The 246,002-nt window shown below is 38.9% G+C and overlaps 1 protein-coding gene and 1 pseudogene across 1 annotated transcript; both read right to left on the bottom strand.

Moving 5' to 3' along the window:
* Nucleotides 1–27,225: 27,225 nt before the first annotated feature.
* On the bottom strand, nucleotides 27,226–29,373 carry LOC100658428 (peptide chain release factor 1, mitochondrial-like; annotated as a pseudogene).
* Nucleotides 29,374–35,261: 5,888 nt separating this feature from the next.
* On the bottom strand, nucleotides 35,262–150,337 carry RXFP1 (relaxin family peptide receptor 1). Its single transcript, XM_064296157.1, has 19 exons — nucleotides 150,191–150,337; nucleotides 149,935–150,091; nucleotides 121,679–121,784; nucleotides 118,871–118,876; nucleotides 112,027–112,215; nucleotides 100,008–100,079; nucleotides 92,252–92,323; nucleotides 89,519–89,590; nucleotides 89,357–89,428; nucleotides 88,685–88,759; nucleotides 71,909–71,980; nucleotides 69,374–69,445; nucleotides 61,241–61,312; nucleotides 60,423–60,494; nucleotides 55,323–55,394; nucleotides 52,042–52,271; nucleotides 49,975–50,385; nucleotides 49,070–49,288; nucleotides 35,262–35,563 (listed from the first exon to the last, which is right to left on the bottom strand). Exons 1-19 carry the CDS (start codon nucleotides 150,335–150,337, stop codon nucleotides 35,262–35,264), a joined length of 2,490 nt encoding a protein of 829 aa, XP_064152227.1.
* Between the last annotated feature and the right edge of the window lie 95,665 nt (nucleotides 150,338–246,002).

Genomic DNA, 246,002 nt, shown 5'->3' with positions numbered 1-246,002 from the left:
TCATTTGGACACAGGGTCCCTGCACTGAGAAGCTCCTTGACCGGGGAAGATAACAAGAACCTTTTCCTGGAACTGATAGAAAGCCTCCCCCTGGAGCTGGCCTCCTGAATTCGGACTTCTAGCCTCCTAAAAGGTGAGAGAATAAATTTCTCTTTGTTAAAGCCATCCACTTTTAGTATTTCTGTTGCTATAGCAGCACTAGAAAACTAAGAATTCTCTGTTATATTTGTCCTGTTGCGATATGGCTCATTTCGCTCAGCATAATATTGTCAAGTTCCATCCATGCTGTAGCGTGTATCCAGGTTTCATTTCTCCTACTGGCTGAGTAGTATCCCATCGCATGTATGTACCACATTCTGTTTATGCATTCATCAGTTGATGGGCACTTAGGTTGTTTCTACCTTTTGGCTATCATGAATAGTGCTGCAGTGAACACTGATGGTCAAGTCTCTTTTTGAGTCTCTGCTTTCAAGCCTTTTGGGTATATTCCTAGGAGTGGAATTGCTGGGTCATAAGGTAGTTCTATTTTTAGTTATTTGTGGACCTGCCACACTTTTCCACAATGGCTGTATAATATTGCCTTCCGCTAGCAATGGATAAGGGTTCCAATTTCCCCATGTCCTCACCAACATTTGTTATTTTCTTTTTTTTTTTTAAAATCTTAACCATCCTGGTGGAAGTGAATGGTATCTCACTGTGGTTTTCATTTGCATCTCTCTGATGACTAATGATACTGAACATCTTTTCATGTGTTTGGTGCCCATTTGAATGGCCTCTTTAGTTAAATGTCTATTGAAGTCCTTTGCCCCTTTGATAATTGGGTTATTTTTGTTGTCAAAGTTTTACATATATTTTAGTTATTGGGTTTTTGTCAGATACGTGGTTTCCAAAGATATTCTACCAGTCGGTAGCTTGTCTTTTCAATTTTTTGGTAAAGTCTTTTGATGAACAAAAGTTTTTAGTATTTATGAGGTCCCATTTATTTATTTTATCTTTTACTCTTTGTGCTTTTGGTATTTATTATGTTAGATAATCCATTGTCGAAAGCTAGGCCTGGCAGCATTACCCCTGCTTGTTCTTCTAGGAATTTTATGGCTTTATTTTGCACATTTAGATCCTTAATCCATTTTGAATTAGTTTTTGTGTATGTTGTGAGGCATGGATCCTGTTACATTTTTCTGCATGTGGAAATCCAGTTTCCTCGGTACCGTTTGTTGAGTTTACAGAGAATTTCCACATCAGATGGACTTAGCACCCTCATCAAAAATCAGTTGACCATAGACATGTGTGGGTGTAGTTTTGGACTCTAAATTCTATTCCATCAGTGTATGTGTCTATTATTATGCCAGTACCAGGCTGTTTTGATTATGTAGCTGGACAGTATGTTTTAAAATCAGAAAGTGTGAGTCGTCCTACTTTGTTCTCTTTCAGCATTGCTTTAGCTATTCAGGGCCACTTGCCATTCCATATAAAGTTGAGGATTTCTGTGTCTATTTCTGTAAAGAAGGCTGTTTGAATTTTGATTAGGATTGTGTTGAGTCTATACATCACTGTGGGTAGTATTGACACCTTAGCAATATTAAGTCTTCCAATCCATGAACATGGAACATCTTTCCATTTATTTAAGTCTTCTTTAATCTCTTTCAACAATGTGTTATAATTTTCACTTTATAAGTCTTTCATGTCCCTGGGTAGATTTATTCCTCGTTATTTTATCTGTTAGATGCTGTTGTAAATGGAATTGTTGCCCTAATTTCCCTTTCAGATTTTTCATTGCTGGTGTGTACAAATCCAGTTGATTTTTGTTTGTTGACCCTGTACCCTGCAACTTTGCTAAATGCCTCTATTAGCTCTAGAAGTTTTCCTATGGATCATCTGGGATTTTCTATATATAGGATCGTATCACCTGTGAATGGAGATATTTTTACTTCTTTTCCAGTCTAGATACCTTCTATTTCTTCTTCTTGTCTTCTTGCTTTGTCTAGGACTTCTAATACAATATCAAATAGAAATGCTGGGAGTGGGCATCCTTGTCTTGTTCCTAATTTCAAGGGGAAAGCTCTCAGTCTTTCTCCACTAAAGTATGATATTGGGTGTTGGCTTCTCATATATGCCTTGAATCATACTGAGGAATTTCCTATCTGTTCTAATCTTCTTTAGTGTTTTCATCAAGAAAGTATGTTGGATTTTATCAGATGCCTTTTCTGCATCCACAGAGATGATCATGTGGTTCTTTTTTCTATTGATGTGGTGTGTTATGTTGACTGATATTCTGATGTGGAGCCATCCCTGCATTCCTGGAATGAATCCCATCTGGTCTATGTTGTTGGATTCCGTCTGCTAGTATTTTGTTGAGCGTTTTTGCAACTATATTCACAAGAGATATTGGCCTATAGTTTTCTTGTGGTGTCTTTGTCTGATTTTGGTATCAGGGTTATGTTTCTTTCATAGAATGAACTAGAGAGTATCCCTTTCTTTATCTTTTGGAAGAATTTAAGCAGTATTGGTGTCAATTCTTCTCTAAATGTTTGGCTGAATTCTCCAGTGAAGCTGTCTGGTCCAGGACTTTGTTTCATTGGGAGGTTTTTAATTACTGATTCAATCTCTTCACTTGTTATGGGTCTGTTGAGACTTTCTCTTTCCTCTTGAGTCAGTTTAAGTAGGTTCTGTGCTTCTAAGAATTTGTTCATTTTATCTGTGTTTTCCAGTTTGTTACCATACAGTTGTTCCTAATATTCTGTCATAATTCTCTTTATTTCTGTTGGGTCAGTAGTAATCTCCCCTCTTTCATTTTTTATTTTGTTTTTTTGCATCTTTTCTTTTCTTTGTCAGTCTAGCTAAAGGTTTGTCAATTTTACTGATCTTTTCAGGGAACCAACTTCTGGTTTTATCGATTTTCTCTGTTGTTTTACTGTTTTTGATTTTATTTACATGTGCTCTGATCTTTGTTATTTTCTTTCTTATAATAGATTTAGGCTTAGTTTCCTCTTCTCTTTATAATTCCTGGTGTTGTCAAGTTAGACTGTTAGTTCGAGATCTTCTTTTTTTCATGTAGATATTTATTGCTGTAAGTTTCCCTCCGAGTACCGCTTTTGCTGAATCCCATAAGTTTAGAATGTCTTGCTTTCATTTTCATTTGACTCTAAGAAATTCATGATTTCTCTTTTAACTTCTTCTTTGATCCATTGGTAGTTTAATAGTGTATTGTTTAATTTCCATATGTTTATGTGTTTTCAGGTTTTTTTCTGTTAGTGATTGCCAGCTTCACTCCATTGTGGTCAGAGAAAATACTTTGTATAATTCCAGTCTTTTTAAACTTATCAAGACTTGCTTTGTGACTTAAAATGTGGTCTATCCCAGAGGATGATCCATGTGCACTGGAGTAGAATGTATATCATGCTGGTTTGGGGTGGAGTGTTCTATATATCTTAAGTCTAGTTGATTTATAGTGTCATTCATGTCCTCTGTTTCCTTGTTGATCTTCTTTATAGATGTTCTGTCCAATATTGAAAGTGTTGTATTGAAATCTCCAACTATTTTTGTAGTACTATTTCTCCCTTCAGTTCTACCAGTGTTTGCTTTATATATTTAGGTGTCCCAATGTTGGGTGCATATATATTTATGATTGTTATATCTTCTTGATTAATTGACCCTTTTATCACTGTATAATGCCCATCTTTATCTTTTCTGACAGATGTTGTCTTAAAGTCTATTTTGTCTGACATTAAGATGTGCCACCCCAGCTCTCTTTTGGTTATAATTTGCAGTGAATATTTTCTTCCATTCTCTCACTTTCAAACTATTTGTGTCCTTGGATCTAAAGTGTGTCTCTTATAAGCAGAATATAGTTGGATCATGTTATCCACCCTGCCACGTTCTACCTTTTGGTAGTTCAATTGACATAACAGTTTATAAAGAAAATGTTCTACGTTCTACTTTGGTGAGTAACATCTGGGATCTTAAGAACTTGTGAGTGGCCATCTAAGATACTCCACTCATCTCACCCCATCGGGAGCAAGGGAGAATGAAGAAAACCAAGACACAAGGGAAAGAGTACTCCAAAAGACTAATGGATCACAACTACCACAGCCTTCACCAAACTGAGTCCAGCACAACTAGATGGTACCCAGCTACCACCACTGACTGCTCTGACAGGGATCACAATAGAGAGTCCCTGACAGCTGAAGAAAAATGTAGAACAAAATTGTAACTCACACACACACAAAAAAACCAGACTTACTGGCCTGACAGAGACTGGAGAAACCCTGAGAGTATGGCCCCCAGATGCCCTTTCAGCTCAGTAATGAAGTCACTCCTGAGGTTCACCCTTCATCCAAAGATTAGACAGGTCCATAAAACAAAACGAGAATAAAGGGTCACACCAGCCCAGGGGCAAGGACGAGAATGTAGGAGGAGTCAGGAAAGGTGGTAATAGGGAACCCAAGGTCGAGAAGGGAGAGTGTTGATATATTGTGGGGTTGTTAACTGATGTCACAAAACAATATGTGTACTAACTGTTTAATGAGAATCTAGTCTGTTCTGTAAACCTTTACCTAAAGCACAATAACTAAAAAAAAAACAAAACAAAAACTTAGAAGCTTAGAGGAGAGTTCTCAAGGAACTGGGATCAAAATATCTCTGAGAAAACAGTACTGAAATCACTCCTGAGGTTTACTCTTCAACCAAAGGTTAGGCAGGCCCATACAACAGACAATAATGCACATTGCTCAACCATATGTATGAGACAAAATGGGCACACCAGTCCAGGGGCAAGGATGAGAAGACAGGAGGGGACAGGAAAGCTGGATGAATGGAAACAGGAAACCCAAGGTCAAGAAGGAGAAGGTGTTGACATGTCACAGGGTTGGCAACCAATGTCACAAAACATGTATTAATCATTTAATGAGAAACTAATTTGCTCTGTAAACCATCTAAAGTACAGTAATAAAAAAAAAAAGTTTAAGATGTTAATTGCAACCCCCAGTAACCACAAAGAAAATGATTAAAAAATATGCAGAAATGGAAATCAGAAGGGAATCAAAATGATACACTAGAAAAAAACAAACACAAAAGACATTAAAGGAGAAACTGGACAACAACAACAAAAGACATATGGAAAACAAAGAGCAGATTGCCAGAAGTCCGTACCAGTAATTACCTTAAGTACAAATGGATTAAACTCTCCAATTCAAAGGCAGAGATTGACAGAATGGATTGAAATATATGATCCAATTATACACTGTCTCACTGACTCACTTTAGGTCCAAAGACACAAATACGTTAAAAGTGAAATGATGGAAAAATATATCCTGTGTAAATAGTGGCCAAAAGAGAGCTGAGGTGGTTATACTAATTTCAGACAAAATAGACTTTAAGTAAAAAAATTGTTATAAGAGACAAAGAATAACTATATATAATGAAAGTGTCAATCCATCAAGAAGATATAACAATTATAAGCATATACACAACAACAAAGCCCTGAAATATGTAAAGCAAAAGTTGATAGAATTGGAGAGAGAAATAAACAGTTACTATAATAGTTTAAAGTTTTACATGCCCTACTTAGCCTAGTGGATAGAACAGCCAGGAGAAGGTCAAAAATGAAATAGAGGACTTGAACAACATTTAAAACAGGTAGGCCCCAACAGGCATTTACAGAAACACTCCACACAACAACGGGGGAATACTCATTCTTCTCAAGTGCACGTGGAATATTCTCCAGAATAGACCATATGTTAGGTGACAAAAAGTCTCAGTTAATTTAAGAAGACTGAAATCATACAAAGGATCTTCTCCAAAGACAATGGAATAAAAGTAGAAATTAATAGCAGAAAGAAAACTATAAAATAGCAAATATGTGGCAATTAAACAACACACTCTTAAGAAATGGATCAAAGAACAAATCACAGGGAGATCAGAAAATACTTTGAGGCAAATGAAAACAAAAACAACATACTGAAACTTATGGAATGCAGTGAAAGCAGTGTGCCGAGGGAAAATATAGCTATAAATGCCTATGCTAAAATAGAAGAAAGATCTCAAATCAATAACTTTATAGGGGTTAGGAAGAGAAGAACAAACCAAATACAAAGCTAGAAGAAAGAAGGAAATAATGATTACAATGGGGATGCAAAATAGAGAATAGAAAAACAATAGAATCAACAAAACCATAAGTTGGTTCTCTGAAAAGGCCAACGAAATTGACAAACCTTTAGCTAGAATGACTAAGAAAAAAAGAAGACTCAAATGCTAAAATCAGAAACTAATTTGGGAACGTTATTACTGACCTTACAGAAATAAAAAGGTTTATAAGAGAATACTATGAACAATTGAACATGACAGATTAGGTAACCTAGGTGAAGTAGACACATTCCTAGAAACTCAAAATACTGAACTGAATCAAGAAGAAAAAGAAACTCTCAACAGACTTTTAACAAGTGAAGAGATAGAGTCAGTAATCAAAATCCCCCAACAGAAAAGTTCAGGACCAAGTGGCTTCATGGGTGAATTCTACCAAACATTTAAAAAAGAATTAAGACCAATACTTCTTAAACTCTTTCAAAAAATGCAAGAATAGGAAACACTTCCTAACTCATTTTGTGAAGCTACTTTTACCCTGATACCAGAACCAGACATAAGAAAAGAAAATTGCAGAGCAATACCCCTTATACATATAGATGAGAAGAACCTCAACAAAATACTAGCAAACTGAATCCAGCAGCATATTAAAAGGGTAAATCTCGTGATCAAGTGAGGTTTATCTCAGGAATGCAAGGGTGGTTCATCATACAAAAATATATCAATGTAGTATGTCACTTAATAGAATGAAGAAAAAAATCATCTCAATTGATACAGAAAAAACCATTTGACAAAATCTAACACATTTTCGTGATAAAAACACTCAAGAAAGCAGGAATAGAAGGGAGCCTCTTCTATATGATAAAGGACATTAACAGAAAAGTCCACAACATCAAACTCATGGTGAGAGACTGAAATTTTTCCCTTCAAGATCAGGAGCAAGACAAAGATGTCCACTTTGCCACTTCTGTTCAATGTTGTACTGGAAGTTCCAGCCAAAGCAAACAGGCAAGAAAAAGCAATAAAAGACATCTAAATTGGAAAGGAAGAAATAAAATTGTCTCTACTCACAGATGACGTGATCACATACATATGTAGAAAATACTAAAAACTCTGTTATTAAGTGCCGTCGAGTTGGTTTTGGCTCATAGTAACTCCATGTACAACAGAACAAAACACTGCCGGGTCCCGTGGCATCCTTACAATCCTTGCTATGCTCGAGCCCACTGTTGCAGCCACAGTGTCAGTCAATCTCGTTGAGGGCCTCGCTCTTTTTCACCGACCCACTACTAAGCATGATGTCCTTGTCCAGGGACTGGTCCCTCCTGATAATATGTCCAAAGCACATGAGATGAAGTCTCACCATCCTTGCTTCTAAGGCACCTTCTGGCTGTACTTCTTCCAAGACAGATTTATTCCTTCTTCTGGCAGTCCATGGTATATTCAATATTCTTCGACAACACGTAATTCAAAGCCATCAATTCTTCTTCATTTGGTCTTCCTTATTGTCCATCTTTCACATGCATACGAGGCACATATTAGCCCTCAAAGTGACATCATTGCTTTTTTTACAATTTTTAAGAGGTCTTTTGTGGCATATTTGCCCAATGCAATATGTCACTTGATTTCTTGACTGCTTCTTCCTAAGCATTGATGGTGGATCCAAGTAAAATGAATTTCTTGACAACTTCAGTATTTTCTCTGTTTATCAAGATGTTGCTTATTGGTTCAGTTGTAAGGATTTTTGTTTTCTTTATGTTGAGCTGCAATCCATGCTGAAGGTTGTAGTCTTTGATCTTCACCAGTAAGTGCTTCAAGTCCTCTTTCCCCTCAGCCAGCAAGGTTGTATCATCTGCATATTGCAGGTGGTTAATGAGTCTCCCTCCAATCCTAATGCCCTGTTGTTCATATAGTCTGGCTTCTTGGATTATTTTCTCAACATACAGATTGAATAAGTATGGTGAAAGGATACAACCCTGACACACACCTTTTCTGATTTTAAACCGTGCAGCGTCCTCTTGTTCTGTTCTGATGACTGCCTCTTGGTCTATGTACAGGTTCCACATGAGCAAAATTAAGTGTTCTGGAATTCCCGTTTTTCACAATATTATCCATAATTTGTTATGATCCACATAGTCGAATGTCTTTGCATAGTCAATAAAACACATGTAAACATCTGCCTAGTATTACCTGTTTTCAGCCAAGATCCATCTGACATCAGCAACCATATCCCTCATTCCGTGTCCTCTTCTGAATCCAGTTTGAATTTCTGGCAGTTCCCTGGGGATGAACTGCTGCAACTGCTTTTAAATGATCTTCAGAAAAATTTTACTTGCGTGTTATATTAATGATATTGTTCGATAATTTCCACATTCTGTTGGATTACCTTTCTTTGGAATGGGCATAGATATGGATCTCTTCCAGTTGTTTGGCCAAGTAACTGTCTTCCAAATTTCTTGGCGTAGATGAGTGAGCACTTCCATCATTGCATCTGTTTGTTGAAACATCTCAGTGGGTATTCTGTCAGTTCCTGGAGGCTTGTTTTTCCCCAGTGCCTTCAGTGGAGCCTGGATTTCTTCTTTCCGTACCATTGGTTCTTGATCATATGCTGCCTCCTAAAATGTTCAACGTAGACCAATTCTTTTTGGTACAGTGGCTCCGTGTATTCTTTCCATCTTCTTTTGATGTTTCCTGCATTGTTCAATATTTTCCCTGTAGAATCCTTCAATATTGTAATCTGAAGCTTGAGTTTTTTCTTGTTTTTTTCAGCTTAAGAAATGCCAAGTGTTTCCTCCCTTTTGGTATTCTAACTCTAGGTCTTTGCATATTTCCTTATAATACTTTGTCTTCTTGAGGTGCCCTTTGAAATTTTCTATTCAGCTCTTTTATGTGATCATGTCTTCCTTTCATTTTAGTGACTCTACATTCAAGAGCAAGTTTCAGAGTCTCTTCTGACATCCATTTTGATCTTTTCTTTCTTTTTAATGACCTCTTGCTTTTTTCATGTATTACATCCTTAATGGAATCCCACAACTCATCTGGTCTTTGGTCATTAGTGTTCAGTGCATCAAATTTATTCTTGAGATGGTCTGTAAATTGAGATTGGATATTCTGAAGGTTGTACTTTGGCTTTCATGGACTTGCCCTAATTTTCTTTAGCTTCAACTTGGACTTGCTTATGAGCAATTGATGGTCTGTTCTGCGGTTGGCCCATGGCCTTGTTCTGACTGATGATATTGAGCTTCTCCATCTTTTTCCACAGATGTTGTCAATTTGATTCCTGTGTATTCCATCTGGTGAAATCCACATGTATATTCACCATTTATGTTGTTGAAAAAGATATTTACAATGAATAAGTCATTGATTTTACAAAATTTTATAGTGCAATCTCCAGTGTCATTTCTGTCACCAAGGACAGGTTTTCCTACTACTGGTTCTTCTTCGTTTCCCACTTTCGCATTCTAATCACCAGTAATTTTCAATGCATCTTGATTGCGTGTTTGATCAATTTCAGACTGCAGAAATAGGTAAAAATCTTCAATTTCTTATCTTTGGCATTAGCGGTTGGTATATAAATTTGAACGACAGTCTTATTAATTGGTCTTCCTTATAGGCGTATGGATATTATCCTATTGCTGACAACATTGTACTTCAGGATAGATCTTGAAATGTCCTTTTTAACAATGAATGCAACACCATTGCTTTTCAATTTGTCATTCCTGGCATAGTAGAACACATGATTTTCTGATTCAGAATGGCCAATACCAGTGTATTTCAGCTCACCAATGCCTAGAATATTGATCTGTATGTGTTCCATTTCATTTCTGAATATTTCCAATTTTCTTAGATTCATACTTCATTCCATGTTCTGATTATTAATGGACATTAGCAGCTGTTTCTTCTCATTTCGAGTTGTGCTACATTAGCAAATGAAGTTCCCAAAAGCTTCACTCCATTCCTGTCATTAAGGTTAACTCTACTCTTCCCCAGTCATACTTTGTGTGCCTTCCTACCTGAGAGGCTCATCTTCCAGCACTATACCAGACAGTGTTCCACTATTATTCATAAAATTTTCACTGGCCAGTTTTTTTAGAAGTAGATCATCGGGCCTTTCTTCCTAGTCTGTCTTAGTCTGAAAGTGCTGCTGAGACCTGTCTACCATGGAAGACCCTGCTGGTATTTGAAATTTGAGTGGCATAGCTTCCAGTATCACAGCAACACACAAGCCACTACAGTTCAACAAACTGACAGATAAGTGGTGACTAAGAAGTGTACACACATAAAAATATGTTAAAGCTACAAGTCCAGGGCAAAGTTGCAGGATACAATAACAGCACATAATAATCTGCTGTATATCTGTATGCTAGCTACAATACACCAAAAAGGAAATAAGGAAACAATTCCATTTACAGTAGCACCCAAAAGAATACAATTCTTAGAAACAGATTTAATGAAGTCAATGAAAGACCTGTACACTAAAAAGTACAAAATATTTCTGAAAGAAAGAAGACCTAAAGAATTGGAAGGACATCCATATTCATGGTTTGGAATACTTAATGCTGTTAAGATGGCAATACTCCTCAAAGCAATCTACAGATTCAATGCCACCCCTATCAAAATTCCAACGGTCTTTTTTTGCAGAAATGGAAATCCTGATCTTAAAGTTCATAAGGAATTACAAGGGACCCAAATAGCCAAAATAATCTTATTAAGAGAGAACAAAGTTAGAGGACTCACACTTGCTGATTTCAAAAGTTCCTGTAAAGCAACTGTAAGTAAAACAATGTGGCTAGACATATAGAGCAATAGAAAACAATTGAAAGTCTGGAAGTAAACCCATACATCTCAGGTCAATTGATTTTTCTGCAAGAATGCCAAGAGCATGCAGCGTGGAAAGAATAATCTCTTCAACAAATGGTGGGACAACTAGGTATCCACGAGCAAACAAATGAAATTTGACTCTTACCTCACACTGTATATAAAAATTAAAATGGATCAAAGACCTAAATGTAAGAGGTAAAATTTTATAGTGCTTAGAAGAAAACATAAGGGTAAATTTTTATGACCTTAGATTGGGCAATGGTTTCTTCCAAAAACTCAAGCAACAAAAGAAAAAAAATTAATTGAACTTAATAAAAATTAAAAACTTTACGTGCATCAAAGAATACTATTAATGGAGTGAAAGGACAATGCACAAAATAGGAGGAAATATTTGCAAATCATATCTGATAAGTGTCTGGTATATAGAATATATAAAGAACTCTTATAACTTAAAGACAAAAAGACAAATAATCCAATTAAAATATGGGCAAAGGACTTCAATACACCTACTCCTCATTTATTGACATGGTTAGGTTCCAAAGACCAAGTTGTTATGTGAAAATTAGTCTTACGCAAAAAATGGAGGATGACTATATCAGATCACAAAATGGAGTATGAAAACATCATTACATAACTTCCAAATTACATCATTACTTAAATGCCACATTACATCGTTACATAAGTGCCAAACCACTGAGAATCATTGCCCAGCCAAGTTGACACATAACCTTAGCCATCATAGCCAGTGTTACTCTCACCTCGAACCTCAGCATTCGTTACTGCTAGACGTACACCATTACTGTGCAAAGTAGCAATATAGTAGATTTTTTACTATTGTTGTACATGTGAAATGCAGGATAAAGAGAGAGCTGATAAGTGATGAGTAGGTGTACACATTTCTCCAAAAAAAAAAAAAAATACAAGTGGCTAAACAAGCACAGGAAAAGATAGATACTGAACATCATTCATCATTAGGGAAATGAAAACCAAAACCACAATGAGATACTACTTCACTCTAGCTACGATGGATATAACATTAAAAAAATGCACAATAACAAGTACTAGCAAGAATGTGGAAAAACTGAAAACTTTGTACATTGCTGGTGGGCATGTAAATGGTGCAGCCATTGTTGAGGTAGCCTGGTGGTTCCTCAGTGAGTTACACATAGAATTACTATAACCAAAACCAAACCCAGTGCCGTCGAGTCGAATCCGATTCGTAGTGACCCTACAGGACAGAGGAGAACTGCCCCATAGAGTTTCCAAGGAGTGCCTGGCAGATTTGAACTGCTGACCCTTTGGTTAGCAGCTGCAGCACTTAACCACTACGTCACCAGGGTTTCCAGAATTACTATATGACCCAGCAATTCCACTTCTAGATATATACTCAAAATAATTGAAAACAGGTGTTCAAACAAAAACTTGTACATCAATGTGCATAGAAGCACTATTTACAATAGGCAAAAGATAGATATTACCCAAATATCTATCAGTTGATGAATGGATAAATGTGGTATATCCTTATAATGGAATATTATTTAGCCATAAAAAGGAATGAACTATTGGTACATGCTATAACATGAATATACTACTAAATGCTAGAAGAAGGAACAAACTGCCTTGTAAGAAGCACAAACAGACTGCTCCTTAGAAGCAAAGGTGGTGAGACTTCATCTCACAAACTTTGGACATGTTATAAGGGGGGACTAGTCCCTGGAAAAGGACATCATGCTTGGCAAAGTAGAGGGTCATCAAAAAAGAGGGAGACCCTCAGCAAGATAGATTGACACAGTGGCTGCAATGATTGTGAGGATGGCACAGGACTGGGCAGTGTTTCGTTTTGCTGTACATGGGTCACTGTGAGTCAGAACCAACTTGACGGCACCTAACAGCAACAACATAACACAGATGAGCCTTGAAAACAGTATGTTAAGGGGAAGAAGCCAGACACGAATGGCCAGATATTGTATGCTTCCATTTATATGAAATATCCAGAATAGCCAAATCCACAGGGACTGAAAGCAGATTAGTGATTTCCAGGGCTGGGAAGAGGGGAGAAAGGAGGGAATGACTTCTTAACGGGAACAAGGTTTCCTTGTGGCACAATAAAAAAGTTCTGAAACTAGACTGTGGTGATGGTTGCACAGCATTGTAAATGTACTGAACTTGTACATTTTAAAATGGTGAATTTTATATGCATATTACTACAATAAAAAAGTTATATCTGAGGATGGTAAAAAAATAAAGAAAAAAAATTATATCCAATTGTATTGAACTGTGGTCAGTTTAGGCTGACCCTTGGTTTCAGACAGTGAGGCCTGCCTCCTGTGGGACGTTTTTAGTTTATGCATCAAAACCCAAATTCAGAGTTGCAGGTGTCTGCTGCCCAATAGATCCACTGCTTAGATCTGCTTATAATTTGTGTTGCCGTGACCAGCCCACAGAAAAGTTCACTTATTTTTTTCTTTATTTATTATTGAACTTTAGATGAAGAGTTACAGAACTAGCTTCTCATTAAACAATGGGTACATATATTGCTTTGTGACATTGGTTACCAAACCTATGACATGTCGACACCCTCTGTCCTTGAACTTGGGTTCTCTGTTACCAGCTTTCCTGTCCCCCCTGCCTTCTAGTCCTTGCCCCTGAACTGATGTGCCCCTTTAGTCTCATTTTTTTTTTTTTAAATTGTGCTTTAAGTGAGAGTTTACAAATCAAGTCAGTCTCTCTTATACACCTTGCTATGTACCCCTAGCTGCTCACCCTAATGAGACACCACACTACACCTCTCCACCCTGTATTCCCCATGTCCATTCAACCAGCTTCTGTCCCCCTCTGCCTTCTCATCTCTCCTCCAGACAGGTGCTGTCCACATAGTCTCGTGTCTACTTGAGCCAAGAAGCTCACTCCTCACTGGTATCATTTTTATGTCGTATTAAAAAAAAAAAAAAATTATGTCTTATACTGCAGTCTAATCCCTGTTTGAAGAGTTGGATTTGGGAATGTTTCCAGTCTTGGGCTAACAGTCGTCCCTCTAGTCTCAGTCAAACCATTAAGTCTGGTCTTTTTACGAGAATTTGGGGTCTGCGTCCCACTGTTTTCCTGCTCCATCAGGGATTCTCTGTTGTGTTCCCTGTCAGGACAGTCATCTTCAGTAGCTGGGCACCATCTAGCTCTAACAGCCTCAGGCTAATGTAGTCTCTGGTTTATGTGGCCCTCTCTGTCTCTCAGGCTCATATTGACCTTGTGTCTTTGGTGGTCTTCATTCTCCTTTGCTCCAGGTGGGTTGAGACCCATTGATGCATCTCAGATGGCCTCTTTCTAGCTTTTAAGACCCCAGATGCCACTCACCAAAGTGGGATGCAGAATATTAATACATTTTGTTATGCCAATTCACCTAGATGTCCCCTGAAACCATGGTCCCCAGACCTCCGTCCCTGCTACTCTGGCAATCGAAGTGTTTGTTTGTATTCAGGAAACTACTTTGCTTTTGGTTTAGTCCAGTTGTGCTGACCTCTCCTGTATTGTGTGTTGTCTTTCCCTTCACCTAAAATAGTTCTTGTCTACTATCTAATTAGTGAATATCCCTGTCCCTTCCCCCCCCACCATAACCATCAAAGAATATTTTCTTCTGTGTTTAGACTATTTCTTGAGTTCTTATGATAGGGGTCTCATACAGTATTTGTTCTTTCGCACTTGACTAATTTCACTTGGAGCTCTGATGGTACAGCGGTTAAAAGCTATGGCTGTTAACCAAAAGGTCAGAAGTTCAAATCCACGAGGTGCTCCTTGGAAACCCTATGGGACAGTTCTGCTTTGTCTTGTAGAGTCACTATGTGTCGGAACTGACTTGACAGCACCTAAAAACAACAAAAACAATTTCACTCAGCATAATGCCTTCCGGATTCCTCCACGTTATGAGATGTTTCACGGATTCATCATTGTTCTTGTTGCATAGTATTCCATTATGTGAATATACCATAATTTATTTATTCATTCTTTGGTTGATGAGCACCTTGGTTGCTTCCATCTTTTTGCTATTTTAAACAGTGCCGCAATGGACATGGGTGGGCATTTATCTGTCATGTGAAGGCTCTTATTTGTCTAGGATAGATTACAAAGAGTGGGATTGCTGGATCGTCTGGTAGTTCTATTTCTAGCTTTTTAAGGAAGTGCCAAATCGATTTCCAAAGTGGTTGTAGCATTTTACATTCCCACTTTCAGTGTATAAGTGTTCCAGTCTCTCTACAACCTCTCCAACATTTATTATTTTGTGGTTTTTGGATTAATGCCAGCCTTGCTGTAGTGAGATGGTATCTCATTGTGGTTTTGATTTGTACTTCTCTAATGGCTGATGATGGTGAGCATTTCCTTGTGTATCTGTTAGCTGCCTGATTGTCTTCTTTAGTGAAGTGTCTGTTCATATCCTTTGCCCATTTTTTAATTGGGTTGTCTTTTTGTTGTTGAGGTTTTACACTATCATATAGATTTTAGAGATCAGACACTGATTGGATTTGTCATAACCAAAAACTTTTTCCCGATCTGTAGGTAATCTTTTTACTTTTTTGGTGAAGACTGTGGAATAGCATAAGTGTTTGATTTTGTAGCTTTTCTTCTGATGTTTGTGCATTGTTACTAATGTTTTACATACTGTTTATGCCAGGTGTCAGGGCTCCTAGAGTTGTCCCTATTTTTTCTTCCATGATCATCTTTATTGTTTTAGCTTTTGTATTTAGGTCTTTGATCCATTTTGCGTTAGTTTTTGTGCATGGTGTGAGGTATGGGTCTTTTTTCATTTTTTTGCAGATGGATATCCAGTAATGCCAGCACCATTTGTTCAAGAAACTGTCTTTTCCCCGTTTAACAGACTTTGGGCCTTCGTCAAATATCAGCTGCTCCTATGTGGACAGATTTATGTCTGGATTCTCAATTCTGTTCCATTGGTCTATGTATCTTTTGTTGTACCAGCACCAGGCCGTTTTGACTACTGCAGCAGTATAATAGGTTCTAAAATCAGGCAGTGTGAGGCCTCCCACTTTGTTTTTCTTTTTCAGTAATGCTTTACTTATCTGGGGTCTCTTTCCCTTCCATATGAAGTTGGTGTTTTGTTTCTCCATTTCCTTAAAAAATGTCATTGGGATTTGGATCAGGATTGCATTGTATCTGTAGATGGCTTTGGGTAGAATAGACATTTTTACAATGTTGAGTCTTCCTATCCACGAGCAAGGTATGTTTTCCCACTTATGTAGGTCTCTTTTGGTTTCTTGCAGTAGTGTCTTGTAGTTTTCTTTGTATAGGTCTTTTACGTCTCTGGTTAGATTTATTCCTAAATATTTTATCTTCTTAGGGGCTATTGTAAATGGTAGTGATTTGGTGATTTCCTCTTTGACGTTCTCTTTGTTGGTGCAGAGGAATCCAACTGATTTTTGTATGTTTATCTTCTATCCTGATAGTCTGATGAACTCTTCCATTAGCTTCAGTAGTTTTCTTGAGGATTCCTTTGGGTTTTCTGTGTATAAGATCATGTCATCTGCAAATACAGATACTTTTACTTCTTTCTTACAAATTTGTATGCCCTTTATTTCTTTAGCCTAATTGCTCTGGCTAGGACCTCCAGCACAATGTTGAATAGGAGTGGTGATAAAGGGCATCCTTGTCTGTTTCCTGTTCTCAAGGGGAATGCTTTCAGACTCTCCCTGTTTAGGATAATGTTGGCTGTTGCCTTTGTATAAGTGCCCTTTATTATGTTGAGGAACTTCCCTTCTATTCCTATTGTTCTGAGAGTTTTTTATCATGAGTGGGTGTTGGACTTTGTCAAATGCCTTTTCTTCATCAATTGATAAGATCATGTGGTTCTTGTCTTTTGTTTTATTTATATGATGGGATTACATTGATTGCTTTTCTAATGTTGAGCCATCTCTGCATACCTGGTATGAATCCCACTTGGTCATGGTGAATTATTTTGTTGATATGTTGTTGAATTCTATTGGCTAGAATTTTGTTGAGCATTTTTGCATCTAAGTTCATGAGGGATATAAATCTGTAATTTTCTTTTTTTTGTGCTGTCTTTACCTGGTTTTGGTATCAGGGATATGCTGGCTTTGTAGAGTGAGTTTGGGAGTATTCCATCCTTTTCTATTCTCTGAAATACCTTTAGTAGTAGTGGTGTTAACTCTTCTCTGAATGTTTGGTAGAATTCTCCAGTGAAGCCATGAAGGCCAGGACTTTCATTGTGGGGAGCTTTTTAATTACTTTTTCTATCTCTTCTTTTGTTATGTTTAGGTAGGTAGTGTGTTTCTGGAAATTCATCCATTTCTTCTAGGTTTTCAAATTTGTTAGAGTCAATTTTTCACAGTTATCTCCTATGATTCTTCTAATTTCAGTGGGTCTGTTATGATATCGCTCATCTCATTTCTTATTCAGGTTATTTGCTTCCTCTTCTGTTTTTCTTTAGTCAGTTTGACCAATGGTTTATCGATTTTGTTAATTTTTTTCAGAGAATCAACTTTTGGTCTTGTTAACCCTTTCAATTGTTTTTCTGTTCTCTCTTTCACTTAATTCTGCTCTAATTTTTATTGTTTGCTTTCTTCTGGTGCCTGAGGGTTTCTTTTGTTGCTTTCTTTTTTTGTTCAGGTTGTAGCAATAATTCTTTGATTTTGGCCCTTTCCTGTTTTTGAAAGTGTGCACTTATTGCTCTGAGCACTTCTTTAGCTATATCCCAAAGTTTCTGATAGGAAATGTTTTCATTCTCATTGAATTCTATGAATTTCTTTATTCCGTCCTTAATGTCTTCTATAACCCAGTGGTTTTTGAGCAAGGTGATGTTCGGTTTCCAAGTGTTTGATTTTTTCCCCCTGCTTTTACTGTTATTGATTTCTTCTTTTATGGCTTTATGGTCATAGAAGATGCTTTGTAATATTTCAGTGTTTTGGATTCTGTTAAAGCTTGCTTTATGACCTAATATGTGGTCTATTCTAGAGAATGTTCCATGTGCTCTAGAAAAGAAAGTATGCTTGGTTGCTGTTGGGTGGAGTGTTCTGTGTATGTCTATGAGGTCAAGTTGGTTGATTATGGCATTTAGATGTTCCATGTCTTTATTGAGCTTCTTTCTGGATGTCCTGTCCTTCACTGAAAGTGATGTGTTGAAGTCTCCTACTATTATTGTGGAGCTATCTAACTTGCTTTTCAATGCTGTTAGAGTGTATGTATCCTGAAGCCCTGTTCTGGGTGTGTAAATATTTAATATGGTTATATCCTCTTGGTATATTGTCCCTTTAATCATTATGCAGTGTCTTTCCTTATCCTTTGTGGTGGATTTTACTTTAAAGTCTGTTTTGTCAGAAATTAATATTGCCACTCCTTGGCTTCTGGGGTCTTAAAGTCTAGCAAGTGGCCATCTAAGATGCATCAGTTGGTCTCAACCCACCTGGAGCAAAGGAGAATGAAGAACACCAAAGACACAAGGTAAATATGAGCCCAAGAGACAGAATGGGCCACATAAACCAGAGACTACATCAGTCTGAAACCAGAAGAACTAGATGATGTCTGGCTACAACTGATGACTCCCTTGAAAGGGAACACTACAGGGAATCCCTGATGGAGCAGGAGAAGAGTGGGATGTAGACCTCAAAATGTCGTAAAAAGACCAGACTTAATGGTCTGACTGAGACTAGAGGGGCCCTGGAAGTCATAGTCCCCAGATCTTCTGTTGGCCTAGTACTGGAGCCATTCCCACAGCCAAATCTTTAGACAGGGATTGTACTGTACCGTAAGACAGAAAATGATACTGGTGAGGAGTGAGCTTCTTGGCTCAAGTAGACCATGAGGCTATGTGGGCAGGTTTTGTCTGGAGGAGAGATGAGAAGGCAGAGGGAGACAGAAGCTGGCTGAATGGATGAGGGTAATACAAGCCCGGGAGGAGGAGTGTGCTGTGTCATTAGGGGGAGAGCAACTAGGAGTACATAGCAAGGTGTATATAAATTTTTGTATGAGAGTCTGACTTGGTTTGTAAACTATCACTTAAAGCACAGTAAAAAAAAAAAAAAAAATAGGTTAGACAAAAAAAGAAATTATATTACCACTCCTGCTCTTTTTTGATTGCTGTTTGCTTGATATTTTTTTTCCATCCTTTGAATTTTAGTTTGTGTCTTCAAGTCTAGGGTGTGTCTCTTGCAGGCAACGTTTAGACGGGTCCTGTTTTTTTAATCCATTCTGCCACTCTCTTTATTGGTGCATTTAGTCCATTTACATTCTGTGTAATCATGGATAGGTATGAGTTTAGTGCTGTCATTTTGATGTCTTTTTTTGTGTGTTGTTGACAGTTTCTTTTTTCACTTAATTTTTTGTGCCGAGTAGTTTTTCGTTGTATATTTTTTCTTGTTTTTCATTGTTGTTGATTTTGTTTTTGCTGAGTCTTTATGTTTTTCTTGTATTTTATTTTAGTGTGTAGGGTTGTTAGTCTCCTTTGTGGTTTCCTCAATATTTACCCCTATTTTTGTAAGTTTAAACCATACTTTTATCTCTCTATATCGCCTTCACCTCCTCTCCATATGAAAGATCTATGACTACATTTTTCTGTCCTTCTTTATTGATTTAATGTTGTCATCTTTGACATAATGACATCACTGTTTCCCTGTTTTGAGTGTTTTTGTAATCTTGATTTATCTTCATCATTTCCCTGTCTGGGTTGATATCTTGTTGCTCTATCCTGTGTTCTAGTCTTGGGTTAATACCTGATGTTATTGTTTTTCTAACCGGAGAACTCCCTTTAGTATTTCTTGTAGTTTTGGTTTGGTTTTTCAAATTCCCTAAACTTCTGTTTATGTGGAAATGTCCTAATTTAGCCTTCATATCTGAGAAACAATTTGCTGGATATATGATTCTTAACTGGCAGTTTTTTTTTCCTTTAAGGCTTTATCTATGTCACCCCATTTCCTTCTTGCCTGCATGGTTTCTGCTGAGTAGTCCAAGCTCATTCCTTTGTAGGTGACTTTTGATTTATCCCTAGCTGCTCTTAAAATTTTCCCTTTATCTTTGGTTTTGGCAAGTTTGAATATAATATGTCTTGGTGACTTTCTCTTGGGATCTACCTTATGTGAAGTTCGATGAGCATCTTGGATAGATGTCTTCTCATCTTTCACAATATCAGGAAGGTTTTCTGCCAACAAATCTTAAGCAATTCTCTCTGTATTATCTGTTCTCTCTCCCTGTTCCGGTACTACAATTATTTGCAGGTTATTTCTCTTGATAGAGTCCCACATAATTCTTAGGTTTTCTTAATTTTTTAAAATTCTTTTATCTGATTTTTCTTCGTATGTATTGGTTCCAAGTGTTTTATCTTCAATTTCACTAATTCTGACTTTTAATTCCTCAATTCTCCTCTGACTTTCTATTGAGTTGTCTAATTCTGTAATTTTATTGTTAATCTTCTGAATTTCTGATTGCTGTCTTTCTATGGATTCTTGCAGCCTATTAAATTTTTTATTATGATCTTGAATAAACTTCTTAATTTCCTCAATTGCTTTATCTGTGTGTTTCTTGGCTTGTTCTGCATTTTGCCTGAGCTCCTTCCAGATCTCTTGAAGAGTTGTGTATATTAATCTTTTGTATTCTACCTCTGGTAATTCCAGGAATAACTCTTCATCCAGAAGATTCCTTGATTCTTTGTTTTGGGAGGTTTTTTTAAGCAGTAGTGGTCTGCTTCTTTATGTGATTTGATATTGATTGTTGCCTTTGAGCCATCTATAAGTTATTGTATTAATTTATTTTATGCTTGCTTACTGTGTCCTAGCTTCTTGCCTTTTTTTTGGTTTGATATGCCCAAATAGGCTGCTTGAGTGAGCTAGCTTGATTATTTGTGCTTTTTAAGCTCTAACGTCCTGTCACCTGATGGCTAGAGCTTTTACCAGGTATATGAGCCTAGGAGTCCATTCACTTTTCTTGTATGGATTCAGCTCTAGTGTCCAGGTAGTCAGTCACCAAGTGTGTGGTGTAGGCTCTGTCCTACAGTCTTAGAGGGCAGGGGTGATTGGTATAGGCACAGATATCTAGTTGCAGCAGGGGGTCACACTTTGAGCAAGGCATTGGGCTCACAAACATCCCCTGAGTGTCTGTGAGGAAAGTGTATCCTTGTTCCCTAGAGCACACAGGTGGGTTGGTTGGGCATTCAATGCTTTTGGCTGTAAGTACTGGGAGGCACCACTTATCCTCAAACCCCTGTTGTGGTGGCTAGGTGGTGTGGGTGGAGCCATCTTTCCTCAGGCTTGTGATGTGGGTAGGTGAGGACCCTGCTTAATAGGCAGAGCAGTGTAGAACTTCAAAAACTCACCTCTTCATTATAGAGCTGAAACTGTTGAAGTCAGATCTCATGCACACACATTGTTGCAGTCTGCCAACAAGGGCCTAAGCTGCTGAAATGGTCCCATACAGGTCCATGCAGGGGTGAAAGGCATTCAAAGTCTGTGGACCATTTGTGTTTGGGTATGAGCCGCTTCTGCTCTGATTTTCCAGCTTAGAGAAGCTGACAGATTATTTTTCCCCCGTTTGTTAATTTGTTCCTTCTCCAAGGCCGGGAGAATGGCTCAGGACACACAGCAGGACCTATCTCAGGCACAAGGAAATAGACAGCTCCTGAAGCCACCTTGGGAGCTATGGGCATGGTAAATTAGATGCAAGTACTTATATTTTGCTGAGAGCGCTGTTCTTCACTGATCCTGGAGGCATGAGGAGACGCTGTGTGGCTCACTGTCTCTCCCTAAGGAAACCGCATCCTGAACGCTACCTCCAGCCCTGCCACTGTTGTGCTAGCGGATCCTGCCTGAGGTGTGCCAGTTCCCACCTAGTGAGGTCCAGCAACTGCTCGCCACTTCTGAACCATCTCTCCCTCCCCCTGCCACTCAGTCCGATTTCCTGACTTTGCATTTGATGTTCAGGGCTTCTAGCTTGTCATATATATAATCAATTCACTTTTTTGGGGGTGGGTCTTTTTTGTAAGAGGGATCACCAGAAGCGTCTGACTACTCTGCCAACTTGACCCCACCTCTTCACTTTTTTTTTAAAGAGTGGCTGTTTTTAAAATCATCTCTTTCTATATTTCTTTTTGTTCTACTTTATGGGAGAGGGTAGGGAAGATCACAAATCATACACTTTTTTTTTAAGATTAAAATTTTCCTTAACCTAGTGAATAGCTAATTGCTAGCTGTCTTAGTTATCTAGTGCTGCTATATCAGAAATACCACAAGTGGTTGGCTTTAACAAAGAGAAGTTTATTTTCTCATAGTAAAGTAGGCTACGAGTCCAAATTCATGGTGTCAGCTCCAGGGCAAGGCTTTCTGTCTCTGTCAGCTCTGGAGAAAGATCTTTGTCGTTGATCTTCCCCTGAACTAGGAGCTTCTCTGTGCAGGAACCCCAGGTCTAAAGGATGTGCTCTTCTCCTGGTGCTTCTTTCTTGGTGGTATGAGGTCCCCAACTCTCTTCTTGCTTCCCTTTCCTTTTATCTCTTGTAAGATAAAAGGTGGTGCAGACCACACCCCAGGGATTCTCTCTTTACATTGGATGAGGGATAACCTTAGTAAGTATGTTACAATCCCACCCTAAAACTCTTTAACTTAAAATTACAATCACAAAATGGAGGACAACCACAGAATACTGGGAATCATGGCCTAACCAAGTTGACATATTTTGTGGGGACACAATTCAATCCTTGACATTCTACCCTATGGCCCCCCCAAATTCATGTCCTTGCTACATGTTGGACATATTCACCCCATTGTATCATAGCAAAAGTCTTAAATCAAGTGCAAGTCCAAAATCCAAAAATTCCTTTTCATCTGTGAAATCCAGAATACAAATCATCTACTTCCAAAGCACGATGGCAGAACAGGCACAAGCTAGACATTTCCATTACAAATGGGAGAAATTGGAGGGAAATAAGGCATAACAGGATCTAAGCAAGTCAGCAGAACACGTTACATTAGCTGTCAAATCTTGAAAATAATCCTCTGTTCTCTGAGACCATTTATACGATAGCCCTGCCCTCCAGACTCTAGGTATTGGTCACATTCTCCAGATTCTGAGTGGAGGTACCTCAGCCCTGGACTTCAGCTCTGCCTTCCAGACCCGCTGGGACAGCAACTCTGCTCCCTTGGCTTTAGGTGCACCATTCTTTTCGTCCATCTGAATGGCGACTCCACCCTTAGAAATACCAGAGGCCATGGCTCCACCCTTTGAAACCCCAGAGGTCAAGGTCATACCTTTTGAGACTGAGGCAGCTTGGCTTCCTGTGTTTCCTGTCTCTTCAACTTCTGCTTTCTGGTTTCTTGGCTTCTTGGCCCTTGGGCCTCACACCGTCATCTGTCCTGTTAGGGCAAGTGTTCCAAAGGTCAGAAGCTCCACTGATAAGTGCCTGAGGGTACCCCACACCACCAGAAAGACTCCTGTGCACAGGTGCTCAGTTCTCTCACTCCGTGGGTTGGCTTCAGTGTTGTCTGCCTCTGGTCTCCTGGTTCTGCTGCTGCTGGTTTGCTGCTGCTGCTGGTCCCCTGTTGCTGTTTTCCACCATCTACACCTTCTCCTGTGTTAACAGTTCTCCTCACTTCCTTCTGAGTCTTTTATCCATTCAAAATTTCAAAACTGCTTCCACATTTTAGGTATCTGCAGTAATCCTCTTTCCCCAGCTACTCCAGTTATTGCTCAATGGGTTCATGGACAAAGTGGCCATGGTAGCAAGGATGGAGGTTATGCATGAACCCAGAAACATGGACTTCCACTAACCACGGCTGACTTGGCTACAGCCACTGCTGAGAGCCCAATTTGCCAGCAGCAAAGACCATCACTGAGTCTCTGATATGGCACCATCCTTCAAGGTGATCAGCCAGCAACCTGGTGGCAAGATGATTACATTGGACCATGTCCATCGTGGAAAGGGCAGTGTTTTGTCCTTACTGGAATAGACACTTACCCTGGGTATGGATTTGCCGTCCCTGTATGCCATGTTCCTGCCAAAACTACCATCTGTGGATATACAGAACACCTTATCCACCATCATTGTATCCCATACACATTGCCTCTGATCAAGAGACTCACTTCACAGCAAATGAAATGCAGCAATGGGCACACGCTCATGGAATTCACTGGTCTTACCATGTTTCCCATCATCTCAAAGTACCTGGCTTGATAGAATGATGGAATGGCCTCCTAAAGACACAATTATGGTGCCAACTAGGTGGCAATACCTTGCGGGATTGGAGCAATGTTCTCCAGGAGGCTGTATATGCTCTAAAACAGTGACCAGCATATGGTGCTATTTCTGCCATAGCTGGGATTCATGGGTCCAGGAATCAAGGGGTGGAAATGGGAAAGGCACCACTCACTGTTACCCCTAGTGACCCACTTGCAAGATTTTTGTTTCCTGTCTCTGAGATCTTATGCTCTGCAGATCTAGAGGTTTTAGTTCCAAAGGGGGGAATGCTCCCCCCTTAGGAATCTAAGAATATCACCTGGCCACTTTGGGCTCCTTATGCCTCTGGATCAACAGGCAAAGAAAGGAGTTACCATACTGACTGGTGTGATAGATCCAGATTACCAAGAGGAAATCGAATTGATATTACATAATTGAGGTAAAGAAGAATACATCCAGAATGCAGGAGATCCCTTAGGGCGTCTCTTATTACTACCATGTGCTGTGATTAAAGTCAATGGAAAACTACAGCAAACCAATTTCGACATGACTGCTTAATGGCCCACACCCTTCAGGAATGAAGGTTTGAGTCACCTCCGCATGCAAAGAACCACAACCAGCTGAGCTGCTTGCTGAGGCCAAAGGGAATGTGGAATGGGTGGTGGAAGAAGGTAGTTCTAAATACCAGTTACGGCCACGTGACTAGTTGCAAAAACAAGGACTGTAACAGTTATGAATATTTCTGATCTGTATGTGTGCGTCAGGTATTTTGGCTTCTTCACTTATAAAATATAAGATGTAAATGGGGCTAGTGTGTTTTTGGTTGTACATGGGTTAATTGTATCATGTTAGGCACAAGTATGACTTTGTAATTGTGTATATTGAGAGATTATGTATGGTTTGGGGATATGCATACAGATGCCAAGTTCACAAGGGGTGGACTGTGATGGTTAAGATGTTAAGGTGTGTCAGCTTGGCTGGGCCATGATTCTCAGTGTCTTGGCAGTTGTATAATGCTGTTGATCACTTCCCTGTTGAAATTTGACATGTGATTACCTCCATGACGGAATCTGCTGAATGGTACCAGCAGGGTGGGGCCTGTGATGGCTCGCTGCCCCCTCAGCCTTCATCTCTCCAACTTCTGCTGCCTACTTCCTTCCTGCTTGCCTGGCCAAGGTTGTTGGCTTGTTCTGGATCCAGCAGCTATCTTTTGTCTGACCTCTGATTCTTGGGACTTGAGCTAGCAGCTTACCTGTCCATCTTGGGATTTGTTTATCTCCACAGCCTGCGAGCAAGAGTCCTGCTCCCCAACCTGCTAGTCTTGGGTTTGCCAGCCCCTGCAGCTACTTGAATCAGGAGATTGAATCTTGCCTGCTGAACTGGAGGATTCCTTGACCTTCACAGCCTGTGAACAGGGGCCCTGCCCTTCAACCTACTGATCTTGGGTTCATTAGCTTCTGCAGCTCTGTGAATTGGGAAAGGCCTCTATCCTGATCCAAGGACTTGGGATGTTCCATCCTCTAAAATTGTGTGAGCTGTTTCCTTGATATAAATCTCTCTCTATATATTTGTATGCTTTACTGGTTTTGCTTCTCTAGAGAACCCAGCCTAAGATAGCAGCTCTACACAAATCTCAGAGGAATACTTAATATTCTGAGTGATGGAAATTTTTAAAAACCTCAAGGGGCTAATGTCAATAAGATGAATTTCTTAGCATTACAAATAATTTCTTTAGTTTAAAAAATTCTGACTGTGGAATATGTCAGAGGCACTATGCTGGAGGTTTATATACTTTATTTCGCATAACCTTCATGTCTGCTATGAGGAAAGTGATATTCCTGTTTGCAGAATAGAAAACAGAAACTGAGTTAAAATAATTTGCCTATCGGTCTGACTTGTCTACACCACACCTAGCTCTTGGTTAGACTTGTTCATATTTAGTTTTATAAGTTTATTACTCTCCCCATCCAAAGATGGAAATTATTTCTTCATTCATTCAGTCACCCATTATAGAATATTTGTGCAAGTAACTGTATGATATTCCATTATTTTTCCTAAGATTACTTTTTCTTGAAAGCTCTGAAAACCGTATATAGATTACCTGACTGGGTTAGAATTGGAATGCCAAAAACTAGTTATAAAGTTATTGCAAATATCCCAAGGAGACACAATGTTGGCCCAAACTAAGATGTTAGAAATCAGGATGGAGAGAAGTGAATGAATTTGAGAGATGTTTATAGGGTAGAATTGAAGGTGTGCTGGGTAATTTGAGATGGTGGATAAAGGAGAGGGAAGAGTCCATGCTGACTCAAATTTCTAGCTGGGCCATTGGGTGCCATTCACCAAGACAGGGCCTAGAGGAGGAGAATCAGATTTCAGAGTCCAGTCCCATTCATAATAACGACTTTAAAGAGCCAGTGAGATAATCCAAATGGAAATGTCTAATGGGCAGTTGTATACATAAGTGGACAATTCAGGAGAATGAACCAGGCTAATGGCAAAAATAAGGGAATCATCACTATATGTACAGTAATTGAAGCATATGGGAAGTAATGAGATTGCCAGAGTCTCTAGATAAGAAAAGAGTTTAAGACAGAAGAATGAGAGTAAATGAGGTTTCCAGTGAAGCTTTTTACTTCAAAAAAGATGCACTCTAGTAAAATTAACTGACTTTATTTGCATATTTTTGAGGTCTCTCACCTGAGTTCAGCTGCTAACCAAAAGGTCGGCAGTTCGAATCCACCAGCTGCTCCTTGGAAACCCTATGGGGCAATTCTACTCTGTCCCGTAGGGTTGCTGTGAGTCAAAGTTGACTTGATAACAACAGATAAACTAATAATAATGAAAAAATTGGATGTTCTCCTGATATATATTTTTAAATTTCAAAACAACTTTGGCCTGACTTAGATTGACTTGACCTTGAGCATGCTCTACACATTTCGGATAAAAAAATTTTATACTTTTTTTTTTTATTGTGCTTTACTTGAAGGTTCACAGAGCAAATTAGTTTCTCATTAAACAATTAATACACTTTTTTTTCTACTTTAAATATTGTTTTGAAATTTATAGTTAGAATTCATTCAGCTTTCAAAGAACTGTACCATCTGTTTCCTGGGGATGTTCGCCATTACTGAGGGGCTGAAATTCTTCACAATTTATACGTATGTATTATTGAAAAGTAGAACTAACTTTGACATGACAAATAATATTTTGTCTTTAAGTAAGGGTTTTACAAAAAACTTTATAACTCTTATATCACTAATTTTACAACATTTTCCTGAATTGAAAAGTGTGTTTAACTTAATTTATAAAAAACCAACTGCCAACTCATGGGCACCCCATGTGTTTCAGAGTAGAGCTGTTCTGCGTAATGTTTTCAGATGCTGATTTTCAGAAGTTGATTGCTGGGCCTTTCTTCTGAGGTGCCTCTGGGCTGACTCTAACTGCCAGCCTTTCGGTTAGCAACTGAGGACATTAACACTTTGCACCAATCAGGGACTCCAGATGAATTTATAGATGGCTAAGAAAAGGCATATAAAGAAATTAAGTGAACTATCCCAACACACATAACCAGTCCTCAATACTTTGCTTTTCAATGCTGCATGCTTGTTTTCTACTTGAAGCACTGGATTGTGCTTTACAGGAAACGTAAAGTAAACTCTTAGATCAAGAATGTGACTTGATTCATTAAAACATATTTGTAAGTACTGTGCACTTTTAGCTCTACTTTATGAAGATTCATGAAGATTTTCATCCCTCAGTCTTCTTCTTGACATAGGTCCATTTCAGTTATAAAATAATCAGCATTTACTTTGCTGATTTAAGGTTTTTATCCAAAAATTCAGCCATGGCTCCTTTGTCTGCTGATTGAAGTAGTCTCTGAATTAGCTGATCCAGGCCCTTCTTACCACATAGAAAATTTTAATATCATGAACTTCATATGCTATCTTGTGGTCAGTGACTCTATCCTGGGTGAAATTATATGTCTGTGTTCTATCTGACTGGGCTTTTGTTCCCACCTGCAGTTTCCTAGCACTTTGTTGTTGACACTTGTCTTTCTCAACAACCTGCTGGTAGAGTTTAGATCTAAACACACACAAGGCAATTTCTTTATTTTTTGTCCGTGATCATTCTTGTTGGCATTCTACTACCAGCCCTGTGGAGATATGGACAAGTCTAACAGCACTATTGGTTGTATTAACATGCTGTCTTCCTGCTCCTTTGGCTTGAAATATATCTACTCGCAAATCCTTGGTGTCCACTTGCACATCTATCTCACCTGGTTAATGAAGGTCGATAATTGACATTGTTCCTGTGTGAACACGCTGCATCCTTGATGACAGGCCAACCTCAGCAGTTCATTGACCTGGGTAAATCCCAGCTTCATACTTCAAATGGTTGTAGACATTCTCACCAGATACCACTGCATGATGTAGCTCACCATAATCAGCTGGCATATAATTCAGAAGTTCAAAATTCCAGTGTTTATAGCATGAATAACTCTGGTACATGTCAGATTCTTTGCAAATATCACCTCCAGTAGTTCTTCTAGATGTCTCCTCTAAAATCACATCATTTTTATCATATTTATCTTTTGGCACTAGACTCTGGAAAGTCTCATTGTATAACACGTTGGTTTTTTCATCAATAGTTTGCCTCTTCTAATGCAAGTTCTTGTAACTGATTTTCAGCTTGTTTATTTAGATTTTCAATTGCTTGTTCAGCCTCCAGAATTTCTTGATAAATGGCTGCTAGTGATACCAACTCAGCATGCCTTTGGTTCAAGGACCTTTGATCACCTTCATTCACACAGATACGCTGCAAACACTGATCAAGTTTTAAGTACTCCTTGTTGAGGTCCTCCATATATTTCTGTAGTGCTTTATGCTTCCATAGCATCCTGGTATCTCGATGACAATGTCTTCTGGACCGGTTCTTATTTAACAGAGAATGGAGAATGTGATTCCTGTTTTGTCCAAAAATCAACATCCTTGTGTCAAGATGTATCTGTCTAAACTGTTGAGAATGAAGGTGGATATGACGCTGGTGGTAACCATTAAGAAATGTTTGTCTAAAAAGCCAAACGCACAGCATCTCAGCATCTGAGAACAGCAAATCTTCTCCATCACCTACCACAGTTAACAGGATTACTCTGAGACTCTAGGAACATTTCTCGGCATCAGAACTTCAGAACTGACCATACACGTGTTGTTTTTGACATCGGTTACCAACCCCATGACATGTCAACGTTCTCCTCTTCTTGACCTTGGGTTCCCTATTACCAACTTTCCTGTCCCCTCCTGCCCTCTATTCCTTGTGTACCCAGGGCTGGTGTACCCAGTCTCATTTTGTTTTATGGGCCTGTCTAATCTTCAGATGAAGGGTGAACCTCAGGAGTGACTTCAGTACTGAGTTAAAAGCATGTCTGGGGGCCATACTCTTGGGGTTTCTCCAGTCTCTGTCAGGCCAGTAAGTCTGGTCTTTTTTTGTGAGTTAGAATTTTGTTCTACATTTTTCTCCAGCTCTATCTGGGACCCTCTACTGTGATCCCTATCAGACCAGTCAGTAGTTGTAGCCGGGAACCATCTAGTTATGCTGGACTCAGTTTGGTGGAGGCTGTCATAGTTGTGGTCCATTAGTCCTTTGGTCTAATCTTTCCCTTGTGTCTTTGGTTTTCTTCTTTCTCCACTGCTCCAGATGGGGTGAGACCAGTGGAGTATCTTAGATGGCTGCTCACAGCTTTTTTTTTATTACTTTTTTTTTTTTTATTGTACTTTAGAAAAAATCCTCACAACTGGACCAATACGCCACATCATGATAAACAAAGAAAAGATTGAAATTGTCAAGATTTCATTTTACTTGGATCCATAATCAACACCCATGGAAGCAGCAGTCAAGAAATCAAAAGATGCATTGCATTGGGCAAATCTGCTGCAAAGAACCTCTTTAAAGTGCTGAAAAGCGAAGATGTCACCTTGAAGACTAAGGTGCGCCTGACCCAAACCATGGTATTTTCAGTCACATAATATGCATGGGAAAGCTGGACAATGAATAAGGAAGACTGAAGAAGAACTGATGCCTTTGAATTGTGGTGTTGGTGAAGAATATTGAATATACCATGGACTGCCAAAAGAACAAGCAAATCTGTCTTGGAAGAAGCACAACCAGAATGCTCCTTAGAAGCAAGGTTGGCGAGACTGCATCTTACATACTTGGACATATTGTTAGGAGGGATCAGTCTCTGGAGAAGGACATCATGCTTGGTAAAGTCCAAGGTCAGCGGAAAAGAGGAAACCCTCAACAAGATGACTGTAAGGATGGTGCAGGACTGGGCAGTGTTTCGTTCTGTGGTACATAGGGTCGCTATGAATTGGAACTGACTCAGCAGCACCTAACAACAACAACGTACTTTAGATGAAGGTTTACAGGACAAACTAGTTTGTCATTAAACAGTTAGTATACATATTGTTTTATAACATTGGTTAACAACCTCACGACGTGTCAACACTCTCCATTCTCAACCTTGGGTTCCCTATTACCAGTTTTCCTGTTCCCTCCTGCCTTCTAGTCCTTGCCCCTGGGCTGGTGTGCCCCTTTAGTCTCGTTCACTCACAAGCTTTCAAGACCCCTGATGCTACTCACCAAAGTAAGATGTAGAACATTTTCTTTACAAACTATGTTATGCCAATGGAGCTAGATGTCCCCCAAGAAAAATTTTATGCTTTTAAGAGAGAAAACTTTGATTTATATTTGGGTCAACTTAGTGCTTCTATTGCGTCTTCTATTCAAGCTGGTAAGAGCTAGGCTCATGTTGTCAGCAATTATTTATCAAATTAAATTAAATTAAATAGAACTACTGTATTTTGGAGTTGGAGGGTGAAAGAGTGAGTGGAAGGAGTAGACAGGAAGCCTACTCGCTTCTAGAAAATATTTTTAAATCATAAATATTTTAATACTAAAAGAGAGTTTCAGATGTATGTTTTAAAAATTGGATTTCTAAGACCCCTAAACATAGGTTGTTGTTAGTTGGCGTGGAGTCTATTCCAACTCAGCAACCTCAGGGTTTTTCAAGCCTGGCCTTTAGAAGCAGATCACCAGGACTGCCTTCCCGGGCTCCTTGGTTAGGATCATGATTTCTGCAGGATTACAATTTATCTATCCCATCGTCATGATTACTGATTTTATTCTTTAGATATCTCTTATAAGGAAAATATTTTATCGTTCTATTATTTAATATCAGTAATAAGACTTCTTGATAATAAAGCCAAAAGAAAACCAAACCTGCTGTCATTGATAAATGTTTTATCTCTTCATTTTTGGTAGACTTTTTTGTTTGTTTGTTTTAACCAAATTTATTTCTCAGGTATTTACTCTGGCAAGTGAATAACCAAAAGATTCCTTTTAAAATAGTTTCGAATTTTAACAAGTGAGTGAATCTAAAGAAAATATTAACCAAATAAGACCCCGAGTACTGGATAGGGCAAAATCACAAGGATGAGAGTGGGCGCCTAGTTTGGGGGACATTTTGCCACCAGCCCCAGCCTCTGGCCTTTGCCTTTGACTTTCCAGGGTGCCCCTAGGTCCATTGTTAAGGGCAGAGTTCCTCATTGTTCTTTCTGTTCAGGGCACCTCTTCCAGGCCAGCCCTGAGCAACCTCCTCACCCCGAGCAAGTGTGGCGGAGCACAGCTAGATCCCTCAGCAACCATGGGTTGTGCACCTGATCTATGCCAGGAGGTGAGGGGAGGGTGGTAGTCACGCAGGGGTTCTTGGCCAGCGTGAGTGCAGTGCTTAGGGAGGGGAGCAAAGATGTGGCCTTTCAAGAGGGAAAGTCAAGGCCACTCTCCTTGGCTGGACAGTTTGATGGTCAGCCACTCTGCAGGCATCGAAGCTGTCTGCGGACTGCTTCACACTGGTCTGTAACCCCCTCTCAGCCTCTGCCCACCATGTTCGTTGCCCAGTGCCCAGGACTGAAGCCAGACTGCTTCATTAGAGTTCTTTAATAAAGTTGTATAAATGCATTGTAATACATTGGATCCCTGGGTGGTGCAAATGGTTTGTGCTGGATTACTAACCACCAACCTAAAGGTCAGCTGTTTGAATCCACCCAATGGCTCTGTGGAAGAAAGACATGGCAATCTGCTTCCATAAAAGATTACAGCCAAGACAACCCTATAGAGCAGTTCTACTCTATAACACATGGGGTTGCCATTTGGTATGGTTTTAAGTAGTTATAACCAAAAAAACCCTATGCCTTCCAGTCGATTCTGACTCACAGTGACCCTATAGGATAGAGAACAGCCCCATAGGGTTTCCAAGGAGTGACTGGTGGATTCAAACTGCAGACCTTTTGGTTAGCAGCTGAGCTCATAACCACTGCACCACCAGGGCTCCTAAGTAGTTATAGTATTGGATATTATAAGCAGAGCTATGTTATTTTCGGATCATTATTTAAAGTGTACCACCTTCTTCATGTAGATAATTTATTATGGAGGTCATTCCAAATAAGAACAAAAAAGACACCAAGGGATCCATGTTTTCAATAGACTTAAAGTTTCGAATAATTTATTTTCAAATGCAGTATTTACAATTATCTGCTTAATAAATGCATTATGTTTTTGATTTCAGTATTTTCATGTTTCAAAAATTTTGGGTGTATTTAAAGCTACTTGAAACATTTTATTCCTGTCTAAAGGTTTTAAGTTATGAATGCAAAAAATTCCAGTGGCTCAGTTAGAGGCCAGAAGACCAACTAGCTAAAAGTAGTATCTTACGAACTGGTGGTGCAAACAGGAGGTAAATCTATCTTTTGTTGACAACTATTTTTTTTTTATTTTCTCCTTAGAGTAAAACATGTACATGTGAACCTTTCATTCCTGAAGTAAAGTTCCTGAACCTCTGCATTCTAGCTTTGCTTTTCATTCAATAGCTTTATTAAGATATGTAATTGCGTTACAACACCATGCAGCTTACCCCTTTAAAGTGTACAGTTCAATGGCGTCCAGTATGAACAACTTTTAGTTGTTTATCCATCACCACAATCAATTTTAAAACATTTTTATTAGCCCAAGAAGATACCCTGAACACTCCTTAGTCACCCTCCCCCACCGCAATGCCCTTCTCCCCCTGCCCACTGACCTACTGTCTCTATAGATTTGCCCATTTTGGCTGTATTATATGAATGGAATCACAAAGTTCACCCATGTTGCAGCATGTATCAATACTTCATTCATTTTCATGGTCAAATAATGTTCCATTGTATAGACAGATAGACCACATTTCATTAAATGCATTTGGTTGTTTCTACTTTTGGGCTATTATGAATAATGCAGCTGTGAATATTCTTTTACAAGTTTTTGTGTGGACATGGTTTCATTTATCTTAGGTATATACCTAGTAATAGGTCATATGTTAGGAGTCCCTGTATGGTGCAAACAGTTAAGTGCCAGCTTTCAGTTAGCGGTTTGAATCCACCCAGAGGAGCTTCCAAGGAAAGGCCTGGCAATCTAATTCTGAATGATCACTGCCATTGAAATGCTAATGAGTACAGTTTTACTCCGAAGCAGCTGGGGTCACCATGAGTCTGAATCGATTCAACAGCAACTGGTTTGGTTTGGGATTTTTTTTAGGTCATATGTTAACTCCTTTAACCTTTTGAAGAACTGCCAGATAGTTTCCCAAAATGGCTGTACCATTTTACACTTCCACCAACAGTGTATAATGGTTCCAATTTTCAAGACCAGTTTGATATTATCTGTCTTTTTTATTATAGTGGGTATAAAGTGATATCTCACTCTGGTTATGATTGGCACTTCCATTATGACTAATGATGTTGAGCACCTTTTCATATACTTATTGGCCGTTTGTCTAACTTCTTTGGAGAAATGTTCAGATCTTTGCCCATTTTAAAATTTGGCTACTTGTGTTTTTATTATTAGATACTAAGTTCTTTCTATATTCTAGACGCACTTTTTTTTTAATCATATATGTGATTTACAAAATTTTTTCCCATTCTATGCAATGTCTTCATTTTGTCGATGATGTCCTTTGAAGCCCAAATTTTTAAATTTGAAGTTGTTCGATTTGCCTATTTTTTCTTCTGTTGTTTGTGCTTTTGGTGTCGTATTTAAGAATCTGTTGCTAAACCCAAGGTCACAAAGATTTACTCTTGTGTTTTCTCCTAAAAATTTTATAATTTAGTTTGTACATTTAGGTCTTTGACTCATTTTGATTTAATTTTTGTATATGGTGTGAGGTAGGGGTTGAATTTCATTATTTTACATGTGGATATCCATTTATTGAAAAAGCTGTTTCTCCCCCCTTTAGTTATCTTGGTACCCTTGTTGAAAATCAATTGACTGTAAGTGTGAAGTTTTATTTCAGAACTCTCAGTTATATTCCATTGATCTATGTATCTATCCTCATTCTAGCTGTTTTGATTCATTCCTTTGCAATACTTGTACTTTCTTATTGCAATCCCATTTGATGATGGTACTCACTTAAAGGAGAAAGACAACTGGGCAGGAAGTGACAGAGAAATGCTGCTTTGAATTTCTATCAAAGACTCTTTTTTTTTAATAGTAATAAATATGTTGTATTGGCTCTCCAGTGTATGGAGGCTTGAGGAGATGCGATGGCTTCTTAAAACAATTTCTGTATTTTGCAGACAATCATACATTTTCTCTGATGTTATTAAATTGAATATTCAGTATGTATATTTAAAAAGCCTTTATTTAAAAGTGCTGATATGCATGGCACACAAAGCTCTGCCTAATACTAGGAGCTGCAGATGGAATTTGTATATTCTGTTGTAATAAAACACAATTTTACTTTGCAAATTGGAAAGGTTCTGTACTGTCTACTTCCAGGATATTACTGGGTGCATACACATAGTGGGTGTTCCGTAAATGCATGCTAAAAGAATGAATGAATCTTTCAGAAGTAGATTTCTCTTAATTTCCTAAGCAAAATATGTGCAAGTATATACACATTATCAGTATAATTTAATTCCCTTGATATGGCCATCAGTTAATTTTATTCTTTCCCAAATAACAACCTTATGTACTTATAAACTAATTTGTCTTGGTCATTATTATAAACTGCTAATCTAGTGGTATTTATTTCATACCAGTAAATCCACAATGAAACACCCCCAGTGTTCTGTGAAGAGATGGCTTTCAGAATCCCTTACGAATAGGAACTGAGTCTAGTTGACTGAGAAATCAGTGACATTTCACAGGGGTCTGTGCAAAGAGGCGGTTTCATTAACTCAGATGGCATCTCTTGTAGGGGCCACATTTCCACCCAAATAAACGATGGAGCATATGTTTTCTGACTGCCTTTGCTACTAACAGACCTTCTTTGTCTGTAGTTCAACCAAATCTGATGGACCATTTCTTTGAATGGTCTCGTGGTCAGAGTGTAGAGAATTGGATTCAAAGCACTGTTGATAGGCAGAATAAAAATCACTACCCAAGAGTTTATGGTACCTGAAAGAGAAAAATGAAGTAGTTTTAGCGTTTATATATGGCCTAGTTTATGATGTCTAAAAACACTTTTCCTTGTTTTTTTCCCCATACTCCTTTAAAGTCTTAATTGTTTTTTTCCTTTGATGTTACGTAATTAAATACCAAGTGTATATGTGTTTCCAGAATGTCTTTCCAGAGTCCCAGTGTTGGAGGGCCATGGTGGTGTTGCAAAAGAACAGGAGCCTTTGCTAGGTAAATTTTCTTGAATATATCAACAAAAGTATACCATTAGGTAGAAATATATCCCTCAAAATCATTACATATTGTAACATGGTTCCACTTTATGAAAAACAATATTGTTTAGTATTTTAATCATACTGTTTTCAAATGTATAATTACTGGAAAGCACAAGTAGTGTTTCTCAGAATATGTACACTTATCCTTAATATCTTTTCTGTTATTTATTTTATTTTAAAAATAGATATGGCATTTTTAGGCTTTTGACCATTTATTTCAGCAAAACATCTTCAGCTAACACTACCTGGAAAATCATTGTAGTATGCATGCAACTACCAAATACTTGGATTTTTATTAGAATTTAATTGGTGATATTTTATTTCTTGTTGCTCAAAAAATGTAAGATACTATCACCAGCAACCATGGGATAAAAACAATTATGTGTTTATAACTTTTAAAATGTGAATATATGCTTTATTACAAAGGAAGGCAACGGGATATCTGCACATTCTTTTTAAACACCAAGAGTGTTTTTGTCTTTGATCTTCTACTCTCTAGGGCAATGCTCTCTAAATTGACATGTATTCCAGAAGAAATCTAGTCACCTTAATGAGTGTCTAAATGTGCACACACACACACACACACACACAAACCCGCACCCACATATGACAACAGAAGTAAATTTCAAAGGTGTGATATCCTGATGTCATGTATTCACCATTACGGTATCAGGACATATTCATCACCATAAAAATCTCTTCATAAAAATCTCTTGTGCTCCACCTGTTCATCCCGCCTTTTCTCCCACCACACTCACCCCTCCCAAACCCCCTGGCAACCACTGATCTTTTTATTGTCCCTGTAGTTTTGCCTAGGGGTCGCTACGAGTCCGAATTGGCTTGACTGCATTGTTTTTTTTTTTTTTTTTTTTAAATAGTTTTGCCTTTTTTAGAATGTCACATAGTTGGAATCATACAGTCAAGTCTTTTCAGACCGGCTTCTTTCACTTAGCAATATGTGTTTAAGGTTCCTCCATGACTTTTTGTGCCCTGATATCTCATTTGTTTTTATTGCTGAATAATATTCCATTGTATGGACGCACCTCAGTTTATCCATTCACTACAGAAGAACATCTTGGTTGCTTCCAAGTTTTGGCAATTATGAATATAGCCGTTATAAACATTTGTATGCATGGAATATTTCTCCGTTTATTTAGATCTTTGATTGATTTCTTTCATTAGAGTGTTCTAATTCCTCACATAGATCTTGCGCGTTATTTTGTTAAATTTATACCTAAGTACTTCATTTTTGGGGGAGGGAGTTGGCACAGTGGTTAAGAGCTCGGCTGCTGATCAAAATGTCAGCGATTGGAATCGACCAGGCACTCCTTGGGAACCCTGTGGGGCAGTTCTACTCTGTCCTATAGAGTCACTGTGAGTCGGAATCAACTCGACGGCAACGGGTTTGGTTTTGGTTAATGTAAATGGTGTTGTGTTTTAATTTCAAATTCTAATTGTTTTTTGCCAGTATATAGAAAAGTAATTTACTTCCATTGATTAACCTTGTATCTTGCCAACTTGCTGTAATTGCTTATTATTTCCAGAAGTTTTTATTTTTTGTTGATTCTTTGGAATTTTCTATAGACAGTCATGTCATCTGTGGACTAAGACAGTTTTATTTCTTTTTTTCCAATCTGTATACTGTTTCTTTCATTTCTTGTCTTATTGCATTAGCTGGGACTTCCAGTACAATGTTGAACTGGAGCGGTTAGAGGCGGGATATCCTCCTTGCCTTTTTCGCCCTGAATCTTAGGGAGAAAGCATCTAGTTTGCCACAATTAAGTATGATGTTAGCTGTAGGTTTTTGTTTGGTGTTCTTTATCAGGTTGAGGAAGTCTTCTGTTCCTATTTCGCTGAGTTCTTATCATAAATGGGTGTCAGATTTTGTCAAATCCTTTTTGTACATGTATTGATATGATCATATGATTTTTCTTTAGCCTGTTGATGAGATGGGCTGTGTTAATTGATCGTGGAATGTTGGACCTTGCATATGTAGAATAAATTCTACTTAGTTGTGATGACTAATTCACTACACTGTAACACATGGGGTTGCCATGAGTCAGAATTGACTTGATAGCAGTTTTTTTTTTTTTTAATTCAATTTGCTAATATTTTGTCAAGGATTTTCCATCTATGTTCATGATATGTTGGTCAATAATTTTCCTTTCTTGTAGTATCTTCGGGTAATGCTGGTATCATAGAATGAGTTAGAAAGCATCACTCTGCTTCTACTTTATGGAAGAGATTAAAGAGAATTGGTGTCATTTCTTTTTTAAATGTTTAGTAGAATTCATCAGTGAATCCATCTGGGCCTGGCACTTGCTGTTTTGGAAGGTTATTAATTATTGATTCAATTTCTTTAATAGATATAGGCCTATTTAGATTATCTGTTTTTCCTTGTGTGAGTTTTGGTAGATTTTATATTTTAAGGAATTGGTGAATTTCATATAAGTTATCAAATTTGTGGGTATAGAGTTGTTCATAATATTCCTTTATTATCCTTTTAATATCCATGGGTTGAATAGTGATGGCCTCTTATTTCATTTATGATAGGAATAATTTGTGTCTTCTTCATTTTTTATTGGTTAGCTGGCTAGAGGCTTATCAATTTTATTGATCTTGTCAGAGAACCGGCATTTGATTTTGTTGATTTTCTCTGTTAATTTTCTATTCTCGATTTCAATGATTTTTGCTCTAATTTTTATTATTTCTTTTCTTTTGATTACTTTGGATTGAGTTTGGCCTTCTTTTTCTAGTTTCCTAAAATGCAAGCTTAGATTATTGATTTTATATCTTTCTTACTTTCTTTTTATTGTGCTTTAGGTGAAAGTTTACAGAGCAAATTAGTTTCTCATTAAACAATACACGAATTGTTCTGAGACATCGATTGCCAACCCCTTGATGTGACAACACTCTCCTCTTCTCCACCCTGGGTTCTTTGTTTCCATTTGTCCAGTTTTCCTGTCCCTGCCTGTCTTGGCTTTGCTTTTGCAATCCTATACGAGATTGAATAACAAAGCACATACCTCATGTGTGTTATTATTTGCCCTATACCTGTTGCCAATGAGGTGATTCCAACTCATAGTGACCCTATGTGACCCTATAGGACAGAGTAAAACTGCCCCATAGGATTTCTAAGAAGTGGCTGATGAATTCAAACTGCCGGCCTTTTAGTTAGCGGCCGAGCTCTTTAACCACTATGCTACCAGGGGTCCCTTATTTGTCCTATCCAGTTTCTATATTTGTCCTATAGACCTGTTTAATCTTTGGCTGAAGGGTGAACCTCGGGAGTGACTTTATTACTGAGTTAAAAGGGTGTCTGGGGTCCATACTCTCAGTTTCTCTAGTCTCTGTCAGACCAGAAGGTCTGGGTTTTTTTGTGTGTGTGTGTGAATTTGAATTTTGTTCTACATTTTTCTCCTTCTCTGTCCGTGATCCTCTATTATGATCCCTGTCAGAGCAGTTGGTGATGGTAGTCAGGCACCACCTAGTTGTTCTGGGCTCAGTCTGGTGGAGGTTGTGGTCCATTAGTCCTTTAGGCAAATCTTTCCCTTGTATCTTTGGTTTTCTTCATTTTCCTGTGCTCTAGCCAGGATGGGACCAGTGGATGTATCTTAGATGGCTGCTCACAGGCTTTAAAGACGCCAGACGCTACTCAAATTTTTGGATGTAGAACATTTTCTTTATAAACTACGTTATGTCAGTTGAGCTAGATGTCCCCTGAGACCATAGTCCCCAGCAACTCGGTCTAGTAAATCAGTCCCTCAGGAAGTTTGGATGAGTCTGTGACTTCCGTGACTTTACCTTGGTCAAGTTATGCTGACTTCCTCGGTATTGTGTACTGTCTTACCCTTCACCAGTGTTAACACTTGTCTACTATCTAGTTAGTGTTTTTCTCTCCCTACTCTTCCCATCCCTTGTAACCATCAAAGGTTGTCTTTCTGTGTCTCTTTCATGAGTTTTTATAATAGTAATCTCATACAGTATTTGTCCTTTTGTGATTAACTTATTTCACTCAACATAATGCCCTCCAGATTCATCTATGTTGTGAGATGTTTCACAGATTCATCGTTTTTATTGTTACATAGTATTCCACTGTGTGTATATACCATTGTTTGTTTATCCATTCATCTGCTGATGGACATTTAGGTTGTTTCCATCTTCTTGCTATTGTGAATAATGCTGCAACAAACATTGGTGTGCATATGTCTATTTATGTGATGGCTCTTATTTCTTTAGGATATATTCCTAGAAGTGAGATTGCTGGATCATATGGTATTTCTATTTCTAGCTTTTAAGGAAGTGCCATATCATTTTCCAAAGTGGTTGTACTATTTTGCATTCAGACTTGCGGTGCATAAGAGTTCCAAGCTCCCTGCAACTTCTCCAACATTCGTTATTTTCTGTTTTTTTATTCGTGCCAGTAATGTCAGGGTGAGATGATATCTCACTGTAGTTTCGATTTGCGTTTTTCAAATGGCTAGTGATCTCGAATATTTCATGTGTTTGTTAGCTGCCTGAGTGTCTTTGGTGAAGTGTCTGTTCATATCCTTTGCCCATTTTGTAATTTTTACTTTGTTGTAGGGGTGTTGGATTTTCCCACAGATTTTAGAGATCAGATCTTTGTTGGACATGTCATAATCAAAATTTTTTCCCAGTCTTTAGGTTCTCTTTTTACTCTTTTGGTGAAGTCTTTTGATGAGCATAAGTGTTTAATTTTTAGACAATCCCAGTTATCTAGCTTATCTTCTGGTGTTTATGTATTGTTATGGTTTGTATCCTATTTGTGCTGTATATTAGGGCCCATAGTGTTGTCCCTGTTTTTTCTTCCATGATCTTACAGTTTGTGGTTTTATATTTAGATCTTTGATACATTTTGTATTAGTTTTGGGTATGATGTGAAGCATAGATCCTGTTTTACTTTTCTATAGATGGGCATTTAGTTTTGCCAGTACCGTTTGTTAAAAAGACTGTCTTTTCGCCATTTAATGGACTTTGGGCCTGTGTCAAAGATCAGCTAACCGTAGGTAGATGTATTTTCATCTGGGTTCTCGATTCTGGTCCTTTGGTCAACTCGTCTGTCATTATACCAGTACCAGGCTGTTTTGACTACCATGGCTGTATAGCAGGTTCTAAGATTAGGTAGAGTGAGGCCTCCTACTTTATTTTTCTTCTTTGATAATGCTTTCCCTATAGGGACCTCTTTCATTTCCATATAAAGATGATGATTAGTTTTTTCATCAAATTAAAGAATGCTGTTGTTATTTAAATTAGGATTGCATTGTTTGTAGATTTTTTTGGATAGAATTGACATTTCTACAATGTCAATTCTACCCATCTGTGAATGTGGTCTCTTTTTCCATTTATGTAGGTCTATTTTGGTTTCTTGCAGTATTGTTTTGCAGTTTCTTCCTGTAGTTCTTTTACATCCCTGTTAGACTTATTCCTAAGTATTTCATTTTTTTTAGGGGCTATAATAAATGATATTGCTTTCCTGATTTCCTTTTTGTAGTTCTTTTTATTGGCGTATAGGAATCCTACTGATTTTTGTATGTTTATATGGTATCCTGCCACTCTGCAGAAACTATCTATTAGTTTCAGTAGTATTCTTGTAGAGTCTTTAGGGTTCTCTATGCATAGTGTCTTCCTTATTCATCGTCCAGCTTTCGCATGCATATGAGATATTGGAAACACCATGGCTTGGGTCAGGCACACCTTAGTCCTCAAGGTGACATCCTTGCTTTTCAAAACTTTAAAGAGATATTTTGCAGCAAATTTGCCCAGTGCAATGCATCTTTTGATTTCTAGGCTGTTGCTTCCACAGGTGTTGATTGTGGATCCAAGTAAAAGAAATTCTTGACAACCTCAATCTCCTCTCCATTTATCATGATGTTGCTAATTGGTCCAGTTTTGAAGATTTTTGTTTTCTCTATGTTGAGGTGTAATCCATAATGAAGGCTGTGGTCTTTGATCTTCATGAATAAGTGCTTCAAGTCCTCTTCACTTTCAGCAAGCAAGGTCGTGTCATCTGCATAATGCAGGTTGTTAATGAGCCTTCATCTTCCCCTCATGCCCCATTCTTTTTCATATAGTCCAGCTTTTCAGATTATTTGCTCAGCATACAGATTGAATGGGTATGGTGAAAGGATACAACCCTGACACACAGCTTTCCTGACTTTAAGGAAGACCGAAGAAGAGTTGATGATTTTGAACTGTGTTGTTGGCAAAGAATATTGAATCAAAAGAATGAACAAATCTGTCTTGGAGGAAGTACAACCAGAATGCTTCTTAGAAGCAAGGATGATGAGACTATGTCTCACATACTTTGGACATGTTGTCAGGAAGGATCAGTCCCTGGAAAAGGACTTCATGCTTAGTAAAGGAGACAGTCAGTGAAAAAGAGGAAGACCCTCAACAAGATGGATTGATACAGTGGCTGCAACAATGGGTTCAAGCATAGCAACAATTGTGAGGATGGCCCAGGACTGGGCAATGTTTCCTTCTGTCATGCATAGGTGCGCTATGAGTTGGAACTGACTCGATGGCACCTAACAACAACTACAGCATGTATAGTATCATATCATCTGCCAATAGGGATAGTTTCACCTCTTCCTTCCCAAATTGGATGCCCTTTATTTCTTTTTCTTGTCTTATTGCTCTAGCTGGGACTTCTATCACAATGTTAAATAAGAGTGGTGGTGAAGGGCATTCTTGTCTTGTTCCCATTCTCAGGAGGAATGTTTTCAGCCTCTCTCCGTTGAGAGTGATGTTGGCTGTGCTTTTGTATAACCCATTGTCATCAAGCTGATTTCAACTCACAGCGACTCTATAGACAGAGTAGAACTACCCCATAGGGTTTCCAAGGAGTGGCTGGTGGATTTGAGCTAAGGACCTTTTGGTTAGCAGTTGAATGCTTAACCACTGCACCACCAGGGCTCTGGTTTTGTATAGATGCCCTTTATTATGTTGAGGAATTTCCCTTTTGTTCCTATTTTATTAAGAGTTTTTATCAGGAATGGGTGTTGGACTTTATCGAATGCCTTTTTCGCATTGATTGAGATGATCACATGATTCTTTTCTTTCATTTTATTTATGTTGTGGATTACGCTGTTTGATTTTCTAGTGTTGAACCATCCTTGCATACCTGGTTGAATCCCACTTGGTCATGGTGTGTTATTATTATTTTTTATATGATGCTAAATTCTATTGGCTAGAATTTTTTTGAGAAATGTTTGCATGTATATTCATGAGAGATATTAGTCTGTAATTTTCTTTTTTTTTTTTTTTTGGTGTCTTTGCATGATTTTGGTATCAGGGTCAGGGTGGCTTCATAGAATGAATTCTGAAGTATTCCTTCCTTTTCTATGTTCTGAGATAGTTTGAATAGTACTGGCACAAGCTCTTCTCTGAATGTTCGGTAGAATTCTCCAGTGAAGCCATCTGGGCCAGGGCTTTTTTGTTGTTGTTGTTGGGAGTTTTTTTTTTTTTTTTTTTTAATTACCTTTTCAATCTCTTCTCTTGTTATGTGTCTGTTCAGATTTTCATCCTTAGTTGGTGATAGTTTAAGTAGGTGGTGTGTTTCTAGAAATTTTCCCATTTCCTCTGGGATTTCAAATTTCTTGGAGTATAGTTTTTCATAGTACTCTCTTTTTTTTTTTCTCTTATGATCCTTTTTATTTCATTTGGGTCTGCTGTAATGTCCCCCGTTTCATTTGTGATTTGGTTTATTTACTTCTCCTCCTGTTTTGCTTGTCAGTTTGGCCAACAGATTGTTGATTTTGTTGATCCGTTCAAAGATCCAGCTTTTGTTGATTTTTTCCTATTGTTTTTCTATTCTCTATTTCATTTATTTCTGCTTTGGTCTTTATTACTTCCTATCTTCTGGTGGCTGTAGGCTTTTCTCGCTGTTCTCTTTCTATTTGTCTACATTCTAGGGCTAACATTTTGATTTTGGCCCATTCTTCTTTTTGGATGTGTGCATTTATTCTTATAAAATGACCTCTGAGCACTGCCTTTGCTGTGTCCCAAAGGTTTTGGTATGATGTGTTCCCATTTTCATTTAATTCTATAAATCTTTTGATTCCATCTTTGATTTCTTCTGTTATCCAATTGTTTTTAAGGAAGGTGTTATTCGGTTTTCATTTTTGACTTTTTCCCCTTGCTCTTCCTGTTATTAATTTCTACCATTATGGCATTATGATAAGAGAAGATGCTTTGTGGTATCTCAGTGTTTTGGATTATGTTGAGGGTTGCTTTGTGGCCTAAGATGTGGTCTGTTCTAGAGAATGTTCCATGTGCATTGGGAAAGAATGTATACTTTGCTGCTGTTGGGTGGAGTGTTCTGTATATGTCTATGAGGTCAACATGGTTGATTGTGTTCTTTAAATCTTCTCTACCTTGGGTGAGTTTCTTTCTAGATGTTCTGTACTTTACTGAGAGTGGTGTGTTGAAGTCTCCTACTATTATTTTGGCACTGTCAATTTCTTCTTTCAGTGCTGTTAGAGTTTGTGTATTTTGGAACCCTGTATTTAGGTGCATAAATATTTATTATTGTGATGTCATCAAGATGGATTGTTCCTTTAATCATTATATAATGTCCTTCCTTGTCTTTTATGGTGGATTTTGGCTTAAAGTCTATTTTATTTGACATTGGTCTTGCCACTCCTGCAGTTTTTTTTGGTTGCTCTTTGCTTAATATTTTTTTTTTATCCTTAGATTTTTAATGTATTTTTTCCATCCTTAGATTTTTAATATATTTTAATATAATATAGTTAATATATTTATGTCTTTGCGTCTAAGATCCCTGTCTTGTACACAGCATATTGATGGATCATTTTTTTTTTTTAATTGTGTTTTAGGTGAAGGTTTACAGAACAAATTATTTTCTCAGTAAACAATTAATGCACATGTTGTTTTGTGACATTGGTTGTGAACCCCATGACACTCTTCCCTTCTCAAACCTGGGTTCCCCATTTTTATTTGTCCACTTATCCTGCCTCCTCCTGCCTTCTCATCCTTGCCCCTCAGCTTGTGTGTCTGTTTAATCTCATATACATGGTTGAACTGTGTGTATTATTGTTTGTTTTATAGGCCTGTATAATCTTTGGCTGAAACGTGAACCTCAGAAGTGACTTCAGTGTTGAGTAAAAGGGGTGTCTGGGAGCCATACTTTTGGGGTTTCTCCAGTTTCTTTCAGGCTAGTAAGTCTGGTCTTTTATTGTGAGTTAGAATTTTGTTCTACAATTTTCTCCAGCTCAGTCCTGGACCCTCTATTGTGATCCCTGTCAGTACAGTTGGTGATGGTAGCCAGGCACCATCTAGCTGTGCTGGACTCAGTCTGGTGGAGGCTGTGGTACTTGTGGCCTATTAGTCCCTTGAACTAATATTTTCCTTGTATCTTTGGTTTTCTTCATTCTCCTTTGCTCTAGACCAGGTGGGACCAATAGAGTATCTTAGATGGTCGCCCACAAGCCTTTAATACCCCAGACTCTACTCACTGCATATTCAAATATGAAACACTTTTTTTAAATAGACTATGTTATGCCAACTGAGCTAGATGTCTCCTGAGACCACAATCCCCAGCCTTCAGCCCCAGTAACGTGGTCCCTCAAGGTGTTTGGGTGTACGTGTCTATGAAGCGTCTATAACTTTGCCTTAGTCAAGTTGTGCTGACTTCCACAATATTGAGTACTCTCTTATCATTTACCAGGGTTACCACTTAACTATTGGATGAGTCACGTTTTTTAATCCATCCTGTCACTCTGTGTCTTTGTGGGTGCATTTAAGCCATTTACATTCAGTGTGATTACTGATAAGTGTGAGATTAATGCTGTCATTTTATGGCACGGAGGTTTTCTTCATTCATTCTTCTTACTCTCCTTTTATTCATGGAATTTCTTTTCATTTCTTTTGTTACGGCAGATTTTGTGTTTAATGAGACTTTATGTTTTTCTTCTTTATTCTGATGAGTAGGTTTCTTTACTTCCTTTGTGGTTGCCTTGAAATTTACCCTTATCTTCCTAAGTTTGAACGAGTCTTGTATTACTTGACATTTCCTTGGCTTCCTCTCCATTTGAAAGTTCTATGCTTATGCTACAGATCCCCCCTTTTATTGTTCTGATGCTGTCATCATTTACAGATTGACATCTCTAGTTCCCTATCTTGAATCTTTTAGTTTTGTTTTATCCTTGAGAGCTCATTACCTAGGTTGGTATTTGACCGATACTGACCTGTGTTCTAGATTCAAGTTGTCCTCTGATGTTGTTTATTTTCCCATGGAGGACTCCCTTTAATAATTCTTGTAATTTGGTTTGGGTTTATGAATTTCCTTAATTTCTGTTTATCTGAAAATGTCCTAATTTCACCATCATATTTCAGAGAGAGTTTGCAGGTTATTTTATTATTGGTTGGCAAGTTTTTCTTTCAAGTTTTTTATATATCATCCCATTGCCTTCCTGCCTGCATGGTTTCTGCCAAATAACCAGAGGTTAGTCTTATTGTTTCCCCTTTGTATGTGACTTTTTTCTCAAGCTGCTCTCAAGATTCTTCCTTTGTCTTTAATTTTGCTGAGTGTGATTATGATATGTCTTGATGACTGTCTTTCACGGTCTGTCCTATATGGGGTTCGTTAAGCTTCTTGGATGGTCAGCTTTTCATCTTTCATGATATTAGGGAAGTTTTCTGTCAGCAGATCTTCAGTGATCCTCTCTGTGTTTTCTGTTTTCTCCACCTGTTCTGGAACTTCAACCACATGTAAATTTTTGCTCTTGATTGTATCCCATATCACTCTCATAGTTTCTTCATTCTTTTCTCTGATTTTTCATCTAACAAAGTGGTATCCATGCATTTGTCTTCAAGTTTGCTGATTCTGTCTTTCATTGCTTCAGATTCGTTCCTAATGTCTTCTATTGCGTAGTCCATTTCTGAAATTTTGTTGTTTATCTTTGGATTTCTAATTGCAGTTTCTGTATGATTTCAAATTGTTTATTTATTTTGACATTGTGTTCTTGTATCATTTTCCACATTTCTTCTATTGCTTTGTCTGTGTTTTCCTTGATTGGCTGCATTTTGGTGGGTTTTATCTGTGTTTTCCTTGACCGCTTTTGTAAGCTTTTGAAGAGCCCTGAATATTAGACTATTGAATTCCCTATGAGGTAGTTCAGTGCCTTTTCTTCTGCTGGAAGGTCATCTGGTGCTTTATTTTGATCACTTACAGGAGCCATCTTGTGCTTTTTTAAAAATATGTTTTGATATTTTCTGCTGTCTCTGAACATTCGGGTTTTATTTTCTTTGTTTAATTGATTGTAGGTTTCTTTGTTTCATCCTGCTTTTTGTTTTGTTTGGTTGTGTTTGGGCAGGTGGGCTGCATGTGCTTTGTTGCTTGCTGGTGTCTGTAGGCACAATAATTCTTACCACCTTATCTGGGTGTGTAATAGTGGTCACTCTGCTATGGTGCAACAGGACAGGTCCAGTGGGGGAGGGGAAGGGGGGGAGATGTGTTTTTTGTCTACAGGGTGAACTGGGCTGGAGCCACGGGTTGGAGTGGGGCTGGTTCCCTTCAGTGCCATGTAGTGCAGTGGGGTGGGGCCCGAGCTGACTGACAGGAGATCTGGGGTCTGTGTTGGTTCTCCACAGGGCCACAGAGGACAGTAATGCAGTGGCCGAGCTGGCAGGGAGGGCTCCTGGACCTGGGCTGATTTTCCTTGGTGCTGTAGAGTATGGCAATGTGGGGGCTTAGCTGGCGGAGAGGTATGTGGGGTCTAGCCGGTGGGGCTGAGGAGACAAGCAGGAGGGGGGTGAAGGCAGGGGCAGATGTGGCTAGATGGAGGAGGGGAATAGGTTGGGTTAGTACAGTGGTTCCTGGAAGATGGGGCTGCCAGGATGGGACAGTTAGGAGGGTGGGGGTTGCAGGCATATGCTTCTGTGGTTACTGGATGAGAGAATCAGGGCTCCTCCTTGAGTTGCAGCCAGCAAATGTGGTCTTACTTAGCCCTGGGTGTGTCCATGCCATACCTCTATCTTCTATTGGGAATTCCATGGAGATGCCTTTCTGTGTGCAGGTTTGTTGAGTTTATTCCAAGATGACCATGCTGTGCTATGCCATTTGGCTGGGAACATCCACTGTCTATTTCTACTCCTTCATTGTTTTCTATCAGTTTCATCTTACCATCAGTGGCTTCTAATGTAATATTTTATCCCTTCATTTAAGGCTCAGGGTTCCAGGGTTGACATCTCTATCTGTTTTACTTGGTTTTTCAGGTCTTTGATGCAGAGGGATGGCTTAGTGTGTCTGACTAGTCTGCCATCTTGGCTCACCCTCTGCCTTCCTTATTTTCTAATGCATGCATTTGATGCTATAAATTTTCCTCTACCTCACACTTTGTGATAAGTTGTATTTTAATTTTCATTTAGTTAAAAATATTTTAAAATATCTCTTGAGAATTCTTTAGCCCATATGTTATTTAGAAATCTGTTGTTTACTTTTTGAATATTTTGTGATTTTATAACTATTTTTCTGGTACTGATTCCTATTTTAATACCATTGTTTCTGAGAGCACACTTGGTATGATTTTTATTCTTTTAAATTTGTTAAGGTGTATTTTTGAATTTGTTAGAACTTATGGAACTTTACAACACAAAGGGTGAACCCTAATGTAAACTATGGATCTTAGTTAATAATAACGTGTCAATATTGGTTAATCAATGGCAACAAATGTACCACATTAATACAAGATGTTAATAATAGGGAAAACTTTGTATGTGAAGAGGAGAGGGGGTATACGGGAACTCTGTACTTTCTATGCAATTTTTCTGTAAACTTAAAGCTGCCCTAAAAAAGTAGTTTATTAATTAAAAAAAAAAAAAGAAACTAAATTCCTACAAAAATTCATCCCTAACATTCTGAAACAAAATCAACTATTTTATAATCGTTTTGGCCTGTTTTCCTTCCTGATCATCTCTAGTAGGGATAAATCATAGTTTCAACACTTTGTGTGCAATTTATTTGAGTCACTTTTCCTCTGTTCTAATTGTGTTATCAGGAATTTATGAAAAGAACTGAACAGCTTCCTCACAGTAAACACTTTATTCATGAACAGAGCCTGAATTACATATGCCGCTGACTTACAATGCTTTAAATGAGTCAGTGTTCAGGATCTTAACCTTCTAACTTAAAGGAACATCACACAAACGAGCTTATTTCTCTCCAGAAAGAAAAAAAAAAGAGTTGTACCTGGTATTTCTACTTGAAGCAGTGACATAAATTTCAGTATAAAAATGGGTATCCAGCATAACGCATCAGTAAATACAATAAAGAAAAACCGCTTGGCAAGCATCATCTCTTTGTTAACTTGATTCCGTATTTCAGTTGCTGTAATGGCACTTTGATGAACGCTATAAAACATGCTTCCGTAGGAAAAAACTATGATGATAAATGCTGCCAAGTTAATACCTATTTAGAACACAAAGAATATTATTAATGTATATAAATATTTTTTCAAAAAATACTCTTAGGTATTAAGAGGTATTAAAAAGAAGATAGGTCATGTTTGTTGTAATAAAGGATTATTACAGTTGCACAGAAATCATAAAATTTCTTTGAGTTGAAGTATCATTGCTAGGAATGATGGAAGGTTTGATTTTAAAATGAAATTATAGTGACTCAATGAAAATCCTCAGCCTGTTAAGCTTTCTAATATTTCTTTCGTATCAATTACTTTGTACTGTAGTTTGGGAATAATTTTACACTTCTGGTTCAGAACACTGTATGTTTACTTTCTTTGGCTACTTTGGCTACTTTGAATTTGAAAAGATAACAAATACTATTAAGTTCAAATAATAAAGGCAAAGAACCGAAAAATATTTTGCCTGATATTATGAGGGCAAATTCATGAAACACAAGTGTTTATTGTCTTATTAAGCTCTGTACCAGGTTGAAATTTATAAGATAAAGGAATAATTTGGACAAAAAAAAATCCCTCTAGGGGATACTAATAGAATCCACCTCCACTTTCACTGGGAAATATTGATTGAAAGATCTGAAATAAAAATTTATAAATATTAGAAAGTATAATGAGTTTCACATTCCTATTTATTGCACCATTTGAATAAAAGGACTTTTAATTTGAGATTTCTTACCAAGAAAAATGGCCACTGAATAAATCTGGGCTCCAGTACTTTCTGTATCTTCCGAATGAAGAGGAAAACATACTCCGTTGGTGCCATAGTAGTTTTTGAAAAATTCCTTGTTGCTCAATGGAATGAACGCCACTATAAACCCAACAGTCCAAATGAGAATCAGAACCATAATTGTTCTGCATTTTCCAGGTCTTAAACATCTAAAAGGATATACAATGCAAATATATTTTTCCAGTGTCAGAAAGGTTAACAGTAACACGGATACTTCTGTGGACAAAATGGCCAAAGATCCCACAAGCTGGCAGTGAATGCTCTCGGTCCACAGCTGTGCATGCTTATTGTATTCTCCACGGAACTTTAGGTCGAAGGCTCCAATCACAAATAAATAGATTCCCATTAAGCAGTCGGCACCTACAGGGATCAGTAAGTTTCAAAATTTTGAGAAATAAATAGGTACAACGGAATTATCAACAAGCAGCAATATTTTTAATATTAATAAAAAATAGCCAAGTTTCTTCTGTTCTGGGAGAGGGGTGAATTTTATACTCCTAAGAATTTGTTTATGGGTGAGAACCTCTTGATGAATTCTGCTTGATAACCATTTTTATATTATCCTCTACAGTTAATTACATAATAAATTTTTTAATGTCTGTTTTCCTCTAAAATACAGGTCTCTGGGAGCAGGAATCTTGTCTGTTTCATTTCCTATTTTAGTTCTATCACCTAGAAGTGTTGAATAAATAAAAAAAAACATATAATTATGTTGAGTATTCAGTTAGGCACTGAGACGGAGGTGTCATTACTTGGTTCAGCTCATCCACTGAAAGTCTCCTAGGCTAACAAGTTAAGGACATCATTCAAATTCCAGAAAAAGTAATTCAGAAGTGGCTATGATAAATCAATGACGACAGCTTTCGAAGTCTATAATTTGGAAGATATGAGTAATTATGAAGTGATTTTCAGTCAGTAAAATTTTGGGGGGATAAAATTATTTATACAAAACTGGTCTCTGTAAAATCACTCTCTATGATTCCATAGCTTCCTGCTCTTACTTCTTTCTCTGCACATTTTTAGATTTTTTCACCCCAGAGAATCAGCTCTCATTGTGACATACTATGTGGTGTCTTTGCTTTTTAAGTAAACATTACCTATCAGAAGGTGCATGAGGTTTTTTAACTGCACAAGCATCCTACCCAAAGTTCCTAAAAGTGCATCACCATGTCATATCTTGATTGCTAAACACTAAAGTTATACTCTAGCTGTCACTAGAGAAATTGAGCTTACTCAAAATTTGGTAGATAACAATACAAAATATAAACTATTTCTGAGTTGTTTCTCAGATAGCTTGCAATAAAAAAAATTCATTAGATAGTAGACTTTAGGAAGGATGAGGTGGGCCATTGGACAGCATACATAACAAAAGTTAACATGCGGACGCTGGTACTTGAGGGAGTGTGGGTAAATTTTTGGCCTCTTGACCCAGGCTATAAACTCTTTGTGGACTGGTTTCTTTCTTACTTTTCTTTGTAGTTCTTATTTAACACGATACTTTGCAATCATATTTCAAAAACTTAAAAAAACGAATACCACTCGAAAACATTTTCTTCCTATTTAAAGTTTTCAAATTATGAATGCAAAAGATTCTAGTAGCTCAGAGACCAAAGGAACAACTAGCTATTAACTCAACAGTTTTGAACTAGCCATGCAAGCAAAAAAGTAAATACTCTTGATGTTAAAATTTGACTATAGAAGGCTGCAATTTTATTAGAAATAAAAGATTATAGTTGCTTTAATAAAATATTACGACTTCAGAGCCACTGTATGAGAGAAAAACCAATAAATAAGAGCATCATTGTTCTGTGTAATGTGGCTGAATTGACTTGTTTTAAGAACTTCTTGTTTTCTTTCCTAAAAGAATTCTGTTTTCATTGTAGAAAATGTGGAAATGACACCAAAGACGAAAAATTTAAATCTCATAACTCTCCCTATCAGTTTACTTATTTTCCAATAGCAAATGCTTTTGGATATTTTAAAACTCTAATTTCTCTTCAACCAGGAGATACTCACAGCAGAGAGAAATGATTGACATGGCATGGAGCTTATTTTCAGAGCTGATATAAGGTCGCATACAAATAACAAAGATGTTTCCAAAGCATGTAACTGCAGATACAACCCAGACAAATATTCTCTGAATAATGCTTGCCAAGAGATTCTCTACAGATGAGATCCCGTCAGTGTTTGGTTTACAGCTGCGGACGTGAGGTGCATAGCCACAGTACTGGAATTTCTTAAAATATCTGGTGTACAAAGAGAGGGCAAAATAAGATTTTTATTTTACTTCAATACATTAATTTATTTCCCTACATTTCTCTCTGTAGAGAGAAAATGTACTAACCCAAGCCTCAGAGGAATGTAAAACATTAGGAATGGTGTCATAGTTATCTAGTTATGCTATAACAGAAATACCAAAAGTGGGTGGCTTTTACAAAGAGAAATTTATTCTCTCACAGTCTAGGAGGCTAGAAGTCTGAATTCAGGGTGCCAGCTATAGAGGAAGGATTTCTCTCTCTGTCGGCTCCAGGGGGAGGTTCTTGTTATCAATCTTCCCCAGTTGGGGAGCTTCTCAGGCACAGGGACCCCGGGTCCATGGGATGGCTGTGCTCCTGGTGCTGCTTTCTTGGTGGCGTGAGATTTCCCTGTCTCTCTGCTTGCTTCTCTCTTTTATATCTCAAAAGAGACCGGCTTAAAACACAACCTAATCTTGTATATTGAGTCCTGCCTCATTAACATAACTGGCTCCAATCCTGCCTGATTAACATCATAGAAGCAGGATTTATAATATATAGGAAAATCACATCAAATGACAAAATGGTGGACAATCACACAATACTGGGAACCATGATCTGGCCAAGTTGACACACATTTTTGGGGACACGATTCAATCCATGACAAATAGTGAAGCTTTAAACTTAAGTTTAATTCTTACTGACTTGATTTTATTGTAAAAGAATGTGTGGGTGAAAGCTGGCATAATGAATATATAACTGTTAGACATGTCTTAGAATATAAACTGTTCAAAATAATTAATCTATCCAAGGAAACTTACATTGGATTTTAGTGTTTAGTGCTTGTAAATACACTGGTACATAGCTCCTCTTATTGTTGCAGCTGATCTAAGTTAAGTGATTTCTCCTCTTGTGCTTCTGTGGCTTCTCTATTACAGAATTTATTATGTAATCTGTCTACCACTCATCTGTCAGTTTGCGGTACTGTAGTGGCTTACATGTTGCTATGACTCTGAAAGCTACACCACCTGTATGTCAAATACCAGCAGGGACATCCATGTTGGACGGGTTTTAATGGAGCTTCCAGACTAAGACAGACTAGAAAGAAAGGCCTTGTGATCTCCTTCTGAAAATTAGCCAGTGAAAATCTTATGGATCACAAGAGAATATTGCCTGATGTAGTGCTGAAAGATGAGCCCCTTATGTTGGAAAACACCCAAAATACACAGTGGCCGTAACAATAGATTTGAACATATCAACCATTATGAAGATGGTGTAGGACTGGGCAATGCTTTGTTCTGTTGTACATGGGGTCACCGTGAGTCAGAGTTGACTCAGTGTAACTAACATGTTATCTGTTACTATTTGGAAACATGCCTATTTCTTACACTAGATTTTGGTACAGTAGGTATTCAATAAGTATTGAATGAATTCTTTCATCAATAGAGAGACCACCCTTGTTCATAAAGACACTAGTTGGATAATCAATAATTGCTAGCAACATTAACATCATTTATTGAGCTTTTTCTAGGTATCAGGAATAAATTCTCACAACTCCATGAGGTAGGTATTAGTATCACCATATAAGAATATGAAATTTCAGTGAAGTCGAATTATTTGGTAAGAAATTTTCTTGTAAATGTAGAAATTGGAATTCAAATTAGATCTGTTTGTCTCTAAAGCCATGTGCTCTGGTAAAGAAGATAAAAGATCATTATAGTACAAACAGCTATAGTAATGAAAGATAAAAGCCTGATGATTACAGTATGTGGTCCTTTTAAATTCAAGTTCGGTTGCAGATATTTCCATCCTGTCCTATCCTGATCTGCCCACCATTTTCTCTGTGAGCTACTGAAGCGGAGGAGAGCAAGACACGAAGAAGGAGGAGGCAGTGATTGCCATTTCACTTTGTTTCACGTGTGCTAGGCTGAAGCTCTACTTTCACCAACAGAATTATAATGGATATTTGTTTGTTAGTTTGGCTGCCCAGCATCCAGTCACTTTTTCAGTTATAGCGTCCTCATTTCCTGTGAGGGAATTACTTCTCCATTTTGTGAGAAATCACAATGAGACCTTCATTGGAGGCATCCCCAACCACAGTATCCTAAGCAAGATCAATTAAGACTCTCTCCTGAAACTCTGCCTCTTACTGAATGGATTCCAGCAGTGCCTGGATCCTTAAATCCTTGCTTCCTAGATCCATGTTTTCTGCCCAAATCTAGTCTGTTTCTTTAGCTGTTTTTTTTGATTCTGGGAGCTATACCATTTTCTTCTAATAATTCTATTTTGTTTAATTTAGCCAGAATGTTTATGTGGTGTGCAACCAAGGAACGTTTTATAAGCATTCTCTTTGAGGAATTATAGAAAACAAAAATGGAGTATCCTGTATTAGACTTAAAATATAAGCAATATTTTAGAGTTGACGGCTTACATAACACTTTCTAAATTGTCCAGTATTAATTACCAGGGCATTGAGATCTTTCTAGTACCTGCTATAAGATTGCATTTTATTAAAGTGTTTCTAAAGCATGTAATCAATGGTATAACCAGACACATTTTTTTGGATGAGAGAATTTTCAAGGTTTACCATTTTTCCATGCACACTCGATCAGACACCTGACAGACATTGGGGGAAATTTTCCCTGGGGAGGATTTCTCCCTGCTTCCCTTCATTTACGTAAAACATTTATTTATAATTATTTCATGTTGTTTACATAAATTTCTACATCTTCGCCCAGTAGAAGTTGTACTATGTGTACAAATTGCTAGCTTCCTAGGCAAACAGCGATATCTGGTGTCAGAGCTGAGGAGAACTTCTTACAGAACTGAGGTGGGTTTCCTCCACACTCATGTTTCCTTTCATTCAGAAAAGTCCCCTATGAGATTTGGTCAAACTGTGGAAAACTAAAAATCACCCTATTGCAATATCAAAGTTAAAAAATTAATTATTGTTTAGGCAAATTAGTCAGAATATATTAATAGATGTGCTGGGTTATAGTAATACAAGTAGATACATAAAACATGTTAAAATCAAAGTGAAGAACTAGAAAAATATTTACTTACATGTGGGAGAGATTCCTAAGAGGTCTAAACATCCTTCGTTGGATATTTGAAATTTCAATTCCTTCCAAGCTGCTAAAAATATCAAATTAATAATAAAAAATTAGCATGTGTGTTATATATGGTATAATAAAAATGCTACAATAAAAACAATAAAATGCTTTTAACCCTTATTTTGAATAAAATGGTCATATATGGTATAATAAAAATGCAACAATAAAATGCTTTTAACCCTTATTTTGAATAAAATGTTCACACTTCCCCAATTCCTCCTCTTTTTGGTTCTGTTATTTATATGTCTCCCCTATTTGATTTTTTTTTTTTTTTTGAAGTCTTCACAGATCATGGCACAATGCTTTATACATAGTAACTGTTGTTAGTTGCAGTCCAGTTGGCTCCAACTCGTGGTGACTTTGAGTATAACAAAATTAAACATTGCCTGGTCTTGTGACATCAGCATGATCTTTGATGTGTTTGAGCCCATTGTTACAGCTATTGTGTCAATCTGTCTTATTGAAGGCTTCCCTCATTTTCACTGACCCTCTACTTTAACAACCGCACGTGTCTGTCAGTTTGTTATACTGTGGTGACTTGGGTGTTGCTGTGATGCTGGTAGCTATGCCACTGGTATTTCAAATATCAGTAGAATCACCCAGGGTGGACAAGTTCCAGCTGAGCTTCCAGACAAAGACAGACTAGGAGGAAGGACTTGGTGGTCTATTTCTGAAAGGATTAGCCAATGGAAACCTTATGGATAGCAGCAGAACATTGTCTCGTATAGTGCCAGAAGATGAACCCCTCAGGTTGGAAGATGCTCAAAATACACCTGGAGAAGAGCTGCCTACTCAAAATGGAGTCGACCTTAATGATGAGTTTGGAATCAAGCTTTGGGACCTACATTAGCTAAAGTGGCCGGACTCAAAATGAGAAGAAACAGCTGCAAACATCCATTAATAATTGGAACCTGGAATGTACTACATATGAATCTAGGAAAATAGGGAATTGTCAACAATAAAATGGACTGATAAAGATAAATATTCTAGGCATTAGTGAGCTGAAATGGACTGATATTGGCCATTTTGAATCGAAAAATCATATGAGCTACTATGCCGGAAATGACAAATTGAAGAGGAATGACATTGCATTCATCATCAAAAAGAACATTTCAAGATCAATTCTCAATTACAGTGCCATCAGTTATAGGATAATATCCATACGTCTACAAGGAAGATTAGTTAACGTGACTGTTATTCAAATTTACACACCAACCACTAATGCCAATGATGAAGAAATTGAAGTTGTTAGCAACTTCTGCATTCTGAAATTGATCAAACATGCAATCAGGATGCATTGATAATTGGTGATTGGAACGCAAAGGTTGGAAACAAAGTAGAATGATTGGTAATTGGAAAATACGGCCTTGGTGATAGAAACGATGCTGGAGATTGCATGATAGAATTTTGCAAGGCCAACTACTTCTTCATTGCCAATACATTTTTTTCACTAGCGTAAATGGTTACTATACACATGGACCTCACCAGATGGAATATGCAGGAATCAAATTGACTACATCCATGGAAAGAGACGATGGGAAAGCTCAATTTCATCAGTCAGAACAAGGCCAGGGGCTAACTGTGGAACACATCATCAATTGCTTGTATGCAAGCTCAAGGTGAAGCTGAAGAAAATTAAAACAAGTCCACAAGAGCCAAAGTATGACCTTGAGTATATCCCACTTGAATTTAGAGACTATCTCAAGAGCAGATTTGACGCATTGAACACTAACGAAGACCAGACTAGTTGTGGAATGACATCAAGAAGAAAGCATGAAGAAAGCAAAAGGCCATTAAAAAGATGAGAAAGAAAGAAAAGACCAAAATGGATGTTAGAAGAGACTCTGAAACTTGTCCTTGAAAAGAGACTAACTAAAACAAAAGGAAGAAATGATGAAGCAGAAGAGCTGAACAGAAGATTTCAAAGGGCAGCTTGAGAAGACAAAGTATTATAATTAAATGTGCAAAGACCTGCAGTCGGAAAACCAACAGGGAAGAATATGCTCGACATTCTTGAGCTGAAAGAACTAAAAGAAAATTCAAGCCTCGAGTTGCAAGGATTCTATGGGGAGAATATTAAATGATGCAAGAAGATGGAAGGAATACACAAGGTCACTGTACCAAAAAGAATTGGTTGAAGTTCAACCATTTCAAAAGGTAGCATATAATCAAGAATCGATGGTACTAAAGGAAGAAATCCAAGCTGCACTGAAGGCATTGGCAAAAAACAAGGCTCCAGGGATTGATGAAATCCCAACTGAGATGTTTCAACAAACAGATGCAGAGCTGCAAGTGCTCACTCATCTTTACCGAGAAATTTGGAAGACAGCTACCTGGCCAACTGACTGGAAGAGATCCCTATTTATGCCCATTTCAAAGAATGTGGAAATTATTGAACAGTATAGACAAGTAAAATTTTGCTGAAAATCATTCAAAAGCTGTTGCAGCAGTAGATTGACAGGGAACTACCAGAAGTTCAAACTGGTTTCAGAAGAGGACTTGGAATGAGGGATATCATTGCTGATGTCAGATGGATCCTGGCTGAAAGCAGAGAATATCAGAAAACTGTTTAATGGTGTTTTATTGACTATGCAAAGGCATTTGACTTTGTGAATCATAACAAATTATGGATAACATTACGAAGAATGGGAATGCCGGAACACTTAATTGTGCTCATGCAGAACATGCATATAGATCAAGAGGCAATCATTCGAACAGAACAAAGGAATACTTTGTGGTTTAAAATTAGGAAATGTGTGTGTCAGGGTTGTATCCTTTCACCATACTTATTTAATCTGTATGTTGAGCAAATATTTTGAGAAGCCGAACTATATAAAGAAAAAGGGGCATCAGGATTGGAGGAAGACTCATTAGCAGCCTGTGATATGCAGATGACAGAACCTTGCTTGCCGAAAGTGAAGAGGACTTGAACACTTATCGATGAAGCCTTCGGTATGGATTACACCTCAACATAAAGAAAAGAAAAATCCTCACAACTGGACCAATGAGCAACATCATGATAAACAGAAAAGATTGAAGTTGTCAAGGACTTCATATTACTTGGATCCAAAATCAGTGCCCATGGAAGCAGCCATCAAGAAATCAAATGACACATTGCATTGGGCAAATCTGCTGCAAAAGTGTTAAAAAACAAAGATGTCACTTCAAGGACTAAGATGTGCCTCACCCAAGCCATGGTATTTTCACTTGCCTCATTTGGGTGTGAAAGCTGGACAATGAATAAGGAAGACTGAAGAATTGATGCCTTTTGAATTACGGTGTTGGTGAAGAATATTGAATAGACCATGGACTGCCAGAAGAATGAACAAATACGTCTTGGAAGAAGTACAGCCAGAATGCTCCTTAGAAGCAAGGATGGCAAGACTTCATCTCATATACTTTGGACATATTGTCAGGAGGGACCAGCCCCCGGGCATAAGGCTTGGTAAAGTAGAGGGTCAGTGAAAATGAGGAAGGCCCTGAACAAGATAGATCGACACCGTGGCTGCTGCAATGGACTCAAGCATGACAACAATTGTGAGGATGGCATAGGACTGGGCAATGTTTGCTCTTTTCTACACGGGGTCACTGTGAGTCAAAACTGACTTGATGGCACGTAACAACTATTACTTTAGCAAACATGATTCCCATTTCTGGTGATTGGTCTTTCCTGATGAACATTGATCCAAGCAGAATGAAATTGTTAACAATTTCAAATTTTTGTCCATTTATCATAAGATTGTTTATGAGTTCAGTTGTGAGGATTTTCATTTTCTTCATACTCAAGTGTGATTTGTTCTGAAAGTTGTGGTCTTTTTCCTCTGTCATTAAGTGCTTGAGGTTGTCTTTATTTTTAGCAAGCAAGGTTGTGTCATGTGCATATTAAACATTTTTAATGAGTCTCCCTCCAATCCTGATGTGGCAACATAGTGACTATGTATTTGTGGAATAAATAAAGAAGCATTATGTTTTGCATGATATTACAATAGGTGGGAGATATTTTATATCCTTAAAATTTTTCTAGTAATTTTAAAATAATAATAAAATGTTTTTTAAGAAAATATTCTATTAACGGAAAACAAATTGAGTGAACTGACACTTATCTTTTTTAACGCAATTCTTGTACTTAATAGAATTTTTAAATGATTTGCATAATCTAGACGGTTCCACCTTATGTTAAGGGTGCCTATAACAATTCTTAGTTACCCTATGCTAACTGAGGAATGAACATGCAAGATGCCTGCAGAGGATCAAAGCAAAGAGACCAATGTAAGTTGCTTGTGACACATAGCAAACTATAAAATGAACCATTATTACTTAATTTTTGGTTTATAAGTACATAAACCTCCATGCGTCCCTCAGTTTGTCGTACTGTGGGGGTTGCGTGTTGCTGTGATGCTGGAAGCTATTCCACCAGTATTCAGATACCAGTAGGGTCACCCATGGAGGACGGGTTTCAGCTAAGCTTCCAGACTAAGACTAGGAAGAAGGACCCGGCAGTCTACTTTTGAAAAGCATTAGCTGGTGAAAACCTCATGAATAGCAGCAGAACACTGCTATTGTTCTGCGGTGCATAGGGTCGCTATGAGTCAGAACTGACTCGATAGCACCTAACAACAACAAGTACATAAAATAAAAATAATAGTTGTCTATTCTTATAGTCCAGCAAGCACTGTTTTGGGGAAGAAAGTTTATCATGGGAAGCTTCTGATTTGAAAGAGCTTATAAAAAATAAACTCTTAGTATTTACAAAAAAAGAAAACTGTTGCCACTGAGTCGATTCTCATAGTAACCCTGTAGGACAGAGCAGAACCACCCCATGGGGTTTCCAAGGCTGTATTCTTTTTTTTTAAAATTGTGCTTTAAGTGGAAGTTTACAAATCAAGTCAGTTTCTCATACAGAAACTTACAGAGATGCCTTGTTATGTACTCCTAGCTGCTCTCCCCCAATGGTCAGCATCCAAGTGCTTAAGCATGGCACCACCAGGGCTCGTTATTAGTATTTTGAAAATTATTAACGATAAAACTACCTCCTCAGGTGTTTACTTACAGAGACTTGAGCTTGACAAGATAATCAAATTGGTCTCCTTGGATATTCTGGATTGGGTTATAGGAAAGATTCCTGTTTAAAAAAAAAAAAAAAAGCATTGCTAGAAATTGCCTGAGTGAAGAGAAAGGGTATCGTTGACTTTGGGTTATTTATTTAATTATCCAAAAAAATGTAATAATAGCCCTGGTCTCATGGTGTTGATTGGACATTTAAATGAGTTAATAGGGATAGAAGAGAATCATGCTGGCTCTCAGTAAGCACTCTGTGACTGTTTGTGGTGGAGAGCTCAGACAACATGAGCACAAAGGCCCTCAGGAGGGCCACCAGAGAGATGGGAGGGTACCCAGAGAGAAAGGGAGGGTGCCCAGAGAGAAGTCACACCTACCTCACAGTTTGCCTGGAATCAAGAGTGGTTTAAATATAATAAAAAGAATCTTAGTCAAAATTTGAATTAACAGAATCACACCTAATATTGTTTTTATAATAAATCTTATATCAAAGAGTGACATATCCTACTAATGATTTGCAAGGGATGGAATAAAAAAAGGCTATAGCTAGGGAAAACGGTCATAGATCAGAGTGACAGCACAGCTGAATTTAAAGGGAGAAAGTTTCAAAATCTTTGATGAGATCATTGATTAAACGGGACTTCTTTATTTTAGGACATTTATTGTACATTAGAGCATTGGTCAGGTGAGATGGAAGGAGCTGCAGGTGGAGAGATGGTTACATAAAGAAGGAAAGAGGAAGACTGAAAATGAAAAATGAGTTATACACACACAAAAAAAATGAAGTGGAGAAACTGATATCAGTCTTACAATTGTGAGAGGTCCTTCAGGTCCTTAAACACATGTGGTGGAAGATTTTCAATCTTATTATTTCCTAAATCCCTAGGGAAATAATGGCAAACATGGCATATTATTTTCTGAAGACTTTATTCATTTTTCTAAAATTCACTAGTAAGCCATTATATGACTTTCTAATAATGCTATTGGTGAGTTATACTCCTCCCTCCCTTCCTCCCTCCCCCCCCTCCCTCCCTCCCTCCGTCCCTTCCTTCCTTCCTTGCCTCTCTCCATTTGTCTTGAAGTAGGAGTATGTTTTGGGGTCTTAATTTTTTTCTTTTACTTGGGTTTATTATGATTATTAAGCAGTGGATTATTTCACATGTGCCTACACAGGATCTCACATACTCCTAGGAGCAGTATACTTTGCATATATGAGTAGAGGTGGGGCCGCCTAACATGGTGTGGCCTTGTACCTTGGTTATAAGAAGATTTGAGAATAGCAGCCCTTGAAGCAATGTTAATCACTCTGTGAGAAAAGTCTCCGATGCTTCTAAACAATATGAAGTTTCAGTAGGTTTCAAGCTATACACCTGCTCCTCACTTATCAATTGTCTTGTTATCTGACATTTCACATTTACGGTAATAGTAAAAAACCTACTATCTGACTAGTTCGTGCATTAACGATGCATGTCTGGCAGTAATAAACACAGAGGTGTGAGGCGAGAGTAACACTGGCTCTGATGAAAGGTTATGTGTCATCTTGGCTGGGCCATGATACTCAGTGGTTTGGCAGTTACATAATGATGTAATTTGGCAGTTATGTAATGATGTAATTTGGCAATTTATGCAGTGATGTAATTTGGCAGTTACGTAATGATGTGATTTGGCAGTTACGTAATGATGCAATTTGGCAGTTATGTAATGATGTAATTTGGCAGTTATGTAGTGATATTACTTGGCAGTTATGTAATGATATGATCATCCTATATTTCTGCATAATGCCGATTTTTGCATAATGACCTGGCCTTTGGAACCTAACCATGTCAATAAGTGAGGAGTGAGTGTACATCTCTGAGCACTCTGAGGTGATCAAGAAATACTAAGAGGAAGGTAACCACCCTCCCTACCTATCTGATTGTATTAGTTACCACAGGAGAGGCTGGAGGACAGACCTACTTGTTACATAAACTGGGATGCTTATAAACTGAAGTTATTCAATTTTGAAAGGCAAGATAATTTTAAATTGAGTTTTTAAGACTAAAAATAAGTGGCTAACATAATCTGATATTATAAATGACTTCCCTGTAAATTTTTTTTTTTTCATACTGGTAGCTGAACCTTCAGACTAATTTTATGTTATTTACATATTTATAGGAGAATTGCCTAGGCAAATTGGTTATTTTCATTCAACCACCATATGAGTCTTTCTAACATTTCATTTTCTTCTTAAAATCTTTCAATAGTTCACTGTTGCCTAGAAGATAAAATCAAAACTGCTGCTTGTTTTCGTTAGGAGCCGTCAAGTTGGTTCTGACTCCTAGCGACCTTACAGAACAGAGTAGAACTGCCCCATAGGATTTCCAAGGAGTAGCTGGTGGATTTGAACTGCTGACCTTTTGGTTAGCAGCTGAGCTCTTCACTACACCACCAGGGCTCCAAACTGCTGAGTGTGGCATAAAAAGCCTTTAAGTATCTGAATATCTTGCCATTGTTTATCTTTCCAGCCCCATTTCCTTCCACTTTCTACTCAGTCAAAATGAACTTTACCTGAATGCACCTCAGTATTATAACCTCCAGAGTCCTTGGAAACTCTGTGGGGCAGTTCTACTCTGTCCTGTAGGGTCGCTATGGGTCGGAATTGACTCGATGGCACTGGGGTTGGGTTATGCTTTTACATGGGTGCTTCCCTCTGTCTGTAATAAACTTTGCTCCTTGCCCTTCTGGCGAACTCTATTCATCCTTCAAAACTCTGCTCAAATGTCGCTCCTTTCTGAGACCGCTTATGCTTAGAGCGGTTACATGTTCTTTCCTGTGTTCTCGTATATACTCCTTTTGTACACTTCTACTGTAGCATGTATAACATATATTGCACATAACATTATCTTTAAACTGCTTCCATACTTATGTAACTAGCTTAGTTTTGGACTAGCTGTTATTTCCATTCCCTGTCAGAAGACTATTGATAGACCGAATCAATCTGCTCTATATTTAGGTAAAAGTAGGGCACAATTCTAATTCTTTGTATGGGAAACCAAATAAAATATTGATCATGTTAGAAAGGCGATATGCAAAATAGATTTAGAGTTGCCCATCAGAACATCCAAATATCAAAATAAAACTTCAGATATCACAGTCAGTAGTTTCTGGTGGGAATGCATGGTTTTGGCTATCAGAGCCACTTGTGGGGTACAGTTCTTACAGCACGAATCATTTAATAGGATAGATCCTAGGTGACATTGGAAAAGATCATTATCTCAGCTTTAGCTTAAGAAGGTCGGTCTAAACTTAGACTTGAGGCCTACTTCTTAATTAACTTGTTGTTGTTAGGTATTGTCCAGTCATTTTTGACTCGCAGTGACCCCATGTGACAGTAGATCTGCTCCAAAGGGTTTTCTTGGCTGTAATCTTTATGGAAGTGGATTGCTGGGTTTTGTTTTGTGAAGCCATTGGGTAGGTTTAAACTGCTACCTTTGTGGTTAGCAGCCAAGAGGTTAACCGTTTGCATCACCAGGGTTCCTCATTATCAACTAACCAAAACCAAACCGATTGCCATGGAGTCGATTCCAACTCACAGTGACCCTATAGGACAGAGTAGAACTGCCTCCTAGGGTTTCCAAGGAGTGGCTGGTGGATTCGTATTACCTCCAGACAAATGGTTAACCACTGAGCCGCCAGGGTTCCTCATTATCAACTAGTTTATTTTAAAAGCACAAATTAAAACAAGCATATGATGAAGATTTTCTGCCACCAGGACTACTTAAATTTCTCTGTGACATATGAAATCCTCTGTGACAAGTGGATCCTGATTATTGACAGTTTTTTTGCTCTTATTAATTCTTCTGCTAAGATCAAACCCTCTCTCAATGGACAGTCATCTTCTTTTTCTAGGTCTAGATCTATCCATTAAAAACTATCTCCTCTTAGAAAACATGCCATTTTTGTCCTTGTAAGTCTGTTCTTTCAGGCTAGGGTTTAATATGGTATTAAGCAGGCTTTAGGCAGCACTAACTGCTGACGCTGGTAACCCATTCTGCAATTTTTGTTAATCTTTCCTTGGATTAGCGCTGGCTATTGACTAAGCTATTTGTGTTGCATGTTCACTGCTGGTTACTGATACGTAAAAACTGCAACTTTCACCAAGAACGTCAGGATGTGGAGGAATTGTTGTCTGATGTTCAGGTAGTGATTTCAAGTTGGATAAAACTAGGGAAAGTATGAATCTCTTGACAAACTTATTTTTTTAATATGTTATGAATATAATTTTTACTTTCTTTAATAAAAATTTTATTTTTTCCTATTTTTTATAAGTGTGATTAAATTATGTAACTTTTTCAAGGGAATGAAATTTATTTATTTAAAAAATTAAAACATCCACATTGTAGACCAAGACCAATCAAAAAATAGACAAGCAAAATGAACATAAACCCTCATAATATCCTTCCAGATAGATGTTTATGTTCAGTTGTGTGTGCTATGTATAATTTTTAAAAGGATCATGTCAACTATTTTGTTAGGTAGCTTGCATTTTTACTTAATACATCAAGACTATTTAATGGAAGTATCTTATTTCATTGTTTGGATGTTCAGTAATACTAACCAATTCCTTTTTGTTGACATTTGGGTTGTTTTTCAAAAAAAGGCTTTGAATATCATCTCTGTGCACTTGTCTGATTCTTTTTTTTTAATAATATTGAGTTTTTGGTGAAAGTGTATTTTAATGGCTGGGTAATACCTTTGGGTCACCTGTCCCTACTATTGAGAATAAAATAATTTAATATATACTGATAACATGATTCAGTTGTCATATACCAGAAGTTGTTGCCACAAAGGAGTGCCTGGGTAGTGCAAATAATTTACCTACTTGGCTGCTAATCGAGTCTACCTGGAGGCACCTTGGAAGAAAGTCCTGCTGATCTACTTCCAAAAATCAGCCATGGAAACCCGTATGGAGCAGAGTTCTACTCGGACACACATGGGGTTGCCATGAGTTGGAGCCGATTCATTGACAACTGGGTTTTTTTGGTTGCCACAGATGCTTGATTCTAATCTCTATTGATATTTTCCTGTGGATGTTGTAGATTATTGTTCCTGCCTCCCCCAAAATGTTCTAGGCTAAAATCCTTATGGAAAAAATATTGAGGTTTCAACGGCTTGCTCATTGATGTGTTGGAACAGAACTTTTCCTGAGAAATTTTCTTGCTCGTGGCACATGTATTCCCTCCACCTGCCTCAGTGTCCAGGTGAGGTGTCATAACACTATAGGTATGTCCTTTAATTTTTATAAAATGGTTTTTAATAAATCCAGATTCTGTCTAGAGAACACAAAATCAAACTAATTGTTAGTCAAACTTTAGCAAAAAACTCAATTGAGAAGAATAATGCTAAAAATTAGAAATTGCCAAAAGACACACTCCCTATTGTTCTCTCTATATTTTATTCTAACAAGTGTTGTTGTAAGGTGCCCTGGAGTCAGTTCTGACTCATAGTGACCCCATGAACAACAGAACGAAACACTGCCTGGTCTTGTGCCATCCTCACAATCGTTGTTATGCTTGAGTCCATTGTTTCAGCCACTGTGTCAGTCCATCTCATTGAGTGTCTTCCATCTTTTTCACTGCCCCTCTACTTTACCAAGCATCATGCCCTTCTCTAGAGACTGATCCCTCCTGATAACATATCCAAAGTACAGGAGACAAAGTCTCACAATCCTTCCTTCTAAGGAGCACTCTGGCTGTTCTTCCTCCAAGACAGATTTCTTCATTCTTCTGGCAGTCAGTGGTATATTCAATATTCTTCGCCAACACCGTAATTCAAATGCATCAATTCTTCTTCGGTCTTCCTTATTCATTGCCCAGTTTTCACATGCATATGAGGAAATTGAAAACACCATGGCTTGGGTCAGGTGCACCTTAGTCCTCAAGGTGATGTCTTTGCTTTTTAACACTTTGAAGAGGTCTTTTGCAGCACATTCGTCCAATGCAATTCATCATTTGATCTCTTGACTGCTGCCTCCATGGGTGCTGATTGTGGATCCAAGTAACAAGAAAGCATTGGCAACTTGAATCTTCTCTCTCTTTATCGTGATGTTGCTTATTGGTCCAGTCGTGAGGATTTTTGTCTTCTTTATGTTGAGGCATAATCCATACTAAAGGCTGTGGTCTTTGATCTTCATCAGTAAGTGCTTCAAATCCCCTTCACTTTCAGCAAGCAAGGTTATGTCATCTGTATATTGCAGGTGCTTAATGAGTCTTCCTCCAATCCTGATGCCTTGTTCTTCCTCATGTTTCAGCTTCTTGGAATATTTGCTCAGCGTACAGATTGAATAGGTAAGGTGAAAGTATACAACCCTGATGCACACCTTTTCTGACTTTAAACCATGCAGTATCCCCTTGTTCTGCTAGAAAGACTGCCTCTTGGTCTATTTACAGGTTCCTCATGAGCACAACTGTGTTCTGGAATTCCCACTCTTCATGATGTTATCCATAATTTGTTATGATCCATAGAGTGGAATGCCTTTGCATAGTCAATAAATCACAGGTAAACAGCTTTCTGGTATTCTCTGCTTTCAGCCAGGATCCATCTGACATCAGCAATGATATCTCTCATTCCACATCCTCTTCTGAATCCACGTTGAATTTCTGGCAGTTGCCTGTCAATGTATTGCTGAAACTGAGTTTGAATGATCTTCAGCAAAATTTTTCTTTTATGTTATATTAATGATATTGTTTGATAATTTCTGCATTCTGTTGGATCACCTTTCTTTGGAATGGGCATAAATATGGATCTCTTCCAGTTGGTTGGCCAGGTAGCTGTCTTCCGAATTCCTTGGCAAAGACAACTGAGCACTTCCAGTGCTGCCTTTGTTTGTTGAAACATCTCAGTTGATATTCTGTCAGTTCCTGGAGCCTTGTTTTTCCCCAATGTCTTCAGTGGAGCTCGGACTTCTTCCCTTAGCACCATAAGTTCTTGATCATATGCTGCCTCCTGAAATGGCTGAATGTCAAGTGATTCTTTTTGATATAACGATTCTATGTATTCCTTCTAACTTCTTTTGATGCTTACTGCATCATTCAATATTCTGCCCATAGAATCTTTAACTATTCCAAGTAGAGGCTTGAATTTTTTCATTAGTTCTTTCAGCTTGAGAAATGCCTAGACTGTTTTTCCCTTTTGGTTTTCTAACTTCAGGTCTTTGCACATGTCATTACAATACTTTACCTTGTCTTCTCGAGCCCTTTGAAATCTTCAGTTCTTTTATTTCATTATTTCTCCCGTTTGCTTGTTCAAGAGCAAGGTTCAGAGTCTTTTCTGACATCCATTTTGGTCTTTTCTTTCTTTGTGTATGATGTCCTTGATGTCATTCCACAACTCGCCTGGTCTTCAGTCATTGTGTTTAATGTGTTAGATCTATTCTTGAGATGTCTCTAAATTCGGGGTTTGGGTCTCGTGGACTTGTTCTAATTTTCTTCAGCTTCAAGTTGAACTCACATATGAACGATTAAAGGTTTATTATGCAGGCTGCCCCTGGCCTCGTTCTGACTTATGACATTGAGCTTTTCCATTGTCTCTTTCCACAGATGTAGTTGATTTGGTTTCTGTGTATTCCATCTGAGAAGTCCACATGTAGAGTTGCCATTTATGTTGTTGAAAAAACGTATTTGCAATGAAGAAGTCATTGGTGTTGCAAAATTCTATCATGCGATCTCTGGCATCATTTCTATCACCAAGGCCATATTCTCCAACTAACGACTCTGTTGCTTCCAACTTTCTCATTCTGATCACCAGTAACTATCAATGCATCCTGATTGCGTGTTTGATCAATTTCAGACTGCAAAAGTTGGTAAAAATTTTATTTCTTCATCTTTGGCCTTAGTGGCTGGTTCATAAATTTGAATAATAGTTGTATTAACTGGTCTTCCTTGTAGGTATATGAATATTATCCTATCACTAACAGCACTGAACTTCAGAATAGATCTTGAAATGTTCTTTTTGATGATGAGTACAATGCCATTCCTCTTCAGTTTGTCATCCCTGGCACAGTAGACTGTATGATTTTCTGATTCAAAATGGCCAATAGTAGTCCATTTCAGTTCGCTAATGCCAAGATATCGATATTTATGGGTTCCATTTCATTTTTGATGGTTTCCAATTTTCCTGGATTCATACTTCGTACATCCCACATTCTAATTACGAATGGATGTTTGCAGCTGTTTCTTCTCTTTTCAGTCATGCTTACATTAGCAAATGAAGGTCCTAATAATTATGTACTATATATACTTTTTTTTTTTTTTTTACTTGGGCCTTTTTATATACTTGGACCACATGGTTTTGTTTCATCCTAGAATTGTTTTAATGCCCTTTGACATTACATCACTGATCTTAAAAATGGACATTATAAAAATAGGTGTTTGAATGATCGCTTCCATTATTACAGGGAGGGATATTATCCATGGCAGTTTCTGATTTCCTTAAGAATCCAGGAGAAAGGTTATCCTTTGGTTTCAGAATCAGCAGGGGGGTGCCCTTTTGTCTTGTCTCTGAATCCTAAGCCTCTGGGGAGCTTAAAGACAAATTTGTTGTCCCTCTCTAGCAGTGGGACAGAGTGGAGTAGGATGTGTTTTATACATAAATTTTACTCTGGCTCTATTCTTTCCCCGTATCTGTGCTTCCTTTACCCTACTTCCCTCAAATATTTATTTTATATTTTTCTTTTATGTATATTAGCGTAAGATATCTGAATTCCTTTGTAGTCTACCACCACCAGTTGTCGTTGAGTCGGTTCTGACTCATGGTGACCCCATCAGCCAAGGACGACATAAATAATACTTGGGAAAAAGGAGACTATTAATATTTCTTAAATGTATGGAAGCGTATATGCATAACAAATATGAAATAAAGCAGTAGAGCAAGAAACCTTAATGATATATGTTTAATCAAACTTACAATTCATCTAGTTTCTGGAGAGATGCAAAAGTATTTTCATTTAAGTGATTAATTTTATTTTTCCTCATTATCCTGAAAGTGTAAAAAAAGCACATTGTAACTTCTTGAGTTAACAGATAATGAGTTGTTAGGGAAATGATTAATAGTCTGCAAAAACAAAGATAATTATTTATAGTACATTTTTCACGTCAAGATACTTTGAACCAGTATGGAAAATGATCCAATTTAATTTTCATCTTAAATTTCCCAAATCTTTTAATGGTGATAACAATAAAATACAATTCAAATTGTTAAGTGCATAAGGAAAAGCTTGGGAAAGGAAATAATGAAAACCACAATTCTTGTGAATATAGACTGAATATCATGCAACTGATTGGGAGCTGTTTTCGAGTCACCTTTTCTGTCAGCATAGCACATGCCTATCTAGCAAACTGCCTACCGCACACGCTGTAGCATGCATACACATTTGTTAGTTGATGTGATTCAGGGTGGAGCTGCCTGGTGAAGTCTAATCTAAGCTGGACTGATTCAGAAAATCTCTAGTTTGGGGTGTTGAATCATACTGTAACCCTCGACAGTTTATTTCTGCACTAGTATAAAGGATGGAAACCCTGGTGGCTTAGTGGTTAAGTGCCACAGCTGCTAACCAAAAGGTCGGCAGTTTGAATCCACCAGGTGCTCCTTGGAAACTCTATGGAGCAGTTCCACTCTGTCCTATAGGATCGCTATGAGTCAGAATCGACTCAATGGCAGTGGGTTTGGTTTGGGTTTTTAGTATAAAGGACAAATTCATAGAAAAGTTTTAACGGGTTTCTAATTCTGTAAATATTTTCAACACTCTGGAAGTTGGCCTTGTCCCATCCTTAGGTACTTAATTCCACTCAGCACTCCAAACCATTACCACCTCCTCTCTGGCCCTGCACCGGAAAAGCGCATGCATCTGCCGAGAGGAAGCCAAGTGATTTCTTTTTTCTTCTTTTTTTTTTTTTTAAGGTGAAAAATGTACTTAACATTATTTTTATTACACAATAATACATGCTTATTGTAAAAAAAAAAAAAAAAAACAAACAAAACTCAAGAACAACAATTCACATCACACAGAAGTATATAAAGAGAAGACACCAATTTTTACTCCAAAATTTTCAGTCTGACTTCCAAGAGCAAGCTACTATTAATCATTTTCTATGTATTGCTGCTGAAATTTTATGCCTATTTAAAGATATTTAAACATGTACATATAGAACACAAATGATTTCTTCATACAGAGATTTCCTTAAAAATGAATATGAGTAGAACCCAAAATAAATCCTGATTTTTTCAGGTATATATTTAATCTGTGCCCTTAAGGCACAACTGGGTTTCCTTCCGGGAATTAGCATGAGGTTTTTTTTTTTTTTACTGTGGTAAATATATAAATTTATATATAAAACATTTGCCATTTCAACCATCTTAACATGTACAGTTCAGTGACATTAATTACATTCCTCATGTTATTCACTCATAACACGAGCTATTTGGCATGACTGGCATAAGGCACCCTGCATCTGAAGATTACTGAACTCTGTCAGCAGAAGAGCTCAAACTTTTCAGTAGCTTTGAACCCACCGGAATGGGGGGCATGTTGGAGAAACTAGATTGCTGTAACAGTGATAGCTACTGCATTGCGTATACACAGGGTCCTACGTACCCTAGAATGGCGGTTTCCCAGCATTTTCAAAGGCAACCCCCAATAAAGAATTCATTTTACATCAGGACGTAACATACACACACTCACACTACCCAAGGGTCATGAAACAACATCTTTATCATTTGCAATGCACTCTGATACTTTGTACTCAACTCAATTCTATTCTATTTCATCTAAAAAAGAGCTAGTCAGGACATACTAAATTGATCTTGCTATATTGCTTTCATCTCTCGTGAGTTGCAACCCACAGTTTAAAAAATATTGTTCTGGGAAAATAAGCAGGAATGAGGCAGTTGTATTTTTATATCGAAGGAATATCTAGCTTTCTTTGTTTTCATGGAATGTGCATTTAAAAGGTGCCAGCGAGGCAAAGGGGAATTACTCTAAGGTTTATCCTGGTGTTCACAGTCATGTCTCTGGAGGTCTGAGAATTCTGCAGCATTTTTCCTCCATTTTGATTATATTTCATTTTTTCATTATTATAAAGAAAAACTTGATCTTTGCAGTAATAATTGCAAAAGACAAATATTCTTAAAGCCTAACACTTTAATTTAGTGCTTCTCAAACTGAAATCCAAGAACAGGTGCTTGATATTCGATGAAAAAAAATTTTTTTTCATTAAAATGGGTCTCAGACAATAGAGTGCCATTGTGGTAATTCATATATTGTTGTGAATCTGTGGTACCGCTTGGTTTGAACTTCAAAGGTTTTGACTGTATACTTCACTTTCTAAAAACTTCAAGTTGAGAATTTCTATGGGTGTTCATGCTGGCTTCTGTCCACATAAATGACTCACTTTGCTTGTAAAGGGATATAACATTACTTGGAAAGGATAGGACATTACTTACAAAACAGTTAAACTACTGCAGGAAATGAAAGTCACATTTCTTAAATTATGGATATAGTTGCCTTCAAAGTCCCTGGAAAATAAAAACAAACATTACAAAGCTGATTTTAATCATAAGCAGAAATAAATTGGTTAAGAATGATTTGCCTTTCTGATAAAATATCTTTTTTAACGTACTGTTTATTTCATATAGATTTTCACCTGTAGCCTTTTATGTGTTAGCTGAAATAGTATACATATTGAATGTTTCTTTTTCTGTGTTATTAGTAAAAATATTTTGGGATCCTTCTGTATAACGTGTTCATACAGGCACATATGCTATCCTGAGAAATGTGAACAGAGTAAGAAGCCAAACTGAAAATATTTATGATGGTAGATGCCCATTTTATTAACAGGTATTTATGAGCTGCATTGATATGAACCTTGTTAAACTTTTGGTCAGAGTTACTGTTATGACAAAATGTGTATCAACCTGGCTAGGCCATGATTCCCAGTACTGTGTGATTGTCTACCATTTTGTCATCTGATGTGATTTTCCTATGTGTTATAAATCCTACCTCTATGATGTTAATAAGGCAGGATTAGAGGCAGTTACGTTTATTAGGCAGGACTCAATCTATAAGATTAGGTTGTATTTTGAGTCAATCTTTTTTCAGATATAAAAAAGAGAAGCGAGCAGAGAGACGTGAGGATCTCACACCACCAAGAAAGCAGCGCCAGGAGCCGAGCACGTTCTTTGGACCTGGGGCTCCTGCATGAAGAAGCTCCTAAACCAGGGGAAGATTGATGATGAGGGCCTTCCCCCAGAGCAAACAGAGAGAGAAAGCCTTCCCCTAGAGTTGGTACCTTGAATTAGAACTTCTAGCCTCCTAAACTCTGAGAGAATAAACTTCTCTTTGTTAAAGCCATCCAGTTGTATTTCTGTTATAGCAGCACTAGATAACTAAGACAGTTACCTTTCCCTAAGTAGTATGACCCTATGTTACTACAGCTTACATGTGATTCTATTATTGCTGCATATATTGCTACTGCCATAAACAATGTTTAACCCCCATCTCCCCACGCTTCCCAGAGAAAAGTTTCAATAAATTTTTGTCACCAGAAAAACCCTTATTTGCTTTATTATAACATCTAAAGTCAAGGGAGACTGACAGGCTGTCTTTGGATTCTTCACCCTCAGTTCAAAGAGCTGCATATATAGATCCAACTAGAGCTCCTCTGCTGTGTGACACTGAATCACCATGGAGTCTGGTCTGAGAACCAGAATTTGCCATCAAATTTATGTTTTACTGTCTCTTTTTCATAGTTATCATGAAGTTAATTTTTTTTTTTTACAGGGTTTTTTTTTTTTGGTGCAAATATGCACAGCCATACACTATTTCAACAATTTCTACACGTACAATTCAGTGACTGATTACATTCTTCAAGTTGTGCAAACATTCTCATCATCCTTCTCCAAATTATTCTACCACCATTGACTTAAACTTACTGCATCCTAATCTTCTCATCTAACCTTTCAAGTTGCTGTTGTCAATGTGCTCTCACATAGATGATTCTTTAAAAGAACACAATGCTCAAGGCAGACACATTTTACTTATTAAAATAAACTATTTTTTGGTTCAAAGAAGACATGAAGTTAATCTTTTATTGCCCTCTTCCCTTATCAGATCAGTAGGTAGCTAGTGGAAGTTTGTGGAGCAGCAACAGTGAGTTAGCTGAGGTTTTAGGGATACCTTCAGAAGTAAATAGCCCTTAAATCTACCAGGTCTATCCTAACACTTAGTTTACTCATTACCACAAAACATAGTTATTCAGGAATAATTGTGACTGAAATATATGAACTGAAGTGTATGCATTTACTAAAAGCTGTAAGGTAAACATGGCAAGTGTTAATAGAAGTACCTATACTCTGCTGGTAATCTACCTGTGGGATACCAAACTAAACCTGTTGCCGTGGAGTATATTACGACTCATAGTGACCCTACAGGACAGAGTAGAACTGCCCCATAGAGTTTCCAAGGAAGGCCTGGTGGGTTCGAACTGCTGACCTTTTGTTTAGCAGCCGAGCTCTCAACCACTGCACCCCCAGGGCTCCACCTATGAGATAGTTGGCTTTACTTATTTATAAATACATAAATATATACACTGCATTAAAAATGTGTGTTGACAAATCAAAGCGTATCTAGAGGCATAGTGGTTAAGAGCTCAGTTGCTAATCAAAAGGCTGGCAGCTCAAATCTACCAGTTCCCCCTTGGAAATTCTGTATGGCAATTCCACTCTGCTCTACAGGGCTGCTATGAGGCGGAATCGACTCAATGGCAATGAATTTGGTTTTTTGGTTTTGGTTACGTATACACTACATTAAAAATAGATGTTTACAACTCAAGGCATGTCTGGAAGACCTAGAAGGTAGGATTAAGGGACCTGGAAATCAAGTCAATTGAAGATGATGATGTATTTATAACAGAAAAGAGCTAAATGGAGACATATATTTGAAGTCAGGCTGGAGAAGATATAGGATTTTTCAATGCTGCATTAGATTGTAAAATTAGATTTGCTGGTTGGAGGACACAAAACATTTCAAATTTAACCTCAAAATTTCTAATGACCTGTGATGTCCAGAGAATAAGCTTCTTGATACTAGAGATATTTAGCAGAGGCAATATATCATATCTCAAGAATTTTGTAGACAGGGTTTTTGTACTGTATATTATATTATATTATATTATATTATATTATATTATATTATATTATATTATATTATATTATATTATATTATATTATATTATATTATATTATATTATATTATATTATATTATATTATATTATATTATATTATATTATATTATATTATATTATATTATATATTATATTATTATTTTATTTTATTTTATTATATTTATTATATTAATCTTAAATCTGGATCATCCTCCTAAAGGAAATTTTCTGTTATTCTCTTTTAAAAAAAGCTTAAGCTTTTTTTTGTTGTTGTTATTAGGTTTGGCCAGGGCTCTTGGTTTCTGTTAGAATGTATGATGTCAATGGCAGAGACTGGCCATTTTATTACTAACTGTTACCACGAATCTACAGCCAGGTGGTGATGTTCTTCTCTTCAGCCTCACAAATTACCCTTTAGGTGAGTTGAAGTTCTTGTTTAGCTTCTCATGTAACTGTTTTTTTTTTCCCTGTTAAATTAGCAAAAATATTTAAGGTAGTACTAATTTACTGATACATCTAGACACAAATTAGGGGATTCTGAATAATTCAAAACAGTTTACTTTAACTTCAAGCTTAATTTGACCATGGGTTGCAAATTTGCTTTGACTTTTTCCCTAGAATTAGAGGTTTTTGGTCCTTGATATATAAGGGTCTGGTTTGCACACACATATTAGCTGAGGCATACAAACCTGCTTCTTCCTCCTTAGCTTCAAGCCCTAATGAAGTTGACAGGGGGTGTTTTTCTTCCTGTGTGTCTAGGCCGCCTCTCCTATTTAATGAGCCTCTCAACCATTTATTTTTCCCTTTATACATGTCAGAACTAGCTGAAATGAACCTGTGGTTCTTTGATACGAAGTAAAACAAAACAGAAAACCCCAAAACACCGATAATCTTGCCTGTTCCTTTCAACTTCCTCTCTTATGCTGCAGTGGTATTTTAAATATGCAAATCTCTCTAACCTCCACTTCCTTCCCATCTTTTAAACATTTCTGACTCCAATTTAACAGAAAAAATTGAAACAATGGGAAAGGGGGACACTCTTGACTCTGCCTCTACATTCATAAACTTACCTTGTCTCCCTCTAGTCTCAGAGGAAGGGATGGCCCTTTTCTGGCTTTAGGCTAATACCTCCATCTCTTCTTTGAATTTGGTTTGAGTATGTGTGTGTCTTAAAATATACATTCAATTTTGGTGAATGTTCTTTGGGCATTCTTTGCTTTTAAGTTTTTATCTGTTTGGATTAGATACAAGGATATATGTGTATCTATCTGTCTGTCTGTCTGTCTATCTATCATCTGTCTCTATATATACACCAAACCCATTGCTGTAGAGTAGCTTCTGACTCATAGCAATTCTATAGGATAGAGTAGAACTGCCCCATAGGGTTTCCAAGGAGTGGCTGGTGGATTCCAACTGCTGACCTTTTGGTTAGCAGCTGTAGCTCTTAACCACTGCACCACCAGGGCTCCACAGATATATATATAGGTACACACGATAATAGCATAAATACATAAGGATTTTGTTCTCCAGAAAAAAAATAAAGTGTAGAGTTAGGCAGTACAGGGCTGGCATGGTAGCTTCACAAAGTTGTTAGAAACCCCAGATCTTTCATATTCACTGTTCACAAGTCCTTGTTTTCATTGCCCAAGATGATACTAAAGCTAAGTCATCATATCCATTTTTTCTGGATGAGGAAGGAAAGGAAAGGAAAGGGTCTACCTCTTACTCTTCAAGGAGACTTCCCAGAGCTCTCTACTTCTACTTATATCTCATTGGTTCCATGGTCATATCTAGAGGCAAAAAAGGCTGGAAAAATATAGACTTTCAGCTAGGCATATTGCTGTCCTAAGTAAATCACTTCTGGGGTAGAGAAGGGACACTCTAGTTTGATAAACATCAATTAGAGCTAACTTATTAATTATATTGTTTAGTTCTCCACCCCCACATGTCTGTCAGTTTGCCCTACTGTGGGGCCTTGCATGTTGCTGCGATGCTGGAAGCTACGTCACCAGTATTCAAATAACACCAAAGTCACTCATGGAAGACAGGTCTCAGCTGAGCTTCCAGACTAAGACAGACTAGGAAGAAGGACCCAGCAGTCTACTTCTGAAAAGAATTAGCAAGTAAAAACTTTATGAATAGCAGTGGAAGATTGTCTCCAGAAGATAAGCCCCTCAGGTTGGAAGGTACTCAAAATACGAATGGGGAAGAGCTGCCTCCTGAAAGTAGAAATCAACCTTAATGACATGGATGGAGTCAAGCTTTCAAGACCTTCATTTGCTGATGTAGAATGACTCAAAATCCGTTAACAATTGGAATGTGGAAGGTACAAAGTATTAATCTAGGAAAATCGGATCATCAAAAAGGAAATGGAGTGCATAAACATAGATATCCTAGGCATTACTGAGCTGAAATGGGCTGCAATTGGCCATTTTGAATTGGATGATCATACGGTCTACTATACTGGGAACGATAGCTTGAAGAGGAGTGGTGTTGCATTCACTGTTAAAAAGAGCATGTCAGGATCAATCCTGAAGCACAGTGCTGTCAGTGATAGGATAATATCCATACACCTAATGGAAACTCTGATGGTGTAGTGGTTAAGAGCTACTGCTGCTAGCCAAAAGGTCTGCATTTAGAATCCATTAAGTGCTCTTTGGAAACCCTATGGGGTAGTCCTACTCTGTCCTTTGAGTTGCTATGAGTTGGAATCGACTCGATGGCAATGGGTTTTACAAGGAAGACCAGTTAATACAACTATTATTTAAATTTAGACACCAACCACTAAGGCCAAAAATGAATAAATGGAAGATTTTTACCAACTTCTGCAGTCTGAAATTGACTGAACATGCAATCAGTATACATTGATAATTACTGGTGATTGGAATAAGAAAGTTGGAGACAAAGAAGGTTCAGTAGTTGGAAAATATGCCCTTGGAGACAGTAACGATGCTGGAGATCACCTGATAGAATTTTGCAAGATCAATGACTTCTTCATTGCAAATACCTTTTTTCACCAACATAAATAGCAACTATATGTGTGGACCTGGTCAGGTGAAATACACAGGAATAAAATTGACTACACCTGTAGAAAGAGGTGATGGAAATGCTCAATATTATCAGTCAGAACAAGGCTAGAGGCCTACTGCAGAATAGACCATCAATTACTCATAAGCAATTTCAAGTTGAAACTGAAAAAAATTAGAACAAGTCCATGAGAGCCAAAGTACGACCTTGAGTATATTCCACCTGAATTTAGAGACCATCTCAAGAATAGATGCATTGAACACTAATGATCCAAGACCAGATGAGTTGTGGAATGATATCATACACAATCAAGGATATCATACACAAAGAAAGCAAGAGGTTTTTAAAAAAAACAAGACAAGAAAGAAAAGACCAAAATGGATGTCAGAAGAGACTCTGAAAGCTGCTGTTGAATGTCAAGTAACTAAAGTGAAAGGAAGAAATGATGAAATAAAAGAACTGAACAGAAGATTTCAAAGGGCAGCTCGAGATGATAAAGTATTATAATGACATGTGCAAAGACCTGGAATTAGACAACCAAAAGGGAAGAATATGTCAGGTATTTCTCAAGCTGAAAGAACTAAAGAAAAAACTCAAGCCTTGAGTTGCAATATTGAAGGATTCTATGGGGAAAATATTAAACCACACAGGAAGCATCAAACGAAGATGGAAGGAATACACAGGGTCACTATACCAAAAAGAATTAGTCAATGTTCAACCATTTCAGGAAGTAGCATCTGATCAGGAACCGATGGTACTGAAGGAAGAAACCCAAGCTGCACTGAAGGCATTAGGGAAAAACAAGACTGTAGGGATTGACAGAATATCAATTGAGATGTTTCAACAAACAAATGTAGCACTCGATGTGCTCACTCATCTATGCCAAGAGATTTGGGAAGACAGCTACATGGCCAACCAACTGGAAGAGATCCATGTTTGTTGTGTCCATTCCAAAGAAAGGTGATCCAACCAAATGCGGAAATTATCAAACAATAACATGAAAGTAAAATTTTGCTGAAGATCATTCAAAAACAGTTGCAGCAATATATTGACAAGGAACTTCCAAAAATTCAAGCCAGATTCAGAAGAGGACGTGAAATGAGGGATATCATAGCTGATGTCAGATGCATCCTGGCTAAAAGCAGAGAATACCAGAAAGATGTTTACCTTTGTTTTATTGACTATGCAAAGGCATTCGACTGTGTGGTTCATAACAAATGGCTAACATTTCAAAGAATGTAAACCCTGGCACACTTAATTGTGCTCATGAGGAACCTGTACATAGATTAAGAGGCAGTTGTTCAAACAGAACAAGGGAATACTGCATGGTTTAAAGCCAGGAAAGGTGTCTGTCAAGGTTGTATCCTTTCACCATACTTATTCAATCTGTATGCTGAGCCAATAATCTGAGAAGCTGGACTACCAGAAGAAGAATGGGGCATCAGGGTTGGAGCAAGGCACATTAACAACTTGCATTATGCAGAGGACACAACCTTGCTTGCTGAAAGTGAAGAGGACTTGAAGCACTTACTGATGAAGATCAAAGACCACAGCCTTCAGTATGGATTTTACCACCACATAAAGAAAACAAAAATCCTCACAATTAGATCAATAAGCAGCATCATGATAAATGCAGAAAAGATTGAAGTTTCAAGGATTTCATTTTACTTGGATCCACAATCAACACCCACAGAAGCAGCAGTCAAGGATCAAAAGATGGGAGGTGAGACCAAGATGGTAGAGTAGTCAGATGCTTCTGGTGGTCCCTCTCACAACAAAGACCTAAAAAAAAAAAATGAATCCATTATATATGACAATCCAGGAGCCCTGAACATCAAATTCAAAGTTGAGGAATTGGGCTGAGCAGCAGGGGAAGGGAGAGATGGTTTAGAAGCAGCGAGGAGCTGCCGGACCTGACCTGGCAGGAAACGGCACCCTGCAGGCCAGATCCACTGATGTGGCGCTAGCAACGTGAGACAAGTAGTGGCATTTGGGACACATTTTCTACATCCAGAGAGACTGAGCTGCGGAGAGTTCACTCATGCCTCTGGGGTCAGCGAAGAGCAGTGCTCTTGGCATAAGCACTTATATCTAAATTACCATGTGGACCAAAAAACACCCCTTTGGGGGAAAAAAAAAAAAAACTCTTTCATTTAACTGACCACTCCCCGCGCTGCACTGGGTCCCCAGCTGGATTCAGTGATAATTGCTTTCCCTGGGCTGGAAATAAGATCTGTTGTGCCTGCTGAGTCATCCTCCTGCCCTTGGAAAAGGGAAAAATTAATGAACAGGGAAAAAATAATCTGCCAGCTCACCTAAGCTAGGAACTCAGGGCAGAAACAGTTCCTTTGCCTAGGCACAGGCATAAGTGGTCCATGGACTTTGAACACTTTCCCCCCTGCATAGACCTGTGTGGGCCCATTTCAGCAGCATAGACCCTCATTAGCACAGTACAACAGGGGTTATACCTGAAGTCTAACTTCAACTGTTTCAGCTATATGGTAGACAGGCAGGTTCGTGACATTTGACACAGCTCTGCCTATTAAGCAGAATCCTCACCTACCCATATCAGGGGCCTGAGGACTGGTGGCTCCAACAATGCCACCTAGCCACCCTCAATAGGGCTTCAAGGATAAGTGGTGCCTCCCAGTCCTTATAGCCAACAGCATTGAGTGTTCATAGTCTGGCTGCAAAACCCACCCACCTAGGCACTCTAGGGAACAGGGACACACTTTCTTCACAGACACTCAGGGACAGTTGTCAGTCCCCTGCCCTGCAGCCAGATACCTGTGCCTACACCAATCACCCCTGCTCGCCTAGGACTGTAGGTAAGAGCCTGCACCACACACTTGGCGACTGACTACCTGGACACCTGAGCTGAATTCATATAAGAAAAGTGAAAGTACTCCTGGGCTCACATACCTAGTAACAACTCTAACCACCTGGTTACAGGATGTTAGAGCTTCAAGGCACCAATAACAAACTAGCTTGCTCGAGCGCCTATTTGGGCATATCAAAACAAAACAAAACAAAAAGCTAGGACATAGTAAGCAAACATAAAATTAATAAATACAATAGCTTATTGATGGCTCTGAGACAGCAATCAACATCAAATCACAAAAAGAGGCAGACCACGATGGCTTCAGCAAGCTCCCAAAACAAAGAATCAAGAAATCTGGATGAAGAGAACTTCCTGGTACTACCTGAGGTAGAACACAAAAGATTAATATACAGAACTTTTCAAGACATCAGGAAGGAGATCAGGCAAAATGCAGAACAAGCCAAGGAACGCACAGAGATAGTATTAGAGGAACTTAAGAAGATTAGAGAAGGCCATAATAACAAATTTAATAAAAAAAAAAAAAATAGGCTGCAAGAATCCATAGAGAGACAGCAAACAAATTCAGAAGGTTAACAATAAAATTTCAGAATTAGACAACTCAATAAAAAGTCAGAGGAGCAGAATAGAGGCAATGGAAGTCAGAATTAGTGAGACTGAAGATAAATCACTTGACACCAAGATATTTGAGAAAAGAATCAGGTAAAAGAATTTTAAAAAATGAAGAAACCCTAAGAATTATGTGGGACTCTATCAAGAGAAATAACATATGAGTGAGTGGAGTACCAGCACATACGGATAACAAATAATACAGAGAGAATTGTTGAAGGTTTGTTGGCAGAAATCTTCCCTGATATCTCGAAAGAGGAGAAGATATTTATCGAAGATGGTCATCGAACCCCACACAAGGTAGATCTCAAAAGAAAGTCACCAAGGCGTATTATAATCAAATTTGCCAAAACCAAAGACAGAGAATTTTAAGAGCATCTAGGGATAAAAGAAAAATCCCCTACAAAGGAGAGTCAATAAGAATAAGCTCAGACTACTCAGCAGAAACCATGCAGGCGAGAAGGCAATGGGATGACATATATAAAGCATTGAAGAAGAAAAATTGCCAGCCAAGAATCATATATCTAGCAAAACTGCCTCTCAAATATGAAGGTGAAATTAGGACATTTCCAGGTAAACAGAAGTTTAGGTAAATTGAAAAAAACAAACCAAAATTACAAGAAATGCTAAAGGGAGGCCTCCAGTTAGAAAATCAATAACATCAGATAATAACCCAAGACTAGAACACAGGACAGAGCAACCAGATATCATAAAATCACAAAAATAAAGCTAAAACACTCAAAACAGGGAAACAGAGACATCATTATGTAAAAGATGACATTAAATCAAAAAAGAGGGACTAAAAAATGTGGTCATAGATCTTTCATATGGAGAGGAAGTCAAGGTGATATAAAGAAATAAAAGTTTGGTTTAAACTTAGAAAAATAGGGATAAATATTAAGGTAACCACAAAAGAAACTAACATTCGTACACATGAAAATAAAAAACAAACCAGCAGGCAAAAAAAAAAAAAAAAAGACTCTGCAAGTACAAAAGCAACAGCAATGAAAAAGAGGAAAAGACAATATATAAAGAAAAACTACTCAGCACAGAAAATTAAGTGGAAAAAAGAAACAACAACACAAAAGACATCAAAATGACAGCACTAAACTCATACCTATCCATAATCATGCTGAATGTAAATGGACTAAATGCACCAATAAAGAGACAGAGAGTGGCGGAATGGATAAAAAAAAATGATCCGTCTATATGCTACCTACAAGAGACACACCTTAGACTTAAAGACACAAACAAGCTAAAACTCAAAGGATGAAAAAAATATATCAAGCAAACGACAATCAAAAAAAAAGCAGCAGTGGCAATATTAATATCTGACAATATAGACTTTAAAGTCAAATCCACCACAAAGGATAAGGAAGGACTTTATATGACTATTAAAGGGTCAATATATCAGAAGGACATAAACATAATAAATATTTATGCACCCAATGACAGGGCTCCAAAATGCATGAAACAAACTCTAACAGCATTGAAAAGAGAGATAGACAGCTCCATAATAATAGTAGAAGTCTTCAACACACCGCTTTTGGAGAAGGACAAAACTTCCAGAAAGAAGCTCGATAAAGACACAGAAGATGTTAATTGCACAATCAACCAGCTTGACCTTGTAGACTTACACAGAACATTCCACCCAAAAGCAGCCAAGTATACTTTCTTTTCCAAAGCACATGGAACGTCCTCCAGAATAGACCACATATTAGGTCATAAAGCAAGCTTTAACAGAATCCAAACATCAAAATATTACAAAGCATCATTTCTGACCATAAAACCATAAAAGTAGAAATCCATAACAGAAAAAGCAATGAAAATAAAAAATCAAACATATGGAAACTGAACCACACCTTGCTCAAAAACTACTGGGTTACAGAAGATATTAGGGATGGAATAAAGAAATTCATAGTGAAAACACTTCCTACCAGAACCTTTGGAACACAGCAAAAGCAGTACTCAGAGGTCAATTTATAGCAATAAATGCACACATCCAAAAAGAATAAAGGGCCAAAATCAAAGAATTATCCCTACAACTTGAACAAATAGAAGAAGATCAGTGAAAGAAGCCTTTGGGCACCAGAAGAAAGTAAATAATAATTACAGCAGAATTAAATGAAATAGAGAACAAAAAAACAATTGAAACAGTTAACAAGATCAAAAGGTGGTTCTTTGAAAAGATCCAGAAACTTGATAAAACATTGGCCAAACTGACAAAAGAAAAACAGGAGAGGAAGCAAATAAGTCAAATAAGAAATGAGATGGGTGATAACACAACAGATCCAATTGAAAATAAAAGAATCATAACAGAATACTATGAAAAATTATACTCTAACGAATTGGAAAACCTAGAGGAAATGGACAAATTTCTAGAAACATACTACCTACCTAAACTAATACAAACAGATAGAACAACTAAATAAACTTATAACAAAAGAAGAGATTGAAAAGTCAATTAAAATACTCCCAACAAAGAAAAAAGCCTTGGCCCTGATGGCTTCACTGGGGAATTCTACCAAACTTTCAGAGAAGAGTTAACACCACTACTACTAAAGGTATTTCAGAGCATAGAAAAAGATAGAATACTCCCAAACTCATTCTATGAAGCCAGCACAACCCTGATACCAAAACCAAGTAAAGACACCACAAAGAAAGAAAATTACAGATAAATATCCCTCATGAACTTAGATGCAAATATCATCAACAAAATTCTAGCCAACAGAATTCAACAACATATCAAAAAAAAAAAAAAATTCACCATGACCAAGGGGGATTCATACCAGGTATGCAGGGATGGTTTAACTTTAGAAAAACAATCGATGTAATCCATCACATAAATAAAACAAAAGGCAAGAAACACATGATTTTATCAATTGATGCAGAAAAGGCATTTGACAAAGTCCAACACCCATTCATGATAAAAACTCTGAGCAAAATAGGGATAGAAGGGAAATTCCTCAACATAACAAAGGACATTTATACAAAGGCAACAGCCAACATAATCTTAAATGGAGAGTCTGAAAGCATTCCCCCAGAGAACAGGAACCAGACAAGGATGCCCTTTATCACCACTCTTATTCAACATTGTGCTGGAGGTCCTAGCCAGAGTAATTAGGCTAGAAAAATAAGTAAAAGTATCTCTATTTGGAGATGATATGATCTTATACACAGAAAACCCTAAAGAAACCTCAAGAAAACTACTGCACTTAACGGAAGAGTTCATCAGAGTATCAGGATACAAGATAAACATACAAAAACCGGGTGGATTCCTCTGCACTGATAAATAGAATGTCAAAGAGGAAATCGACAAATCAATACTATTTCCGATAGTCCCCAAGAAGATAAACTACTTAGGAATAAGTCTAACCAGAGATGTAAAAGACCTATACAAAGAAAACTATAAGACACTAGTGCAAGAAACCAAGAGAGACCTACGTAAGTGGAAAAACATACCTTGTTCATGGATAGGAAGACGCAACATTGTGAAAACATCTATTCTACCTAAAGCGATCTATAGATACAATGCAATCCTGATCCAAATTCCAGTTGAATTTTTTAATGAGATGGAGAAACAAATCACCAACTTGATATGGAAAGGGAAGAGGTCCCAGATAAGTAAAGTATTACTGAAAAATAACAAAGTGGGAGGCCTCACATTCCCTGATTTTAGAACCTATTATACCACCACAGTAGTCAAAACAGCCTGGTACCTGTGCAACAACAGATACATAGACCAGTGGAACAGAATTGAGAATCCAGACATCAATTCATCCACCTACGAGCAGCTGATATTTGACAAAATTCCAAAGCCCTTAAATTGGGGAAAATACAGCCTCTTTTTTTTTTTTTTTTTAACAAATCGTGCTGGCATAACTGGATATCCATCTGCAAAAAAAAGAAAAAAGACCCATACCTCACGCCATGCACAGAAACCAACTCAAAATGGATCAAAGACCTAAATATATAAAGTCTATGGAAGAAAAAATAAGGACAATGCTAGGAACCCTAATACATGGCATAAACAATATACAAAACATTACTAACAATCCACAAACACCGGAAGAGAAACTAGAAAACTGGGTGCTCCTAAAAATCAAACAACTATGCTTATCCAAAGACTTCACCAAAAGAGTAAAATGACAACCTACAGACTGGGAAAAAGTTTTTGGCTATGACAAATGTGAAAAATCAGTGTCTAATCTCTAAAATGTATAAAATCTATAAGATACTACAAAATCTCAACAAGAAAAAGACAAATAACCCAGTAGAAAAATGGGTAAAGGATATGAACAGGCACTTCACCAAAGAAGATATTCAGGCGGCTAACAGATACATGAGGGAATGCTCACAATCTTAGCCATTAGAGAAATGCGAATCAAAACTACAGTAAGATACCATCTCACCCCAACAAGGCTGGCATTAATCCAAAAAAACACAATAAATATTGGAGAGGTTGTGGAGAGACTGGAACACTTATACACTGCTGGTGGGAATGTAAAATTGTACAACCACTTTGGAAATCAATTTAGCTTTTCCTTAAAAAGCTAGAAACAGAACTGCCATATGATCCAGCAATCCCACTCCTTGGGATTCCTAGAGAAATTAGAGCCCTCACACAAACAGATAGATGCACACCATGTTTATTGCAGCACTGTTTAAAATAGCAAAAAGATGGAAACAACCAAGGTGCCCATTAATGGATGAATGGAGAAACAAATTATGGTGTATTCACACAATGGAATACTATGCATCGATAAAGAACAATCATGAATCCATGAAATATCTCATAACAGGGAGGAATCTGGAAGGCATTATGTTGGGTGAAATCAGTGAGTTGCAAGAGGACGAATATTATATGAGACCACTATTATAAGAACTCACGAAAAGGTTTAAACAGACAAGAAAACATTCTTTGATGGTTATGAGAGTGGGGAGGGAGGGAGAGGGTATTCACTAATTAGATAGTAAATAAGAATTATTTTAGGTGAAGGGAAGGACAACATACAATACAGGGGAAGTCAGCACAACTGGACTAAACCAAAAGCTAAGAAGTTTCCTGAATACAACCAAACACTTTGAGGTACAGAGTCACAGGGGCAGGGTTCTGGGGACCATGGTTTCAGGGGACATCTAGGTCAACTAGTATAACAAAAGTATATTAAGAAAATATTCTGCATCCCACTTTGGTGAGTGGCGTCTGGGGTCTTAAAAGCTAGCATGCAGCTATCTAAGATGCATCAATTGTTCTCAACAAATCTGGAGCAAAGGAGAATGAAGAACGCCAAAAACACAAGGAAAATATGAGACAGAAAGGGTCACATAAGCCAGAGACTCTATCAGCCTGAAACTGGAAGAACTAGATAGTGTCTGGCTAGCACCAATGACTGCCCAGACAGCGAACACAACAGAAATTCCCTGCTGGGGCAGGAGAAAAGGGAGATGCAGACCTCGAATTCTAGTAAAAAGACCAGACTTAATGGTCTAACTGAGACTGGAGGGACCCCACAGGTCATGGTCCCCAGACTCTGTTAGCCCAAAACTAAAACTATTCCCAAAGTGAACTCTTCAAAGATTAAACTGGAGTACAAGACATAAAATGATACTGCTGAGGAGTGAGCTTCTTAGCTCAAGTAGACACTCAAGACTATGTGCGCAGCTCCTGTCTGGAGGCCAGATGAGAAGGCAGAGGGGGATAGGAGCTGGTTGCTTGGACACGGGAAATACAGGGTGGAGAGGAGGAGTGTGCTGTCACATTGCGGGGAGAGCAACTAGGGTCACATAACATGTGTATACATTTTTGTAGGAGAAACTGACTTGAACTGTAAACTTTCACTTAAAGCACAATTTTAAAAGAAGTGGAAAAAAAAATCAAAAGATGCGTTGCACTGGACAAATCTGCTGCAAAAGACCTCTTTAACGTGCTGAAAAGCAAAGATGTCACCTTGAAGACTTAGATGTTCCTTACCCAACCCATGGTGTTTTCAATTCCCTCATATGCATGGGAAAGCTGGATGATGAATAAGGAAGACCAAAGAATTGACGCCTTTGAATTGTGATGTTGGTGAAGAATATTGAATACTCCATGGACTGCCAAAAGAATGAACAAATCTGTCTTGAAAGAAGTACAACCATAATGCTCCTTAGAAGCAAGGATAGTGATACTTTGTCTCACATACTTTGGACATGTTATCATGTCAATCCCTGGGGAAGGACATCACGCTTGGTAAAGCAGAGGGTCAGCGAAAAAGAGGAAGACATTCAGTGAGATGGACTGACGCAGAGGCTGCTACAGTGGACTCAAGCGTAACAATCGCAAGGATGGAGCAGGGGAAGGCAGTGTTCGTTCTGTTGTACACAGGGTTGCTATGAGTCGGAACTAACTCGTTGGCATGTATCAACAAGAAGTTCTCCATATCCTCAAGTTTTCTGTTTTACTTCATCTCTCAGGCACTGAAAAAAAGAGATTAATATTTCTTACTGCTTATGTATGTCTATTTTTCTATGTGGTTTTGGTTGCTATATAAATGCTATTTGATGCATACAGGCTCATAATATTATATATTTTATTGGTAGTTGTGCATTGTAGCATTAAAGTGTCATTCTTGTGTTATTTAATGTCTTCCTTTCAGTGGTTCCAAACAAGTATATTTTAAACCGCTACATCTAGTTTTCGTAACATTTATGTGTCTTGCTTTATTACCAGGTTACGTTTCCAGCTTCAGCTGCCACAGAGTCAAGTCGATTCTGACTCCTGGCAACCCCACATTTCGCAGAGTGAGACTGTGCTCCTAGGGCCTTCACGGTTGTGACCTTTCAGAAGCAGGTCGCCAGGCCCGCCTTCTGAGGCTCCTATGGATGGGTTGGAATTGTCAGCCTTTCAGTTAGTAGCATTTAGCTGTTTGCCCCACCCGGGGACTCCTACCAGCTGTCACTTAATCTATGATCTGAAAAATCAAGCAATTGACCTTTTGAGATTTTCCTACAAAGTAGGAGACTGAGGGAGTTTTTATATGAATAAAGTCATGTATATGTAGTTTATCGATTGAACTCTTTAAGAGTTATTTTGGTTTTTATTTCTTCATTGTCTTCTGTATTCTAAATAGGCCAATTTACTGGAGATATGTAGATAATACTTAATATCACCAGCAAAGCTACCAAGTAAAAAATTCTATGCAACATATTCTATTGTGATAAGATTTAAAGAATAAATACTGAATATCATATTCTCATTATTCGGAATTTAGGGATGAAACAAAAGTGGCTATTCTTTGTGTAGCAGATTAGGAGAACAGATGAGTGGGGGAAAGGCGCCATGTTATGGGAGTGTTATCCATTCTATATTCCTTCTGCCTTCTTTCTTTCTGACTTGAAAAAAGGTTGTTTTGAGTTGTTTTATTTCGGTGAGCATTTAGAGGAGTTAGTGTAGATAATATGGATAAAAATCATGCTCAAATAATTTGAAAAAAATGTAATATGATATTAACAATTTATCATTATAAAAAACCCTGATATCTGAAGTGGATTAGGCAAAATAGAAAAATTAGTTGACCTTAAAAAGAGATACAGTAACTTACAGCCAATGTAGTCTTGGCATGTGCTGACAAAGAGGTTTGTCAGGCAAATGGGTGAGGGCGTTATTCATCAGCACTCTGAAAAAGAGAAGAAGCAAAAGTCATATTTCTGTGAATCTTTTCTCATCTTAAGTCAAATGTGGTATTATTATGATTATTATTGTTATTACTATGAAACCATGAATATCAACTAAGTTAGCTGTCTTCTACTTCTAATTTGCTCTGTAAGTCCTGTCATATTTATGTGATTATTAGTAATAAAATTTGACAAGTGTTAGTCATAATGTGGGAGGGAGCAGCAATGTTAGTAACTGAAATACAGCCCCTTCAACAGTGGGTGGTGGAAAAGAGTAACTTTAGATGAATGTTAGTTTTCTTTACCAAGATTAACATAGGACACTAACGGTTGGCTTAAGAATACTTCCATAAAAGATGGCAGAGGTTATATTCAGTTTTGATGGACTGACATTCTAGAAGACAGAAGGCCTTACAAAATTGTTCAAATTTTCAAAACTACAGAACAGCCTTGTAGATATAATGAAGAAATGGTTTTCAGCTGAAAAGGCCTTTTTGGGGTTTTAACAATTTCAAATTTTGTAGTATTAAAATTGACGCAGTAATTTTTATTCATGTCCTTTGCTTCAACTGAAATATTTGTTTTAGTTTAGTACTTACAAGAGAATAAGAGAATTTAGTCCATAAAACGTTAGTGGGGAAATTTGATTGAGGTGATTATCTTCAATTATCCTGCCAGCCAGAAGAAAAGAAATTGATTCATTTATATACTTTTAGATTATAATAACTAATATCATAAAATACCACATAAATAAAACATACAGCCACTCTAATCTGTGGAGATCTTCAAAAACACCTGGCTTCAAGAAGGTTATTCTGTTATGACTGAGATACCTGAAAATGGAGAAATGAATAGAATAAAATTGTACCTTCTTGATGCTTTACAGTAAGAAAAGCTAACAAAAAAAAAAACCATCTTAAATTTCCCTATATATGAATCTCGTCATGGTATTCCTCCTCCACTGAATCTCTGAAAGTTTCTTACCATTTACCTTATCATGTCTAGCTTCAAGTTTTTTCATAATTAGTTAATATAATAACATATATTATTGTAATATAATATATAATTATAACATAAAAATATTATAAAATAATATTATATAATACATTATATAATCATATAATATAATAATATAATTAATAATAAATTAACCTATCTATCCATTTATCTATTCATTTACTCATCACATTGTTCTGAGTGCCTACTCTATGGCACTGGGCTCGCTATGGCATTCCTTTCTTTGAGGGGCTTAGAGTCTAGAGGGAGACTGCCTGTTGAACAGGTTATTATTACAGCAACATAGGAGAAAGGAGGAGCATGTATGATGTACGGTTGCTCTGCCACCGCTGAGGAGAAAACACCTGAATTGGTGGGGGGTGGGCACTGTGAAGCACTGAGCCTAAGCATAGCAAGGGGTGATGCCACATGTTAGAGCCACTTCCTTCCTTCCCTTCCAAACATAAGGTGTCAACTGGGCTCAGGAAGGTGTAAGGAACAGCTTCAATCTTTCCCCTTTAACATCTCAGGGGCTTCTCTTAAAAGGCAAGAGAAGAGACCCACTCCATCTGGGTAGAAGGCACTGGATCCACTCCTGTACTTATGCTCATCTGTTTAGCCCGATCCTACTAATTTTTTGGGAGTCCCTGGGTCGGTTCAAATTGTTAACTTGCCTGGCTGCTAACCAAAAAGTTGGAGGTTTGAGTCACACAGAGGCACCGCGGAAGAAGGGCCTAGTGATCTCCTTCTGAAAAGATCGGCCATTGAAAACCCTATGGAGCACAGTTCTGCTCTGGCCACAAGGGGTCATCATGAGTCAGAATCAGCTCCACAGCAACTGTTTTATTTTAACTCATTTTTCAGAGTCAGCCTTCAATGCTCTGGACTCCTTTCAATGAACTGTAATAGCAGTTTTGGTCTGAACAACACAGGTTTAAGAATTAAGTAAACTCCTCGTTCTCTAATTGTTGAATATACGTTGGTGTTATTTTCTCACCTAAGACAATGAGCTTCTAGAGAGCAAGAGGTCTGGCTCTCCCCAGGGACAGGACAGTGCCCCACTAGAAATTCTAGGGTGTGAGGTGTTTGAAGGCAGTGTGTCTGATTTCTCCTCCTATCCCCATGATATCTAGTTGAAGCAGTTGCACACTCTAAGGACTAATGAATATTTATGGATGAGTGACTAGCAAGTATTTAAAGATTATTTATGAAAACTAGAAGCAGGTGATGACCCAACAATATTCCAGTGCTATGAAAAAACAGATGGAGGACAGTTTTAACTTTACTCTCTGGTTCCATACAGACTTTCAAGAGTTTCCTCTATACGTCTTAGGCATTAAACCAAGCAGATGCTGTTTAGCAAGTTTTGAATAAGTCCCTGGAGGGTTAGAAAGAAAATCAGTCAGGATTCAGATGAGAATGAGTTCAATATTGACTTTGGGCAGTTTGCCAAGACATGACGGAGGAAGGATAGGGTAGAAGGCAAGAGGACATGGGGAGAGTGGTTACTGTGAACGTCTTGAGCCTCTTGTGGTCTTCTTCCATTTTGCTAGTAAATGATTAGGTGGCCCTTTTAACTCTTTCCCAAACTCTGATACCACAATCTGATTGGGATGAGCTTTTTAGGTTAGGATAAAATGGGGTTAAAAGCAAGGGGACAGAAATAGAAATACAGGGAGTTGTTCATTTATGTAATGTGTGGTTATATTTCTATTCAGTTACTTCTAGGAGATTGGGTTCAACCACTTGGCAGAACTCAATGAACTGGAACTTTGTGAAAATCTATTTTTAAAAGCTTTGCTCTTTCATCCTTTAGTACTTTATATGTTATTTACGGATAAAAGCAGGGATAATGGAAAAATAATAACTAGGGAAGTCTGAGTGTTCTGCTACATAAATATTATCACACCAAAAAGCAAAAACAAAAAAACATTGCTGGTGAGTCAATTCCAACTTATAGCAACCCTATAGGACAGACTAGAACTGCCTGCATAGGGTTTCCAAGGAGTGCCTGGTGGATTCGAACTGCCGACCTTTTGGTTTGCAGTCTGAGCTCTTAACCAGTGCACCACCAGGCTTTTAAATTTTAATTTTATTCAGTAATCATCCCTGTCACCATGGCTAATACATATTGAGTTCTTGTGCTAGGCACAGTTATACAGTATAAATAATTTTCCCCTCATTTTGTCCTTACAACAGCCCTTCAGGTAGGAACCATATTAATTTGTGTTTTATAGTAGAGGGAATGATGCTTAGAAAGGAAAACAAATTGACCAATTTCATTTCATTTTGTTCTATCACATTCATGTTCATAGTATCATTTGAACTAGGTCTAATGACTTGATTTTGTAAGTGATGAACTCAGGACTCAGATATCCATGCCTATTTGACTCAAAATCTCACGCTGCCAGCCTCTGTGCAGAAGGACTCGTGGGCTGGACTAGGCTGGGCTGACAGGCCACTGAGGAATGGGCAAATTAACTGGCACTGATACTTACAGCTTAGTGAGATTGTGCAGCCCTCTGAAAGCATACATGGATACAGACCTAATTTTATTGTTTTGCAGATACCTGTGAAAAAGATTATTAAAAAAGTTAAATACAATGAAATAGACTACTGAAAGTAGATATTCATGGCATTTTGTTTTGATATAAAATTCATGGATAATTGACTGGTTATTTAGAAGTTCTAGTCATAAAGGCAAACACATAGCTAAAAATTAATATTTGGACTTTATAGGAATAAAAACTTTAATGCAAAGTAAAGCACTCACTAATCAGTCCTAAAGGTCAGACCTTTTAACATCCCTTTCCTATAATTCTTCAATCTTATAAGTGTTCAACACAATGCTACCAAAATTACAAGCATGTGACATCTTTAATGTCCCAAACCATGTCCCATGTTGATTACATGTCTGCCAACTAAGTTAACTTTTTTTACTTTTATAATTTTTATTGTGCTTTAAGCGAAAGTTTACAAGTCAGTCTCTCACACAAAAACTTAAATACACTTTGCTACATACTCTGAATTAAAAAAAAAAAAAATTTTTTTAATTACTCTCCCCTTAATGAGAGAGCCTGCTTTCTCCCTCCACTCTCTCTTTTCGTGTCCATTTGGCAACTTCTAACCCCCTCTACCCTCTCATCTCCCCTCCAGGCAGGAGATGCCAACATAGTCTCAAGTGTCCACCTGATCCAAGAAGCTCACTCCTCACCAGCATCCCTCTCCAACCCATTGTCCAGTCCAATCCATGTCTGAAGAGTTGGCTTTGGGAATGGTTCCTGTCCTGGGCCAACAGAAGGTCTGGGGGCCATGACCACTGGGGTCCCTCTAGTCTCAGTCAGACCATTAAGTCTGGTCTTATGAGAATTTGGGGTCTGCATCCCACTGCTCCCTCAGGGGTTCTCTGTTGTGTTCCCTGGCAGGGCAGTCATTGGTTGTAGCCAGGCACCATCTAGTTCTTCTGGTCTCAGGATGACGTAGTCTCTGGTTCATGTGGCCCTTTCTGTCTCTTGGGCTCATAATCACCTTGTGTCCTTGGTGTTCTTCATTCTCCTTTGATCCAGGTGGGTTGAGACCAATTGATGCATCTTAGATGGCTGCTTGCTAGCATTTAAGACCCCAGATGCCACTCTTCAAAGTGGGATGCAGAATGTTTTCTTAATAGATTTTATTATGCCAAATGACTTAGATGTCCCCTGGAACCATGGCACCCAAACCTCTGCCCCTGCTACGCTGGCCTTCGAAGCATTCAGTTTATTCAGGAAACTTTTTTGCTTTTGGTGTAGTCCAATTGTGCTGACCTCCCCTGTATTGTGTGCTGTCTTCCCCTTCACCTAAAGTAGTTCTTATCTACTATCTAATTCGTGAATGCCCCTCTCCCACCCTCCCTCCCCCTCTTGTAGCCACGAAAGAATGTTTTCTTCTTAGTTCAAACTATTTCTCAAGTTCTTATAATAGTGGTCTTATACAATATTTGTCCTTTTGCGACTGACTAACTCAGCCTAATGCCTCCCGGATTTCTCCATGTTATGAAATGTTTCACAGATTCCTCACTGTGCTTTATCAATGCGTAGTATTCCATCGTGTGAATATACCATAATTTATTTATTCATTCATCCGTTGATGGGCACCTTGGTTGCTTCCATCTTTTTGCTATTGTAAACAGTGCTGCAATAAACATGGGTGTGCATATATCTGTTCGTGTAAAGGCTCTTATTTCTCTAGGGTATATTCTAAGGAGTGGGATTGCTGGATAGTATGGTAGCTCTATTTTTAGCTTTTTAAGGAAGCGCCAAATCGATTCCCAAAGTGGTTGTACCATTTGACATTCCCACCAGCAGTGTAGAAGTGTTCCAATCTCTCCACAGGCTCTCCAACATTTATTATTTTGTGTTTTTTGGATTAATGCCAGCCTTGTTGGAGTGAGATGAAATCTTATTGTAGTTTTGATTTGCATTTCTCTAATGGTAAATGATCGTGAACATTTCCTCATCTATTTGTTAGCTACCTGAATGTCTTCTTTAGTGAAGTGTCTGTTCATATCTTTTGCCCATTTATAAATTGGGTTATTTGTCTTTTTGTAGTTGAGTTTTTGCAGTATCAAATAGATTTTAGAGACAAGGTGCTGATCGGGAATGTCATAGCTAAAAACTGTTTCCCAGTCTTTAGGTAGTCTTTTTACTCTTTTGGTGAAGTCTTCGGATGAGCATAGGTGTTTGATTTTTAGAAGAAAAAAAAAAAAAAATTTTTTTTTTTTTTGATTTTTAGAAGCTCCCAGTTATCTAGTTTTTCTTCTGCATTCTTATCGTTTATGCCATGTATTAGGGCTCCTAACGATGTCCCTACTTTTTCTTCTATGATCTTTATCGCTTCAGATTTTATATTTAGGTCTTTGTTCGCTTTTGTGCATGGAGTGAGGTATGGGTCTTGTTTCATTTTTTTTGCAGGTGGATATCCAGTTATGCCAGCACCATTTGTTAAAAAGACTGTCTTTTCCCCATTTAACTGTTTTGGGGCCTTTGTCGAATACCAACTGCTTATATGTGGATGGATTTATGTCTGGATTCTCAATTCTGTTCCATTGGTCTATGTGCCTGTTGTTGTACCAGTACCAGGCTGTTTTGACTACTGTGGTGGTATAAACCAAACAACCCAAACCAAGTGCCGTCGAGTCAATTCTGACTCATAGCGACCATATAGGGCAGAAGTAGAACTGCCCCATAGAGTTTCCAAGGAGCGCCTGGTGAATTCAAACTGCCGACCTTTTGGTTAGCAGCCGTAGCACTTAACCACTATGCCACCAGGGTTTCCACTGTGGCAGTATAATAGGTTCTAAAATCAGGTAAAGTAAGGCTTCCCACTTTGTTCTTTTTCAGTAATGCCTTATTTATCCGGGACCTCTTTCCCTTCCATATGAAGTTGGTGATTTGTTTCTCCATCTTATTAAAGAATGTCCTTGGGATTTGGATCGGAATTACATTAAATGTATAGATCGCTTTTGGTAGAATAGACATTTTTATATTGTTAAGTCTTCCTATCCACGAGCAAGGTATGTTTTCCCACTTATGTCAGTCTCTTTTAGTTTCTTGCAGAAGTGTACTGTAGTTTTCTTTGTATAAGTCGTTTACATCTCTGGTCAGATTTATTCCTAAGTATTTTATCTTCTTGGGGGCTACTGTAAATGACATTGATTTGGTGATTTCCTCTTCATGTTCTTTTTGTTGACTTAGAGGAATCCAACTGATTTTTGTATGTTTATCTTGTATCCCGATACTCTGCTGAACGCTTCTATTAGTTTCAGTAGTTTTCTGGAGGATTCCTTAGGGTTTTCTGTGTATAAGAACATGTCATCTGCAAACAGAGATACTTTTACTTCTTCCTTACCAATCTGGATGCCCTTTATTTCTTTATCTAGCCTAGTGGCTCTGGCTAGGACCTCCAACACAATGTTGAATAAGAGCAATGATAAAGGGCATCCTTGTCTCGTTCCCAGTCTCAGTGGGAATGCTTTCAGGCTCTCTCCATTTAGGGTAATGTTGGCTGTTGGCTTTGTATAAAAAAATGCCCTTATTATGTTGAGGAATTTTCCTTCTATTCCTATTTTGCTGAGAGTTTTGATCATGAATGGGTGTTGAACTTGGTCAAATGCCTTTTCTGCATCAATTGATAAAATCATGTGATTCTTGCCATTAGTTTTATTTATGTGGTGGATTAGATTAATTGTTTTTCTAATGTTGAACCATCCCTGTATACCTGGTATGAATCCCACTTGGTCATGGTGAATTATTTTTTTGATATGTTGTTGAATTCTATTGGACAGAATTTTGTTGAGGATTTTTGCGTCTACATTCATGAAGGATATAGGTCTATAATTTTCTTGCGGTGTCTTTACCTGGTTTTGGTATCAGGGATATGCTGGCTTCATAGAAAGAGTTTGGTAGTATTCCATCCTTTTCTATGCTCTGAAATATCTTTAGTAGTAGTGGTATTAACTACTGAAGTTTGGTAGAAGTCTGCAGTGAAGCTGTCCGGACCAGGGCTTTTTTTTTTGTTGTTGGGAGTTTTTTGATTACCTTTTCAATCTCTTCTTTTGTGATGGGTCTATTTAGTTGTTCTACCTCTGTTTTTGTGTTTTACCTCTGTTTGTGTTAGTTTAGGGAGGTAGTGTGCTTCTAGGAATTCATCCATTTCTTCTAGGTTTTTCAAATTTGTTAGAGTACAATTTTTCATAGTAATCTGATACGATTCTTTTAATTTCAGTTGTGTTTGTTGTAATATCGCCCATCTCATTTCTTATTCAGGTTATTTGCTTCCTTTCCTGTTTTTCTTTTGTTGGTTTATCAATTTTGTGGATTTTTTTCCAAAAAACCAGCCTTGGGTCTTGTTAATTCTTTCAATTGTTTTTCTGTGTTCTATTTCATTTAGTTCAGCTCTAATTTTTATTATTCGCTTTCTTCTAGTGCCTGTGGGTTTCTTTTGTTCCTCCCTTTCTATTTGTTAAGTTGTAGGGATAATTCTTTGATTTTGGCCCTTTCTTCTTTTGGATGTGTGCATTTATTGATATAAACTGGCCTCTAAGCACCCCCTTTTTTTTTTTATTAACTTTTATTAAGCTTCAAGTGAACGTTTACAAATCCAATCAGTCTGTCACATGTAAGTTTACATACATCTTACTCCATACTCCCACTTGCTCTCCCCCTATTGAGTCAGCCCTTTCAGTCTCTCCTTTCGTGACAATTTTGCCAGCTTCCCTCTCTCTCTATCCTCCCATCCCCCCTCCAGGCAAGAGATGCCAACACAATCTCAAGTGTCCACCTGATATAATTAGCTCACTCTTCATCAGCATCTCTCTCCCACCCACTGACCAGTCCCTTTCATGTCTGATGAGTTGTCTTCGGGGATGGTTCCTGTCCTGTGCCAACAGAAGGTCTGGGGACCATGGCTGCTGGGATTCCTCTAGTCTCAGTCAGACCATTAAGTATGGTCTTTTTATGAGAATTTGGGGTCTGCATCCCACTGATCTGTTCCCTCAGGAGTTCTCTGTTGTGCTCCCTGTCAGGGCAGTCATCGATTGTGGCCGGGCACCAACTAGTTCTTCTGGTCTCAGGATGATGTTAAGCACCCCTTTTGCTGTGTCCCAAAGACTCTGATAGGAAGTGTTTTCATTCTCATTGAATTCTCCGAATTTCTTTATTCCATCCTTAATGTCTTCTATAATCCAGTCTTTTTTGAGCAGGGTATTTTGCAGTTTCCAAGTGTTTGATTTCTTTTCCCTGCTTTTCCTGTTATTGATTTCCACTTTTTTGGCCTTATAGTCAGAGAAGATGCTTTGTAATATTTCAGTGTTTTGGATTCTGCTAAGGCTTGCTTTATGACCTAATATGTGCTCTATTCTAGAGAATGTTCCATGTGCACTAGAAAGGAAAGTATACTTGGTTGCTGTTGGGTGGAGTGCTCTGTATATGTCTATGAGGTCAAGTTGGTTGATTGTGGCATTTAGATCTTCCGAGTCTTTACTGAGCTTCTTTCTGGATGTCCTGTCCTTCACCGAAAGTGATGTGTTGAAGTCTCCTACTATTATTGTGGAGCTATCTCACTTTTCAATGCTGATAGATTTTGTTTTATGTATCTTGCAGCCCTGTCATTGGGTGCATAAATATTTAATATGGTTATATCTTCTTGGTGTATTGTCCCTTTAATCATTATATAGTGTCCTTCCTTATCCTTTCTGATGGATTTAACTTTAAAGTCTATTTTGTCAGAAATGAATATCTCCACTCCTGCTCTTTTTTGATTGTTGTTTGCTTGATATATTTTTTTCCATCCTTCGAGTTTTAGTTTGTTTGTGTCTCTAAGTCTAGGGTGTCAACCAAGTTAACTTTGATTTTGTTATTTTACATGCCCAACCTTGTTCTAAAAAAAGAGTTTAAAGTGGCTTATAAGGCGTATACTTAAAAAAAAAAAAGTAATTAAAAAGGATTAGGGCTAGAAAAATATGTTAGACTGTCATGTCAACACAAGATGCAGGCATACATAGTTAACTGAAGTAATATGGAAGTTTGGCCTTGAGTTAACTGGCGGTAAAAGGAAATAGATACAAGGGCACAGGCAGCTGCGTCAATTGCAGCCATGAAAGCTTTGTTTGCACTTCTGTGTGTACTTGCCCCAGGCTGTGGGGAATGATAAGCAAGGGGTTCAGGCCTGACTTCTTGTTCTGAATGAAGGTCACCGACTTCCTTCTGTTAGGGTGTCCCACATTTATATGCAATCTGCTATAAATTTTAGGAGTAACAAGGGAGAAATCAACACAAGTGGACTCCCATGTAATTAGAAATTTTGGCTAAAAGAGAGTATAAAGGTTCCTATGCATTTAACAATTTCACCGAATTTGCTCTGGGCGCAATCATGGAGTAGGTATGCATCTGTCCCATTAATGCACAGAAAGACTTTGATATGTATATATTTATTTGTTTTTAACTGTTTTAATCATCTGCTAAGCAACAGACTGCGTGCATTATCTAGAGGTTGAATCAAGCTGCACCTTTGATAACAAAATGAGAAATATTTTTGTAATTGGGTTATTATGACTGTTTTATTGTTTGACTGTTCAGGAATTTAGTTCAATGTTCGTTGTCCAAAACGCTAAAGTACTTTGTTATTTAAAACTGAATTTTGGCATTTAGATTCACACTCGTAACTCCTTTTAAACATGCAGACATAAGGTGGTGCTACAGATCAGAAAACTTCATTTTCTTGAAATCAGATAATAGAATAAGAAAGCATCGTCTTGAAGTTTCTGTATCAGGCCTGTTTTTGAAAAGTTCTTCTCTGCTGATTGAGAAGTGTTAAGAATCAAGTTCTGACAATACATTTTCATTATAATTTTTATTTTCAAATATGAAATATATTTAAGCTATTCTGTCAAATATCTAGGTTTTCAGAACATTTCATTGAGTGAAACTGATTAATTTTTCTTCTGATTCCTCTATACTCATACCTGTTATTTAAAAAAAAAAAGCGAAGATATTATCTATCTACCAGGTTTCTCAAGTGTAAAACCAACACAGGTGTGAAAAACAAAATTAGATTTAGAGCACAGAATATTTAAACTCAACAGTTCAGTAGTATGATTTGGTTACAAAATTGACCTAAATAACAGGTAAATGTCACCTGGGCCATTGTGGAATTTGAGAGTGAATACATGACTCTAAACTGAAGGGAAGCTACTCAAGGCCAAACTAAAACTCAACCTGCAAGGGGGGTGTGAAGATGAAGTCCAAGAATAATAAGCTTCAAGGTTTCAGACCACCACAGCTTGCTATCTTAAGTGGAGTATGGATTTGCAAGCACAGGGAAGAAAATTCTTCACTATCTGATCTTGATGGCAGATCTGGCAAAAGATCATTACCTCTTTGTCTGAGGTGGGCCCTGAAGCACACCATGCTAGAATACTGTCAGAAAGTAAGAAGATCCTGAGTGCCTCCATTTCGGCCACTGTGGCAGGAGGATTCGCAGTGCACTTACTCCAGTCTCTTTAGAGATATAAGGCATCTGAGATTTTTCTATAATGACTTCCAGAGCTACTCAGGAAAATGTTACCTGCAGTCTCTAGCTAACAGCTAAACAACTCTCAGAAGCCAGATTAGGCTCACACAGTGGTACAGTGTTGATCTCTGTGGAGTGAGGAGAAAGAGATATGCCAAAAAATTGGTAGTTAATTATTTTAATATTAGAAATTAAAAGTTTTCTTACAGCTTCTGAAGATCAAGGTACTTCTTGAAGCCATCAGGAGGAAGCTTTCTTAATAAATTCCACTGAAGTGACCTGAAATAAATGTAAATTTTTTCTTACCTAAAGTTTTTTTTTTTTTCATTACTTTTAAACTACCACAGCAATATGGATAATTATAAACTGCATTTCCTTTACTACTTGGATTTTAGGAAACACTCTATTTCATTATATCGCATTCATATCCATAGTATCATTTGAACTAGTTCTAATAAATTGATTTTGTATTATTAAAGGGTATTAATCTTTTCTAAAAATTAGGTCAAAACACTATAATTGTATACTTATCCCTGATAAAAATTCTCAATAAAATAGGTATAGAAGGAAAATTCCTCAACATAATAATGGGCATCTATACATCTTCTTACACAAAACCAATAGCCAACATCATTCTCAACAGGAGGATGAAAGCATGATAAGGATGACCTTTATCACTACTCTGCTTTAACATTGTGCTGGAAACCCGAGATAGAGCAATAAGGCAAGAAAAAGAAAGGGTACCCAAATTGGAAAGAAAGAAGTAAAACTATCCCTATTCGCGATGATATGATCCTGTACATACAAAACCCTAAAGATTCCACAAGAAAACTACTGGAACTAATGGAAAGATTCAACAGAGTAGCAGGATACAAGATAAGCATACAAAAACCAGCTGGATTCCTATACGTCAACAAAGAGAACTTTGAAAAGGAAATCAGGAAAACAATACCATTTATAATAGCCCCCCCGAAGATAAAATACTTAGGAATACATCTAACCCAAGCGTAAAAAACCTAAACAAGACCTAAACAAAGAAAACTACAGAACACTATGACAAGAAACCAAAAGAGACCTATTTAAGTGGAAAAACTTACCATACCATACTATACTTCCTATCGTGCATGGGAAGACTAAACATTGTAAAAATGTCAATTCTACCCAAAGCTATCTATAGACATAATGCAATCCTGATCCAAATACCAACAGCATTCTTCAATAAGATGTAAAAACTAATCACCAAATTTATATGGAAAGGGAAGAGGGCCCCGAAAAGCAAAGCATATTGAAGAGAAAGAACAAAGTAGGAGGCCTCTCACTGCCTGCTCTCAGAATCTAGTATATAGCCATGGTAGTCAAAACAGCCTGGTACTGGTACAATGGTCATACAGACCAATGGACCAGAATCAGGAACCCAGATGTAAACCCATCTACCTATGGTTAGCTGATCTTTGGCAAAGACCAAAGTCCATTAAATGGGGAAAAGACAGCCTTTTTAACAAACTGTGCTGGCAAAGCTGGGTGTCCATCTGTAAAAAAAAATGCAATAGGACCCATTCCTCACACTGTACCCAAAAACTAACTCAAAATGGATCAAAGACCTAAACATAAAAACTAAAATGATAAAGATCATGGAAGAAAAAATAGGGACAACACTAAAGACCATAATACATGGCATAAATACAATACAAAACATAACTAACAATGCATAAACACTAGTAACTAGGAGCTCCTAAAAATTAGCCACCTAAGTGCCCATCAACAGATGAATGGATAAGCAAGTTACGGTACATACACACAATGGAATACTACGCAAAGATAAGAACAATGATAAATCCGTGAAACATCATACATCGTGCTGCATGAATCTCGAGGACGTTATGCTGAGTGAAATAAGTCAATCACAAAAGGACAAATATTGTATGACACCACTGTTACAAAAACCCAAGAAAAGGTTTACACACAGAAAAAAACAATTTTTGATGGCTGGGAGGGAGGTAAGGTGTGGGGAGGGGAAATCACTAACTAGATAGTAGACAAGTATTAACTTAGGTGAAAGGAAAGACAACACACGATATAGGGGAAATCAGCACAACTTGACCAAGGCAAAGCCATAGAAGCTTCGTAGACACATCCAAACACCTTGAGGGACCCAGTTACTGGGGCTGAGGGCTGGGGACCATGGTGTTAGGGGACATCTAGTTCAACTGGCGTAACATACTTCATAAAGAAAATGCTCTACATCCTACTTTTGATGTATATCTTTTGGTCCTATCATGTTCAGAGCAAAGGAGAATGAAGAAAACCAAAGACACAAGGAAAATATTCGTCCAACGGACTAATGGGCTACATGAACCACAGCCTTCACCAGTCTGAGCCCAGAGCAGGCCGCTGACTACTCTGACAGGGCTCATAATAGAGGGTCCTGGAAAGAGTGGGAGAAAAATGTAGAACAAAATTCCAATTCACAAAAAAAGATCAGATTTACGGGCCTTACGGAAACTGGAGAAACCCCCTAAACTATGGCCCCTGGACATTCTGCTACCTCGGAACTGAAGCCACCTTTGAAATCTACCTTTCAGCTAAAGATTTGACAGGCTTAAAAACCCAACAATAACACATGTGAGGAATGTGCTTCTTAGTTCAATCAAGTATACATATGGGGAACACCTGCTCAGACACAGACCAGAAAGAGGAAGGAGCAGGAAAACTGGAGAAATGGACATGGGGAACCTAGGATGGATATGGGGAGAGTCCTGGCATATTGAACAGATTGCATCCAATGTCACAAAATAATTCGTGTGCAAATGAGAAACTAATTTGTGCTGTAAACTTTCACTTAAAACATGATAAAATAAAAAATTATAATTCTGATCATTAAAAAAATAATAAAACGGAAAATAATTGATACAGTTAAGTTCTCCTTTTCCATATTATTTTATTTAACAAATGTTAGAAAACGTCTCAGTTTTTGAGTGCCAATAGTTTTCCATTTAAAATGCATCAAGAATTTAAATAACTTTATATTCCTCAAAATTTTTATTCCTCACATTCCATTATTGTTTCTTCCTTTTCAAATTAGTTTTGAAGGAAGCTATCAGTTGGTACATATAATTGAACCGTCTTTGTTCAATAAGTGATTCTATTTCAAATTCCAATAAATTGTATAGAAAGGTTTCTTTTGTATCAGAATTGATAAGCAACAGACTGAAAACCCATTCCCGTTTCTGTTGATTTGATTCTGACTCATAGGGACCCTATTGGAAAGAGTAGAACTGCTCCAAAGAGTTTCCAAGGAGCAGCTGGTAGATTTGAACTGCTGATCTTTTGGTTAGCAGTCTGAGCTCCTAACCACTGTGCAACCAGGGCTCCAAGGCAAAGTCCACTTAATTGTGGTTGCTTTGAATGGGACCCAAAATGAATTTTCTAGAAAAGCAATGTAGTAGTAGCAAAATAAAAAATACAAAACCGTTGTACGTGGGATCCAGACGTCTGTCTGTTGGTAGCTAGCTAAGCTTGCTTGCGTGAATCAGAGTTGGGGTTGGGTGGATGAAGCTCTTTGGTTGAGTCCCCTGGAAGTGCATGTGTGTACAGTATATAAGAGATACTGCAAATTCAAAACTGCTGTTCTATGGCTTTGATTCTTTTATTTTTATTGTAGTAAAAATGTATAGTACAACATTTGCCAACTCAACATTTTTCAGGTGTACAATTTAGTGCTATCAATTACATTAATCATGTTGTTATAGCTTTGATTCTTGAAGGATAGCTTAGCTGGATACTAAGTCTTTGGTTAGTGCTTTCTTCTCTTAAATTTTTTGAAAATGCTGTTCCTTTTTTTGTTTGTTTTGTTTTTTTCTTTGAGAGGCCTAAAGACAGTCTAATTCTCTTGATTTTTAAGTTATTTGATGTTTTTACCTGGAGAACCCGAGGACTTTTTTCTTCATCTTTAAAGTCTAATACTCTCAGATATGTCTCAGATTTGATCACTCTATGCCAATTTTCTAGGGTACTCCCTGGCTTTTTCAATATGTAGATTCAAATTATCTTTTATTTCCAGAAAAGTTTTCTTGAATTATGGTTTTAAATTTTCATTTCTTTTTCAGGGACCCCAAGTAAACATGTTTATGTTCATCTTTCCATCACTCATCTGTCATTTTGTTGTACTGTGGTGGCTCGTGTATTGCTATGATACTAGAAGCTATGCCATAGGTATTTCAAATACCAGCATGGTTGTCCATGGTGGATAGAGTTCAGCAGAGCTTCCAGGTTAAGACAAACTAGGAAGAAAGGCCTGGCAACCTGCTTCTGAAAATTAGCCAGTGAAAACCTTATGGATCACAACAGAACATTGTCTGATTCTCTTGGATCAAAAGGGATCAATCGCTAGAGGAGGACATCATGTTTGGTGAAGCTAAGGGCCAATGAAGGTGAAGGAAATGAGATGGATTGACACAATAGCCACAAGGATGGACTCTAACATGCCAGAGATCATGAAGATGATGCAGGACTGGGCAATGTTTTGCTCTGTTGGAGTCAACTCTACAGCACCTATCTATCTGTCTGTCTGTCTGTCTACCTACCTATGATCTATGTTCTTCTGCCCCACTTCCAAGACAAAAATGCACTTTCTGGTCTTTTTTTGTTTCTTTCTTTAACTTATTTTCATTTTCTTGTTTTTCTCCCCCCACCTCCCGACAATGCTTCTTGTTCAATTTTCATTAGACTCTATTCTCCTTCGAGCAGCTTGTGATCTAGTCTTCATATTTTTCATATTCTTTTGATTGAGTTTGGACTTTTGTGCTATGATTTTCTTTTATGCTGATGCTGGTATTTTGGGAAAGAATTTTCATCATATGAACTGTTCTGATTCATATTCATAGCTTTGTTTTCTTATCATGGTTTTGTATGGAAATGGTTTAAATTTTTTTCTATTCCTTGTCATTTTATGGACAAGACTCTTAGTTCCAGAACTAAGCAGTTAAGTGCTATTTTTTAATGTGTAACATTGCTGGTATGAAAATGAGGGGGAGAGAGTGGTCATGTCATGTTTCTCTTCTGTTTCTGCAGGATAATTAATTTTCCTTTCTTATTTACTTCTTTTCATCATTACCACACCCCCAAATACCACCACTCCTTCACTATCTGAATTTTCTCTAGAAATAATGCTTCTTTGAGCCTACCACGTCTGGCCCTACTCATTTTCAAGCCCCTTCCCTTTGCCAGGGCTATGAACCACCACGTTCCAGATTTGTGTTCAGTATTTTGCTGCTTAGTGCTGAAATTTCTCCCAGTGGGCATGACTTCATATCTGCTTCATTGTCCCCAGCCTCTTTCTTTTTTTCACGGAATTCTTGTGCTTTCCTTCCTGCTTATAAGTTTGAAGTGGCAAGAGCTCTGTTGGAATTTGGTGTTTTGTTTTTCCTATATTTACAGGTAACTTGAGGATTATGGTATTCTGTGTTCTAATAATGCTGATTGGTAATGCTGAAGGTGTGGACCATGTATATTTTTATTTGTGCTCCTTTTGGATTTTTTTCATTTTGGGGGGAAGATCTATGAGGAGATTAAAAATCAAACAATTGCTGTTATTCTCCAGTCTAAGAAATTCCTGTTGTTGTTGTTGTGTTGAGTTGATTCTGACTCATAGCGACTCTGTAGGACAGAGTAGAACTGTTTCATATGGCTTCCAAGGAGTGGTCAGTGGATTCGAACTGCCAGCATTTGGTTAGCAGCCTGAGCTCTTAACCACTTTGCCACCAGGGCTTCAAGGAAATCCTAGTCTCTCTTAAATTTACTTCAAAAGGATTTGATCCCATCTACCTATGGAAGCTTCTCTTGTTAGAGCCACCATTGACTTCCAAATTGTTAAATCTAATGGTCAATTTTCAGTCATTATTTTATTTCGTCTATTAGCAGCAGCCTTTGCAGTTGATCTCTCCCTTTCTTTTAAAGATTTTCTTCATATGGCTCCCAGGACACTAACTTTTTGAATGTTTCTTCAAATAATTGGTTGTTCCATACATCCTTTCTCTTTGTTCTTCTTTTCTTCATGTAGGAGTGTCCAGTCTAAATAGCAATATATATTGATGATTTCTAAATTGGTCTTCAGCCCAAATAAATTCTAAATTCACATATCGAATTTCCAACTTGTTATCTCTACTAAAGTACCTAGTAGATATCTCAAAATTAACCTGTTTGCAACTGACCTTCTAGTCTTCTTCCCTATGAGGAAGCTTTTCCCATCTCAATTGATGTAAACTCCAACCTTCTCATTGTCTGGCCTAAAAACTTTGGAATCCTTGACTCCTCTTTCACTCTGTCATACATCCAGTCCATCCAGAAATCCTGTTGGCTCTACTTTTAAAACATAACAAGAATTGGACAATATCCAGTCATCTCCACAGGTACCACCTTGGTATAAGCCTCCGCCATTTCTTGCCAGGTTACTACAATAGCCTAACTGGTCTCTCAGCTTTTACTTTTGCCCCTTTTACCTTTGCACCTTTGTCTATTCTTAACAAGTAGCCAGAGCGACCCTTTAAAAATCTAAGTCATAGCATGTAACTCCTCTGCATAGAACCCTACAGTGGCTCTCATTTTACTTAGAATAAGAGCTAAAGTTCTTACAATGACCTAAAGGTCCTAGGTGATATGCCCAACCTCTACACCCTTTTTGTTCACTGATGTATTTCAAGAGCTTATGTATTTCAATTATTTATAATTATAGGCAAAAAATCAGGAAAAGTGTGTCTCAGGGTTGTATTCTTTCACCATACCTATTCAATCTGTATGCTGAGCAAATAATCCAAGAAGCTGGACTATATGTAGAGGAATGAGGCATCGGGAGTGGAGGAGGATTTATTAACAACTTGCATTATGCAGATGACATCACTCTGATTGCTGAAAGTAAAGAGGACTTGAAGCACTTGCTGATGAAGATCAAAGACCACAGCCGTCAGTATGGATTACACCTCAACATATAGAAAACAAAAATCATCACAACTGGACCAATAAGCAGCATCATGATAAATGGAGAAAAGATTGAGGTGGTCAAGCGTTTCATTTTACTTGGATCCACAATCAACAGCCATGGAAGCAGCAGTCAAGAAATCAAAAGATGCATTGCACTGGGCAAATAGGCTGCAAAAGACCTCTTTAGAGTGTTAGAAAGCAAAGAGATCACCTTGAAGACTAATCACATCATGTGCATGCGAAAGCTGGACAATGAATAAGGAAGACTGAAGAAGAATTGATGTCTTTGAATTGTGATGTTGGTGAAGAATACTGAACGGACTGACAAAAGAAGGAAAAAATCCGTCTTGGAAGAAGTACAACCAGAATGGTCCTTAGAAGCAAGGATGGTGAGACCATGTCTTACATACTTTGGACATATTGTCAGGAGAAATCAGTCCCTGGAGAAGGATATCATGCTTGGTAAAGTACGGGGTTAATGGAAAAGAGAAAGACCTTCAAGGAGATGGATTGACACAGTGGCTGCAACAATGCGCTCAAGCATAACAATGATTGTGAGGACGGAGCAGGAACAGGCAGTGTTTTGTTCTGTGGTACATAGGGTCGCTATGAGTGGGAGTCGACTTGACAGCACCTAAGAACAATAACAACAACATATATTCCAAGGTACATGGTAAACAAAACAAAACAAAAAAAACAAAACATGTTGCTGTCAAGTTGATTTTAACTCCTGGTGACCCATATACTAAAGAGTAGAACTGAGTTGCATAGGGTTTTCTTGGCTGTAATCTTTATGGAAGTAGATCTTCAGGCTTTTCTTCCGTGGCACTAGTTGGTGGGTTCAAACTGCCAACCTTTCAATTTGTAGCCGAGAACAGTTTATGCCACGTGGGGACCCGCAAAACAAACACTGGGTATTGAGTCAGTTTCAACTCCTGATGACCCCATGTGCTGGAGAGTAGAACAGCTCCATATGGCTTTCTTGTCTGAAATCTTTATGGAAACAGATAGCTAGGCCTTTCTTCCAAGGTGCTGCTGAGTAGGTTTGAACCATCACCCTTTCAGTTAATAAAAAAAAAAAAATAGCCAAGAGCAAATTGTTTGTGCCACCCAAGGATGGATCGCATGACTGGTGCTCAATAGATATTTATTGAATGAAGGGATAGAAAAGCATTACTTAGCCTTTGAGTGAGCTCAGTTGGTTAAGAACCTCCATATCTTAAAGTCAACTTTAAAAAAAAATCAATATTTATGGAATTACTGTCATACAGAGATAAAAAGTAAGTTTCTTTGTTTAAAAAAATAAAAAACTTCAAGGAAAATGCCAGTTCCATTGTTGATGATAGAAATAAAGAGAAAAAGAAAAGTTCTAAGACTGTAGTGGAGATTATGTACCATAGTAGTGTTCCAGAACTTAGTGATTTTTGAAGCATTCTATCATCTATAATCTAAAGAGAAGTGTGGCTTATGGTGGATAAATTATAGGCCTTGGGGTTGGGAAAATCTGGGTTTAATTCCTGGATTTGCTATTTATTATCTCCATGCCTTCGGGCAAGTTTGTTAGTATGCTTAGGCCTCATTTATGTCATCTTTAAAATGAGGATATTTATGTAACCTGACCCTACGAATGCCAGTAAATTTCCATTAGTCCTTAAACCAGCCCAAGCCAGATTTGGCCTGCCCCAGAATGCACAGAAGGGCTAGCTGTGACTGCAGAGGTCGCAGCAACAGGAGGAATGAATCAGAAGGAAAATCATCACCTAGACCTTATTCCCAAACAAAAGGTCCAACAAGAACCCTGCCACCTCCTATTTCCTGGCCACCTTCTAGAATTTCCCGTCCCCAGTATGTCTGCGTGGCTGCCATCTTGCCACCCAAATCGCATATAAGCCTTGCTTCCCTGTTTTTTTTTTTTTTTTTTTTCCCTGTAGCTTGGGGAGCTGGATCTGAGGAACCTCCTTCCGATTCCTTGCTCTGTGCATTGCCATAAATTTATTTTCTTTTTCTCAAAGGCTGGTGTCCAGATAATTGGCAAGTCTGAACGCGTCAGACAAGGACCCACCTTCCCTTATTCAGTAACATTTATATGAAATAATTATTTCTGTAAGGTCTTTGTAGTGCACTAGCATATAAGAGCTCTATCAATGTTAACTGATGATGACTTTATATATTCATGTGTATATGTATTTATAGAAAAAAATAGATATGCATACAAATAAACACACACATATATGGTGTATGTGTGGGTACATGTGTATGAAACTTCCTAGCCTTATCATCTTTGTCAAAGCCATCTGTAGAACCTAGTTCTTAAAAGAAGCTCTTTCCATGGGATCATGTAGTTTGAGTTATTAACCCCTTCCCCCCCAAAAAATGTCACTTTGAAGGACTAAGGTGTTTCTAACCCAAGCCATGGTATTTTCAATCTCCTTATATGCATGCAAAAGCTGGACAATGAATAAAGAAGACCAAAAAAGAATTGATGCCTTTGAATTATGGTGTTGGCGAAGACTATTGAACATACCACAGACTGCCAGAAGAATGAACAAAGCTGTCTTGGAAGAAGTACAGCCAGAATGCTTCTTAGAAGTGAGGATGGAGAGACTGAGCCTCACATACTCTGGACATGTTATCAGGAGGGACCAGTCTCTGGAGAAGGACACTATGCTTGGTAAAGTAGAGGATCAGCAAAAAACAGGAAGACCCTCAACAAGATGGATTGAAACAGTGGCTGCAACAATGGGTTCAAATATAGCAATGATTGTGAGGACAGCACAGGACTGGGCAGTGTTTCATTCTGTTGTGCATAGGGTCGCTATGAGTCAGAACCAACTTGGCGACGTCTAAGAACAAGTAATTAAAGTCCAGAATCTTAAAGTTAGCTTTCTAAACAGTCAATGTTTGGCAAGCTAGAACAATCCACAGATATTCACTTTTATCTGTGTTTGCTTGTTTTGCTCATTATCATTTATGTGAAATAAAAAAAAAAAAATCCCTAACTTCGATCAGCATTACTTGGATTATTGACTTTTTTAAAACTCATTTTACTTGTCCACAATTTAGTCCATTTCTTACATTATTTCCCTATAACAGTTTCAACTCACAACGTGGAAGGAGTTCAGTAATAAAATCTAGCATTTACCCTCCCAATGCATTTGCTGTAAAGCTAGAGTTTTTTTCACTACGGAATTGGACAAAAAAAGAATGGGAGCTGGTATGATACTGAGAGCCAGTGCTCAGCAGTGAAGGGTATAAACAGACAACCTGAACCAAGCTGCTCAACCCAAAACAGAAGAAAATGTCATTTTCTTAATAAAAAAACATAATGTTGTAGAAATAAATTTTAAATTGACCTCACTCCTTTATTCCTACATCTCCAAATGCCTGTTGGAAATTTCTACCCAGTGGCCTGTAACCTAATAATGAAAGCATCTGAAGTTGCAGTCCTAGTCCTCCTCACTTACCGCCACCAAGTCTTCCCCACTCTCAGATCACTCTATTGCTCAGGATAGAAACCTTGATGCTCTGAAGCTCCTTCTCCCTCGCTATCCTGTAGCCAATCACTCATGAGGATCTCAGTTTTTTCTTTTAAACTGGTGGTCCTCACACCTGTCCACGTCTCTTTATGAGTGTATGTATGTGTATGGATGTCTGCCATTACATACATATATGTATGAATTGGGCCCGAACAGTGTTTTTTTCTTTTTTATAGAAATCTCAGTGCCTGTAAGTGGGGCGTGCACCCTCTTGTTAGTCTCTACCTCATACCCTGCGTTCTTCAGCCCTTTCCCTCCATTCTTTCCTTTTATGAAGGTTCCTTGAATTGAAGAGTAGACTCAAACCTTGCTTGTGGGAAAATGAAAAGGGGGGCTGGCGTTACCAGGGTATTCTTTGATTTAGATTTTCTAGTAATTTGATACGAAGTAGTGCAGATAATAAGAGATTTTTCCCCCCTAAAAATAGAATGAGACCATCACAAATTCTTATACTCAGAAGTTCCAATCATAGAAACTCTCTGGAGAATCTCAGATCCCTTTTGGGATTATTGTTATTTTCTACTAAGGCTAATTTCTATAAAAAAGAGCTGTTGTGGGACTGGGATAGGACAGAATGTTGAAAAGCTCTACTTTTGCCTCAGTGTAGGTGGGAATGTCATCTCCTTTAGAAAACAAGTCTTTGTGGCTTACGCTGCCTGATGCTCTCAGCTCATACTCCCAGACACCTGTCAGTTGGGTAAGCTCCCAGACTCTGAATTTGGTGGTACCACTATCTATCTACAAAAGCTCTGGGCTGTAGCTCTCTCTCCTATATTTAAGCACATAAATGCTGCGTTAAGTGGTTTGGGAAACAAGCAGCACTTGCCAATACTTGTAAACCACAATTACTCCTATTTTGTCCTCATACATTGGGAAAAGTCAGAGCTGCAAGGCCCTAAATCATCTGGTAAAAACAAATAAAAAATCCCAGTAAGCATATTGATTAAAATACCCATCTAAGAAATCTGAACTCCCCCTTTCTGATGTCTTTTTCAAAGTTTAAGCCAAACGTTTACATCTTGTTGGTACGAACGTGCACGTGCGTGCACACACACACACACACACACACACACCCCAACTGGGGTGTGTTAGATTCAAATTAGTATTAGATCAACAAAATAGCTATTAGATGTGAGAAAATGTTTTTCTTTTCTATATATAAATTTGAGTTAAGAAACAACTGAACAAATCTCTGACTCAAAATGTGATCCAGAAGAGTTGGACTTTAAGTATTAATTACTTAATAATATTTTAATCACTTTATTTACTTATTTTCTTTTTTTTATTTATACGTAACAGTATGTTAAAAACTGTGTCCAGTAAAGTCTAAAAGAGTTTATTGAATAAGTGTCAAATAAAAGTCTATGTGATAGGAAAACATATAGTTTTAATAGTTTAATTGGCAGCTTCCCTCCCTTATTTTTTAGTAGGACAGACAATTGATGGAATCTTTTGTTTAGATAAAATATGATGATAGTAAATATTTTGAGAATTCTCATGAGGCATTAAATAATATATGAAATAAGTTAGAATAGGGTCTAACATTTAATCAACAGTAAAAAAAAAAAAAAATCAGCATTCTTTATAATAGACCAAGGAAAAATGACATCACCTTTGGATAAAAATACATTATTATTAACAACAAGGCTTAATTATGATACAGTTCTACAGGTGCTATTCTGACTGTCAGGATGAAGTCATTCTTTTCTACTTACATTAAAGTCACATTTGAAGAAACTGATGGGACAGCTCGCAAGTTGGCTTCATCACAGCCAAGCTCTAGACCTTGGCAAAGACATTTCACGGGCACAGAACCAGCCACTGAATAAAGAGAAGGTAGTAAGAAATGATGACAGTGAGGGACCAGGAAAAGAAGCAGGCAATGAGAAGAATGAAACAAAAAGCTATGAGAAAATTATTTAGTATAGAAGTATGCCATGTTTTAACCTAAGAAATTTAGGCAGTGCTTTCAGTAAAGGCTCTTACGTTTGCTTCCGATTTAACCTTAACATGGTGCTAGAGCATCAGCACTGGAAACGTGTATGTTTACCATGGCATGCATTTTTTTTTTTTTAATAGCAGGCTGTTCTTCTCCATATGTTGCAGAATGAATGAATAATCTGTTCTTACGCATCCTAAGGGAGTAGTTATGTCCAAGACAGACCTGATAGTGTGTGCTGAAGTTTTATGTTCACATTAAAGCTATTATTTAAGAGTAAAGTTCTATCGGAAGCTGTAATGTTGAATCATTTTTAACTAGTGAGAAAGAGAGAGAAGAACCAAACATTAAACTATAGTGTTGTTGTTGTTGTTAGGTGCCGTCGAGTTGGTTCCAACTCATAGTAACCCTATGAACAACAGAACGAAACACTGCCTGGTCCTGCACCATCCTCACAACCATTGCTATGTTTGAGCTCACTGTTGCAGCCACTGTGTCAATCCATCTCATCCGGGGTCTTCCTATTTTTCACTCACCCTCTACTTCACCAAGCATGATGTCATTTTTCAGGGACTAGTGCCTCCTGATAACATGTCCAAAGTACGTGAGACACAGTCTCGTCATAGTGTTGGTGGAATTTTTTCCCCCTTTTCTGAATATTCAGGAGTTCTTCAAAGGACTTTGATGGGCTTGCAATTTTCTGATTCTCCTTTGGCTTATGCAAGGGTATAAGGATATGTAAAACTTGATTTATGAGAGTGAGCGTTTCTTCTGCACACTTGTGAGTTCTAAAAGAGGGAGAATGGAATGTATGCTTTTGGTTTTCATGTGGGGCTGTTGTGATAGTCTTAGGGTAGTGATTCAACATTTATAAGGTATATTACAGACTCTTAGTGATGTGCTCACAGAGTTGAACAGTGTAAAGGGATTATTACCTCGTATAATATAAGGAACCTTATTGGTGCAACGGTTAAGCACTTGGTTACTAATCGAAAGGTGTGTGGTTCAAATGTACCAACTCTTCCATGGGAGAAAAGGCCTGGCGATCTGCGCCCATAAAGATTACAGCCTAGAAAACCCTGTGGAGCAGTTCTACTCTGTCACATGGAGTTACTATGAGTTGAAAATCTACTGGCTGGCACCTAACAGCAACATAGTAAATAGAGTCTGATTCCTGCCTTAATGAAGAATAGATGACTAGTAAGAGCAATGAGGAATGCTTCCCCTCTACGTTTCCTTCTGGAGCCTACACTGTATAGATTCAGATGTCTACAGGAGCTAGGCAGATAGCACAAAGAAGAAGTTAAACAGGTTTAGAGTGTCCCAATATTTCAGTCTCCTACTAACTGTTACATATAGGATGGGGGGCCCTTTATGGCCAAGTCCACCAACTTTCTAAAAGACAGAACTTAAAAACTTTATGTGTGATTACCTATTTTAAAAATAACAATAAATTTAAAGTATTCCAAAACATCATAGAATAAACAAAACTTTCTATGAGAATGTTCTGCTTCTAAGCTTCCAGTTTTTGACCTTTATGGTAAAACTTCCAGAGAGTAGTCAAGTATCTGAATGAAGCAGAGACCCTTGTGAGAGGCTGGTGGCATGACTGTGAATGAGCACAGTTGGCTATCGGCTGTGAGCTAATGAGGTGCCCCTTTGTTCAGATATGGGGTGACAGATGTGTTTTCTCTCCTTCTACAGAATGCTACAGACTCTTTTATAGGGTTATAAAAGATCAAGATCAGGTTTTATGCTTTATGTAAACAGAGTACCTGCCAAGGATCTTTAAACAGCTTTGTAGTTCTCAGTATCCATTTTGGCAATGTAACTCTGAACACTGATTCTGCCTTTTTAAGTTGAAGTCATGTCTAATATGTGACTGTGTGCTTATGTTGTGGGCACGGTATGGTGAGCATTGGGAAAGAAGGTGAGGGTACTGAGGGCAAGCGTAGGAAGAGCAGAAGAGGCATGAATGTGAAAGTAACATTAATTCCAGGGAACATTTTCCATGTATATAGGCTGAATTAAAATAATCCATATATTTGATTAGTATATTATCTGTAACACGGAAAAAAAAAAAAAAAGCACCTAAGTATCCAACAACAAAACAAGAATTAAGTAAATTATGTCACTTATAAGATATGTAATATTATATAGAATATTTTAAAAGAACTTGTAATAACATGAATACCTGATTATGCTAAAATGCTAATTGGAAATAGGATAAAAATGGTTTTTACAGGATATTTCAACTATGTTAAAAAAAAAAAAGAACCCAAAAATTAAAGATGGGTGTTATGGATTGAACTGTGTCTTCCCAAAATATGTGTTGTAAATCCAAATCCCTATACCTGTGCTAGGAAACCCTAGTGGTGTAGTGTTTAAGAGCTATAGTTGCTAACTCAAAGGTTGGTGGTTCGAATCCATCAGGTGCTCCTTGGAAGCTCTATGGGGCAGTTCTACTCTGTCCTATAGGGTCACTATGAGTCAGAACTGATTCAATAGCAACAGGTTTTATACCTGTGGTTATGATCCCATTCGGAAATGGGTTTTCTTTGTTATGTTAATGAGGCAATGTTAGTGTAGGGTGTGTCTTGAGTTAATATTTTTTGAGATATAAAGGCAGATTCAGCAAGCACGCAAGCAAGCACAAATGGGGGTGGAGGGAGATAGACGCTATGCCACATGAAGATTCCCAAAGAACAAAGGAACAGAAACTGGAGACAAAAACCTTCCCTCCAAGCTGGCAGAGAAAGGGAAAGCCTTCCCCTAGAACCAGAGCCCTGAATTTGGACTTCTAGCTCCTAAGCTGTGAGAAAATAAATTTCTCTGTGTTAAAGCCATCCACTTGTGGTATTTCTGTTATAGCAGCACTAGATAACTAAGACAGAATTTGGTGCCAGAGTGTAGGGTGTTGCTCTAATGAATACCTAGAATGTGAAAGTGGTTTTGGAATTGGTAAGGGGTAAAGGCTGGAAGAGTTTTAAGGTGCCTAATTGTGAAAGCCTACTACATTGCCTTGAAGAGACTGTTGGTAGAATTATGGGCATCAAAGGTGATTCTGGGGAGGGATCAGAAGGAAGTGAGGAGAGCTATAGAGAAAGTCTCTGTCATCTTAAAGAATACATTTGGCACCATCAACAGAATGTTGCTAGAAATGTGGACATGAAATGTGCTCTGATGAGGCTTTAAAAGGAAATAATGAATATGTGATTGGACAGTGGGGGAAGGGTGATACATTTTATGCAGTGGAAATGAACTTGCTTGAATTATATTCAAATATTTGGTGGAAGGTAGAACTTGTAAGCGATGAACTTGGATTTATGGCTGAGGAGATTTCTAAGCAAGATCTTAAAGGAGCTGCATGTTTTCTCCTTGCCACTAAAAGTAAAATGAGGAAAGAGGCTTAAAAATGAACTGTGCAGAATGAAAACAGCTGGAAGATTTGGAAAATTCTGTTGTACAAACTAAGGACATGTGTCTTAGAACTTTCACCAAGGACGTGGCTACACTATCTTTTGCTAAAGAGATTAAGCCTGTAACTGATGGATCGAACCAACTACTACAGCAGAAAACCCATCAGCTTACACTGAAGGGAACAGAGAAGGATGAAAGGAAGGAAAGCCGTCTGCCTCTTGGAATTCTATGGGTAGGAAATAAGCCAAAGAACTACATCTGTTGTCCTCCAAGAAAAGAAAAGGATCATCCCAGGAACAGCTCAGAGATCAGCAGAACTTTTGGAAGAAGCATGAGAAGCAGGGCGGCTGAGCAGCCACAGCCTCCTGGGTTTCCAAGGATGAAGCTGTCACCTCCCGGGTTTTAAAAGGTAGAGCCATGGCCTCCGAGGTTTCAAAGAGTCAGATCTCTACCAACTCGGTTCTGGAGAGTAGGGCTGCCACTCAGGTTGGCCAAAAGGATGCAGTTGTTTTTAGGTGCCGTCGAGTTGCTTCCAACTCATAGTGACCCTAGGCACAACAGAACGAAACACTGCCCTATCCTGCCCAATCCTCACAATTGTTGCTATGGTTGAGCCCATTATTACAGCCACTGTGGCAGTCCATCTCATTGAGGGCCTTCCTCTTTTTCTCTGACCCACTACTTTACCAAGCATGATATCCATCTCCAGGGACTGGTCCCTCCTGATAACATGTCCAAAGTATGTGAGGTGTAGTGTCGCCATCCTTGCTTCTAATGAGCATTCTGGCTGTACTTCTTCCAAGATAGATTTGTTTCTTCTTTTGGCAGTTCAAGATATATTCAATATTCTTCACCAGCACCACAATCTCAGGTGTCAGTTCTTCTTTGGTCTTCCTTATTCATTGTCCAGCTTTTGCGTGTGATTGGAAACACCATGGCTTGGGTCAGGTGCACATTAGTCCCCAAGGTGACATCTTTGCCCTTCAACACTTTAAAGAGGTCTTTTGCAGCAGATTCGCCCAATGCAATGGGTCTTTTGATTTCTTGACTGCTGCTTGCATGGCTGTTGATTGTGGATCCAAGTAAAATGAAATCCTTGACAACTTCAGTCTTTTCTCCTTTTATCATGACGTTGCTCACTGGTCCAGTTGTGAGGATTTTTGTTTTCTTTATGTTGAGGTGTAATCCATACTGAAGGTTATCGTCTTTGATCTTCATCAGTAAGTGCTTCAAGTCCTCTTCACTTTCAGCAAGTAAGGTTGTGTCATCTGCAAATGCAGGTTGTTAATGAGTCTTCCTCCAATTCTGATGCCCTGTTCTTCTTCATTTAGTCCAACTTCTCAGATTATTTGCTGAGCATACAGATTGAATAGGTATGGTGAAAAGATACAACACTGACTCACATCTGTCCTGACTTTAAACCACACAGTATCCTCCTGTTCTGTTTGAACCATTGCCTCTTGGTTCATGTACAGATTCCTCATGAACACAATTAAGTGTTCCGGAATTCCCATTCTACACAATATTATCCATGATTTGTTATGATCCACATAGTCAAATGCCTTAGCGTAGTCAATAAAACACAGGTACACATCTTTCTGGTATTCTCTGCTTTCAGCCGGGATCCCTCTGGTATCAGCAGTGATATCTCTGGTTCCACATCCTCTTCTAAATCCGGCTTGAATTTCTGGCAGTTTCCAGTCGATGCTGCATGTGCTTTTGAATGATCTTCAGCAAAATTTTGCTTGCATGTGATATTAATGATATTGTTCAAAAATTCCCACATTTTGTTGGATTACCTGTCTTGGAAATAGGCATTAATATGGATCTCTTCCAGTCAGTTGGCCAGGTAGCTCTCTTCCAAATTTCTTGGCATAGACGAGTGAGCATTTCCAGCTCTGCATCCATTTGTTGAAACATCTCAGTTCGTATTCATTCAATTCCCGGAGCCTCATTTTTCGCCAATGCCTTCAGTGCACCTTGGACTTCTTCCTTCAGTACCATTGGTTCCTGATCATATGTTATCTCCTGAAATGGTTGAATGTCAAACAATTCTTTTTGGTATAATGACTCTGTGTATTGCTTCCATCTTCTTTTGATGCTTCCTGCGTCATTTGATATTTTCCTTGTAGAATCTTTCAGTATTGTAACCTGAAGCTTGAATTTTTTCTTCAGTTCTTTCAGCTTAAGAAATGCCGAGTATGTTCTTCCCTTTTGGTTTTCTATCTCCAGGTCTTTCGAAAACATGTCATCATGATACTTTACTTTGTCTTGTCAAGCTGCCCTTTGAAATCTTCTGTTCAGCAATTTTTTTTCTTTTTTGCTTTAGCTACTCGACATTCAAGAGCAAGTTTCAGAATCTCTTCTGACATCCATTAGGTCTTTTCTTTCTCTCCTGTCCTTTGAACGACCTCTTGCTTTCTTTATGTATGATGTCCCTGATGTCATTCCACAACTCATCTGGTCTTTGTTCATTAGTGTTCAATGTGTCAAATCTATTCTTGAGATGGTGTCGAAATTCAGGTGGGATATACCCAAGGTTGTACTTTGGCTGTCGTGTACTTGTTCTAATTTTCATTAGTTTCAACTTGAACTTGCATATGAGTAATTGATGGTCTGATCTGCAGTCAGCCCCAGCTTTGTTCTTACTGATGATATTGAGCTTTTCCAATGTCTCTTTCCACAGATATAGTTGATTTCATTCCTGTATATTCCATCAGGTAAGGTCCATGTTTATAGTTGCTGTTTACGTTGGTGAAAAAAAGTATTTGCAATGAAGAAGTCGTTGGTCTTGCAAAATTCAATCATGGGATCCCCTGCCTTTTTTCTATCACCAAGGCCATTTTTTCCAACTACCAATGCTTCTTGTTTCCAACTTTTGCATTCCAGTCACCAGTAATTATCAGTGCATCCTGATTGCATGTTTGATTGCAGACTGCAGGACTTGGTAAGAATCTTCCATTTCTTCATCTTTGGCCTTAGTGGTTGGTGCATAAATTTGAATAACAGTCATATTAAGTGGTCTTCCTTTTAGGCGTATTGATATTATCCTATCACTGAGAGCATTGCACTTCGGGATAGATCTTGAAATATTCTTTTTGATGATGAATACAACGCCATTCTTCTTCAAGTTGTCATTCCCCACATGGTAGACCATATGACTGATTCAGAATGATCAATACTGGTCCATTTCAGCTCACTAATGCCTAGGATATCAATCTTTATGCATTATGTTTCAAAAGGATTGGGTCACCTAAATTCTCACCCATACTTGATTTAGATGCTTCAGAAGATGAGACTTTGGAATTGGAGTTCATTTAAGACTCTTGGGATGATGTGGTGGAGCAAATGTGTTTTGCACGTAGCAAGGGCATGAATATTTGGGAGGCAAAGAGTGGAATGTTATGCATTGAATTGTGTCTTCCTAAAACACATGCTGTGAATCCTAATCCCTATACCTGTGGTTATAATCCTGTTTGGGAATGAGTTTTCTTTGTTATGTTAATGAGGTAGTATTAGTAAAGGGTGTGTCTTAAGTCAATCTTTCTGAAATATAAAAGCAGGTTAAGCAAGCAAGCACAATGGGGCAGGGATTTGGGGAGATAGATGCCATGCCACATGAAAATCCCCAAAGAACCAATGAAGAGAAGCTGAAGCGAGACAAGAACCTTCTCCCAGAGCTGGCAGAGAGAGAGAGAAAGTGTTACCCTAGAGCTGATGCCCTGGATTCTGACTTCTGGCCTCCAAATTGTGAGAAAATAAATTTCTGTTTGTTAAAGCCACTCTCTTGAGGTCTTTCTGTTATAGCAGCAATTGATAACGGAGACAAAGGTAATCCACCAGCAAGTTAATGCTGGTGGCCTCTGGTAGTGAAATTATGGTAGAGTTAATAATTCTTTCCAAATTTATGTACTTTCAAAATCCCCCCAAATTTAAGCTTTATTCATATATTGGTTAACACTGGATATTATATTTTTCCCGATCATGCTCTTGAGAAGTGATTTTATAAGTGTAAATTCCTTTCATTCTTTCACTTAATCAAAAATGATTGTAAGCCATTCTCACTAGCTTAATTTCTCATAAATCCCTATAATAATCTGATTTAGATAAAGGGGCACAATACCCATTATACTCATTCCTGTCAGTTCAGCAACCCTGTAAGACAGAGTAGAACTGCCCCACAGAGTTTCCAAGGAGCGGCTAGTGGATTCCAACTGCTGACTTTTTGGTTGGCAGCCGACCTCTTAACCAGTGCACCAGCAGGGCTTCAAGTTTCAGTCATAAATTTTACACTACACTTTCCATTCAATTTTTGTACTGATATCAAGTTTGAAAAATGTATTAAATTATTAATTATTCTCCCTCAAGATTGTCTTTAAAAAACTCTAACTAAAAATTATGTAATTTATTCTTCACTAAGCACTGAAAAATTACCTTTGTACCAAAACCAAAACCCATTGCCTTCGAGTCGATTCTGACTTATAGCGACCCTATAGGACAGAGTAGAACTGCCCTTTAGGGTTTCCAAGGAGCGCTGGTGGATTTGAACTGCCATTCTTTTGGCTGGCAGCCATAGCTCTTAACCAGGATTTCCAATTACTTCTGTATATGTTAATATATCATTTATTGTGTAGTTCTATTTCTCTTAGATAAATATACTTGTAAAAAATTCTTCCCAGAGCATGCATGGCATCAGGCAAAAACCAGATTTCTGAAAGTCATGTGACCCATTGTGCTTCCTTCTTTGACCTAGTGACCACAATGTTCAGAACTAAGCTCTGCACTCAGGTGCTGAGCTTTCCTCAGCGAGGATTTCCATATATATATATTTCCCTCTATTTCTCTTCCCTTCTACCACCTGTTTTTTGCCTTTTATATCATGTTAATGGTTTATGTCTGTTAAATACTTTTATTATAAACCAGCTAAAATTCCTTTGGGAATAAGATGAGTTATAAAAGAATTAATTAAAATTTAAGAAATAAACAGAAAACAATATATAATAAAACAAACAAAAAAAAATAAAAACTACTTTTTGAGATATTGCAGCCTAATCCCTTGAATTTTTTTTTTATTACATTAGCAATTAAATTCTATCTGTTAACTTTGTTTTTCTCAAAAGCTTTTGACTTTTTAATGACCAAATAATCTGCTGTCCATGATCTTGGGAATTGGTAGAATAGATAGCTGCTGAGTAATCTGGGAAACTCACAGGCAGATATGTATTATCTCCTGAAAATGGGGGTTGTTAGTAGTTTTTTAAAATTAATCTCACTTGTATAGTGAAGATAAAGATACCAAAACTTAGAAAAGGTGGGCTTTGTAGTAGAACATAAAGGAAAATATGTAGTAAGAGTTCCTCCCCTCACTCCCTTCTTTTTACCCAGGTCTTGAAAAGCTAGGGTCAAAATTACAACACCAAGGCACAGATTTATGGTTGAAAAATTTATGACAACAGATAAAATTTGTTTAAAAGGAGTTCTCTTTCATAGGTATTTCTGATATAAAATATTCGAGAGTTATGGCCCACCTCCCCACCCCCCACTCCCCACCCCAAAGCCCTTCCATATTTTTGCAAGCTTTAGGTATATGGCTAAACACAGCAAGTTACAATTAAAAAGGCTTTTTTAGCTCTAAAATATAGCTTAGTTCCTGGGCGATTTTTCACTTGCAAATATTAAAATCCATACAGCTTCTCCATGCTTCTGTTTTCTCAGTTTCCTTTACATCAGCGTTTATAAGGTTGTTAGTGATTGTGAAAAGGGGATTTATGTAAAAACAGCAATCCCGACTGACATTAATTTTGTTCACAATAATACTTGATATTATTTTTTTACTTTTACACTTAAAGTCCCTAAGTCATTTTAAAGTAAAATTCCCATACTAAGGCTGCATTTCTAATGAAGGTTGCAACTAGAAAAGTATAAATAACTTAAAAAAATGAAATGAAATTTTTAAAAACATGATGTCTTATGAACTCATGGAAAAAGAGACTCACTTCTCAGGTTACTTACAGCATTCAGATGTTTCTGTCTCATATGGATTCAGGGAAGTAGTAATTTTGTAGTAATTTGCAAAATATTTGTCGAGTTGCATAGGCCATCCATTGCCGTCTCCTAAAATAAAAATCAGATAGTATTTTTTTTTAAAGAAATATTCTGACGTATTGGTGAAAATAAGGCCTTTTTTCAACATGATTGGCAACTATACATGTAGACCTCACTGAATGGAATACCCAGTAATCAAATTGACCATATTTGTGAAAAGAGACTATGGAGAAGCTCAATATTATCAGTCAGAACAAGGCTGGGGCTGACTGCAGAACAGATCATCAGTTGCTCATATGCAAATCGCAGTAGAAGTTAAGATTAAAACAAGTCTGCAAGAACCAAAGTACAACCTTGAGTATGTCCCACCTGAATTTAGAGACCATCTCAAGAACAGATTTGACACTTTGAACACTAATGACTGAAGACCAGACAAGTTCTGGGATTACATCAAGGATATCATACATGAAGAAAGCAAAAGATCATTAAAAAAAGACAGGAAATAAGAAAAAGACCAAAATGGATGTCAGAAGAGACTCTTAAACTTGGTTTTGAACGTAGAGCAGCTAAAGCAAATGGAAGAAGTGATGAACAGAAAGAGCTGAACAGAAGATTTCAGGGAATGGCTTGAGAAGACAAAGTAAAGGATTATAATGATAGGTAACCTGGAGATAGAAAACCAAAAGGAAAGAACACTCTCAGCATTTCTCAAGTTGAAAGAACTGAAGAAAAAATTCAAGCCTCAAGTTGCAATATCGAAGGATTCTACAGGCAAAATATTGAATGACGAAGGAATCATCCAAGGAAAATGGAAGGAATACACAGAGGCACTGTTCCAAAAAGAATTGGTTGACATTCAACCATTTCAGGAGTAGCATATGATAAAAGATCAATGGTATTGAAGGAATAAACCCATGCTGCACTGAAGGCATTGGCAAAATACAATGCTCCAGGAATTAATAGAATACCAATTGAGATGTTTCAACAAACGGATGCAAAGTTAGAAGCCCTCACTCATCTATGCCAAGAAATTTGGAAGACAGCTACCTGGCCAACTGACTGGAAGAAATCCATATTTGTGCCCATTCCAAAGAAAGGCAATCCAACAGAATGCAGAAATTATCAAACAATATCATTAATATCACAAGCAAGTAAAATAATTTAGATAAACAAAAAATGGTTACAACAGTACATCAACTGGAAACTGCCAGAAATTCAAGAATGATTCAGAAGAAGACGTGGAATAAGGGATATCATTGCTGATGTCAGATGGATCCTGGCTGAAAGCAGAGAAGACCGGAGATATGTTTACCTGTGTTTTATTAACTATGCAAAAGCATTTGACTGTGTGGATCATAACAAATTATGGACAACACTGCAAAGAGTGGGAATTCCAGAACACTTAATTGTGTTCATGAGGAACCTGTACATAGACCAAGAGGCAGTCATTCAAATAGAACAAGGAGATACTGAGTGTTTTAAAGTCAAGAAAGGTGTGGGTCAGGGCTGTATCCTTTCTCTGTACTTATTCAATCTGTATGCTGAGCAAATAATCCTAGAAGCTGGACTACATGAAGAAGACCAGGGCATCAGGATTGGAGGAAGGCTCATTAACAACCTGCAATATGCAGATGACACAACCTTGCTTGCTGAAAGTGAAGAGAACTTGAAGCACTTTCTGATGAAGATTAAAGACTACAGTCTTCAGTATGGATTACGCCTCAACATAAAGAAAACAAAAATGCTCACAATTGGATCAATAAGCAACATTATGATAAACAGAGAAAACACTGAAGTTGTCAAAGATTTCATTTTATTTGAATCCACAATCAATGCCCATGGAAGCAGCAGTTAAGAAATCAAAGGACTTAGTGCATTAGGTGAATCTGCTGCAAAAGATCCCTTTAAAGTGTTAAAAAGCAAAGACATCACTTTGAGGACTAGGGGGCCATGATGCTTTCATTTGCTTGATGTGCATGAGAAAGCTAGACGATGCATGAGGAAGACTGAAGAAGAACTGATGCCTTTGAATTATGGTGTTGGTGAAGAACACTGAATGGAAGAACAAACAAATCTGTCCTGGAAAAAGTACAGCCAGAATGCTCCTTAGAAGGAAGGATGGCGAGACTTCGTCTCAGGTACTGTGGACATGTTATCAGGAGGGACCAGTCTTGGAGAAAGACATCATGCTTAGTGAAGCAGAAGGTCAACAAAAAAGAGGAAGACCCTCGACAAGATGGATTGACACAGTGGCTGCAATAATGGGCTCAAACATAGCGATGATTGTGAAGATGGTGCAGGACTGGACAATGTTTCATTCGTTTGTACATAGGGTCGCTATGAGTCAGAAATGACTTGGTAGCTCCTAACAACAACAACTTTAAACGAAACCAGTGTCTCTCAAACTTTGAGATTAGAATCATCCGGGAGCTTGCTACAAATGTGAATTACTGGGTCCTCCACCTAGAGATCCCAATTTCATCATTCTCAGATGAGACCCCCTAGTCTGCATTTTTAACACTTCTTTGGCAGTTAGTGTTTGGATCACACTTTGAAAAACAATACTATAAAAAACATACTGAAATACATGACACTGTTCTTAGCATTTTAATTACGATTTTCTAACTTTTACATTAATTTAAAGTGATGTTAAACAAAACAACAACAATAACAAAAGTGATGTTAGAGATGTATTAACATGGATAGATGGACATGATGCATTATGTAAAAAAGAAAGTTAAAAAATAAGGGGATCAGCATGATCATACTCCTGTTTTTTTTTTTTTTAAAAAGGCGCCGCCATGTTAATGGTGATTATCTTCTGGGTGCTTATGTATGTTTTCATATATATTTCATATTCTTATATTAAAGTCCTATATCACTTTTTAAACAAAAAAACAAAGAATAGTTAGTCATCACTTTTGAGGAAAGTAATTTTTCTTCACAAAATTCCTCAAGATTTTTAAATTATTTTTTTAAACATAAGAGACAACAAATTTAACAGCAGCAACAACCAAAATATATATGTAGGGTTGCATATGTATGTATGTATGCATATATGTGTATTAAAAAAACCAAACCCATTGCTGTCCAGTCGATTTTGACTCATAGCGACCCTATAGGACAGGGTAGAATTGTCCCATAGGGTTTCCAAGGAGTGCCTGGTTGGATTCGAACAGCTGAACTTTTGCTTAGCAGCCATAGCTCTTAACCACTATGCCACCATGTGTGTATATATACATACATGCGTGTATAGGTGTATCTTTATGCATATATATGTACACATATGTGTGAATATGCATATACATTCATACATATAATAATACACATAGGTGACACAGTTAGACATAACCACACACCTCGTGGGAGTGGTTTACTGGGTTTGAAGGCTTCAGACCATAGTCTTGTGGGACAACTCAGTCGACTGGCATAATATAGTTCATAAAGTTTATGTTCTACATCGTAATTTGGTGAGTAGTGTCTGGGGTTATAAAAGTTTGGGAGCAGCCATCTAAGATACAACTCTTGGTCTGTAGTAATCTGGGACAAAAGAGATAGAAGGAAATCAAAGACTCAGAGACAAAAGTAGTCTACAGGACTAATAGTCTACCTGAACCATCTTCTCTGAGACTAGAAGAACTGGATGGTGCCTGGCTACCACTACCGAGTGTTCTGATCAGGGCCGCAATAGATGAACTGTGATAGAACAGGAGAAAATGTAGAACAGAACTCAAGTCCTTAAAAAGTCCAGACTAACTGGTCCGATTGAGACTAGATGACCCCTGAGACTATCACCCTAAGATACCCTTTAAATTTTGAACTGAAACTACTACCGGAGGTCACCTTTCAGGTAAATAACAGTTTGACTCATAAAATAAAGAATATCACCCATGTGTACTATGCTCCTTAAAAAAAAAAAAAAAAGTTTACAAATAGTCAACGCTTACTCTAAAGCAAAGATGAGAAAGTAAGGGGGGCAGGGAAACTCGGTTGCTGGAAAAAGAACAACTGGAATGGAAATTCTGAGAATGCTGACACATTGTGAAAAAAATAACCAATGTCACTGAACTGTATCTGAACTGTATAGAAAATGTTAAATGAGAACCTAATCTGCTGTGTAAACTTTCACAGAAGATACAAAAAATTATTATTAAAAAAAAAAAAGAGACGATATATCCCATCATGTGACAGAAAGGACTAGTGAATGAAGATGCAGGCTCAGCCGCTTTGGAGGTATCAGCAAAAGGCACAAGCCCTCACTCCACTGGGACAGCTCAACGCGATTCTCGCCCGAGGTCCTAAAGTTTTTCAGAATGCTGCCGGGACTGTTGAAGGGTGCACAAGCATATAAACCGATGGTAAAAGTGGTAAATGTCCATCCTATTTCTGCAGGTAAGTATTAAATCAAATCTAGCATTGATTTTATAAGTTATTTCTGTCATGTAGTCCGTTTCTGAGATCTGAGTTCGGGTGCATGAATTTAGTGAAGCTGACTTTAACCGTAGTCAAATGAGAACTTCCAGATTATCGCTCCGACTCACAATTTTTCTATTTAGTGTGCATTCAGTTCCTTATAAGCACTTCAAATCCAACATTTCCAAAATGGGACTCGTTATCTTTCCCTGTACCAGCTGGCTACTACTGCTACATTCTCTGGATTGCGGAGAGGTCCCCGCGGTCCACCAAGTTGCCCAAAACACAAGGTCAAGTTTATTGGAGCATGCTCATACCTGATTTAGCGTAATTTGTGCAACCCCGCCACACACACTTTTTCAGGTTATTTTCTTGTTTTTCCTTTCCTCATTAACTCCTCCATGGTGATACTTTTGGGAAAGGAAAGGTAATTTAACTTTAATGTATGTATAATTGTAAAACTGACTTCCTTTTAGAAGTCTCACTAAAAATGAAAAATTGGAAAGAAGATGATTTAAACATTATGTTTATAACATTCTCCTTCCTTTAGCATTTCTCATTTGTTTTAAAGCTATTTTTTTTAATTAAGGAGGATTTCAAAATAAACAAAAGTAGCAAAGTAGTATAAGGATACCCCAGTTTAGAAGGAGACAGCTGAATTTTACCAGCTGCAGACTTTGGCAGGAGACACCAGGGGGGAATTTAATAAGTGCATGGACGGGAGATATCACACCAGACATACCCAATACCAGCCACTGAACACCCAGGAGTCAGTTTAAGCCTCCCCCCCGCCACCCCGCATCAGGAGGCTGACATATTAGGAGGGAGAGAGAATCTGAGAGACTCATCGGGCCCAGCCCAGCAGAGGCTACGACTTGTCAACAGTGTGGCAGACTCTGTGGATGCTTGCTCTTCCATTCCACCCTCATTTCAGAACGCTTTTTTCTTTTGCACTTTAGAAGTTGGTAGCTTACATCTATGCTTTCCAGATCCTAAGCAGGTAGCGTTCTTGTTATACATAAGCTTCTACCAATTGGATACGCTAATGTGAGACTAGAAGTTTATCTGGGGCGGGTGGTGGGGAGTTGGGGCAGTTAGAGCAGGCAGTCTCAGGGTTCTGCTTCACACGCGTAAGGAAATGATGAGCAGCGGCAGGAGCAGATACTTCTTGATCTTGGGCTTACAACTATGGTAGTGTGTTCCCCTCCTCTCATCCTGCTTTCGTATAGCCTTTACAATTATTTTATAAACACACTATTCTCTGTGTGAAATCTCTTTTTTCTTAAGCAAAAAAAAAAAAAAAAAAAATCTAGAGTGGTGTATATTACTTCCTTCTAGAAGAGTCTGCAGATAACAGACTCTCAAGGACAGAAACATTGGGTTGGTTTTGAAGATAATGGCAATACTGTTAGCATTGGAAAATGGAATTCTCATCGTTTATGGCACGTAGTGACAAAAAAAGTTACTTAAATGATCACTTAAGGTTTCCTGGAATTAAGTGCGTATCAGAAGGCTAGACCCTAGTAAAGTGGTTGTTATAGTAAATTATTAGAATGAAAAGGAGAAGTTTCAAGGGTTATGGGATGGGATGGCTACTTATGACTTCCCTGGAGAGATTAAACAAATAAAATGATAATCTCAGGGGTTTACATTATCAGTTCAAAACAAGTTCAGAGAACCAAGGAGCTTCCAGGACTGCCCTAAGATAACCTTTTATCTATTGTGGCCTCAGAGCTGATGTAGCCAAAAATCAGATAGAACCTGATCCGATAGGCTGTTAAATTACCATATAAGTAGAATTCACATTTTACCACATTTTTTAAGTGAACATTAGGACACTGATTTGGAAAGAAAGGAACCCTGAAAATTGTAACTGGACATTCAAGTGTGTTGAGTTGAGTCTCAGTACCCCAAGTCCCCTTCTCACCAAGCCTCTCTCGCCAGCAGAAGCAGCTTCCCTCCCCCGTCTCATGAAGTTAGTTATAGTTTGCTTGGAGACATGCTAGTTACTTCACACAGGTAAGTAACTTGCCAATTCTCCTCAGGCCCTTTCATTACTATACTTCTTTGTCTCCCCACCTATTATAACCAGAGTCAGATCACAGCAGGTACCAGGAAACAAGTACAAGTTGAACCTAGGAAGAGAAGATTGATATACCGAAAGAGTTTGCCATTTTTATATAAGCAGAAACCCAAGGGATTTGTGTGGGATTGGATTCTAAGGGGAAGGAATATAAATTTATTTGGTCAACTAATAAATATGGGAATTCTACCATAGTTTCTTAAGCAGTATTTTGCTAGATTGTTGACTGAAATCCAGAGCCATTGTTGGCCTAGGTTAAATGAAGTAAAGAGGCAAAGATGGAGGTCAAATTGCCAAAGGGATAGATTGTGAAGGAAATGGCCATTGTAGTATAAAATTGCAATCCACCTATGGTGGATATTGTAGGTTGTTCGTTCAACCTGTAGTCTACTCCCCTTCATTGGTGCATTCCTATAGAGTAGATACCAAAAGTCTTAAAACAATATTTCACATCTTTTTTACAGTCAGGATTTGGGATACACTCACATATGTTTTGGTTGGTAGAAGTGGGGTAGGGGCCATTTTTCTGCTGCCATGTCTAAAACAGAGACATAAGCGTTAAGAAACAACAGTAGTAGTGGTCGGGGTGTTGTCAGCTTTGTAGGTATCGGGTTTTTACGGGAGCAGCAGGATTTTGGAAGTGGGGGTGGCAGCAACTGTCTCAATTTCCAGATTGAAGCTGTGGTGGTGTGCTCTTGAATTCAATGGCTCCAACGGGGACCCTACTGACTCCCACTCTTCCACCCCTTCTGACAATTTTGTGATTATCTGATTCCTCTAATTAATGTCTTTCTGTTTAACATACCTAGAGTGCTTTCTGTTTCTTCCCTAAACCCAGATGGGTATAGGATGACTCGAATTACTGGATTAAAGTATGGTTTAAATATGATAGGGCATTTAATTAATTTTGGAAGCTCAGGCAGAAGCTCATGAGGAGAACAAAGCAGTGCAGTTTTTTCTAAATACAGAGTTTCGTGTGGTTTAGTTTTGTGATACCACTACAGAAATGTTAGTGACACGGTCAACATTTTTCTGTATCTGCCATATTGGTTCATATTGGTTCTGGGGACAGGGTCAGGAGTCTTATGGGATGTTCTGCTTTACTGGGCTTCATAATCATCTGTTTGTTTCCTTGGCCGTCAAGTTCTGAAGTTTATAGCAATGGATTGTCTCCCTTTCCTGGTTTGGTGGATTTATTGACTTCCCCCCCATCGAGTTCTCATTTTTTTAAAAAAATTCATTCATATCTTTAGATATATGAGGGGAGAATTCTGTGAGAGATATTGATTTCCCCATCTTAACAGAGAAGTTGAATATTATTAACACTTTAGCACTGAGAGAACTAACATTTAGCAAGTACGTACTGTACTAGGTAATTTATTTGATCCTCATTATAACTCTATTTGGTTATTATTATCCTCTCCATTTGCAAATGGGAACACTGATTCTGAGAAGGCTAAGTGATTTGACCAAGAAACAGAATTATTAAAAATAACTAAAGAATTAGTATATTAATATTTATTGAAGTGTTATTTTCAATAGCTAAAAGGTGGAAACAACCCAAGCATCCATCAACAAAAAAAAAATTTTGTTTTAATGAATAAATAAAATGTGTTATATACATACAATAGACTCAAACATACCAATGATTACGAAGATGGCATAGGAACAGGTCACCATGAGCTGGAGCAGGCTCCACAGCGATTAACAACAACATATACATGCAATGGAATATAATTTAACCAAAAAGAGAAACAGAGCTCTGATAATGCTACAACATGGATGACCTTTGAAAGCATTATGCTGAGTAAAACAATCACACACAAAAGGATAAATATTGTATGACCCCACTTACGTGAGATATCCAGAACAGGCTACTCCATGGAGGCCGAAGTTTATTAGCTGTCAGTAGGGCAGGGGGAAGGTGGAAATGGGGAGGTACTGTTTAAGGAGTACTGACTTTCTGTTAAGGGTGATGAAAAATTTGGAAACAGATAGTGGTGTTAGTTGCACAATGCGGGGAACATAAATAATGTCACTGAATCATACCAGTAAAAATGGCTGAAATGGCAAATGTTTTGTTAAACATATTTCACCACAATAAATAAATAAATAAGACTAAAGAATGCAAATAAGATCACTTTTGTGTTCTATTTTCAGTCTGTTATATAAACTGGGCAAAGAAATTATTGATTAGTTATATTCTACCTATCCACCACCCATCTGCTAGTTTGTTGTTCTGTGGTGGCTTTTGTGTTGCTATGATGCTGCTATGATGCTGGAAGCTATGCTACTGATATTTCAGATACAAGTAGTGTCTCCCATGGTAGATGGGTTTCAGCAGAGTTTCTATGTTAAGAAAGACTAGGAAGAAAGTCCTGGCAATCTACTTCTGAAAATTAGCCAATGAAGACCCTAGAAATCACAACGGAATGATGTCTGACATAGTGCTGAAAGATGAGCCGCTGAGGTTGGAAGGCACTCGAAGAACTCAGGGGCTGCGACAATGGACTCAAGAATACCAATGGTCATGAGGATGGCACAGGGCCGGGCAATGTTCTGTTCAACACGGGGTCATCATAAATTGGAGCTGAGGCAGTGGCAACTAACAACATTCTATCTATACAATTCTAATGTTTATGTGACTTTGACTTTAAATATTCAGCTGTTCCTTTTTGAGTCCTGTTTTTCTGTTGTCTGTTTCATTTCTATCATTGCCTCTCTTAAATCAGAATTGTGTGAATCATACAAAAATTTATTTAAAAGCAACCAGAAGTAACTATTAACTGGCATTTAAGTTCATTATCATTTTTATTCATGGAATAAGTCACAGCATTACAAATCATTAAGGTTTTACTAAAACTATGTACCAAACAAATTAATTTTCTTATTAGTGTTATATATTGTTACATATTTATAAATGTTACAAGTAAAACATGTAAGTGTAAGGGGGAGGGGGAGAGCTTCCACTCAGGAAAGAAAGAAAGGAAATGGTCCCTCCAGGGGTCCCTGACTTGGCAGTTAAACCTTAAACCATCAAAGTGGTCCAGCCCATAGAAAGTCAACAAAAGGGAAGGCAGCACCATGAGAAAGATGTAAGGGGGAGGTAAAAGAAAAGGGTATAAAACTCTTAAGAAAGTGACTGTATCGGGGCACTCAGACTCTCTCTGTCTGAGTAGCCCACTTGACGCTCCCTAGCCAAGTGTACTTTTGCTACTAACCCTCTGCTAGCTAATAAACCTCTGCTCGCTTGGCACTACTTGTCTCAGTGTTTGAATTCTTTCCTACACCGAAGACAAGAACCGAGGCATTCTCTCTGGTAACACAAGTAGATAAGTCATTTGGCTCTGGATACATTGAGGCATTGACTGTCCTTGCAAACATGTACCAGTTTTTTGTGTATCTACAAAGCATGGGTGAAAAGTGGGGTTGCAATGTTCTGAAGACTTTAACCTACTAGCTCCCAGGGCCTTGTTTGACCTTGTGGAGCAGGTGCACACTGCATGCCCATGCTCGTGTTCCCACATATCTACCTGTACCTCAGGAGGTAGTAATGGAAATGAGGTGTGATTACAGTGTTCCAGAACACAGGGTTGTTTTTTGTGGGTAGTGTTTCAATTCATGAGATGAGTTGCTGGGAGACTGGCAGAAGAGGCTGATTTTCTTTCACTCTGGTTTCTCTGCAGGCTGCATATGTAACTGAGCTTTTACAAGTGGGCTATTCCAGTTTGCTACGTTTTGACCATGAATAGATGGTGCAATGTTTAAAATCATGAGCTTTGTGACCTTTTCTAATCCCTGTCCCTCACCATTGCTCTCTTGCCCTTCTTCTGTTTTAAGGGATACCATATATATGGCCTGTCATGGAGTGAATTATGTCCCCCCGAAAATGTGTGTATCAATTTGTCTGGGCTATGATTCCCAGTATTGTGTGGTTGTCCTCCATTCTGTGATTGCAATTTTATGTTAAGAGGATTAGGGTGCGATTCTAACACCATTACTAAGGTCAAATCCCTGATCCAATGTAAAGGGAATTTCCCTGGGGTGTGGCCTGTACCACCTTTTATCCTACAAGAGATAATAGGAAAGGGAAGTGAGTAGAGAGGGGACCTCATACCACGAAGAAAGCAGTGCTGGGAGCAGAGCGTGTCCTTCAGACCCAGGGTTCCTGCACAGGGAAGCTCCTAGTCCAGGGAAAGATTGAAGACAAGGACCTTCTTCCAGAGCCAACAAAGAGAGAAAGCCTTCCCCTGGAGCTGTTGCCATGAATTCGGACTTCTAGCCTACTGGCCTGTGAAAGAATAAACTTCTCTTTTTTAAAGCCATACACTTGTGGTGTTTCTGTTACAGCAGCACTAGATGACTAAGACATGGCCTTAGTTGCAACATTTCATACCAAAATATCCAAATTACGTAGCTGCTTTTGCTTCTTCTCTTTACTTTCTCTTTCTTAACACTACCCTCTTTCCCTTCCTTGTACCTCATTGTACCGCGGCATAAACACACTCACAACGTGGGGAAAAAAATAGAGGGAAAGGAAAGAGAGGTGTTGTCAGGATGGAAGTGGAGAACTTTAAAATATCAAACAAATTTTGTCTATGTTTAGTTAGTTAGAATAGTAGGACAAATCTGCTTAAACTTTTCAAGTCAGAGCACGTAGTTTGTGAAGAGAGCTCTTTTTAAATAGCAAAATCTTCAAGATTTTTTAGTAATTAGTTTTTACCTTCTTTTGCAGTTTTCCCAAAGCATTTTCTTCTTCTTCCCACCCATTACCCCCTCCCACCGGAAGGCAAGAATATAGAACATAGGAAATGCAGCCAACATTGCAAAGTTGGGAAGTTAGCATATTTAACAAAACAGCTTTTAGTATATGTGTTTCTGTGTTTTAATAGCATTCTTATTTTAAGGGTGTATGGAGCAATGACCAGAACTGCTTTCCATTTAATTTTTTCTTTATTATCTATCTCACTGAAATCTGACTCTCTGAGTTTTCATAAGGCAACACAGCGTAGTGTAAACAGTACCGTGCTAAGAGAATATTGTTTTATAGTAGTACCTGGTTTCTGGTATGTATTGGTAGTGTTGTATGAACAGCATCAATCAAAATAACTTTATTTTTACTAAAAAAAGATTTTTTTTAACTAAAAATGATATAATGATGTCATGAATAAAAAACATCTTGGATGCTGCATGAGCTCAAAAAATACTTACTCATCGAATTTATCAATGGAGCTCTGCCCACAAAGATGTTTCACAGAAAACCTACTCTTTTATACTAAAATCAAATTTGGAAACTGGGCACCAGTCAACAGCATAGGTTTCCAGGCTTCTCCACTGGAGTTCTGATTTATTTGGGCAGTGTCTTAGCTATCTAGGGCTAACCCAAAAAAGAAAAAGCACCCACCATCAACCAAAAAAACCAAAATCTGTTGCCATTGACTTGATTCTGACCCATAGCAACCCTATAAGACAGCATAGAATTGCCCTATAGGGTTTCCAAAGAGTGGCTGGTGAATTCAAACTGCCGACCTTTTTGTTAGCAGCTGAGCTCTTAACCACTACACCACCAGGGCTCCATCTAGTGCTGCTACAACAGAAAAATCACAAGTGGATGGCTTTAACAAACAGAAATTTATTCTCTCACAATTTTAGGAGGCTAGAAATCTGAACTCATGGCGCCAGCTCCAGGGGAAGCCTCCCTCTCCCTGTTGACTCTGGGGGAAGGTCCTTGTCATCAGTCTTCCCCTGGTCTAGGAGCTTCTCAACGCAGGGACCCTAGGTCCAAAGCACGTGCTCCACTCCTGGTGCTTCTTTCTTGGTGGTATGAAGTCCCACTCTTCTCTGCTTGCTTCTCTCTTTTATATCTCAGAAGAGATTGACTCAAAATACAACCTAATCCTGAAGATTGAGTCCTGCCTCGTTAACATAACTGCCTCTAATCCTGCTTCATTAACATCAGAGAGGTTAGGATTTACAACACATAGGATAATCACATCAGATCACAAAATGGTGGACAACAACACAATACTGGGAATCATGGCCTAGCAAAGTTGACACATATTTTTGGAAGACATAATTCAATCCGTAGACAGTATGGGGCCTGCAGATATGTATTTGCAATAAGTGCTCTCAGGGATTCTTAGAGCAAGTTTTGGAAGCACTGCATTATGGGATCCTTTGAAGTCAACTAAAACCCCTTTTGCACTTCAGTGGACAGTTAGATTTAGTAATAGGAAAAAAACTGTCTATGCGAGGGGGTATCTCTCCTTTTTAGCAAAGTTGCCCATTGTTAACCATCAGTGACAATCAGGTTGTCCAAACTTTATTGCAATCTGCATCATATTATGCTTATTTATGTACGTACATAGTTTTGCTTGTGAAAGCTGGACAATGAATAAGGCAGACCGAAGAAGAATTGATGTCTTTGATTGTGGTGTTGGTGAAGCATATCGAATACACCACGAATTGCCAAAAGAATGAACAAATCTGTCTTAGAAGAAGCACAACCAGAATGCTCCTTAAATGCAAAGATGGCGAGACTGCGTCTTACATACTTTGGACATGTTGTCGGCAGGGATCAGTCCCTGGAGAAGGACACCATCCTTGGCAAAGTACAGGGTCAGCGGAAAAGAAGAAGACCCTCAGTGAGATGGACTGATACGGTGGCTGCAACAATGGGCTCAAGCATAACAACAATTATAAGGATGGTGCAGGATTGGGCAGTATTTCCTTCTGTGGTATACAGGGTTGCTATGAGTCAGAACCAACTGAACAGCACCTAACAACAATAACATGTACATAGTTTATCTTCTTATTAGAGTATGGTAGGAAATAATTTCCTTAACGTGTATTTTTGTATACCTCAGTGACTACTAAGGTGTTTTTAACATAGTTAAAGTATGTCTCTTTCTAGCTCTCACAAAGTGTGTCAAGTATATAAAAGGCTAAAGCACTGTTTTGTTAGTTAAATTTAGTTCTATGGGAAAGTGGGTTGGGCACGCCAATTGAGTTCTGAACAGTGGGTCTCTCTTCTCCAGTGTTATCAGAGTCCCCTGGAATTGGCTCTGGTGGCAAGGAGTAAGGTCTGGATAGGGACGAGGAAGGTCCAAGTTCCCTGGGTGCACTAACTTGTCATGGTGCTATATCAAACTTTGCTCAGGTAGTTTCCAAGGATTCTCCTTGACTAGAGAGTTCTTTAGTAAGATATGTTTGGCAAATGCTGCATCCTATATACTCACTTGGAAATTAATAACGCATGCTAATATGATGAAGTGACAACTCTGGAACCAAAGAAATGTCTTTAAGTTTGTTGAACCCTTTTAATATGAGAGTCAGGAAAACATCATGGAAAGTATTTGCTTTTGCATTTGTATAAACTTATCTGTCCAGTTCAGTGGTTTGCGAAGTGTGCATCTGGGACCTTGGCATTAGTATCACCTGGGAACTTGAAAGAGAGACAGATTCTCAGGCCCCACAGCAAGGTACTGACTCAGAAACTCTACAGGCGGGGGCTAGAAACCTGTGTTTAACATCCCTACAGGTGACCTGAGGAGCCTTGGTGGCATGCTTGGCTGCTAATGGAGAGGTCAGGGTTCTAATCCCCCAGCAGCTCTGAGTGAGGAAAGATAGGGCTATATCTGTTCCCTTAAACAGCCATAGGGCAGTTGTACTCTGTCATATAGGGATGCTAACAACAACAACAGGTGATATGAAGCCTGCCAAAGTTTGAAAATTTCTGGTTTAGAAAAATTTCTTTCCAGGTGCTCTGTGTGGGTAATAAAATAAAATTGTCTTCTTTAGAAAGTAAACCATTAAAAAACTTGTTACAGGCTTGATAGTCACCAGGGGTGTTCATTAAAAAGGCAGATTCCTGGGCTCCATTCCTTTCTGTTAAATCAGAATTTCTGGGGGGCGGGGTGGGACTCAGGACTCAGCTCTTTCATCAGTATAACCCCCCCCCCCCAGGTGGTTCTCCTGCAGGTAGTCCTCAGAGTACACTTCAGAAATGTTCCTATAGATTGTAGGGCTGAGAACACCACTCCCGGATTCCTTGATGTTTGGATTTTGAATAATCAAAACTTGAGGAACTGGTGCCTCTGTCAAAAGGGGTCCAGAACAAACGAGGATGTGACGATGCTCATGTGTTGAATGGTCTCATCTTTTATTAAATGAAAGAATAAATACTAGTTATGACGTGTACATGCTTATTGATGAATGAAAGAAGAGGGAATGAATTAACATACAAATTCTGGAATTGTGCAAAGTGTAGCGTTGCTGATTCCAATGTATTTACTCAACTTTCAGCACCCTTTCTTGGGACCCACTGGAACATCTTTTGCTCAGAAAGTAACGGTCCCTAAGACTAGAGGTGCTTTGGTCCATTAGAGTAAACCTTGGGATGCAGCCTGGCCAGGCAGAGCAATTCATCGATGTAGTCGTGTGGCACCTCCCTGAAGTTTAATGACAATTACAGCTTGCTGGGCTCTTTCTGGGCTCTTAGCATCTTTGGGGAATCCTTCAGTAGTGCAGACGGTTAACATGTTTGGCTGTTTACCAAAAGGTTGAAGGTTCAAGTCCACGTAGAAGTGCCTCAGAAGAAAGACTTTGCAATCTACTTCTGAAAAATCAGCCATCGAAAACCCTGTGGAGCACAGTTCTACTCTGACACACGTGGGGTTGTCATGACTTGGAACTGACTCAACAGCAGCTGGTAACTGGTAGTATCTTTGGAGGCAACTCAAAAGAAATCAAGGGACGTAATATTATCCTGGACAACTTATAAAGAAAATCAAGGCCGCTAAGACACTGCCTTTTGTGTTCTATCTAATAGGAAGTGCTCCAAGAAGAAAGTGCGTATGGAGGTAACCAACCCAAGCATCACTGGAGAAACATAGATAAATGTATTTGAGGTTAAAAGTAGGTCGGTATTTTTTAAAAAGGCAAGAGTTCAACTACTTCAATATTCCCAATGTTATTTTGAGAATAAATAGCCATTTTAAAATGTATTTTAATACATAGTACAGGATTGTATACTAATACATGTTATCCTCCTGTTTTTAACCTTAAAAAAGACAAACCATCAACTTTAATGTAATATGCTAAAATGAGAATAGCTAAATCTATATCAGACTGCCTGGCATTGTCATCATTGTGATGTTTTTATTTCTGTGTGGCTTCGAGTCAATCCCGACTCATAGTGACCCTATAGGACACAGTAGAATTGCCCATAGGGTTTCCTAGGCTGCGTTCCTTATGACAGCAGATAACTGTAAAAAAAGTGTATTTAGGAAATGATGGGATATTTAGTGTTCTAGAATTTTAAATGCAGTGTCAATTAAAAATTGAAAGAGTCCTTGAATATGCTTCAAATATTCTTATTTTCCCACTTAAAAACATATATTATCACCATCACTCTCATAAATAAATACTGCTTTTCTAATCTCATAGATTAGTAAGTGCCAAGCCAGTGACAGGAAAATATTCTGAGATATTGACAAAGCCTTTCCTTTCTCAGATCCCTTGCATTCCCCGCCCCTTTTCCTATCCTAGGCAGCTAGAGTTTTCTCATTGCCTTAGGGAAAGGATGACACAGAAGTCTGCTGATAACAAAGAAGTCAGATTTTTGGTATTTGATTTTCAAAGGCGTAGGCTGCATTATTAACAATTGATTTGGGAAAACAAAAAAGATTTAGAGCTGGGCTTTGCTGTGTCCAGACTGGATAAGAGATGTGGCCCAGAAAGGGGAGCTAAGGGAGTTTTTTCTCTCTCTTATTCCCAGACCGAACCTAGGGGAAATCACAGTTTCCACGTTGATTTCTGGGCTCTGTGAGCAGTGGTGGTCTGGGCTTTGTTGCTAAGTAAATTTTTAGCCTACAGATATGGCATGACCCACAGAATTGTTGCACACTTTGGCTTGATATGGGAATAATCGAGTAGACAAGGCCGGAATGAAAGTCACCTGGTCCTATACCATTCCATGATCGGTTTTGGATCAGACCATTGTGGTCTGCAGGGTCTTCACTGGTGATTTTTCAGAAGTGGATCACCAGGCCTTTCTTCCCAGTCTGCCTTGATCTGGAAGCTCTGCTGAAACCTGTTCAGCATCATGTCAACACACAAGCCCCCAGTGATAGACTTGAGGTTCATTGGCTAGGAATCGAGCCCTGGTCTGTCACGTGGGAAGCAAGAATTCCACCACTGAACCACCAATATGGATGGACTTAAATATGACCATGAAAATTCTCCAGGGGTTGAGCCTGGCTCAGAAGTAGCTAAGTGTTTCTGTGAGTCCTAGAGTACCAAGGATGTAGCTGGGAGAGGTATTAGATGTGATGGGTCTAAGACAGACATGATATGACAGCAGTGACCTATGGCAGAGGACTAGACGGATTGACATGCATCTCAGGGGATGCTGCAATCTCCAGGTGATGTCAGAAAACCCGGTGCTCTGCCCTACAACCCTTCATGTGATGTCTAGGTGCTGTAGAGACTACTGAAGTGAACTGTGACTCCAGGGAAGGGAAATGAGCAAGGCCTTCAGCTGCCTGGGTTTAAGATTCTACCACTTGTAACAGAATAATAATAAAAACAGGTTTATACCTCTTATTTACCTGACAATGTGACCTAACTGCCAGATCCACCTTGTGTGGTGCAGTGCTTCAATTTTCCCATTTTTAAAGGGAACACAAACAGTACTTTTCTCATGGGTTGTCATGGAAATTTAATGGGGTGGAATATAGAGAGCACTTAGAACTGTACCACGTACATTGCTATAAAAATAATAACCATTCTTCTTATTATTGTGTCTTATTATCATACTTGTCATTTTTATTTTGGAAATTCATCTAATCTCTCACATGCTACATTCTAAAAAGAAAATTAATGGCTTATTTTTTTTTCTACCAAGATGCTGAAGACATGATTTAAAGGGAGGCCCTGAGAATTCAAATTTTGTCAGTTGGAGATTTGTTTGAAGGCAATACCATAAAATGATTACTATGGGTTGAATTACGCGCCCCAAAATATGTATTGGAATCCTAATTCCTGTACTTGTAAACGTAATTTTGTTTGCAAGTAGAGTTTTCTCTGTTATGTTAATGAGGTCATACCAGGGTGGGTGTGTCCTAAACCCCACCAGTTCTGTGTTATAAAAGGAGCAGATGAGACACAGACACACACACACACAGGGGAAGACAGGCACCATATGAAGACTGTGTATGTGCCAAGGAACCAAAGAGCACCCTGGACTGCCTACAAGGAAGGAATTGATACATCCAAGACCCTGATTTGGACTTTCAGCCTCTAGAACTGTGAGAAAATTAGTTTCGTTTCTTTAAAGCCACCCACTTGTGGTACAGCAGCTTTAGGAAACTAAGACAATGACTAGTATCATGGGTATTGTCTCCTCACCTGATCAAAAACCAAACCAAGATGAAACAACCCAAGCGCTTGTTTGAATTCCATGGTAACCGTGATGTCAGAAAATTTATGGAACTTTTCTGAGCTCTCATGTTCCTTAGCAGTAGGATTGTTGTTGTGTGCTATCGAGTCCATTTCGACTCATAGCAAAGCCTTGTGACAGAGTAGAATTTCTGCATATGGTTTTCTTGACTGTAATCTTATGGAGGCAGATTGCCAGGTCTTTCTATCTCAGAGCCTCTGGGTGGGTTCCAGCTGCCAACCTTTCTGTTAGCAGCCGAATGCTTAACAGTTTGCACCACCAAGGATCCTCATCCAATTTATAGTGGGGACGAAATGAGACAATGCATTGAAAGGATTAGCACTAATATACCGAGTATTAAAATATAGTAGGTGTTATTAATTTTATTACTAGAGCTCTTATTAGCAAAAGCAAATGGGTTAAAAAGAAGTGTCACAAATACTTATCCAAAGACTAATACAAGTTGGGTTTTCAAGATGTAGACCGAAAATATCCACTGAATAGAACAGTATTCAAATAGAGTACTGATAATAATGACACCTAAATGGGGTAGGGGAAGCCAAAGTATAAGAGAAAATTTGGAAGGCATTGGAATAGAAAGCCTTACTTCTGTGCAGTGACTTTCACACTGGCAAGCAGTTTCCAAAGTTTTCATAAGCAGAGTCTTTGCTATGTTGGTAAAATATGTGTTCTATTATTTTATCTTATTTTAACTTCGCGTGTGTGTTTGTGAGCAAGGAGACAGGGAAAAGTTAGTGATGTTGAACTCCAGAAAGACCCGCAAAAAGCATATGGTTTGAGTTTGGGACAAGCCAGAATTGAACGTGAACAGAGGGTTTTATGACATATACTATTATGAGTAAGAACTGCTCTTTGAAAATGGCGTCTAGAACTCACTATAACCAGACTCAGGACTGCTTCCATCTGGACCAGGACTTTGTGTTGGTTCTAATATCACTGTAGATATCACTCTCTTCTCCACCCGCATCCAAAATATGGAGATGTAGTAGAAGGAGCCTTCTGTTTCCTCTGTGGGTTACTGAAATACTAGCATGGAAACAATGACAAATGCCCTTTTCCCATAGACAGGCTGCTGAAGTGCAGAGTTGGTGAGGGATGTTTAAAGAAAAGCCTACAGAGGAGAGGCTCTGCACTCATGCCTTTGCAGAAGATTAATTCAACCTACCTCCAACAGGTCGGTGAGGTTGGGTTAGTGTAACCTTGAGGGGAAACCCTCTTTTCTCAGCCATCATCTTATGATACAGAACAAGGAACAGTAGAGAAATTCTAACCCGGAAATGCAGAGTTCTTTAAAAAAAAAAAAAAAATCTATGTATCAAGTAGACGCTTGAGATTATGTTGGCATCTCCTATCTGGAGGGGAGTTGAGAGAGCAGAGGAGGTCAGAAGCTGGCGCAATGGAGAGGAAAAGAGAGAGTGGAGGGAAGGAGCGGGCTGTCTCATTAGGGGGAGAACAATTAGGTGTATATAGCAAGGTGTATATAAATTTTTGTATGAGAGACTGACTTGATTTGTAAACTTTCACTTAAAGCACAATAAAAAATTAAAAAAAAATCTAGATAGAGTGAATTAAATATTTACTGAAAATCTGAGGCTATCTTAGTATTTTATCTTGACTACTGAGTCAGTACTGAATTTAAAATGAGAACGAACGATTTCTAAATGAGAGACCTCTGCTTTCTGTAGTTAGGTTTCCTTGTGTTCACTCAGACTTGGCTTCTCTCAGGTATCTGAGAGTTTTATCAGGGAAATTGAAAGGCCCTCAATGCCACCCCCCCTTTTTTTGGTTTGTCAGTGATGAATCACATTACTCTGGGGACTTTTTTTTTCATCTTCTACTCTATTTGAGTTGGTCTGATACTGGTTTAAATAGAAATAAAAAATGAGTTAGTGGCACATGGCGAAAAACATACAAATATTACATAGGAATTATATCAAATAGTCTACAAAAACAGTACATTTCCATATTAATTTTTTTCAATAAGAAAAACTATTACAGAAATCATATAATCAATTTATGTGTGTGTGTATATATATATATATATATATATATACACACATACCCATTGCAGTTGAGTCTATTCCAACTGATAATGACCCTATAGGACAGAATAGAACTGCTCCATAGGGTTTCTAAGGCTGTAAATCTTTACAGAGCAGCTATACATATACAAGGAGCCCTGGTGGCACAAATGATTATGTGCTCAGTTGCTATCTGAAAGGTTGGCAGTTCAAACCCACCCAGCAGCTCCATGGGAGAAAGGTTTGGTGACCTGTTTCTATAAAGATTACAGCCAAGAACATCCTATAGGGCAATTCTATTCTGTCATACGGGGTCGCTATAAGTCAGAATCAACTCGTCAGCAATGGGTACATAATTTTTACTTTTAGAAAGTCAGAGATTCCCATGAATTCAGCAGTCCATGAAAAATGTTCAGTGATTATTCGAGTGTTCAGTTATAGGGAAATTACTTCATAGGTTGTCTAAGAAAACTGGACACTTAATACCCAAATAAGAGTACTTGTTTAATATGTTCTTGATGATACAAAGCAGCAGTTCTTTCTAATATAATTAGTTCATGGTATAGTTCAATATATAGGAAATCAGTTTAATTTATTTGATGGTTTCATTTTTTTTGGTGACCCCAAAATTTTGTTTCCATTACTTCCATTTGATTTACTTCTCCATTTTTATAATTATTGTTGATGTCAGTGTTTAAATAGCTTAAGAGAATAAGGAAGAGTTTGTGGAGCCAAGTTTTAGAACCTATCTTTAAAGGTCTGATTAAGAAAGCATTCCTCCCTTACATTAAAAAAGATTTTTACTTGACAATTGTCTTACCTAGTGCTTGCAAAAATGCCACAAATGGGTGGCTTTAAAGAACAGAAATTTATTTTCTTCCAACTTCTGGAGGCTCAAGATTTGAATTCAGGGCATGCTTCTAGGGGGAGGCCATTTCCTGTCTATTTCAGCATCTAGTACCTGCCAGAGGAACCAGTGACACAGTGGTTAAAGCGATCTAATGTCAGCCAAAAAGTCGGCGGTTCAAAACCACTAGCCACTCCATGGGGGAAAGGTGCTTCTGTACAGATTTACAGCCTTGGAAACCCTATGGGGTCGCTATGAGTTGGAATTGACTCCATGGTGGTGGGTTTGGTTTTTAGTGCCAACAGGGTCACTATGAGTTGTAACTGACTCCGTGGCACCTAGCGACAACAGCCACAACAACAACTGTTGGTGTTCCATGGTATCTGTCTTCCCCTTGTGTGGGTTTCTATGTCTATTCTACTCTTTCTTCAGCCCAGAAGTGATTAGTCTTAGGACCCATCCGGCATTGGTATGACCTTATTAACACATCAAAAGAAACCCCCCTATTTCCAAGCAGGATCATATCCACAGGTACAGATAGCCAAGTCTTCAATACATATTTTTTTGGGACATAATTCAATCTGTAACAAAGATATACTATTGAGTTGTAAATAAACATTCTAAAAGTGATTTTTACCTGGTTTTGCTTTTATTTGTACGATACGATATTGGTATTTTTACGTGACTGCAAATATACTTAATGCTACTTATTCAAATATGCATGAGGCTTACATTTTCTGAAAAGAATCAACTTTCTGACTTAATTAGCATTAAACAGAATTTAAATAAGGATATTTTAAAAATGAATTAACTGAGAGCATGAATTATCCAGATATTATAAAATGAAACACACACATACATCACACACAGCTGGCAAAGAAAATTAAAGCAAAGAGGAACAAGCAAAAATTACTATATCTCATAATTTTACCACCTGAACCCTAAAGATGGTGATGAAATTCTGCCACTGTCCTGACAAGTTCCAACCTACTCACCTGTGGTCAGCAGCAGCATGCCAAGCAGCCATCTTTGAAGTTTTGCACAGAGTTCACAAAAATTTTTTTTTTTTTTGTATTTCTAAATGACAACAGCTGGTAGAGTGTCAGCTTTTCTTATAGAAATGCAACAAATCTCAGCTAATTGATAATAAAAAAAAAATAGTGGAGTTTATTTGCAAGTTGAAGAATGCTTTCATACCCTATCGAAAACTTGATTCTCATTTTATTTCTGCTGTTGCTACCACTTTGCATAAATTCCTAGTTTTTGCTCACTTGTTTAGGTCAGTGGTCCTCAACAGTTAGTGGGCATTAGAATGACCTGAAGAGCTGGTTGCAGCAGAAGACTGAGTCACCAGCAGCATGTCTGATTCAGTAGGTCTGAGATGTGCTGGGAATTTGCATTTCCAGCAAGTTCCTGGGTGACACTGATGGGTTTGGTTTGGGGACTACATCTGGAGATCAGGCGGTCAAGGTCAATTTTAGGAGAATTAAGTGATTCTGGCATAAGAACACCGGTAACTGTTTGAAATAGTATTTGTTCTACAGACATCTCTTCATAAGAGTGACTTATGATTTTCCCCATACTTCTAAAACTAGTCTTGGGGGTTTCCAAACATTGAGAATGACAAATGAAGATGGTATTAATTCCAAAACTGGAAGCAGGAGTTTTCAAATATTGACCATAGGGAAGAAAGAGTGTCTTAAAATGTAAACGCTTTTTGTCTAATGAAAATGTTTTCATAATAATTGCTTTTCAAATATCACCTGTGTTTCTAATTATCAGTATTAGTCGATTAAACAAATAGAAGATGCATGCACACATACACACATGCAGCTCATTTTCATATGACGATGTCTGGAGTATTTTAATGCACATATAGCTAGAGCTTGAGCTCTTCAATATTCCATTTTTATAAAAGTCTGTGGTAACACCACCATTCCCCACTCATGCCATAAGTCCCTAAGCCAACAAATTGGCAGGTGCCTTACTAACAGATTGCTTGTGCTATCTCGACTCAACTTGCTTCATACGTCCTTGGTTTAGAGTCCAATTAAATCAAATATAAGCACCTTCAGGAATAGGACTGAAAAGGTGTGAACTCCAGGGTACCTGCCCCATATGATAGTCAGTAATCTGACCTGCACACACTTATTGATTGCCTACCGTATGAGAAGTCCCTGGATGGCACAAGTGGCTAGTGCTCATTTACTAACCTAACGGTTGGCGGTTTGAACCCCTTCAGTGGCACCACGGAAGAAAGGCCTGCTTCTGTAAAGATTACAGCCGAGAAAACACTATGGAGCAGTTCTACTCTGTAACTCATGGGGTCCCTATGAGTTGGAATTGACTTGATAGCAAAGGTTTGCTTTGGTTTATTATATGCCAAGTTCCTGGGTGGTACAAATGGTTAAATGCTTGGGTAATAATGCTATGAGTCAGAATCCACTCGATGGCAACGGGTTTGGGTTCGTGGATTTACTGACCAAAAGGTTGGTGGCTGGAGTTCATCCGGAAGTGTTTCCGAAGACAGATCCGGTGTTCCATTTCTGAAAAAATCAGCCATCGAAAACCCCATGGAGCACAGCTCTACTCTGACACACAGGGGGTTGCCATGAGTCAGAGAAGACTTGAGGACAACTGCTTTTGCTTGTTATGTTTTAAAATTATACGGCAAGCATTTTTACACATGCATCTCACTTAATTCTCACAATAAGTTTATTATCCCTGTTTCATAAATGAGAAACTTGGGACATACCTAAAAGTTGAGGGATCTTCCTACAACCCTCTAACTGTTCCCATTTTAAAAGAAATCAAAGTAAGTGTGGACAAGTTGTTGTTGCTGCGATTGTTTTCTGAACTACTGGCAATATAACATTTTATGTTCATACCTTTCGGAGTGGGAGCCCTGGTGGTGCTGTGGTTAGGTGTTCAGTTGCTAACCCAAAGGTCGGCAGTTCCAACCCACCAGCCGCTCCTTGGAAACCCTAGGGGGCAGTTCTACTCTGTCCTCTACAATCGCTATGAGTTGGAGTCGGCTCAATGGCAACAGGTTTTTCTCCCCCCGCCCCCGCCCCCGCCCCCACGCAGGATTAAACAGTTTGTTAGGAGATTTCTATTTTAGCCAATGGCAGAGATGGGGAAACTCTTTACCTTTTAAATACTACAAATCGTTTTTGCAAAGCTGATAGTTACGGACACCTTTCTCATTGAAAATGCACATGTACACAAGTACACGCCATTTTACAAACAGTTCTCAGGTGGTTCACAGACCCACCGAAGGTTCTTGTGTCTCAAAGAGTCCATTGACTATAAGATACAAACCACTATTCAGAAACACTTAGCCCAAGAGGTTGGGATAGCAGCAATCGATTACTGCCACATAAAAATGAAAAGTAATGGTCAAGAGTTTGTTTTCTTTTGAGTACAGATTCCTAAATGGTTATAACAGCCAACTTATAAAATCAATGAAGTGAGCTAAATAATGATTAAATCCTAATTTATGAATATGGTGGTGACTTGGTTTGAAAGAGAAAAGAAATAGGGGAAGAGGTAAGCATGGGAGAGAAAGGGAAGTTGAGACAGAGTAAAAGGGGCTGGGAGACAGTCTACGAGGCAGACTGGAAGAGGGAGATGAGAGACAGACAGAGGTCTAGACCAGCGGAGGGCGGAAAAAACCCTGCGAGGAAGAGAAAGTCCACCAGAAAGTGAAAGAGGAAAAAGGAGAAACCATTGTAGGCAGATAAATTTCTAACCAGATTTTTGTCCTGTTTAAGTACTGTTTTCACAAGAATTAAACCAATGCTTGTTGTCAGAAGTAAAATCTAAGTACAAACAGAACTTTATGTTTTTCCTACTACTATATTGCTTTCTGTTAAAATTCATCAGCATTTAAGGTAGTGAACATAATAAAGGGCTAAATGCAGAAATCTGCACATTTTATCTCCCTAAATAACAAACTTTAGGTATATTTTCAGAAGAAGTGGGAAAACTCACCCATTTCCCAAGTACCCCAATCAGCAGAATACACATGCACGCATATATACACATACCTACGAGCGCACACACATTCATATACACAAAACTGCAAAATCAAGAGTGTAGAAAACTATTATGCCTTCAGGTGTCAGCTACTGTTTCAATAAGTAAATAAGCAACCCATGGTTGTTCCCAGGAATTTTTAAATTGTTTAACAGAGAGGGCTTCCTACAGCCACGCAAGCTGGACTCTGAGTCACCGAGAGTTGTTGGTAAGAAAAGCAGTTATAATATCAGCTGTGGTAGGTTTTGCAACAGTGGGTGCAATTATTGCCCTTACTGGATCCATGCCCCTTGCAGTGAGACTTTGTAGCACCTCCCATTGAAGGTGGGGGCCTATTTCCCACCTTTTGGAACAGGGCTTGCCTGGTGACGTGCTTTGGCAATGACTTGGAAGAGATAGTGGGCCAGTTCTGAGCCTAGACTTCAAGGAGGCATGCATGCTTCCACTTGCATGGTTGGGTGCCATGTGTCCACCATTAGAACAAGTTTGGGCTAGCCTTCTGGAGGATAAGAAAACACATGTTAAGAGCTTGGTTGCTAACCAAAAGGTTGGCAGTTCGAATTCACCAGCAACTCCTTGAAAACCCTATGGGGCAGTTCTACTCTGTTCTACAGGATCGCTATGAGTTGGAATCAACTCAACAGCAACTAGTTTGGTTTAGAGTGGACTCACCCCAAATGTCCCAGCCAAGGTCCCAGGCACCGTAATGAAGCTGATCCACAGATGACTGCAGATGCAGGAGAGATTTCAGCTGAAACCAGAACTGCCCAGCTGATCTCAGCCGAGTCCAGCCTAAGCTGCTGATCTACAGAATTATGAGCTAAATAAATGGCTATTATTTAAGCCACTACGTTTATTATATAGCATTGGTTAAGTGCTCAGCTGCTAACCAAAAGTTCAGTGGTTTGAACCCATCAGCCACTCCTTGGGAGAAAGATGTGGCAATCTGCTTCTGTAAAGAGTAATCTTGGAAACTCTATTAGGCGGTTCTACCCTGTTAGGGTCACTATAAATTGGGATCCACGCGAAGGCAATGGGTTTAGTAGCTAACTAAACCAAACCTGTTGCTCTCATATTGATTCCAATTCATGGTGATCCCAAGTATTTCAGAGTAGAACTGTGCTGTGTAGGATTTTTCTGGCTGTAATCTTACGAAAGTAAATCGCCAGGCCTTTCTTATGTGGCCTTGCTGGGTAGATTTGAACTGTGAATCATTTGGTTAGCAGTAACTGTTTGCATCACCCAGGGACTACAATAGTTAACTAAATAACGTCTATATGCCATGTACCCTGTTAAGCATCTTAGATACATTATCTTACTAAGTCGTTTTAACACTCCGTGGACAGATACTCTTATTGTTCCCATTTTTACAGGTAAGAGAGCAGCCAGTTTTACTTCCTTCATAGCCAGATTTTCAACCCCAGTCTCTATCTGTAAACCTCAATGTTGTATTACCTTTGTCTGAATTTGCTGGATGGAGGTAATACAATGCATCAAGAGCCATGGTGGCATGGTGGTTAAGCTGGTAACCGAAAGACTGGCCGTTCTAACGCACCAGCCACTCCAGGGAGAAGGGTGTGGCAGCCTGCTTCTGTAAAGAGCTCAGGCTTGGAAACCCTATGGGCAGTTTTACTCTGTCACGTGGAGTTGAGACTCAAGGACACCCAACAAGAACAACAACACAATGCATGCATGAGAAAGTTGCATGACTTCAAGGATTATTACTTGAAGAATTGTTACTTGGTCTCTTTAAAATTAGCACCAAAGCCAGAGTTTCCAGACTTTTTTCACTGAGAAACTGCTTTTGGGGTGAACTTGCTGCTCCTACTAGGTTTCTTTTCCTGCTTCCTCCTGCCTTTTCCATTGGTTGCCAGTGAGAAGATATCACGATACAATATCTAGGACTCCCTATCTGCATTGCCAGCAGGTTGAGGACAAGTGGTTGGCAGCGGGCAGATAATTCTTCCAGATTTTTTTTTTTTAAGGATTTGCTTAGTATTAAGTTATTTTAACAAGCCATTTTCTTTTTAAAAGAGAAAAACACATAGCTAACCAAATGAAAGGGACTTGCAGCTTAAGCTCACAAGTTTATGTACTGTGGGTCTGCTTGGTCTACTGCTACCACCTAGAGATAATGTTCTAGACTAAAAAGTTTAATTTTTCCGAGGTGGTGCCTTAAAAAGTGAGTAATACTTGAGGCAGTGATGACTGCAAGGCTTCTTTAGTGTAGCAGTTAGTTATGTAGAACTTTGAAAACTAACACTGTTTTGCATGATTTTGTCCTCCAAAAATAGAACCTTATTTCTCTATGAGCAAGAAAGCTTATTATTTTATAATATTAACCAAGACTCTTATTTCTATAGTGAGTCAAATTCTGGCAGTTCAAGTTCTTTTATAAATTTGTGTTTTCAAGGCTGCAGAAATTTTAACAAATTCTAACTGAAAGCCAAGTTTCCCCAGGTGCTCTGGTTGACTGGAAGTCTCACTATTGACTTTAGAAGATCATAGGTATGGTTGCTGGCTAAATTGAGGTTACATATTATTTCTTCTCTTGTAGGAGGCCTCACTTTCCCTCTTTAACTGTTGTAAGCAAAAGTAAAGAAAGAATAATAGCATCTAACACTTGCATTAAAAAAAAAAAAAAACCAACCCAACACCATCAAGTCAATTCTAATTTATAGTGACCCTATAGGACAGAGTAGAACTGACCTATAAGTTTTCCAAGGAGTGGCAGGTGGATTTGAACTGCTGACCTTTTGGTTAGCAGCCTGAGCTCTTAACTACTGTGCTACCAGGGCCACGAGATACAGGTAAAGCTGGTTAAAACTATACCACGGCGGTGTAGCAGTTAAGAGCTCGGCTGCTAATCAAAAGGTTGGTAGTTCAAATCCACCAGTGGCTCCTTGGAAACCCTATGGGGCAATTCTACTCTGTTCTATAGGATTGCTATGAGTCAGAATCGACTCCACGGCAATGGGTTTGTTGTCAAGTTTACATAATTGGTTATTATTGAATCCTGGTTCAAACCCTGGCAGTCTGGCTCTAAAGTCCATATTCTCAATTTCTATACCATTCTGCCGGTAAGAGACAGGTTTTCTGGGTTAAAATACTATACATGCAATAACTATTTTCCTGAAATACTGTCTGCCATACTATTCCATAGAAATAAATTTCATTTAAGCTAATGAAATAAATGTAAGATTTCCTTAAGCAACATATATTTTATATTTAAATTCAGTTTTCTCTTTTCCCATTTATCTTTTTGTTAAGAGGAGTCTCAGTGACTTCCCCTCAGTCCTTTTGCCCGTTCACAAGTCTTTTTGCTTCTTGCTGTGACTACAGCTGGCTTCACTCACCACAGTTGTCCTCATCGGCCCGATTTCCACAATCATCCACACCGTTGCAGTGAAGAAACTGAGGCAGACACTTTGTGATATTCCCACAGGGGAAATAGCCAAGGGAGCACTTGGCATCCTGTCCACTCCCGTGAGCAACTGTGATGAAAAGGAGAGAGAAGACACAGTATTTGAAAAAGGTAATACAAAGACATCATGTCATAGACAATTGGCCTTCTCATCCTGATATGTACCACTGTCCATATGGCAGCCTCACCTTACTTACTAATCTGATGCGAACTACTTTCCAAGAACCTCCAACCCAAATAAAATGTTCATTTCCATGTCTCCCAGAGTTGCCAGGATTCTCCTCTCTTTGCCTCTGTTCATGCTGTTTCCCACCTGGAATGTCTTCCACATCCATCTTTTTCTATGAAATGTATGCTCATCCTTTATAGTTCAGCTTGATACCCTTCTTCTCCTTAAATTTCTTTTCAGCAATCATTCTAAACATCAGGAGTTTATTGCACTCTTACTAATGGCTTAGAATCAAGGCTAGTCTGGTACTAAAGGAGGAAGAAGACAAAGCATGTGCCATGTGTTCATTCATTTTTTGAATAGTTCCTATATGGGAGGGCCTAGCATGCAGCATTGAATGAAATAGAATTCCTGCCCTCATGGAGATTACCATCCAGCAGGGAAGATACACATCAAACAGGTCAACTAATTATTACAATTATAAGAGTTTCAAAAGGAAAGAAAACAGGTTCTGCAATGGAACATAACTGAGTGCTGGGGCTTTATACAAGGGGAGTTAGTGGGGGGCGGGTTCTGTAACAAGGTACCATTTAAGCAGAAACCTAAAGGAAGAAGAGGAGGAAATCAGCAGTGGGCATGGGGGAGGTTGAAAGTGGTGAGGCTGGTTGAAATGGTGACGGAGAGGCTCAGGCAGAGGATCAGGGAACGGAAGATTGCTACAAGAGCAGAGTGAGCAAGGGCGAGTAATACGAGCTGCATTGATGAGGTTGAAAGGTATCTTGTGGTCGAGTTAAGGAGTTTGGATATTATTTAAAATGCCAAGAGACCACTTGGGAAACATGTATATTTTAGTAAGATCACCCTGGCTGCTAAGGGTGGGGTGTCAGTGGGCAGGAGATTAGGGAGGGAGAAAGTGAAAGCTGGGTTGTCAGTCTAGTCATCTGGGTGAGAGATGATGGTGCCACTTCATATGAGAAAAGTGGACACATTTGAGATGTAGTTTAGAGGCAGAATGGACAGAATTTACTGAATTGGCTTGAGAAGCTAGGCGCATGGAGTGCCATTACCGATATCCTCTGGTGCTGTACAGTAGGGTGTAAGAAGGGATACGGCTCACTTTCCCCATTTCCATCACATCTACGAGATTTTCACCACATGAGCTTTCTAACTTAGCTCAACACCCAGTTCCATTCACCACCGCTTGGCCTTCTCAAGGCCCCATTCTCATTGCAGAGGCCCCGTTAGGTTTCTCATCTATTCCCCAATTCCTGGAACAACACTGTCATCACCATCACTTTCCCCCAATATTCGGGCTCCAGCCTTGTTGGAATTCCTGCTTCAAATTTTACTGCTTTCAGATAGGTAAGAGTATATTACTATTAAGACAGATAATTCATTCTTTTTTGGGGGGTGGAAATTAGTCACCATTTGTAATCCATTTTCCTAAGGAAGAATGTGTGATGAAGACCAAAAACTACTTTTAAAATTAAAGTTTTGGAATATCATCTGACTTTATATATTTATACCTCTATAAAGAAATATTAACTAGAATGAGGAGGACCATGAAAACTTTGGGACTTCAGAAAGCAGTTCACATTAATCTTTCCCAGCAAACTTCCAATCTACACCAACAAGCAATTAGTTCAATTTCAGCACTTACTGGTGCTCAAATTGTGCTGAGCGTTTTAATCTTATATCCCCACCCTGCAAGGAATAACTCATTGTAAATGAAGTCTGGGTCATTATTTGTTTAAAAAAAAAAAAAAAATTTTTAATTTTTTTATTTGTTAGGGACCCTGCAAATTACTTGTTCAATAGAAAAAGTGATATAATTTAAGCAGTAAGAATTGTTCCATGGAAGGTATTAAAAAAGGAATGGAAATGGACCAATAGTTGGTAACATTCTACATGGCTGTTGTATTCTGACATCGAAGGGTAACTATGCCACTTTTTAATCTCAGATTTATATAATTTCAAAGATTATTGTAAACTCCAAATATAACCCTGTTGCTCATTATCCTTACTAAGTTTGTAAATCTTTGGAAATTTCTAGAATATTTGTAAGTTATGAAGAAAATAAAAACAGAATAGTTTGAACAGTCAATAAATAGTTTATTATGTAAAAATATATTTACAGTCTATGTTAGTGCATGAAAACAATGAAAGTAACCATTTCATTTGTAAAATACAATGGGACTTTTTAATAACAGGGCATGCAACATTCTCATAGAGAAGTGACTCATCTGTAACAGACTTTGGCTGCACACTGTTGTTGCAGAGTGCATAATTTGATGAAGGAAATAGTGAAATTTATGTAATAATGAGTTATGCTGTAAAGAGTGTTCTCACTTGTGAAATTATTTAAAAATTATTTATTGATATTCTTTCAACCAATTGATTAAAACAAAGTCAAAACAATATACTTGTATGCCAGAGGACATCAATTCTAGGACATCACACACTTCTGAGATTTCAAGTGTACATATAAATACATTGATCTGCGTTGAGGTTGATTTTTTTAGGAATACACTTCAAAAATTGATGTTTTCGGAAAAACCCTTTGATGAATTGTCAGCCTTCACCCAGAGACACTGTTTGGAGGTATTTTAATTAGACATGGCTGCCTCTGTTTTCATGCTGCTGTCTTGAAGAGTCTTCTCCTAATAATTTACTTTTATGAATGTTATGCTTTTATGTCCTTTCTATTTTTTAAAATTTATATTTGGAGGTAGATACAGCTTTTCTACGATTGTGTCATGAAATCAGTCCTACATTTTCATAATATTATGATTCAACAGACGTATTAGAAATCTGAAATAGGAAGCAATATTTTTTAAGTGATTTTTTATTTTGAAATTATCTCAAGCTTACAGAGAAGTTGCAAGTACAGTGTAAAGAACTTTTTTCACCCTGATCCATTTCAGAGTGAGTTGCTGACCTGATGTGCCATCACTCCTAAGCACTTTAGTGTGTATTTCCCACAAGCAAGGACATTCTTCTACATAACCGCAGTAGAACCACAAAACCAGGAAATTAGCATTGATACCATTCCAAAACCAAAACTCATTGCCATCAAGTGAATTCTGACTCATAGTGACCCTGAAGGAGAGAACCGCCCCATAGGGTTTCCAAGATTCATATCTTTGGAGAAGCAGACTGCTACATCTTCTTCCCACAGAGCAGCTGGTGGGTTCAAACAGCCGGCCTTTTGGTTTGCAGCCAAGCACTTAACCACTGCACCACCAGGGCTCTTTTATTGATACATTACTACCACTTAAATCTCAGAACTCATTCTAGTTTCACAAATTGCCCAAAAATGTCCTTTAGAGTAGAAGGACCTAGGTAAGAATCATTATTTGCATTTAATTGTCACGTTTCTTTACAGTGCCTGCCACCAGCTCTCCCTATGGACAAGCTCCTCACCCCACTTGGGTTCCAGAATTCCTCTCTGGGCCTCCATGGCTCCTCTATTACCCCCAGCATGGATGAATACCCTGCTTTGAACCACCAAACGGCTTTTAGACCCAAGTTTTCAGGAAGAGAATTAGAAGGGCAAGTGGCTAGAAAGTTATAAAAAATTAGATGTGGGAAAGTTTTTTTTTCCTTTTACTGTGATTTCTCATAGAATTATATCCTTAAGAACAACAAATAGCCATACTGTAATAGCACTAATAAATAGAAAAAAAATTGAGTCCCTCTGGAAAAGTATGCCCGAAGAGGTACAGAAGTAATAGTTCCTAGTGGAGCAAGTAAGCATGCGACGGCAGTGCGACCCGGCTCTCCAGCTGACCCGAGTGCTGTCTGTTTTGCCCTGAGTTAACCCCGGTGAAGATCTTGGTATATTTTCATGTTTCCTAAGATGAATTATGGTGGTGTGACCCAGCTCTCCAGCTGACCCGAGTGCTGTCTGTTTTGCCCTGAGTTAACCGTGGTTGACAATTTTAAAGGAGTGAGATAGAAGAGACTTTATACTTCAGTGCAAATTATCTAACTATCCTTTCAGACTGACACTTCTCAAAAAGTCTCTCTAGCTGTGGTGCTATAGGAGGTTCAACTTTTTCATCCCTGTGTAACTTCCAGCCTCCCTTGGCTGTAACTTTCCTTAGAGTTTGGATCTCCCCTCAACCTTTTTATCTCTTACTTCGTCCACCTACAGGGTAACAGCCTTCTTCCAAATGTTTGAATACCCATACCTAGGATCTTACCAGCTCAGATCTTACTATCTCCAATCTCCTTATAAGGCAGCTCAGACCTCCTTACAAGGCAGCTTCTCCCCACAAGCTTTTCCAAAGGATTTTTACGTGTGGAACTGTGAGACTACGGGTGGGAATTTGAAAAGATACTGTTATTAGAATGTGAAGGGTTACTAGTTGCATTGGATAGAACCATTCAGGTGTGGTTGAAAGGTCAGCTTTTGAATAGTTTTGCATTTGAATTGTCATACTTAGGGTCTATAAGTGTGTCGGTTGGGAAAATCAATAACTGGATTAGTAAAATCAGAATGCTGACTGACTCAGAGCATTGAATTTTGATAATCTAGTAAATTTATACTGGGGATATCGATAACTAAGATTGGAATAGGGTGTGCTATGGTAAGAAAACTTGCTACTGACCAGCCAGTATGCCATGCTTACCAACTCCTGAGAGGGAGCTTCAATGTCCTGGCACAGAATACTAAATAAATATATTACATATTGGGAGTTGAAAATCAAAAGTATCAAAGAAATCGAGAATCACAAGAATGAAAGAGTAAGACGAATCTAAGCTCATGAGGTATCTGTGGTGTGTCTCCAGTGCTGTGAGTACAGGCAGAGTCAGAGAAAAGCAGGAGATACTCAGAATCTATGAGGATTCCACAAAAACAGAATCGTGGTCCTACCAGACAGAAGGAATAAGAAAAGAAGGAATTTAACCAGGCAGTGAAGAAATTAGTGAAGAAGTTGGCTACACCTTCGTTGGAGGCACAGAACTCTGCCTACTATCTAATTAGGTCATAAAGTTGAAAAAGGTTATGGATAAATGAGGTAATGGTAGGCCAGAAAAATTGTGAAAGGCTGAAATGGGCAACAAAGATCATGATTATTGTGCCACATTGTCTCCAGTTTACATTGTCTTTGAGCTATTTATAACTCTGTAAATTGTAGAAAATTTACAGTGCAGCAAACTCTGTTTGCTCATAGAATGTGTGATGGAGATACAACTGATTATTGTCCAGTGGATATTGGTCAGTTTTGCATCTATTAAGGAAGTTTATTTCAGCATAGCCTATGGATCTGTATACCACATTTTTATGCAAATAGGAAACCCTGGTGGTGTAGTGGTTAAGTGCTATGGCTGCTAACCAAGAGGTTGGCAGTTCGAATCCGCCAGGCGCTCCTTGGGGCTCTACTCTGTCCTATAGGGTCGCTATGATTCGGAATCGACTCGACGGCAGTGGGTTTTTTCGGGTTTTATGCAAATAACATGCACCTTCTTCATTTGTTTGCCAACCGTGCCCTCCTATCATACTTCGAGGTATTTTTGTAAGCTCCACTATGCCAATTTTTTTTTTTTTTTTTTACATTTGCTGGGCACAATTGGCAAACAAATGTAGAAGGTACACACTATTTGTGTAAAAATACAACGTGTGTGTTTTTTGAATTCTCCTTCCAATGGGTTGTAACATCTTATTGGTTCTCTCATTGGTAATGTGCTAAATAAAATCTCTGAGACATATTCATATATATATATATATATATACATATATATATATATACACACACACACACACATATATGTACCAAATGAGACCTGGTTAAGGCAGTTCGAATCCACCAGCCACTCCTAGAAAACCCTGTGGGGCAGTTCTACTGTGTCCTATAGGGTCACTATGAGTCAGAATTGACTCAACAGTAATGGGTTTGGTATTTTTTTGGTTTGGTTTTATATATACCAAAAAAACCCCAAAACCAAACCCACTGCCATCAAGTTGATTCCAACTCATAGTGACCTTTTGGACAGAGTAGAACTGTCCCATAGGATTTCCAAGGCTGTAATCCTTATCAAAGCAGACTGCCACATCTTTCTCTTACAGAGCAGCTGGTAGGTTGAAACTGCTGACCTTTGGGTTAGCAGCTGAGTGCTTTAACCACTGCACCACCAGGGCTCATATATATATATACATATATATGTAAATAAAATTTTTCTTGAATAGGACTAACTTGAACACAGTGGAGGTGGACTTTGAAACCAACTGCCACCGAAGGGAGTGCACTTAGAATTCCCTACCGATGAAACTACAGGTAGAATCACCAGGATACATAAGAAACTCCAGACGCTGTGTCCTGTAAAAAAACTGTTGGCTGAGTTAACCTCAGGTTGTTTGAGAAGAGACCCCTGTTCATCTGGTATGGTAAAATTCTTCCCTTAATGGATACGTGTATTTTCAAGTGTTATAAATTTTACAATTAAATATAGAGATGATGAGATCAATTATATATATATATACACATATATATATATAGTGTTTATACTGTATTTTAATGTAGGAATAATATCTGCTAATTGGGTGTTTAAATATTTTTAATGTTTAAGAGAATCAGGCAATAAAAGAATAATAGCCTACTAGTTTCAATTAAAAATGGATAATTGTATTTAAACATGATTTTATATTGAAAAGTATATAAAACTAAGTTTATAAGCAGTATTGGATATTTAAGAGAACTTAAGATTTACTACATTTAAAATTTATTACAGAGTTTTGAAGCAATTGAAAAGGTTTTGTTTGCTAGATTAAGTATTTAAAATATTTAAAACAAATTTAATCATTACATTTAAAATGCAGTTTAAAATAGTGAAGTATATATAACTAATTTAGCCTTGAATGGGACTGATTGTTAAAAGTTCAATTTGTTACACTTGAGTTAAATATTAATGAAACAGGAAGTAAAGATGATTGTTCTTATTCTACAAGATTTATAAATAGGATAATAAGGTTTATAAGTTGAAGTTAAAGACTTAAGGAGAGGAGGGGGCCAAGATGGCCGACTAGGTAGACGCTACCTCGGATCCCTCTTGCAACAAAGACACGGAAAAACAAGTGAATCGATCACATACATGACAATCTACGAACCTGGAACAACAAACACAGATTTAAAGAGTTGACCTGAGTGACAGAGACGGAGAACGAACAACTACAGGGAAGCAGCGACTGTTTTCGGAGCTCGGAGCCAGCATCCCAGTCAGGTAACCTTGGCGCCGGGCTTAGGACTGGGCGCAGGGGAGCTGAACACAACATCCTGTGACAGCGCAAACACGGGGCGCAGCTCTACCCCCCTGAACTGATCCCAGGAGGGGGCCCAGCTGGTCCGCGGGGACGGCGCAGTGAAAGAGAAGTCCCCGGGAGGCAGTGACTGGTTTTGGAGCCAGGAGTGCAGCGTCCCAGCCGGGGAACCTTGGCGCAGGGCTTTGGACTGGGCACAGGGGAGCTGAGCAGGACATCCTGTCACGGCACAAACACGGGGCGCAGACCTACCCCCTGAACTGACCCTGGGAGGGGGCCCAGCCGGTCCACGCAGGTGGTGCGGTGACAGGGCTGGCGGGAGGAGAAGTCCCCGGGAGGCAGCGACTGGTTTTGGAGCTGGAAGTGCAGCGTCTCAACCGGGGAACCTTGACGCTGGGCTTTGGACTGGCAGCAGAGGAACTGACCGCAGCTTCTGCTGGCCAGACCCTCGGGGGGCAATCTCTACCCAGCCAGCACACATAGGCGACACGCCCCTTGGGAATGTCAGATAAAATAGTCATCCCAAGCAAGATAAGCAACTTTGGCTATATTCTGGGGTGCTACTCTCTCCTGTTTTTCTGAACCCTCCCCTCCCATTCCCAGGCGGCTTCATTAACATTGGAATTTCCTGAGCCAGAGGGAGAATGGCTCCGGCTCCGCAGCTTTTCTTTTCCCTTTTTTTGGTCTTTTCCTAACCCATTCTTCCAGCCGGAGAGAAGCAACCACAAAAAACCCAGGGACCAAAAATCCTTCCCTAATTGGACTAAAAACACAGAACCAGCTCCAGCCAAGCATATGTGATCCATACCTCGGGCTTTCATCCCAACAGGGAACAGGGTGGCTATTATAATGCAAAGACATTTCTGATAGGGATCTGACTGCATTTTTTTTAAGCGGATTTACTGGAAAAACAAGTTTCCCAGGTCTGATATCTCTGCTTATTCAACAGAGCCCTAACTGACCCACAACAGGGAACTGAGGGCTGAAGCTCCCCCAAGACCACCTATCCTCCTGCCTTAGGGGTCTAAGGAGGGTGACACCAACCAATCTGTAGAGGTACTTGCATTGGGGGCGTAAGGCACAGCTTCAGAGCCCTCCCACCAAGGAGCTTTAGGAATAGAGACACACCTACCTCACTGACACTTGGGGGAAGCCTGTCAGCGTCCTGCCCCCCCTGGAGGGTGAACCCCAGCTGCTAATAGAATCTGGTGCACACAACTATCACCACTACTTCTCAAGGCGGATAGGTGTTAGGGTGCATCACACACTTGATGACCCAAAATCAGATTCTACTCAAGAATAGTGAATAGACTCAGGCATATATATCTGGCAACAGCCCAAACCAGCTGGTAATAGGTCATAAGTAAGTCAAGGGCTACAACAATCAAGACAGCACAATCTAGTAGCCCATCCATGTATATTGAAAGAAAACAAAACAAGATAAGACTCAGTGAGGAAATATAAAATAAATCACTACAATATCTTAGTGATGGCTTGGAGACAGCAGTCGATATCAAACCACATAAAGAAGCAGACCATGACAGCTTCTACAACCCCCCAAACAAAAGAATCAAAATCTTTCCCAAATGAAGAAACAATCCTGGAATTATCAGGTACAGAAAATAAAAAACTAATTTACAGAATGCTTCAAGACATCAGGGATGACCTCAGAAATGAAATAAGGCAAACTGCAGAAAAAGCCAAGGAACACACTGAAAAAAACAGTTGAAGAACTCAAAAAGATTATTCAAGAACATAGTGGAAAAACTAATAAGTTGCAAGAATCCATAGAGAGACAGCATGTAGAAATCCAAAAGATTAACAATAAAATTACAGAATTAGACAACGCAATAGGAAGTCAGAGGAGCAGACTCGAGCAATTAGAATGCAGACTGGGACATCTGGAGAACCAGGGAATTAACACCAACATAGCTGAAAAAAAATCAGATAAAAGAATTTAAAAAAATGAAGAAACCCTAAGAATCATGTGGGACTCTATCAAGAAGGATAACTTGCATGTGATTGGAGTCCCAGAACAGGGACAGAGGACAGAAAACACAGAGAAAATAGTTGAAGATCTGCTGACAGAAAACTTCCCTGACATCATGAAAGATGAAAGGATATCTATCCAAGATGCTCATCAAACCCCATTTAAGATTGATCCAAAAAGAAAAACACCAAGACATATTATCATCAAACTTGCCAAAACCAAAGATAAAGAGAAAATTTTAAAAGCAGCCAGGGATAAAAGAAAGGTTTCCTACAAGGGAGAATCAATAAGAATAAGTTCAGACTACTCAGCAGAAACCATGCAGGCAAGAAGGCAATGGGATGACATATACAGAGCACTGAAGGAGAAAAACTGCCAGCCAAGGATCATATATCCAGCAAAACTCTCTCTGAAATATGAAGGCGAAATTAAAACATTTACAGATAAACACAAGCTTAGAGAATTTGCAAAAACCAAACCAAAGCTACAAGAAATACTAAAGGAAATTGGTCAGAAAATCAATAATATCAGATACCAGCACAACACAAGGTCACAGAACAGAACATCCTGATATCAACTGAAACAGGGAAATCACAAAAACAAATTAAGATTAATTAAAAAAAAATGCTCAAAACAGGGAATCATTGAAGTCAATGTGTAAAAGATCACAATAATCAAAAAGAGGGACTAAATACAGGTGGCATAGAACTGCCATATGGAGAGGGATACAAGGTGATATAGGACAATACAAGTTAGGTTTTTACTTAGAATAACAGGGGTAAATATTAAGGTAACCACAAAGAGGTATAACAACTCCATAACTCAAAATAAAAACCAAGAAAAACGTAATGACTCAGCAAACATAAAGTCAAATACTATGAAAATGAGGATCACACAATTTACAAAGAAAAATGTCTCAGCACAAAAAAGTAAGTGGAAAAATGAAATTGTCAACAACACACATAAAAAGGCATCAAAATGACAACACTAAACACTTACTTATCTATAATTACGCTGAATGTAAATGGACTAAATGCACCAATAAAGAGACAGAGAGTCTCAGACTGGATAAAGAAACACGATCCGTCTATATGCTGCCTACAAGAGACACACCTTAGACTTAGAGACACAAACAAACTAAAACTCAAAGGATGGAAAAAAATATATCAAGCAAACAATAAGCAAAAAAGAAGAGGAGTAGCAATATTAATTTCTGACAAAATAGACTTTAAACTTAAATCCACCACAAAGGATAAAGAAGGACACTACATAATGATAAAAGGAACAATTGACCAGGAAGATATAGCCATATTAAATATTTACGCACCCAATGACAGTGCTGCAAGATACATAAATCAAATTTTAACAGAATTGAAAAGTGAGATAGACACCTCCGCAATTATAGTAGGAGATTTCAACACACCACTTTCGGAGAAGGACAGGACATCCAGTAAGCAGCTCAATAGAGACATGGAAGACCTAATTACAACAATCAACCAACTTGACCTCATTGATTTATACAGAACTCTCCACCCAACTGCTGCAAAGTATACTTTTTTTTTCTAGCACACATGGAACATTCTCTAGAATAGACCACATATTAGGTCATAAAACAAACCTTTGCAGAATCCAAAACATCGAAATATTACAAAGCATCTTCTCAGACCACAAGGCAATAAAACTAGAAATCAATAACAGAAAAATTAGGGAAAAGAAATCAAATACTTGGAAACTGAACAATACCCTGCTGAAAAAAGACTGGGTTATAGAAGACATCAAGGAGGGAATAAGGAAATTCATAGAATGCAACAAGAATGAAAATACTTCCTATCAAAACCTCTGGGACACAGCAAAAGCAGTGCTCAGACGCCAATTTATATCGATAAATGCACACATACAAAAGGAAGAAAGAGCCAAAATCAGAGAACTGTCCCTACAACTTGAACAAATAGAAAGTGAGCAACAAAAGAACCCATCAGGCACCAGAAGAAAACAAATAATAAAAATAAGAGCTGAACTAAATGAATTAGAGAACAGAAAAACAATTGAAAGAATTAACAAAGCCAAAAGCTGGTTCTTTGAAAAAATTAACAAACTTGATAAACCATTGGCCAGACTAAAGAAATACAGGAAAGGAAACAAATAACCCGAATAAGAAAAGAGAACAGCCACATCACAACAGACGCAACTGAAATTAAAAGAATCATTTCAGATTATTACGAAAAATTGTACTCTAACAAATTTGCAAACCTAGAAGAAATGGATGAATTCCTGGAAAAACACTACCTACCTAAACTAACACAATCAGAAGTAGAACAACTAAATAGACCTATAACAAAAAAAGAGATTGAAACAGTAATCAAAGAACTCTCAACAAATAAACACCCTGACCCGGATGGCTATACTGCAGAGTTCTACCAAACTTTCAGAGAAGAGTTAACACCACTACTACTAAAGGTATTTCAAAGCATGGAAAAAGACGGAATACTACCTAACTCATTCTATGAAGCCACCATCTCCCTGATACCAAAACCAGGTAAAGACATCACAAAAAAGAAAATTACAGACCTATATCCCTCATGAATATAGATGCAAAAATCCTGAACAAAATTCTAGCCAATAGAATTCAACAACATATCAAAAAATTAATCCACCATGACCAAGTGGGATTTATACCACAAGGCTGGTTTAATATTAGAAAAACCATTAATGTAAGCCACCATATAAATGAAACAAAAGTCAAAAACCACATGATCTTATCAATTGATGCAGAAAAGGCATTTGACAAAGTCCAACACCCATTTATGATAAAAACTCTCACCAAAATAGCAACTGAAGGAAAATTCCTTAACATAATAAAGGGCATCTATGCAAAGCCAACAGCCAAGATCACTCTAAATGGAGAGAACCTGAAAGCATTTCCCTTGAGAATGGGAACCAGACAAGGATGCCCTTTATCACCGCTCTTATTCAACATTGTGCTAGAGGTCCTAGCCAGAGCAATTAGGCTAGACAAAGAAATAAAGGGCATCTGGATTGGCAAGGAGGAAGTAAAATGATCTCTATTTGCAGATGACATGATCTTTTACACAGAAAACCCTAAGGAATCCTCCAGAAAACCACTGAAACTAATAGAAGAGTTTGGCAGACTCTCAGGTTATAAGATAAACATACAAAAATCACTTGGATTCCTCTACATCAACAAAAAGAACATCGAAGAGGAAATGACCAAATCAATACCATTCACGGTAGCCCCCAAGAAGATAAAATACTTAGGAATAAATCTTACCAAGGATGTAAAAGACCTATACAAAGAAAACTACAAAGCACTACTACAAGAAATTAAAAAGGACTTACTTAAGTGGAAAAACATACCTTGCTCATGGATAGGAAGACTTAACATAGTAAAAATGTCTATTCTACCAAAAGCCATCTATACATACAATGCACTTCTGATCCAAATTCCAATGTCATTTTTTAATGTGACAGAGAAACAAATCACCAACTTCATATGGAAGGGAAAGAAGCCTCGGATAAGGAAAGCATTACTGAAAAAGAAGAAGAAAGTGGGAGGCCTCACTCTACCTGATTTCAGAACCTATTATACAGGCACAGTAGTCAAAACAGCCTGGTACTGGTACAACAACAGGCACGTAGACCAATGGAACAGAATTGAGAACCCAGATATAAATCCATCCACATAAGAGCAGCTGATATTTGACAAAGGACCAGTGTCAGTTAATTGGGGAAAAGATAGTCTTTTTAACAAATGGTGCTGGCATAACTGGATATCCATTTGCAAAAGAATGAAACAGGACCCATACCTCACACCATGCACAAAAAGTAACTCCATGTGGATCAAAGACCTAAACATAAAGACTAAAACGATAAAGATCATGGAAGAAAAAATAGGACAACCTTAGGAGCCCTAATACAAGGCATAAACAGAATACAAAACATTACCAAAAATGACGAAGAGAAACCGGATAACTGGGAGCTCCTAAAAATCAAACACCTATGCTCATCTAAAGACTTCACCAAAAGAGTAGAAAGACCACCTACAGACTGGGAAAGAATTTTCAGCTATGACATCTCCGACCAGCGCCTGATCTCCAAAATCTACATGATTCTGTCAAAACTCAACCACAAAAAGACAAACAACCCAATCAAGAATTGGGAAAGTATATGAACACACACTTCACTAAAGAAGATATTCAGGCAGCTAACAGATACTTGAGAAAAGGCTCTCGATCATTAGCCATTAGAGAAATGCAAATTAAAACGACGATGCGATTCCGTCTCACTCCAACAAGGCTGGCATTAATCCAAAAAACACAAAAAAATAAATGTTGGAGAGGCTGCGGAGAGATTGGAACTCTTATACACTGCTGGTGGGAATGTAAAATGGTACAACCACTTTGGAAATCTATCTGGCGTTATCTTAAACAGTTAGAAATAGAACTACCATACAACCCAGAAATCCCACTCCTCGGAATATACCCTAGAGAAATAAGAGCCTTCACACGAACAGATATATGCACACCCATGTTTATTGCAGCTCTGTTAACAATAGCAAAAAGCTGGAAGCAACCAAGGTGTCCATCAACGGATGAATGGGTAAATAAATTGTGGTATATTCACACAATGGAATACTACGCATCGATAAAGAACAGTGACGAATCTGTGAAACATTTCATAACATGGAGGAACCTGGAAGGCATTATGCTGAGCGAAATTAGTCAGAGGCAAAAGGACAAATATTGTATAAGACCACTATTATAAGATCTTGAGAAATAGTATAAACTGAGAAGAACACATACTTTTGTGGTTACGAGGCGGGGAGGGAGTGAGGGTGGGAGAGGGTTTTTTACTGATTAATTAATAGATAAGAACTGCTTTAGGTGAAGGGAAGGACAATACTCGATACATGGAAGGTCAGCTCAACTGGACTGGACCAAAAGCAAAGAAGTTTCTGGGATAAACTGAATACTTGAAAGGTCAGCGGAGCAAGGGCGGGGGGTTTGGGGACCATGGTTTAAGGGGACTTCTAAGTCAATTGGCAAAATAATTCTATTTTGAAAATTCTGCATCCCACTTTGAAATGTGGCATCTGGGGTCTTAAATGCTAACAAGCGGCCATCTAAGATGCATCAATTGGTCTCAACCCACCTGGATCAAAGGAGAATGAAGAACACCAAGGTCACACGATAACTAAGAGCCCAAGAGACAGAAAGGGCCCCATGAACCAGAGACCTACATCATCCTGAGACCAGAAGAACTAGTTGGTGCCCAGCCACAACCGATGACTGCCCTGATAGGGAGCACAACAGATAACCCCTGAGGGAGCAGGAGATCAGTGGGATGCAGACCCCTAATTCTCACAAAAAGACCATACTTAATGGTCTGACTGAGACTAGAGGAATCCCAGCGATCACGGTCCCCAAACCTTCTGTTGGCCCTGGACAGGAACCATTCCTGAAGACAACTCATCAGACATGAAAGGGACTGGACGGTGGGTAGGAGAGAGATGCTGATGAAGAGTGAGCTATTTATATCAGGTGGACACTTGAGACTGTGTTGGCATCTCCTGTCTGGAGGGGGGATGGGAGGATAGAGAGAGTTGGAAGCTGGCAAAATTGTCATGAAAGGAGAGACTGGAAGGGCTGACTCATTAGGGGGAGAGCAAGTGGGAGTACAGAGTAAGGTGTATATAAACTTATATGCGACAGTCTGACTTGATTTGTAAACGTTCACTTGAAGCTCAATAAAAGTTAAAAAAATAATAATAAAATTAAAAAAAAAAAGACTTAAGGAAAACTAGGTTTTTGTTAGTATAATGGACAAATGTTAATTTGTAATCCAAGTGTGGTAGACACTATTGGTTTGCTCATTCAATAGTAATTCACAAAACCTGCTTCTCTCTGTTGCCCTTCCATTACAGACATTGGAAAAGCAAAATATTTTCTTCCCCAGCTGCCTTTTTTCTAGGTGGCTAAGTGACACAGTTCTGGCCAATGAGATAGCAGCCTGTTTAGGAGGTTCTGGTAGTGCTAGCATTGCTGATACAAGGGATGGATGGGGCTGTTGTCATGCCTTCCACCTTTGTGCTGCCTTGAACATGATATGATGCCTAAAATACAGAAACTGTCTTGCAACTATTAAAAAAAAAAAATTAGGTAACAAATATGAAGCCAAGGTAGAAAACAAATAAATAAATAAAATCGTGGGTATCTGAGAAATTCCAGCCCTGCAATCATCAGGTCGCTCCAAAAAAAAAATCATTGAGTCAATTCTGACTCATGGTAACCCCATGTGGGCAGGGTAGAACTGCTCCATAGGGTTTTCAAGGCTGTGACCTTTCTTCTGAGGGCCTCTGGGTAGGTTCAAACAGACAACCTTTCCAATTAAGGTTAAGTGTTTAGCTGTTTGTACCAGAGACCCTATCAGACCACGAACCCATTTTCATCAAGTCGATTCTGACTCATAGTGACCCTATAGGACAGAGTAGAACTGCCTCATATGGTTTCCAAGGAGTGGCTGGTGGATTCAAACTGCCGACCTCTTGGTTAACAGCCATAGTTCTTAACCGCTAGACTCCTCCTAATGTGAGAAAAACCCCTCTATGTTTAGAAATGGTAGTTCAGGTTTTCTGTTGTTGCAAGAAAAAACATTCTTACTGATAAATTCTGTTGAGGGTAACATGACTATAGCTGTCATTCATAACCACTATTTCAACATTTTTGTGTGTTTAGCTTGGCCTCATTATTCTTATTGGTTTTATAATAAATATGTTTATAACACTTAAAAAAAGTTTTAAAATCATTGATCACTTAGCTTGCTTCTTTGATTATAGTATTATAAGTTTATGACTTTTCTGCACCCCAAAAGCTCATTTGCCTATGCATGACCAGCTCCTTGTTGTAGAATTCATTTAAATTCAGTGTTTCTTAAGCTTTTAAAATCTTTGCCCAGTTTTCATGATCAAAAATATTTCACACGCTTTGCCTGAGATTCTGATGTATTTCCCAAGGGGTGAATATAAGGAAACCCTGGTGGTGTAGTGGTTGAGTGCTACGGCTGCTAACCAAAGGGTCAGCAGTTCAAATCCGCCAGGCGCTCCTTGGAAACTCTATGGGGCAATTCTGCTCTGTCCTGTAGGGTCGCTATGAGTCGGAATCGACTCGACAGCACTGGGTTTTTGGTTTTGTGGCTCCCCACCAACTGAGAAGATTTGGACTGGCTTCATTTTTATAGTTAGTATGAAAGAATAGTTTTTTCAAATATAAACTTATAAAATATTGGATATGCTATGTTAAGCCATATATGCCCTATCTACCCACTCCTCAATTCTGACAGGGTTTCTCTTTATTAAGAATCTCTGTTTTCATGGTTCTGTGTGGTTTGGCTAAAAATAAGGAAGGTTCAATGATTTCTTGATGTCAAGCCTAAATGGAAAAGGTACTATACTTTCCATTCTCTCTATTTCCTGGGGGAATATCAGCACAAAGGGTGAGGATAGCCACAAGGAAGTAGATGGTTTCCTTCGAGCCCTTTCTTGCTTATTTTTTAATTAAAATTATTTAGTCCTAAAGGTGATAGTTATGCCAAGAAATATGGAAGATAGCTTCCTGTCCAACTGACTGGAAGAGATCCATATTTATGCCTATTCCCAAGAAAGGTGATCCAACTGAATGTGGAAATTATAGAACAATATCAATAATATCACACGCAAGCAAAATTTGCTGAAGATCATTCAAAACTGGCTGCAGCAATATATCGACAGGGAACTGTCAGAAATTCAGGCCAGCTTCGGAAGAGGACATGGAACCAGGGATATCATTGCTGATGTCAAATGGATCCTGGCTGAAAGCAGAGAATACCAGAAGGATGTTTACCTGTGTTTTATTGACTATGCAAAAGCATTCAACTGTGTGGATCATAACAAATTATGGATAACTTTGCAAAGAATGGGAATTCCAGAACACTTCATTGTGCTCATGAGGAACCTTTACATAGACCAGGAGGTGGTTGTTCGGACAGAACGAGGGGACACTGATTGGTTTAAAGTCAGGAAAGGTGTGCGTCAGGGTTGTATTCTTTCACCATACCTATTCAATCTGTATGTTGAGCAAATAATCCAAGAAGCTGGACTATATGAAGAAGAACGGGGCATCAGGATTGGAGGAAGACTCATTAACAACCTGCGTTATGCAGATGACACAACCTTGCTTGCTGAAAGTAAAGAGGACTTGAAGCACTTACTAATGAAGATCAAAGGCCACAGCCTTCTGTATGGATTGCACCTCAACATAAAGAAAACAAAAATCCTCACAACTGGACCAATGAGCAACATCATGATAAACAGAGAAAAGACTGAAGTTGTCAAGGATTTCATTTTACTTGGATCCACAATCAACAGCCATGGAAGCAGCAGTCAAGAAATCAAAAAATGCATTGCATTGGGTAAATCTGCTGCAAAGGACCTCTTTAAAGTGTTGAAGAGCAAAGATGTCGCCTTGAAGACTAAGGTGCTCCTGACCAAAGCCATGATATTTTCAATTGCATCATATGCGTGGGAAAGCTGGACAATGAGTAAGGAAGAAGAAGAATTGACGCCTTTGAATTGTGGTGTTGGTGAAGAATATTGGATATACCATGTACTGCCAAAAGAATGAACAAATTTGTCTTGGAAGAAGTACAACCAGAATGCTCCTTAGAAGCAAGGATGGCAAGACTGTGTCTTACATACTTTGGACATGTTGTCAGGAGGGATCAGTTCCTGGAGAAGGACATCATGCTTGGCAGAGTACAGGATCAGCAGAAAAGAGGAAGACCCTCAACGAGGTGGACTGACACAGTGGCTGCAACAATGAGCTCAAGCATAACAACGATTGTAAGGATGGCTCAGGACCGGGCAGTGTTTCGTTCTGTTGTGCATAGGGTCGCTATGAGTCGGAACCGACTCGACAGCACCTAACAACAACAACAACAAAGGTGATAGCAAGCTCTTTTTAAGGAATGAATAGACGAAATTGAAAAGTTTAAGAAAATGAGATTTAATGCAAATATTGCTAGATTTATCTTATAGGGAAAATATGTGGCTTAGAAGTAGATGTATTTATAAATAAGTTTCTGAAGCTTTCTGACTATGAAAATGATGAGGTGTTAAATATATCTGTATCTATCTATTTATGAGAATTTGTAAGGCACTGGGTCTAGGATATTAATAATACACCAGAGACTTGTAGCAAAATAGACTCAGAATTGGATCCAAGCCCTGGTGGCACAATGGTTAAGAGCTCGGCTGCTAACAGAAATATTGGTGGTTTGAATCCACACAGTGGCTCCACAGGAGAAAGATCTAGCAATCTGCATCCTGCTTCAGTAACAATTACAGGCTGGGGGAGGGGGACGGGGTGGATCCAACACAGGACCCTAGATAGATGCATCACGCTGTCCCTCTGCAGCAAAGACCCAAAAAACTAGGTAAAACAGATACAAACGTCAATCCTGGAACCCTAACCATCAAATGAAGGGATAAAGAACTTGATCAAAAACCGAATAGAAGAAACTGCAGGAAAACAAACAACGAGGAGAGCGATGGAATGGAGTTCCCCTGCCAACTAACATGGCACAGCATTGCCATTTGGAGCACAGCCAGCAGTGATCCCGGACAGGGAGCACAGAAAGGCAACTTCATGGAGCTCCCAACAGGAGACACAGCATCTGGTAATCAAAGAAACATGCTTTCCTACCCTTTACCCTTCTGCCCCATATGCCATCTCTGTGCCCTTTCCCACTGGGCCATGCTGTGCCATCTTGGCCAGAGTGACACTGACCTGCTGCCAGCCTGAGTCTGCCCCACCCCCACCTGTCAGCTCCCAACATGCCATTTTTTTCCCCTTCCTTTTCTTTCTCCCCCTGACCTGGACCCACACGCTACCTTCACCCCTTCCTGCTGCACCACCACAGCTAGAGGAACACTGGCACAGTGCCCCATCCCTGCCCACCAGCTCTTGCTGCATCATTCCTCTCCCTCTTTCTTCTTTTTCTTTCTGCCTCCCACCTAGCCCTGTACACCACCAACCCCCCCTTACCATTGGGCCACACCTCACTGCCCTGGGTAGAGATCCACTGGGGCCCATCACCACCCTGTGCCCCCACTGGCCAGCTCTTGCTGTGCTATTTTTTTTTTTTTTTTGCTTTTTCTTTTTCCTTCCCACTTCCCCTTCTTTCCAATCAGCCCTTGGGTCCACCCTGCTCCCACTTGCTGGCCCTCATAGCACTGGCAGTTTAAAAAAAATTTTTTCTTTTCTCTTTCATCCTTCTCTTTCTTCCTCCCATCTAGCCCTGTACGCCACCTAAACTGCTTCCTGCCAGGCTAGGGAGCCACTAGAGTACTAGCCTGCCATTGTCCTGGGTTTGCCCCACCCCATCCATGGTCCCCACCGTGCCACCATTATTTTTTCACTTTTTTCTTTTCTTTCTCCTTCCTACCTAGCCCAGTCCATCACCTCCCCTCCCTTCCCACCAGCCCCTGGCTCCTCCCTGCCTCCACTCACAGGCCCCCACCATTTTCTCTCTTTTTTCCTTTTCTTTCTCCCTCCCACCTAGCCCCTATGCCACCTTTGCCTTTCCTACTAGCCCTGCCATGCCACTGTAGATACAGTACCACTGGTGCACCAGTCTGCTGCTGCCTGGATCTGCCCCACTCCACCCGCTGGCCCCCACCATGCCGCCATTTATTTTCTTTTTATTTCTTTCTACCTTTCACCTAGCTCCATTTGCCATCCCATTGACCCCCAAGTCTGCCATGCCCCCACCCACAAGTTACCTTTTTTTCTCTCTCTTTCCCCCCACCTCCCAACTAGCCCCGTACACCAGCTCCTCTTCCCATCGGCTATCATGGTGCTGCCATTGCTAGAACACACCTGTTGCTCAGGCCTGCCACTGCACTGGGACTGAGCTGCCTTCCCTCACCCCACATGACCAGCTTCTGAAAGGTGGGAAGTGAGCCTGTACGACTCCCCATCCAACATCCACACCTATCTGGTGAGGGGCTGTGAACACTCCCACACATCTGGACCAATATCAGGAGGCAGACAGCACCCACGCAGTTTGCCATCAGCCACCTCACCAAACAGTATAAAATGAAGTGGGCTTGCCTGCCTGCTGGTGCCTTGCCCACTTAAACAAGTTGATGAGAGCTACCATGCCCACAGAGGAGCAAGCAGCAAAGCATGCCTGGCCCATCTGCCTTGACATACCAAAACAAACCAAAAAGTGACACAAAACAAATGAACATACAATCAATAACTGAAAAAAAAATACATTAATGTCTTGAAGATAGCAGACAATGTCAAAACATATAAAAAAGCAGGATAAGTTGGCTCCAGCAGAGGTGGAGCCAAGATGGTGGAATAGACAGATGCTTCTGGCCAGCCCTCTTTACAACAAAGACCTAAAAAAACAAGTGAAACGAATATATTTAGGACAAGCTAGGAGCCCTGAACATCAAAGGCAAGCTCAGAAAATGAACTGAGGGGCAGGAGGAGGAAGAGACAGTACAGAAGCAGAGAGGAGTTACCAGACTTGAATGACTGGGAGCCCTCAGGCACCATCCCTGGGAGCGGCAGTGGTGGGCTGGTTCTAGCATTCAGCCGCAGTTTCCTCAGGGAGAAGCAGCCAGCCACACAGCCTACTCACACCTCCGGAACTAGAGAAGAATGGCGCTCTCGGCAAAGCTAAGTACTTGCGTTTATTTTACAATGCCCCTCCCCTCCGCTCCCAAGTCAGCTTCAGCAGCTGACTTCCCTAGGTCTGAGTTAGGCCCTGTTGAGCACCTAGAACCATCCTCCCGACCTTGGAGAAGGAATAAATTTGCAATTGGGGGAAAAGATAATTTGCCAGCTCCACTAACCAGGGGAGCTCAGGACAGAAGTGGCTCCTGTCCAGGCACAAACGATCCATGGACTTTGAGTACCTTTCCCCTCTGCATGGACCTGTGTGGGCCTGTTTCAGGAGAATAGGCCCTTGTTGGTGGACTCTAACCATTTCAGCTGTGCAGAGGAGAGGGGGGTGTTTCAGGTCTGATATTGCTTTGCCTATTAAACAGGGTCCTCACCTACTCACATCAGGGACCTAAGGACTGGTAGCTCGACTCAGGTCACCCAGCCACCCACTACAGGTGTCCAAGAATAACTGGTACCTCCCAGTACTCACAACCAAAAAATTGGGTGCCATGGTCTGTCTGCAAAACCCTCCCACCTGTATGTTCTAAGGAACAGGGACACGCTTTCCTCAGAGACACATGGGGGATGATTCTCAGCCCCCTGCATTGTTCAGAGTGTGACTCCCTGCTGCAAACAGATACCAGTACCTACACCAATCACCCCTGACCCCCTAAGGCTGTAGGACAGAGCCTGTACCACACACTTGATGATCAGCTACCTGGACACCTGAGCTGAATTCATACAAGAAAACTGAATGGACTCCTAGACTGATAAATCTGATAACAGCTCTAGCCATCTGGGGACAGGATGTCAGAGCTCCAAAGGTGAAAATAAACAAGCTAGTTCACTCAAGCAACACATTTAGGTATATCGAAACAAAACAAAGCAAGAAGCTACGACACAGCAAGCAAACATAAAATAATACAATAACTTATAGATGGCTTGGAGACAACAGTCAATATCAAGTCACATAGAGAAACAGACTATGATTGCCTCAACGAGCTCTCAAAACAAAGAATCCAGGGATCTTCTAGATGAAAGTGTCTTCCTGGAATTACCAGAGACAGAATACAAAAGTTTAATGTACAGAACCCTTCAAGACATCAGGAAGGAAATGAGGCAATACACAGAACAAGACAAGGAACACACAGATAAAGCAATTGAAGAAATTAAAAAGATTATTCAGGAACATAATGAAAAATTTAATAAGCCAGAAAAATCCATAGACAGACAGCAATCAGAAATTCAGAAGATTAATAATAGAATTACAGGAGTAGACAACTCAATACAAAGTCAGAGAAGCAGATTTGAGCAAGTGGAAGGCAGAATTTCTTAATTTGAAGCTAAAGCACTTGGCATTAATATATTTGAAGAAAAATCACATAAAAGAATTTTAAAAAGTGAAGAAACCTTAAGAATCATGTGGGACTCTATCAAAAGAAAGAACGTATGAGTAATTGGAATACCAGAACAGGGAGGGATAAAAGAAAATACAGAGAGAATTGTTGAAGATTTGTTGGCAGATATTGTGAAAGATGAGAAGATATCTATCCAAGATGCTCATTGAACTCCACGTAAGGTAGATCTTAAAAGAAAGTCACCAAGACATATTATAATCAAACTTGCTAAAAACAAAGATAAACAGAGAATTTTAAGAGCACCTAGGGATAAATGAAAAGTCACCTACAAAGGAGAGTCAATAAGAATAAGCTCGGACTACTTGGCAGAAACCGTGCAGGCAAGAAGGCAATGGGATGACTTATTTAAAAAAATGAAGGAAAAAAATTGCCAGCCAAGAATCTTACATCCAGCAAAACTGTATCTCAAATATGATGGTGAAATTAGGACATATCCAGATAAATAGAAGTTTAGGGAATTTGTAAAAACCAAACCAAAACTACAAGAAATACCAAAGGGAGTTCTTTGGTTAGAAAATCAATAATATCAGGTATCGACCCAAGGCTAGAACACTGGGCAGAGCAATGAGAAGTCAACCCAGACAGGGAAACCAAAAAACTAAATCAAGATAAAAACATCATCCTAAATGGAGAGAGCCTGAAAGCATTCCCCTTGAGATCGGGAACCAGGCAAGGATGCCCTTTATCACTGCTTTTATTCAACATTGTGCTGGAGGTCCTAGCCAGAGCAATTAGGGTAGATAAAGAAATAAAGGGCATGCAGATGACATGAACTTATATACAGAAAACCCTAAGGATTCCTCAAGAAAACTACTACTGAAACTAATGGAAGAGTTCATCAGAGTATCAGGATACAAGATAAACACACAAAAATCAGTTGGATTCCTCTACGCCAACAAAAAGAACATCAAAGAAGAAATCAGCAAATCCATACCATTTACAGTAGCCCCCAAGAAGATAAAATACTTAGGAATAAATCTTACTAGAGTTGTAAAAGACTTATACAAAGAAAACTACACAACACTTCTTCAAGAAACCAAAAGAGACTTACATAAGTGGAAAAACGTACCTTGCTCATGGATAGGAAGACTTAACATTATAAAAATGTCTATTCTACCAAAAGCGATCTATAGATTTAATGCAATTCTGATCCAAATTCCAATGACATGTTTTAATGAGATGGGGAAACAAATCACCAACTCCATATGGAAGGGAAAGAGGGCTCGGATAAGTAAGGCATTACCAAAAAAGAAGAACAAAGTGGGAGGCCTTACTCTACCTGACTTGAGAACCTATTATACTGCCACAGTAGTCAAAACAGCCTGGTACTGGTACAACAGATACATAGACCAATGGAACAGAATTGAGAATCCAGACATAAATCCATCCACGTATGAGCAGATGATATTTGACAAAGACCCCAAAACAGTTAAATGGGGAAAAGACAGTCTTTTTAACAAATGGTGCTGGCATAAATGGATATCCATGTGCAAAGAAATGAAACAAGACCCGTACCTCACTCCATGCACAAAAACGAGCTCACAATGGATCAAAGACCTAAATATAAAATCTAAAATGATAAAGATTATGGAAGAAAAAATAGGGACAATGTTAGGAGCCCTAAATGTAGAATGTAGAAGAAAAACTAGATAACTGGGAGCTCCTAAAAATCAAACACCTATGCTCATCCAAAGACTTCACCAAAAGAGTAAAAAGATTACCTATAGACTGGAAAAAGTTTTTAGCTATGACATTTCTAATCAGCGCCTGGTCTCTGAAATCTACATGATACTGCAAAAACTCAACTGCAAAAAGACAAATAACCCAATTAAAAAATGGGCAAAAGATTTGAATAGACACTTCACTAAAGAAGACATTCAGGTAGCTAACAGGTAGATGAGGAAATGTTCACGATCATTTACCATTAGAGAAATGCAAATCAAAACTACAATGAGATTTCATCTCACTCCAACAAGGCTGGCATTAATCCAAAAAACACAAAATAATAAATGTTGGAGAGGCTGTGGAGAGATTGGAACACTTACACAGTGCTGGTGGGAATATAAAATGATACAACCCCTTTAGAAATTGATTTGGCACTTCCTTAAAAAGCTAGAAATAGAACTACCACACGATCCAGCAATCCCACTCCTTGGAATATATCCTAGAGAAATAAGAGCCTTTACATGAACAGATATATGCAGACCCATGTTTATTGCAGCAGTTTACAATAGAAAAAAGATGGAAACAACCAAGGTGCCCATCAATGGATGAATGGATAAATAAATTATGGTATATTCACACAAAGGAAAACTATGCATCGATAAAGAGCAGTGGTGAATCTGTGAAACATTTCATAACATGGAGGAATCTGGAAGGCATTATGCTGAGTGGAATTTAGTTGTAAAAGGACAAATATTGTATAAGACAACTATTATAAGAACTTAAGAAATAGTTTAAACCGATGAAAATATTCTTTGATGGTTACAAGAGGGGGGAGTGAGGGAAGGTGGGAGAGGAGTATTCACTAATTAGATAGTAGATAGGAACTACTTTAGGTGACGGGAAAGACAACATACAATACAGGCGAGGCCAGCGCAACTAGACTAAACCAAAAGCAAAGAAGTTTCCTGAATAAACTGAATGCTTCAAAGGCCAGTGTAGCAGGGGCGGGGATTTGGGGACCGTGGTTTCAGGTGACATCTAAGTCAATTGGCATAATAAAATCTATTAAGAAAACATTCTGCGTCCCACTTTGGAGAGTGGCGTCTGGGGTCTTAAACGCTAGCAAGAGGCCCTCTAAGTTGCATCAATTGGTCTCAACCCACCTGGATCAAAGGAGAGTGAAGAACACCAAGGACACAAGGTAATTATGAGCCTAAGAGACAGAAAGGACCACATAAACCAGAGACTACATCAGCCTGAGACCGGAAGAACTAGATGGTGCCGGCTACAACCGATGACTGCCCTGACAGGGAACACGACAGAGAACCCCTGAGGGAGCAGGAGAGCAGTGGGATGCAGACCTCAAATTCTCATAAAAGGACCAGACTTAATGATCTGACTGAGACTAGAAGGACCCTGGTGGTCATGGCCCCCAGGCCTTCTGTTGGCCCAGGACAGGAACCATTCCCAAAGTCGATTCTTCAGACAGGGATTGGACTGGACAATGGTTTAAGAGGGATGCTGGTGAGGAGTGAGCTTCTTGGATCAGGTGGAGACTTGAGACTATTACGGTGTCTCCTGCCTGGAGGGGAGATGAGAGGGTAGAGTGGGTTAGAAGACAGTAAAATAGACACAAAAAGAGAGAGTGGAGGGAGGGAGCGGGCTGTCTCATTAGGGGGAGAGCAACTGGGAGTATGTAGCAAGGTGTATATAAGTTTTTGTGTGAGACTGAATTGATTTGTAAACTTTCACTTAATACACAATAATAATAATAAAACATGGCTTTAGCAAGCAACCAAAATAAAAACTCAGATGACCTCTGGTATAAGAAAAGGCAGTGGAACTAACTGATACAGAATTCAAAAAACTAATATTTAGGGCTCTCGAAGAGATTAGGATAAGATCAAGGAAAACACAGACAAAACCAAGGAAAAAAATAGACAAAATCATGGAAAACACAGAAAGTAACAGAAGAATCCAGGAAAATAATACAAAAACAAAATGTCATAATAAAGCATTAGAAAACATACAAAAACAGCAACTAGAAATCCAAAAGATAAGCAAGAAAATTGCAGAAGTAGACAGCTGAATAGAAAGTTTTAGAGGCAATTTTGAAACAATAGAAGACAGAATCAGCGAGATTGAAGACAAATCATCAGATGCCACACTGTTTTAGGAAAAAGCAGAGAAAAGAAGGAAGAAAACCCAAGAATTACACGGGGCACAATCAAAAGCAAAGCTTTGCATGTGATTGGAATCCCAGAACAGGAAAGAAAATGGTAAACAGAGAAGACTGTTTAAGATTTGCTCACAAAACTTCCCAAATATCATGAAAGATGAAAAGCTGACCATCCAAGGAGCTCAATGAACCTCATGTAGGATAGACCCCAAAAGGAAGTCATCAATACACATCAGAATCACACTAGCAAAAATCAAAGATACAGAAAGCATCCTGAAAGCAGCTAAAAAAAAAAAAAAAATCAATTACAAAGGGAAACAATAAGACTAAACTCTGATTACTCAGCAGCAATTATGCAGGCAAGAAGACAATGGGATGACATATATAAAACATTGGAAGAAAAAAAACTGCCAACCAAGAATAATATAACCTGCAAAACTCTCTCTCAAATATGATGGTGAAAGTAGGACATTTCCAGATAAAAAGAAATTGAAGAAATTCATAAAACCAAACCAAATTTAGAAAAAATAGTAAAGGGAGTTCTTCGATTAGAGAACAAACAATATCAGACAACAATCAGAGTCTAAGACACAGGACATCAGCCAGACACCAACCTAGGTAAAAAAAAAACAAAACTCAATAATAAAACAAAGCTGAAAGATTTAAAATAGGGAGACAGAGATATCAATCTGTAAATGACAACAACATCAAAACAATAAAACAGGGAATAAACAGTGTAGGTATAGAAATTTCAAATGGAGAGGAAGTCAAGGTGATATCAATTAATAAAACACAAATTCAAAAGAAGAAATGGACAAATTTCTGGAAACACATTACCTATCTAAACTAACACAAGCTGAGACAGAAAATCTGCACAGACCCATCGCAAGAGAAGAGATTGAAGAGGTAGTAAAAAAACCTCCCAACAACAACAACAAAAAGCCCTGGCTCAGACAGCTTACTGAAGAATTCTACAAACATTCAGAGGAGAGCTCACACCAGTTCTACTCAAACTATTTCAGAGCACAGAAAAGGAAGGAATACTCTAGCACAACCCTGATACCAAACCCAGGGAAAGATACCACGAAAGGAAAAAAAAATTACAGACCAATATCTCTTCATTAACACAGATGGAAAATTTCTCAACAAAATTCTAGCCAGTAGAATTCAGTATCATATTAAAAAAAAATACACCCTGACCAAGTGGGATTCATACAGGTATGCAAAGATGGTTCAACGTTAGAAAATCAATCAGTGTAATCCACTTCATATATAGGACACAAGAAAATGAGCGTTTCAATTGATGCAGAAAAGGCAGCCGATAAAGCCCAACGCCCATTCCTGATAAAAACCCTTGATAAAATAGGAATAGAAGGGAAATTCTTCAATATAACAAAAGGCATTTATACAAAACCAGGAGCCCTGGTGGCACAGTGGTTAAGAGCTCAGCTGCTAACCGAAAGGCCTGCAGTTTGAATCCACCAGCTGCTCTTTGGAAACCCTCTGGGGCATGTCTACGCTGTCATATAGGGTCGCTATGAGTTGGAATTGAATCGATGGCAATAGGACGGTTTTAATTAAAAAAAAAACAACTACAACAACAAAAAACCCCAGAAAATAACAAATGTTGGAGAGATTTTGGGGAGATTAGAACTCTTATGAACTGCTGTTAGGAATGTAAAATAGTGCAGCCACTATGGAAAATGAAATGATACCTCCTCAAAAAGCTAGAAATACAAATACTGTATGATCCAGCAACCCCACTCCCAGGAGTATATCCTAGAGAAATGAGAGCTGTCACGCAAATAGATACATGCACACCCATGTTCCTTGCTGCATTATTCATAACAGCCAAAAGATGGAAATAACCTAAGCGTCCACCAGCAGGTAAACGGATTAACAAAAGTACATACACACAATGGGATACTATGCAAAGATAAAGAAAAATGACAAATACATGAAACATCTCACAACGTGGAGGAATCTGGAGGATGTTATGCTGAGTGAGATAAGTCAATCACAAAAGGAATAGTGTATGAGACCACAATTATAAAAACCTAAGAAAAGGTTTACACACAGGAAAAAACAGTCTTTTATGGTTATGAGGGATGACGGGTAGGGAGGGGAAATAACTAACTAGGTAGTAGATAGGTGTTAACTTTTGTGAAGGGAAAGACAACACACAATATAGGTGAGGTTAGCACAACCTGACCGGGGAAAGTCATAGAAACTGCCTAGACATATCCATATGCCTTGAGGGACTGAGTTACCAGGGCTGAGGGCTGGGGACCATGGTCTCGGGGGGACATCTAGGTCAGTTGGTGTACCATAGTTCATAATGATAATGTTCTACATCCTACTTTGGTGAATAGTGTCTGGGGTCTCAAAAGCTTGTGAGCAGCCATCTAAGATACATCCATTGGTTCCATCATGTTTAGAGCCAAGGAGAATGAAGAAAACCAAGACACAAGGAAAACACTTGTCTAGAGGACTAAAGGACCACAAGAACCACAGCTTCTATGAACCTGAGCACAGAAGAACCAGATGGTGCCTGTCTCCTATCACCAACCCCTCTGATAGGGATCACTTTAGAGGGTCCAGGACAGAGTGGGAGAAAAATATAGAAAATTCAGATTCATAAAAAAAGGACCAGACTTACTGGTCTGACAGGGACTGGAGGAACCCCCAAGACTACGGCCCCCGGTCACCTTGCTAACTCAGAACTGAAGCCCCTGCTGTAGTCCTCTGTTCAGCCAAAGATTAGACAGGCCTGTGAAACCAACAACAACACACGTGAGGGACGTGCTTCTTAGATCAATCAAGTGTAATAGAACAAATGGGCAACACCTGCCCAAAAGCAAAGACGAGAAGGCAGGAAGGGACAGGAAAAGTGGATGAATGAACAGGGAAAACCAAGGTGGAAATGCAAAGGGGAAGAGTGCTGACACATTGTAGGGGCTGCAATCAATGTCTCAAAATAATCTGTGTATGAATTTTTGAATGAAAAACTAATTTGTGCTGCAAACTTTCACCTTAAATGCACGTGCGCGCGCACACACACACGCATAAGATTACAGGCTAGATAATTCTAGGGAGCAGTTCTGTTCTGTCACAAACTGCCTTGAGGGCATCCAACAAAACTGCAAACAGAGTTGCGGCCACGCGGCGGTCAGCAAAGGGGACTCCATCACGACGGTGAGGCATTTGGCTCCCTTAGCAGGGAGTAAGTCGGTATGTCATGCGGACATAACACGCGTTTTGCTTTTGTCATTATAATTTTTAATTTTAATACTCTCATCACATAGAAATCATACACAATTTAAGAAATTTATTAATTTTTAAAAAAAGCATCTTAGCTGAAAAATCGCCCCAAAGCACAAGAACTCAAATAAAGTTCACTGTTAAAAATCTGAGAGCAGCTAGGAAAAAAGTTTAATAATTTTAATAACAACGACAGAGACATTTTTGATGAACCACTTAAATCCTTTCTTTCTCCTAAAAATCCTTTGCAATTAGATGAATGGAAAAACAGAGGAATAGTCACCTCTGCTGATTGCCAAGTGAGATATAAGTACAAAGTGAGCATCAGTGACTTTTTTTATTGGAGGGTGAGTTCTTGCCATTCCTTTCTGACAGAAAAGCCTATGTGCACTGTAAAAAAAAAAAAGAATTTTTTTTTTTTTTTTTTTTATTACTGTGAGCATTTCACAGGCAGTGTGTGAACCATGGTGCACAGAGGAGCAAAAGTTGGTCCAGGCTTTGTGGTGGCTCTCTCTGTGACTTAATTGGGTTACAATGTAATTCAAGGTCCAAAGCCAAAGAGCAATATCAGGGAAACATTTTTCTAATGCGGTTTTGAGAAAACTGCACCAGTTTCCATTCAGTAAGGTGACTGGTATGACTGGCTGGCTGTTTTTTGGGAGACATGATTTGACCCGGGATATGCTCAGATCTTGAATTCTTCCTTTAGAACTAAAACCTTAAGGGTTTCAATAAATATCTTCTTGAAAGCTAAACTCCAAGTGGTTTATGTTTATCATTAGTAGACTAAAGCTTAGCTTTTAGTCTCTGACCTTGACAGAAATGCACAAGCACTTATAATTATGTCTAGGGAACTCACGAACACACCATCGTAGTGAAATTACAGCCCTCGTTCTGTAACGACATTAAACGTTAATGTGGAAATTTTAACATGGCTTGAGTAAGCTGCTCTGAAATCAATGTAGTCTCTGCATTAAAGGTAGTGCTGTTAAATTAAAAATAAAACAAGGGGGATGTACTTACTACATTTAATTAAAATATTTACAGTACTGGACAGCTATGGCCTTCGCAAAAACTAAGCGTTTTTTAGACTTCTTTATTTCCAATATTTGAAATCCTTTTTACAATCTGTAGAAAATATGCAATATCCTTATTTTCTTAATTTCCCATTAAAAACAAACAAACCCATTGCTGTTGAGTCGATTCCGACTCATAGTGACCCTATAGAACAGAGTAGAACTGCCCCCATAGAGTTTCCAAGGAGTGCTGGTGGATTCGAACTGGGGGACTTTGGTTAGCAGCCATAGCTCTTAACCACTTTTGCTGAAGATCATTCAAAAGTGGCCGCAGCAGTATATGGACAGGGAACTGCCAGAAATTCAAGCCAGATTTAGAAGAGGACATGGAAACGGGAATATCATTGCTGATGTTAGATGGATCCTGGTTGAAAGCAGAGAATATCAGAAAGATGTTTACCTGTGTTTTATTGACTACGCTAAGGCATTTGACTGTGTGGATCATAACAAATTATGGATAACATTGTGGAGAATGGGAATTCCAGAACACTTAATTGTGCTCATGAGGAGCCTGTACATGGATCAACAAAGGGATACTGCATGGTTTAAAGTCAGAAAAGGTGTGTGTCAGCATTGTATCGTTTCACCATACCTATTCAATCTGTATGCTGAGCAAATAATCCTAGAAGCTGGACTATATGAAGAAGAACTGGGCATCAGGATTGGAGGAAGACTCGATAACAACCTGCATTATTCAGATGACACAACCTTGCTTGCTGAAAGCGAAGAGGACTTGAAGCACTTACTGATGAAAAGAAAAAAACACAGCCTTCAGTATGGATTACACCTCAGCATAAAAAAAAAAAAAAATCCTCACAACTGGACCAATAAGCAACATCATGATAAACAGAGAAAAGACTGAAGTTGTCAAGGATTTCATTTTACTTGGATCCACAATCAACATGCATGGAAGCAGCAGTCAAGAAATCAAAAGACCCATTGCATTGGACAAATCTGCTGCAAAAGACCTCTTTAAAGTGTTGAAAAGCAAAGATGTCACCTTGAAAACTAAGGTGCCCATGGTGTTTTCAATTGCCTCATGCATGCTAAAGCTGGACAATGAATAAGGAAGACTGAAGAACTGACGCCTTTGAGTTGTGGTATTGATGAAGAATATTATGAAAATACCATGGACTGCCAAAAGAATGAACGAATCTGTCTTGGAAGACGTACAACCAGAATGCTCCTTAGAAGCAAGTACGTCTCACATACTTTGGACGTGTTATCAGGAGGGATCAGTCCCTGGAGAAGGACATCATGCTTGGTAAAGTAGAGGGTCAGTGAAAAAGAGGAAGACCCCCAATGAGATGGATTGACACAGTGTCTGCAACAATGTGCTCAAGCACAGCAATAATTGTGAGGATGGCGCAGGACCAGGCAGTGTTTTGTTCTGTTATGCACAGGGTCGCTATGAGTAGGAACTGACTCAATGGCACCTAACAACCATGGGGTTTCCAATTTCCCATAGCATCAAGAATGTATGGGCAGTTCATTCATTATAAGTATCATTATTAATTAGAGAATTGGTTATATAAATTATATGGTGCAATGATGGAATTATATCTATATACTGTATGTATATAGATATATCTGTATATATACGTATATGTATGAGGGTGTATATGTGTGTGTATACATGTGAGTGTATGTATATATATATGTGTGTGTGTATATATACATATATAAATAAAAAACCAAACCCATTGTTGTTAAGTCGATTCCAACTCATAGCAACCCTATGGGACAGAATAGAACTGCCCCACAGGGTTTCCAAGGAGTGCTTGGTGGATTTGAACTGATGACCTTTTAGCAGCCATAGCATTTATATATTATATTTTATATATATATATAAAAACCAAAACCAAACTTGTTGCCCTTGAGTCATTCCAACTCATAGCAACCCTATAGGACAGAGTAGAACCACCCCACAGAGTTTCCAAAAAGTGCCTGGTGGGTTTGAACTGCCAACCTTTTGGTTAGCAGCTGTAGCGCTTAACCACTATACCATTAGGGTTTCATATATAGACATATGTATATATAAACATAAATCTTCGGGTGGTGCAAACAATTAAGCACTTGGCCACTAAGTGAAAATGTTGGAGGTTCGAGTCCACCCAGAGGGGCCTCAGAATAAAGACATGGTGACCTACTTCCAAAAAACTGGCCACTGAAAACCCTATGAAGCACTTTTCTACTCTGACACACTTGAGGTCACCATGAGTCATAACCTACTCAATGGCAACTGTTTTTTTTCTATTGTTGTTAATATATATATCATGTATATTCTGTACATGATATATATGATTTCAGATTGGCTTAAATAAACCCAGCAAACCCAGATATTCTGCACATGATGTATATGATTTCGGATTGGCTTAAATATACATATATTTTATGTAAATAAACTTATAAGTATTTATATGTATATGTAGACATAATTATAAGGGCTTGTGCATTTCTGTCAAGAAAGTACACACATGTCTACCTAATATAATAATGTACTCAAGGCGTATCATAAAGTTGCAGAAAGTATGTTAAACAGTTTATACAGTTCGATTCTTTTTGTATAGAATAAATTATATATGTGTGTGTATATATATGTATACTATGTTCATGAAATTCTGGTTTGTTAACAAGAAACTGTTAACAGTGGTCACCTTTGGAAAGTTAGATCAATAGTGACAGGAGAAAGGGGATTTTACTCTTCGGTTTAAATCCTTAGGAAATTAGGAATTTTTTTTAAAGTGAGTATTCCTTTAATAATAAAAAATAATTTGATGCTAACCAAACCAGGACCATTGCTGTTGAGTTGATCCCGACTTACAGTGATGCTATAGGACAGAGGAGACCTGCCCTGCAGGGTCTATAAGGCTGTAATCTTTACGGAATTGAGCTGTCACATCTTTCTCCCAGAGTGGCTGGAAGATTCGAACTGCAGACCTGTTGGTTAGCAGCCAAGAACTTAACCACTATGCCACCAGAGTTCCTTTAATCTGACACTGTTTATAGATAATTCAAATGTGTGAAAAGGGGTTTCTTAGCTATAGATTTAAAATCCACTGATTTTTAATATTATTTTATTTTTACAGCTTTTAAGATAAGGTAAGGACTAGGCCTGTAGTGGAGTTCTGGGTGGTACAAACCATTAAAACTGCTTGGCTGCTAACTGAAACGTTGAAGATTGGAGTCCACCGAGACGTACCTTGGAAGAAAGGCCTAGCGATCCACTTCCAAATAACCAGACATAGAAAACCTTATATGGAGCATAGTTCTACTCTGACACACATGGGGTTGCGATGAGTTAAAATCAACTCAGTGGCAATTGGTCTTCTCCGGTCAGGCCAGTGGTGTTCATTTGGGTATGATTTTGCATTCCAGGGGACATTTGGTAATATCTGGAGACATTTTTGATGGTCATAACTTGTGTGTGCGTGTGGAGGGCTCTACTGGCACCTAGTGGGTAGCCAGCAGGAATATTGCTAAACATCCCACAAAGCACAGGACAACACCCCCAGATGAAGACTTTTCTGTCCTAAAATGTCAATACTGCCGAAGCAGAAAAACCCTGGGTGAGGCACAGGTGAATTATAGGTGGGAAAAGGCTCAGTATCGGACTGCTAACTCAGGAGCTCACTTGTGGAACAGGTAATTAGTTATTTCTGTGGCTGATTTTATAATAGATTGCAAGAGATTTTAGAAGTAGATGGACATTATGAAACAGAGGGCATTATCAAAGAGGCACAGATTAAAAAAAAAACAAAAACAGCTATTTTCTCTCTTCATTTGGTGGTTTGGTGGCAGAACTCTCACTTCCCCGCAGGAGACCCGAGTCTGATCGCCAGCCAACACACCTCACGTGAAGCCACTACCTGTGTGTTAGTGGCGGCCTGCATGTTGCTATGGTGCTAAACAGGTTTCAGTGGAATGTCCAGACTAAGATGGACTTGGAAGAAAGGCCTGGTGATCTAGTGCTGCAAATTAGGCAATGAAAACCCTGTGGATCACATCACAATGGTCTGAGCTACAACAGATTGTGGAGATGGCCGGTACCAGCAGTTTTGTTCCATTGTGCTCGGGGTTGCCATGAGTTGGGGCCAACTCTACAGCAGCTAACAATAACTAAGCAGGTTGTGATTGCTGTTGTTTTTGACAAGTAACTCAGCGAAGATGCTCCTGTTTGTTATGTCACTAAGGTCAGCGAGGATATTCACGTTGCTGCTGCTGTTAAGTACCGTCAAGTCGGTTCCCACACATAGCGACTGTGAGTACGACAGAACAAAACACCGCCCGGTCCTGTACCTTCCTCACAATCTTTGTTATGCTTGAGCCCGCTGTTGCAGCCACTGTGTCAATCCATCTCGTTCAGGGTCTTCCTCTTTTTTGCTGACCCTCTACTTTACCAAGCATGATGTCCTTCTCCAGGGACTGATCCCTTCTGATGACATGTTAAAAGTGTGTGAGAAGTTTCATCATCCTCACTTCTAAGGAGCACTCTGGCTGTACTTCTTCCAAGGCAGGCTTGTTCGTTCTTTTGGCAGTCCATGGTATATTCGATATTCTTCTCCAACACCATAATTCAAGGCATCAATTCTTCTTCAGTCTTCCTTACTAATTGTCCAGCTTTTTCGTGCATATGAGGCGACTGAAAACACCATGACTTGGGTCAGGAGCACCTTAGCCCTTAAAGTGACATCTTTGTGTTTTAACATTCCAAACAGGTTTTTTGCATCAGATTGCTTAGTGCAATGCATCGTTTGATTTCTTGAGTGTTGCTTCCATGGGTGTTGATTGTAGATCCAAGTAAAATGAAATTCTTGACAACTTTAACCATGTTTATATATATATAGATACACGTGTATATATATTCATGTTAGGTATAAGGAATAATTTCTTAACTACAACAATTACTAAAAAATGGATTGGATTAGTGAATAATCTTCGGAGGTTTTGAAAAATTGGATAGATAATTTAAATATACTCTGTCAAAAGTAAAGCCATCAGTCATAAAATATTTTCACAACCCTTGAACTAGTTCCATGAATCTATAAATAACATTAACAGATGTTTAAAAAGAAGCTTTTATTTAAAGGAACATTTTAGACTTCAAATTTGAAATTTTAAGGTGTGTGTACTATGTATACGCAAAACATCTTGAGAAAAATTACATTGTCTTAATAAAAGCCAGGCGTTCAATATCTCTTCGTGATACTGCCTTAGCTCGGTTTCACATTTTAAACGTTCTGTTATTTTTTTCTCATAACTCCTGCTGCTCCAGATAAATTGGGTACTTACTTTCTGAAGAATTATGCTTTTCTTATTGTTTGTCCTAGTGTCAGCCTGGCTTAAAGCCTCACACAGACCTGACCCCAAATCAGAACTGTCTATGTTCCCCAAATGTGCCACGCACACAATTCCCACATCTAATTTCTAAGCATTGCTGCCTCCCAGCACTAAAATAGGAGCCCTAGTGGTACGACAGTTGAGCACTTGGCTGCTAACCCACCAGCCGCTCCAGGGGAGAAAGATGTGGCAGTCTGCTTCCTTGGAAACTCTATGGGGCAGCTCTCCTCTGTCACATGGGGTCAATATGAGTCAAAATCAACTGATGGCACCTAACAACAAGCACTAAAATGGCAGTGGGAGTGCGGTGGGGTGTGGTTTCCTTCTTTACCTGCGTATTCCTTCTTCCGGACTCAGATGTCTCCTGGTTCTGAAAGCTTCACTCACCTCTGCTATGCCTCTCCCGTTACAGCCCCCTCTTGTTCTTCACTCTAACTGCTGTCCACATGGCTCTCTGTAAACTCCCTGAGGGCGGAGACCACGTCTAAATCACGCTTGTATTCCCTGTGCCTAGTATGGAGGTATGGGAAGGCAACGAGTACTTACAGAGTGAATGAATGAGAATAAAAGAAGTATGTTGAATTGAACTGAAGACAGGGACTCAGTTTTCAGTAGTCCTATCCATTTATTGTTACCAGCTTAATAACCCATGCTGTATTCCTTTCATACTCTCCCTGTAGTGGTAGAACATGAGGAAATGCCTGTCACAAATAACTTCCCATGAAAACCAGGTTAAAAGTATTTAGACAAGCTAGGCAGAATATGTTAAATTTTTAAAGGCCTATGCCTTGATCTCTATTAAATTTGACTTGATTTCTTTTAAATCTTGGGCATATGATCTTGGCTTAGTTTGGGGGTCTTATAAGTTGGTGGGATAAAGTTTGAAGATAATGACTGAAGCTTTTTTCTTTCCCTAAATTTATTTTTTAGGGGGGGCCTGGCTCTTCACTCATTTTCTCAGTGATAGTCACCAGTTCCTGGGAAGAACCAAGAAATACATTTCTATTTGAATTAATTTATAAATGTTTAAGCTGAAGCCATATTGTTGAAAGCCTCAATTTTTCATTGCAAAAATCAAGCTTTTGAGAGAAAAAAAAGGCTCCTTTTTCTTCAAGCTCCCAAAGCTGAGTTATCTGGAGGACTCAGAGCATAGTGTTTATACATAAGCCACGGAGTGAGACGAATGCATATGATGGGATTGGAGGAAATGAATCAAAGGGTACCTCTATTCCCCTGAATTGAGACCACACAGATAATCTAGAGGGAAGACCAAAAGCAGTAGGAACTTTTGCCCAGAGTGGACTAAAAGGAGACCACGAATCTTCCTGGACCTTCTGTATCCCTCAGTACATAGTATAGCCACAGTAGAATAGAAAAGCACGTGTGGAATGTCAAAGCAGAGGCAGTTCCTCCGTTGTGAACATCCGATTTACGGACAACTCATACTTAAGAACGGACTGTTATAAAGCCTATTATATGAAAAATTTGAGTTAAATACATATGGTGGTTCATAATAATGAGCGTACTACTTTGTGACTCACGTGAAAACATTGCACAGTTTGGAAGTGTTTAAGCTTTTTATACACATAGAAAGGTAAAATATGTACTATACACTAAGACAAATATTTGACGAGCTGGTGCTAAATAAAAATCGTAAGTACCGCTTCTGACTTACCTACAAATTTGACTTAAAGACAAATTTAGGAAAGGATCTCATTTGTAACCCGGGGACTGCCGGTATGGAGACTTAGGGTCCCTTTTTACATACTCTTATTTCATGAAACCTGGGCTGAAATGGAAGAGTCTCCAGAAGTTTCCTTTGCTCCACAGGAGGGTACAAAATTATCTGAGAATGAGCCCACTGACCAGGCGAGGTCTCACGAATGGGAAGAAGAAGATGCAGAACGATCTACCTGAGGCAGACAGCAGGAGAGCATGGGGAAGCAGATGCTTTGGCAACAGAAATGGTAGGGATGCAGGTCCATGAACCAATGATAGGTGGTATGGGTTATGGCATGAATTCCCCAGGACTGGCCACCGCTGCAAGGACCAAAGCAGATGGCCTTCCCCTCCAGTGCCTAGAGGACACAAAAAACATGCTGGGACTTTGATCAGTCCTGGGGAGAAGAGAAGGAGATGCAGGAAGTGGATAGTACTGAAATAACAAAGCATTAACCCAAAGATATTGAAGAAAAAGAAAACAGAAGTGCTAAGTAGATTAAATTTTCTGCTGTATGCAGAAGTTGACACTTGTTAATTTTAGTTACAGAGAAATAAAGAAAGTTCCATTATTCTGGCCCTAAGTTCCTAATACAAGCTTTACTGTTTCTGTTTTACTTGTGTCTAAATTGTATGTTTTTCAATATGAATGGGTAGAACCATACTTAAAAACTGTGATATTCTGTGTATATGTATTTTAAACAGATTTGAATTGGACAGTGTGAAGTTTAAAATATATTTTAAATGAGTTATTTCTAGAATTATAGATTTTGGAGGTGAATTCTAACTTTCGTAAACTCAAAAGCTACTAAGCTGCTACCATACAAGTCCTTTTTGGAGGAAGGTAATATTTCACGAAGAAGACCCTCAATGAGATGGATTGACACAGTAGCCGCAACAATGGACTCAAACATAGCAACGATTGTGAGGATGGTTCGGGACCAGGCAGTGTTTCATTCTGCTGTACCTAGGGTTGCTGTGAGTTGGAACTGACTTGATAGCACCTAACAACAACAACAACAGTATTTTAAGCAAAATGTGTAGGTTAAGCTCATCAGACATCACTGGGAAAAGGAACTTCTCAACTTACTGTGACTGCACAGTGATGCCCTATATCTGGAAAGCATTCAGCAAATCTTTATTGAGTGAACAAGTAGATCTCCAAATAGAATTGTAGAGATTTGTGAATCTGGTTTTTTATTGATTTGCAGCATATAAAATGTACCTCTTCTAGATTTAAAGACTTTTTCCTTTTTGTGAGAAAGTCACATGCCTCAGTTAAATCCATCTGTTTTTCCTAGACTTGCACCTGTGTGGCTAAACTTGGCAGGAGACCCTTGGACTCACTTTAAATACGCAGTCCAAACCATAGAGGGCCCTTAATGCTGCTCAGCCATTGTTCTTCCTTCTACTTACTTTCTCAGTATCCTAGATGACAATTTTATGCCCTCTCTTTTCTTCTCAAACCTCCATCATGAACTTTCCTCTCCTTTTAAAAACGGATGCCATCAGAGGAGCCTCACCAGCCCCCTCACCACATTTCCCCCAGGACCACACTCACACACATGCGCCGTCTCCTTACACGTTGTTCTGAATGAGCTGCCTTGCTCCTGTCTAAAATCAGTCCTTCACCTGAGCACCAGATTCCATACTCTCTTTGTCTTAGTCAAGGCACATCCACAGATTCTCCCTTCTCTCTTAAACATCATCAGTTTTTACCTCTTTCCTACATCATTCCCAACAGTCTAAAAACATGCTATTATGTCTCCCTTTGCAAAACCAAGACAAAACAAAACAAAAAGAAAAACTGTTTTCTTGATCCCAGTTCTCACACCATTTATAGCCCATTTCTTGTCTCCTTTTTGCAGCAAAACTTGTCCACATTTCTCTATTGGTGTCTCAGGTATGGTTTTTTTTTTTTAATTTTTTTTTTAATTAACTTTTATTAAGCTTCAAGTGAACGTTTACAAATCCAATCAGTCTGTCACATATAAGTTTACATCCATCTTACTCCGTACTCCCACCTGCTCTTCCCCTATTGAGTCAGCCCTTTCAGTCTCTCCTTTCGTGACAATTTTGCCAGCTTCCCTCTCTCTCTATCCTCCCATCCCTTCTCCAGACAAGAGCTGCCAACACACTTTCAAGTGACCACCTGATATAATTAGCTCACTCTTCATCAGCATCTCTCTCCCACCCGCTGACCAGTCCCTTTCGTGTCTGATGAGTTGTCTTCGGGGATGGTTCCTGTCCTGTGCCGACAGAAGGTCTGGGGAGAATGGCCGCCGGGATTCCTCCAGTCTCAGTCAGACCATTAAGTATGGTCTTTTTATGAGAATTTGGGGTCTGTATCCCACTGATCTCCTGCTCCCTCAGGGGTCCTCTGCTGTGCTCCCTGTCAGGGCAGTCATCGATTGTGGCCGGGCACCAACTAGTTCTTCTGGTCTCAGGATGATGTAGGTCTCTGGTTCATGTGGTCCTTTCTGTCTCTTGGGCTCTTAGTTGTCATGTGACCTTGGTGTTCTTCATTTTCCTTTGCTCCAGGTGGGTTGAGACCAATTGATGCATCTTAGATGGCCGCTTGTTAGCATTTAAGACCCCAGATGCCACAATTCAAAGTGGGATGCAGAATGTTTTCATAATAGAATTATTTTGCCAATTGACTTAGAAGTCCCCTCAAACCATGTTCCCCAGACCCCCGCCCCTGCTCCGCTGACCTTTGAAGCATTCATTTTATCCCGGAAACTTCTTTGCTTTTGGTCCAGTCCAATTGAGTTGACCTTCCATGTATTGAGTGTTGTCTTTCCCTTCACCCAAAGCAGTTCTTATCTACTGATTAATCAATAAAAAACCCTCTCCCTCCCTCCCTCCCTCCCCCCTTCATAACCACAAAAATATGTGTTCTTCTCAGTTTGTACTATTTCTCAAGATCTTATAATAGTGGTCTTATACAATATTTGTCCTTTTGCCTCTGACTCATTTCGCTCAGCATAATGCCTTCCAGGTTCCTCCATGTTATGAAATGTTTCAGAGATTCGTCACTGTTCTTTATCGATACGTAGTATTCCATTGTGTGAATATACCACAATTTATTTACCCATTCATCCGTTGATGGGCACCTTGGTTACCTTGGTTGCTTCCAACTTTTTGCTATTGTAAACAGAGCTGCAAGAAACATGGGTGTGCATATATCTGTTTGTGTGAAGGCTCTTGTATCTCTAGGGTATATTCCGAGGAGTGGGATTTCTGGGTTGTATGGTAGTTCTATTTCTCACTGTTTAAGATAACGCCAGATAGATTTCCAAAGTGGTTGTACCATTTTACATTCCCATCAGCAGTGTATAAGAGTTCCAATCTCTCCGCAGCCTCTCCAACATTTATTATTTTGTGTTTTTTGGATTAATGCCAGCCTTGTTGGTGTGAGATGGAATCTCATCGTTGTTTTAATTTGCATTTCTCTAATGGCTAATGATCGAGAGCATTTTCTCATGTATCTGTTGGCTGCCTGAATATCTTCTTTAGTGAAATGTGTGTTCATTTCCTTTGCCCACTTCTTGATTGGGTTGTTTGTCTTTTTGTGGTTGAGTTTTGACAGAATCATGTAGATTTTAGAGATCAGGCGCTGGTCTGAGATGTCATAGCTGAAAATTCTTTCCCAGTCTGTAGGTGGTCTTTCTACTCTTTTGGTGAAGTCTTTAGATGAGCATAGGTGTTTGATTTTTAGGAGCTCCCAGTTGTCGGGTTTCTCTTCATCATTTCTGGTAATGTTTTGTATTCTGTTTATGCCTTGAATTAGGGCTCCTAGGGTTGTCCCTATTTTTTCTTCCATGATCCTTATCGTTTTAGACTTTATGTTTAGGTCTTTGACCCACTTGGAGTTAGTTTTTGTGCATGGTGTGAGGTATGGGTCCTGTTTCATTCTTTTGCAAATGGATATCCAGTTATGCCAGCACCATTTGTTAAAAAGACTATCTTTTCCCCAATTAACTGACACTGGTCCTTTGTCAAATATCAGCTGCTCATACGTGGATGGATTTATATCTGGGTTGTCAATTCTGTTCCATTGGTCTATGTGCCTGTTGTTGTACCAGTACCAGGCTGTTTTGATTACTGTGGCTGTATAATAGGTTCTGAAATCAGGTAGAGTGAGGCCTCCCACTATCTTCTTCTTTTTCAGTAATGCTTTACTTATCCGGGGTTTCTTTCCCTTCCATATGAAATTGGTGATTTGTTTCTCTATCCCCTTAAAATATGACATTGGAATTTGGATCAGAAGTGCGTTATATGTATAGATGGCTTTTGGTAGAATAGACATTTTTACTATGTTAAATCTTCCTATCCATGAGCAAGGTATGTTTTTCCACTTAAGTATGTCCTTTTGAATTTCTTATAGTAGAGCTTTGTAGTTTTCTTTGTATAGGTCTTTTACATCCTTGGTAAGATTTATTCCTAAGTATTTTATCTTCTTGGGGGTTACTGTGAATGGTATTGATTTGGTTATTTCTTCTTCGGTGTTCTTTTTGTTGATGTAGAGGAATCCAAGTGATTTTTGTATGTTTATTTTATAACCTGAGACTGCCAAACTCTTCTATTAGTTTCAGTAGTTTTCTGGAGGATTCCTTAGGGTTTTCTGTGTGTAAGATCATGTCATCTGCAAATAGTGATAACTTTACTTCCTCCTTGCCAATCCGGATGCCCTTTATTTCTTTGTCTAGCCTAATTGCCCTGGCTAGGACTTCCAGCACGATGTTGAATAAGAGCGGTGATAAAGGGCATCCTTGTCTGGTTCCCGTTCTCAAGGGAAATGCTTTCAGGTTCTCTCCATTTAGAGTGATATTGGCTGTTGGCTTTGCATAGATGCCCTTTATTATGTTGAGGAATTTTCCTTCAATTCCTATTTTGGTAAGAGTTTTTATCATAAATGGGTGTTGGACTTTGTCAAATGCCTTTTCTGCGTCAATTGATAAGATCATGTGGTTTTTGTCTTTTGTTTTATTTATGTGATGGATTACATTAATGGTTTTTTTGATATTAAACCAGCCTTGCATACCTGGTATAAATTCCACTTGATCATGGTGAATTATTTTTTTGATGTGTTGTTGGATTCTATTGGCTAGAATTTTGTTGAGGATTTTTGCATCTATGTTCATGAGGGATATAGGTCTATAATTTTCTTTTTTTTGTAATGTCTTTACCTGGTTTTGGAATCAGGGAGATGGTGGCTTCATAGAATGACTTGGGTAGTATTCCGTCATTTTCTATGCTTTGAAATACCTTCAGTAGTAGTTAACTCTTCTCTGAATGTTTGGTAGAACTCTGCAGTGAAGCTGTCCGGGCCAGGGCTTTTTTTTGTTGGAAGTTTTTTGATTACCGTTTCAATCTCTTTTTTTGTTATGGGTCTATTTAGTTCTACTTCTGAATGTGTTAGTTTAGGTAGGTAGTGTTTTTCCAAGAATTCATCCATTTCTTCTAGGTTTTCAAATTTGTTAGAGTACAATTTTTCGTAGTAATCTGAAATGATTCTTTTAATTTCATTTGGTTCTGTTGTGATGTGGTCCTTCTCGTTTCTTATTCGGGTTATTTGTTTCCTTTCCTGTATTTCTTTAGTCAGTCTAGCCAATGGTTTATCAATTTTGTTAATTTTTTCAAAGAACCAGCTTTTGGCTTTGTTAATTCTTTCAATTGTTTTTCTGTTCTCTAATTCATTTAGTTCAGCTCTAATTTTTATTATTTGTTTTCTTCTGGTGCCTGATGGATTCTTTTGTTGCTCACTTTCTATTTGTTCAAGTTGTCGGGACAGTTCTCTGATTTTGGCTCTTGCTTCTTTTTGTATGTGTGCATTTATCGATATAAATTGGCGTCTGAGCACTGCTTTTGCTGTGTCCCAGAGGTTTTGATAGGAAGTATTTTCATTCTTGTTGCATTCTATGAATTTCCTTATTCCCTCCTTGATGTCTTCTATAACCCAGTCTTTTTTCAGGAGGGTATTGTTCAGTTTCCAAGTATTTGATTTCTTTTCCCTAATTTTTCTGTTATTGATTTCTAGTTTTATTGCCTTGTGGTCTGAGAAGATGCTTTGTAATATTTCGATGTTTTGGGCTCTGCAAAGGTTTCTTTTATGACCTAATATGTGGTCTATTCTAGAGAATGTTCCATGTGCGCTAGAAAAAAAAGTATACTTTGCAGCAGTTGGGTGGAGAGTTCTGTATAAGTCAATGAGGTCAAGTTGGTTGATTGTTGTAATTAGGTCTTCCGTGTCTCTATTGAGCTGCTTATTGGATGTCCTGTCCTTCTCCGAAAGTGGTGTGTTGAAGTCTCCTACTATAATTGTGGAGGTGTCTATCTCACTTTTCAATTCTGTTAAAATTTGATTTATGTATCTTGCAGCCCTGTCATTGGGTGCATAAATATTTAATATGGTTATGTCTTCCTGATCAATTGTCCCTTTTATCATTATATAGTGTCCTTCTTTATCCTTTGTGGTGGATTTAAGTCTAAAGTCTCTTTTGTCAGAAATTAATATTGCTACTCCTCTTCTTTTTTGCTTATTGTTTGCTTGATATATTTTTTCCATCGTTTGAGTTTTAGTTTGTTTGTGTCTCTAAGTCTAAGGTGTGTCTCTTGTAGGCAGCATATAGATGGATCGTGTTTCTTTATCCAGTCCATGACTCTCTGTCTCTTTATTGGTGCATTTAGTCCATTTACATTCAGCGTAATTATAGATAAATAAGTTTTTAGTGCTGTCATTTTGATGCCTTTTCATGTGTGTTGTTGGCAATTTCATTTTTCCACGTACTTTTTTGTGCTGAGACATTTTTCTTAGTAAATTGTGAGATCCTCATTTTCATAGTGTTTGTCTTTATGTTAGTTGAGTCGTTACGTTTTTCTTGGCTTTTATCTTGAGTTATGGAGTTGTTATACCTTTTTGTGGTTACCTTATTATTTACCCCTATTTTTCTAAGTAAAAACCTAACTTGTATCGTTCTGTATCGCCTTGTATTGCTCTCCATCTGGCAGTTCAATGCCTCCTGTATTTAGTCCCTCTTTTTGATTATTGTGATCTTTTACCTATTGACTTCCATGATTCCCTGTTATGTGTATTATTATTATTTTTTTTTAATTAATCTTAATTTGTTTTTGTGATTTCCCTATTTGAGTTGATATCAGGACATTCTGTTTTGTGACCTTGTATTGTGCTGTTATCTGATATTATTGGTTTTCTGACCAAACAATATCCTTTAGTATTTCTTGTAGCTTTGGTTTGGTTTTTGCAAATTCTCTAAACTTGTGTTTATCTGTAATTATCTTAATTTCGCCTTCATATTTCAGAGAGAGTTTTGCTGGATATATGATCCTTGGCTGGCAGTTTTTCTCCTTCAGTGCTCTGTATATGTCGTCCCATTCCCTTCTTGCCTGCATGGTTTCTGCTGAGTAGTCTGAACTGATTCTTATTGATTCTCCCTTGAAGGAAACCTTTCTTTTCTCCCTGGCTGCTTTTAAAATTTTCTGTTTATCTTTGGTTTTGGTGAGTTTGATGATAATATGTCTTGGCGTTTTTCTTTTTGGATCAATCTTAAATGGGGTTCGATGAGCATCTTGGATAGATATCCTTTCGTCTTTCATGATGTCAGGGAAGTTTTGTGTCAGGAGTTCTTCAACTATTTTCTCTGTGTTTTCTGTCCCCCCTCCCCGTTCTGGGACTCCAATCACCCACAAGTTATCCTTCTTGATAGAGTCCCACATGATTCTTAAGGTTTCTTCATTTTTTTTAATTCTTTTATCTGATTTTTTTTCAGCTATGTTGGTGTTAATTCCCTGGTTCTCCAGATGTCCCAGTCTGCATTCTAATTGCTCAAGTCTGCTCCTCTGACTTCCTATTGCGTTGTCTAATTCTGTAATTTTATTGTTAATCTTTTGGATTTCTACATGCTGTCTCTCTATGGATTCTTGCAACTTATTAATTTTTCCACTATGTTCTTGAATAATCTTTTTTGAGTTCTTCAACGGTTTTATCGGTGTGTTCCTTGGCTTTTTCTGCAGTTTGCCTTATTTCATTTGTGATGTCTTGAAGCATTCTGTAAATTAGTTTTTTATATTCTGTATCTGATAATTCCAGGATTGTATCTTCATTTGGGAAAGGTTTTGATTCTTTTGTTTGGGGGGTTGGAGAAGCTGTCATGGTCTGCTTCTTTATGTGGTTTGATATGGACTGCTGTCTCCGAGCCATCACTGGGAAACTAGTTTTTTCAGAAAATCCGCTGACTGGTACGCTGGCTCCAGGCTCTGAAAACAATCGCTGCCTCCCCGTATTTGTTCGTTCTCCGTCTCTAAATCTGTGTTTGTTGTTCAGAGTTCGTAGATTGTTATGTATGTGATCGATTCACTTGTTTTTCCGAGTCTTTGTTGCAAGAGGGATCCACGGTAGTGTCCACCTAGTCCGCCGTCTTGGCCCCGCCTCTCAGGTATGGTTTTTTTATGTTTAGCTTTACTTCTGAAGTTGTGGAGATCTACTGAACATGTTAACTTTTTCTTTGTGAACTTAGGTTACCACATTGAACAATACAGTGATGCCTTTGGACCTTTTGAGGCAATTTTCTGTCCTTTAAATGTGATCATAGTTGCTCGTGATTTTGGAGTGATGCCAACTTTTCATAGTTTTTCTCCATAATTATTCATCAGTTGTCACATCCACTATCAACAATTCGTCTGCCATTTGTAGTCTCACTACTCTAATTTCCGTTTCTAAATCATTAATTTGCTGTGGCTAAAAATCCAGATACTGAAACACATTAAAGTTCTGGGTAGAGTTAAGAACAACTAAGACATGAGGGCTTGAAAGTATACAAGATTTTTTTTTCTTTTCCTTTTTTTCCCCGAATGCCTGGGGCTTTAAGAATAAAAATATTTGAGGTTCTAGGGTAAGTGATCATCGTTGAGTGAGATGTTATTGTAAATATTGCTTAGGGCTCAGTGTCCTGCCATAATAACCATTCAACAAACTTTTATTGAAGGAATACATATGTTTCCCAAAATATAAAGTAGCCAAGGTTTCTGAATTGTGTGTTTGTACATTTGTGGCGTATGTCTCAAACTGTGACAAAAACTCCTATTGACTATCCAACTATTACTTTTCAATTTCTACTCACTGGTGTGACGGGAGTTTGGTTGATTATACTGGTAGTACAGCCAAAAAATAAGGTTCGTACACCAAAGGAAGTTGTATTTCTTCTTAATAGCTCTTCCATTCAAAATTTAGTTTCCATGTCCATTCCGACTGCCTCAACCCTGACTCCAGTCCTTATCATCTCATGTCCAGGTAATAAATGTTCAATGGCTTTATTTTGATTACACTTTAACCTTACATTCAAAGCATCCCCAACTAGCCACAGCTTACTTTTTATTCCTTGTAGTCCGTTACAATAACCCTTAACTCTGGTTAGTAGTTTTTCCTTTCAAGTTTTTGTGCCTTGACTCTATTTCGTGCACTAGGCTAAGTACTTTACATGCCTTATCTCATTTCTTCTCATTACAGCCCCATTAAATAAATATTAATAGTATTATGATTTTACAGTTTAGGAAGCTAAGGCATTGCTTGTGGCATAGAACTAGTAAGTGGTGGAACTGGGCTTCATATCCAGGTTTGCCTGATTCCCAAACATGTGATCCTAACCACTGTGCCTCTACTAGTCCCCCATGTCCATTCACTTATTAACCCCTGAAAAATCATTCATACTTCTGCCTTCCTTTTTTGCTTTATGGCACTCCCTCTGCATATTTACTTTTTCACCTAAGTCTTACCCTTCAAGATCAGGTAAATTATACCTTATAACTGACTTTCTCTCTGACCAATTTTTTTTTTTTTTTTTAATGGGGATCTGTCCCTGTTTTGAAATCCTATGGAACTCAGTGACTACATGATGGCTCCGCAAGATTTTCTTGTATAAATATATAACTTTATATGTGATTCTGTTGAGCTTCACCAAAAATTGTTCTTGGAGTTGGGGATCCTTCTTGTTACACTCTTGAACTTATGTAGTGAAAAGGCCACCGTGACCCCTTACTACATAAACAGGTGAAATAAAATTTAGAGGCTGTAAATAAGTTTTCATAAAAATATTCATAAAGAAAACATGTAAAATGTTTATATGATCAAAGTAGAGCTGCCCTGCATGTGCACACGAAAAGTAAACATTTCAGGATCAGATGCTGCCTCATCATTGTATTGCCCTAGGTATTCCAAGATATTTACCCACAAAGTCAGAAACTAATACGTCGTTATTGTTGTTAAGTGCCATCAAGTGGATTCTGACTCATAGCGACCCTGTGTACAACAGAACAAAACACTGCACATTTCTGCAGCATCCTCACAATCATTGCTATGTTTGAGCCCATTGTTGCAGAGACTGGGTTAGCCTATCTCATCGAGGGTCTTCCTCTTTTTCGCTGAACTTCTACTTTACCAAGCACGATGTCCTTCTCCAGGGACTAGTCCCTCCTAATAACAAGTCCAAAGAAGAATTCTGGCTATACTTCTTCCAAAACAGATTTGTTCATTCTTCCGGCAGTCCATGGTATATTTAATATTCTTTGGCAACATCATAAATCAAAGGAATCAATTCTTCTTTAGTCTTTCTTACTCATTGCCCAGGTTTCACATGCATATGAAGCAATTGAAAATACCAAAGCTTGGGTTAGGCGTACCTTTGCTTTTGAACACTTTAAAACGGTCTTTTGGAGCAGATTTGCCCAATGCAATACATCGTTTGATTTCTTGACCGTTGTTTCCATGAGCGTTGATTGTGGATCCAAGTAAAATGAAATCCTTGACAACTTCGATATTTTCTCCATTGATCATGATGTTGTTTACTGGTCCAGTTTTGAGGATTTTTGTTTTCTTTATGTTGAAGTGTAATCCATACTGAAAGCTGTAGTCTTTGATCTTCATCAGTAAGCGCTTCAAGTCTTGCTCACTTTCAGCAAGCAAGATTGTGTCATCTGCATATTGCAGGTTATTAATGAGTCTTCCTCCAATCCTGATGCTGCACTCTTCTTCATACAGTCCAGCTTCTCTGATTATTTGGTGAAAGATACAGCCCTGAAGTATGGTGAAAGAATACAACTCTGACACACACCTTTTCCAATTTTAAATCACACAGCATCACCTTTTTTGTTTGAATGACTACCTCTTGGTCTATGTACCATTTACTCATAACCAGAATTAAATGTTCTGGAATTCCCATTCTTTAAAAAGTTATCCATAATTTGTTATGATCCACACAGTAGAATGCAGTGGTGGGATGTCAACCAATGCCTTTGCATAGTCAATAAACCACAGTTAAACATCTCTCTGGTATTCTTGTTTTCAGCCAAGATACATTTGACATCAGCAATGATATCCTGCATTCCATGTCCTCTTCTGAATTCAGCTTGGATTTCTGGCTGTTCCCTCTCAATGTGCTGCTGCAACTGCTTTTGAACTATTTCTAGCAAGATTTTATTTGCGTGTTATTAATGATATTGTTTGATAATTTCTGCATTCTGTTGAATCACTTTTCTTTGGAATGAGCACAAATATGAATCTCTTCCAGTCGGTTGGCCAGGCAGCTGTCTTTCAAATTTCTTGGCATAGACTAGTGAGCACCTCCAGTGCTGCATCCATTTGTTCAAGCATCTCAATTGGTATTTCGTCAATTCCTGAAGTCTTGTTTTTCACCAATGCCTTCAGTGCAACTTGAACTTCTTCCTTCAGTACCATCGGTTCATCGTATGCTACCTCCTGAAGTGGTGGGATGTCAACCAATTCTTTTTGGTACAGTGACTGTGTTACTTCCATCGTCTTTTGAATCTTCCTGTGTTGTTCTATATTTTGCCCATAGAATCCTTCAAAATTGCAACTCGAGGCTTAATTTTTTTTTCAGTTCTTTCAGCTTGAGAAATCCTGAGCGTGTTCTTTCTTCCCTTTTGGTTTTCTAGCTCCATTATAGTATGTTACTTTGTCTTCTCGAGCTGCCCTTTGAAATCTTCTATTCAGCTATTTTACCTCATCATTTCTTCCATTCGCTTTAGCTACACTACATTCAAGAGCAAGCTTCAGAGTCTCTTCTGACATTAATTTTTTAAAAAATAATTTTTATTGTGCTTTAAGTGAAAGTTTACAAATCAAGTCAGTCTGTCACATATAAGCTTATATACACCTTACTACATACTCCCATTTGCTCTCCCCCTAATGAGTCAGCCCGCTGCCTCCTTCCCGTCTCTCCTTTCATGACTGTTTTGCCAGTTTCTAACCCTCTCTACCCTCCCGTCTGACATTCATTTTGGTCTTTTCTTTCTTTCCTGTCTTTTTAGTGACCTTTTGCTTTCTTCATGTTTGATGTACTTGATGTCATTCCACAACTTGTAGACGTCTTTGGTCATTAGTGTTCAGTGCATCAAATCTATTCTTGAGATGGTCTCTAATGTCAGATGAGATATACTCAAGGCCATACATTGGCTCTTGTGGACTTGTTTTAATTTTCTTCAGTTTCAACTTGAACTTGCATAGGAGCAATTGATGGTCTGTTCAGTAGTCAACCCTTGGCCTTGTTCTGACTGATGATATTGTGCTTCTCCTTTGTTTCTTTCCACAGATGTAGTCGATTTGATTCCTATGTATTCCATTTGCTGAGGCTCAAGGGTATAGTCATGACTTATGCTGTTGAAAAAAGGTATTTTCAATGGAAAATTCTATCATGCGATCTCCGATTCATGTGACCAAGGCCATATTTTCCAATTATCAATCCTTTTTTTCCAACTTTCACATTCCAATCACAGTAATTTTCTATGCATCATTTCTTAAATTATACTTTAGATGAAGGTTTACAGTGCAAATTAGTTTCTCATTAAACAATACACATATTATTTTATGACATTGGTTGCCAACCCCATGACATGTCGACATTCTCCCCTTCTCTACCATGGGTTTCCCATTACTGGCTTTCCTATCTCTGCCTGCTTTCTCATCCTTGCCCCTGGGCTGGTGCGCCCATTTAGTCTGGTTTTGTTTTATGGGTCTGTATAATCTTTGGCTGAAGGGCGAACCTCAGAAGTAACTTCAGTACTGAGGTAAAAGGGTGTCCAGGGGCCATGCTTTGGGGGTTGCTTTGTAGCCTGAGATGTGGTCTATTCTAGAGAATGTTCCATGTGTTTTGGAAAAGAATGTGTCCTTTGCTGCTGTTGGGTGGGGTGTTATATATATGTATATAAGTCCATGAGGTCAAGTTGGTTGCTTGTGGCCTTTAGATTTTTTATATCTAGATGTTTCTTTCTAGATGTTCTGTCCTTTACTGAGAGTGGTATGCTGAAGTCTCCTATTATTATTGTGGAAAGGTCAATTTCTCTTTTCAGTGCTATTAGAGTTTGTTTTATATATTTTGGAGCCCTGTCATCCGGTGTGTAGATATTTATTATGGTTATGTTCTCATGGTAGGGTGTCACTTTTATCATTATATAGTGTCCTTCCTTGTCTTTTTTGGTGGATTTTATTTTAAAGTCTATTTTATCTGAGATTAGTATTGCCACTCCTGCTCTTTTTTGGTTGCTGTTTGCTTGATATTTTTTTCCATCCTTTGAATTTTAATATATTTATTTATTTGTTTCTAATGCATGTCTCTTGTAGACAGCATACTGATGAATCTTGTTTTTTTTTTTTTAATCCATTCTGTCACTCTCTGTCTCCATGGGTGTACTAAACCAGTTATATTCAGTGTGATTATTGATAAATGTGAGTTTATTGCTGTCATTTTGCAGTGCTTTTTTTTTGTGGTGCTGACGTTTTCTTTGTTCCTCTCACTCTCCTCTGCTGAATTTCTTTTGTTTGTGGATTTTTTTTCTTTTCTTTCATTTTTGTAGATTTTGTGTTTCTGAGACTTTATGTCTTTATTCTTTATTTCGATGAGTAGGTTTGTTAACTTTTTTTGTGGTTACCTTGAAATTTGCTCCAATCTTCCTAAGTTTGAACCAGCCTTTTATTACTTGATATTGCCTTGACTTCCTCTCCATTTGAAAGTTCTATACCTACACCATGTATTACCTTTTTATTGTTCTGATGTTGTTGCCATTTACAGATTGACCTTTCTGGTTCCCTGTTGTAAATATTTTGTTTTATCCTTAAGAGTTCATCATGTAGATTGGTATCTGGTTGATGCTGTCCTGTGTCCTAGATCCAAGACATTGTATGATGTCGTTGGTTCTTGTCATGGATTGAATTGTGTTCCCCCAAAATATCTGTCAACTTGGCTAGGTCATGATTTCTAGTATTTTATGATTTTGTCATCTGATGTGATTTCCTTATGTATTATAAATCCTATCACTATGATGTAATAAGATGGATTAGAGGCAGTTATATTGATAAGATCTACAAGATTAGATAGCATCTTGAGCCAATCTCTTCTGAGATATAAAAGAGAGAAATGAACACAGAGAGAGGCGGGAACCTCATACAACCAAGAAAGCAGTGCCAGGAACAGAGCATGTCCTTTAGGCCTGAGGTTCCTGCAGAGATGCTCCCAGACCAAGGAAAACTGATGAAGAAGACCTTCCTCCAGAGTCAACAGAGAGAGAAAGCCTTCCCCTGGAGCTGGAACCCTGAATTCAGACTTCTAACCTGCTGGACTGTGAGAGAATAAACTTCTCTTTCTTAAAGGCATCCACTTGTGGTATTTCTGTTATAGCAGCACTAGATGATCAAGGTAGTTCTCTAACTGAAGGGACTCCCTTTAATAATTCTTCTAAGTTTGGTTTGGTTTTTACATATTCCCTTAATTTCTCTATCTGGAAATGTCCTCATTTCACCATCATATTTGAGTGAGAGTTCTGCAGGATATATTATTATTGGTTTGCAGTTTTTTTCTTTCAAGATTTTATATATGCCATCCCATTTCTTTCTTGCCTGCATAGTTTCTGTCAAGTAATCAGACAATCTTATTGCTTCCCCTTTGTATGTGGCTTTTCTTTTTTCTCGAGCTGTCTTTGGTTTTAGCAAGTATGATTATGCTATGTCTTGGTGATTTTCCTTTGGGGTCTATCCTATTTGGGGTTTGTTGAGCTTCTTGGATGGTTGGCTTTTCATCTTTCATAATATTAGGGAAGTTTTCTGTCAGCAAATCTTAAATGATCCTCTCTGTTTCTTCTGTTTTCTTCCCCTGTTCTTGAACTCTGATGACACACAAATTTTTGTTTTTGATTGTATCCCACATCATTCTCAGGGTTTCATTTTTCTTCATTCTTTGATTTTGCCTCAAATAAAGTAGTATGCAAGGATTTGTCTTCAATTTGGCTGATCCTGTCTTCTATTGTTTCAAATGTGCTCCTAAAACTTTCTATTGCACAGTCCATTTCTGAAATCTTGTTGTTTATCTTTTGAATTTATAATTGTTGTGTTTGTATGATTTCTAGTTGTTTATTTATTTTGGCATTTTGTTCCTGTATTATTTTCCTTAATTCTTTCATTGCTTTGTCTCTATTTTCCATGATTTTGTCTATTTTTTTCCTTATTTTTGTCTGCATTTTCCTTCATCTCTTGGTGAACCCTGAAGATTAGAGATTTGAATTCCCTATCAGGTAGTTCCAGTGCCTTTTCTTGTACCAGAAGATCATCTGGTGTTTTATTTTGGTCACTTTCTGTAGCCTTTCTGTCCTGTTTTTTTAAAATATGTTTTGATATTATCTGTTGTCTCCAGGACATTCAGGAATTAATTTCTTCATTTATTGATTGTAGATTTGTTTGTTTCATCCTGCTTTTTTGTTTTATTTGGTTAAGTCTGGGCAGATGTGCTGGGTGTGTTTTGTTGCTTGCTTGCCTATAGGCATGATACTTCTCACCACCTTTTCCTGGTGGGCATGGCTGATCACTCTGCTATGATGCAGCAGGGTGGGTCCAGTTGGGATGCAGTGGAGGGGTTGGGTAGTTTGTGGCATGAACTGGGGCTGGCAGGATGGGGCCAGGGAACAGTACAGGGCAAGTCCTGGGGGACTGTGTCACTGCTTCTCAGAGGCATGTTGTTCGGTGCATAGTGCAGATGGGCAGGAGGGAAGGAAGAGAATGTGATGTGCAAAGCTAAGTGGGTCAGTGAAAGAAGAGAGAAACAAAAGCAAAAAAAGTGAAGGAAAAAAGTAAAATGGTGGTGTGGTAGAATTTGGCATGTGGGGCCAGGTCTGACCCAGCAAGGCCTTGTGCTGGTGGCTGTCTAGCCAAGCATTGTGGCTTGGCCTGTCAAGAAGGGGTGTGGGTGGCACATGAGGTTAGGTGGGCAGGAGAAAGGAGAGGAAAGAGGGGAAAGAGAGGGAAGAACCAAAAAATGACAACAACGAAAATAAATAAATATGATGATGGGGGAGCTGGCTGTTGAGGGCATGGCAGAATTGGAGTGAGAGTGAGCTGATGTCTCTCTCTCTCTGGGGGGCATGGCTTGGCCTTTCAGGAAGGGGTGGAGGCAGTGCAGGGGCTAGATGGGAGGGAAAAGGAAAAGGGAGAAGGGGAAATATAAAAAAATAAAAAATATGGTGCTGAGGGAGCCAGGCTGTGGGAGCTGTGCAGAATCTTGAAGGCTGTGTGCCAGAGGCTCTCCAGCCAAAAAGGTGTGTGGGACAGAAGGAAGGAAGGGAGAAAGAAAAGAAACAACAGCAGCAACAAATAAAATAAAAACAAAAAAATAAATACATAAAATGACACTGAGGGAGCCAGTTGGTGACAGTGGTGCAGACCCGGAAAGGCCATGTGCAGTGACTCTTCTGCCAAATGGTTCAGCACAATCCCTTGAGAAGGGTCAGAGGCAGTGCACAGGGCTGGGTGGGTGGGAGAAAAGTGAGAGACAGAAAAGAAACTGAAAAAAAGAGAACAAAGTAAACAAATAAAAAAATCACAGCCCATCAAGAAGGCAAGGGGACGGCACATGGCGCTAGCTGGGCAGGAGGAAGGAAAGGAAGGAAGGAACAGAGAAGCCAAAAAAACAAAAACAAAACAAAAACAAAAAATGGTGCTAAAGGGACTGGCTGGTTGGGGTGGGGCAGGCCTGTGCAGCAGTGAGCTGGTATCTCTCCAGCCAAAAGACCATGGCTCTTTGGAATGCAGTGAAGGCTGCATAGAGGGAACAAGGGTGGGGGGTGGGAAAGTGTGTATCCCTAGTTACCAGGTGCTCTGTCTCCTGTTGGGAGCTCCATTAAATTGCCTTCCCGTACTCCCTGTCTGCATTCTTTGGTGGCTGTAGTCCAAGATGGCAAATCCATGCTACATTAGCTGGTAGGGGACCTCCACTCTGTAGCTGTCCTTGTTTGCTGTTCTCTGTCAGTTTCTAATTCCATTTGGTGCTTGATCGAGTTTTTTATTCCTTCATGTGATGCTTAGGGTTCCAGGGTTGATGTTTGTGCCTGTTTTTCGGGTCTTTGCTGCAGAGAGATGGCATGGTGCTTCTGTCTATAGTGTTGTGTTGGCTCTGCTTGCAGATAATAACCTCTATCAATGCATCTTGATTGAACATTTGATCGATTTCAGATCGTAGAATTTGGTAAAAATCTTCAATTTCTTCATCTTTCGCTTTAGTGGTTGGTATGTAAATTTGAATAATATTTGCATTAACTGCACTTCCTTGTAGGCCAATGGATATTTTCCTATCACTGACATCATTGTACTTAGGATAGATCTTGAAATGTCTATTTGAATGTAATTCTTTTTGATGAAGAATGAGACGTCATTCCTTTTCAATTTGTCATTCTCTGCATAAGTAGACCGTATGATTGTCTAATTCAAAATGGCCAATACCAGTCCATTTCAGCTCACTAATGCCTAGGGTATTGATCCTTATGTGCTCCATTTCATTTTTGATGGCTTCCAATTTTCCTAGATTCATATTTTGTACATTTCATGTTCTGATTATTAATAGATATTGCAGCTGTTTCTTCTCATTTTGAGTCTTGTCACATCAGCGAATGAAGGTCCTGAAAGCTTGACCCCAACCACGTCATTAAGGTTGACTCTACTTTGAGGAGGCAGCTCTTCCCCAGTTGTATTTTGAGTTCTTTCCAACCTGAGGGGCTCATCTTTCAGCATTTTAGCAGACAATTTTCCACTGCTATTCATAAGGTTTTCACTGGCCAATTTTTGTTTTTTTTAGAAGTAGAACACCACATCCTTCTTCCTAGTCTGTCTTAGCCTGGAAGCTGCTATGAAACCTGTCCACCATGGGTGACCCTGCTGGTATTTGAAATACTGGTGGGATAGCTCCCAGCATAACAGCAACATGCTAACCACCACAAACTAACAGACAAGTGATGGGAGACAAACATACTATATCTAAACAGACATTTTCATGTATTGTCTCTAGAAGAAAGAATTGGAGGTGGCAGCTGTTTAAACTCAGACTTATGGTTCATGTGACACAATGATTTTTGATGAAGACAATGGATTTATTACCCTATCTTCTTCTCCCTTTATATTCACTGAAGGGGAAAATATGATTCTCTCATTAGTTCTTCTCTTTAAAGAAGTCTTCATAAATAAACAGATGAATTAGTTAAGCATCACAGGGAATGTTATAGATTTAAACAGCCAAGGAATGGGAAAAAGGGGCCAATCCGAGCATAATGCAAAAATATATACCTTGTACCCCGAGTGGCAGTTACCACAGACTGATAGTCCTTAGAGTTTTATTTTATTCTTGAGTGTTCCTCTAAATTGATGGGTAAATTTGGGCAAGTCACTTTACCTTGCTGGACTTAAGTTTTTCCTCACGTGTAAAATGAGGAGGCAATACTAACTGATGTAATATTATGTGATTTTAGGTTGAAAATGGAGTGTGAATAAAAAAGCTTGAAAGTTCAGTTTTCAAAAGGAATGTACTAGGGAGAGAAGAAAAATGAAAACTTGAGAGGAAATATGGAATGGAATTGAGAAGACATAGGGAATGAATAAGCTGAAGTCCTGATTGGGAGGTGTCAGAGAAACTACTAGTGGTCTATTGAGTATCTGTTTTCCCCTTTTCCTCTGATAATGGAATCTCCATTTTGTTTGTGGTGACAATGGCTAGTATCAGATGATAAGATGATGACTGGCTGAAAAAATAATGATACTCTTATTTCCTGCTTTCCCTGCTTATCTTGCAGTTTGGTGTGGCTGTGTGACAAAATTCTAACCAATGAGACCTAAGAGGTAGAAAGAAGTCTTTTTGGGGGAATTTCTGGGAAAGCTTTCCTGATAAAAGGGGAAAGATGGACCGTCATGCCACTATTCCCCCTCCTCTTCCTACTTCAAACATTAACTCAATGTTGGGATCTACAGTAGCCATCTGTCCCTCCATTAGGAGGTAAGCACAGCATGGAAACCGATTTGCGCAGTATGATGGAACAGGGAAGTTAGAAGGAGTCTAGGATACTGAAAGTATAGTTGAAAAGCCGATCCAACGCCACAAGCAGTTACTTCTGGACTTCTGCTTATGTTAGAGAAATAAATTCATATTTATCCAAGACACTGCTGCTTGGGCTTTTCCTGTGTTTCATCTAAAATGCATTTCTAATCGACACAGAAAGGATTGATGAAAATAACAACATAGACTCTCCACCCTGGAGGGAGCAACAGAGCAGTAAGTGTATCTAGGTAAAGGAACCCTGAAAATGATTGTCAAAAGGTGAAGGCAAGGAGCGGAATTTAGGGTTAAGGTTTTAAAAATGACTTTGAAAGTTAGTCAAGGTAGATAAATACTATGTTTTCCTTTGGAGATTAGCCGAGAACAATTAGAAGAAGAAGCGAGATGTGAAAACAGGAAGCCTTGTGAGTCATACTTTTAGAGAAAAACTGATGCAAATGTGAAGAGACGTTTTAACAGGAGATCAGCCCCAAAACACAGCCCGTTGCTGTCCTCTGGTATATTTCCATGACAAATTTTGTAACAGTCCTGTGTATGCAAAAGGTGCACTTTTTCGTATATCTTAAAGAATATGCTTGGAATCAAACAAACCCAAATTAAGGAATTTTCTATGGAGTGAATGGCTATCATTCTTTAAAACTCTCAGTGCTACCGCCTCCACATTAAAGGACTGTAAAAATGTGGTTGCTGAATGAATGTGTGATTCTGGAGTGGAGGCTGGATTAGGAAAAAAAAAAAAACATTGATTTTTCTATAAAGGCTGTAATTGGGGGCAACTGATGAAATATGAACATGGACTTTATATTAGTATTATATAAATTTAAAATTGCATTTACTAGTTGTATCAGGGCTAAGAGCTATGGCTGCTAACCAAAAAGTCAGCGGTTCGAATCCACCAGGTGCTCCTTGGAAACTCTATGGGGCGGTTCTACCCTGTCCTATAGGGTTGCTATGATTTGGAATCGACTCAACGGTAATGGGTTTGTTTTTTCTTGTTTTTTATTCAGGGCTAAGGAGCCCCGGTGGTGCAGTGGTTAAGAGCTATGGCTGCTAACCAAAAGGTCAGCAGTTTGAACCCACCAGCTGCTCCTTGGAAACCCTTTGGGGGCAGTTCAATTCTGTCGCAATGGGTTTGGGTTTGGTGGCTTTGGTTTATCAGGGCTACATCAGAGAGATAATTCTTAGGAAATGCATGCTGAAATATTTAGGAGTAAAGGGTCATAATGCCTGCAATTGTCTCTCAAATCATTTAGCAAGAGAAGAAAAATGTGTAAGTCTGTTTGGCAAGAGATAGACAGCAAATGTGGAAAATGATAATAATGGGAGAATCCAGATGTTCATTGTACTACTCTTGCAGAATTTCTTAGGTTTGAAAATTTTCAAAATAAAAAAATTTTTGTAAGTAAATTTGGTAAATATCTTTACATTCTTAAGTTATTGTAGCTGAAATGGTTTGTAAAGTTTCCAGGTTTAAAATATATATTATTTGGAGACTTTCTGACTTTCCTCTTCCCTTCTGCTTGGTATTTGTGTGTACACCCACACAGTTTTGGAGTAAATATGGAATTACCCGGACATTGTGTGTGCGTGTGTGTGGCGGGGGGGACATTCTGAGACTTATGAGAATGAGACACAAAGAGTTTTAAGTGCCAGGAATAAAAAAAAAAATTTTTTTTTTTCAGTCCATATATCATGTGCTTATGATTTGGAGTCTGATTTTTTTTTTTTTTTTCTATCTGTAACCAAGGCATTTAGAGGCTCTGAGAGTTGGACCATGTTTCACTGGAAGTGACATAGATGTCTCATGGAACATAGAGGAGATACTGCCTTTCGGGAGAGCATACAATAAGCCGGACTATAGATGGCATCAAGGGGCAGCTCAGGGCGGTGGCTGCTGGCTGACCTTTTGTCCACAGGCTGCAGATAAGAGACCGCTGACTGCTCCTATTTTAGGATTCACATGGTGGCTATTATTTTGCTAATGACATCTACTGTGGACTTAATGCTTTCCCATACAACTACTTGGTATTCATCAAAATCAAAGAGGCTTGTTTAAATGTGAGTGTTGTGTTTCATTGCTGTTATTTTTCCCTGGAAAAACCACAACCTCAGACAACAGCGTATCCGTACTGAATGTTCACAGCACAAGCTAAAAGTGGCTGCTTCCTGGCAAGGCAGGTTATTCTTGGACGATCCCAGTTGTGCTATTGTGGACTTGGTGCAGGTTTCTTAATTTTTCTGTTTCTTCTTCTAGAACAAAGGATTGTCAGGTATGAAGGTCCTGGATGTAAAAGGGCCCTCATACTGCCTTTCACAGAGCTTACACATGTTAAATGTCAATTTCAGTTTTTTTCTAAGAAGTAACTTCCAGTTGTTATAACTAACAGCTGTGCTAAAAAAATATTCCATGGAGTAATATCATATAATCAATCATCAACCCATGAAATTCTAGACACCACGGCCCTAATACTGGCTGAGATGCCAAGAGCTGTCTGTGGCCCATTTTGATGCTAAGACTTCTCTTACATCAGGTGGATTAGCTTGTCTTTCTCTTTTTTCCTATAAATGCCTGTTTATGAGAAGAACTAGCAATATCCTTCCTAAATCTTTTGTAGAGCACTCCACACCTTTCTTGATTGGCTTGGTGACTTAGAGGATGTCACTAACTGCCTATTTCTGTCTATGCTGCCATCTCAATTAAGGATGAAGCCTGTGGTGGGGGAAAAAAAAAATTTTTTTTTTTTTTTTTTTGTTTGAAGTGGCCGATAATTCAGGTCAGCAGGTTAGGCAGGGAGGAAAGATGCATTTTCTCCCTCTTTGGTCATACACTGTTATTGCTGTTGCCATCTGGATTTGCTTTGAATGGCTGCCTGCTACCAACCTTTTGATGAGTAGTTGAGAACTTAACCGTGGAGCACTGTCTGTGCCATCCAGGTACCTCCATATCTACTCTAGGCGCCACACATTTTATCTATGGAACAACTATACTAAGGGGCCTTACCTTTTTTTTTTAGGGAAAGGGGAGAAAAAGACAAAGGGATGAGATAGTTAAGGAAAGAAAGAGACAAAAAGAAATATTTTAAGTCAGCACTACCCCCAAGATCCAAACCCATTATCGTCAAGTTAATTCGGACCCACGGTGACTATACAGGACAGGGTAGAACTGCCCCATAGGGTTTCCAAGGAGTGGCTGGTGAATTTGAACTGCTGACCTTTTGGTTACCAGCCAAACGCTTAACCATTGTGCCGCCCGGGCTCCTAAGGCAGCATTAGCTCTCCAGTAAAGGCCGTGTTGGGGATGACTCTGTATTACAATTGTAGTTTGTCATCAAATTATGGTGAAAACCCTAAAGACAGCTTGGATTTTAGGTTTAGATTCTAGAACGTATACGTGGATTAATCAAGTGAACAAAAATCTATTTCCCTAAATTAGTTAGGTTTCAATACATTGACAAATGTGCATGGAATTCATTCATTCTGGGAAGTAGTGAACAAACCATTGTGTCTTCCACAATACGGAATTCTTTCAGCTCACCACGTAAACTCTATTTAGTACACAGATGTCACAAATCCTAAAATGTGTTTGGTGCCCTGGTCTATGTTGTTTTTAAAGAATTAATACAGTTTCCAAATGTGCATTTAATATACACCAAGAAATAATGTGGAAAATGACTTAGTCCAGGTAAAGGTGAATCACTACCGTTTCATAACTGTACTCAATCTATGTTTTAGTTTTCTGTGACCTGTTATAATGTTTCTACTCAGAAGTTATTAGCCATGATTTTTATATAATGCATACAGTACTAGAAAAAAGAGCCTATTTTCAGTCACACGTCTCTTTTAGTTCAATGTTTGCGTTAATAATTACCTGCAACAATGATGTAATGTATTCTTATTTTAAAGATGTTCTGGGCAAATTATGTCTTTAAACGTCTTGCCTAGGATTCTGAAAGGAAGATTAAAAATGTGCTGAAGGGTGAGGGTATCTGTGAGACATTTTCAATAGTGTGTCTTAAACTTTCAGCATCGTTTCATCCTGCTCTTGCTGAGCTTGTCACAAAGGAAGATCCAAGTGAGACAAAGCAATGATGCACGTAAAATGTACCATGGGCAGTGTTACTCACTGACGTGCAGACAAGTTAAAACAGAGAGAATAAAATTATATTTATATAGATATTCGGCCTTGACACAGGGAACATAATATTTTAAATACTTTTTATATGTGCTGTTTTATTCACTGCTGTGAGGTTACTGTTACTGAGTAAGATCTCCTAAGTTTGTTGACTGATACTTTCAGTAACAGCCTTGAGTTACAAAGTTACTTATTGAGGACTGATCGTACTTCTAGATAGTACATTCCATTTGATCCAAATGATTGCAGTATAAACACTCTGTCCACCTATTATCCATTATTTGTGGGTACCTTTGTTAACAATGTTTTCTGTGATGTTTTTATCTATTGCCTTATTTGAAAACTGGATTCAAAGGCATTAAGCAATTATGGAAAACATTCAGTGAGACAATAAATAACAAAAGAAAAATAGGAAGCATGGGAAATATGGACACAAACTAGGTCACAAGAACTCATTCTGAGAATGAGACAAGAGTTGGATGTTTGTGCAGTGCAGTGTCAGAAAAGCCAGCCCTGTCATATTTAGGGTATTAAACAAAAACTGACTATCATATTCTGCACGTACTTTTGTGTAGTTTATAGGTGCTAGTTAGGGAGAAAATATATTAAAATTGGATTAAGTTTCTAGGAAAATAATGTAAAACCAGCCGCTGGTTTGACTTGGCATTGCCTCTTGGTTGCTTAGTGAATGGTCTGAGTGTGAATAACTGGCCACGCCTGCTTTAGGGGTGGCTTTCAAGTTCTCACATTCTAGTCCATTCTTGGTATAGTTGCTAGAGTTTCTTCCTAATTAATGAGTCTCCCTATATCATTCCATGGAGCCTCTGGGTGGTGCCAATGCTTAATGTGATCAGCAGCTGTTAACTGAAAGGTTGGATGTTCCAGTCCACCAGAGGCTCCTCAGAAGAGTGGCCTGATGATCTACTTCTGAAAAATCAGCCATCAGAAACCCTATGGAGACGGTTCTCCCTGACACACATGGGGGTCTCCGTGAGTCACAGTCGACTCAGTGGCAACTGGTGCTTGTATGTCATTCCATACAGAGCCTCCATTCACATTTCGTGCTGACTGCAGTCCAGACTCTTGAGCTGGCCTACGAAAATCTTCACGATCTGGTTCTCATCAACCTCTCTAACTTTGTCTTCGAACATTTGCTTCAGCCCAACTCTTAAACCACCCTGAACCTCTCGTCCTTTTGTAACCCTGCCCTCCTCTGTCCTTACTCTGTGGACTTGCATGTGCAGTGCTCTTCCTGCAGTGCCCCTTCCCCCTTCCCTGCCAAGCAACAGGTAAGTCTGAATTGAGTGAGACTTACTTGGTCAGTTTCCTCATCTATAGATGGGAATAAGAATAGTTGTCCTATAAAATGAGAGATCATATACATGACTATTTGTCAGAGTTTTTGTGTTTGTATGGTGAGTGGAAAGAATTCAGACTGGGAATTGGATACACCTGAGTTCAAGTCTGGGATTAATCGTTTAGGAGCCTGGGATCCTCAGTAAATTCCTAAATCTCCCTGAGACTTAGTCTCTCATCTTGGGGAGTAAGGCTACATGTACCCTTCTGGGTTCACGTGAGGATTTAATTAGGCAACACTTAAAATTATTTATCATTTAACCAGGACCTCAACAACTTAACTGTAACTATACAAATTATTCATATCAATGACCACAGCATTGGTCTAGCATATTTTGTGTATCTAAGTACATAGGATACAGTGCATTATAAGAGATGCTAAAAAATTTCAACAATTTCCCCATATTAAGTTTAAAATAATGTCAGTTCTTGGGAGACCAATTAGAGAAGGGTGTTTGGGATAGCATAGTTTCTGAGCAGGATGAAAGTATCTGTCAAACGGTTTCATGCTTCTTCCTAATACATAGCTCAGGTTCTATTGTTCCAGGTACTCCATCAGAAAGAACTTGTGGAAGAAAGTTAGTAGATAAATCTAAGGGTTTTTGATTGTTTACATTTTGAATAACACATTACATTTTGGTGTTTTCTTCTATAATTTTATAATTAGTGTTGGTTAGAAAAACCAGAAAACATAGTAAAATGTAGAAAAAAGGGATTAAAAATGCAAATTACACAAAAGTGGAAGTGAAATAAGTTGAATCAGTTTGTATAACAAAGTGAAAGAGTGGGAGAAAGCGGCACCCAGGAAAGTATAGGATGTTGAGTCAGGTTATTTGAGTTAGGATTTAAATAGGATGAGTACATTTCGTGTGACTTAAAAACTAACCAACTGATATACCCTTTGATAAGGTGAATGACCGTACCCACTATTATGTAAGTTTTGAAAATTCTGATTCTCCAGTGCAGTTTCTTGGACGTGAGGACACTCACCTGTGTCCACTTAACACAGTTGGGAAATACAATTAAGTATTTGATATTATATGTTTTGTAAGTTCTTAGAAATTTCATACTTTGCTAAGGTGTGTCGCTATAACTATTACCTCAAATCTCTATGTTTTTGTGTTTATAATTCCTGCTTACCAAATACTCTGTGTTTTTATTGTACGTCCAGGAACACTTCCTTCTTTTTACCCATCTGTCACTAAAGCTAGGCAGTTAGGCAGTACTTGAATGTCCAGGGAGGGTGAGGCATAAAAAATGTGTTTCTAGAGGAGTCAAATTCTTACCTTTGAATTCCAAAGCTTAAAGCCGTGGTGTTCAACTACAAAAGCCAGATGCTTCCTTATTTACTTAAAAAATTCTACCATCTTGGCTTTGAATATTAAGACCAGTTCTGAGTGATACAGAGCATTGAGTTTTTCCACACCCCGCAGAGGGGTTAAGAATGTGTAATGCCCTAAAAGCAGTTTCCCTGAACTTGGTGAAAGTTAAGTGTGAGATTGCAATATCCTGCCTCCTTGGGATGTGAAACCCCTTAGGGGAAGAGAGGGAGTGGGAATCACCAGGGGAGTGTGGGGGCTGCCGCAAGCAAGCAAGCAAACAGTTTGCTGAGTAGCTTCTGACCCACGGCAACCCCATGTGTGCAGAGTAGAGCTACTCCATGTGGTTTTCATGGCTGTGACCTTTTGGAAGCAGATCACCAGGCCTTTCTCCCGAGGCATCTCTAGGTAAGCCTGAGTCACCAACCTTTTGGTTAGTAGCTCAGTACATGTTTGTGCTCAAGCAGAGGTGATTCTTGTCTCACATCTTACCGTTCAGCCAAAGAGAGGGCAAGTCTCTAAGAGATGCCACATGCCCTGAGTCATGTGACAGAGTCCGGTACCCAGGGTAGAAGGGGAATCTAGAGACAGGGACTGAGCCAGCCCTGCATCTCTCTTGGTGCCAGACAGGGACAAAGGGCATTTTAGGATTTCCTATCTTTCCTGAGAAGTCTGGCTATGAGTCAACTGTCAGTGTAACGAGGCATGTTCTTTGTGTGAAATGAATGCGAAGTGTCTGGACCTGGCAGCTGGAGGATACGGAAGTGTGTTTAAATGCTTCAGTAAGTGCTTGTTACAGGTTTTGTGACTCCCATGAAGATATGCTGAAGTCCTAACCCCTCCCCCTCATACCCGTGAATGTGACCATCTTTGTAAATAGGGCCTTTGAGGATGTTATCAGTTAACTGATGCGCTAATAAGGTAATATTGGAGTAGGGTGGTTGCTATTCCTATATGACTGGTGTCTGTACACAAAGAGACACAGAGAGACACACAGGAACACAGAGGGAAGACGGCCATTTGAAGATGAAGGCAGAGATTGGAATGATGCACCTACATGCTAAGGAACCCTGAAGATTGCCAGGAACCACAGAAGCTAGAAAGAAACAAGACAGGGTCTTCCTCTAGAGTCTTCAAAAAAAACATGGCCTTGCTGACACCTTGAATTCAGGCTTCTAGCCTCCAGAATTATGGGACAATACATTCTGTTATTTTAAGCCACCCACTTAGTGATACTTTGTTACAGAAGCCCTAGGAAACTAAGATAGTGCTGATGCCAAGACCCAACGGAATGTGCTAAAACTCAGGAAAGTTAGGCAGAGTTATTGCAGATGTTCATCTGGCTACCCGTGCCGCTCCTGCCACTTCAGCATTTCAAAAGATGCCCAGAACCTGGATATGACTGGGCAGAGGGGATGGGCATGGAGGGGTGAGAATTCTCACGGGGTTAAGATTATATATTTTAAAGCAAAAGCTACTAAATTTTTTTAAACCAAGCTACTTTGAATTAGCAAATTTAAATTTCTCATCATCTTCTGTAGGAGTCATGCCCTCTGAACTGCACGACAGAGATACTAAGTTTCACTTTTGCACACCTTACCAAAAAATTGGTCTAGTGTAAAGCCAACTCTGTGCCCAAGAGCCTCTGTGCAGCAGCGCTGAGTGTTGGCTCATTAGGAGTGGGGCTGGGAGACAGAGGGAAATAAGAGGGTAGATAATGGGTCCAGACTGCCGTGGACCAAAGGGACAGAAAACTTCTGGCTGAAATGAGTAAAATGCTCTTGAAGATTGAAGAGTGATAGGAAGAGGAGAGGGCGTGAAACTTTAATTAGAATTGTGTAGATTGTGTTTGTTTAATGAGTCATCCTTTTTGGAGGCATGGATAAAGAGGAGTACCCTTCTTTTGGATAAGTTTTTAAAAATTTGATTCTATTCTAGACTAGACAACATTAACGGTTTTATAAGGGTTATGCTGATACCATCGAAACCCTGGTGGTGTAGCGGTTAAGAGCTATGGCTGCTAACCAAAAGGTGGGCAGTTCGAATCGACCAGGTGCTCCTTGGAAATTTTATGGGGCAGTTCTACTCTGTCCTGTAGGGATGCTATGAGTCGGAATTGACTCAAGGCAATGGGGTGATATTATCAGCAACACATGTGTCTTAGCTTGTTCCTTACCCTGTCTCTGTATCACGGACTGCTGGGCAATCTCATTGAGTTCTTCTTCTTTAACCTTTAAGGGCTTGCTAAAAAAGGGCTTGCTACCTGGCTGCAAATCTTTTTGTATTTGTTCAACACCACTTAGCACCATCCTTCTATGACTCCCCCTTAGCAACCTGCCTTGTTAATTTTCAATCTTACTGATCTGTACCACAGTCATTCATTCTTCATTTATCTATTTGGTTATCTATTATAACTCTAAAAAAAAAAAATAGGCAAGATGTTGAGGGGATATAATACTGGTAAAATATTTGGCCTTGACCCATCTGTCCCCATTTTAATGAAATAATTGTTGTCTGTATCTATTCATATTTGTCAGTCTTGTATGAAGGGGGAAAGAACAAGTCTGCTTAATTCTTTGTGCAACTCCCTCTAGTTAGCAACTCTAATGGACCTGAGAATAATAACGAATATACACTAGATGTACTAGAATAGAAACTTTGGAAAAAGATGCCTAAGAACCAGCAGTACTACAAAAAGAATAGAACAATTCTTTCCATTAAAAAGGATTTAATGGACAAATAATTTTCCATATTATTTCAGGTCATCACTGGAGATGAGTGCTTGGTTGTTGAGAAAAGTTACTGAAATTCGACAAACGAAAACAATCCCTTTTTCCAGGGAGCTTAAATTGTGCTGTGAGCTCACAGGATCAGGGGTAAGGACGGCAATTAGAAGGGTAGAAATAAAAATCTAAATTTAACTTAGTGAAACTAGCCACCTCCCTGGATCTTAACACAAAGCGGGAGGTTAAACGGAGGTTAAGAGAAGCTAGCGGAAAGCATGATTGATGACGTCTTCTTATCTAAGTTTGACATGTGTGTGAAAGGAGAAATATTTATAAATCAAGAGGCATTTTCACAATTCCCAACAAATCAGCCACCACTAAATACTAAAAAATGGCAAATCTTCCGGATGATTGAAAACGAGTCAAATATTTCTAGCCAGTTCTGGGAAAAACCTACTAAAATATCAAAAGGCTGGGGTAAACAGTGAGAAAAGAGGATAAAAAAGAAAGATAAGGATCGGGGTTTTGTGAGTGAGCAAAAAGACTGAGTGACTTGTGCTCTGTCTCAGGAGCCAGTGTCTGAAGCACCTGAAAGCTTCATCAGTTACTTTCATTAGTCTATACTAGCAACGTGTGGCCTGGGTGAGAGCTTCCAGAAAAGCTTCATAGGTGGCTTCTCTCTGATTTCTCTCAGTAGCTCCAGACACGTTCATTTATAAGTTTTGTTCAAAATTTGTTAACTTATATGCATTTGCATGTTTTATTCCAAAATGCCTCAATTTTGAATCTGTAAAATAATATTTATCTGTTTAAATAACCAGCAGGCCTACAACTGCATTTTACTATGAGGATCAGGTATTGGAGCACTTTACTGAATAATGAAAAAATCTGCCCAGAATGTCCAGGAATCCAGGTAACTGTGCAAAAGCGGATGGGCCGCAGGAATCTCACTGGGCATGTTTAACAGGCAGCTGTCTTCTCTGTTAGTACCAATTCCTGAGAAAGAGGTAGGAGGGAGAAGAGGTGGGTAGAATTAAGAATTCTGGCTGCAGGGTTTGGACCACATAGAGGAAAGCTCCTCTTGGTGTGTTTTTGTCAGGGGCTATGGTGATCCTAAGGAACAGAGAGAACGGTTAGGACAACAAGGAGATACCAAGTGCTATGGAAGAAAGAAGAGCTAGCTGATTAGAAGTGGAAAGCCATATCTGGGCCACTGGGAGGACAGGAAAGGAAAGGCTGCTGAGATTCCATTTGGCACAAAAGAGATTATAGGTGAGAGAAGAAAGAGAGACTGAGCACATAGTAGACCTTCAGGGAGATATTTCATTTTCACATATCCAGTCCATCTCAATGGCTGGAACCAAAACGTAAAGACAGTCTTAGCCCACATGATAAATGGGAAATCAGACCATCATCCTAACAATTTATTCCCAAGGTGGCATCATTTGTACCAATCATGAATTGTTAATACTTTGGATAGCCTTACACAATAATGAAGATGCATTGCATTGTCTCTGTAAGTGTTCTTTCAACCCCTACAGGGCTGGGGAGCATGTCACTCCCGTCTGAGGAGACAGTGTGTGCTGAGGGTGGGAGAGGGAGGGAAACAGCACTTTTAGGGTGACTCCGGGAGTCCTTGGGTGGTGTAAATGGTTAAGGTACTTGGTTAGAAGTTTGAGTCTATCTACAGGCACCTCGGAAGAAAGGCCTGGTGATCTACTTTAGAAAAATCATCCATTGAAAACCTATTGAACACAGTTCTACTCTGACACATGTAGGGTAGCCATGAGTTGGAATCGACTTGAAAGCAACAGGATTTTTTTAGGGTGACTCCACTCCACCTGAGTAGTCCATCTCACCTCCACCTCATTTCTCTGGCACCAGCCACAGTACAGGCAGAAAGAAGAGACGGTAATCTTCTTTTTGCAGAGGAGGAGGCATTATGGGAGAGGTTAAGCATAGGTAATGTTGCTCCTGCTGTTGGAGGCTTTTAGAGAAAAGAAGGCACCTATTTGGAAACTGAAGTGTCTTGAGAGATTATGAGAATCTACAAATTATTCCCAAAAGCTGGCAAATTTTTCTTCCTCGTAGCTTCACGGTATGCCTGTATAGCAACCCTCAGTCTCAGTTTTCAACCTGTAGCACACAAAGACTACTTCACTTTAGGTGGGGTGGCCCCAAGAGTCAGATTACTTATCTGCACAGCATGTGATAGAAAGGACTACATCTTTAGAGACAATTTCGTTGCTTGGGAATAGGATAGGGGCGTGAGCTGGAGAAAGAATGTAAACAGTGAGAGGTCCACTGGATCTTATCTGTTCTGAGAACTGTAAAAGCCCCTTATAATAAAGAACACTTTGGGCCTGACTTTGAACATGGACTTGTGGTGATGTGATGAGAACCCTTCTCTCCCTGCCCCATCCTCTCCTCGGTTGTGAGAAAGATCTGAAGTGTTTAGTTACTAGGCAGATACTTGACAAATTATACTAGCTTGGTGTATAGGCAAGGTCTTAATCTTTGAGGCTAGAAGTTTGGTGGATAATGAATTTCTTTTAATAACTTCAGTCTAAGGTCTTTCTATTTTAAGATGACATTTCACCATTCTGATATATCCTGCCCTTCTTATCCTCCATATGAATCTGGAGACTCGCTTTTAAAAGCAAATAAAGAATAATAGAGCTGAAAATAAGAGTGAATACAGCTATAGCCTTAGTTCCTTCATACATAGAATTGAGGGCATTTACTTTATAAGCTATAAGTTTCCTTCTAACTAAAAAAAATCTAATTTCGTGAAACTGAAATTTTAAAAAAGTGCTTGAGAAACATAAGAGGAAATATTCAACTAGATAGCAATGCATTTGAGACTCAGATTGCTGGAGGCAGAAAAAGAAACTTCATATTGTTGCTATCATTTTCTAACAAATTAGAACTAAGAGAAAAGATTACTAGAAGCCAACATCGTAACTACGAGTTCTAATCAGTGAAGGAGTCCACAGAATCGTGTGGCTTTCCAGTTCAAGCTCTTACTCAATCTTCTAAAAGAAACAAAAAATTATTTAAACTCTCAACCGCCTTCTAAAAAGGGTGAATCCTGCTAATAAAGACTCTCTCAGGCTATTGGCCGTCCCTTGCTGTCGCTACTCGGGTGGATGACATTTTGGTCTGGCTGAATACCTTGCCTAACAGTGGACCAGCAATTAAATTTGGAAACAGGGGCTAGAAGAGAGAGCTGTGTTGTTCTGCAGTACAGAATGAGAACTTGAGCTGGGGCAATGTGGGACGAGAAGCTGAGGGAGAATGACGGGGAGAGACAAGTGGGGAGAGGAACTGTGCAACTGCAAGGGCTCCACCTGGTACAGGGAGGGACCCTGAGGCCACCCCCCCTTCCCCGGGACAACTCTCAGACACTTTCTGAGGGCACTGAATACTTTAAAAAAGACGTATCCGTTATTACATAAGACTTAAGTAATAGGGTGACTCCAGTTAGCTTACTTATTTTAGAAATAATTATAAAATGAATCTATTTAACAAAAAATAAAATATCCAAATTAGTATAAAATACAACTGTTTAGTAAGAAAATAGCAATTTCTAACACAAATAGCAGGAGACTTCATTTTATCCTGTCTTTTTGTTTTGTTTTGTTTTTTTCTTGACCTTTATGAGTATGATAGAGAAGAAACCTAAATTCAAAATATTCTCAACTTATTCCTGCTTGTCTCCAAAGGAGGGGGCAGTTTTTGGTTTCAGTGATGGGCTCTTGGTGTTCTCATCAGGGTTATGGGTGAAGCTGTAGAACTGAAAAGGATAAGAGTATTTGGTTACTATGTATACAGTGGGAAGTAGAGCTCCTGGGATTGTGGAGATGACGAAGGGAGAGAACATCCAAGTGGAAGGAGAGGTAAGCTAAGATAGGAATTAAGTCAATTCAGTTAGCAAATATATATTGGTGCTTGCTAGGTGTATAGGTCTGTGCCATGTTCTGCAAACAAAAACATTTTCTAGGTAAAGTCGGGTTGAGCCTAATTTTCTATACCTGCAAATTCTTCACATGTACCTATTAGTCCATCAGTGGTTGGCGTACACTGAGGAATGTGTGTAGAGCAGATAGTGCCAGCTCCTGTACGGGGGTCCATTAGCACTGAGCAGCAATTGATTGAATGTAGAGCCATTGATTTACCACTTTGTGACCTCTGACTGTCGATATTTCTTTATTACTTAATCTGTAAAATGGAGAAATCTCTAACTTGCCTGAAGGCTGGTGGGCTAGATCAGATGATATGTTAGGCCCCCATCTAATGATAAGATATTATAATTTTAGGAAGTATTAGCATGGAGTCATGTTTTATAAGGGGCTTCTCAAGGAGACAGGCTTGTATCCGAATCTCGTTTGTAGCACTTACTGGTGGGTGACACTAGGCGAGCTACTTCACATTTCTCATTTTCTGTTTCCTCTTTGTAAAGGAGGAATATCTCACAGGTTTGTTACAGAGATGTTGTTGTTGTTAATCGCCGTGGAGCTGGCTCCGACTCATGGCAACCTTCTGTATTATAGAATGAAACATTGCCCGGCTCTGCGCCATCCTCACAATTGTTGGTATGTTTGAGCCCATTGTTGCAACTACTGTGTCAATCCATCTCACGGAGGGTTTCCCCCATTTGTTTTAGGTGTGAACTGAGATAATATTTGTAAAGCACTTAGCACAATTCCTGGTTCCTGGAAAGCTCTCCATACATGGTAAGTATAAAAACAACCACACCTGGAACTGAATTACCTGGAGCTGGATGTTCTAGATAGGTTTAAACACTTACTGTTCTTTCATATAAAAGATAAACCTAACTAGAACACCCAGCTCCAGGTATTTTCATTTAAGAAGTTTGTCCTGATGTGTGCAATTATGCTTGCTCAAAGATGTAATAATTTCATTCCCTTTATACAGATGATGATGCTATTTGCACTGATTTATTAATTTTCTTTCTACTTGAAACTTAAAACTGTGATTCCAAGTTTGTAGTAAGAACAATACAAAATCATTAAAAAAAAATTATTAGCAACCTTAAACATACAAGATGGAATACTAGACAGTTCTGTAGCCTGGGTATTAGAATGTTTATTCTCCGATTTTTTGGAGGTAGACAAATACGCCAGCATTCTCCTTTTTCACGTACTGATCAAGCTAACGGTCTGTTCTCGGAGTGTCTCTTTCCTTCCCCTTTTCCGTCGTGATTAGAGGAGAGAATTAGAATTGCCAGAGACCCTATGTGCTGGTGCTGGGATTCCAGGCAAAGACCAGGGGGTCTCATAACTATCCATACGGAGTCTAAAAGTGAGGACCTTTCCAGCTGGACCAGTCCTTGGAAAAATATTAAAGTAGATCAAGTTTATGTTTGGGCCCCTTCTATTTCATACTTCCTCACTTTTGTTCCCTGACTATCCAAAGTGTAAGCAAAATATTGTTTTTACTTAGTGATTGTTTAAGTAAAAATTAAGGCCTTTGCTGATAAGTACTTATGAGGCAACTCCTCCTGGGCTTTAATTTTGAACTAAGCATAGACTCACAAAAAGCTGCATATAAGTGAAACCTGTGAGAGCTGGAACTCCATGGGACTGCCTTGTTTTTCTGGGACTCGAAAGTTTTCCACCTTTAACAGGGTGCAGACTTACCACTTTTCTATTGCTGCCTATTAGTGGAAAATAGTTGAGTTTTCCTCCCCTGACAGGTTTGAGCCTTGCATAGGTCCTGGCTTTCACAGGTTTTACTGTATGTAAATTTTTTTTTTTTTATATACATATTGCAGAAAAGAGAGGTCCCATAAATTTTCACCCAGCCCCCCTAATGCTCAACTCTCACATAATTATAATACACCCTCAAAATCAGGACATGGACAATACGATTAACTAGGCTACAGACAGAAGAATTTTTAAAAGAACAAAAAATTCTCAAGGCTAAAAGGACCCCTCTGAAGCCTTCTGCTGCCCCTTTGTGTGTGTACCTCGGCTTCTGCGCTAGTCTGTCTGTCTGACAACCCTAGATTAATTTGCTGTCTTCCTCACTCCATCCCTCCAGAGCAGGGATTATGCTGTGTTCATCCTTTAGTCCTACTTCTCGTTAAAGTACCTGACATTCAATAGTGGATTTGGTTAAAAGGATGACTAATAATTGCTTAATTCTCAAAGCTTGTTTATACACATTATCTCTACAAGAATGTCCATGGTTTAGGGAAAAGAGCATTCAAATCTTGGTATTTATTAGCTTGCATCTTGTGACAAGGCACTAAATATTCCTGGATCTGGCCTTTCTCATGTTCTTAATTGTATCTACATCACAGAATTGTTGTGAAGATTCAGGGAGATAATCTATGAAATAAAGAACCAAATGCAGGGGCTCTGAGAAGTAGGTAGGGTAAAGGATGTTAGTGCTATTTTATAAATTAAGGCCCAGAGAGGGTGAGTCATTTGTCAAAAATCACAGAGTTAGTACATAGCAGTGCTGCTAAGCACCTTAGGTCAGGCTTCTCCCATGATATCACATTGCCTTTCCCAGGTGACCAGAGAATGGATACAAAACCAAAACCACCACCATGGGGGGAGTCACAGAGGCTTAAGAATTGGTCCTTATGTGTTCTGTTGACCTCCTTTGCTATGTGCACTGGAATGCTTCTCTCAGGTGGGGCTGGGTGACATGCTGAGCTAAAAGGTGAGCTGTGGATGTGGGCTGCTATTGCAGGGGTTCCTGCCAAGTGCCTGCCCCAGACCCTGGTTAACGCCGGGAAGCCAGAGATCCAGCTTGTCCATCTCTGCTCAGATGTTTATGCCTTCATCCCCTGTGGAAGGCTTGGGGCTTCCAAGAACTCACATTGCATTATCGAATTAAAAAAAAAAATCAAAACAAAACTTAAATTAAAAAAAATGGACAGATTAGGGAGGGATCATCCTTACCGTCACCCCCATCCTCATCATCTCATTTTCTATTTCCTGCTCAAGCAAATAACTTCTTATTAACCAAAGAGAACACGCAGACAGGGAACTTTTTTACTAACCTGAAATGACTGGTAACACATTAGCCAAAGTTGCTTCTCAACCTGCCCTGAGCACCTTCTACATACTTTTCAGTTCCTTATGCTAGAATGTCTAGGCAGTTTACTCAGTCTATTCAAATATGTTACTGATGTAGGATGTTGTTGGCTACAGACGCCAAAGACTCTGGTGGTGTGAATGCTGGGTTATAATTAGAAATATCCAACTTCAGGTGGCGGTTTGCAATTTGACTTTTTCTCCTCCACTTAAAAAATGGAAATGTCGGTAAGCAAGAATAAGAGAGAGAAAAAGCTAGGAACTAGAATATTTCTTTAGGATGCTGAGTGCTTTTCCCATTTTGATGCTGCCCCTACTGTGGACCGCCTAGGTAAGGTGTGCTAGAGGCTAGGAATGGAGAATGAGAGACAAGGAAAGGAATCACTTGGTGCAGTAGTGGCCATCGGAAGGGGAAGAACCAGGATCGAAATTCATCTGGTGACACTCTTCCATAGAATATCTTAGTGGAAACAAAAGTTTTGCAAGCTTTTATGAGAAAGAGGAATATAAACATGCTTGTGAATTCTAGATGCTTTAAAGCTTAATCATTTCCCAACATCACAAGGAATTAAAGGTACTCAGAAAGTTTTCTTTCTTGATTTCCTAAGAAACAAAAGTGTTTTATTTCTGTTTCCAAAAGGGGCTTTATGCAGACCAGCCCGTCCCCTGAGTGAGAAGATTCTCTGAAAAATAAACTGTGGCACACACAGAGAAAGCAAAACTTGTCATGATAGCGAAAGGGCAACATCCACTGGGAGCTCATTGTGTGTACATGTGCGTGTGTTTGGTTGCTTTTCTTTGTTTTTCTTTCAAGAAATAATGAGAAATCTTGCTAAATAATAATAAAAAAAGTTATCTGCATCTCTCTGAGAGGAAGCACACCTGTGATATCAGCCCACAAGGGCAAGGAAAACAAGGTAACTGCAACAACTGTAGAGGCTTCCTCAGCACATTTCATCGGACGTATTCCTGGTATAAAACCTTGCCTTTAAGGACTACTATTCTTTAAACATTATAAAAACAAATAAACAACAACAAGAAAAAACCCAAACCCACTGCTGTCAAGCCGATCCCTACTCATAGAGACCCTACAGGACAGGGTAGAACTGCCCCACAGGGTTTCCAAGGCTGTAAATCTTTATGGAAGCAAACTGCCCCATCTTTCTCCTGAGCAGTGTCTGGTCCATTAGAAGCACCAAACTTTCGGTCAGCAGCTGAGTGCTTAACCACTGCACCACCTGAGCTCCTTAAACATTATAAAATTGCTTATAAAATAATTGCTTATTTCAATTATGCAAATTGGCTGTTATGATGCATAGCTCTATGTAACACTATTGACTATTAAAATAAATACGAGAAATTTATTAAGAAGAACAAACCTGAAATGAGACTACAATTTTATCATAAAAGTATTTTTATATATTAAAAGCATTAAAAAAAAAATTTGTACTCGTCCTCATTACTGAAAATACTAAAATATACATAAATTAAATACTGAGCATACTTACAATATTTTCCAATAACCAAGATGTAGAAGAAGACAGGACCAGATATCATTTCTTTCTTTCCGAGCAACTGATTAATAGAAGTGAATAGAATTCAGTCTTAGTTTCTGAGTCACATACAGCTCACCGCGATTGTGAGCTATTTCTGTCTGCAATCTTAGCAGTTCTGAAGCAGCCCTCCCTCCTTCCTCTTCCATCCCCTCTCCCTCCCTGTTTCCATTCTTCTTTTCTTTCTTCCTTTCTCAGAATCTCCCCTCCCCACCCTCCTTCTCTGAGTCTTAATCTCACACACACACACACACACGCACGCACACATGCACACACGCATACACACACACACACGCTCTGAGTGGCAAGGAAAAGTTTCAGACAGAGAACACACAGTCTTTCCTGGTTCATTCAAACATTTGTCTACATCCTGCGATGTGGAGTGTGTATGAACACTGAGAGATGTCTGAGTGGGTTGAGATCTCACTACTAGAGAGAAATTGAGCTACAGGTACATTATAAACAACAACAGAACATTTTATTTTTCCTATTATCTGGGTCTAGAAAAAGAAAAGACCCATACCAGGCAAAATACCTTTGTGGAATTAACTATCAGGCAGGAATTAAAGTATAAGCAATCTTACATGATCTGTCCAAATTTAGGAATTTGAACAATACAATATCGTTCAAAGAAAAACACAGAAGAATTAAAAGGAAAAAAAAAAAAGATCCTGAATTCTCTTGACCTGGTGACATGTTATTGGCTGTGGAGTAAAGTCTTCCTGGGCTTGACTCATGCCGTGACTTTATAGCTATGCAGTTGCCTACTCTTGGTGAACCCTGCGTGGCTTCAGTCTCTGTAACAGGAGGGAGCTATCTCTCTGACAGGTGGCTGGAGTTATCAGCACACTGAATGTCTGGTAGAGGTTCTAGTGCATAATAGGTGATTAATAAATGGCAGCCATTAATATGATGATGATTTTTATTGTTTGATCAGTGGGAAAATACATGCAAATGAAAATAACATTTTCTGTAGAATGTGTTTTAACCAGGCTGCATCACTCTTATTTTGTGACGGGGTAATGTGTTGCTAGAATAAACGGGGAGCGCATTGATGGGAGAGATTTGTTTGTGAGGTTAATGCCTCCTGACAACTCTGCAAGCAGAGTCTGATTATATGTCTTTACATCGTCGACTCCAAATTAAGGAGCCTGTTTCTAAACAATGCCCAAAAGTTGATAATAAAAGTGATTTTTTTTTTTTTTTGTCTTTTGTACAAATAATTTGAAGTCCTTGTATGGTGCAGACGGCTAACATGCTCAGCTGCTAACCAAAAGATCGGTGGTTCATGTCCACCCAGAGGTGCCTTAGAAGAAAGGCCTGGAGATCAACTTTTGAAAAGTCGGCCACTGAAAATTCCACGGAGCACGTTCTACCCTGACACATATGGGTAACCAGGAGTTGACTGGACAGTGACTGGTACTGGTAGATATAACTCATTCCATGAGACAGGAAATGAAGTACAGAAATCTTGACAAATCCTTTATTTAGAACTAAAAACCAAACACCAAACCCACTGCCGTCAAGTCAATTCCGACTCTTAGTGACCCTATAGGACAGAGTAGAAGTGCCCCAAAGTTTCCAAGGAGCACCTGGCAGATTCGTACTGCCCACCTCTTTTTTAGCAGCCGTAGCCCTTAACCACTACACCACCAGGGTTTCCTATTTAGCACTGGATTTATTTAACGAAGACACAGTTCTTTGAGTAGAAATACTTGTGGAATTTGAATGCCAATAATATGTTCAGTATTCTTCTTAATTATTGAATGTAGTGTGGGTGGTGAATGGGTTACTTATGTATTCTAGGAATAGTTTTTCCTGGAAGGATGTCGTGGGACATTATTGGGGCAATGCCTGAAGAGGGACTGAGGAAACTTCTCAATGGTAAAGTTAGGGAGCTTCCTTTTTGAGTTGCCCTGGTATAATCTGGTGATTCAGAAGTCCTCAAAGTAATTCTGATTTTTTTGTTATCTTTGAAAATTTCACCTGAGCCAATATCACAGACATAAACAATTAGAGGGCAAGTAGCCAGGAGGTACTTTTTAACAATATATGCACAAATGTATTTTTATTCTACTCAAACCATCAGTAAAAAATTTCAAAAATCATATTTCACACCTCATAAAATCATACTTCTTTTATTAAGAATATATTAAACTTTGATGAAATAGGTATTTACTTGAGGGAACAATTTTAGACATTTGTTTTCTAAGGGTGACACTTCTTTTTTTAATTTTCGCTAACGGCATTAAACCTAGTTTTATATCAATATGTTAGTGGAAAAAACCCAACAGTGAACATAAAGTATCCCTCCCCTACTTTGTAGTGGGGTTTCTCAACCTTGGCACTGTTGATTTTTTTGGCCAGAGGATTCTTTATTGTACGGGGCTGTCCTCTGCATTGTAGGATGTTTAGCAGCATCCTTGGTCTCTACCCACTAGATGCTGGTAGCTCTCCCCAGTTATGACAATTAAAGGTGTCTCCAGACATCGCCAGGTGTCCCTGGGAGGGGAGGGAGGCCATCACCCCTGATTGGGAACCCCTGCATTGTAGCGAAACACTCCCTGAATGATGTTTAGCTAGTGATTTTTACCAGATAATTAAAATAGAGTTCTTCTGACCTAAAATTTGTATTAAAGTGTGGTTTCTCATTCTCTTGTTTTGTAGTTTGAAGACATGCACTGGAGAATTTAAAAAAACAAACAGGTGGCGTATGTTCCTAGCCTTCTCTTCTTGCCCACATTGTTCAATTATAACTTGCACCAGGAACCTGATAGAATCTGTGGCGTCAGTGCCTCTATGTGGCTGAGCATCTCAGGGTTTTCTTCCCTAGATTTGGTGATGACAGGCTAATAGAGGTTAACACCCTTTCTTAACTTGAAATCTCTGAATAATAAAATTTTCTGTTTGAAAATGACTTTTCATAACAACCTTGAGAGTCAAGGCAGACAAGCAATGGAGTCCCTGGACGGTGCAAATGTTTAAAATGCTTTGATGCTGACTGAAAGGTTGGTGGTTCTAGTCCACTCAGTGGCACTTTCAAAGAAAGGCCTGGTGGTTTACTTTTTAAATATCAACCATTGAAAACCCTATGGAGTGCAGTTCCAGTCTGATGCCATGAGTTGGAATCGACTTGTTTGGTATTTCTTAATATACATTCAAGTTTCTAGCATTGTCCAGTGATCTTGCCTTCCACCATGACTGAAATAGACCATTACACTCTTCAGCACCATGCTTTAAAATCAGATAATGACACTTGAGGTCTTTTGTCCATGCTTCTGAACATACTCACCACCTTCAATTCCAACGGTAGAAACAGCCATTTTATTAAGTGTTTCTTTGATTTGTAGAGCTGCAGAAGTCCCTATGAAAAAGGCTGGTAAAATCCCAATCAGAACCTTATAATGTAAAGATGTTCAGGTAATAGTACCTCAACTCATAAATTAAGAATATTAAGTACAATCCAAGAGTAAAATGCATGCTGAAAAATTGTTCAACCTGTGGATCCATTTCTAGCTGACAGCTGTCAGTCAGGCAAGACTCTTAAGACACTCGTTACCTCTAAGTCACACCAAAAGGCAATTTTAGCTGCCTTGATTTAGCATTAATTAAGCAATTCTGAAGTGAATGAATTCTGGGGAATGATATAAGGCACAGCAACCAATAGGCACAGATATTCCAAGAAATATTTTATGCAAAGTCTGAATAATTTTGCCCCAGATGAAAAGCAACCAGAAGCAATGATATGATTTCAACAGAAAATCAATAATTAAATGCTAAGCAAATTTCCATGCGAATTCATGTGCCGCCAAATACCCCATTGAGGGGTCTGTGAAAAAAATCAGACTTTAGTGACCCTATGCAAAATTGGTTGTGGGAAGAAAATGAGGACAGGACCAGTAAACTGGCAGCCCAGTGGTTAAGGCTTAGCTGTTAACCAAAAGTTTGGCAGTTCAAATTCACCAGCCATTCCTTGGAAAGACTACTGGGTATTTCTACTATGTCCTGTAGGATTGCAATCAACTCAGAGGCAATGGGTATACATTCCAGTGGCTGTTGAGTCAACTTATGGTGACTTCATGTATGTCAGAGTAGAACTGTGCTCTAGAGGGTTTTCAATGGCTGGTTTTGCCAAAGTATATCTTCAGACCTTTCTTCTGAACTGCCTCTGGGTGGACTTGAACCTCCAACCTTTTGCTTAGTAGCTGAGTGTGTTAATTGTTTGCACCATCCAGGGGCTCCAAACATTGCCTGATCCAGTGCCATCCCCGTGATCAGTTGTGAATTGGACCATTGTGATTCATATATATCACTATAGCTCTCTCTACCTCTGTTTCTATCTTCCTATCTATCTATCGCAGGAAATACCAGTCGGTAGTATTTGTTTAGGGCAAACTACTTGCAGAGTTCAGTATTATCAACTCTGTTTTATTTAATTCCCTTAAACTATTGTAATTGAAGACATTCAAGCTTCAGGCTCATTCTATCTAGATTGAACCTACCTGGTTTAAGACTGAAGCCCTGGTGGCACAGTGGTTAAGAGTGGCTGCTAACCAGAAGGTTAGCAGTTGGAATCTACCAGCCACTCCTTGGAAACCCTATGGGGCAGTTCTATTCTGTCCTACAGAGGAGTTGCTATGAGTTGGAATCCTGTCAAGGGCAATAGGTTTGGTTTAAGGCCAACAGTAATAAAAGGTGTAATACAGTCAGTCGATTGAGCCACTGAATGGGATCTGGAAATTCACCTTGCCGTTTCGTGTCTAATGACCTGGGTAATCCCTGAGCAACCATCTCCCTCTTCCCTCACAGCCCCACTGTGCCCTTGATTGCACTTCAGCTTGCCTGATATGGCAGGAGCCTTGCCTCTAACCCCAGCCCACTCGCCTATCACTTAGCTTGCGCTTAATCCCCTGGAGTCAACCCTGCAGGAAATTTAGTCCTCTTAGCCCTAGCCTAACGACCACAAATTCCTCCTCTTTTAGTACTATCATACCTCACTTGAGACTACCTGATTTATACGAGGGCATCTCCCACATGCTGGACGGGAGAAGAGAAGAGAAACAGAAAGGTGGTTTGTTCCAGTAGTACCAGGAGTGGACTGGGAGTTCCAGTCCCGGTTTTGCTCTTGATTAGCCAGTAACCCCTGATAAGTCATTTAAATGCTCTGGTCTTCAGTTGCCTTATTTGTAAAACGAGGCTGCTTTGTTGACCTTTAGATCAATTATAGCTTTCTCATGTTATGAAAGTAAGTTTCTAAATTAGTTATGGAGACAGCGCACATACATAAATTACCTGAAATATGTTTTTACGAACTCTCTCACAGACGTCACACTGGTTCCATGCAGGCCAAGCATTAGAGGAGATGTGAGCAGGAGACAGAGAGCAAGGCAAGGTCGGGGCGGAAAACCTCTCAGGGCTGAAAGGCTGTGTCTGTGTCGTGAGTGTGGGAGACAGAGGAGGACATGGACTGGCGGGAAGTAATAGAAACACATTTCCTGTCAAAGGGGAGTGAGTGCAAAGGAGAAGCACGCAGAAGCAGCAGGACTGGATGGGCCTTTTCCAAGAAATGACACGAACAGTGTTGGAGAGCAATGGGGTACTCAGGTGTTGGAGAGTGCCAGACATCAGGTAGATTAGTTTAGATAATAGGAAATAGGATGTGAAAGTTGATACCAACTTGTGAGAATGGAAGTGGCGTAGTAAAAAGGAGACTAATAAAGACCAGCCTCATGGCTGTGAGATGGAAAAGATGAGGGAGAAAGCAGAGGCTTTAGCCCGTGAGATGAGACTGTTGACTAAAAGATGTAAATCAACTGTAATGGTTTGGCGTGCCTGCAAAGTCCTGCAAACACAAGCCATTACCAGAAAAAACACAGCTTTAATCGTGGTTAGTCATGAACGCGCTTTGACTTTAGGGCGGCAGCGTCCACTAGAAAGACAGGGCGTGCCACATATGTATTTAAGAGTTTTCTAGTAGTGATGTTAAAAAAACAAACAAACAAAAAACAGTGAAATTAACTTTAGTTATGTATTTCATTTAACCCAATATATCAAAAAATCATTTCAACATGTGATCAATACAAACTTTATTAATGAGATGTTTTATTTTATTTTTTGTATTAAGTCTTTGAAATTTGGTATGTGTTTTATACAGATAGCACATCTCAATTTGGACATCTCAAAAGTGCTCAGTAGCCACATGTGGCTTGTGGTTACTATACTGAACAGTGCAGTAATTTGTTTAAGATTCCAGTAGGTTATGTTTTATTATATTAAAAATAATCACAGGCTATTATACATATAAAGATTTACAGTCCTCCAATAGTTCTCAGGCCTGATGGTTAAGTAAAAATAGGAGTTTCCATAATTGAGTAAAATACAGTGGGGACAACCTAAGTTTCCTAAACTTACTTTTGTCAAGTGCAAACAATGACGATGACAAAAACCCTATCAGATTTTTCACCATCTTTTTATAAACACAAGGATGTTTTCATACCGCACTTCTAGGCTATAATGTTCAAATACAGAACAGCTCTCTAAATTGAATAGTTTCATTAAAAAATGATTACACTGTCTTTATTTTTCTCCTTTCACTGTACAGGAGTAAAAACTTCTCAATTGCTCCTGCCAAGGAACATGATTGAGAACCACTGACCTAGTTCAAGAAGTCTCTGGATGGCACAAACAGTTAAGCACTTGACAACTAACCAAAAGGTTGGTGGTTCAAACCCACCTAGAGGTGCCCTTTGGAAGAAGGGCCTGGCAATTTGTTTCCCAAATATCACAACCTTGAAAACATTATGGAGTGTGATTTTGGTAACTGGTTTGTTTTTGGATCAAGTTCAGGCTCTCTGGTAATACCAGACCTTTACAACTCCAAGAGGCTGCCAGTGGCTGCATCTTTGGTATACCCTGTTAGCTATGAACAAAGTATTTTAGAGTCATGGTCAAGGAACCTAGGCTCTGTCTTTGTAGGTCTCCTTTAACATCTGCTGGAGTCCCTACCTCCCAGTTTAAAGGCTGCTATTATGGCTCTCCTTCAAGGCAAGGGGAATAAGTAGCTGGGTTCATGCGGCAGAGATAATTGTCCTGAGGCACATCTCGGGGAGAGGCTAGGAAGTCAGGGTTTCCTCACATCTCTGGCTCCTTGCAGGTATTCCTCTTCCTCGCCAGGGCACTAGCTTTTGGTCTGGGTACAGAATTGGATTTCTGCAATGCTTCTTTTTTTTTTTTTCAAGGAATATCACTATCTGACCTAGACTAGTCTTTGCAGAAAAGGCCTCTATTAATAAAGTTTCTTGTTTTATCCTTCTGCTTTGAGAAGGTCTATCAATCAGTGTAGATTAGTGTATGCTGTCATAAAATGCAGTCACAAAATCTTAGTAGCTCAAATCAACCGGTTTATTTCTCAGCCACTTAACATAACCACCATGGGCCAGTAGGGGGCTCTGCTCACCAGTCTCTCAGGCACCAGGCTGAAGGCGGTTCCATATTGACACACGCCTCATCAAGGCAGGAAAAAGGCAACATGGCAAATTGTGCACTAGCTCTTAAATATTCCACATATCACATCTGCTCACACTTCACTGGGGAGGGGAAGGACAGCCCAGCCAGGTGCCTGCAAGGAGGAAAGCCAGAAATAATTGGATGAACAACAAAAATGACGAAGCCGGTCTGCCTTCTGGTCACCTGCAGACACGATCCATCAACCTCCTTCTCAAGGAAGACGGTCCAGAAGCCACAGAATATTTCTGGTTTTGCCAGAAGGCAGCCCAGGCACAACATCAAGTGCAAAGTTCAGGATCTCTCGGTGATGTATAGTACCGTACGGTGTGGAGTTCCTACATGATGCCCAGATGTGGGTTCTCTTGACTAAACAGTTAGAATTAAAAAGACCAACTACCTGCCACCCTAATATACAATAGGGGAACAGACACAAGAACCCTGTCATACACACTCCCTGAGAAAGGGGAAGGTTAGGAGAAACGCCCAAGACACTCGTCTGTAGACTTCTGAAATCCTGCTGGACAGACAAGGTGAGGTTCTCCACACTGATAGGAAGCGACCCTTAGTTAGACCCAGGATGTGCTCCCTGAGAAAGTCTCCTCAGTCCCTTGTTCACTGTGGCCCTTGGTCCGGAAAGTCCTTCCTTTGCACTGTCCTAATCAGCTACACTGGAGCCCTGGTGGCACAGTGGTTAAAGCTCGGCTGCTGACCAAAGGGTGGGCAGTTTGAATCCACCAGCCGCTCCTTGGAAACTCTATGGGGCGGTTCTACTCTGTCCTATAGGGTCGCTACGAGCCAAAATCGACTCGTCAGCAATGGGTTTTGGGAATATGGCTATATCCAGAGTTGACACTGGAGCATATGCTTTCCTTGGGGGATAAGCAGATATCACAGCCTCCTTTCTGTCTTCACTTGACTGGGGACCCAAGGTTGTTTTATGAATAGGACAGTGACTCTCTTTAAAAAAAAAAAAAAATTCAAGCAGATAGCTTTCATAGTAGTGTAACTTTTGCAAGGACTTAGTTGGCTTACTTATTTTATTCCAATCAGTATACTGTGTCAATAGCCACCTATACAGTTCTTTTCTCAGAAAAGTTTTGAAGACATAGTTTCCTGATTTGTTATGTCACTTTCTTCCCCCCATATTCTCTCTATCTCTGTCCATTTAATGACTTAGTTACAGGTAATGTGAGTCTATTAAGTTTTGGTGGGAAAGCCATTTCATTTGTCTTTTCCCTAAGCCGTTTGGTCCAATTGACAGGATTTACAGAATCACACTCTTAGCTAGGTCTTTACTTTTCGAAGTTTTAGATTCTTCAGAGGTTTCAATAATGGGTGAAATGGTCATAACTTTAATTTGATCCTTACTGCAAGGCTGTTTTTTTTTTTTTGTGGTAACTATTTTTTTTTTTTAATTTTTGAACTTTAGATGAAGGTTTACAGAACAAACTACTTTCTCATCAGTCAGTACACACGTTGCTATATGACACTGGTTAACAACCCTATGACATGTCAACACTCTCCCTTCTCAACCTTGGGTTCCCTATTACCAGCTGTCCTGTTCCCTCCTGCCTTCCAGCCCCTGCCTTAGGGCTGGTGTGCCCCTTTAGTCTTGTTTTGTTCCATGGGCGTGTTCAATCTTTGGCTGGAGGGTGAACCTCAGGAGTGAACTCATTACTGAGCTGAAAGGGTGTCTGGTGTCTCAGGGTTTCTCCAGTCTCTGTGAGGCTGATTTTGATTGTTCTTTGTTGCTAAGAGAAGTTTTCAGTTTTATCTTTCACTGCTTGTGGTTGAGAAGCATTTGAGAAACAGTTCTGATTCTGCAAGTCTTGAATTTCTGGGCTCCATTTCATTTCTTTTTTCCAAACGGCTAATTCTTTACTAAGCTCACTGGCTTTCTGTAAAATCTTGTGAAGTTATAGACAACAGAAACCAGCACCCACTGCAAAATTTCTATAATCTCTTGTCCTAGGGATATAAATAAGTTAGGTACATTATCTACTTGCCGGGTTATCGCAGGTGGCAATATTACCAAATGCTTTATCACTACTTAACATAGATCATTATCCATACATCTTCTGATAACAGCTTCCTTCCTGCCTGCCATCTGGTCTTTAAACATTTTGTTTTTGTTGTTATGACAACACCCCACACCGAGTTACCAATTTCTGAATCAACCAGTATATACCAGGTTGTGCTGCAGTAAAAAACAGATCTCACAGGAACCTAGAATGATAAGATTCTATCTTGATAAACACTTGTATAGTTGTTGTGTGGGAAAAAAGAGAAGGTGGTGAACCACGCCCTAGTCCTAAGACCCAAGGTGTAATAGTTTAATCAGGTGCTTTTTTACCGAATAACTAAATTACCAACTTCCAAGACTGGCATGGAGGAAGATAAATATTTGTGGGGCTGTTTTTTTTTTTTTTTGTACAGTAGTACAACCTAGCATATATTGGAATGGGGGAGGAATCCTCATTGCTTCCCACCCCTTATCAACTCAGTTATTTCCACGTTTTGTCTTCTCTTACTTATGACAGTCCACTTTCTGTTTTGTATTAATCAGGACTGATTGGGGTGCAGGTGATAGAAATCCAACGCAACTCAGGTCATCAGGTCTCTCTCTCTCTAGATGTATCTGTCTCTGTTTCTGTCTGTCTTTCCCTCCTTTGTTCCCTCCCTCTCCCTCATTATTTCTTGCTTCGGCTTTTCTCTGCCTTATTTTCTCCTATGTTAGATAGACTTTCTCTATGGGGTGGGACAATGGCTGCTGGTAGACTCTGGTTCTCATATTTTCAGGTCCAGGATCTCCAAAGCAAGGAATCATCTCCTAGTGTAATTCGAGAACTCTTCGTGCAAGTCTCTGATTTAAGGTAACGTGCTCAGCCCTAAACTAAGTATTGTGTCTAGAGGAACGGGGTCTTGTTATTATCTGAGACTAGATAATATGTTTATCCTGATGACTAGAAGGTAGTATAGAACCGTTGCCTTCAAGTCAATTCCAGCTCATAGCGACCCTATAAGACAGAGCAGAGCTGACCCATAGGGTTTCCAAGGAGCACCTGGTGGATTAGAAGGTAGTGTAGGACACATTATTAGAAAATGGCAGATGGGTAGGATTGGTGCACAGATGAAAACTATAATAGTTTTTTTTTTTTTTCTCCGCAGTCTACAACATTCAAAAAGTTTCGTGGGCCACTAATTATAAAAGGAAATAGTACTGAGGCTGAAAATAATCTTGAGAAGTTCGGTGTAAGTGAGTGTGAATAAGAGAAGAACGGGTTGGGGAGAGGGATGAGGACTGAGGAAAAGAAAGAGGATATAAAGAGGTAGTCAAAGAGATGGCAAATAAATGGATTATTAACTAATGTTAAGTTGAAAGAGAATATTGTCAGGGTTTATGAGATGGTGAGTGCGGAGTTTGTAAAAACCATAAAAAGTAACTGCTATCATCACAATAGTAATAAATGCAAATATTAAAAAAAAGTAATATATAATTATGCCATTAAGTTTATGATTTTGCCCTGTGAAGACAGATTGATTTTGTCGTATTGCTTTCCTCCTGGTGAGATAACACCCTTCAGGCTGTGGTACTGAAACAAGAAGGTGTTGGAATAAGGAATCCTAGTTGTGAAAATCAAAATGTGTCTCTTATTTCTCAGTTCATCTTCTTTTAGGATTACCAGAGTTTGAATGAATTCCTGAGGTTTCTGTATTACAACCCAGATAATTGGCTATTGCTTGTGTTAGGTCCTGAGGAAATGGCCACCGAGAATTTCTTAGCTAGTGTATCTTTGAGAGACTATTCAAACACAACACATAATTGAGCATACATGTGAAAAGCTTAAGGAAGGCTGGTCTTGGCAGCTTCTCATTTCTATCATGTCTTGGCAGCTACTCCACAGCTCGTCCCTCCGTAATCACGTCAACTATTCAGATACTTACACATGTCAAATATCTCACCCGACCTGCTATAGGGGTACAGGAAATTTGCTGAGTGGAATGCTGCAAGACTGAAGCCAGGAGTGTCTAAGTGTTGGGACCCAGAGGTAGGGGAAGGGAAGTCCCAGAGTGACAAAGCTTCAGTCCCAGTGCAAAAGGTGAGTCAGGGAATAAAGCCAAGTGGATTTTGGGGGAATTAAAATCAGAAACACCAACCATTAAACAGAGACTTGAAAACTTAGAAGAGAATTAGGCAGTAATGACAATAAAGAGAAAAGGAGGGCAGGCAGGAGGAGGATGGGGTTTAACAGGCTGATCTAGTCGGCTGTTTCTGAGACTATTAACCAGGAAATGGGCCACATTCTGCCCTGGCACCTTTTATCTGGTGGCTTCCTGGAGTAGAGGTGCCTGGGAAGATAGTGATGCATTAAAAGGTCAGGAAAAGTAGAGTTGGAGAGAGGATGATGAATCCAGGTGCGTTATATCCAGCTTAGTTAATTGACAGGAAACTTTATTCACTTGGGTATCCTTGATGACGATAATTAATTTTGCCTTTTTTTTCCCCTCCCAGGCTAAACGATAACTATTCTTCAACTCCAGCAATTTACTCATCTCTGTTAATTTTGCTCAAATGCTTTGCAAGTCACCACTCCAGAGCAGTAACATATATCCTTCTAAAAGTTCTAGAACTGGTACTCTCAGCGTCGTTAAAGGGGATTTCTGAGCAAGGCTGTTATTAAGATCGTGCTTGGCTATTAAGCAACACAGCAAGAAAACGAACACAAAAGCAAACTGTCTGAAGTCATCCTTGTCACAACACAATTCCTTTTCTCTGTGTAAGTCAGGGGATGGCATGTGGCAGAGAATCTTGTTTACAGAGCCCAGCAGCCGGGGGGTGGGGTTGTACACACGTGTGTTGTTACTCTTTAAAAGTAATTCAAACAGACGTACAAATACACCAGGCCTGAAAGAAAAAAGAATTCTTAGGGAAACATGCTTAATAATTTGTAGTTTCAAGTTCTTAACTAATGAATGAAAAATATTTCCCTTGGGTGTAAATTTATACCACAACAATTAGGAAACTGATGTAGAGTACAAATTTATTGCAAGAAAAATCTTATTTATTTTCTAATATGGTATGTATATTTAGTACTCTAAGCTAGCTTGATCTTTTGATTAGATGCTCTTTACTACATTACCACATAAATGGTGATATAATAATAAATGGTGCAAATTGGAAAAATTTTAAAATGTGGCTTTAACAAGAGGTACAAATGATTGGTAACAAAGTACACCCATATAGTCACATATGAATTTAGAAAAAAGTTAACTTTATCCATGGTCAGAGTTTGCTTTGAAATTTTTCTTGGAAAATCTATAAGCCTAAGTGTCGGATTCGACTTGATGGCACTGGGTTTGTTTTTTTTTTTTAAGTGAAATAAATTTTAATTTAATTGCTTTTTAAAGATAATACAGTATCTTTAATTTTGTGTTGTTCTGAAATGAAAGACATATGTTCTTTGAAAAATTGTCTACAAGCTAAACTAAAGTTTCAAATATGTGTAAACTTTTAAATATGAAGGCAAAAAATAAATATGACAGACATATTTTTGATACTTTGAAAAATGGATATTTATAATATTACTAAAATTCCTTTTTTTCATTGTGCTTTTGGTGAAAATTTACAGAGCAAATTAGTTTTTCATTAAACAGTTAATACACAAATTGTTTCGTGACATTGGTTGCCATCCCCGCAATGTGTCAGCACTCCCTCCTTCTCCACTCCAGTTTCCCTATTTCTATTAGTCCAGTATTCCTATTGCTTCCTGCCTTCTCGTCTTTACTTTTGGGCTGGAGTGTCCATTAGTCATGTGTATGTTATTGAACTAGGAAGCATGTTCCTCACGTGTGTTATTGTTGACCCCACAGACCTGTCTAATCATCGGCTGAAGGGTGAACCTCAGGAGTGACTTCAGAACTGAGTTAAAAAGTATCTGGGGACCTTACTCTAGGGGTAAAATTCTTAAAATAAATATTGTGAGGTCATGATTACAGTGAGAAATATGAGTGCTTTAATTTTCTTTAATAGCAATTTAAAGGTTATTTTTTTTGTAAAAATTTTTCTTTTTTTTATCTGACCTCTAGCACAGCCTACAATAGTAGTTTTCATAGTCCAGTTCTGGGATTGGTTAAAAATACAGATTCTGAGGCTCTAATCCATATGGTTAGACATACAGTTCTCAGGCTCCAACCACTTTTACTAAAGCAGAAATCCTAGAAGGAGGCCATGTGTGGTTTAAAGAGGCCTTCAGGTGATTCTGATAAACTCTCAAGTTGATAACCACTGGTCTAGAAGAACGCAAGATCTTTCTTGTCTCACTTGATAAATGAAAAATTAATGAAGAATTTTTGTCCGCAGGCATAGGTCCTGGCCCTTTGAGTGGTTAAGACCAAACTGGCAAAGAATAACTGCAGACACTGATCACCATACAAAAGCCATGAGAGTTTCCTCATATGGTGGATTTTCTCAAGTTGTTGGTTTGGAGGACAAACCACAGTAATGATGCAAGAGGACTCAGGGAAGAAGTATTGTTTTTTTTTAATTTCCAGAAAAATGAATCTTGAAAATGGTAAAAATTATCACAGGCTTTGTGAGAGATGCTAAAAAGAAATCAAGATGGTCTGATATAAAATCAAATAGTGACCAAAAATAGAAATTATTTTATCCTTTTAATTGTTTATTTTGGGGAAATGTCTTAGGAATTGAAGACTAGGAGTCTTAGGAATGTTAAATGTTCTTTTATATCAGTAACACAGGGAGCAGTGGAGGAAAATATGTAAGAGCAGAAGAGATTGGTTTTACATTGCCTATTTTTGGTGGGAGCAAGCAAATATTGAATTTTACATAAAGTACTGATGGCGCAGTGATTTTAGAAAGTACTGCTGTGAAGACCTAAAGCCAAGCTCTATTGTTGAAACCAAACCTGGAACGGTATCTTTAACTTCAAGTTGAACACCTGTTCTGGAATTGCGTTGTCAGGTCAAGTGTGGTGAAGTAGATGTAATTGTGAAGCCCTCTTGTAGAAGAACTTTAATAGTGATGGGAGTAAAGAATTTGGCAGAATGTCCTGTTCCATCCTGCTTAAATAGTCACCAACTAATTTGCATAAATGATTTACTTTTTTCAAAAATCATACAGAGTCCCTAAAGAACCTCCAAATCAATGTGTGGCTTCTTCCACTGAGCTGCTGAACGTGATTCCAGTTGTTCCCATGGCTGTGGTTACCAGTGGGATAGATGTTCTCTGTTTAGAGGCAAACCATGTAAACAACAGTTACTGAATGCCTAGTATGTAACGGCGTTTGTTCTTGCCGAGTTCGGAATTCTAATTTAAGTACTTTCCTGTGCTATTGAAAAGAGGGTTTGGAATTTTGCAGTTAAAAGAAGCTGTGTGACTTGGGATTTAAATTGAAATTGTCTAATTTGAAAAGGTAATAATAGATGTGGGTAGATTTCTTTTTCTTTTTTGAGTTCTAGTAAGAAGTGCTCATGCAGAATATAGCCCAGGCCCAGCAGGTATTGGCAAAGATGTGGAGAAATTGGAATACCCACACACTGCCGCCAGGATTGTAAGATGGTACAGTCACTGTGGAAAACCTGTTTGGCAGTTCCTCAAAAAGTTAAACGTAGAATTAATTACCTTATGATTCACTAATTCCACTCCTGGATTTATACCAAAAAGAATTGAAAGAAGGAATGCAAACAGATACTTGTACACCAATGTTCACTGCAGCATTATTCACAATAGCCAGAAGGTGGAAACAGCCTAAATGTCCATCAATGGATAAGTTGGTAAACAAAATGTGGTAATATATACAAAAGAACTTTACTCCGCCATAAAGAGAAATGAAGCCCTGATACATGATACAACATGGATGAACCTTGAAAACATTATGCTGAGTGAAATAAGCTAGTCACAAAAGGACAAATATTGTATGATTCCACTTACATGAACTATATCAGATAAGCAAGTGTATAGAGATCAAAGTTTATTAGTGGCTACCAGGGGAAGGGAGGAAGGAGGGGAAAAGGGAGACTCACTGTTTACGGGACACTGAGCTGTTAAACCAAAAAAAACCAAACCTAAAGGTGATAGGAAATTTGAAAACGGATAGTGCTGATGGTTGATCATAAACATAACTAATGTCACTGAATTATACACATGGAGAATGTTGAAATGGCAGATGACTTGTCACATGTGTATTTACCACAATAGGAAAAGATCAATTGGAAAAAAAAAGTGGTTATGAAGCCAAAGCAAGAAATGTTACATTCCCCTATTTTTCTAAATTAAATTAAGTCTGGTTCTATATCCACATCTACCTGGCTCTATTTTTTCCTTTATTGGATGGCACAAGAGTCCTGGGCCCTGGATGTCCACTGAGTCACCATTATTACCATTCCTTTTTTGCTACATCATCACTGATGTCGACAACTTTGCAGCCATGCTACTCCAGACAGTGATGCCCCCTCTGGAGTCCACTGTGCACCCGCCCACAGTGGACATTTGCCTTAGCTCTCAAAGCTAAGTGCATAAGGCTCAGAGCCCAGGAATCGTTCTTTCTGCATTAGAGCTTCTCTCCACCCCTCCCCCCCAAAGATGCTGTTTTTGGGGCCAGGCTCAGGTCTCACCATCTTCCTTACTTCCCAGTCTCTGGAGTCCAAACCCCTCTCACATAACCTTGAGCCATGCCCTCTTCTGGTCTAGAGCAGTCTGCTTCCCTACGTCCCTCAAGATCCAAAGAGCTTCAGTGTATTTCCTCGATTGGGCCAGGCAGGTTATTATTATCACTAATTTTTTTTCCAAGAGAAGCTTCTAAAATACAAAGAGGTAATTTCTCTCCCTCCTTCAGTCAAGGAGAGACCGAGGACACAAAAGTTCAGTCGTTCTTTAGGAAAACGTGGAGGTGGGGAGGAGTGGAAGGGACAGGATTTTGTTCTTTCTGTGCCTGTGAAGAGCAGGTATGGTTCCCAGGTGTTCAATGGTGAGTGGCTGGAACGAGGAATACAAGGAGTGATGGGTACTGTCCTTGTTATACACCCCCAGCCACTCTCAGTGGGAGTCACTGGGTTAGCAGGCTCAGACCCACCTAACACGAAAACTAGGCCAGGCCAGAGCAGGGCACATGTTACCAGCCTCAACTCATCTGCTGGTGTGGGCTTGATCAGTGTTGTCACAGGTCCCCACTGAGACTGGGCCTCTGCCTCAAGCTGGCCATGACCCTTGGCCTAATGCTGCCATCTTCCCCTGGAGGTCAACCTCCTCCCAGGCGATGGTTAGTTAAATATTTACTTTAAATTTATTTTAGATAAATCAGAAGTGGATAGAATAGGAACTGAAAAATTTCCCTTCTCCCTCTCCAATCCACTTCTCAGCAATAAACCATTTTAGGTAATATCAAAAACACAAACCAAACACGTTGCTGTTGAGTCGATTCCAACTAACAGTGACCCTATAGGACAGGGTAGAACTTCCCCATAGAGTTTCCAAGGAGCGGCTCATGAATTTGAACTGCCGACCTTTTGGTTAGCAGCTGAGCTCTTAACCACTGCTCCACTAAAAAAAAAAAAAAAAAAACTCCTTTTTAGATGGGTTTAAATTCTTCTGTACTCATCGTGCGTGTAGTTTTCTGTAAAGAAATCAGGCTATATGTATTGTTCTGCAATTATATGTGTATCTCCAAATTCTTTGCTTTTTAACACTTTAAATAGGTCTTTTGCAGCAGATTTGCCCAATGCAAGATATTATTTTGCTTCTTGACTGGTGCTTCCATGGGCATTGATTGTGGATCCAAGTAAAATGAAATCCTTGACAACTTTAATATTTTCTCTGTTTATCATGATGTTAAAAAGCAAAGATGTCACTGTGAGGACTAAAATGTGCCTGACCCGAGCCATGGTATTTTTGATTGCCTCATATGCATGCAAAAGCTGGACAATGAATACAGAAGACCGAATTGATGCCTTTGAATTACGGTATTGCCAAAGGATATCGAATATACCACAGACTGCCAAAAGAACCAACAAATCTGTCTTAGAAGAAGTATAGCCAAAATGCTCCTTTGAACCAAGGATTGGGAAACTTCCTCTTTCTTACTTTTCACGTTATCAAGAGGGACCTATTCCTGGAGAAACACATCATGCTTGGCAAAGTAGAGGGTCAGTGAAAAAGAGGGAGACCCTCAATGACATGGATTGACACAGTGGCTGTAACAATGGGCTCAAACATAGAAATGATTGTGAGGATGGCACAGGACTGGGCAGTGTTTCCTTGTGTTGTGCATAGGGTCACTATGAGTTCGAACTGACTCAATGACACCTAACAACAACTAACAAAATATCCAAATATAAATATAATTTTACTTAACAATTTATCATGGGCACTTTTCAAGCAGCACATAGATTTACCTCATTCTTTATGATGGCTGCATATTGCCATTAACCATTGTATAAATGTAACATAATTTAACTGTTTTCCTTTGAAGGACACTTAGGTTGTTGCTCTGTTCAATATTATTAAAAATGATGCTGCAGTGAACAGCTTTATGTGTTTAACTTAGACCAGAGACTGGCCCTTAGGTAACTAGACTAGTTGTTTGAGGACATTAAACAGCTGTTAGTCCTGACTTCTAGGACACCCGCTATCTAGATTTCTCTTGCTGAGCCCACCTGTGGATTAGATCGCCTCAGGTGACAACTGCCTGAACCAGGCCAAGGTGGCAGCACGGCCTCAGACACTCAGCATGGGTTTAGCCTATCCCTGCAGAGACCAGCTCTGTAACTGGGTCAGTTTCTCCAGCCTCCTCCCCTTCTCACCTTGCCTGAGCTGCTTCTTCCTCCCTAACGTTAGTGTGCCTGAGTTCTCAGCAGGATTCGTGCCAGAAGCTGCCTGACTGTGACTGGTATGGTTAAAAAAAAAAAAAAAAAGATAACTCTAATTCCAATAACCTGAATTAGCTAAGATTTATGGTAATGCTTGAAATTCCAGTCTGAGAAGTGAATCAAAATTCCTACGTCTACGGTCCTGAAAATATTCCATATATATTTCTAGGGATAAAATAAACAGCTGATCAGGGGAGTGAGCTGCCTTTTTTAAAATCTGTAAAACACGTATTTTGTAATCTTTTTTGATACTGTCTTGAACACGTAACGTTTTCAAATATGAAAAAAAAACAAAACAAAACCCCAAATTCCCAAAAACAATCCAATGGGCTTAGAGGCAGCATTAGCTGGGGCAGCACGGCAGGGGGTCAGCCTGTAGCCTGCTGGCCATGGAGGTGGGCTGGCGTACAGAGGTGGAAGAGGAGCAGGGTCACCAGTGGTGAGCAAACTCACCCAGCTGCTCTCCTCTCGCTTGTTCTCCTGCCCTGGTCTTCAGGGCTCTTGTACTGCTGGACAACTCTTAGACTCAGTCATTCATTCACTCACTCATTTGTTTAACAAATGTTGTCTGAGGGCTCCCCATTCCCCCTGCACTATGCTAGGTGCCCAGGATTCAGCGATGAACCAGGATCCTCTGCCTTCCAGTGGTACAATGTCTGGGGTGGGGGTGGGGGTGGGGAGGTGAGGGTGGGGACAACAAACAATTACAAGCCAGTGTGGCAAGTGCAGTATAAAATGGAGCCACAGCAGAAGGGTGGCAAATGTGCCCAGGGCCTGTGTGACCTCTGCAGTTGCTTCAGGCTCTGAGGTCAGGAGGGCCCCACGCTTGGTGTAAGTCTTTGCTGTCGCCAACACTTGAATGTGTGTCTTGTGAGTCAAATGGGACCATGAAGCATGCACATGAGCAGAGGAGACGCATGCAATCTATGCGTCTGCCATCCTCTGCCGCCCCATTCAGAGAGCGTGCACAATGCCCCACGACACAGAATTCCAGTGGACACTCACATCATAAGGAGTTCAGTGCATCCAAAGCAAATGCAAAATAAGTGGGCCACCCGTCTGACTGAGGAAGTGCCGACAGCCTCCAGAGGCCACACTCTGCGTTTAAGCCACAACTCGTTTTGAAAGAAGGTGGTCACATTCTAAGTATCACCAGTGGCCAAGGACCCCTAGCATCTCCTTTCCTGCTCGCATGACTTCCCTATCTAGCCAACCATCTACACTGAAAATCATGAGATAGAAGGAAAGGGAAAGATAGGGCGACCACAGCGCCTTTTCCGTTCAGCCCTTCCCTTTTCATCAGTAAGCCGAAGGTAGAGCGTGCTGGTAGGATGTGCGCATCAGGAATTCAAAAAATAACAACGGAGTTAGCTTTATGCAGCATTTCCACTGTTCCGACATTGCACAATATAAAGACGAACACTAAAATTCATGCTAATAATTCAAAATTTTCACTTTTCTTTAACCAGAACAACATTAACTAGCAAATAAAAAAAAACACCATGATGTAACCCGATGAGGGTGGGTCCTGCCCGGTGTGACCCCTGGAGCCAATTGCGAGACATCAGGCCTTTGAAAAACGGAAAGTAGACTTTATTGTAAGCCTGTCAAGCAAGGAGCTCGGAGACTAAGTCCCAAATCAAGCTCCCAGAGGTTGGGGATTCTAGAGCAGTTAAAGGGTTCAGGATGGCGACCTTGTGCAGAATCCATGAAATTTCTGGGAGTAGGCGGGCGATTTCATGAACTGAAGGGGTTACAATATGGCGGCTGGGGGCATGTGTTTTTTTGGTGGGTTTATGGCGTATGAAGTTTACCTAAGGACAGCTTTGCGGCTTATTGCTCATGTCCAAATTAGGGGGAGGGGGCAGTTTGTGAGCAGTGAAGTGGCCGTGAGCGGAGTAGCAGTAAGACGACCTTGGGCTGTAACAGAGAGACGCCTTACCGGGAACTCACAGGTGGGGGCTGGGGGCTGGGTGGGTAGAAGGGTGGGTGGGGGGAGGTGATCGGAGCAGGGGGGATGGTTTAACCCCGTGGGTTTAGAGGAGTAGAGAGAGAGACTGTAGAAGTTTGGAAAAAGCTTTACATTTTAGCACCTTTAGTGGCACTTCTTTTCTGCTTTTTGAAAAAGGGGCTCTTTATTTTCATTTTGCACTGGGTCCTAAGAGTTACGTAGCTGGTCTTGTGCCTGTACCAGCATTACAGATCTCGTGCACAGATCTCAGCTCTCCTTTGTCCTTGCGTGGCTCT

This window comes from Loxodonta africana, chromosome 13 (genome assembly GCF_030014295.1).
Source record: "Loxodonta africana isolate mLoxAfr1 chromosome 13, mLoxAfr1.hap2, whole genome shotgun sequence".
In the NCBI taxonomy this organism is placed as follows: domain Eukaryota; kingdom Metazoa; phylum Chordata; class Mammalia; order Proboscidea; family Elephantidae; genus Loxodonta; species Loxodonta africana.
Note: the sequence above shows the minus strand (reverse complement) of the source record. Positions and strands in the feature narration are given on the sequence as shown.

Excerpts from the sequence above, each read along its gene's own strand:
- RXFP1 (XM_064296157.1), bottom strand. The coding sequence starts at position 150,337 with ATGGATGTGGAAGACATTCCAGGTGGGAAACAGCATGAACAGAGGCAA. Across the intron at positions 89,429-89,518 it reads CTCCACAGATTAGAGTGGCT|GATAATTGAAGATAATCACC; the intron begins GTATGTTTTATT and ends TCTGGCTGGCAG. Across the intron at positions 50,386-52,041 it reads GTCAATCATTTCTCTCTGCT|GTGCCGACTGCTTAATGGGA; the intron begins GTGAGTATCTCC and ends TGATCCCTGTAG.